This window comes from Chlamydotis macqueenii, chromosome 20, assembly GCF_036417535.1.
Source record: "Chlamydotis macqueenii isolate bChlMac1 chromosome 20, bChlMac1.mat, whole genome shotgun sequence".
Classification (NCBI taxonomy): Eukaryota; Metazoa; Chordata; class Aves; order Otidiformes; family Otididae; genus Chlamydotis; species Chlamydotis macqueenii.
Window position 1 is genome coordinate 4,271,168 of NC_141575.1, and position 278,697 is coordinate 4,549,864.

The 278,697-nt window shown below is 50.5% G+C and overlaps 7 protein-coding genes and 1 non-coding gene across 16 annotated transcripts; 4 read left to right on the plus strand and 4 right to left on the minus strand.

Moving 5' to 3' along the window:
• Positions 1-16,745: 16,745 nt before the first annotated feature.
• LOC147598226 (uncharacterized) lies at positions 16,746-21,438 on the minus strand. 5 transcript variants are annotated; one of them, XM_086763845.1, is made up of 6 exons: positions 21,390-21,438; positions 21,071-21,203; positions 18,441-18,608; positions 17,772-17,912; positions 17,335-17,602; positions 16,746-16,886 (listed from the first exon to the last, which is right to left on the minus strand). In XM_086763845.1, the coding sequence occupies exons 3-5, from the start codon at positions 18,475-18,477 to the stop codon at positions 17,415-17,417; spliced, it is 366 nt and encodes a 121-aa protein (XP_086619971.1). In that variant the 5' UTR covers positions 18,478-18,608; positions 21,071-21,203; positions 21,390-21,438; the 3' UTR covers positions 16,746-16,886; positions 17,335-17,414. The 5 variants fall into 5 exon arrangements, with proteins under 5 accessions (XP_086619971.1, XP_086619970.1, XP_086619967.1 ...); XM_086763844.1 differs by lacking the exon at positions 18,441-18,608 and adding an exon at positions 19,130-19,327; XM_086763841.1 differs by lacking the exon at positions 18,441-18,608 and adding an exon at positions 19,130-19,336.
• A 364-nt stretch (positions 21,439-21,802) lies between these two features.
• LOC147598227 (U6atac minor spliceosomal RNA) lies at positions 21,803-21,930 on the plus strand. The gene has a single exon (XR_015260785.1). It is a non-coding gene; the product is annotated as a U6atac minor spliceosomal RNA (small nuclear RNA).
• A 2,035-nt stretch (positions 21,931-23,965) lies between these two features.
• WDR5 (WD repeat domain 5) lies at positions 23,966-36,367 on the minus strand. Its single transcript, XM_010119785.2, has 13 exons — positions 36,173-36,367; positions 35,218-35,326; positions 33,796-33,869; positions 32,750-32,839; positions 31,993-32,082; positions 30,688-30,771; positions 29,587-29,642; positions 29,411-29,457; positions 27,956-28,031; positions 27,303-27,336; positions 26,757-26,831; positions 26,076-26,163; positions 23,966-25,085 (listed from the first exon to the last, which is right to left on the minus strand). Exons 1-13 carry the CDS (start codon positions 36,251-36,253, stop codon positions 24,985-24,987), a joined length of 1,005 nt encoding a protein of 334 aa, XP_010118087.1. The 5' UTR covers positions 36,254-36,367; the 3' UTR covers positions 23,966-24,984.
• Positions 36,368-46,788: 10,421 nt separating this feature from the next.
• On the plus strand, positions 46,789-82,732 carry BRD3 (bromodomain containing 3). 2 transcript variants are annotated; one of them, XM_086763634.1, is made up of 12 exons: positions 46,789-46,910; positions 64,118-64,434; positions 66,278-66,415; positions 67,395-67,542; positions 69,034-69,248; positions 71,300-71,671; positions 76,181-76,309; positions 76,716-76,907; positions 77,763-77,998; positions 78,510-78,802; positions 80,597-80,755; positions 81,492-82,732. In XM_086763634.1, the coding sequence occupies exons 2-12, from the start codon at positions 64,234-64,236 to the stop codon at positions 81,605-81,607; spliced, it is 2,199 nt and encodes a 732-aa protein (XP_086619760.1). In that variant the 5' UTR covers positions 46,789-46,910; positions 64,118-64,233; the 3' UTR covers positions 81,608-82,732. The 2 variants fall into 2 exon arrangements, with proteins under 2 accessions (XP_086619760.1, XP_086619761.1); XM_086763635.1 differs by having other exon boundaries at positions 80,627-80,755.
• A 5,507-nt stretch (positions 82,733-88,239) lies between these two features.
• Positions 88,240-91,861, minus strand: BRD3OS (BRD3 opposite strand). Of its 2 annotated transcripts, none has more exons than XM_086763902.1 (2): positions 91,824-91,861; positions 88,240-91,353 (listed from the first exon to the last, which is right to left on the minus strand). In XM_086763902.1, the coding sequence occupies exon 2, from the start codon at positions 90,903-90,905 to the stop codon at positions 90,636-90,638; it is 270 nt and encodes an 89-aa protein (XP_086620028.1). In that variant the 5' UTR covers positions 90,906-91,353; positions 91,824-91,861; the 3' UTR covers positions 88,240-90,635. The 2 variants fall into 2 exon arrangements, with proteins under 2 accessions (XP_086620028.1, XP_086620027.1); XM_086763901.1 differs by having other exon boundaries at positions 88,240-91,557.
• Positions 91,862-97,279: 5,418 nt separating this feature from the next.
• VAV2 (vav guanine nucleotide exchange factor 2) lies at positions 97,280-234,198 on the plus strand. 3 transcript variants are annotated; one of them, XM_086763806.1, is made up of 28 exons: positions 97,280-97,844; positions 128,924-129,040; positions 184,520-184,578; positions 197,644-197,712; positions 206,188-206,290; positions 208,710-208,808; positions 210,314-210,382; positions 210,978-211,078; positions 214,362-214,461; positions 215,647-215,742; positions 216,232-216,300; positions 218,966-219,052; positions 220,614-220,699; positions 220,955-221,087; positions 222,176-222,285; positions 222,781-222,882; positions 222,993-223,081; positions 223,770-223,786; positions 224,118-224,139; positions 225,338-225,465; positions 225,692-225,766; positions 226,339-226,391; positions 227,050-227,166; positions 227,269-227,356; positions 227,445-227,568; positions 228,487-228,573; positions 230,703-230,857; positions 231,490-234,198. In XM_086763806.1, the coding sequence occupies exons 1-28, from the start codon at positions 97,641-97,643 to the stop codon at positions 231,535-231,537; spliced, it is 2,607 nt and encodes an 868-aa protein (XP_086619932.1). In that variant the 5' UTR covers positions 97,280-97,640; the 3' UTR covers positions 231,538-234,198. The 3 variants fall into 3 exon arrangements, with proteins under 3 accessions (XP_086619932.1, XP_086619933.1, XP_086619934.1); XM_086763807.1 differs by lacking the exon at positions 228,487-228,573; XM_086763808.1 differs by lacking the exon at positions 231,490-234,198 and having other exon boundaries at positions 228,521-228,573; positions 230,703-230,853.
• A 2,992-nt stretch (positions 234,199-237,190) lies between these two features.
• Positions 237,191-260,103, plus strand: SARDH (sarcosine dehydrogenase). The gene is made up of 22 exons (XM_086764133.1): positions 237,191-237,507; positions 237,589-237,706; positions 238,467-238,788; positions 239,378-239,556; positions 240,029-240,208; positions 240,796-240,919; positions 241,090-241,190; positions 242,577-242,681; positions 243,110-243,239; positions 244,722-244,808; positions 244,927-245,017; positions 246,842-246,983; positions 248,539-248,622; positions 249,102-249,215; positions 249,755-249,893; positions 250,471-250,584; positions 252,105-252,252; positions 252,644-252,737; positions 257,031-257,193; positions 257,490-257,658; positions 257,987-258,122; positions 259,641-260,103. Exons 3-22 carry the CDS (start codon positions 238,473-238,475, stop codon positions 259,764-259,766), a joined length of 2,742 nt encoding a protein of 913 aa, XP_086620259.1. The 5' UTR covers positions 237,191-237,507; positions 237,589-237,706; positions 238,467-238,472; the 3' UTR covers positions 259,767-260,103.
• Positions 260,104-262,647: 2,544 nt separating this feature from the next.
• Positions 262,648-276,472, minus strand: DBH (dopamine beta-hydroxylase). Its single transcript, XM_086763973.1, has 12 exons — positions 276,107-276,472; positions 273,834-273,980; positions 272,223-272,480; positions 270,743-270,919; positions 270,222-270,324; positions 268,557-268,723; positions 267,883-268,026; positions 267,741-267,779; positions 266,767-266,826; positions 265,966-266,093; positions 265,215-265,374; positions 262,648-262,782 (listed from the first exon to the last, which is right to left on the minus strand). The coding sequence occupies exons 1-12, from the start codon at positions 276,440-276,442 to the stop codon at positions 262,648-262,650; spliced, it is 1,854 nt and encodes a 617-aa protein (XP_086620099.1). The 5' UTR covers positions 276,443-276,472.
• Positions 276,473-278,697: the final 2,225 nt, after the last annotated feature.

The following is a 278,697-nucleotide window of genomic DNA, read 5'->3' on the forward strand; positions in this document are numbered from 1 at the left end:
CTCCACTGGAGGACAGAGATCAATACTGAACATCTATTTTCACTAGAAAACAATTGCAGCTGACGGCTGTCTGCGGCGTGGCGTGATGGAGCGGCTGCGATCCCCGCCTGCCGAAGGGGAAGGGGAAGCACAGGGCCTGGTAAATAAATGATCGATATCTCCAGAGAGTATCTGTGTATTCTCAGCTGACGTTACAGGGCAGCTAATAGGAGCTGACACATAGCTATAGGGAGATGGCTTCCATTGCTCAATTAACTAATTATCTTTTAAGCTGTTCTGACTCAAATGGGAAATAATGGCAGAGGAGCTTGGCTTTTGCATCTATTCTCCTTTTTGGTCAGTTGGTTGGTGTGTTTTGCAAGCAAACCCCTTCCCACCACCGCCCTCCCGAGCCCGCCGTGTTTCCTCCACGCCAGCCCCGCTCCCTCCGCAGAGGGCTTGGCGTGCCTCCGTGACGCTGAGACGAAACCACGCGTTTGTTTGCTCTGCAAACCCTTCTGGTGGAGATCTTGTGAGAGATGTTTCCTCCTTGGCAGGGCCGGTGTGCACACAAACCTGCCTTTATTGACGTGCTTTTTTCTTTCTCCCACTTGGGCACGCATACAACCACGTTAGATCAGTGTCAGCGGGTCAATAAGCGGCGTATCTTTGCATGACTTAATAAAGCCACCAGACAGTTCCCAGTCTACCTTTTCCTACCCCTGCCTCTGTTCCGTAATCGTTAGCGAGCCTTCCTGCGTTTCGTCAAGTACGGAGCGCAGGGCCCTGCTGCGCTAGGAGCTGTGGTGAGATAAAGGGATGGCGTGCAAGCACTTGTAGCTCAGATAGGAAGATAAAGGCTGGGAGAAAAGAGTAATTCTTGTCTAGTTGAGTTGAGGGAGAAATAAGAGTTTTGCTGAGGGTGGCAGAGAGCAGTGACTGCCACCGCTCCAAGGGTCCCAGGCCAGCGCGGTGGCCATGAGACCCAGCAGCACGATGCCGAGCTGGGCAAAAAAATTAGACTCGAAACAACGCGGGCTTGAATGGAGGTCAGGCTTCAAAGAAAAACCAATAGCCAAGATAAAAGATTAACTCACACCCGTTTCTCAACCTGGCTGATTGAATCAGCCCGGCTGATGCTGCCCCGGCCTTTGCCGGAGAGGGGAGGCAGCGACACAAAGGGAGAGGGGCTGTGAACCCAGCCTCCCCACGGGAGCGGAGCCTTTCACGATGTTTAATGCTCTCTGGTGCGATTTCGTATACAGAGATCAGTCAGGCTTTGATAAGATCGTAGCAGAAGGACAGGAGGAAATTGCAGTCTTGCCCAGTGCTTGATCTTACGCTGCTGAACTTGCTGTATCTGGGACATTACAGTCCAGCCTTAATAGCATCGTATTAGGCTGAGACAATGCAGCCCTGTGACCTTGCCATGCTTGATAGCCGTGTGTGCTATTTTAATGAAAAATTGGGACTTAAGTAAATGGCTGCCCATCGGCAAAGGGCCGTTAACGGGACCTCGCTCCGAGCGAAGCCCGGGCCGGGGGGGAGGGCAGGGGAAGGGAACCGGGATGTAATAACCGTAATCATCCCTCAGTGAATGACCTTCTGCCTCCTCTGATCGTGGTCTATGATGCTTGCGGAGAGGCAACGCCAACAGGACCGCAGCCCCCCGGGGCTGGACCCAGGGCTGCAGGGCTCTGCCTTCAGCGTGCGCCCGGATTTGGTGACGCGCCTCGGTTTCCCCTCGCCGGAGCCAAACAAGCTGCTGCTGCCATATCACTTGGATGCGTTAAGGACAAAGCACCACCAGATTCCCAACCATTCCCCCTTGCTCCGCTCCGGCCTCCCCCGTGCCAGCACCCACCGCCGGCGAGCAGGGACGGACACCCCTCCCAGGCACACGCACCGGTTTCCTCCCCCAACAAATTGAAGCTGTAAATATTGATAGCCTTCTCTTCCAGGGCTTTTTAATGCCCTCTGATACTTAGAAACTATTAAGCGCACCCATCATTACTAACCTGCAAAGTAAATGCGTCCTAATGGGCAGGCGAGCTACGCTGGCCCCAACAAATCATTTCTAATGAATAGCACCTGGCACATCCATCACCCTTAAACGCCAAAGCAAATCCATCTGCGTTAGCCGCTGAAAAGAGCCAGGCAGATCTCGCCCTCCCTTTCTTCCCGAGGTAAGGGGAGGGTTTGGCTTGTAACACGTAAGTGTGACTGTTTCCAATCTTTTCCCATTCCCGCAGTCGGGATCTCCGAGGCGCGTTTCTCAGTAGCCGGGCTGCTCCCAGCGCACAATGGCGAGAGGGCTCCGGCAGCGGCATGAAAGGTTTTAAATAGAAACCAGCGTTTCTCCCTCGCGCGCACACAATGCTTCCCTGACCCTTTCCCGACCTCACCCTCAAATCTGGGGTTCACAGCCCCAGCCTTGAACCCGGCTCTGTTTTTTCATGTTTGGCCTCTCTATTTCCTGAGGTCAGGCAGCCCACCGCTCCATTAGCATGAAGCAACTCAGGGCTCATTTGCCAAAACTGACATCCTGGGAAAGTCCTGATGAATTTATGAATTAGAGGCTACAGATGCCAGTAAAAGAATTAAGGACTTATTTATTTATATAGATTTTTTTTTTTTTTTTTTTGTTATTTGCAGGAAATCAGCTGGGACGCCGCTGTTTTCTTTTTCTGAAAAGCGCCGTCAGCCTTGAACGCTGCAAAGGCTGCGTCAGCAGCAGTTTTCGTTTAAAGAGGAAAAAACATATTTTAAAAGGCCTGTTGTTTTTTTTCGTTGTTGGGGTTTTTTGGTTGTTTTTTTTAAAGGAAGGGCCAGAGGAAGAAAGTTTGGCGAGCAGGAGGGCGAGGGAGCCGGCACGGCGTCCCCGCGGGGTGAGGTGCTCTCACCTTGCAGAACGTAGCGATTGCAACACCGAAGCAAAGAGGTAAAATTTATATCCCATAAATCACATGTCAAGTGCCTGCGAGGAGAGGTCATTAAACAGATGTATGAGGCAAGAGGCAAAGTCCATCCATTTCAGAAGACGCTCCCAGTGTCAGCAGCTCTCCAGAAGCCTCGAGAGGCAGGGATCCAACCAGCGTGGCAGAAGCTTTCCCGATAGTCTTATTTATTTCCCCCTCTATTTATTTGATTGCATTTTCTTTATTGGAATAACTTCCCGGGCTTTCCCCTGGCAGAGCCGCTGGGTGTGGGGGATGCGGGATGGGAGAGCGGAGGGTAGCACATCAAACGGCTCGGGAGGCACGGAGGGATGGAGTGATGGATGGAGCCCGCCCTGTGATTAATAATCAAACCAAGAGCTTTTACTGGGAGTCATGTGGAAAATGTGGCTTTGGAAACATTTGTCTTGATCCCACAAACAACAAGTGGTGTTTCTCTCCCTTTCTTTGTTTCTCACCCCCGCCTTTCCTCCCTCCCTCTCCCTCTTTTTGCTTTTCTTGCCCAGATTCACTGATTAAAATCTTTTCCGTTCTTTACCTGCTCCAAGGGGCTCCTGTTCGGGTTTGATTTATGCTTTGCTTATCTCAAGCTTCAGTGGAAAAATAATGACCAGATAATAAAGAGCACTAAGTAGCTTTTCAAATGACATGGTATCCGCCGCGCGGGCCTGGGTTCTGCAGGAGCGGGGAGGGAAACGCTGCGATGGCCTGGGGCCAAAGCGCAGGGAGGATAACGGAGAGAAACCGCTCCCGCCGCGGCAGTGGTCCAGCAGCATCTCAGCGCGGGAGAGCCGGGGGCACCTTCCAGCGGGTGCCTCCCCCAGTTCCTCCGCGACGCGCCGAGGGCCAGGCAGTTTCACCCGGCACATTGATGTGGTGATTCTCCGTGGGCTTTTGGCCGGTGCTGCAGCGGTTGGTCCTCCCAGGTGCAGGCGGCCCAGGACACCGGTTTCTCTGGAGCAGACTCACCAGGATGCTCTTTCCCACCTCCTCGTTCATCTCCTGGACAAACCCTGCCAGTGAGAGGGAAGAGCCCTGGCTCCATCCTTCTGCTGGCCTGGGGGTGCCCAAACCCCTCTGTCCCCTCAGCTTTTGGGGCTTGCTGCTCCCCATGGACCTGCAAGGGCTCTGGATCCATGGGGATTCACCCGCAGCAGCAGGGACCAGGCTGCACTATAGGCTGGGACCTATAGGTTTCCCTGCCTTATGCAGTGCTGTCCGCAGGGACACACAGCTCCGCTGTTCCAGCTTTCCTCAGCCCCGGCACCAATGCCATCTGGTTAAAGAATTGCCATTAACTTTCAGGTAGGAAAGGCCCATTGTTTACTGTGCGATCAGGGAAAAGGGAATGTTTCTGTTGCCAATGAACTATTTTTAATTGTAATGTAGATCCAGTATGGCCAGCAAAGGAGCTGCCGCGTGGGAACAGCGGGTTGTTTGCAGAACGAGTTGGATGGCAGACCGCAGGGAGAAGCTCCGCAGCGACAAACGCTGCTCATCGTCCCGCGGCAAAACCTCGAGGCGTCTGCCCTGCCCAAGCGCGCACCGGAGCAGGAGGCAGCGGTGGCCAGCCCTGTCCCTTCCAGTACACATTTCCAACAAATCATCCCCAAAAATGCACCGCTTGGTTCAGTTTAAAAAAGAGAAGGGATGCAAGCCAGCGGAGGGCTCGCAGTGTGAAATTATTGCAGAGGAGGGATAGCAGAGGTCTCTTCTGGCTTTACATAATCCTGGAAAATAGGATGTCTCTGGATCACCTCCTGGCTCCTTCCGAGGGGCGAGGGGCGGGGGTGCGAGCTGTCGGGACAGGGGAGGGATGCCTGCCTATTTACCCCTCTGCTCCGGCGGGGAGCCCGCAGCCGACACCTACGGCCGCAGCGGAGCCCTCTCCGCGCCTTCCCCGCACTGAACGCTCTATAAATACGCGTGCACGACAGACTTGGCACCGCGTATTCCTGTAAGTGATGTAATCTTTGGGAAGTTACTTAGCAACCATGGAAAATGTTTTGGAGGCTCTAATTTTTCAGTATGGTAAAATCGTATATTTATGCAGCGCAGCTAATCAGCTTGCTGGCAAGTCAGCGCCGATGATCTCATTTTCTTCATCATTATTTTATGTGAATTGGGCTTTTAGCACTAAAGAGACCACAAAGATTTAATTCAAAAATGTGATTGCTTTATGTTTCCAGGGTATCATTAACATGGCATCTACGCAAATAACCATGGTAACAAACTGGTAATTAGTACATATATGGCACTTATTATTAATACAGAAACAGGACAAGTTCCAAATCAGCGCAGATTACAGTTCGTTATTACCATAGTAATTACCTGCAGTAACACACACAAATTGAACTAAATGGCCAATTGAACTAGAGTGAATGGCTTTTTATTCCAGTCCCTAAATAATGTGCATTCTTGGCTGAGTGGTTCAAGGTAAATAAAACTGTTTTAAATTTATTGCCAACTTTTTTTCCTCCCCTTTGGTGGGGAAGGGCTGGGAATAGCAGGAGTCAAGAACTTTTTTCGCCGTGCATACAGTATGATTATTGTACAAACTAAGCTGTCCCTGACTCCCATAGAAAGACAAAGAGGGTAAAAGTTGTTAGTTTCTATTTTATTAGTGGGTTTATTTCTGTAATTTCAGCCATGAAGTAATGTCCAATGTGTCTGAAAGAGCCAATGCCAAGTAACGTATGGTCCAAATTCAGTCTTTTTGTTTCTGGGAGGGTTTTTTTTGAGAGAGAGAAAGAATAACTGCATTTGGAGGTGGCTAGAAAACTAAACTTTTTAAAAATTATCACGTGTACTAAAATAATGGAAAAACAGGGGTTTGACCTAACCCTTCCCCCATGATTTGAGGCTCAATATAAAAGTGTTGAACCCACAAACCCTGAGTCAAACCCAAAAGTCAAACGCACTGGCTGGAGCTGGTGGTGCTGAGACGAAGCCAACCGCCAAGAAAAGAGAAAAGCTCCAAATAGCTTCTAATTCTCCCCATTTTGCATGAGTGCCCTAGCACCTATCATGGCCTGGGGAGAGCCAGAAGGCATCTCTTTCTGGGATGCTAAAAGATGCCGAAGCCCAGGGCTTGGCAGAGCGAGGTGAGCGGGAGTGGTCCTGCCGGTGGGGCGCTGCCGGGGAGGAGCCCTTTAAAGGTGAAAGCCATCTATCCGTCCTAACTTTTTTCTTTCTAAACGTAAATAACATTTAGAGAGAGGCTTTCAAAAGAAATCTCGACTCAGCCTCTGAGTCTGCAATTTTTGCGGACCTGGGAGCAAGCGCTCCGGCTGTGCCGCACGAGTGCACACGCGCGTGCAAGGCGTGCTGCGCACGCTCACGGGCAGCAGCTCCTGCAGGTGCACGGTTCAAGACCTCTTCTTTTTTCTCTTTTTTTTTTCTAGCTTTGCCTCTTGAAACGATTCTCTCGGGTTCTTTATACGATGATGATATTACCATTCCCTTCTCATTTGGAAGGGCTTTCCTCCCGCTGACGTTTGTTTCTGACCACAGCCCCGCTGAACAAGCTCTCAAGCGCAGAAGTGGCTCCAGGCCCAGCAGATGAGGTGCCTCCCATCTCCCCAGCCCCAGCAAGCAAGAGCAGAATTAAAATTAAAAATCCAGTTATTCAGAAACTTTTTTATCCCCTTTCCTTCTCTTTCCTCTCGACAAGCATTAGTATTTCCACTCACTGTCGGTGATTCAGACAACACTGTTCCTTGAGCAGCACTGGGTCATACGCTCGTGTTTTGGGGTAGAGATGGGGAGCACACGAGGCCCCAGCTGTGGAGGGCATCCCACACGCGGACTTGTATGAGGGAAAAAGTGGAGAAACTTCCCCGCCAAAGAAAACTGCTTTATTGTGCTCTTCACCTGTACACTTCTGCCAGGCGTGCTGGAGAATCATTGTTCCTTTATCAGCTCCATCTCTCATTGTAATTCACCTTCCTCAATTCATAAAAAAAAAATTATTATTTTAACAGGCAAGCATTTAATTAAGTTTCACTGTATTTGCTTTGGCTCCCACAGCATGGAAAATCTCCTCCTTTTAACAACGATCCATTGAACGTGGGCTCCAATAAAGCCAAACTGCCTGCAACTCAGCTTCATGCAATCCCCCCTCTGCTCTCCACACAGCTCCCTTTCTCCTTCCAAATCCCGAGCCCACCTAACGTCGCTGCGGCGCTCTCGGTGCCGTGCCAGAAACGTACGTAACCCCTTCCAGCACACGGCAGAAGCAGCATCACTTTTCATCCCAGCATCACTTCTCATCCCAGCATCGTGCTGCCTGCCCACTCCTCCCCCGGCACCCCCCCCCCCGCCTGACTCACAAACTTGCCGCTTCAAATTAACACCCATTAGGGCTTATTGCCGTCACGCTCTTCCTACGCGCCCGCAGCAGAGCGTTACCTGGGTTCAAAAGAGGGTTTGAGCCTTGTTTTGATGCTGAGTTTATCCCAGTTTTGTTTCTTGGCGGGGAGGGCGGGGGGGGGGGCGGGTAATTTGCCCTCATGAGAGCAGAAAAGCATCCTTCTCTGAGAAGCAGCTCCTGGGCTCGATTATTTTATCTGCCAAGTCCCTGGCACATCAGTCCTAAGGGGTAAAAGGCTCTTTTTCCCTCTGCAGTGCCAACGGCCGTGAGCAGTTCACCTCTGTGAAGTGATTGTGAGCTGCTGTCGGTGACCACTCCTCCTGTGCTGGCCATATTTTGCTTTAATTTTCCCAATAGCAGTTAGGAGGGAAAAACCAAAACCACAGGATGGGCTTGGTATGCCCAGCTCCCAGCACTGCTCTGCTAGCAATGACCAGGAGCTGGGACCTTGCTAAGCCCGAGCACAGGCTCGGGTACCTGCAGAGAGCCCCAGCAGCCAGACCAGCCCGGGAAACGCCGTCACCACCACCCCGTGCCATGGCCACTGCCTCACTGCAGCCCCTTCCCATCTCCAGAGGCCAAACCGGGCACCCCAGGATCCTCCAGGACCCCGGCAGCCGAGCAGAGCCGTGCACGGGTGGGTGCGGGACCACGCAGCCGGCCCCTGGCATCACTGCCCGGTCTGGGTACCGACTCCACTGACCTGGGATGCAACAGCCTGCCTCACCTTAAAAACCCCCAAAGGGCAGAGCAGCACTTTCTTTTCTCTCCCCCCTTCTCTCTTCTTGTTACTGTTTTGTTTTGCAGCCGTTGCTGCTGTTGCCATGCTATCTCCTTTTGTTGCTATGGATTAATCGTGTTTTTTACTTATTTTTATGTATGTCCTGGGAACATGATTGCTTAATTTGCCCTGCAGGTTTGTGGGCCTGACAGGCATTTCCACATCGTCCCAGCGCTCATCTTATCTTAAGCCAGTTCTGGGCTGCTCGCAGGGTAAATACCTGCAGAAATGTTCCCTCGGAGCCCTGGGACCGGTTTTTGCCCCAGCAAGCAGCCAGGGTGTGAGCAGAGGGGACATACTGTTCCTGCAGCCTGTGCTGTGTCCTCTCAGCTGTCACAGGGCTGGTTTTCATCCAACCCAGAACAATAACTGGGAAGCCACCGGCATCACGGTCTGCAGAGCCCGGGCGGAAGGATGGGCTCCATGGACCCCCAAGCCCAAAGACGACACATCTGAGGGTTTGCGTAAACTGTGTCCCTTTATGTTCTAACAGGCAGCAGGACTTTGCCTCCAGGTTTTTCAGGCTCTGGAAAACCCTGACCACTAGAGAAGGTCCAGGAGACCACAGGGAGCGGCTGGGCTGTGCCATGGGAGAGCTCTGGCATCTGATGTGGTGATGGCAGCGAGGGTGTCGGGAAGAGAAGAGGACCAAAGTGTTTTCCAGTGGTTTTAGGAGGTTGGTTTGTAGGCTTGGACTCAGAAGGCTCAGCACAGAGAGGGCTGAATTCCTGAGGCCCTTTGCTCAGACCCCATTTCACCCACACCTTACAGACTCCAAGGGCTGGTCCATCGCTGCTGGCCGCGGCAGCGTTGGGTATTGCTGCTCTAAGTACCGCAGGCCACCCCTGCAAGGTCACTTGCCACCAGCCAGCCCAAGAGGAGGGCTTGCGTAAGGAAACCACCGCAAATCTGCAGTATCATCGTGTCACACAAACGTGAAAGCACAGGGAGGGCGGATCGGTGGGATCTGCTCTGGGTCTGGCTCCACTGCACACCCCTTGCGGGACAGTCTGCTCTGTTATGGAAAGGCAGGCATTTAATTGCACTACGTCTCCATCCTCCCCACATGAGATGGGGAAAACAATCCCTCCATTTGTCCCATTGTTGAAATCTTCAGGGAAGTGACTTCGTCCCATTATTATTTTTGCGTTTGGCTCACCACAATGGCCACCGAGCCCTAACGCGCTAATGAATATGGATGTGGGGACTGGTCTCTTCACTTCTGTAATTAATCCTGCCTCCATCCTCCTGGGTCATCTAATGAGCAATACTCAGACAAAAATCCCCCCGGAGTCGTAAGCCTCGGAGGTTCCTGGGTTGCACACATCAAAGGGGAGCTGGTGACATCATGGAGATCACAGAAAACTTCAAGTCTGTCTGTCTGAGGGGGAAAAAATAGCTGCTCGCAGATCCACAGCTGGTGGGGCTTTTAATTACACAAGGGCCGAGGAACATTCCAACCATAACATCCTGCAGCCTCTCCGCCACCAGACAACGTGCCTTTTATTAGCCTAGGAATGTATTTTTAATAAACTGGAGGTTTTTAACTTGTCAGGGGGTGCCGGGGACTGGATCCGCCGCGATCTATTTTGGCTGGGCTGCGGTATCGGCAGCAGGGCAGGGGGTGACTTGCCAGATCCTCTGTGGGTATCTCACGGCATCTTCCCCACAGTCACACCAAAATCCTTCCAGAGGGGCTGGCGGCACGGACGGGCTGTGAGCGAGGCTAAAGCCATCGTGGCGAAGGAGCGAGTCCATTCTGCAGCGTTAATTATCTCTGCCATCGTCAGTGCCCGTGTGTTTGCACAAACTGGGCTTTGAGGGGATGTTCCACACAAATAAATTTGTTTTCTCCAATTCCAAAACTATTGACAGTGTCTTCCTCACCCCTATGTGTATATATATGTACAAGTGTATGACCCCATGTCATTCAGCAGGGTTTGGGGCTTTATTTGAGGTTTTCCCTCGCCACACTTAAAGCAGCGCCAGAGGGAAGGTGACACTGAGCGCCTGCTCCACCCAGCAACAAATCTCCCGTGTTGTTCCCTCTCCTTAATTTATCCCGAGCGGGCGGCAGCGAGGCAGCCTGGAAAAGCGTGCGGCGTTCCGGGGCGCGCGGCCCTGCACACGGCTGTTTGCGTTAAGCACCCGCGGAGGAGCCCGCGGGGCCAGGAGAGGTGCGACGCCGGGATTTGTTCTCTTGATGGACCCAGCGCCGGGACGGGGGGAATCAAACCCTGGGAGCGGACGAAAGCCCAGGAGGTGAATAGAGCTATTGTCGGGTTTGGTTAGCAGGTTATTGGGTTTGGGGGGTTTTTCTTTTCCTGCCTGGGGGCTCAGAGAAAGCAGAATAACTTTTCTAATATTCCCCCTCGCTTCCTTATTTCAGCATCCCCGGTTAACGCCACACGCCAGAGAGACCCCCCCTCTGCCTGCCAGCCAAAAGTAAGATTTCACATTATTGCATCTGACAGTTCTCATTCCTCAGGCACTTTCTTTTTCCTTCCTCAAAGGAGGGGGAAAAAATATCAAAGGGATCAAAACCTGAGCACCTTCTGAGAGTGCAAAACGCAGCCCCTTGTCGGGGGGGGTGCTCTGAAGGGAGGGCTGATGCGATCCTGCGCAGCCTGGGAAGAGTTAGGTTTGTTTGACATCGCGTTTGCCTTGGGCCCTCGGAAGATGTTTGTAGTTTTCAATTAATCTCGTTAGTTTGGAAGTAGATGGAGGGGAGGGGAGGCGGGGAGGAGAGGCGGGAAATAAAAATAATTTCATGGGGAATTCTCTTTAATGACTTTTTAAAAACATGTAATTGAAAACGGTGCTGGTGGAAAACGTTTTAATAGTGCTGCAGCCGGTTGAGGGGGAGCAGCAAGGGATGCTCAGAAAAACCCATGTACGAGGGATCTGCTGGGACAAGGCTGAGCCGGGGGGGCTGGCACGGGGGCAGCGGCAGGAGCGGGACCCACGGCTTCATCATTCGAGGATGATCCCGTGGCAGAGACCCCCAGCAGCCCCCCACACCCAGTTCTGCCCCCAGCCCCACACCGACCCAGCACGGCCATCTCTTCCCGGCCGCCTTGCCGCAGAGGTGCACCTTCCTCTCCAGCCTCCAGGCTGAGCACTTAATTGATTGGATTATCCCTTATTTACTAATTAGCAGCCTTGTGCTCAGCCGGCGGGAGCGGGGGCCAGCAGCGCTCTCCCTTTATACCGGAGCGGTTGGTGTTCGACAGCGGCAGCGGCTCCGTCAGCGATCTTCCGTGATTCATTTCTGCCGTGCGAAACCCAAACTTGCCATGGCACTTTGCCAGGAGCAACGCGATGCCGCTGGGAAGAGGCAATGCCAGCCTCTGCCCACTTTTTAACTTGCCTTATTTTTCCTGATTCCACACCAGGTTCTGGTTTTCTGGGTTTAATGAGCTCTGTAATTACTGTTAGAGATAAAGTTTGCTGCTCCATGTAGCGCTAATACTGGTCTGATAGAGAAGAAATAACCCAAGGGAAGGATACGACACCGACACTCAGAATTCCCGGGTTTTGTCCCAAAAGAGTTACCCGCTGCGAGGACACATCCCCACGTCCCTCACCCACCTCCCTTCGCCCTCCTCCACGCCACTGCCCACGCCGCGGTCTCCCGCTCTGGCTGTTCATCCATCCTCCCCCAGACCAACGCTCGCTGCCGAACGCCGCCAGCAGCCAGGCAAGGGAATTTGTGTCCACATGCCTGGGGAGAGGCAGACTACAGGATTAGGCCCACCGTGTCAGCGGATGGTATTATTTTTATTCCACTTAGCTCTTAATTAGTGAGAATTTGGGGACTTGGGAAAAAAAAAAAATCACTTGGCACTGTAGCATCTTCTATTTCCCCCCCTAGTTTGCCATTATATTCCTGCCACCCTACCAACCACCTCCGCTGAAGGACGGAAAAGAGCAAGCTGTGACAGAAATATCCATCCATCCTCTGCAGCAGAACCTGCGAGGTCGGCGAGAGCGGCCCCAGGGTGTAAGATGCTAGAACAACCGAGTCGAAGGAAAAGGTCTCAGGGTGTGTTACCAGGCTGGATAAACCCGACAGCTGGGGAGGAAGGACACAAATCCACTGACGATCCATTAGCAGGCTCCGTAAGGAGATGTGAATCTAGCTTCTGAGCCAAAGAGCACGCCTTTTGACTTCACAGCAGCCAAAACCTTGCGTGCATTACTTAGAGGTGTCCCAGGGGCGCGTACAAACCAACGCCGCTCCCTGCCAGAAGCCCGTTACACAGAAGGAAAGGATGCCGGAGGAGAACAGCTCCAAATACGCGTCCACGGGTCCAGGTTGCTCTGCGCTGGGGCTGTCGAGCAGGGAGGGCTCGGGGCAGGGGTGCTGTGGCTGTGGGATGGACACGGTGCCCAGCACGGTGGGCAAGCTGCTGCCGTGTGGCTTCATCCCGGCCGTCAGGCACCGCGACGAGGCCACGGTGCCGCTGGCTCCCGGCGGAGCCGGGGGAGACGCCGGCAGGGCACAGCGGGGCAGGTCCTCCTCGCATGGCTGCGCGTGCTCTCTCGCCGATGGATCGATTGTGTTCAGAGAGCTCTGGGCTGCGTATGTAGGTCAGGCACATCGCTGGCTCCGGCACTGCCAGGAGGTTACTAAACAAGGATCCCCCCCTTCTCCCTCCATCCACGCCCCACCCCGATGCCCAGCCGTTGGCAAAGGCCAGCTTTGGCTCTCGTCCTAGAGAAGAAAAGAGTTTCTTTGAGGCTTTGGGCTCATTTGAGCAAAGCCAGCGTGCGTGCAGCTCCTGGACCAGTTCGGACGCTGCGCCCTGTACACCCCCCTGAGCGACACGCTCCCCGTCTGTCTGTGCACCAGGAGAGCTCCGCGCTGGGAGGGGAATGGACAATATGACCCAGTTCGTGGTTTTTCTGTCGATACAGCTGGCACTGCTCCCTCTTGGATGTGTAAAACATAGGGGGCTGAACCAGCTCCCAGAGAAGGGGGATTTCCTCGCTGGGGCTCCATGGGAGGAGGGAGCTGGATGTCCCACACGCGGTTGCTCCCCTGCTTGTGTCGCCATGGGAGGGGAGCAGATAAGAGAGCAGCATCCTAACCTTCAACCCTGGGACCTCTGGTTTTGGCCACCCAGGTTTGATTTACCCCCTAGAAGCCTTTATCACTCAAGGAGGAAACCCAGATCCTGTGGGAATTGGGGCTCCTCCCAGGCTCCGTAGCTGGAGGGAGGGGGAAGCATGGTAAGAGGGAGAGAGAGCAAGCGGAGAAGAAAGTTTCTCAAAAAACATTCAGTAGTTTAGAGCAAACTTTGCATGAGCTGAAGATTTGACCTTGTGTTCTCTCCTAGCAACAAACAAGAGAAGAAGGAGGATCGTATTATTTCGCCTGAAATTTGGAGTGGCTCAAACCCCTGCTGTTCCGAGCTCCTGCGATGAATGGCTATAAACAACGCGCATTTCCGGAGAGTGAATTGCACGGCGAGCCCGAGCACTGACTGCATTTTAAGAGATGTTTATTTGTCCTCACTGCCTCTCTATGGAGAGTTGCTCAAGGACTTACTAAATTTTAGCCCCACATTGTTCCTGGGTAAACACTGCCCTTTACCCAACGTGACGGATGCTCGCAGCCGAGAGGAACGCGTGTTATCCCAGGCTCTCCGGAGCACGAAGCCTCCCAGCGGCACTCCCAACACAGCCATGGGCATCCATGCTGCACACAGACCCGGGGGCAGCCGGATCGTTCCCGATTGCCTGCAGTTCTCTGACAGTTTTCTACACTTTTCTGCCAAAAAAAAGTTGCTTGCAAGAAGGTGGGGATGACCTCGGTCTGCAGAAGCGTAGCTGAGGCAGTAATGTACGGCTCAGTTCCTGTTCTTCTCATTTTACATTATGGAAAGGGAAAGGGTGAGAAAACATGAACACTGGCCGAAGAGCTGTGCTGTGACATCCCAGTAAGCCAGGCCCCAGGGACAGCCGTGTCCCGAGGTTCCCCTACCCCTGCTCCCACCATCCCAAGGAGCAAGTGCTGCAGCGGGCGTGCATGCCGCGGTCCATCCCTCACGCGCCCTTCCTGCAGGCAACGATGGAGAGAGTGAAGCATTGAGAGCTTCCTCCTCCTGAATTTGCACCCAGGGTCACAGGTGAACACACAAAAAAAAAAGGGGGATTAATACCCCTGCGTACTTTCTGTCTTCTTTGATTTCCAGGGTCTGAGCAGCCTGCACTTTTGGACCATCTGCTGGCATCCAGTGGGATGGGGACTTGGGTCTGCACAGCCATCAGCATTCCAGCAAGACGAGCCTGGAGTGCCACATTTCTGGGGGGGGGAAAAAAATGGTTTTGCTGCTCGTGAGGGAAAGGCTGAGTAAAAGCACAAAAAGTAAACCCCGGTGCCTTGGCGTGAAAGCCAGGCTGGCTCTCTGTGCCGTACCCCAAGAAGTCCCCACCTCCCTGCTTTTGGGGGTGCTTCAGGGTGTTTCCCCCACTTCGGGGAGACGTTAGCCACAGGAGGCGGGATGCTGAATGCGGTTCTCCAAAAAGAAGAAGGATCTGTGCCTTGTAGAAACATTTCTGAACTCGTGTTTGTTCCCTCTCCCGAGTCTGGGCAGAATGTCAAAGCCTGCTCTGAGCTGGAAATATTTTAAGACTAGCACTCACTGGAGACCGAAACAATGGCAATTCTTCAGCTACTGAGGCTTTTATAAAAGGGCTTTTGACACAGAGGCTGCTTAGGGTTGGGGATTTTTTTTTTTTTTGTAGTTGGTTTTTCTCCCAGAAAACACCGTGCTAGTGTCCGTGTGCGTGTTTGCGCGCACACTTTCGCGCGTGCAAAACGCTCTCTCGGCTCTCAGCTGGGCCGCTGGTGGGGATGCCCAGAGGATGCCCGCAGCCCTGCTGAAACGCGGCCGGGCTCCGGCGAGGCGGGAGGCAGCGCCGCTCACGCGGGATGCCAGGCAGCAATGCAGGAAGAAGACATTTCAGAGTAAATGTCAGCTTTTGCGTTTCTGGGTTTGGGGCTTTTTTTAAACGCGTGGGTGGGACTCTTAATTCCCAGATGAAGCCGAGACGGTTTCAGTCTCCAGGGCTTACCCAGAAGATTCACGCAAACACTATGGAAAGTGTCTCTTTGCTTAGGAGGATGAAATTTGACACTGCAGAGATTTTAACCCGGTATTCCAGCAAGGAGCCTCGGTGGTTAGTGTGTCATATCTGATAAAGGCTGATCAGCCCTCCTTCAGGCACCGCTCAATCCTTATTTTCATCTGCCTCCCATGCATATCGTGTTATCTATAATATGCACTCACATCAGGCAAACCAGTGCAAAATTCTGCTCTTCCCTTGACACAAGACCAACAGGCAAGGAAAAGTGTGAAGAAGTAGATGATGGACCCCCCCAAGACCAGAGACCAGCTCCCAGCCAGGTCTTCAGCATCACCTGGAAAAACAGCAGTGTCCAGCACCAGTTTGCACTGGTGTAGGGATGGGATCCCACTGGGGAGCAGGTTTCCTGCCCTGAGCCCAGCATCCCCCATCCTCGGTGCCTGCCCAGCTTGCGCCATCCCACCGAGCCTTCTCTCCCTGCGAGGTGCCTGAAGCCTCCTCAACAATTATCCCCGTTGCTGTTTGTTCAGGCGATGTGGATTTAGCTCTCCGGCCTCATGTGCAATGTGTGTATAGGGAAAGATAGATTGCCGCTGCTTTCCAGTATAAATCACATTCCTTACAACACTCCGAAGTAGCATTTTCAACCTCAGGGTGCTAATAGGATCCAGCAGGAGAAAGAAATGTCAGCTAAGTAGCAGGCGCTGTTTGGAGAGTGCAATGGAGCTGATCCACAGCCGTGGGGCAAAAGGAGCAATCCCAGGGCAAAGGTTAAAGAGTTCAGGAGCACTTCAGCCTACTTAATTGCAACAGGCCTCTTACACCGCGCAAGATGGATGGCTCAAACCGGGCAAGGGGGGCAGAGCGGGGCCAGGAGCATCACCAGCCCCAGGCGGGCGGCTGGGGACCGCGATGGAGGGGACTGCGATGGAGGGGACCACGGCAGCTCCTTGCTTCTCCCAAAGATGCTGCTGGATGGCACGGTGCCGCACCGGGACCCCCGGCCGCCAGCTCTGTCCCCTCCACCGGGGGCCCGTCCCCACCCTCGGCAGATAAATGGAAATTGATACCGGAGCGGGCTGATGCCACGGAGGTTTTTGTTGCACGAGCTCCGCGCAGCACTCATCCAGGCAGCTAAATAACCGGGAGCGAGAATAACTCCAGCTGCCAAGGAAATGCTTCTTACTCCCCTGAAAATCATGAGGAACATTTTAAGGAGAAAGAGGGGGAATTGATTAGTGTGGCTGTTCTTGTCATTTTTACAGGATTTGTTTTCTGATTTCCTTTTATTTTGACTCTTCAGAATCTGAACATGTTTTGTATCAGCCCCAAGGTGCTTCTGCTGGGAAGGTGCCTCAGATAATATTTTTAGTAGAGTTTTGACTTGTTTTCTGACACACATCTGATAAATGTCATCAAAAGCTGATGTTTTGCAAGGAAAAGGTCTTTTGCATTATTTTTTTTTTATCCGGAGAAAAAAAAATCTGAATAAAAATATTCCATTCATTTCTCACCAGTGAGGTCTATGCCGTTTCCCTGGTGATAAAAGCACAAGGCTGGATGCTGAGACATATGCATTTAATTCGCAGCTCCACCGCGAACCCCCGCGATAACCTTGAACAAGCCCCTTAGGCTCCGATCCGTACGGGATGAGATTTTTCCGTTAAAAGCTCCTGTTCGGCTTCTTCAATTGGGATTACGGCTGGGGGGAAGGGAATTAATTAATTAATTAATTAATTAGATAAAATCACTCTTTTCACGCAGGCAGCCTGTTCCTCTAGCCCATCGCCCACCCAGCCCACGGGACCCCACTGGAGCTGCGGCCCTGTGTGGAGGGGGCGTGGGGGGGGGGAGTGCGGGGAGGGCTCCATCCCCGGGGCTCCCCACGGGCCGAGGTTGCCCTCTCGTGGGGAGAACCATGCTCGGCCGCCCTCCCAGCTCCCACGGGGACGTGAGCAGAGTCCCCACGGGTAGCCCTGCTCCTGTGCTCCCCCTGCCCCAGGCTGAGGCGGGTTCCCCCAGCCCCCCCCCCCGAGCCCGGAGAGATGCTCCCCATCCTCCCTGCAATGCAGCTTTGCTGCTGGGGCATCACCAAAACCTTTCCAGGGCAACTTTTACTGGCCAGAGGGGAGAGGAGGCTGGCTGCTCACCTGTAAGAGCAGGGATGGGGACATCCCCTCTCCTGGTCCTCCATCCCGAGGGTCCCCTGCTCCCCCCAGCCCCAGGGGGCTCAGAAGAGGAGCAGGGCAGTGAGGAGGCAGGGTAGCAAGAAGCAGCCGCCCGCGAGGCCGAGGGGCGGCCGGGGGGCCGCGTTGCAGAGATCCGTGTCGCAGCAGTGGATGCGGACCCCCGGCAGCTCCTGCTGCTGGCAGTGACGGGAGGTGGCACAGCCGCTGGTCAGCAGGATGCCCAGGACCACTGCAAAGCAAGGACAGCGCGGGACGTCAGGCACAGCAGCAGCAGCCGGGATGGAGGGCGATGCCCCACCAGGCCCTGTTTGAGGGCTGCGAGGTTTGCTTTGGGGTGTGAGCATCCCCTGCTCAATCAGGCATCCCCCCGCGACGCCGGCCCCCGCAGGCAGACTCACCGCTCTCCGTTTTAATGCAGAACCGGTGTTTGAAGCCCTGGTGGGAGTGGGAGCAGGTGATCACCTCGGGGTTAGAGCACCCCATGTCCACGTTTCTGTTGCCAACGACGATGTTGCAGCCATAACACTGGAGTCCGGACACTAAACAAGGACAATAAGAAACACAATTGGATTTTCTTTCCAGAGGGGGAAAATACTTCCACTTCCTCCTAGCTGCTCTCTAACGACAGCTTTGCAGCGCGCTGTGCCTCGCCAGGTCGCATTAAGCGCTGAGCCGGAGCCCAAAGCCGCCTGCCTCTTGTTTACCCAAGGGGTCCCAAAAAATACACAAAATCATCTCCCGCTAGAGGTCAGTGCGAAATCAGAGATTAGCCGGAGATCGGCGCTGGGATCAAATCATGGGAACAAGGAAGCTTTGAAACAGGGTTTGGAAAGAGTCGGTGGAGCCTTCCAACCACAAACACCACCGAACCAGGGCTTGGCCGCTCTTGGAAACAGCTTTTGCCTGTTTCACCGAATGCCCGCAGTTTCAGCTGCGCCTTTCACACCGGAGGGATGGTTTCATTGGCATGGTTTGGTTTTCTCCCTAAACGCCATCCTGCTTTTATCGCAGGGTGTCAGGGAGGCAAAACAACTCAGGAACAGAAGGGAAATCCTCGTTCAGAGCACCTGAGAGCCCATGTGTCGGTGACCCTGGGACAGCCATGTTGGTGAGTGGCCCCTGAGCTTTGCACACTTGTACTGGTGGCAGCTCAGTCCTTCCCTGTGGGGTCAGTGGCTGTGTCTGAGAATTACTTGCCCTGGACCAGAATGGGAATTAAGCCATTTCTCCGGTTTCTTTAAAAAAAAAAAAAAAAAAAAAAAAAAGGCCTTAAAAGGATAGTAATTTACATCAGCCAGAGTTTAAGGCAAACGCAGTACCTGATACGTGTGTTGATAAATCACAGCAACAGAAATCAGGTTGCACTGGCCGTGACCTTTCCTCACCTCCAAATGCCCTTCCCCAGTCTGCTCCCACGGGTTTTGGGGAGGTGGGTGAGCACCCTCGCACAGCCGGCATGGTGAGGGGAGTCCTTGCCCCGACAGAAGCAGGGAAGGGGACCCCAGGAGATCCCAGCGCCTGGCCCGCCGCTCCATACCCACATATCCTCATTTTGTACAAAAATACGATGAGTTTAGTTCCATCCTAAAGCCACCAACACACAGCAACACGCAGCTGCATCGCTTGAGGCAGGAATGCCCCTAAATTCACCCCGAGGAAAAATCACACCTCAACAACCGAGATTTGGGGACGACGCAAACAACCGTAACCCCAAAGCACGAGGCACGCTCCGCACCCCGGGGAGAGCAGCACTTACCCTCTGGCAGGACGAACACCACGGTCATCAGAGAGAGCATCCCATGGGCACCTCCAGGCATGTGTCCCGAGAGCATGGGGGTGGCTCCCGGCGCCCGCCCGGGGCTCGGAGGACGAGCAGGGGCGTCCAGGGGAGTGGGCAGAGATGTCCTCTCCTCCCGGCTCTTCCCCCCAGCCCTGCACCCCGCTTGCTTTTCACCTGCAAAACCTTCCACCAGAATAAAGGGTGCAGCAGCGATCTGGCCGCTCCCTGCTTCTCTGGGCAGCCCCGTGGCACCCCGTCTAGTTATGTCGACGCTTAATTCCTCCCTTTTCCCCTTGAGAAATTCTCCGATTCTTTCAGTCCACGCACAGACCTGAGTGCGTATGTGCTACCCTCGGTTATTTCTGTCCTATTTCCTCTGTCCGCGATCACTTCCCATTAATACTACCGTGCAGCAGCTCTTGGAGAGAAATTCTCCCTAATCAAGATTTAGTTTTAAATCCACTTCGAAATCCTCTAATTCAGTTGGATTAGGCAGAAGGGGTTTGGGGAGATGCATGTTTTTACTACTTTTTTTTTTTTCCCCTCCCTCCTCTTTTTCCTCTCTTAGCTGCCTCATCTTTACAAACGGACCCACCGGCTTTCCGTGACACACCGTGCTACTTAAAGAGGGCAGGAATCATGTTATTAAAGAGAAGCAGTCAACTAATTTTAAACCCAAGGCTCGAGATTCTCTAACAAAGTACAGCCCCACAGGGATGGCTGTGAGGTTAAAGGAAAAACCTGAAGGAGACAGAGGTGGGTTTGAATAGAACGTATGTGTTCGCATACAGGAAAATAGTTGCCTTAATAAAGCAGCGAGAAGCCAAATGGGGCCAGCCTTGGGTTTGCATCGGCTCTGGAGGGAGGCTGCTCGGGGCTTGGGAAGGGGCACAGCAGAGGAAAGCACTGAGCCGTGACTCCGATCCTGCGGGGCCAGGATCAGACCCACAGCTCCACAGAGCATCACGGACGTCACCGGCTGCAGGATCGGGCCCCCAGACCCCCCCATTGCCTCCTCCACCGCCGTCCCCACAAGCAAAGCCCCAGCTCTCAGTGGAGCTAATGGGACTTAGAGAGCTAATGCTTACTAATAAGAGAGCGCGACCGAATGCATGGGATTAAAAAATTAAAATGACAAAATAAGCTGCTTACGGAGCCCATCCAGCAACCAGCAGCACCTGAAATCCCCCGCCCTGGGCACCCCAGCCTGCGGGTACCTCTGCCAACACAGCATCTTCGTTAGCAAGCACGCTCGTTAATGTTTTACTGGGAGGCAGCACAAATTTGTCCGAGTACGGGCATCTGCAGCTGAGGAGGGGCAATCAGCACCTGGGAGCAGCGCCGAAGTAAACGAGGCTCATTTATTCAAATCACTTGAACCACCCACAGCGTCTCGCTCGCCTCAAAACAATGTGATTATTTCAAACGTCTAACACAGCAAAGCCTGAAAGCCTCAGGGAGACGGGATACAGCGCAGGAAATGGGATTCATTTAAACGGGTGCATAAATCAGAGCATTCAATAAGGAGGGGAAACTAACTTTTAATCCCTTAATAAAGTCATCGGTATCTGGAAGGGGAGGCCAGGAGCAGCCCTGCGGCCTCATCCGGCAAAGCGTCTCCTCCGCCAGCGGTGCTGGCTGGCCCTTCCGGCAGGGAACCGAGCGGGATGCACCGGGAAAGCCGACGGGACCAAGGACCAGCATGGTGCACCAAACCCAGCATCAGTGCGACCGGTAGCAGGATGCTGGGGTGAGTGACCCCCACGGGAACATCAGCCTGGCCCAAAACAGCTCCCGGGGCCAGTTTGAGGTGCTGCTGGTGCTCATTTGGCCAGATGTTTGTTTGGGGTTTATTCCCTTGGGATGCAGAAGGCAAAGACCTTTAGAAAAGGGAAAAAAAAAAAAAATCCAACCAACCTCTTCAACTGCTTCCACATCTGGAACCAGTGTTCGTTTCTTTTAACTTGTCATTATCTCGGGTGCAATTCAGAGAGATTTATCAGCCCGGGGCACCGGGAACACGTTAGGGAATGAAGCCTTCCTCCCCTGCCTGAGAAAAATTTGATTAGCAAATCCCCCAGTGCACTCGTGTTCCCACTTAAACCTCCAGAATACCCAGAAAGACGGCTAAACCCTGCGCAGATTAGACGGGTTCGCCTGTAAATCCTGCTTTAGAGCTCATCCCCGCAGGAGGCAGAGCTCGGCTCACCGCACCCACCCCCGCTCGGGCCCGCACCTGCCCGAGGCGGGACTCGAACCGGCGGAGTCAGGCGCTCCCGCCGCCATTAGCCAGGCGGAAGCAGAAGTGCCCTCCCCCGGGAAACGCGTCCGTGCGGCAGGGCGGGGCGCGTGACGGGCAGGAGCCCAGCGCCAACGGCAGGCTGCAGTGGAAGAGGACGCGAGGGTGCACTCTGATTGGCTGAGAGTGATGAATATATTAAGAAGAGCCCAAAAAGCGTGCGCCTATGCTATGTTGACGGGGTTTTCAGAGTTCTTACGTACTCTTACGGGCACTAGAGTAAAATTTTCTTAAGGGCAATAGAAAGGAGTGGCAAATTCAGAAGAAAGAAAAGCGAATTTTCCTTCACCCTATCTTTGCAGAAGAAGCTTGTTGGTGGTTTAAATACCGACGGGCGCACGCGCAGTGACGTGTTGTATGAAAGGAGAGAAGGTTAGCACTCCCCTTGATAAGGATGGAAGAGGTCCTCGTGGCCTATACAACACGCATACGGTTAAGGCACTGCCACCTACTTCGTGGCATCTAACCATGTTTTTTTTTTTCGACAGAGAACCCTAAAAGAAAGCAGCTTCCTCCCCTTCCTTTCTTCACCCAGATTCTCCTTTTCCCTCAGCTTAAAAGCACCCAGCAGAGCCCCAGGGCGACAGCTGTCCCTCAGCAGTTTGCAACATGCTCCAACTCCTACCAGCCTGCACCTAACACAAGCAAAGCTACATCTCTCCTGCTACAGAAGGGCCAGCCATCCCAGAAACCTTGTCTTCAGGACTGTGCTTTATGAGATCAGCTAATCCTGGTGGTCAAACCACGCCGACATGCTGGGCTGGATATAGGGATAGCTAAGTAGATAGACAGTCATGCTAACAGGCTCCAACATTATTCCCAGGCAGGATAATTGAGATTTAAACACAGCCTTTACAAGAATAATAGATCCTTTACATCAGAGCTCTTCAGTTTGGGGGAAGAGAATAGCCCTGCTTGAGAGATTTCCTCCTGACAGCAAGGAAACCATCTCCCTTCATCATAGCTCTTGGACTCAGGGCAGCGAAAGCCATGGCACGGCTGGGCAAGCAAAGCCACTCACATAAACACATGGAAATCAAAATCCACGTGAAGGCACTTTGCTGAAGCAACATACCAGCTTCTCCACACTAGTAAAGCAGCACAGCCACATCTTGCAGTTGAAAAGTGAGAAAAAGACTAAAAAAAAAAAAAAAAAAACCCATGACGTTAAGAAATTGATTATTTCAGCAGTGACACTCACCATATCTAGAGACACAGTGTCCTTTCCTGAGGTAATGAAAACCTCAGAAGACATTGATATTATTAACAGCCATTTTAGCACCAGCTCAACATGAACTCTATTTTTATATTTTAAAAAGAAAAGCTATACCTCATGTCTTGCAGCTGTCTCCTTCGCTAAGAGTAAAGCAAGGCAGTCTCCGAGCAGCCACTAGAGGAGAGGTCTGTACTGTAATTGATTTTCAGTTATTATCAAGCACGAGTTCAATTTAAAAAAAAAAAAAAAAAAAAAATTAAAAAAGGATTTTTGCTTGACCAGGAACAAAACGTCCCCTTACTGCAGAACCCTTTGGGTACAATAAAACTTACGTCTCAACACAATTCTTAACCAGCATCCACTCCTGGATCACCGCTCAGCCTGCACTGCCCACGTGTCCTGGTTTCAGCAGGGATGAAGTTAATTTTCCTCTCAGTAGCCGGTGAGTTTTGGATTTCGTATGTGAAGAATGTTTATAAACACACTGATGATGAGTTGTTGCTATAAGACCAAGGACACCCTCCGGCTTTCCAAGTCTTGCTAATGTGCAGATGCAGGAAGCTGGTAGAAAAACAGACCGAATGATTGATCCAAACTGGCCAAAGACATTATTCCATGCCATAAACATCATGCTTAGTTTATAAGCGGGGGTTGCCCACAGGGGCAGCATGCATCCATTTTTTCCATATCTCATTTCTCTTGCTTGCTGGCACCATTCTCTCTACCTTACTGGCTGGCTTTTGTTCCTTTGCTTGCTGCTCAGTTTCGTTTCCGTGATCGCTGCCCAGGACGAGCTGTATTGGTCATTGGGACATCGGGTGGTGAGAAATCCTTATATTCTGCTATTATTGTTGTTTTCCTTTGCTATTCTAGTAAACTGTCTTCATCTCAACCCACAAGTTTTCCTTTCTTCCTCTCTCCCCCATCCCATTGCGGAGGGTAAGCAAGAAACGGTGTGACGACTCGAGCTAAACCACACCATGCTGCGTGGAGAGGGCAGCAGGATTCCTTTCCCCTTAGCTAAAGGGCTCTGTGAGGATTTGTACTAATGTTGCCTCTGCTGAGGACACCTTCAGTTCAATGCTCTCACTTTCTTTAAACAAATTTTGACTTGAGTTATGCTCCTCTTTTCTTTCTCCACAACAGATGTAAAGCACCATGCTGCTCCTCCTCCTCTTCCTTTCTTCCTCCTCCTTCAATGGAGCTGCTACAGAAAATACTTCCTTTTAAAGGTCTTTTTAAGAGAGGCTGCTTTGGACACAGATAGTTCACATTAGTACGACTCTTACCACAGGCATACACATAAAATCCCACCTTTTTATTACGGCATATGGTACTTTTTTTTTTTTTTTGGATGTGTAAATACCACACGGGTATGACAAAAAGGGAAAGAAATACCAACGCTGCAATAGATACAGAGTCATGCCATTATCAATACAATTTCATACGATGGATTTTCAAGATACAAAAGTCTCAGTTTTTTTCTTTTTACATTGAAATAACTTTACAGTGTTCTGTGAGTTGGCTTTATAACCAGAAGAGAAAAAAAAAATTAAAATATGCTGAGAACAACTACAAGCAGGATTCATTTTAATGGTTAACAGAAGAACTGTAACTTTGCTCTAGAACAGCATCTATTAAACACACGTAACAAGAGGTAAGCAACTATACAGAAGGTAAGAGGAGATTTCACCACAGGAGTCAAGTCAGGGGCAGGAAGAGGGAAATCTGGAACTGTATGGTTTTATTTGGTCACAAAGTTTGAGCTGAGTGTTTAAAATGAAGCATCCTTAAAGATGCAGTACTCCTATTTAAAACAATACAGAAACTTCCCAAGATACTAGAACCTACATTCTGGAAAAAAAAATAAAAATAAAAATTAGACATTTAAAAAAAAAAAATTCCACACATCTCTAGGCTTGTGACTTAACTTACTGTTACAAAGTAGACTGGCAGCTCTTCCTTAAGCAGCAACAGTGCCCAGAAGTAACGCCACCATAAAGTACAGTATCTTTGGGGTGTCCAATGCAAGGCTGACACTTCTAACGTGATGTCAGAATGATCCATTTGTTTGCCAAAAGACTGGGCAAGGAAAGGAGACACTGCATCTTTTTTTTTTTTCCCACCACGTTGCCCGGTTCTAGCAAAGAGCTAAGACGTTTTCTTTGGGCCAAGACTAACAGAAACCACTTTATCAAATATTCTTCAGGTTTCCTGCCAAACTGGATTTATTATTCTCATGTGGTTTTTTAATATTTTTTTTTTTAAAAAAAAAAACATTTTTTCCCGACAGTCTCTAAAGTGATACTGGAACGTTTAACAGTCACTCTTCCACAGTTTAATTGTTTTGTCGTTTTCTAGTGCCGCTGATGCAATGATATTTTCTGTTGGATGACAAGCTGTTGAGATTACAACATCTAAGGAAAAAGAAAAGATACACAAATATCATTATTTACAGCAATGAAATGTGGTTCATAGCAGGCATTTCTGAAAAGGAACGCGTATTGCTACTGCATTTTAAAATAGCACAGCCAAGCTACTATTTCCTTGTACCAGAATTACAAACACATTATTCATAAATATTTTCCAACTATTGCTTCTCTGTGAGAGGAAATACTAGCAAAAAAGAATTGAGAGTAGTAGTTGGAAAGTGTTTGACAGGTTTCAAAATGTGAGAACTCTCCAGATTCTAGTTCTTGCTTACTTCACAGGCAAAACTCTTGGCATATTATGCCAGAGACAGCTAATAAAAAAAAGGTCAGTTTTTTCTTTCCACGTAAGGTACTTCCAACATCTTATTCAATGCTTAGATAGCACTTCATCTTCAGAGCCTTGCCCTAGCCTGAAAATGAAAACCTGCTGCCACTGCCCCAATTTACACTCCAAATCAATCGTCTCGCAAAGGAATAAGCATGCTTAAATTTCACAGCACGATTCCTTCTACTTGGCACAGTGAAAGTGCTGCTCTCTTATGAGATTCAGACTGAAGTAGCCACCAAGTGACACCTCAGTAGCACATGCTCAACTCTGCCTTCAAGAACAGGCACACACACAGACATTTACAAACAGCTCCCATTTACTACATCAGTCCTTATCCTTTCAAGAGCTGCAGCTTTGGAAGGTGTTAACAGGCAACTCGAAGTCACTAATATCACGAGTCGCTTCAATATCTCGACCAGTTCTGAACTCAACTTCTCCCAGTGAAAGAATAAACACTTGCGATGCCCATAAAAAACCCTTCATAAAAAGAAGTGAACTCCTAAGGTTCAATTAAGCTTCAGCCAGTCAAGAACTTATGGGTCTGACCATCAAAACTAAACATCAGAGAGAAAATGCTCAAGCTAAGCCTTCATTACAAGCTGAAATAAGGGATATTCCATGAATAAAACCAAAATCCTCTTCCACACCTGTGTGTCCTTGTAATTTCTGTACAATCTCTTTTGTCTGAAGGTTCCAAATATAAACCAGGTTGTCTTCTGAACCAGACACGATCCACTGGAGGAGCACAGAAAACAAACCGTTATTTCAATCTTTCTCCTTATCGGTATCCAACTGCTATTATTCAGTAAACATTTCATTGTCATCATACGAAAGGGAACTTCCAACATTATACGACTGCTTGATGCTGTTCATCCTCTCTCAGCCTCAAGTGCATACGGGCAGCAGAAAGCTTTGTTCCACCCTGCATATGCCAGACAAGGAAAATTAACGGAGCAAAAGGTGCTGAGGTGGTTCTGTGTTCGGATTTAATCTCTGCTGATTTGTCCTAGCATCTCAACACACCAACCTTTCACCCCATGGCTGATTGCTGTGGGGCTATGGCAAATCGACACATAAGCAGCCCCTCTCCTGCTGCAGGAAAGTCCTTTTCTATTGCTGCAGCGGTGGGAGCCTGCAAGGGGACAGCGGGCCCACCTACAGACACCAGAGGTGCTCAAAGGGACTTTCCCAGGACACCCTCTTCTCCCACTGCACCTGTGAACCAGCACCCACCAAAGGAGGTTTCCATCCCCAAACTACTGTTTCTTCTACAGAGAAAAGCAATAAAAACTGCACATTGGTAAAAAGCATCTCAAATAAACACTAACCTTTCCACCGGTAACGGAGAAATTTGCAAATATGCAGTACTTCTCATTTTTGTGTCCTGTGTACGTCTTCAGGCACTGAAAGGGAAGAGCCTCAAGACATTAATACAGCTGGGAGGCAGTTTTCTCAGTCAAGGACAAACTCTCTTGGCAGAAAAGACCAAATATATCAGCCTGCGTTTCCCACCCTGCCAGCTTATCTAGAGGATGCAGACGGCATCTCTGCCCTAGAACACTAAAAAATTCTGAGGGGAAAAAAAAAAAAAGTCCTAAATTTATCACTACCACAGATAAAGAGAGCAACAGGAATTTATTGTTCATAAAGAAAAAATGCAGAAATACAGCTTTATTTTGTGTCAGGGTCATGCAGTAGCCCAACCACTTTTTTTTTCCCCAAAGGCGTCTTTAGACCTCCCCAGTAAAGGGGTACTCACACTTTTTTTTCTATAGTACTCACAAAGTGTTAAGCAAGTTTAACAAGCACATATGAAATCTAGATTTTCCTATAAGCTTAGTTAAGTCTACATAGTGAGACAGGATAGTTTTTACCTTTCCTTTGCTGTAGTCCCAAAGTTTAAGAGTGCTAGAAAACAACAGAAAAACAAAGTATTACTTCTTGGGTTGTTTCCTCTGACAATTTCCTAGCAGCAGAAAAAAATTTCTTCATACCAGAGTTCTTATACATGCATCACTTTAGCCTGACTTCATAATGCAGCGTTAGTTAACCCCAAAGTACCAATTTTACTGCCATGCCATTCACATTCTCCTCCATTAAAAAAAAAAAGTATTTAAATATTTCCTCACACCTGCAAGTTTATTTATAAATAATGACCAGATATTTCTAAACAATGACCAGACACAAACTATCCCCTTTCCCCCAGCCGTTTTAATGCTGCGTTTTGAAAGGTACAAGAAGGAATGAATGGGTGTTGCAGTCACTAAGCAGTGCCAAGACTTTAAAAAGACCCAAGTCCTGCCTTTGCCATTAGCAAAGCACAACACCTTGCAGGCTTTTCAAGTTTGACAGTATATATGAACGGTAGTATCATTACTATGACAGCTAAACAGCAGCAAAATAAAGTTTTATATGACATTTATAAACACTTCAACGTCTGTGGGGTTTTTTCATCCGATTTTTTTGGTTGTTTTTTTTTTTTTGTGTGTTTGTGTGTGGTGTTTTGATTTTTTTTTTAAATACTCACTTGTCCAAAGTTGCAGCTAGTATGTATTTGCCATTTGGGGAGAATTTCACAAAAGACACAGGAGGGTTATCATCATCTACAGTGAAAATAAAAGCAATATTAAACAGTGCACAGTTGTAATGTCTCATTGACAAGAGAACTTCTTTCAACAATTTGTTAATTGTTTCAGTTAAACAAGCTTTCAGTTTCATTGTCCCCTGAAAAAGAGAAAGTGTAAGAAAGGTGATTGTTTTCAGTAATTAAGAAAAGGACATTAAGCATTTTCTCACAAACATTTTAAATAGCTTTTTGGAACCGAACTTTCCTTCCTCATATGAACACTTACAAGAGCAAGCCCATATCTCTACCTTTCAAAAATCATTATATTAGAATACATGTCTGCCCTGGTTTCGGCTGGGACTCAGCTAATTTTTTTCCCCAGTAGCTGCTGTGTTTTGGATTTAGCATGGGATTTGCTAAGTGACGAATGCTGATAATACACTGATGATGTTTGTTGTTGCTAAAGAGATTAAGGACTTTTTCACCTTTCCAGGTTTCACTAACGTGTAGGTGCAAGAAGCTGGGAGGGGTACAGCCAGTACAGTTGAGCTAAACTGGCCAAAGGAAGTACTCTGCGCTATAGATGTCATGCTCAGTATATAAGGGGAGGTTGGCTGGTGAGCTCACTCTCAGTTTTTTCTCTCATTGCTCAAGATCACTCTGGGATCGCTTTTTGGTTTCATTCTACGGTTGCTGCTCAGGACGGGCTGTACTGGTCACTGGGTTGTCAAGCGGTGAGAAATTGTGCGTCATTTGTTTCGTATATATTATTATTATCATTAGTGTTATATATATATCTCTTCCTTTGCTGTCCTCATAAACTGTCTTTGTCTCAACCCAGAAGTTTTCTTTTCTTCCTGATTCTCTCCCTCATCCTCAGGGGGGTGGTGAGCAAGCAGCTGCACGGTACTCAATTGCTGACTTGGATTAAACCAAGACAATGCCCCTGATTTGCAGTGCCATAACTTGTCTATATAAGGCTTTATGAGAATATGAAGGACTAAGGAACATATGCCTAACAGGTCATTTCCTTTTATTAGCTATGTTCACAAGATGCCTTCGCGCACCTTGCGATAAAAAGGCAGCTGGTGTAGTCACAGACTACATCACATCCAACAGCACAAACTACTTTGTCGTGGCAGTTGTGATCTGCTGCACTACGCAGCTGAATGGTACAAAACTTTGGAAAACTCTCATTTGTCCATCTATACTACAAAACACTCAAAGCTTAACTAAGTTTCCATTCATAGTTCCCCTTACTGCAATAGACAGGAGAGCAACAGTGTGCTAACAGAATGGTAGGAAGACGGTAAAACAGACCTTAAAGAAGCCATTGTTCACAGCAATGATGCACAATATCAATATCACAACTTCACAGTGAAAAACAGAGCACAAACAGGAAGCATTCCTACTTACCAATCAGTGTTTTCAAGCACTGGCCTGATGCTGTATCCCAGATTCGACTATTAAAAACACATGAGAACCATTACGTTGGTTTTGAAGTCTTTGTTCCGATTTTATCATTACAAACACAAGCTATATCTAAATGCCAACAGTTTGAACAGTGCCACAGACAAGAAGTAACCACTTACCAGAGTCCATCATAGCTACTTGACACTATCAGGGATCCATCACGATTAAAATGCACCTGGAATGTTATAGAAGGGGAAAAATAACTTTATTGACGTTTGTAACAATCAGATTTTTAAGCTCCACTGAAAGTGCCTGTCTTCCACACTACAATTCACGGGGACAGAAGCAGAAAGTCAACACCACAAACAAACAATAGGCACAACTTTAGATGGGTAACAGGATCAAAACAGAGATTCTTTCCCCCTTAGTTTGCCTGGTACAACTATAAAGAGGATGTTAATTACAGCTGTTTATTTAAGCAGCAGGGACTGGAATACACGTTTCTTCAGAAGCGAAGAACACGAACACACAGATACTCTGTTCAGACATCACTAGCTGCTCAAATAGTAGAATCAAACCTGGGGATACAACTTCATAATTTTAAGGGCATGGAATTTAACCTCACATGTAGCCACATATATGTTTTGAGGTCAATTTATTGAACTACACCTCAAAATACTACTATTTTAAAGAATAACTACTACTAATGTACATTTGTAAGTGTAAAGCATCTTCTACACAAGGCAGAATAATCATGTTACAACAGCCATGGTGTAGCACATTTGAGGCTCAAATTTTTTTCAGTTTCCTTCATTTCAAAAACATTAAGAGTTGAACACCTTCTGGTTTTCCTTCATTTGAATGGATATTGGTATTCCGAGTTCCTTTCACCTATTAAATGAATGAGGTTTGAAACAGAGGAATTATGTATGGAACTACACTGCTCTGGCCTTCAGTAACAGCTTGGAACCACACAAAAGCAAGACGCACAGGCTGCTCTCCGAGCCTCAAGAAACCTATGCCCCAGTATCAGACTGTTAGACTCGGGCACTAATACCCAGGACCAAAATCCATACTGATTTTATAGAAAGCACTGTTCGTTTCACTCTCATTGAGCAACAACCACTGGCAAATCAACCACAGCCCATCCATTACCCTGTATAAGGCCTTGATAATAAAAGTTAGAGCACAAACCCACTCCTCTACAAACAGAGGCAGGAACGGAGCACTGCTAAACAAAATAAGCATGTTAGTGTGCACATTTATCAGAAGGGACTTACAGCTGAAACTGGGTCAGAATGAGCAGGCAATGTCTTGAGGCACTTCCCTGTTTTCACATCCCATATCCTCACGCTTTCGTCAAACTGAAGATTGAAGAAATGCACAAGGTGGTTTAATGATGCACCTATTCAAGGCATGCAAGGCGTTACAGCTTGACTAGATGCAGGTGCCTTCCTCCAGCTGCACTGCAGCTGCATCAGAAAGCCTATGATACAAGCACCACACAGGACAAAAGCGACAGACTGGGACCATAGCTCCCTAAACTCTTTCTCTCCACGCAGCAAACCTGCATGTTGAGGATGGGTTAAGGGCTTGACTGTGTCCCCAAGAAATGACAGCAGTGGCACTCCACAGTTCATCTGACTACAGGCTGTGCTTGTGGAGGAAGATCGATAATTAAAACGGCAAGGGGCTGTGACTGGTACCCCCTTCTCCCAACCCTCCTTGGTAACGTGGCTAGCATAACTCATGCCATTTTATAAGGCAAGCAGCCATTCTCTGTGACTGAGTGGGTCACGTATTCGTTCCCTTTCCCTCATTATCAGGCCCTGAAGGTCCTGTGAACCAATTAGACAAACCAAACTGATTTCTTCTTCCCCTCCCTACCGGCCTCAAGACTCCTGGGCACCAGGCCGATTACTCCCTTCCTCGCCGGCCTTGAAGGTCCCAGGCACCCGGCCAAACCGGTGCTGGCGATCACCCCGTCTCAGAACACGGAAGTGTAACAGCACACAGAGCACTGACTACAAAATCAAGCAGTCACAAGTCCTGAGGGAGGAACTTGGACCAGAACTGCTGCTGGACAGTGAGACTGAGACCCCCTCGGTAGCAAGGGAGGCCCCCACCATCAGCTGCTTCCTCTGAGGACTGAGTGAGTGACTCCCATTTTTTTTATTTTACGTGATTTTCAAGTCTAGATTATGATTGTTGTATTGATACAGCTAACCATGTATTAAGATTTGATCCAATCTGCAGAGGGTCCAGGTGATTAGAAGTCCTATCTTGAGATAAGTTAGAGTCTAGGTGCTTAGAAATTATAAGTTGTATTATAAATTCTCTATTATGCTACCTATAAATTGTACTATATCGATTCTGCCTGTAGAAATCCTAGGAATCCTGTGCCACTCTAATCATAAAATTCTGTGTTATACTAATCATAATATCCTGTTAAGAAAATAAAGCTTTAATTGTAACTGTGATTTAGTGCCGTCATCATTCTGCCAAGGATCCCTAAAATAACCTGTCTGTCCCCTTAGTGTTGGGTGGCAACCCCAAAAAAAAGAAAAAGAAAAAACATCACTTACTGATCCAGAAACGATGAGGTTTGACTGAGGATTGAAGTTGCAGCAAAAAACGTAGTTACTGTGCCCTTTCAACGTCTTTAAGCACTTACCCTGAAGTAAGATTTAGCAGAGTTAAATATACAGCATCCTTCAGTGTCATAAATGCATTCAGAAAAGCTGCATTAAGGTTAATCAGTGTGCAGCACACAAAGAAACTATTTCTAACCCCAGATTTAGACGGGCAGAGGACCAGCTACAGCAAAACAACAGGAAAGGAAAAAACCCACAAAAAAAACCCCAGACAAGTTGCAAACCCTTTGGCAACTCAGGAGAACCAAGCAGTTTAACATACCTAATAAAACTCAACCAAATTATCCAGTTCTCATTGTAATTACGGAAAAGGAAGAGGGAGACACGCAAAACCAAGCGAAGCTACGATAAGAAATTTCAAAAAGGTTTCATCTGAGGTGCTGCTTTCAGAAATGAAGCCTGTGGTTGCACTGCCACCATAAGGCTTGAGTGCTCTCAGAAGTTAACCAGACTCCTCACGGTACCCATAAGCATCTCCCTCTTTCCAAAAGCAGACAGCGTAACTCATCCTCACAGCCCATTCAACCAGCAGCTCATTATAAGCAGGAAACAACGAGTATTACCCAAAGAGGAGCCAGTGTTTAAAACTCTACCTTCTCTCATCATAGCACATCAAGTCTGGCTCAGAAGAACATGAATTAAGATACCAATGCTGAGGAGAAGGAAGGTAAATATTTTCTGCCCTTACCGAGCTTACATCCCATATTTTGAGAGTCTTATCATCAGAAGCAGAGACAAGAAGGTTGGAATCTGATGACCAAGCAACATCAGAGATACCCTAAAACAAAGGAAAACAATTCTGTTCTCAGCTCTGTTTGTTCACTGACACAGGAAAATGGAAAACACAGACCGCATATTATATTCACAACTGAAGCCTGAAAGAAAATACAGCATTGAGAGTTGGAAATTCATTGATTTGACTGGATTAAGAGCTCCTTTGACACTTGTTCATTTTAAGCCGAGTTATATACTCCAAAAACATCGATGGCTTGTTCACATAGCTCTTACTGTGGCCACCAACACCCTTTCTTGAAATTCATTAACAATATGCTATACAAGCTAATTTGAACGAGCGGCTTCTCTCCATGACAAATGGCTTGCTCTCTATGGTCTGAGTCCCTAAAGGCTGGAGAAGAACAAAATTGCACTGCTTTTTCTTTTGGCGAATCTTTGTTTCTGCTTATGAAACTCCAGCATCTAAGAAACTTTAGGAAACAAAACCAAAGGGTTTGGGAGTTTGTGTTTTCTTTACAACTTCGCAGAATGAGTAAGTGTTGTGTTTATGTAGGCAAACCCACAAGAAAAATTTAATCTCCTTAAAAGGCAAGCCATTCTGCTACATATACAAAGGAGAGATGGAACAGGACACAGCGCTAGAGTTTACAGGGATTTTCACCCAAGAATGCACTGCCCAGTGCCTGAGGCTGGTGCTCCTGAAATGGAGGGACTCCAGAAAATGGCTAGGCAGTGTGCATGCAGGTACTCCATTATCAGCCTGCACTTCACCCGTATTTCCAGCCTGACCTGGTATTAATTCAGCAATTCCAGTCCCAGGCTGTTGCACACGACTGTATAAACACAGAAGTACAAAGTGAGACTGAAGAACAAGTCTTCTACACAAATCAAACTAACCAAGAATGGAAATTTCTGGATGAGGAAAAAAAAAAAAAAAAAAGGCAAAATTCTTTACAAGTAAATTCATATTCAAGTGCAGAGTAATCTCCTCACACTTACCAGTTTATGACCAGATATTGTTTTTTCAAACTTGCCATCATACGCTCCCCAAATTTTAATGAGTTTGTCAGCAGCTGGAAAAGAATGTGTCAGTTAAGAGACAAACAACACTAAGAAAGAAATATATTAACTATGTCTCTGGAAATGCTGGGTAGTTCTCCCTCCCCAAGCAGACCTAAGTGTATAAGGTAATATGTAATTGGTAAAGAACAGTTTCGTACACGCCAAGCTGCAGCAGCTGAGATTACATAAACTGCCTGGAATGCACAGAGTCTCCAGCCGGTTTAGTTTCTCTGATGACAGCTTGGGTTTCTACTTTTGTTTTAGATTGCCAGTGGTAAAAGCAGTACCGTTCCACAGGAATGCTGAAACGCTTTTGCCCAAAAAGAACAAAATTTACACCATAAGCCGATCTGAATTAATGCCAGCAAAAACCCATATTATCCATGTTAATTTGCAAAACACGACAGGAAAAAACCAGAGGCAAAGGTTGGAATATCTGGGTGGGGGAGAGAGGGGGTCTTTCACGAGGACACTTGAACATAAAAATGATTTATATATGGTACACTGCACTGGTGTTATTAAGGCTATTTGCAGTTAAGCCAAAGACCTAAGTCACTCCCATGCCCAGAAGATGTTCGAGCAGCCCTCACCATCATATTCAACAATGTTCTTTTCAACTGCCCCTTCCTTATACACAGATCCTCTCTGGATCACTGAGGGGCATATAAACACATTTACAAAGGAAATCTGTCAAGCAATGTTGACTACCAAAAAAAATTTCAGAAATATCAAAGCTATTATCAAAAAAGAAGAGGACTGGGGACCTGATCTACCATTTAAGAGAGCAAGAAGTGAAGCATTATTTATAATAACCTTCTGCACATTTCACTGGGGTAATAAAAGCCTCTGACTTATTAAACACCACAGGCACACAGGACAGAAGCACACTGCCAGTCCTCCACACTACGCTCTACAGTCCAGTCTAGCAGCACAAAGCTACCTTCCTTATTTCCCAGAGATAAGCTTTTGCCTACAGACGCTGTACACAAAGTTTAATTTAAAAGCTTAAGCGATGTCTTCACCAATACAGAAAAGCACAGGAGTTTCCTTTGCACAGGAAAAGAATCCTGTGTTTGTTTTTGCCCATTCGTTCAGTAAAGCAAGCTGAACGGGTGAGGACTCTTCAGTGTGGCGACACAGAGAAGATCCCATGTCAAAAGTAAAAGAACTTTAAAAGCTTGTAAAAGAACCTTAAAAAGCAGATTACCTCAAAAGACTGACAGCTTTGGTATTGCTCCTTTAAAGAAAAAACACAACATTACATCCCTCCTCCATCTGACGAAGGTAACACTAAAGAGTCAGTTCTCCAAGGCCCACATTTGCATGTTTTAGATGAGATAAAAAGAAAGCAATACTTACAGGAGCTGGCCAGCCACTCTCCATTAGGACTAAACTTTACTGATGAGACCGCCTTTGTATGTCCCGCTAACGTGAACTTTAGAGCATAGTTTGGTTTTACTGGTGCAGGCTGTAAGAAAAACAAATGAGCTGAATAAATCCCAAATTTAGTATCTCAGTGACGAGCTCTGTATCAGACTAGGTCAGTACACACTAATGGACTGCACGCATGTTCACCAAAACAGAGATTCTAGCATTTTTTTCCCCACTCCAAATTCAAAAAATCAAAACCATAAAATAAAAGAAACAAAAAACAACCCTTGCAGTCTGGGGCCAGCACAACACCAAGCTCAACCCTGGTATGAATTCCACCCAAGCCAGTGGAAACAGGTAAGAGTAAACCTGTGCTCGGTAGATGAAAATAATGCTCCCGGTACTGATCTGCGTAGTGCTTTTCAGTGATCGCAGGTTTCTTCCTTATCATGAATCAAACCACAGGCCAATTCCTCCATATCTCCAAAATCCCAATTTTTTTTCCCTTTTTCAAGGCTTCACTGTTAGAAAGTAACATCGCCCTTGAGCATGTACAGGCTTCAAAGAACATGAATGATGACTGTCTCCCCACTTTTGCAGCTACAATCACAGATTCACCGATTCTCCAGTCACCTCTGGGCACTCCAAAGCCACAACCAACCTGCCTTTCTAACGCTCACAGTGACAAGAAGTATTCCGTTAGCAAGAACGTCCATCCACTAAACCAAAAAACACCCCAGCACGACAGAAGAGGCTGTACTCCGTCCGCGTTTCCCACAAAATCCTCAACACGCTTTCAGCTCGAGACAACAGCAGCAGCAGAAATCTGGAGAAGCTCTTAATCTACATCAGAATCCAACTGTCTAAATCTGGTTTGCCTGTTGAATACGCAGGTAGCTGCCATGTGCATTTACACGGATGCTGTTCGGAGCCCCACACACACCTTGCTCTGATTGGTTGAGGAGGAAGGAGTGGATTGTGTTTTGGTGGATTCTGCATCTGGCTTCTTTTCTTCTGTTGCCATGGTTCTGAAGCTGGCAAATGAGACTTATGGTGCTTGAAGGGGAGAACGAACGTGCTGCTTCAAAAGGCAGCCCTTGCCACAGAGAGGAGAACCACGCTGAAACGAAAACCTGGAAGAAAAACAGAATTTTCTCATTAGCTGTCAAAAAGATTCTCAGTGGCTAGAAGAACGAGATTAGCCTAACTGCAGATCGCCAGAAACCAGTATGAAAAACCACGGCCTCTATCTGTTTAGCAACGCAGCAGCATTTTAGGCCTTCAGCCCTCTAACACGCGAGACCCAGCACCCAAGCCATGGCCTTTTATCACTTCTTGGAAAGCTTTTTTTCCACTCTGCTCCATTCCAAAGAGAAATTCAGTAGAATAGCTTTTAGGTGTGGCAGGGTTTTCCTATCATATTCCTCAAAACACTTCTAACAAGTACTTACTACAGATTAAATACAAAGGTTTGTACAAAAGATGGAAGGAATAGTCCAGGGCCTTTTTTTTTCAGATTTATTAAAGCACAGAATACGAGATCACAATGAACACACAAAATAACGGGCATTTCCAAATCTTAAGACCCTACTACACTCCTTTCATCTCAGAATGAGTGTTTTAGACTCATATTTCCCTCCGAAACGGCCTGACCATCAAATCCTACCCCTCTCCGCCCGAGACGTTCACCTGACTGAAAGCCAGCCGCGTACCAGTCCCACCAGACTTGCTCTCCGTAACAAAACCCGACGAAGCGCCGTGCCAGTGTTCGCTAATCGGGGCCGACGCCGCAGAGGGAACAAATCTCCACTGCAGCCCAGCTACGTTTCAGCTTAGTAACAGCGTAACCTCCCGCTCACGCCATTAAGGATTTCTCTTCAGAGTCTGCCCGCGACATCCCGCCGCTGCTAGCGTTCTTCTGGCGGGTGGCAGCAGATTTGGGAGCAACAGCACCTGCTCTTCCAGCGACTGCTGGCATTTTGAGCATCTCCTTCTCGGGAAGGCAGGGCGCCGAGCAAAGCGCTACCAGCTGCCTGTCTGTCTGCTTTAATCAGCCCTCTCCACAGCGTGGATAAATTACTGGTGGCAAGAATAAGAAATTAAAAGTTTTCTAACGCAGGGCGGATTCTTCTCATCTGGAACTAATCTGGGAACTTTGGCGGCCGGCTGCCAGCGCCCAGCTCCGCCCGCGCCTCAGCATCCTCAAGCACAAACCCCCAGGGCCAGTACCCGGCACCCACGCGCGAGCGGCGTTCACGCGTGTTCCCGGCGCACCCGCAGCCCCGGCGCAGCCCCCGCCGCCGGGCACGCGGCACCAACACACCCACCCACCGGCCGCCCCCCCCCCGGCTACGAACGCCCCTGCCCCGCCCGCCCCTCGCCTCGCCACGCTCGGTGCGGAGGAGCAGCGAAGTTCCCCGCGGGGGCTCCAAACTTTGGGGGGGGGGGGGGGGGGGGGGGCGTGGAGCCGGGATCCCCCGCCCGTTGCAGCCCCGCGCCGCGTGCACGCGCGCCTGCACCGCCCGCAGCGCGCGCAGGGGTCCCCCCGCGCGGGAAGGGCGGCGGCGCGCGAGGCAGGGCAAGGCAGGGCCGGGCCGGGCACGGCGCGCGCGCCCCCCCCCCCCCCCCGCGCGGGGGAGCGGGCTCCCGCGCGCTGACCTGAGGGGAGGCGGCGGCGGCGGCGGCGCCGCGCGCGGGCAACGGGCGGTGCGGGAGCCCGGCGGTGAGGAGACGGGAGGGGAAAGCGGCCCGCCCCCGCGCCTCTCGGTGACTTACCGGGGGAAAAGGGGGAGGGAAAAGGGCCGGCGGCGCCGCCTCCTCCGCGGCGAGGAGAAGGAGGAGGAGGGCGGCCGCGGGAGGGGAGGGGGGACGCGGCGGCGGCAGCTCCGGGGCCGCCAGGCGGGGGAATGTGGGAGAGCGCATGCGCGGTCCGGGCCAAAGGGCTGCACAATGCCGCTCTCTCCCGGGAGCGCTACGGCGAGGCCCGAGAGCCAAAAAGGAGCGCTCACGCGCGCGCGGGCGGTGCGTCCAAGGGGCAGGCGCCGCCTTCGCGTCGGCCTTTTTTTGCCGCCCTCCTCCCGTTCATTTTCCCGGGCTGAGTGACAGCGCTCAGCGGCCTCCTCTGAGCTCCGTGTCGCGCCCTGCCGCCACGGGTAAGGCCCCTGAGCTGCTGCCCTGGCTCTGGGGGGCTCTGTGGGCAGCGGGCGTCGAGGGCAGCCGCAGCCAGGGCCCTGCCTGGGGCGTGGTGTGGAGTGGGGTCTTTTCAGGGCCCCAGCCAGCCCTGCGTGACATTCCCGTGTAGCACGGATCACCCCGGACACTGGTGGTCAGGTACACAGACACTTAACGCGTGGGCACGGCTCTGCTCCCGTGTGTTGGAGTTGTTCAAAAGCCCTTGAGCCTGGCTGCAGCGGGGTTAGGTGTCGTCAGGTCGTATGCAGGCCAGCCCCATTGGAAGCATAAACCAGTACCACAGATAAAAACTGCTATGAAAAGTGCAAGCTAATTTATAGGGCAGTAATGTCCCCAGTGCATGAGGCTGATGTATGAGCCATTTAACACCGTTAACATTTGCCTGGGTGAGAGTGTGTCTCAGTGTACTGGCATACAAAGGCCTTGACTCAGAATTTGGTTCATTAAGCCCAAAGAGCCAACTTAAAGTTAAGCATGTGTTTAAGCACTTTCCTGGAGAGCAGTGTTTTTTTTTTTTCTGAACCACAACCCAACGCTGCACAGAACACATTACAGTCTGCTTTGAGTTAAGAGGGAAGAAAAGGAGACGCGTGTCATTTACTGGCCCTTTAGCACAGGAAGATCTTTGGGCTCCAAAAATTCTAGTGGCAGTTGAGAAGGGGAAAAGAAAGAGCCAAAAAACCCCAAACCTGTGGTACAGTGAAGCCAAGGCCAGGCTCATCCAGCCTGGAAACCCACACCAGAAGTCTGGAGAATTAACCTTGCTGCCTAAACTTAGGGAGGTAAAACACAGACCGTTATAAGATCTGCACAGTCCCCAGAACAGTATTAGGAAACAAATCCAGCTAAGTTCCTGTTGCTGATTCTTCCAGATGGTTTTGACTTAAAGTTTTCATTCTTTTAAAAAATAAATATGGAATAGAATGAGAGAGCACAAATCTTATCAGCAGTATAATGCTATGTATTTACATAACTTTTCTGTGATAGGGATAGAGTGGTTTTGTTTCTTTCATGTTGAAGATAAAAGTTTGTATTTTGCCTCTCTTCTCAGTGTCTCCTTTGGAAGTTTTGGCCTGATATTTATATATTTATGTATATATATAAATACATAATATATGTATGTATAAAAATCTTTATCTATACTGAATAATACCTCCCTACAACCTGAAAACTGTAGCTTCAACTTACAAACGAATCGTGATCCTAAACAACCCCTTAGCCTCTAAGTGTCATGGATGTTTTTTAAACAAGTTTAAAGTCTTATAAACTCCATTTGGCAAACTACTTGGTCACATGCTAGATTGGGTTTTTGACAGCATGGTGCTTGCAGAAAAAGGCAGCTCAGTGAGGAAGGGCTTTTCTTTGGGACCGCATAACATGAGTACCTGGGGATTTGCACAGACAGCCCATTGTCTTTGGATGAAATTTAACTTGTTGGTTATGAGTCATCTGTGAGGGTCTTTCTTGCTCCCCTGGCTATGCTGCCACAGCTGGGATCAGCAGGATGTAGTATCTGTCCAAATTCCCTCTCTGGAAAAGCGTGGGGCTTGGCAGGCTTCTCCCTCACAAAATCTTTCATTCCATTTGGTTCAAAATAGCCTGAACTTGATGACCTGCCAAGTACACTGGAAAAGACACCTGTCTGAGTTTTTTTTTTGGGGGGGGAAGCAACTTCCCATAATGATTAAAGGGAAAGAAAAGTCAATGAGTGTCTCGGATTATATGGAAGTGACTGCTTTCAGTGCTGCTGGGATCCCTTTGGATGTCTCTAAGAGTGTCAGGAACAGAGCTTGAGGCCGTGGGTCCTGCTATGACTAATGTATGCAATTTTGTCACAGGTTCTGCTGAGACCAGAACTAATCTCGTCCTGCAGATTTGATCCAAAGGACATTAATGTTTGTGGAAAAGCTCCCACTAACTTCAATACATGCTGGATCCGCTCTTTAGACCTGACTGCTGCAGACAAGCTCATGCTTACATTTGCGATGGTGAGTAATAAGGCACTAATCTTACAAGCTGTGTAAGCCCGTGTTCATGTTTTGGCACAATTAGCAATCTCAGTTAGAACTTTTTATGTGCTGGGGCCTCTCAGCAGACAGAGGAAGCACAGAACAGACTTACTGTGTGTTACACGCTGCTCAAGAAACAGAGGGAGGAAGAACTCATGAGAGACTTGCTGCATCTTTTAGGCTTTTAAAGAGCAGCTGATCTCTGACATATGGCTGTTTCTGTGTGGTTGCTAATATGCTGCTCTGTTTTTTTTCTAAATCCCAGATACATCGCATTCATATGTTTCTTCTGGGATTTAAAAAACAAACACTGAACCTTTTCCAGGCTGATACTTCTACCTCCCCTACTTCATTATGAACCTTGCTTGCGTCACTGCCAACATTTGTTCATTTAAAATGAGGAAATCCTACCCCAGTGGAGACCAGGTAGGATTTGATTCATTCTGCCCTGGGAGGGATGTGTACCAACACTTGGCCTGGGCACAAGGGGCCTGTGGAAGTTGAAGAACTTATTTCAAAGTAAGATCACCGAACACTGCGTGTATAGAGCTCCACGTTAGTAAAGACCTGTTGAGAAACAGTCCATGTTTTTGAAGAGAAGGTAGGACTTCATGCAGGATTGGAGTCCAGCAATGTGCTGTAGTGTATCATTCAAAGCAGATTCCCCCCAGTTCAAGTCACAGCCAAGTTAATGCACAAAGGCTGCTGATTTGAGAGCCCCAGACTGAATCACACACAGTCTGACTGCCAGACGTGATGACAGCCTGCCTCTCCCAGCCACTTCAACTGGAGCAGCAGGTTCTCGGCACTTCTGTGAATCAGGAGCTTCGCTCTCGGCTGGTGCAAATGGTTGCAACTCCAATGAATGGACATTTGAAGACGATTAACTCCTATGCCTGAGATAGTTTTAGTGAAATTTGAATATATGTATTGTAATTTAGAAATCAATATGTTTGAAAGTGTCACTATTTGGTTAGAGCCTCTCTTTACCATTCTCTCCAGTCTTTGTAAGAGGGCAGGAGAAAAAGTAAGAAAACACACAGGAATGCATTAGCGCTTCAGCCAGCTGAAATCTAGCGTGTTCTAATATCTGTTAGTTTAAACTGCCAACTCAGTGGCACACACTATTCACAAGCTTGCTTTCCTGTGCAAACCACTGTGTTAACAGCAGGTGCTAGGTCTCTACATCACACTGAATGTGTAACAAAACCATTTAGATGCAGCTAATTTCCAAAGAAACATATTTACTGTGTCCAAAGAGACATAGCCATATTGGCTGAGCAGTTTCTCTTCACTTCTCAAATTCTGTGTTCATGTCCCTTTCTTCTCTGCCACAATAGTTTAAGCCTTTGCTCTGCTTCTTTCCATACGTATAAATCTTAGCCCACTGTATCCCAGCCTCCAGCTCCTCCAAGTAATGCTTCTTGCTACATCTTGATAAAAGACACCAAGCTCAGACAGAATATTTTGTGCCCCTCTTCGTGCCCTTCTACTCCATTGCAGGGGAAGCCATTCATGTCTGTTTCTCTGGTTTGAGAACTGCCAATCTGGAAGGACCTTATTTAAAACCTCCATTGGATATTGGCTGTCTTCAGACCAGCTTTTAGATCATTATCAAAGCTTATATTTGCAGATGAACACTTACAAGATCCTTACAAGCTCAAATCTTTCCTGCCTTCCCATCAATTACCACAGTGCAGCTCCTCCTGGGGCTTGTAGACATCCTGGCTCCTGGGTTCCCTGTCTGGGGGCTCTGCCCACGCTTTTCCAGATGAAGAGTGAACACTGGAGAGACAAAGGTCCTATAGGCACTGACAGATTCCCGGCACCGAGTAGCCAGGGTGGCCTCACCAACTGGTGTGTCCAGGCTCTCAGAAATACAAAGTATGAGTCAGAAGAGCCGAGTCCCTGTTCTGGCTCTGCCCATGATTCTCTGCATCATCATATTCCTTCTCAGCTTCCTGAGCTGAAAAGCAGGGCTCATAATATTTCCTTACCTACAAAAGCTGTTAGGAGGATTATTGCATTGTTGTGAATTCCACAGATGAAAGGTACTACAGAAGAACAAACTGCAATCATTGTTTCAAACCTCTGCCCTAGTCCTGTCATCCTTACCTTACTGAATAACGCTTACTCAGTTGAGGAAATCCTGCCACTACAGTGAAGAAAATAATTGGTAGAGATGACTCTCTGTTGCAATAAGAGCATTTATCCCCTTCTGTTCAACACCCTTCTTTCTGCCACTGGGATGATCGGAGTCATATAATGCCAGACACTTACTACACACTCCTAGGCAGTCTTCTGTTTGGGCACTGTTATTTCTTTATCCCAAACATGACGGTTATCAAATAAATTTAATTTTTTGTAATGTATAATGACATCCACTCTAGAGATAGCAGCTGCTGGGAATAGGCTCTGCTGTGAGTTCACTGATATGTGAGGTCTCTTGTAGCCCATGGTGGCCGATGGCTGACAAAATGGTTAGAATGGCCAAATTTGCCCGCCCTGAGGCGTGTGGAGCTTGCATCGGCCTTTCATGTGCATGTAAATGTACAGCGTGCCTACGGATGTGCCGAGATGGAGGACAGAATGCACTGCCAATGCAGGATTCATACCCCTTCGGCAGCCTTCTTCATTTGTAATCCCTTGGTAACTCCCAAGTACAAATACTAACAGAGAGCCCCCTTGCAGCAGGGAATTATGGTTTTGCTGGTGAAACGGGCACTGAATGGTGAGGTAAAGAATCAGAAGCTTACAGTTTGTACCGATAGCAAAAGTCAGAAAAATTGTTGCTTCATGTTATTGTTCCCAGCAGTCCCTGGTTACTATCGATACTGTTGGGTGCAGTCGTGCAAGGCACCAAGTGTGGCCAGTTCTCACAAAACTCATCCACAGAGACAAGTATCTCCCTTTTCTGCTTTCATCCATTCTTGTTTTCAAAAAGACTCAAGTCCTACCCTGGACACCAACAGTAGAGAAGCAAAAAGCGTCAGTATTTACCAGCCCCGCAAACCACTCTGGTTTTGCACAAGTAAGTTTTTTCTTGTCAAAGGCCATGCACAAAGCTTCCTAGAAGGATGCACTGTGCATTAAGGGTTAAAAGGAGTGCAGTGGCAAGGAATAAATACACTGCAGGTGTTAGTTAACAAGGTACTAATTGGGTAACTGGAGGTGCAACATAAGAGACCACAGAGGCCAATCAAAAGGCTTTGGGTGAATCTAGGATGTGCCTCTGAGCTGGTAGAGGAAGTAAAAAGCTACGGCTGTAGTCTTGCATTTTATGGAAAACCTGGAGTGAAGGTATCCCAGAACAGGCAGACTGTTACATCTTGTGTGTAAAACTAATATGACAAAATCAGTTCAAAAAATTGTTTAAAGATTGCAACTATCTTTTCCTCAGTCTAAGTGCTTTTATGTTGGGCAAGGTACCTTGTGCTTGAATCATTCTGATTTGATTTCCCTGTACCTCCTATGGGACTTATTCAAACTGAGTCAGCCTGTGCCTGTTTGGCTAAACTGTTGCTTTGCACAAAGAAGGTTTTAAGGATCCCTAGAATATATTTGCTTTCCTGTTCCCTTGGAGGATGCAGCTGGCTTCTTCAAGCGCAGTTTTGCAGACATACAGGTAGGTGTGTGACTGACTTGTATGTTCCAGGTTGAAAGCTGATAGTGGTGAAATCTCTGCAGACAGTTTCCCATGTGGATTGTTTTGCTTCCTCAGCCTGATATATAATGAACATAACAATTTGGGATGAAACTGTCTTACACTCACCCTGGGTGAGATAAGGAAGTAGTTGGAGGTTGCTTTTGGGTTGGAGTTTTGTTGCACTCTCCATCGCCACGCTGCTCTTGAAAGTGGATTTGCAGTGAGGATCAAACTCCAGTTTTTAACTTGTACATATTAACTGTGAGGTGCCTCTGCCCTGCCAGCTTGAAGGGCTTTATGCTCTTGCAAGGATCCCCCGGCTTCTCTTGTCCCTGCCCTTTTGCTTGTGCTCACCCCTTTTGCTCAGCCCTCCTGTTGTGCTCTATGTTGCTGAACACGTTGCATTGTGAGACCCCCTGTTCAGTTGCGTGTAACTGCCAAGTCTTACATTTCAACAAACTTTTTTGTTGCAGGAGTTTGTTTCAAATCAAAATATAAATACATTTAAAAATCAAACTTTCAGATTATGGTTCAGCTGAAAATCAGTCTTTAAGGTGAAAACCATACATTTTCCCAAGTGTTCATAATAAATATTCAGCTGATTACTCCCTGCTCCCTGCCTTGGAAAGCTTCAGCCTGCCAGCTTTTCCCAGCCCCCATGCCTAGAGCAGCAGCAGTTTTCATTTAGGAGCTCTTTGGTTTTCCTCATGATTTGGTGTCTGTGTATATCACAGCATTCATAAATTTATACCCTGCTTATCCATGCGGATCAGGCACGTACTGGAGCAGGACAGGGCGTTCAGAACTGACCTGGTACTCTTCAGCTCTCAAACGCTTTGATACACGTGAACTCTTTTAGAATTGCCTTGAAAATGGGAATATAGCAGAACGATGGTAAAAACTGCCCTGTGCTCAATATCCAATTCTTCCCTAAATCCCCGATATCTGGAATCCAGGACACTTTTAAGCAGGGCAGAGTTCAGGTGGTGTTTCAAAGGGATTTCTCACTCAGTCTGGCAACGTGGAACATATGACAACCAGACGTGGGGCAGGTTTGGTGAACACCAGCTTGTGAAGTGTGGCTGTTTCCCGTAAGAAGACCCAGAATGTACCTTTTTCTTACTGCTTGCATGGTCCGTGTTCCCGCAGAGGCTGTGTGCGCTGGGTGCAGAGGGCTTTCAGGTACTCGATGGTCAAGTGAAAAGGTCAACTTGCAGGTGCCTGTGGCAGAGGGAAGCCCAGGTCACACACTGACCAAGGGTGGGGTTTGGATGCAGATGCAACTTCAAATGCTGTCTTACATTCTTGTATGTCCAAGAACGGTATGGCTGTGAGTGAGTTTCTAGTTCCTGAATTTGCACAAGCCTTGAAGTTGAGTGCAAAAAAAAAAAGCACTTTTTCTTGGGTTCGGTTAAGGCATATGCACAACTTTGGTTTCATCCTGAGGCAGCCTGGTTAAGTGGAATTTTCCTAAGCATCTGTCCTCTTGCCTGTACAAAACCCAATCTTTCTGATTATATCAGACCTCATGAGAAATTTCAGTCCCGTTGGTCACATTTTTCAAAAGCTAATCTTCTGGAAATAAATTCTTCCAGTAAAACTGCCTTCACCTTATGGTTACAATAAACTGACTTATTAATTGGCATCACTGCATGGCTGTCTGTGTAACAGGCAGCGTGGCAGCCTCTGCTGGCATATGTGTCCACAGAGAAATCCTGTTACTACTTCTTATTTTATGTTGGCGCTCAAATGTTTTCCCTGGACTCGTTTATTTTCCTTCTTTTTGTGCTGCAGCAGTTGAATGATATTTGGGGTTATAACAGTATCTTCCTTTTTTTTTTTTTTTTTTAACTTCTGTTTGCATTTGTAGATTTGTTTCAGGATATAGGCTGCGTTGGTCTGTTACTTGGCAGTGTTTGTAACAGCGCTCGTGTTTGTTGATGCTTTTATGGTGGGTGTGTTTGTAAAATTCATATTCTGTTTTTATTGCATACATCTGATGACTTTTATTGTTGTTCTCAGCAGTTGACGAGATTATGAAATGCACTAACCAGTGCAAACTACATCAGGTTGTGGGTTTTCTCGATGGATTTTTTTTTTTTTTTTGCCACTTACTACTACAGCTTGCATTGGCGGCGTTCTATTTTTATTGTGGCTCGTATTAGTCGTTGCGTAATAAATGCGAGCGCGCATTGCCCAATGCAAACCGCGATTAAAAAAAAAAAAAGGAAAAAGAGCAAGCTAGCTCCCGCAGTTGTGATTTAAAACTCGGCCTCCCGCAGCACGCGTGACCGTGGGTTTCAGCCGAGGAGGACCCGCACGTTCCCAGCCGGACTTTTGAGGGCTCTGGTTGTAGAGAGCCCGAGAGGCGGGCGGAGAGGGGAAGCCGGGATTTTCCCCGGCAGTGTCTGCCCGGGGAGGAGCGGGACCCGCCAGCCGCCCCCTCCCCGCGGGTTTTTATCGCGGTCTCCCCCCACGAAACCAACCGAGGCGTTTTCCCCGCCGCGGGGACCCTTCCTGCCCGCCCTCGCCCCCGCTGACCGGGGCATCAACACCGCTGTTTCTCTCCCCTGCCCGGCGGTCCGGGGAGGGAGCGGGGGCCGGGGAGGGAGGGAGGGGGGGGGAACCTACCGGCTTCTGGGACTTGTAGTTCGGGGGCTGGCGGTCGCCTCTCGCCCGGGCCGGCCCGGGACTACCGGCCCCACATGGCCTTGCGCCCCGGCGCATGAGCTCTAGGGCGCCTTAGCGCATCTATTATGCTGCCTTGGCGAGGATAAAAAGAAGAGCAACTGGAGGGACTATAAGGCAAACGTTGCTGGAGCTGCCGGGGCAAAGTAATCTATTTAATCTTTCCCTTTATTTGTTAGATGTTCGGGTGTGCGTTGCTAGCACTGGGACATGGTTTTTGGAGGGAGGGGGGCCGGGGAAGAAGGGGAAGGAAAGCAGAAACCCACTTGGGAAAGGCCAATGCTGATTTTTAAATTTTTTTTTTCCCCCCTCCTCTCTTCTTCTGCTCCTTCTTCTTGCGAGAGCCCCGCATCGCTCCCCGCAGCCTTTGTGCGCCGCGACAATGCAACAAAGCGCGGCGGGGCTGGCTGCAGCCTGGCCATTGATTTCCTCCCGGCCCCGCCGCTCCTGCCCACCCTTTTCTTCTTCTTCTTCTTCTGCCGCTTCTTCTCCATCTTCTGCTCCCCCCCCTCCTTCTCGCCGAGCGCCCGAAGACGCCCGGGACGGGCGCAGCCCCGGCCCCGCGGAGCCCCGCGCCCCCACGGGTTTCTTTTCTTTCCTATTTTTTTTTTTTGTCTTGTTTTGTTTTTCTTTTTCTTCCCTCTCTCTCTCGCTCGTTTTCCCTCGCTCGCTCTCTCTGCCCGCCATCTTTTGAAGGGGAAAATTAGGGGCGAGGAAAAGGAGGGCTGCAGCCGCCCTTAAAAACAGGGAGTGGGGGGAAAGAAAAAGAAAAAAAAAAAAAAAAAAAAAAGAGGGGAGGGGGAAACTTAAAAAAAAAAAAGGGGGGGGGGCGGTGCTAGGCAGCAGGAAGCCCCCGCTGCCGGCGGTGCGGGGTCCGGGCGCGGAGCGGGAGTCGGCGGCCCCGCGCTCTGGGCGAGCGGCCGGCTGCTCCCGGCCATTTCCCACTGCCCCCGCCCGGGTCGCTGGCTTGGGAGCTGGAAAAAGGTCTGGGCGGGCTGCGCTGAAAAGTGCGCGTTTCGTGTGTTGTCCGTGTGCGTGTATTTGTGTTCCTCTGTATATATACAGCTGCTTTGCTTGTGTACCGGTCTGGTGTTTACCGAACTTTTCGCAAATAAATGGATACCGAGGGTTCGTTGCCTAAACTTGATATGCTTTATAGGTGTAAAAAGAAACGCAGATCACAGATTTATATATAGAAGTGTCATGCCATAAATAATGCTACCGATAATAAAATGTGAAACTTCAAAACTGAGCCGTACTTTTCCTCCGTTTATACTACTTGTTTGCTTTTTGCACCTCCTAGGGCGCTGGGCATAGAGCATTATTTGTAGCCTGCTTGGTTTCACTTTCAAACAAAGCTGTAGTGTTCAGGTCGCAGATCTGTGCGCGTCTTTAAGCTACGTGGTTCAGTCGTGCAGGGTGTTAATAGGGAATGTGTTTCCTACAGAAATGACTTCTGACAACATGGAGCGTGCCTTCTGTAAGGTTCAAGCTGAATGTTCTGTAACGATTCTGTAGTGTGTATATACCTTTCTGTGGATGTCTTCAGGAATGAAAAGTTACTAAAATAAACTTTTTTGGATAAGCAAATATGATGGCTTCACTAATACTTGCAACGTTCGTTTATTTATTTATTTTATGTCTTAAGTTCCGTGACATGAGTGAATAGTAGGTTAAGGGGTAACATAATTAGCAAAGCACACCTGCTGTTCCTTGCTGGGAATAGAGAAGTGGGTTTTTAATAGGCTTGTTAGTATTTTTAATGCGTTCAGTATATGTGAGTGTGCCGAGGGAGCGTCTCTAATTTAAACTGGAAATTTAGGTTTAAAGCTGAAACTCTTGTCTTTAATTTACACAGTGATAAGTCAAGGTATTAGAGGACTTGGTGACTACCATATGTGCTGCAGTATATGGGTGAGAAGTGCAGCATAAATATGCATCAATCAAAACAAACAAGAAATCCCCAAAGCAGTCTGGTTGCTTTACAAGCAAAAAAAACCCTGATCTGTATTGCTTACAACCTCCCAGCCACTTGAGTGTACTGTAAGTGCGAAGTCCTGCCTCCTAATCTGCAGATCACAGCACTAGCAGCTTGTTTTGTGTCTTACTTTGTTAGCACAGAAGTTTAGGGAGCTTTTAATATATTGGGAGGCTCCTGCTGAAACAGATTAACTGCTGACCTCAAAGCCTTCCTTTTTGGAAAGAATAAATGCTAAGATTTTATATTTCTTTCTCTTTAGTCCGCGCTGGTTAAAAATACTCACTCATGCATGTATTTAGTGCTTTGAGACAATGCTTAATAAAAGGGTTGGGCAGAGGGTAACAGTCTTATTCAGTGTTCAGCATAAGCTTGATTGCAATATTGTCTTCTATACTCCCTGCCTATATAGTGCTCAGTGCTGAGACAGTAGCTATTCCAGTGAAAGGCTTTTTAGTTTTAGTGACCTATGCATGTGGAGTTTAAATTAAGAAAGAGTGCATGTGCAATGTAAAGTGTCTGAAGTTTGTTTTCACAACTGACTTTGGAGTGTTAGTTCTATTAACTTCAAATAAAAAAATAGACTCTGTTGCTTTTGGAAATAAAACTTCTGTCATTTAAGCTTGAGAGGTGCTTTAAAAAAAAACTTTAGTTCTTGTCATTTAAAAAATATTTAGAAGAAAAGCATATTGAAGAAGTCTGATGTTCCAGCTCAGTAAGCGTGCTAGGCAGCTGTGCTCTCTCACGGTCTCTAAAGAAGGCTGGTTTTGTTAGTCGGTGTCTGCAAATAAAAGTATTTCAGTAGACTTTGTAGCTAGTGTTTCTTTGCACTGTTGTATCTGCACTGGGTACAATGACTTAAATCACAGTTCTTAATAATCCTGCAAAATGCTTCTTTGCTAAGTTAAGAGCTATGTCCTTAAAACTTTGTCTTTCAGTCATCTCCTAAAATAGAGGGGAGTCTAACGGAAGTTCTTGGTACCATGTCTGCAGGCCGGGATCCAGCCTGCCTGACCTGAGGGTCTCTTCCCTTGCTGACCCTCAGCGAGCTGAAGGCAGTGCACACGGATAAAGCGGATTGTCCTGGTGAAGGCTGGGGTTTCCCATGGGTTTTACTGACACATCTTTTAATTGCTACAAGTTCTGAAAGGTGCTGTTTTAATATTTGCCTCAGCTTTGGGGGAGACACTTGTGCAGTGGGTTGTTGGTTTCCAGCCAAGCCCTGCTACACTCGTAGAATCTCGCTCCTTCTCCCTGGAGTAATCTGGGAGCCTGATCGCTCTCGTTGACAGCACAAACAACTCGGGAGTCAAATCCCTCTCCTCCTCAGCGGCTGAGTGGTGCGGTGAGGTCTCACGTTTCAAAGGCATAATTACTTTTACAAAATACGTTACACTCTGTCTGCTTTGGTAAGCTATCAGGTGCTTTCAGCGCAGACGGAACTACACTTTGCTAAATAAATGAACAAAGTGTGTTTTGCATTTCAGTGTTGTTGATTGTTTCTCTTTAATCCTGGTTACTCCTGCTTTGCTAATTTGCAAAATTCATTAATCCGCAGTGGGTTTCCCAATCATTACTGTGAACCGTATGTTTTGTTTTGTTATGTGTGGTGTTTTTGTTTTGTTGTGGGTTTTTCTTTTTTTTTTTTTTTTTTTTAAATTGCCACATTATTCTCCAGTAATAGCCCAGAAAACCATTGTAAGCAATAGAGTTCTGGGAATTAGGAAGGAGCCATTGTTTGCTGTGCTGCTCAGTGAGCTGTCAGGATCTTTTGGAAGGATGTGTGTATCTGGAGCTTTTCATTCCACAGTATTTTACTGCAACATTAGTGTGTTTCTGTCAGTCATTAGTGCTTGTTGGAGGTGAACAACTTTCTTTGGGGCACACTAACTCTTTAACCCACTCGTTGCTAAAGCCAGCCTTGGAAGGATTTAAATTCTTCTGGAGAGCAGTGTGGAAATTCACTGTAATGTGCTGCTTTTTCTGCTAGTCCTAATTGCTTCTCCCAGTCTTACTGATAAGGTACTGGCTGAAGAAACTGATAAGAAGACACCATCGTGTCTGGAAGTATTTCAGCAACATGGATAACCAGGGCAGAGGAGATTTGTCTCACTCCTTTGCCGGGACCAGGGCTCAACGTTCTCCTCTCCACCAGCAATGCAACTGGTGTAGCAAAGACAACCTGAAGTGAAAATTCTGTGCGTGGGGGACCAATCTGGAACCAAATGCCCTGGCTGAACTGATTCTATTTAGCTTCGAACTTTGAGATTGACTCGTTTCTGATTGACACTAGCCTGCTTTGGGAATGATCCTGTTTACTCCTCTCTTTCTTTTTAAAAGAGAGAGGCAGAGACAGAAGAGGATTGCAGTTTTCCTTCCTGGCTTTTAGAGCTGTCCCACTCTTGAAGTTTACACTTGGAGCACCTTACTGATACAGCGCACCGATACCCTTGCAGAGGACTTCATGCGCTGACATAAATATATGAGCAGAGATGCACTTTGTGTATCTGACTCGCCTGTCGTAACCAAACCCAACCTGTACGAAGGAAAGGCATATTCTTCCTTGCGTGACTTTGTCTTTTCAACTGCTCAGCTTATTCTTGTTTAACACTACAGAGGGTGTGAGGTTGGGGATCATGCTTTCTTGCAACCCGCCAATATGGGTGTGCTGAGAGAAATCTGTTTTCTAAAACTGCGCTGGTCAATAGGTTTGGCCGTAAGCAAGTGCGGAGTTCGCAGGGCTGTGCTGTTTTGCTGGGAGGGGATGTAGGACGTAGCAGCCTTTTTGCTTACCGAGGCTGATTCAGGAGCTGTGCTGTGCTACAAACTACAGTGAAACTGATAAGCTGAGCACGTGTGTTCTGTACTGTGTGTGCAAGAGTTGCGTGGGGGTACAGTGGAGAATGCTATTCCTTACTGGAAAGCATTGCCTTTTTGCAACTTTGCCTTTTTGCAACTTCTCTTCAGGGTCTGTGAAATAGCGTTAAAGTGCAGATCTTCAAGGTGCCACATGAAAGAGGGTATGCTCCCCCAAGTTTTTGGTGGAGTAAGTGCTTGTCAAAGTGTGGGTATGCATCAGCCCGTGTGCTGAAAGTGCATTCCTTTCCTGGACAAGAATGAGCCACGTGGAAATAAACTGGGATGCTTGTGTCCACACTGTCATGATTGTACTTCCTTTGACTTGAACTTCATCCATATGCAGGAGCTTCGAGAGAGGCTTAGGACACGCCTGTTCTCGCTGCGCAGGAAGCTAAGCCGTGGGTGCTCTCAGCAGGAGCTGTGCGTGGGGAAGCTCAGCTCCTTAAGAGCCTGTCTGTCTGCCCCGGGCAGTTTGTGGAAACAGCAGTGTTTCTCTGGGTGTGCGGAGCGAGACCACCTTCCTGCCTTGGGTGTGTTAGGCAGCAGGGAGCACCTTCCCCTCTGCCACCGGATTAGCGGCCTCGGCTCCCTGCATAGAGAGGGATAATACACTCTGAAGATCCAAGTTTTTCCCTTTCTCCCAGACTGTTTGGGAGTTTAATCAGATGCATAAACTCAGGCAGTGGAAACTGCTCTGATGCGCTCTCAGGGAGCGACAGCAGCTTAGCTATCACAGTTTATTCACACCTTGGCTGACCTGCAACTTCCTTGCATAGCTGAGCAGATTTATGGATCTGCCCAACCTTAGCAAAATCAGGGAGGCACTTTCATCTGAAACAGTAGACCACATACAGCCTTTTGCACTTGTTTGGCTATGTTTGCTTTAAGTTAACACATTGAGTTATTCCGGAACAGCATGCTTGTTCAAAGACAGGGCACTTAAATTGGTTTGGAAAGAGATAAAGCTGTGTTGGTGGAACTGATTTAGGGGAACGTGCATAGGGCATGAGTGGTGATCATAAATGGAAGGCCGACTGCAGCGTAACGAGTTACTGCTCCTCTGTCAGCAGAGCTGCAATAATTAACTTGGTGGGTGGGTGTACTTACTCTGCCCCATTACCAAGTATAATGTTACTGTGGCTCAGCTAACAAGTAGTATATTTATGTCATGGTAATTCAATCACTTTCATTTCATTGTTCATCCCCTTAAACTCTCCTGATTGTCGTATATTGATTTAAGTAGGCTTTGCATGGGAAAGGTGCAGTGCTGTACCTGTAAACCCAGAGCATAATCTAAACCAGTGGCAGCTCATCTGTTCTTACTACACCAGCAATGCTTTTTGTCCTAAAACAAATCTATTTTTTTTCAAAATAGTGATTTTAATAATTTTAATATATAAAAATAAATTTTAGAATTGAGTAGGAGAAAGTGTTGGAGCACAAGTAGTGTGCGAGGAGGGGATCTGTTGATGAAGGAAGGTATTTTCTCTAATGAATTGCTCTAATGGTTCTGCTGTGTACTGTGAACAAGTTAACATACGAATCTGTCTGTTCATTAGAAGTCTGTCTTCTGTGTCGGTGTCTACATGGAGCTGCCCATATCCTTACAGCTGCCCGTAAGGATAACATCTGTAGCACTTACAAATGGGATTAATAGTGCTGATACATGGCCATGCAGTGCTGGTGATGTAAAGGAGAATTGGAGTGTAGGTTATAAGGTACACAGAGCAGAAAATCCTTTAAGTAGGTAATATATAGGAATGGAATGGTGTTTGCAAGGGCTCTGTATTTTATACTTTGCTCAGAATACTTTTTGTACTTAGTTTCATTATGAGGAAGTAATCTTTCTATTACGTGTAGCTTCTTAAATTCAGTTGGAAGTGGAATTTGGCTGTATCTAAAGCCCCCTCCCTAACAGGTGTCATGAGGACCTCTTGTGTGCTGTGGTTTATCTTTTAGAAACATGTTAAAGAGTACTGCGTTGCAGGGAAGGGGATAAAGCAGATGACAGTCTTAGCTTTGCAGTTTCTTTAAATGACAATTAGCATTGTACTTGGTAAAGAACAGTTAAGTGTTTGCAGAAACCTAAGTTATGGTACTTGAACAGCTCATAAATATAGATTCCTCTGTGTGGTTTTTTTTTTTTTCTTAAAATTTGGTATAACCGTAACACTGAGAAGGAATAAATGTATACATGCATGAGAAAAGACTAGTGACTTAAATTGTATACGGTAGGGGAAATATTCACGTCCCCCTTTCACAAGTGAGGAACTGACAAGCCTACAGCATAGAGTGTCGAGAACTGAGCTGAGCTGTCAGCATCCTATTTTGTAGCTGTCTTTTTTGTAATTCTTTGCAGGTATAGCAGAAGCTTGGAGATACTGCCCTGCTGAGCAGAGCCTATTCGAGCTCTTGGTTTTGTTTCTCACCTTTTTTTTTTTTTTTTCAAAATTGTTTGTATCAATCTCTCATTTTGGAAATCAAAGTGCAGAAAAAGAAACAACCAGGACAAAACCTGTTGTGGAAAGACTATGTGTAATTTATTCTCTATATGCTGAATCAAACTGAGTGAATTTAAGTTGTTTTCTTACACTAGAAGTACACAGAGAACCATATGCTGATTAAAAAGGGGAAGGACAGACTGTCTTTTTTCAGAACACATGTTTAACTGTGCAGATGACATCGTTTAAAAAGTAGAAAAAGAAAACCCTGCAAAGGTGTAGACATATAATAATCCCATTAGGAGTTCTGAAGCCTGTGTGGGTGTTGCCATGTTATGCTTTGATGGGCGTACCTGAATACTTCTGTTGTGCATGTATCGTCTGAAATTTGGGTCAGTGCCAGAGTATGTGTTTTAAAAAATAATTTAACTGAAATACAGTTTTCTCACCTGAAATTGGCAAAATGGGTGTCTGGAGTCACAAGATGAATCTGCAATAGTATCATGTGTTGGATAAGTCATGCTTTGGAGGAGGCAGGCTGTAAAGCAATAGATGAACTGAGGGGAATTAGGAGACAGCCTTGAAGGAGGTGGGTTGTGGTACTAACCTGCACTGTGTTGGGTTTTTTTAAATTTTTGTTTGTTTTTAAGACCATTACATCTTGCCAATTTGTGCCTCTTTCCTGGCTTGTCTAGACTGCTCACTCCTTAGGGCAGAGACTCTGTATGCTACAGTGTGCTTGTTCCTTGTCATGGCAGTGGAGCCTCTTGGTCTGATGAAGCACACCTAAGCTGAGGCGTTTAACCTGTCAATTCATTGCCCTAGAAATCAGACTCCAGCTTTTATTCCATCTCCCCATCCCACTTGCAATGTCTGGTCAAGAACAGACGCTGGAGTCTCCTGCAACGTGCACTGTCCTCGTACAGCGGCTGGTGCATGGTGGTCCCTTCTGTGTATTGCGTGGTAGTAATACCGATGACCACGCCTGGGTGAACCACACTAGGGCTTCTCTCCCTCTGCTTTAGTCTGTAGTTAGAAAAATAGAGTGGGTCTATATGATGCAGCATTTAACAGCAGCCTGTGGTTAATCACATTTTCAAACTACATGGAGTGGGAAGCTTTGATTTCATATCTCCTCCCTGTAGTCATTCCTCCTTTCTTTTCCTTACTTTCTCTACGTTTTGCTTTCTCCCACAGGGTGTGGGTTAGCTATCTGTTTCCTCTTCCATTTTATCTGCTCAGTAGTATTTGTATCTGTTTCTTTCCACCAGTTTTGCTTCCTGAAGGCTGACTTTGCCGAAGCCAGTGAGTATCAGGTTAAGACTGTTCAGCGTCATCATCCAGTACTGAAATGATTAACAGCTTCAACCTGCTTGCTTGTCGCTTTGGTGTGTCCGGAACAGAGCTGTTGCTCCTGGCCTTTTAGAAGTATGTTTTGTTCTTAGCAGCTCTCAGCGAGTGAGATTTTCCTTTGCTCCTTGTGTGCTGTGGCAGTATTGCCTGATGGCTGGGCAAGCAGAAATCCAAAGATCCCCTGCCACTGAGATCTGTTCCGAGCAGGTTCCGAGTGAAGGAACGTCAGCCTGTCACACAGTTTGTCTCCCACTTACAGAGCAGTTGAGAATGTTGACATGAAGGGTGCTAATAAAGGGTGACTGCAGTTCAGACCCAAGTGAGCAAGTGGATTTGTAGTTCTGCTTGGTCTTGAAGTATGGATTTGAATGCACAAGCAAGGGTGAGTAGAGGTGGAATAGCAGATTCTGTCCGTCTGTGAAGTTTAAAGTGATAATAATACCAAAAACACTGAGAGGGTGGAATAATAAAGGAGGTGTCCAGCAGATAGCATTTGTGCCAGTTCTGAATTTGCAAATTGGCCAGAAGAAATTACGGACAAGTCTGTGGAGTCTTTTACTATGCCCATCAGCAAGGTTTGAATTTGGGATCACCAGATTTTCCCCTCCTTGACAAACTTTCATGTAGACGTGGAGGTTCCTCTTTTTGACTAGGCTGCAATTTATTTTTGTGGTTTTTTAGGAAATGTCATGAAAAGAGAACAAGATCTCCGTGCTCTTGCACACCTTATGCTTGTGCAGTGGGCCTTCTCTAGCTAGGATGACATTCTGCAGCAATCCTGCAGTGAAAGGATGTGTCTTCAGGGCTGGGTAGCATTGACTAGATCAGCTGTCATAGCTATTGTAAATGCAACAATGGCAGCACCCACAAGTCTGATCAGTCTGAATAGACTCTCCAACCTCAGATACCTAGCACTTAACCTCCTTTGTGATTTTATCTCTCCCTAATAGACAGCTAGAGAAGAGGCTGACCCAAGCAGAGGGGCCAGAAAGTGTGGAGAGCTTGAGGTTGTTTGTCTTTGCCTAAACCTTCCCTATGGAGAGACTTATCTGGATTGACCAGTTAGTTGTATCTTGTAGGTGATAAGTCTGCAAAACTGTGCAATTTATCAAGGGGGGAAGGTTGCTTAGAAGTTTGCAGGATGGGGCTTGAAGTGGTTACGGAATCACAGAGGAGGACTGAGCTGCTGTTTGTCTTGTGGTTTGTGCTGTACTTCCAATGTGCCTTCAGCCATGTTCCTGCCTCCCCCGAGTCTTCTGCTCCCCTCATCCTGCCCCTGACATGCTGGGAGCTCATAGCTCCTATGGTATGCAGCCAGATGCCAGCACCTTCCCAGTGCTTCCTTTTTGCCTGATGTCCAAGGCTGCAGGGCTTTTGCTGCACAGGGGCTTTGGGGAGGACTGCAGTAACCCCTAGAAGTGCTCGAAATTGCCAAATAAGCAATGTGTTGTGGTGCACTAGATCAGAGAGAGCATTTGCTCAGAGGCAGGTTCACCTTCTTTCCTTTCTCTGTAAACCATAACTGCCTGCTGTCTAGCTTCTCTCTGGCTCTTCCCCTAATTGTGAGATGATGTGGGTTCAACTCTGTGGGTCACGCAAGGTAATTTCATTGCGTCTCCACCTTTCTCCTCTAGGGAGAAATGGCACGAGCAGACTCTGCCCAGGCATGCGATTGTCCCAAACACTTTCCTTTCTGTGCCAGTTCTCTGCTATGAAAATGAAGGCTGAAAACATCCCAACACTTTTTTTTTCCACATTGCCACAAAGGTGTATAATTGGTGTATCTTGTTGTGAGAGTCACAACTACTAGCATTTTCCTGTGAAGCACCTATCCATTCCCATCCTGTTGATTTGACTCTGTATTCCCAGAGTGGTGATGTGCAAGCCGCCAGCTGCTTTACCTATCTCTGAAACCTGTTCATAGGTACTTCTTTCCACTGCTACAACTAAGTGTTGGTTAACATTTTCCTTACAGGTCACTCAGTTAATTTGCTGAAGTACTTCCTGGAAGTTTTTTTTTGCAAGTGCAGTTCACTTTATTTCAGAAATCTCAGTCTAATCCTTACTGCAGAGTCAGGTCTCAAAGCTGGCTGAACTCCTTCGGTCAGGAATCCAACACAGAGTGAGCTCTTTAACCACTCACACTTTTTCTTCCTCCTGTAGCCTTGTTAACAAAACTGTGTGTAACTCAGGAGCTTGCACAAGCCAACATATGTCCAAGTTAAAATTTGCCTCTGTGTTTTCAGAGGACTGCAAAAAGTAGGGCTAGAAGAAAACTTCAGAGGTCATTCTGTCCTCCTCCCTGATCCAAAACAAGATCAATCATCTCTAATCCATTACTGAGGCTGGTTATTTAAACTGTTCTCAAAAGCAAATCCAAAGCTATGAAAATGAACTTGTTAGTGTGAAACATCACTCCCTGCACTTGAAACTGCAGCCTTTAGGAAGCAGTTGAGCCCCATATGATGTGTATGTTGCAGGAGGTATGTGACATGCATCTAAATTCTTGCTCAGACTTGATCAGAAGGTGCTTCCTGTGGCATTAGCAACTTCATGGAGAGAAATACTCTGGCCTGTAATTATCAGAAAGACCATAATTCTATTTAAGGTGCCTAGAATAGTGCTTATAAAAGCCCTCGATGCTTTTATAGTCAAGATAAAGTCACTTTTGGGTTACCTCTGAGTTGAAAGCATGATGTGAGACATCTTAAAGCAGCCTGATTTGCAGGGAGCACCAAGTATGTATCAGATCTGAAGGCCCTTGAAATTACCAGTTACTTCTGGCTGATTCTTATCTACTGGTTAGGAACCCACAGGCTCCTTACTGAGGAAACACCTGCTCTTATAATAGCCACGGAGACACCAAGGGTGGGAAATCCATCTGCATAATCTGATGAGCATTAAACTCACCAAGTCAAAAGCCAAGGAACTGGCTTAATCTTATGTGATCTTTTTCTGTCCCTCATGCAGAGGTAAGTTAAGGATGTGTTTGTGTCTCCCAGTCTCAGGATATTATTGGGGCTGTGCTCAAAATAATATGCATGAAAAGTAAATCTCTGATGTGGAATTAATGATGTGGCAGACGACGAGGACAGCTGAATAGACTTTCAGAGTGCAAAGCTGCAGTATGCCATAAGGGCACTCGCAAGCCAAATTCTCATTTCCTGCAGTGAAGCCGAGTGCAAATGCTTCATCCCTGGGTCTTGAGAGGGTGGCATATTGTGTACAGCGTGCGTGTGTCTGCCAGGGCAGTGCTGGCTGATAAAGCAACTCATCTGTTCTTGAGCCTTGGTCTTAAATCGCACATCCCTTGTGTTTGAAGAGAACATCCCTGCTGACATGGAGTTAGTAGGCAGTGGAAGCTGCCTGAAGTTCTGTTCCTGTATGGGACTGTGAAGGGAAAGGAAGGCAGAGTAGGAGCAAAAGGAGGACATCCACCAGCTTTGTTTCCTTCTGAGGGGTCTGTGGGAGTGGTGGTGTAGCCCTTACTTTCTACAGATGTAGAATGAAAAGGGTACAACCCTCAGTTAATAATCTTATCTGGCTTTAAGGCTGTGTTGATGTGTAGTAGTAGTGCACTAAACCTTTCCTACAGTCCTAAGAAAGTCTGGGCAAGATGATGATGGGCCTGCTGCTTCTCTGAGATGGGGAGTAGCATATGGTGGCACAAGCTTCCAGCTATTGCTGCTGTCGAGGAAAAAGGGACTGAGCGTCTGCCTTGGTGGCTGCGAGGAGCCTGTGTGGGGAAATAATGCTTGGATGAGGATGCCTGCTCCAGCTGCACTGCTGTCTCGGTGTGGTTTGGGCTGCTGGCTCCATCCTACCTTCAGAAAGGCTCAGTTGCTGCCTTTCACGCCTGTGAGGGCAACGCTGCTTTGGAGGTGCTGTTTCTCCGACAGGCTGGCTCGTGGAACCCGGGGCCAGGCACTGGCCGGGGTTCAGGGCTCTGCTCTCGGCTCTGCCACAGGCTGTCTGGGTGGCCCCGGGCAGGTCCCGTCACCACGGTGCGAAGTGTGAGTTGTGAGTGCCAGCTCTTCGAGGTAGGAACAGGGTCTTACTGTGCGTCTGTAGAGTGCTAAGCGCTGAGGGACCTCGGTCTCAGCGCAGCCTCCACGTGCTACTGTGATGTAAATAATAATGTGGAGATAAAGATGAGGTCAAGGAACATCTCTTAAACTTGATAATTTTCCCTGATGGGAAGATTTATATTGCTGCTTCTGGCTGGGCTGGAATTCTGCCAAATTTTGATCGGTGTCCAAGTAACCATGCAGAAATACTATACCAAGGGGAAAAAAAAGAGTTGTTGCGCTCACATGCTAACATGAAGCTTGCTACCTTCTAATTTTGCAATCGAAACAAATGCTGTCCTGTACTGTATGAACAGCAGCAAGGGAGCGAGCCATCCGTTAAATGTTCGGCCCTGCCAAAGGAAGTGGCAGAACCGTTAGCTGAAGCAGCAGGCTTGCTGGCACAGTGCACATTTCATGGGGCTTTATAGCTTCTTTTAAAATAGTCTCCACCGCTGCAGACAGTCTGTGGGCTGCGTTGGCTGAATAAAATGTTATCCTGCTAGTGCAGGGAATTATTAACATGTTTTCTCCATGCCAAGTGTCTCTCCACTGACTGACCCATGCAACTCAATGAAAGAAAAGTTAAAGTTAAAAAAAAATAAATCCTTCCAACCTAGCTGGGTTTTTTTTGGTGACTGGTTTGGCTGAGGGATAAGTCAAACCCCATAGCTTTGTTGAATGCCACACTGAGGCTGCAGCTTAGCACAAAAGAACAGACTTAAACTCCAGAGAAGCAAGATTTATTTGAGAGTTTGGGTTTGGGTTTTGCTTTTAATTATCATCTCAGACTGGGATGAGTAAGAAGGGAGAGAAATAGACGCTGTGGGATGCAATGTGCGCTCTTCATATATGACAGCAAAAGGGTGTACTTTAAATTTGTAATATCAAAACTGTATGAGTGCCGCCAGAAAAATCAAGAACAACTTCTGTTACTTGAACGTTACAGGTCTGGGGAACAGGGTAAGTGGTAATTTAAAAATTTAAATTTAAGAAATTACTCTCATGCTAAAAGAAGTCCAACCTTAGGCCCTCACTGGAAGGTGCACATGGTGTCTGTGCCAAGGCTGGTTTTGGCTGTATTTGTTCCAGATTTGTACGGTACCTTGTACAATGATGTCCTAGTCCACGACTGGGCTCCCTGATAGTTTGAATATTTATTGGTACTAATGCAGTTTCAGTGGATGCTGAAATGCTTAGACTAGAGCTGTGGTTTTTTATTCGACTTGTACTTGTGGGACAATTTGTGTAAGCTTGCTTGTTTTCTGTGTTGGATGATTTGTGTGGAAAGTTGGGATGTCAGATGGTCATGCCTCTCACTTTCTTCATTTGATAAATGAGGTCTGACAGCCAGTAGATTTCTCAGGCAGGGCCATGGTCTCTCTGAATTCAGTGTCATGCGCTTTTGGACATTTCCAAAGCATTTGCACCCTCAACTTCCAAATTCCTCATAAGCCTGCTTTCTATTCTTAAAAAGAATATTATTTTGAAACTTCAGAAGTAAAGGAATGGATGTAGAAACATCTTTTTAGTTTTAAAAATTAAGGAATGATCTGATACCAAAGCAGCTTCCCCAGCAAATTATGAGGAAGCTGATGAACCAATGTTTAAAAGGGTGCAGTGAGGCATGTGGACTTAAAAGCTAAATTTGTGTCAGATACAGATACTTCCAGTGCTGCTGAGATAGCCCAGGTAGCTATTCCTGTCTTTCAGCTGCGGGATTCAGCACTTAAATGACAGTGCTGCTGAGGGGTTTGAAGTTTGTAGCCGCTCTGGTTGTAATAAACAATGGTTTGGAGCATGCAAGTTAAAGAGGATCAGCTGTCAGAGGACTAGCTGAGCTGGCTGTCATGATTCCGCCCCTCCTATTTTTGGTAATGTTCTTAATTAAAATCCTTTGAGTTGTGTCACCGATGAGTGTTACCTGCTTCTCTTATGTGCACTGTGCAAGCCTTGATGGTCAAAATGTGCATGTAGAGAGGCAGTACATGTTCCCCTGTCTCTCAAAAAAAACCACCAACCTCTCAAAAAGAGAGTTTGCAGGCTGCACGGGTGGAGCAAATGAAGACAGAAAGGAACTGTCGCTATCTCCGTGACACAGATGAGGAGCTGTGCTGTGAAGATACTGAATGTCTTGGGTAAGCTCAGAGAGGGAGTTTGGGAGAGGCAGGAGCTAGATCTGTGGTTTTTTAATTACAGTTCTGGGATTTTATAAAAAATAATTAAAATCCTTATCAAGTGGAGTTTGAGAGGTAGGAGGAAATCAGGAAATTTAAATGAAAAGAGAATCATTGTATTTAACCTTAGGTTATTTATAGGGAAGACTTAAGTTACACTGCATAGTTTGAAACTTGTGACTGAAATGCTCTGTAGCAGTAGGAATTGCTCTCTGTGAGTGTTTTGTTTCCCACCAGTCCTTGCATTTGATTTGGTTTGTTAATCAAGAAGATAGCAAACAAAATGCTTCAGTGGTGGTCACCAGGGGCCTGCAGTTAGCATTGCATACACTTGGATGATGGCCTTGGGGTCTGGAATGTTTCTGCTGCTGGTTTGAGTTGATGGAACATCAGGAGAAAATGTTTCCCCTGTTTCTTCCGTATCTGAAATCCCAAGTAGCATGCTAGTTTTGAAATTCCTTGCCCAGAGGATGCCAGCATCCCTCACAGCTGCTTGGTGGTTACCCTGCCTGCCAACAGCAGCATGACCAGCATGATCAGATGGGAGGACTGGGGAACGGAAGCTAGTCCTTTGTGAACTACTAAGCTGGGCTCTTGAGTTATCAAAGAATAGGTACCAGAGGCCTGATTCTGAATCTGTACTTGTGTCATATACATGGCACAAAAGTCCTACTGTCATCTCTACTTGTGCTACATCCTTGGAATATAATGGGTCTTGTGAGTGGACGGTAGCAGAGTCATAACTGGTCTTGTCTGTTCCCTGCACACGTAAGCTCACACACTCACACACAGATATGTTTTAGGTGTTGAACAATTTAGTTTTCCATAGAAGCGCTAAAAAAAATTAACTATACAATTAACTCTAAAAAAAAAAATAAACCAGGTCTCGTTTCTAGAGCCGGGGATGCCTGTGAGCAAAGCCAAACTGGTCCATGGTTCAGGTGTGCCCAGCAGCTGCAGCAGTTGGAGCAGTCGAGTGTCCCTGATGGCTGAGGCGCCACAGCACCGGCTGCTTTATGGCGCGGTTCCCTGTGGCACGTCATCACCCGAGTGTTCTCCTAGTTACAAAGCTGCTGGGGCAGCAGCTGGTCTCCAGAATGCAAATGCCTCTGCTACCTGTGCAAGCCTGAGAAGATCAATATTTAAACATCCCTCTGTGCTGCAGATTTGTTTGTACCCATCTGTTTTGTAAAATTCCCCCAAATTAGGTATGTGTTTACTTTTTGCCATTGTGTAATCAGCAACTCAAAGGGTAAGGTGGTGATCTATATTTAGTCTCGATATTCAGGAGAGATCATTAGGGATGTATTAAAGAAGAATTATTTGTGTGGGTTTTTTTGTTGGTTTTTTTTTTTCCCTAGGATTTCTTAAGGCTGTCTCCTTTTTCCTGTATTACTACAGCTTCTGTCTCTGCTCATGTTTCTATGTGCAACCAAGAAGCATATGTCAGTGAGAGTACTTGTGTGGCTTTCTGAACATATTTGAAATAATTTGCCTTTAAAAAGTGATTGTGATCTGCTTGCCATGAGAAGAGTAGCTGCAGTCCTGATGTGAATTGAAATATCAAATGTTTATGGAAGATGACATAGCAAAGCTCTTTACCATATGGTATTCAAGACACAGTGATACTAGACCCTTTTTTTTCCCCTGGACTTTGCTGGGAAGAAAATAGAATACAGTAATGCAATTTGTGTATTCTTCTGTATGTTGTGTATGCCTTTAAGAGAGAGCATGACAGTGTTCTCTTATCCAGGTCATGGAATTTAGGTATAATATTAATTATTATTTATCTTGAGACTTGCGTACGAAAATGAGGGCCCAGTCAGGTATGTGTTGTAAGGGTAATAGTGAGACATGTATGAGATTCGAAGTGCAGGTCACTTCACATTAGGATATTTCTGGTGACATCTTCCATTCACAACTGTTCACAGCACCTCCCTCTACCTCTTCTTCTGTTTCTCTGGATCGAGGTCCTCTGACAGCTGTCATCCGCTCTTGTTTATAGGATTTTACACTAAACATTGCACCAGTGTAGAAACTTGTAAGCTGACTCAGTGCCAGCCAGCATGGGTCTAGAGACAATGCAGTTAAGTTTACATGGAGCTGCAAGCTGTGGCTTTACTAGCTTGGATCAGCACATTCATGGGAATCTCTGCATTACATCCAAACTGTGTTCCCTAACAGTATTCTTATGCTACCCCATGTGTTTTCGTAGCACAGAAATGCTCTCTGAGCCAGATACAGCAAGAACTAGTCCTGGGAAGCTTACTGGCTCTCTGCAGGCTTTGAATTTGGGAATTGCTGTTCCACTGTCTCTTGGGTCTTGAACTGTGCCCATTGTCAAGACAGTGTGTTACAAGGGAACAAAGCAAATGGGATAAAGAGCCTGAGTTAAGACACTTCTGCTGTTGATTAAACACTCCTACTTCAAGTAAGTGTCTGTATTTACACATTGTCCTCTTCCTCTCATCGATCTAGGTTGTATGATTGGACCCTGGAAATGGGATGTCAGTCCCGTTCAGGGACCATAAAGGAAGAAAGAAAATCTCCCGGTTGCTGCCGCTGTGACAGCGAGTGAGAGCGAGAGCAGGAAAATGTCGACAGTCACATCAGCAATCCAGGCTCCTCAGGGCCCTGTGAATCCGCCACCTCCGGAGGTCACTAATCCTAATAAGCCTGGCCGGAAGACCAACCAGTTGCAATATATGCAAAATGTTGTGGTAAAGACCTTGTGGAAGCATCAGTTTGCTTGGCCTTTCTATCAACCCGTTGATGCAATTAAATTGAATTTGCCGGTACGTATCTGTCATCTTCTGCTCAGTATTCTGTTCTTAGAAAGCTTTGTCTTGGTGACGTAGTTTTCTGAGCGCTGGATCAGAATGGTTAGGTTGCTTACAAGGGATTTCCTTGAGTGCTCTTAGTGAATTAGAAGTGATGTCTTTCAGCACTGGAGAAGTCCAGGTCTCTGAAGGAAGAAAACTGCTTCTCACTTAGTGATGGAAGAGAAGAGCACATAGAGAAGCTGTCTTAGAGCATCTGAAGCATAGTGCTTTGTCTGTACAAAGTACAAACAGTACCCAGTACCCCGGGTACTTTTATGGATCTTTACCTCATATCCCACCTCTGTTCAGTTTGAGTGAGAGCCTTGAAGCTCACGCTCTTTTAAGCATTTGGCATTGGGCTCAGCGTAAGTTGTGTTTCCGATGGGCTTTACTGGATTTGCTGCTGACTTCAGTGTTGAGGAAGACAGGAGAGGCCTGTCCACTAAGGATACTTGGAGCTAAGGATGCTTGGAACCAAGGATACTTTGGAGCTAGATATTTTCAAATGCTCTACTGGAAGCAGAAATGATGGAACAGTTACATTTCCCCGTCTGCCTGCTGTGCCTGACAATATATACCCGGTCTCTGTCAGACCAGATAGTACAAGATACAGCCCGGTTATTCATAAATGACCAAAGCTGACTAAGCTACTTTCTTCCAGGGAACAGAGCCACTCACTCTTCACTTCTTCCAGGGGTCCTGTAGGTGTGAAAACTCAGCAGTGGAGGCATACCCCTGCCCACCTGCTTCCCTTAAATACAGACAGCACCACCTCGCCACCCACCCTGCTGTCTGCCCAGCCGGGACGCCCACTGCGAATTAACTCTGGCAGCTTTGAGCAAGAGGGTTGCATATAGGATTCAAGGGAGCATGGTTCTGGGGTGCAAGGTCAGGAGAGCTCCAGTTACCACAGGTTATAGCCTGATTTTATGGACTGGATCGGGAGTCTTTTGAACTCACTAGTGTTGTTGATGGGTACTATTTAAAGTGCTAGCCAAAAGAGTAAAACACTTAACACCTGTGTAGTATTTCTCTAGGTCTGTGCCCCTTTGTGTTGTCTCTTTTGTGGATTTGGTTTCTCAGTGAGGCATTTTGAAGTGATTTTAGGGCAGGTTACCAGAAAATTTAAAGGAGGAGTCAGTTGAAAGAACAGTTGTTTTTCACACGTGGCCTAAATCTGCACAAGCCCAGTAGCTGACAGGATTGCCTTTTCTGCCGTGGTGTACCTTGCCTGGAAGTATTGGTGTCTCGGGTTGGGCTCAGAGAGTGGCCAGTGGCTGTACATGGCTTCATGTGAGCGTGCAGCAAGAGGGCTTGCTGCTCTTCTCCAGAATGAGAAAATTACAGTGTTTAACTTTGCATGCCTAGAGCGTCTCCAGGCTAATCACAGCCTCTACAGATGCTCGAGGCCAGCCCAGAGAGAAACTGGGTTAACATGTGGAACCCTTTCAAGGACTGGAAGGCCCTTAAAGAGAGACTGAGACTTTTAGGACAATCTTAGCCGGTGCTGGCACTCATAAACTTCTGTAAGTGCCAGAGCCAGTCTTTTAAAAAGGGAGGCAGAAATACTGTTTCCCAAATTGCAGCCAGTCCACCACTAAACTGAACACCCTGCCAAAGCTGGTGCTGACCCTGCTGCCCCAGCTTCTGGTCCCATGCGAGCGTGAAGCACGTCGCTGCAGTGTTAGTCTAGCTGTCAAGTGTGGGGGTGTGTTTTTCGGGAGGGGGAATGAGGAGAAAGTTGGGACTAGAGGGAGATGCGAACAGCACTCTCTGCATATCAGGAGATGTAACGTCTTTCTTGTTTCTCCAACAGGATTATCACAAAATAATAAAAAACCCCATGGACATGGGGACGATCAAGAAGCGCCTGGAACATAACTATTACTGGAGTGCCAGTGAATGTATGCAGGATTTCAACACCATGTTTACAAATTGTTACATTTATAACAAGGTAAAGAGCCCAGACAAGCCTTTAGCTGAGGCATTGCCAAGAAAAGACCCACCTACAACTGTTACAGTGCAGGTTTTGAACAGGGCCAGCTCCACTGTGCTCCGAGCCCTCCTTGCAGGAGTTTGAAATGCCGCTAATTGCAACCACATTACTTGAATTGCACAAAGCTGTCTTTGTGCTGTGTCTGTCTTCCCTCAGACTGGTTAAAATGGCAAATGTGCCTTTTAATTATAGGTAGGTTTCTGCTTTGGGGGTTTGTAGCAAGTTTTTACTCCTTTTTATTTACAGTTTGGAATTCTTTAAGATGAGCTCAAGTTTGTGCAGTGCTCTGCAGGTGTTATGTGGGGTATTAGTGCTGTGTTACACTGCCTGTCTAGCAGTAAATAATAGAGAGCAGTTCAGGAAGTATAATTCTGTTCTCTGCCTATGTCTTGTCCATACTTGCACACCTTTAGATTGCTTATTATTTTGGCTTTGGCTTGTTTGGTGTTTTGTTAGGTTGTTAAACACCTGTATTCTTTGTATTATGTTTTCTACAATGGTTTGTCATCATTGACCCATACTAGAGAACAAGCTGAAATAAACAAATTAATTAGTTTGAGCCACAGAGTATGTGCTTACGCTCTTCTCTTGGACCTGCTGGCAAGCAGAGGAGGACAGCTCACTTGTTCCAGTTTGCTGCTTCCACTGTGAAGCACAGGATGCTAGTTATCAGCTTCCTCCTGGAAGTCCTGATAACTCTCCAAATGCAGTGTACCTAGAGACTGTAATTATTGCATGCTAGACCGGAACAGAAGAGCAGGACATAAAAGTACCAGCGCACAAGGAGGGAGAAGAGCCAGTCTGTTTATTGTTGGAGCTTGGATATCATCATTTATTTGAAGGGCAGTGCCACTGGGGATTTCAAAACCTGATCTTGAACCTCTTTGTTTCTAATATGTGAATGATACAGCATGGGCTTCTGTTCGTCTTTATGCAGCCCACAGATGACATTGTCCTCATGGCCCAAGCCTTGGAGAAGATATTTCTGCAGAAAGTGGCCCAGATGCCTCAGGAGGAAGTTGAATTATTACCCCCAGTCCCTAAAGGCAAAGGTCGCAAGCCATCAGCGGGCACACAGAGTGCAGGTATTAACGTGACCCAGTGACAATAAATGTTATGAGTCTGTTGCTGAGACCTGACCCACCTTTCAAGTTGTGTGGCTTTGCAAATGATGAAGAGGCTAGGAAGGGAGCAGGTAGCCTAACGATTAAAGGAGTAGAGGAAACTGTGAGCTGTCTAGATAATGTTCACCCAGTGTTTCAGGGCTCCGTCTGTCTTAAGGCCACTCTGCATTTGTCACACAAACGTGGTACCATCTGTGACTTACCCATCCGTGCAGCACTTCAGTGAGGGAGGGCAGTGCTGTTGCTTTGTGTATGCAAAGAAACCGAGGCAAGGTAGTTAGACATGCCTGTCTGCTGCAGGTGACAGACCATGGCATGGAATCCCTTTGTAGACCTGGGTTATACAGCTCACCTGAGGTCCTGGCAGAAGTCTGACACAGCCAATCTTGCAGTCTCCTAAACTCTATTTAACATTTCTCTGATCAACACAAGGGATTTATTAAGCCACTGCAAAAGACTGTGTAGACCATTGCATATCAATAGAAACTAAGTTTAGTTCAGCTTACCTAGAGCTGATTTTAAATGGATTTAGGACTAAAACTTCTGTAAGCACAGTAAAACAGTTAAGAAAGGAGCTTGTGTGGGCTGTATTAAACTGTTGCAAGTTTTTTTTTCTCTAAACAAAGTCTAATTGTTGCTCTGGGAAAGTCAATTGTTCCTCTTTGTTTTCCCACATCTCAGGTGCCAAATTGAGCTACAACTTCAAGCTCAGAGAAATTTGTGATGATGTGTCTTTTCAGCATCCTTTGATAAAAGCTGCTATAAAAACATAGAGGAGTATTGCTACTTTGGTTATTAGTTAGTAGGCTTGTCCCCCTTAACTTTACACTGGTAGACAGTTCTTTAACAGTGCAAGTTTAGTGTAAGAGACGTTTGGCTGGCTATCAGGACACTTAGACTACTCTCAATTCTGTTTCTTTCGCTGTATAACTTGTGGCAAATCTGAAGTGCTTTGAGGTCTTGAGAGTTTAGCTCGTGGTAGGGAAGTGGTTGTTACTGTTTGTGCATAGTAAAATCACTCCCAGATTGACATTTGCGCAGGACAGCAGCTGTCCAAAAGAGCCATCTCCCTCCATTCTTTCTCCTTGAGCTCCTGCTCTTCTGCTGAGTACAGGGTAGCTCTGAGAGCACAAGAAGGGTGAAGACTGTCCCAGAGCAACACACAGCCCATGTGCAAAGCGTGAAGTATTTTGCTTGTATGTGTCTGGTCTAAAGCTCATGGTACGAGGACTTAGGTCAGTGATTTCTTGTTTTTTGTTGACCCCTTGGTAACAGCACCAAGCAAATGACATTTTGTCCTTTGTGCTCTTCCTGTGGCCCTAGGCTGGGAGTCTTTTGCCAAGCCCATGATTGCACAGTCCAACAGCACCAGTGTCATTTTGTTCTCAATGTCTTGTTGGCACTTGTAACCATCAGTACATTGCAGTGCATTTTCGCTTTGTCGTTTGAAAGGAGCGCAGCAAGCAGTGGCCGTGTCTTCCGTCTCCCCACCGACCCCGTTCCAGAACGTCCCTCCAGCCGTGTCTCAGACGCCCGTCATTGCTGCCACCCCTGTGCCAACCATCACTGCTAATGTCCCGCCTGTCACTGCCCCTCCTGCCGCTGCTCCCCCTCCGCCTGCTGCTCCGATAATGCCCGTGGTGCCTCCTACGCCACCGGTAGTCAAGGTAAATGGAGAACTCGACCCTTTCCTCTTCAGAAGGCAATATTGCTAAGCAGTGCTTTATTTTCATCCCCTCCCTGCTGGTTACGTACATTCCTTCTCTTCACATTTGACTCCTTGCCTCTCTGGCCATCGTTGTCCCTTTGGGGTGTACTCAGACAAGTGCTTACTGTTAAGTTTGAGAGGGCTGAGAAAAGTTTTGCCAGTTTTACTGCACCCCAGCTAAGGTGATGTCAACTGTAGTGGCTCCAGCTCAGTTACAAGCTCTCATCTGACCATAGCCTTAGCCAGTGCTGGTGCTCCATGAACCAGAAGGCTGTTGGAGATTTCCACTACTTTGCACCATATAGCCCAAAGCCTGGAGAAGAGGAGGCTCCGGGAAGACCTTATAGCGGTCTTCCAGTACCTCAAGGGGGCCTACAAGAAAGATGGGGAGAGACTCTTCAGTAGGGCCTGTTGTGACGGGACAAGGGGTAATGGTTTTAAAATAGAGGGGGGTAGATTTAGATTAGATATTAGGAAAAAGTTTTTTACAATGAGAGTTGTAGAACACTGGAACAGGTTGCCCAGAGAGGTGGTTGATACCCCATCCCTGGAAATGTTCAAGGCCAGGTTGGATGGGTCTCTGAGCAACCTGGTCCAGTTGGAGATGTCCCTGCTCCTTGCGGGGAGATTGGACTGGATGGTCTTTGAAGGTCCCTTCCAACCCAAACCATTCTATAATTCTATGAACTGACCCTGTGATTTCACTGGGACTGTTACTTTAAGGTTTGCAGACTCCAGCACTGGGAATGTTCCTCTCTGCCATAAACCAGTTCAAGACAAGCCTTGTCACTCCAGCTGGAGGAGACTGTTGCTGGCAGGTTTTGGGTGCATTAGTTCTGTCTTCCTTACTGAGGAATTTTCTGGGAGTTGCCTTTGGTGTTTCACTATTTACTATGTTAATTTACAGGTAAATGACAACTTTGCTCTAAATGATTGGAATTTTCCTAGCAAGCTGTGTATTGCTTTAAAAATTATGAAAGCATAGCCCAGAGAAAGCTACTTTTTTTTTTTTTTTCCCTAAACTGGGAAATTAACTGCAACAGTATTGATGCTCTCTGATGTGAGGTTGCATGGGCTAGCAGAGCCACAGAATTGTTTTGCTTATTTAACCCTGTAGTTTGGGAATTACTAGAGAAATTGTAAAAGTCAGCTCTTCTTGCAGCTAAGCTGTCCTCCTCAGAAGCCTGTCTTCAGTTTCTGTTCAGATAACTTGCTTCTGAGAATCAATTTAATTTTAAAACTCAAATACACACTGCAAAATTAATCCTGCTTGAGATTTACTTAAGATTTCCCTTAGATTTCTCTAAGGAACTTTTTTTTCCTGCTCTCGCTCTCGTGCGTGTGCTCCCCCCACCCCCCTCCCCAGAGAAATAAATCCTTCGTAGGAGCACACGAGAGAGCTGACTGGACAGTCACAGCTTGAATTTGTGTGAGAGAGGTTTTACTTGCTTAAGGCAAAATCATTAAATTCTTGCTCTTGTCCATAAGCAATCTACCTTAGCACACTCACTAGATACAAGGGAGTGAGGGTTCATGGGTCTTTGGTGATTAATATGCTTTGGTTCAGAACTTATAGCCTGATCCTGCCACTGGGGACTCAGACATGTGGTTAAATTACTGACACTTACTAAGTCACGATGCATCAGCTGAGCTGCAGTAATCGACTGGGCGCACTCCTTTCCCTTGGCAAACATGAGGTAAGAGTCCTTAGTTTAAATCTCAGTGAAATACATAATGCTAACATGTTTTGCATCATGTTTGGGGTTGGGTTGGAGGTGTGCAAATGGCTGGTTACTGTGGCTCAGATGACATGTGTGACATCGTGTCGTAGTCACTGAACTGTATGTTGAAGCCTCTAGTCACAAGTTCCACTTTTCCCGGTGAAGTAATTATATTTCCTGTCAGGGGACAGGCAGATATCAAAAAGAAGGATGAATTGTGATAGGTTTCTGCTAGTGTAGCACAAGAGCTGGGCATGTACTCATGAGACCTGTCCATCTGCTGTTTCAGAAAAAGGGAGTGAAGCGGAAAGCAGACACGACAACCCCCACCACCTCCGCGATCACTGCCAGCCGAAGCGAGTCACCCACGCCCCTCTCGGACCCCAAGCAGGCCAAAATCATCGCTCGACGGGAGAGCGGTGGCCGGCCCATCAAACCACCAAAGAAAGACCTTGAAGACGGAGAGGTCCCTCAGCATGCAGGGAAGAAGGGCAAACTCTCTGAGCACCTCAAGTACTGTGACAGCATTCTCAAGGAGATGCTCTCGAAGAAGCACGCAGCCTATGCATGGCCCTTTTACAAGCCTGTTGATGCAGAGGCCTTGGAATTACATGACTATCATGATATTATCAAACACCCCATGGATCTCAGTACTGTTAAAGTACGTCCACATTTACCAGCTCTTTTGCAGGGTGTCACAGCCCTCTGGTTGCAGAGGACCAGCTCCTTCTGGGGGAGGGGGAAGGGACAAGGGTAGAAAACTCAACCTGCTTGGATCTCATCTGGATATTTTTGTATTTTGTTTCCTTCCCCTCTCCTTTTTTTCCCCATAACCTGGGACATCTTTTTTTTTCTGCCCTGCAAAGCAGACTACGATGACATCCTCTCCTCTGTGGATAGTCGGCTATTTAAACTTGTATCCTTGGGATTATGTTGCACTCTGAGAAGAAGAGGTGCTGTATTTCATAGGATTTGATTGATAGTATCCCATTTCCAGAAGCTGCTGCCTGCCTGCTTGTTGGCATGATGCGTGGTCCAGATAGGCTTATGCTGAGCAATTCCAACCGGAACGTGATGATCGCCTGGTACTTGGGAAGGGGAGGAAATCGTGTGATGCTTGTGTGGTTCATGCTTGGCTCTCCAAGAGTTTAGCCTAGTATGGTCCAATATTAAAGGTGTTTTTCCCAGTAGACCGGGAGGTTTCTCTGACTCCCTCCTTAATATCCGTGGAGCAAAGCTGGGTTGGTTTTTTTTTCTTTCTAGTTCTCATTTTCTGCTTGTCATCCGGCTATTGGAATCAATGTTGGTGGAGGTGAGACTTTCTTCCATGTGCAGAAGTATTACTGCCAGCTTTCCCTGGCATGCCAGAAGTGTTTTGCTGCCATCTGAGCCGATGCCTGGAATTGTCTAAATGCCCAGGTGACAAAAGGGCAGCTGCATTCATAATTCCTTCAATGTTCCTTGGCAAATCCTACGTAGTACCTGTAAGCAGTGTGTTGTGCTCTGATGTGCCGTGCCATTCAGCCATGGTGGTGCAAGAGTGTTTACTACAGCTGCAATATTTTTATGAGTATTTTAGTTACGTTATTTGATGGTGAGAGAAGAGTTGTCGTGGTCTGCCCACTGAGGATTAGACCAGGAGTTGTACCAGTGTCTGAGTTTTAATTGCTGTTCTAATGCAGTGGCCCTGGGCAAGTTTCCCCATAGCTCTGTGCTGTAGTTTTCCCAGTCATAAAATGGAAATTGTAATACTTAACCTACCTCACGGGGCTGCTGTGAGGACAGATATCTGGAAGATACTAAGTACTAATTATTGTTATTGATTGGGTTTGTACAGCAAAGACCATCTCTGAGTTGGCAGAAGCATTGGAAGTGGGCTTGGGTGGAGCTAGGCTTGGACACCATTCTCCTCCTGAGCGTGCAATGCCCTTGCTTTGTTTATGAAAGCTGGTGCCCATGTGTAGTGTTTTTGACTTGCAATTTAGCTAAGCTGTATTAAAGGCCTGCAGCAATTTCCTGGGAGGAGAAGGGGGCAAGACAAAGGATGAGTTGAGCTGCAGGCAAGAAGAGGGAGCCTGAAACACAGTGGTAAAAGCAGGAGAAAGGGCTAGGTTGAGCATGGTAGTCTGTGAAGCTGGAGAACTGGTGTCTCACTGTCATGCTCTGCTGATAGAGGAAGGTCCAAGTGTTTTCCATGGGTCAATGCAGCAAGAGTAGAGATTGAGATAGTGACATTTCCATGTCTGGTTAGGTGGCTTCTTATCGAGAGGGATTCTGTGCTGTATTTGGCAAAATCTAGGTACAAAACTGTGATTTCTTGGGCTGATGACTTCTTCATAATTCATTTTTTTTATAATGCTAACTTAATTCAAGTACGCAGAAGTGTACACCTTTGATTGCAGTTTCTCTGCAAGTGCAGGTGATACGATCCCTCTGTACCTTACCAGTTTAGGACAGAAGACTGGAGACCAGTGTAGAACAGAAAATTGGTCTCAACTGGAGACCCAGTAGAGTCTTTTGCATGTAAAGACTCTGGATTTGTCTTTTCACATGGTAGTATTTTTCTTAATAAACTTTTTTGAAGTGCTGTCTGGTATTGTTTTTTATGGAGTGTTTTATTATCATTACTCTTGGCCTGTAGGTCATAGTGTGACTTCTCTGAGATGCAGTCTGTAGTGTTAACTGCATGGAACAGAAACCTGCCATTTGCAGGCAGTGTAATTCTTCAGGTCAGGGGTTTTCTCTGTGGCTCTGAAAGGTTTTGGATTTAATTCTGCGCAAGTGACAATGGCTGTGGTAAAACTAATGGCCCTCAAACTAATCTTGAAGGAATTACTTGAGAAAATGAAACATAGCATTGCTGCAGCTATAATAGATTCCCTAGTACCTCATTGCTTGTCACTTTGGTTCTCTGTTTTTATGAGATTTGATTTTGTTCAGAGACAAGCCTTCGTGTCCAGGAGCATTTTTTTCTAGGCTGTGCATCCGGCAGAGGAATGCTTCAGAAAGATTTGGAGATTTTCTCTGTGTGCATGATGGAGGAGGCAGGTTGGCTGTTGTGACTGTGCCTGTGGCAGGTGAGAGGTAGAGGGGCTGTAGCTGAGCTTGGTGCAGCAGAGGTGTGCTGGAGTGCCACGACAGAGCTAGGACTCAGTGGGAAGAGCCAAAGGAACAGGTCAGTGAGCTCATTTCCACCTTGTGTCATCACAGAGCGGGAAAGGACAGAACCGCTTGGACTAGAGAAGAAAGGATGAAAGCATGGGGAGAGAGGGAAGCAGAGGCATGGGTTATGCTTTAAAATCTAAGAGTCAGCAGCCCTAATTCCCCGTAGTAGGTGAAACACTTGCTGTGAAGCTGTAGCAGCACTGTGCTTCTGCTGCCTTGTCCACAGGCAGACAGGGCCCCTTGCAGTATGTTCATGTCCCCCTCTCTGATGCTGGGGAGCTTTGGCATGGGGAGACAGGGTGCTGTGACCACGATGGAGCTGGGGGGGGACCTGGAGCACCTCTTCTCTTGCTGCATCCTCTGGCTGCCGGCTCACAGGAGCAGCAATGTGAATGTCAGAGATATAAGTGTGTCAAAAAGGCCTTTCATGCAGTAACATGTATTTTAAAATAAACGAGCCCTTTAGTTTGAAGATATGCTTTGCTTTGGAATTGGCCTGAGATGCTTTTCAAACAAGACCAGCTCTCCTTCAGACAGGAGAAGCACTAACCTATTTCCCCTGCTGTCTTTGTGCTGTTGCTCAGAGGCTCTCTCCTAGTTTATTCACCAAGAGAATGAGGTTTCATGACGAAAGTGTGATGGATGTCTGAGTGCAGCACAGCAGGGAGTAACGCTGCAGGAATGTCACTACGCTGCGTGCAGGTCCCTCCAAAGCTGCATCCCTGGAGGTGAAATTCTGCCCTGTTAAGAACAAAAACAGCTTTAGGAGTCACTGCAGCATTTCAAGATAGTTACAAAGTCTACCATGTATAGCTGTGAAGCATCTGTAGCTTCCATTGACCAAATGGGAGTTTTGCTTGCATTAAGGCTTCTGGAATGGGTTACAGACCCTAAGCAGCCCCACTTTCTGCTCGGACAGAAGGTGTGTCTTCCTGGATCATGTTTGCAGCCAGGCTGCCCGTCAGCCCCTTCCCTTCGCTGGCGAGTACAGGTGCACAAGACATACAAAAGGGAGACCTCCAAGCACTTGGCAAATAGAGAATTTCTTTAAGCCCAGGTCTTTTAAATGCAAATTACATCTAGTGTTAACTTCTTTTTCCTTTCAGTAGGAGTAATTTCAGCTAAGGTTTTATACATAGTAGTAATATATGCATAGAATCAATTAAGTTCTAGGAACGCTGTAAACTGTTCTCTAAACTCAAAATCATTCAATCCCAAACAGCAAGAGAAATGGACGAAAGTGACAGCTGAAAAATAAGCGAAAGGAACAAGGTGCAAATATTTAGCTCCTGATGTTTATCTTCACTACACTAGAAAGTAAGGTTAGGATTAGGTTCGTAAAGGGTGAATTCTGTATCCCTTCTCTATCAGTTGAACTTTCAAATCAGGAGTAGATGTTGTAGTTTAATTGTAAATGCCTATCTTGCTGTAGGAATTGCCAAGCAGAATTCATGCCCTGTGTTAGCAGGAAGTCAGAGTTGGATGGCTGTGATATTTTCTGCCCTTTTAGATTTACAGGGCAAAAATTCTCAAGCAGCATGTAGAAATACACGCTTGAGGTACTCCTGTAATTGTAGCTTGGTTGGTTGTTGACTCCTGTCCTTCCTGTCCATGATCCTTGTTTACATTAGTTTCTCATCCAGCAAACTTTTTCTAAATGACTGTGTTTTCTAATAGAATGTGGACCCTGACAAATTTATACACTACTACTTAGAAAAAGACGACAACTCAAATTTAGAATCTTAAAGTGTCTAAACTGTTATGAAGCAATATCAACTTCTTTGGTTGTCTGGTGTTTGTTTACTTGCTTCTTTTAAAATGCGGGAACTCTGAATGTTATTTAAGAACCAATAAGCCAGATCAAGCTACTGTTCTCTTAGACAAAAGTGATTTTTGCGGCTGTTCTGAGCTCTCTCCAAATAGCATGTGTCCTCCGTGCAGTTGCTACAAATGCCTTCTGCTTATGGCTTTTTCTCCCCTTTCCCTTTGGCTTGTTTGTTTGCAGAAAAAAATGGACAGTCGAGAATACCAGGATGCACAAGGTTTTGCAGCAGATATTCGGTTAATGTTCTCTAATTGTTACAAGTACAATCCTCCAGACCACGAAGTGGTAGCGATGGCCAGGAAGCTCCAGGTAAAGGTGTTGGCAAATGTGTCTTCCAGAGTACATTTAGTTCAGCTGCGAGGGGTCCGTTCATATATCCAAGTGTGGATCTGCTCTAGGCACCAGCAAGGGAGAGTCAGTGATTCCTCCAGCCCTTGGACAGAGCCATGTTCTCTGCTGCAGAACTGTTGTGCTCTTCACATGGCATGGCTCAACGCCATGTTCTGCTCCTGAAATGTTATATTCATTGCTGTATAAAGTAACAGGAGAATTTTATTTGGCTTACAGAATACACCCGTCTGTACATTATTGTTTACTTGTACAGCACCTTGTGTAGTGCAGTAAGACCCTGACCCATGGTGGGGTGTCTGGTGTGTTTAAGAGGCCAGAGTGAGGGCTTTGCGGCTGAGGCTCCTTCTGTACCCCCTTTTTATAGGATGTCTTTGAGATGAGGTTCGCAAAGATGCCCGATGAGCCTGCAGAGGCCCCACCTCCGCCTCCACCAGCAGCACCAGTGGTGAGCAAAAGCACAGAGAGCAGTCACAGCAGTGAGGAGAGCTCTTCTGACTCGGATAGCTCAGACTCGGAAGAAGAGCGAGCGACTCGGCTGGCAGAGCTCCAGGAGCAGGTATTACCATGGCCAAGCTGTGTGTCTGTGCAGTAGAAAGGGCACAGCAGGAGGAAGGGTTTAATTTTGTTCTTAAAAAGCTCATTTAGACAGGGATGCGACAAAGCAATCTCTGCTTCTGCCAGCTAAAGGGGAAAAATGCTCAGCCTTGAGATAAGTGCGTGTTTGGTGTAACGTTAATTTTCTTCGAGGTAGCCATTCTTGGTGCTGATGCTCTCTGCTTCCTTCTGGCATCCCAGGTTATGATTATCTACGATTATGAATGAAGGTGCCGACAATGTTAGGGATCTGGGAGGAACAGACACACTCATTTTGTATGGGAGTTCAGGTAGAAGAAATCTGCCACAAGCTTCCTGTGCGATATTGTCTCCCTGCGCCCCGTTAGTAAAACTGAGCTGTTGTAACTGTTGTGGTTGCAAACGCTTAAGCCATGGCCTTTGTTGTTATGCAGATACACAGGGCCAGATGCTACAGTGCTTACATGTGCTGCCATAATACAACAAAGCATTATTAAAGTAGCTTATCCAGTGTCTCAGAGAAAGCAGTAGGAGACCCAAGAAGTAACCCAGGATTTCAGAGGCCAAGTTGTCAGCACTCTAGATGCAGCTATTAAGCTTAGTTTTTATTTCCCCCTATAAAACAAGAATAATGTTTTCATTTGAGTCTTCTGCATACTTGCACTGCATTTTTTTAAAGAATTTCAAATCAAGTAAACTCTCCTGAGTTCAGTCACTAGACCGCTTGATTACTGACTTTGGGATATACTTACACTTTGGGATGCAGAGGAAGGGTGTGTGGAGGCATCAGTTATCTTGCCCTGAAGTCTGATTAATTTTTTTCACTGTTTTCCCTCAGCTAAAGGCTGTCCATGAACAGCTGGCTGCATTGTCACAAGCGCCAGTGAACAAACCAAAGAAAAAAAAAGAGAAGAAGGAAAAAGAGAAGAAAAAGAAAGATAAAGAGAAGGAAAAGGAAAAGCACAAAGTAAAAGCTGAGGAGGAGAAGAAACCCAAGGTGGCTCAACCACCAAAACAAACCCAACAGAAGAAAGCCCCAGCTAAGAAAGCAAACAGCACAACCACAGCAAACAGGTAAGAGCCTGCCTTCTGCAAGTTGCCTTAAGGTGAACTGAGCTTCCAGCCCAGTTCTCCTGCCCCTGTTGAATTCCTGGTCAAGCTCAGTTGTCAGAGCTGTTGAATAGTGTCTCCATTCCCAGACAACTCCAGGGAGTCTTTAAGTTAGAGTTGGCAGTGGAACCATCGTATTTCCACTGTCCAACTCTCTTAGAATCCCTGCCGGATCTCTCTCAGATAAGGTTTTGCTTTTTGCCTGTTATGCAGCCAGCAAGAACGTGCCATTTCATTGCTGCCCCCCTGCTGCTACGTGGGCTTGTTGTCATGCCTCACAGGGCTAAAACATAATAGGAGTAGAACAGCTGATCTCAGATTTCTGAACTTTTTCAGAAGTTGTGGTGCTGTTCAAGCCATCTGGCTAGAGATTCGAAGCTGAGAGCGTTGGGATGTTTGTTACAAGGGGAGCAGAAAAAAAATTTCATTGCTTCTACATACCCATGAATGTTTCCATGCTTGCCAACCCTTTCAGGCAGCCCAAGAAAGGAGGCAAACAGGCATCTGCAACCTATGATTCAGACGAGGAGGAAGAAGGCCTACCCATGACCTACGATGAGAAGCGACAACTCAGCTTGGACATCAACCGCCTGCCTGGGGAGAAGCTAGGCAGGGTGGTGCACATCATCCAGTCACGGGAACCTTCCCTCAGAGACTCCAATCCTGACGAGATAGAAATAGATTTTGAAACGTTAAAGCCCACAACTTTACGAGAACTGGAGAGATACGTCAAATCTTGTTTACAGAAAAAACAAAGGAAACCATTTTGTAAGTTATCTCCTGGGGCACGCATTCCCCCACCAGCTCTTGGGCTCAGCTTTGGAGTCAGGGCATGGTGTGTTGGGATTCTCTTATCCAGCTGCTGGGTATGTGATGACAGGGATTTTTAGAGATTCTTTTCTCTCAAGAAAATGTAAAGAAACTTTCTGTTTTTTCTGTTCTTTCTTCCATGATGTCATGCTGTGGAGACTCGGAGGATTATTCAGTTCCTCTACCAGACCCATGTGATACCTTTATTACTTATCTAGAATCTAGAAGGCACTATAAAGGTTTCAGTCTCATCAGGTTCGGTGTTACGTGCACACATCTGGAAGGATCAGTTTCTTATCCTGAATAGTTTAGCATCTAATTAGGAAGGAAACAAAAAACATGGTTGGGATCCAAAACACCAGGGGAAAAAATGACTTGCAGACAGTTACCTGGGCAACCTGTGGCTTCTCTGTGTAAGTGTCTGAGTTGTATATTCACCGCAAACCTGCTCTTGCTAAATGGCCTGATCACCATATTGCCCTCAGTCTCTATCAGATCAGAGGATTAATGTTAATGCGCTGCCAAGCGTACGGCTCAGTACGGGACAGACTTTCCTCTGTGCCTCGTCCGCAGAGAGTGAGTTGTTGTGGCCCCTTGAGAGTTGAGCTCCAGCTGAATAGCAATAGGATCGCTTACCTGAAGTGGTCCTGGCTCTGTCCATCTGCCTGTCAGTTAAGAGGGAGTTGTCTTAAGAGTGTAACACAATAGCTGCTCACAACTCTTGCAGAGCCTCTATTTCCTCACCACAGGACTTTGACCCTTCTCTTTGCTTTTTTTTATTCCCCCCCCCCCCTCCCCACCTCCCCCCCCCGGGTCTTTCAGTGTTGGAATACCTCAGGAGAAGATTTTCTAGAGTGGTTAGGAACAAGAAACATCCTTTTATTCTGGAACCAAAAGTGAAGAGTAATGCAGATATCCTCAGATGTCTGTGCGTGCACTCCTCTGACACCGGTACACCCAGGCTGGCGTGCCTGACCGCAGCCGGACTTTCCTGCTGTCTGTTCTCTGTTGCAGTGCTTAGTTTTCAGGGGTGCACCCTCTTAGAGCTGTACTTTCCAGATTTTTTTTTTTTTTTAAATCATTGCTTTAAAACAGTTTACAGAAATGTAGGTATTTCCTTGCTGGATCAGGCGAAATGTCTGGCCCCTGTCTTGGCCAACACCTGTGTTCAATTACCCCTTCTCTGGAGGCATATTTCTTCTGCTCAGAAGTGAGTATTGCTGGTACTTCTCACCATTTCCATCCTAGCTAATGCAGCTGCGTTCTTCTCTGCCAGCCTTTGCCTCAGTTGGTTTTTAATTTCTTTTTTTTATTTTGTTTTGTATTTAAAGCAACATGAAACAGTAGATTCTTGTGTGAGGTATCTTAAGTGAAAATAGCAGATGCTTACTACTGACAGCCTTTAATGGGACACTTTATTTTACAGGGCAGAAAACCCATGTAACAATTCTGTAATTAGAAATGTGTAACTATTGACCATATAACTGGCTGGTAAGTAACCTGTAACTACAAGGTTATTACATGGATATTTCTATCTTCTAAAATACTTTCCCAAAGGTCTCTCTTAAAAGTGCATGTTACAGGACTATGGTGATTGGATGATCTAGACAACTTCATGTGTTGTCCTCTATCTGGGATGTGTAGTTGCTGTGTGGTCACATGGTCTTAGTGTCACTGCAGAGTGGTTGCACAGATTTACATGCCCTGTAAAATAGTGATGTCCACTCTTTTTTTTTGCCTGTGACCGTGCAGTTTCAGAAGTTGTACGTTCCTCCTCCACAGCTGCGAGTGGAAAAAAGCAAGCAGCAAAGTCAAAAGAAGAGTTAGCTCAGGAAAAGAAGAAAGAACTAGAAAAACGGTTACAGGACGTCAGTGGGCAGCTAAACAACAACAAGAAACCTGCAAAGAAAGGTAATGGCTTTGGTTTTACTGTGCTAGCAATGCCCCAGAAGTTGTGTCTGTAGATAGACCTCACTGAGGCAAAACTGCTGCTGCCTTGTAGCCTGGGGTTTATGTGTGGGACAGTTACCCAGTTGGTCACTGGTGCGGGGCACAGTGAGTTACTGTGGGCACTGAGCATCTCTCTCAGGACAGCTTTTGTCACTGCCCAGGTGGAAGCTCTCCTAGGCTGTAAATGTGAGGTGTCTTGGAGGCAGTTCATCCTTCAGAGGGAGGAGGATCAGCTGCTCTGTGTTAGCCTGTGCAGGGCTGTGCATACAGAACAACAGCACACAGACTCTAATGGATGTTTTTTTTTTTCTCCATTGTGGGATTTAAAAAGTCCAAGCCTCCACATAGTGGAATAGTGTGAAAAATGGTACAAAAGGTTCTTCCAGTGTGAACTAAGCGTCTTCCAGCTTCACACAAGTCAAGCAGGATTTTCTTGGGTTCAGAGGTTGCACTGAGCTGTGGACACAGCTCCTCGGGTGTTCTGCTCTCTGCAGATCCCAAACTTTTTCATGGTTGCCTGCAGCCTAAGAAACCTGACCATCCACTGACGGGCCAGGCCTCGCAGTAGCAAGCAAAGGCTGTGGGTAAATAAGCTGCCCAAGCAAAACCAAGTTGTGAAGGAGGATGAACGCTGTGGGCACACTTTCTCTAGTTCAGTTCCTTGCAAGTAACCGCATCCCTGCCTTCTTCCCCGCAGAGAAATCTGGCTCAGCGCCCTCCGGAGGCCCTTCCCGGCTCAGCAGCAGCAGCTCCTCCGAGTCCGGGAGCAGCAGCTCCAGCGGCTCCAGCTCGGACAGCAGCGATTCGGAATGAGTTATGGACACTTGGACACAAACCACACAGTGGACATCACCCTCACCGATGCTCTGCAGTGTTCCTTTCTCTACTTAATATACTGCTCTTGTTCCACGGTGGTCAGGTTTTTTTTCCCTGTCTCTAACTTTTTTTTTATTTTTTAATTCAGTGTTATAAAAGGTATCTTCCATTTTTGGGGGGGGCGCTCTTTTAATAGGTCAAAGATCTTTGCGTGTGTGTGTGTGTGTGTGACTAGACTTTATGACAAATACTTCCCTTTGCGTAAAGTCTCTAAAATACATTTTAACTGAAGAAGATTGGTTGAAAATGGAAGAATTTTGAACTCTTAGCAGGAGATAAATAGGAAGTTCTGCAAGGTTTGTAGTACATTTCCCTTCCGCCCCTTCCGTCTACCCAGAATTTTCTCTTTGAATAAGCCTGCCTGGCTCATTCAAGGTAAAAAAAAAAAAAATAACCTTTTTTTTAAAGAAATCTCTGTAAAATGGTACTGTATGAAAGATGTTAGCTTTTGAACTAGTTGGTGTATTTGTTATTAGCACTAGTATTCTTAATCTCTAAGTCTACAGTGTGATGAATATGTCAGATGCTATCATCTTTTTACATAAAAACAAACAAAAAAAATTTTTTCATGTACTGTGGATTGTTAACATGCTTTTTTTTTTAAAAAAAAAAATCTTGGTAGAGTCATAGGCACCTATTCAGAAATGTATTTAAGCATGAATTTAACTTTAAGCACATGAGCAATATAAATGGTTGCATTTACTGGTTTTCCACTCAAAATTGTAGTTTTTCTTGGGGATCCGATGGGAAAAAGGGAGCAAGGGACACTCAAGTTTCTTGGGAATATTATTTTTAACATCAAATAGATAATTTCCAGGAAATGGACACTCTCTATCACTCTCTATGAAAGTTTTCATTTAACTGAAAACAGTTTTTGGCTGAAAGTTCTCAGCCGGACCTCAGAGTGATCCCTGCAGAGTGACCAAGGCAAGTCATGTGCTTGTTATTAGACACAAGCTTAAGTACTTTCTCTGTGACAAGCATCTCAGTCTGGGCTTAAAATAAAGGAGCACTTGAGCTCCAGCTGAGGCTGAGCTGGCAGGGGAATGGGAGAGATGTGTGTGTTTGGTTGGTTTTTTTTGTTGTTGTTTTTTTGTTTTTTTTTTTCTCTCTTCCTCTCCTTGTCGTTTCAGTAGTGAGCTCCTGGAAGGGGAATGCTACGTTTATGTCATGCAGGGTGCAGCTTTCCAGACACTGAAATGCTTACCCTGATGAAAAGAAAAAAGAGGGGAGAGAGAAAAAAAGAAAAGAGCCAGTTTTTAAAGACTTCCTATTTTTTGAGTCCAGAAAAATGTTTTGACCTGCATTGCTGCAATACACTCTGTTTTCATTGTCCCTAATTTCGTGTATATACATAAGTACTTTATTTATTAAACACCATTGGTCATTTAAAACTTACTAAAAAAATAACAAAAGCAAAGCTACATTATGCAGGCCAGCAGAAATGCAGACTTTTAATGTGGTTTGAAGCAGATTAAAAACAACAAAACAAAGGAAAATCTGAGACTTTATTTAAATCCAATGGACTTTATACCTACAGGTGCTACAGTCCAGTCTATTGTGTGTCTGGTGCTCTGTCATGTTTGGTGTGTTCATTTTTTTATTTTGTTTTCTCTCTTCTTTATCTTCTCGCCCCAGCCCCTTTTTTTCATGTTTTGTACAGATTTGGAAACATACAGGTGAATACAATTTCTTGATGCAGCACATTATTATTATTTTCTCTGTAATATTTGCAGAGATCTTATCCCCCCCCCCCTTTTTTTTTTTGTAGAACAGTGGACTTTTTCTTTTATAATCCAATTTTAGGAAAATATGAGTTCTATAATTATATAAAACTTGTAATCTGAGGGGCAAAAGTTTTTTGTAAATTCTTAACTTTTTATTGTAAAGAGAAAATATACAGAGTTTAACAGAAAGTTATGCTTTTCCCTCTCCCAGCGCCAGCCCCTAAGGTTGCCTCTCTACTGTGGGGTAGCCCTGAGATTCACTCTGTGGTCTCTAATAATGATTTACCAGAGGCCCTGTGCTGCAGACGTACCAGCTTTTGTTTTTCCCATAGATGCGTGGCCCTGGAGGACTCCTCAGCCCCAGCACACAATTTTTCTTGCACGCTCAGCCTCCAAGAGCTAGGACAGGAGGTTGCGCGCTGGGATGTGTGGTGTCTGGGCGATGTCCCTTTGCTGGAAAGCTGGGGAAGCACAGGGCCAGCCTCTTGTTAGCACTTCATGGCTTGCACTTCTGGTTGCATCCACACTCAGCTGCCAGTCACTTATTGCCCATCGACTGAGGTTTTATAAGCCAGACACTTACGCATCTGTCTTTAGAGATCTGTATTGCAAAGATCAGCATTTCAGAGTGTTTAGATGTGCGTCTCCTACAGCTGATGTGCCCCCGTCCATGGCTTATCTGTGGAGAGTCTGTTACTGCCACTGTACAGTTTGCTGTAAAAGAATTCCTATTTTTTGTGAAGGGCTGAGAGCACAATGCTGCATTGTTGTGAGGCACTGAGTTCCTCCTATAAGTTGCTGAGTGCCTTCAGCTCATTTTGCAATCACTGGGGTGCTTGGCCGGTTGGCAGGAGGCTCTCAAGTCTTTGCAGACAGTTTCCCGTAGTATTTGAAAGTGGATGAACTAGGGTATTCCAATTCTTACTTAAATAAATTATTTTTCTTTTCTGCTAACAATGGAGTTATTTTTAGTTACTGTATTTTTTTTTAATTCTGCCCTTAAAATCTTCCCTTAGACAGATCCTTAGTAATATATTTTCAGAATTTACTATGAGGAAATGTAATATTCACCTAAATAAGAGCTTAAGGGTTTTTTTAATGGTGTTGGGTTTCATCTGTGTTTCTCCTGTTGTCTGAGACTTGCATTATCAAAACCAACTAGTATTTTAATTAATTGCAACCAATTCAGTATCCTGACAGCTTGGATTTAGCTTTTCCCCTGTGCATTAACCTGAGCTATGCTGTTGGTGTAACGTGGTGGTCACTCTGGACGAAACGTGCTCCAGTGTGGAGAACAAACCACAGCTGGTGTTGGAGGCAATAGCAACCCACCCAGCAGCCGCTGTCTCCAGTATCACCACCACTCAAAGCCCAGGGATCTATTTCTGCAGCATGCCACCATCCTCTGACGTTGGGGACAACCCTGCTGACCACGGCCAGGGTGCAGACGCTCCTCTGGGATGCATAGGTCTGTGCCACTGAAGAAAGGTTAGAGCCCAGGGGTTGGGGGCGAAGCGTGAAGTGATGGAAAGGGGCCTGGCCTGGGACTGTCTGCAGCGCTGGAGGAGGATCCCTGTTGTAGTTGGCAAACCTGTCCTAGATTGGGGATTTGCAAGGAGAACAAGTAACCAAAACCACCAAGGGATATGAAAAACCACCTGCATATCTTTGATACACCCAGCTGCGACTTGGGCCACCATTTAGTGGAAAATTTTATTTGTTTTCACGGAAAGTAAGGTGTTCCCTATGAACTGCCGTTTCATAGGGGAGAAATCCATTTTGGCATGACCTTCATTTCAAGACAGCAATTGGTGACTCTTCATGTTAAAATGTTAGTCTTTTTCGCTTTTGCGTTGTTCATAGTGCTCGTTATCTCCTAACGTGTCAGTAGTGGTGCCTCTTAAATCTCCAGATCAGTGTCTCCAGGAAAGAAGAGATGTTCTCAGTCCATAGTAAGTAGCAGCAGCCCTTAATGAGTTGGAAACTGAAACAATAGAGCATTTATTTAACTGAGTTGGTATTGCATGACATGTCAGTACAGATGTCATGAAATAACTTCAAAATGATCAAACATTTGAAATAACATTTATAAACTTAGGATTTAGAAAAGATTTAAATTTTTATGGTAGAATTTTTCTTGAATGAACAAAGTCTAACTTTGTTTTCCAGGGGAAACTTCACTGAAATCAGTATGATTTCTTATGTATACATACACACAGATAGTTTTATTGAAACTGTTCTTTCTGACGAATTCCTGTTTTGACAGAACAATATCTGACCAGACCTATTATCAATCAACCAGCATTACTGCACCTTTAAAAACTTTGTTAAACTTTATCTGATTGTAAGGCCAGCCTGTTTCTTGCCGTTCCATCAGAGGCAGGCTCGGTGGGACCAGAGGGAGATCCGCATCCCATGGGCTCAGGCCCTGATCCCCCGCTAAAGGAATCTGTTGCGTACGACAGCTTTCTGCTAACCAAATGTTGTCTATACAAAACCATTTCAGTTTTGTATCGATGTGATTCTAAACTTTCCTACCGACAGGGTTTGTAACTGTAGAACTGATATTTCAGGACTACGTCACTGTTGCTGTGAGTGTGCGTGCAATGGATGCGCGCGCCCGCTCACACACAAGCACGTGCGTGTACATACGAATTAGTTACCCAGTGAGGTCTCTTTCCATGTTCTCTATGTGGTAGAAGCAGACTGCAGTTACCTAATCTAGTTCTTTCTCTGTTTTGGGGACTCTTAGACCAGTTTTTAATTTTTTCCTTGTTTTGAAAGGAATGATGTTTTTTAAAGTTGGGGCTGGAGTTAGGGGGAAGGGATGGGGGCATGACACAGAAAAACCACGACCTTTTTAGTACTGGATTTTAAAAAGACGTATTCTCAAACATGAGCAGTTACCGCTAGGGCTAACTGTGAGCAAGCTCTGTGTTGTTGGAGATTAATTTAGGGCAAGGATTCATTACACTAGCAGCATTATCTTGCTTGTAAAACAATGAGATGCATTTTTCTAAAGAAATGGTATTTGCATTCTTTTTAAAAAATAAACAAACCAACCACCAGCTACAATTTGACACAGGCTACTTAAAACTTACCCCTGATACTGGCATAACCAATCCAGAAAAAAATTGTTGTTGTATTTTTGTTTTGGTTTTGGAGGTTTTTTTAATATTTAAAAAAATGTTACTTTTCTGTATGATGTGCATGCAAATTTACCGTAACTCTTTTTCTTAAAACTTTTTAGTGCCATTTCTAGTATATTCCTGTAAATGTCAGTTACTGAAAAGAAATGAGTCAATGTAAGTAGTTTAGCTTGTTTATTGCAAATTGCTGGCCTCAAACACAACAGAATTTTAAAAAAAGAGTTAGAAAGTAATCTTTGATGTTACTGGTAATCACGGACCCTGGTCCTGGGGCATTTGTTTTGTTTTCATAATAAAAGGAAAAATTGTTTTGTGTGTGCAGTTTGATCCCATATTTTCCCCTCTCCTCTCCCTTTCCCTTTCCTCACCTCCATTTTCAGATGTTGCCCTTGCTCCAGTTGAAAACCTGCAGGGCTTTGATCAAGCAGTCAGTTGAGTGGCATTGTTGAGAGACAGACATAAATACAGGAAGAGTCCTAGTGCCATGAGTATTGAAATAATTTGGAAGTCATTTTGCAAGTCCAGCTGTTAGCACTGATGGAGTGCCACACTGAGGGGGCAAGTCTGAGGCACGGTTCAGTACCTGGTGTAGATGTGCTCCAAGTACACCTTTCTGTTGGCGAGGGGAATGCTCGCGCTGCTTTAATGCACCAGGGCAGCCAAGGAAGGACTTCTACTCTTCCCAGAAGCCTGCAATCTGAAGGGATCTTAGATTTTGTGAGAATTGCATTTGATTGAGGTAAGTTCAGCTGAAGAAGAGGAGGTGAAAACTTCACCCAGGTGTAATGCTAACTGCTTTCAAACCACCAGGATCTGAAGGAACCGGAGAGCCAGCTGGTGCTGGCTCCACAGGTCAGTGAGCCCAGGGTGACTGGGATGTGGCAGATGCAGCTGGGAAAGGGGGGGCCCGGAAGGGCTGGTCACATTCACAGCGGAGTCCTAACATTACTGTATGGTGGCCAAAGTCTATTTTAGTCACTGCAGAGGGTTAGTTTTGCTGTTAGCTTTCTCAGATGCATGCCTGATGGTTTATTTATAAGTAAGGGTTACAACAGCCAGGTTTCCCCAGGGTTAATCTTTCTCTAACCCTGTTCCTGCTCACTGGGTTTAAGAGCCACGATCTCTCTAAGGTTCTGGCAAATCTGTTTTTCTTAGCTGTCATATTTGTGACACCCCCACAGGAAATGTTTGTTGAACCTATCCTCTAAAAAATCTCCTGTGAGGCAGTTGCCCCACAGGAGGAGGTTTTCTTTAGCATTTACTAGTGAGTTATTTCTAGGTGCATCAAGCGGTGCTGCTGCTTACAGCCTTGGAGGAGGTCGAGGGCAGGCGGAACACAGCGGGGGTTCGGCTCACACCGTATCTGTAGCAACAGAGGTTACTGCACGTGTGACATCCAGAGGCCGTCCTCATCCCCAAATGCACCACTAAGACTTGGCAAGGGCTCTTGGGTTTGGGAACCTGGAGAAGCCTCCTCCAAGACAGGCCCAGTCCTCACAGGCGAAAGTGGTGTGACTGGAGAGGGAGGTTACCCGCAGCCCCACCGCTAACTGAGGTAATTCCCAACTGGGAGAAACTGCCTGCTGCTGAGCTTTCCCTCTTCTGCCTGGGTGGGGATTCAGTGATAATAGCTGTAATCCTCACATATGCCAGAGTGATTAACATGCAGAAGAAAAACAGCTGCTTGCAATGATGCATTCAAACCATTTTAATGCATGTTCTCAAAGGGGGGGCTACAGCAGCATTTTAAACAAGTGCATCAACATCACACAACGGGCTTACAGAAATGCTCGCTCATAGCAGCCACTCCACAAACCTGCTGTGACTAATAAGGACACACAGATACGGAAAATAGTACAGTCACATTCATGGAGAGAGGGAAGAACAAGTCACACTCTTCCTGTACTGTCATGTCCAGCCTCAATCCTGGAAGAATTTATGCACGTACTTAAGTTTTTCTTCCTCTATAGTCCAATTACGGCTCTTCAAATAACTTAATTTTGGTTTACCAGCCACATAAACAAAAAGAGACTGAGTACACCCAAAATAATCAACTTTCTTACTGAAATTAACAAAAAAAAAAATCATCTATGTGTTTTTTTTTTTTCTATAAGAAAAGTAAAGAAAACGAACAGCAGGTTTTGGGGATGTGCTGTTCCTTAAACTCCCAGAGTTCGCGTGCTCCCCTGGGCTGCTGGAAAGGCCCTGAACCCACCTCTCCTGCTTCTCGCGGTTGCTTCTGCCTTCAGTTTCCAGGGCAGCTCTCAGACCAGCCTCCTGCCCCTTTCTATAAATAATTGCCCGGTTGCTCAGCCCAGAACTGGAGCCCGGGGTGGGTCACACGTCCCGGGCAATGCTCTACCTTAAACAGCGTGCTCAGTACAGGAGCACCGCCGCCGGCTGCTTTTGGAGTCTCGCTGGTTTTGTGAATCTCATTGAATGCTTTTTCTCCAGTTGAAAAACACTTATTCACCAAAATACTTATTTCCCAGCCAGAGCTAGTCCTGGCAAGGCCAAGAGGACTATTTGAGTGTGCAGAGCGATGCACGGGTCTGCGAAGCACTGAGGTCCAGCAGCAGGTTTAGTTTCATGAGCACAAACGTAAGGTACCAAACATCAACACATGCATAAATAGGACTTAAAAAAAATGAGCTGCCTATGGTTTGCAGTGAATACACTGGCTGTATGAGGGCTGAGTACACCAAACACCAAAGCTCTACGATCTCACGTTAAAACAGGTACGTTCTGTTCAGCAAACTTGTGTGGTAGCATTTAACCCACATGGGAGAGGTGGAGGAGATTCTTCTTCAACGTATTAAAAAAAAAAAAAAATAAAGTGCTTGAAAATGCAAAAGAGGTTTTAGATAAATACACTAGAAGTAACGACCGTGCCTAATTTTAGGCAGGTAAATAATCCATACTGAACTCAACATCAAATACTGATTTGCTTGAAGTTAAGCCTATACCTAAGAAGTGCTGGATTAGGCACACGGGGCTGCAGGATGTCCTAGGCAGGACATAACGGGAGCCTGTGACTTAAGCCCACTGTTCTACTTTAACGCTGAACCCTGGGCACATAATTAGCACTCCTGGAGGTGGTACTGCTTTGTTTTTAATAAAGGTTTAGGTGCTGGCTGGGCTGAGTTTCTCAGCTTGACCTTGCCTTGAGCAAGTGAGGGATTCAGCTCTAAGAGAACCTGAAAGCAGTCTCCATGTCCAAAAAGTGCAATTGTAGTATTTTTCCCTCCTAAAATCCTTCAGTTAGTTGAAACAAACACTCCCAGACATAACTTTTAAATTCATGCACCAAATCTACTATCCAACCTGAATTAGAAGATAAACCCTTCCAAGCTACTGCATGCATTAAAACTTAAATGCCAAGCAAACATCAAAACATCAGCAGCCTGTTTTCTCCTGCAACTGATCTCTGGGGGCAGGTACAGGCTGTGTAGGAGTTTCCTGATGTCCCTCAGCAGGAGATGGGTGTATTTACAGGAGCTTTTCTCCTGTTGCTCTCCTGGGCCTGTCCCTCCCTTCCAGTGGTTCACTCGGTGACACGTTCCCGAAACACGCCCTGGGGATCCAGCTGCGCGAAGGGAGTCAGCTCCACCAGCTCCAGAAGTCCTGTCTGTTATTCGCACGACAGCAAACTGCGTTGTTGGAGAAGGCCTTTTGCTTTGCACAGGATGAAACCGCAGCGCACTGTTCCTGCCAGGTGCTTCGAAGGCTCAGATGAAATTCTCAATACATTACTTCCCCCTCACAATAAATCACTTCGTTACCTGGTCGTAAGAGACCACTTCCAGGGAAAAAAAAACAGATCCAGCACGGACCCTGCCAGGATGCCAGGCAGCAAACACAGGCTCCTGAGTTCCCGAGCGAGACTGTTTTTTTGTTATACACACTCAACAACACGCAAAATCTGATGCTACCAACAGCAAAAACAAACGTAAACTTCAGGCAGTCCCTCCCGTACGCGCTGCTCCAGCCGCGGGTCTGTCGCGAGGATGGCGCAAACCCGGCTTCCCCCGCTCGAGGCAAGTCTGGTTTGTCTCCACGTGTGGATTTCTAATGACAACACCACCGAAATTACATAATAGCACAAAACTTAGATTGCCCTGTGTCCCTGGGGACGTCCAACTTGTTTTTGTCCCGCACCAGGATGGCTTCGTTGCCGTACTGCGAGTACCACATGCTCCGACTGCGGCTCAGGTACGTGTTGGGGGGGGCCGACTCCAGTTTCTGCTGCTGCTGCTGCCAGATGAGCAGAGAGGTGTCCCTGTACCGCAGCCGGGCGTAGCCCTCGGACAAGGCTTTTTCGGGCAGAGGCACCCTCCCGTTCATTACTTTGTCAGTCATCTGCTCAAGGACAGCTCCAAAGACGAGAGCTCGTTCCCGGCACCTCCAAAATACACCCCGCTGGGTCGGTCCAGGTCAACGGCTGCTGCCTGGAGCTCAAAGGAGAACATCCCCAGCCACACGGCTCTCGGGACCCACGAGCTGTTGGTCGGTGTAAGCACCACTCAGGAGAGGGAGCGGGGGCACGCACGCCCAAAAATCACGACGGGCAGCCTGGCCTTGCTTAAATAACAAGCCAGGACTTCCAAAAGCTCATCCAGCGACGACGCTGCTGCGTGTTTCATCTTGCCAAGGGACCACCCGAGCTGCTTGTTGTCAGAGTCCATGAAGAACCTCGATCGGTGGCTCCACGGCAGTGGCCTTGCTCTGCAGCCGGGCAGGACGGGCTGAGCGGCGCTGGAGGAGTTTCGCTCTCCTGGAGACTGGATCCTGAAGGCGTAGTGCAGACCTAAGAGGTCAGACCTAAGAGGTCAGCAGTGCCCAGGACCGTGCACGAACTCTCCACCCGTGCTTCGCGCTGCGGGGCTGAGGGACCGGGCCGCAGGGAGCCCGGCGCTCAGGGATGCAGGAGAAGATGCTGCCCACGCCCCCGTGCTGGTACCCGCGCTGGGGGGCGCGTCGCCTCCTGATGACACCGCTTCAAGGCTTCATCCTGGGGGAGCACAGCGAGGGTCACCCCGAGGCCTGGCAGCGGGGGTCCCTGCCCTGCGAGGGTCCCTGTCCCAGCACCGCCGTGCTCCCCACCTCCCACCCTCCCCCCCCCCAGTCCCCTGACCCCTTCCGCCGGCACCGCACACCCGCCCACGGCCCCCCCCACGAGGGGGTTCCCGCACCCTCCTCCCCCTGCACGCCCCCCCACCCCTACAGACCGCCCCCCGAGGGCTCCCTGCGCCCCCCGGCCCGTGCCCCCGGCCCCACCGTGCTGCGCGGCCCGGCCCGGCCCGGCCCCGCTCGGCGGAGGCGGTGCCTCCCGAGCGCATCACGGCGGGAGGAGCCAGGACCGGGGCGGGGCGGCCGGCGTGGATGCGTGGGTCCGGGGCACGGCAATGGGACAGCCTGAGTGGGATGCGTGGGTTTGGGGTATGGCAAGGGAGCACCCCGAGTGGGTGTGTGGGTTTGGGGTATGGCAATGGAGCACCCCGAGTGGGTGCGTGGGTCCGGGATATGGCAATGGAGCACCCCGAGTGGCGTGCGTGGGTCCAGGGCACTGCAGTGGGACTCCCCACACAGGGTACACGTGCCCCACGGGTGTCAGCACGCTCCGGGTGTATGCAGTGTTTTATAGGGGCACCCAGCCCTGGGTGCGCTGAGCCCGTGGGGCTGCACATGGGAGCACGGGGCTGACCCGGGGAGCCCGCCGCTGCCCACCCATCCGGCAGAGCATCTTGCTGCCCACTCTCCTTTCTGGTGGGTGACTGGTGCAGCAGCCGTTTGCGCCGGGAGGGTACGTGATGCCCCTTACACCCCCTCAGCATTCGCAGGCTCCCCAGTGAGGGCCCATCACGGGCTGAAGGCAGGTTGGGGACGCACTTATGTGTCCTGACGGCCTCGTGTGACCGTGGCTGTGACCCTGCATCCCTGGGGTGGGCTGAGCGGCACCTCCGCCCATCACCACTGCTCCAGCACATTCCCTCAGCCCGGCTCTCCCCTGGCTAGCGCAGTCAGCAATATGTTTTGAAGAGAGCTGTGGGGCTTATTCTTTTTCCGATGATGCTAAATTTAACCTCTCAATCTTCTTATCTCCTGTGAAGGCAGCGCCATCTAATCTCCTGGTGAGGACTCGTACACTTCGTTGTGGCAGAGCTACTTGAGCTTGGCCTTCATGGACACAAACAAGGCTCAGTGGTTTACTTCCGTCAGATAGAAGGCATGCTGCAGTTCCCTGTGCCCAGAGGACTTAGGCCAAACACAAAGAAGAAGGAAGAAAGAAAGAAAGAAAAAAAAAAAGAGGCATGAATACACTATTGAAATGTTTGCTATCAGAAATGTCCTGACTTTGCTGCTTAATCCGCCTCCGGCTAGCACGGAGGAGCCAGCCCAGGCCCCACCTCGTGGAAGCTGCAGAGCAAAACGCAAAATCGTTTAGTGGAACCAGATTTAGTTTTTTGGCTCGGACGAGGTGTCTTGATCTCTGAAAAACTACCGGTTCTGTCATTGTGAAGCTCAGAGCACAACGGAAGCAGCTGGTAAGTGGGGTGGCTATGTTCTTAAGGCAAGAAGGACCGGGAGCTGCAGACTGTCGAAAGCCCAAGCTGGCTGTGACCACCGACCTGACCCTTCCCTGTGAGGCCTCAAGACATCTGCCAGCTGAATAAACCTTGGAAGCAGCCGCAGCGGGACGGAGGAGGTGAAACCCCAGTGCTGCCCGGCCCATGGTCAGTTCCTCTCCTCCTTCCTCCAAGGAAATCTCGGTGTCCGCTTTGCTTTCCCCACGAGCTGCCTCAGGAAAGACGCGGCTGCTGTGCAGGAGCTGGGCTGGGCGATTTTCCCCTCGCTCAGCTCCGTAGGGCTGTGATGCGCTCCGGGTCTGTTTGATTTTGATGGGAAAGCTGTCAGGAGCAGAGCTCAGCGGAAGAAGGCTGGGTAGCGCGGCTGTCCCAGCAATGCCATTGTGCTGTTGGGAAGAGAAGGTGGTGTTACTGGTGTTCGGCACAGCTGGGGCATCTCGAGCCCTGCAAATGAGAAATGCCCCAGGGAAAGGCCAGCTTTGCCTGCCTGGTGCCTGGGCTGAGCGCCCTTTTCCAGTGGAGCGCTGCCCACCCGTGTTAGGGTTTTCCAGGTTAAATGAAGAGTATTTGTGTTCAACTGCCCCCATTGCACAAGAGGAGAATCTAATTCATCCCTCCTGCCAGCATCGAGCAGCGCCAGGTTAATTTTCCTGTTTTCCCCTCACACGGCGGCAGGCAGTAACCGACCTGGGGTAGGGGAGAAGCCGGGAGCTCTCCCGGCAGGAGCACGGGGCCGATAGCGGGAGGATAATTGTGATGATTATTCCAGGGTACAACTTGTCTGGGCAGGTGGATCAGGTGTTCACAGCAGCGGATGAGCCAGGCAGAGAGTTACTGCCTGTACCTGGTGAGCGTTAGTTTAACACAGCAGCACCTCGACGGTTGTGTGACGATGGAGTGAGAGCAGGGGGTTTGCTGAGCTGGGACTTGCCCAGGTTTCCTAAAATAGTTGGTGGAAGGAGACGACAGCACCTGAGGGGGTGGTGTAAATGGGACGTGGGGGCGCGGGTAACTGGGGAGCGCTGGGGCACGCTGGGGGCTCCTGCTCTGGGGCCCCTGGCTGGGGGGGGTCTGGCGGGCGGGTGTGGGCTGGCAGCGGTGTGGGACGGGCTGGTGCACGCCTGGTGCGATCCAGAAGGTGGCAATGGCAATCCACAGACACCGGCTGGCCTGGCCATGGAGAGCTCTCGGCGGCGTGGCCCTCGTGTGCGAGGGATGTTTTCCGATGGCTGCTGCGAGGGGACAGCGAGGGGACAGCGAGGTGGCCGCTCCTCTGCGTGCACTGGGCGGGCACTCAGCCCTTCTCCCAGCAGCAATAACAAACGTCACAGAAAATACACTTTGCTGTGAAATGGGGCCACCTCCCAGGTATGTTTTGGGTGATTTATAAGGTACAATCTCCCCGCACACGTTGGTGCATTTAAGTTTTCTTCCTTCCTCCTTTCCCTTTCCCTTTCCCTTTCCTTTTCCCTTTCCCTTTCCCTTCCTGTTTTCCTTTTCAGTTTTCTTTTTTCCCTTTTCCTTTTCCTTTTTCCCCTCTTTCCCTCTCCTCTCCTCGCCTCGCCTATCCTCTCCTCTCCTTCTCTTTCTCTTGTTTTTCCTATTCCGTGCTGGACTGTGCTGTTCCCAAGCACCTGTTTCATTCCCAAGCAGCCGCTGCTTCACCCGCCGCGCACCCTCTTGCACCCCCTCCGCAGCAGGACCCAGGCTGTGGTGCCTCCTGCCCTCCACCAGTACCTGCCTGCCTCTGCCTGTGTATCTACTTACAGACATGTTTGGGGATGAAAAAGCATAGTGCTCGTTCCGTTACTATCTTCCTCGCGCATCCAGTCACCTCTCAGGCTTCTCTCATGCAAGAAAGTAATAAAAGCACACACAGCGGAGAAGCTCCAGGCTCGGTCCCCAGCAAGGAGTGGGGTCAGGGTCTGCCTGTGGGTCAGCAGCCCCAGCCCTGCCTGGCCCTCTGTCCTTCCCTGGCCGTCCGTCCTTCCCAGCAGTGCCAAGGTGCAGGAGAGGGGAGCACCAGCTCTAGCACAAAATTCAACCTCTTTAATTTGCGCAAGCTCCCTTTTAGCTTTAGGAGCATCCTGAAGTCAGTGCCTAGGCCCTCCCCGCGTACTCCATCCCGTTTCAGGACGTTTGTGTAACAGCAGTGTGTGCTGGATACATGCTCTTCACTTACCTCACAGGTTTTGTGGTTTTGTTTGTTTGTTTTTTTTTTTTCCCTGCTATCAAAAATACCTCTGCCATCAGCCGTTTTGGTTGTTGCGGAGGTTGGTGAGAAGCGTATTTGCTTCAACACCTCCCACGCGGAGGCTGGCTCCGCAGCTGCAGTGATTGTTCCTGAGCATCCGGGGGTCAAGTACGCTTTTTATTACGCGGTAAAAAAGCCAAGCTGTAGCTAGCAGCTTTAATTATACACATATAATAAACTCCTCTGTTGTCCTCTACCTACAGACCTGACCTCACAAGGCAAACTAGTACAGAGTCAACCAAAATTATCCCTGGCAGGAATCCGCTCCTCCCAGTAGCCCTGTGATTCCTGCCCAGTGGAGACCCAGCACAAGACCTGAAAGAAAAGCTTCGCAAAGAACTAAAAGAATGAGGAAGTTGTTCTGAGGAATCAGCTCCACAGGGTCTGGGGACCCGCAGACCACGAGCAGTGTGCTCCTGGCTGCTCCCAGGACAGGGCGTAGCTCCGGTTGTGGGGTTTGGGTGTATGGATGCTGCTCCCTCTCGGATCTCACTGCCCTGCCAGGGGGATGGCTGGCACAGCACGCAGCTGGACCAGAAACACATCAGGCTAGAAGTGCCTTCTTAAAAAAAAAAAAAAACGCAAAAAGTACCAAACTTTCTTTGGAATATTAAGCAATTGTTTTTCATTCTTTGGAGGGATCGTCCTTCCTACACTGAAAATTAAGGATCACGCCAGTAAAGTCACTCTTTCTTCTTTATCTACACTTGGCTACATTTGGAAGAGATTAGCGTTGCATTTGTTTGACATCCAGGTTAATAGCTTCCCTTCGTCCCAGCCTCGGCTTCCGGTTTTGGCTATCTGGAAAGCCAGGCTGGAAATTAATCGACAAACTCTGGGGAGAGGATCTCGGAAGAAAACTCGGAACAGATTGGAAAAGAGGCTGTTCTGAACTGCGCTGATTTGGATGGGAGCCACCGGTGAAAATGAGAGATTTTTCAAGAGTTTGCTGCCAGGGAGTTAATGGCCGAGAGTTGAGATTCTTGATAAATACACCGGTAATTAATTATAGGAGTTGTCTTCATGTTTGAAAGTCAAGGAATACGATAGCTTGTTTGGGTTAAACATCTCCCCTGCACTATTTGCAACCCAAACATGCGATGAAGAGTGGGAGTGCACGGTCAGACAAAGCGGGGTCTTGTGTGGGAGGGCAGGGGGAGGGTGGGGAGTGTGGGGGTCCCCTGGGTGGGGGGGGACCCCGGCTGTAAAATGGGGGTGGCAGCTGTGCCTCCTGAGTGGGGAGGGTGAAGCAGCACCGTGGCTTGGGGTGGTTTCCTGGGAACAGGGAGTGAAGCAGCAGTGGCAGGAAAGAGTGAGGAGATACAAAGCGGGGGGGTGAAAAGGGGAGGCAAAAGGAGGGAAAAGAGGGGAAAAGGAGGGGGAAGGGGGGGGGAAGGAGGGAAAAAGGAGGGAAAAGAAGGGAAAAAGGAGGGAACAAGGGGGAAAATGGGGGCGAAATGGGGAAAATGAGGGAGGAGAATGGAGGAGGAAAAGGGGCAGGGAAAAGGGGGAGGAAAAAGGGGGAAGGAGGAAAAAGGAGGCAAAAAGAAGGGAAAGGGGGGAAAAGGGGGGGAAAGGGAGGGAAGGGGAAAAGGAATAAAGGAAGGAAAAAAGAAAAAGGGAAAAAGGGAGGAAAAGGGGGAAAGGGGAGGGAAGGGGAGGAAAGGAGGGGAAAAGGAGGAAAAAGGAGGGAAAGGGAAAAAAGGGAGGAGAAAAAAGAGAGGGAAAGGGAGGGGGAAAAAAGGAGGGGAAAAAGGAAAAAAAAACTTGGGACAGCGCCAAGGCGGCGGAGCGCTCCCCGCCCCCCCGCGCTCCCGCAGACAAAGGGGCGGCGGGGGCGGCTCGGCGGCTCCTCCCGCCGGCCCGGGGCGGGGGCAGGACCCGCGCAGCCCCAGCTCCGCGAGTTTCCTCGGGGCGCGGAGGGGACAGAAGCTGCGCCGGCCCCGCTCCATCCATCCATCCGTCGGTCCGTCCGTCCCGGGGGGATGCGGCTCGCGTAGCCTCGGCCGAGGCGGTGGGGCCGCAGCGGGGGCAGGGGCAGCCCTCCGCCGGAAAACTCCGCGCCGCCCCTCTTCCTCCTCCTCCTCCTCCTTCCTCCTCCTCCTCCGCACAGCGCGGCGCGGAGCGATGCTTCCCGGGGCGGCGGGCGGCGATGGAGCGGGGCGGTAGCGCGGTGCCGCGTTGCGGAGCGGCCGCCCGCTGCCCCTGAGCGGCGAGGAGGAGGAGGAGGAAGGGAGGAAGGCGGCGGCGGCCATGGAGGAGTGGCGGCAGTGCGGCCGCTGGCTCATCGACTGCAAAGTTTTGCCCCCCAACCACCGGGTGGTCTGGCCCTCGGCCGTGGTCTTCGACCTGGCGCAGGCGTTGCGGGACGGGGTGCTGCTCTGCCAGCTGCTCCACAACCTCTCCCCCGGGTCCATCGACCTCAAGGACATCAACTTCAGGCCCCAGATGTCCCAGGTAGGACGGGTTGGGGTGAGCGAGGTGGGGGGGGACACGGGATAGGGACCCCCTCAACAGTGTGCCCATCCCGGAATGCTCTCCCAAAACTTGGTGGGATGCGTGAAGGCGAGCGGGTTTGGGGAGAGGGTGCGTGGGATGTCGTCTGCTTCAGCCCCCCCCTAAATCCCTTCACCCTCCCTTCCCTTGGCTCCCCGGTTTCTTGCCGATCGTGCCCCGACGGCCGGGGGTGGGGGAGGCAGCGGCGGTGGGAGCGGGGGCTGCAGGGGGGAAAGAGTTCCGGGACGGAGAGAAAAAAAAAAAACCAAACACCCCCCCCGCCCCCCCGAAAAAACCACCCGGGGAAAGAGGGAAACATCCCCCCTTGTGTTTGCAGTCATCAGGAAACAAAAGCAAATAGTAGGGCAGGGAGGAGGAGGTGGGATTGCTTCGGGGCTTTTAACCAGGCTTTGATGTGCCGGGGGAGAGGGGGTGTGCTGGCCCTCAGGGCAAAAGTTTGGCCGGGAAGATGAAAAGCAAAATAAACAAATAAAAAAACCCCAAACCCTGGTGCTCCTGTCCCAAGCCCGGCTGGGCAGGGAGCGGGGCCGTGCGGTACCCGGGGCCGGGGTCTCCCCGGGCTTTCGGTGTGGGAGCTTTAAAGCTTTCGGGTTCCCTCCTTGGAATTGTTTCCAATGTCTGTTTGTTTTGGTGAAAGGAAGCTTAAACAGACGGAAAAAAAAAATATCTCGGCTCTGGTTGTTTTGGGTTTAAATATTCTGCTTACGTTTTCGCGAGCCGAGCTGCGCGGTATTTGCATGGGAATCGGGAAGTGAAATCGATCAGAAGCGAACGAGAGGGGGTACTTTGTCCTCCCTACCCGGCAGCCCCTGTGCCGACAACTGGGCTGCAAGCTGGTATCTTTTATTTTTAGGACAACAACAGGCTTTATTGGTAAAAGGGAAGGGAAGTTTCCCGCTAGCGAGGGCATGCGAGCCTCTGTTGAACTTTATTGAAGCGTTCGAAGATAAAATGATGTCTGATGTGAACGGGAGTTCTGGCTATGCGCTGTGCGAGCACGCTGCTTAGCCGGCAAGTGCCTTTCCCTTCTTCTGCCAGAGTTTGGTTCCAGGGCAATGGATTTTTAAAAATAATTTATTTTTTAATCAATCCTCACCCAGATGTGACCCTGTGTGCCGGGGTAGGTGTCACGGTTGGGGGCAACCGGTAGCCCTGTGCTCCCCTGTGAGACACTCAGGCCCCAAACTTGCAGCCACGCTTTGGGGAGCGAGGCGCGTGTTGCTGCGTGCACGTGAACACAAGGATGTCCCCACTCGCTTGCAGAGTCAGAGACCTCTGTCCTGCCGAGCAGCGGGGTGGGAAGCCCCAACCATGTGGCAAAAAACAGCCTCGGTCAGCTCTCATGTTGGCGCAGGGTAGATCGCGCCGCGTACTGATGCCTCCTCCCAGGGCGGAACAGTGCTGTGAGATTTCCTCTTGGCTTCCCAGGCTATAAACTGATCAAACTGTTTTCTGTACGAGCTGATGTTTCCAAATATAAACTGTCGCTGTAGATGCGCAGGGACTGGTGCTTTCCTAGAACATGCTGAGAATGGCATACTATGCTTTTTTTTTTTTTCTTTTAAGGAAATATTACAGCCTTACAAACCTAATTTCAGCTCAATATTTGCCCTGTGGGGAATGAAGAATGGGTTTCAAATGGTAGCTGTGGTCTAGGAGGGTCCCGGCGGTAGTTTGGAAGGGATGCTCTTGCTGCCTCAGCTGAAGCAGGTGTTGCTTGTTGGAGGGGAGTGTTTACAGCTGTCCTGAATGAAATCACTTTCCAGCTGCTTTCCTGGCTTTGGGAGGAGTCTGAATCAGGTGGCTTTGGTGGTCACCTCTGTGAGACCTGGGTCATCGGAGTGGACGGGCTCAGCCTGGCCAATGCTGAGCCCACAGGGGCATGCAGAGCCATTGCCTGCCATGGGACCCAAATCAATCCAAACTTTACACTTGCCCTTAGGCATTTGGTGTTTCCCAGGCAGGAGGCATCTTGTGCTCTTTACTTTCTGTGCATCCCCAGCACTGGCAACCGTGGGAGGAGAGCGAAGGGGGTCTGAGCCCGGCCGGGGTGGGGACAGATGTCCCTGCAGTGCCTCCACATCGCCGCAGTTTGGTCTCTCTGGGTCAAACTTCAGAAGAGTGTGGGGACCCATCTTTGTCAGGCAGCTGTGATGCATTCAGACACGGGGGCAGGGTGCAAGACGGAGTGTGCTGAGGAATGTCAGAGGTTGGGTTTGATGGTAAATGCACATTTTGCCTGACTGGCTGGGCTGGCTAACCAGCCGTCTGTGCCTTACTACAGAGGTGATTTTTTTTTTTTTTAATTATTCAGTTAAAATGCCAGGGGGCAAGACACTTGTGCTAGACTTGAAACACCCAGTAATATTGTCATCCACCTTTCTCAGTGAATTAAGTGGGGTTGTGCAGGTGTGTAATGAGAAACAGATTTTTGCCCAAGGTGAGCATCGTTTCAAAGGACAGAGGTGAAATCACATCTCTGTGCAAAGAAATGCTTTAAGATCTAGACAGTTTGTGTGTTTGTTTGGAGTTGTGTGTGTAATTTAGTACTTGGTGTTTAGATAAATAAACGAGTCAAATCACCTCGTTCAGCTGTAATCTCAAGTTTGCTTTATTTTCATACTGGATTCCAGAGACCCGAGTTCAGCACTTGGTGGTGCCTGGCAGGACGGGATGACCCGAAGCTACCGAAGCTTCACACACACTAACAAAATAAACAGGAAAAAAGTCTTAAAACCCAGCTCTCTTCTGAGAGTCAGTGGATGTGAGGCCAGTTCTGATGAGCCTGGAGTAAAACTTCATTTCTGCTAATTGCTTTTGCTGTAGAGGCCGTGTCTGGAGAGGTGGAAGTGGGATGAGTGTACTCGCCCTTAGTCCTTATTGATCATTATGTCTGTTAGCATGATGGGATTTTGGGGGCTGTAATTCAGGCTGGTTTGCCAGCCAACTGAGAGTGTGTGATGCAAAAGATATCTTTATTTGCAAATGGGAGGAGATGTCACACCCCTCAGGCTCGCAGTCCCTGTCCCCTGTGCACAGCTCCCAGTGCAGCATCTCTTCCCCCATCCCTGCGTCGAGCCGACTCCAGAGCCCAGCTTCTCTCCCCGTTCCCCTGTGGCTGGCACTGGTTTCCAGTCCTCTGGCACCATGTGGTGCAGCTGCTCTTGCATCCCAAGCTCCTTTTGTGAGATGGAGGTCTTGGAGCTTTGGATTTTCATCAATAATTAGGTTTGAATAGTAATTTTGTTAAGTCTCTGGTCAAATACAAATTAAATGACTCTTCACTTGTGTTTCACCATGGTGAGGCATAAAAAAAAACGTGGTGAAAAAACTGTGCATGTGGGTGAGGTTGATATTTGGCAGTGTGGGTTTTGATTTCCTTTTTTCTTACTATATATTTTTTTTTGTGTTTGCCTTAGATAAATTAATCCTTACTGACAGGGGCTTGGACGTGTACTGGTGCTGGTTGGGAAGCTCGGGCGAGCCCCTGCTGCAGGCTGCTCCGTGCTCGGGCAGCGTGCTTTGTGCAGGGAGGTCTCCAGGCAGAGACCTCGCCAGGGCTGGATCAGCTGTGCTGGGCACCTTTGCAGGCAGGGGTTGATCAGGAATTATCCCTAAGGATGGAAGACTGGAAGACCCAGGAGGTGCTCATAGTGTGCTGGCTCACTGTTCTTTCTCTGGTGGCTTTCTAGCACCGTGGTTTAATTCTCCTGGTGTCCAGCAGACCTGGTTCTCCCTCCTGGCGCTTGTGGCGATGCTGTGGAAGGCTGTGTGGGGAACGTGTGCCTCTTGGCAAAGTGTTTGTACCCCAGGTCCCTGGGGAAAGTGAGCGGGCAAGGCGCCGTGGGGGCTGACACCGAGGGGTCTCAGCCTGTGCTCTGCCCTCCAGCCATCTCCAGGACTGTTTCTGCTCCTAAATCTCCGCAGCTGAAGGAAACGTGGGTTCCTTCAAGGGAGAGCAACAAAGAAAAAAAGCACTAATCCCCAAACTCCTTCCCTGTCTCCCCATTGCCCCATCCTGGCTGCCGGAGCAGGCTGTTGCATTGTTGCCTGCTGCGGCGTTGATATTCCACTGTATATTGAGATGGGAGGAAACTGGTACCCACACCAAAGCCACTCTGCGCTTCTGGGGCTTGATCATGCAGCTGTTTTAACGTGAAGACTCCTGTTGATATCGTGGTGCATCCACACCACCTTTAATGTTGACCTGGACACTGCTAAATACATATATATATATATTTTTTTTTTTTCCTGCTTCAAAATTTCCTGGATGCTTGAAACAAAGCAGCCATATAATTGATGTGTGTGTTTGTGTGTGCGCAGACTTCAAGTTAGCAGTAATGGTCAGCTCATTAAGGATTCGTATTTTGAAGCATATTGACATCTCTCTAGAGATAATCCATCTCGGTCTGCAGCGCCTGGAGGTTTTATTGGGGCTCTTGAGACTGATGAGACAGAGCAAGCGTAATTGGCGTGATGACTTGGCTGCCCGCTGCTCTGTTTTGCTCTTATTAAGGAGCCACGCTGACAACTGCCTTCCCACGATGGATGGGTGTGACGCCCCGCACCTGACTGAGCTGTCAGATGGCTTCATGGCTGTCAGGTTTTTTTTTTTTTCCTGGAGGATGGCAATAATTTGGTATCAAAGTCTTGTTTGTTGACGACGTAGGAGCTCATTTGCCGTGACAGCTGGGAGGAGATGGTTTGTAGTGACCGCTTCCCCCAGGTGTATGGGAGATGGACGCACGTTGGCGGAGTTGGTAGCAGTAGTTATTCACAGGGCTTTGGGGTTTTTAACGTGTCACTTGAAGGCTTTATAGCTACAATGCCTGAGATTGCTTCCATATGTCATGATAGCAGTTAAAGATAATTCGGTATTATCAGAGCTGGGTGCTTGGAGCGAGGTCTACACAGTTGCTCTCCGATTTACCCCGCTCAGGTCCTCTGCCTTTTTATTTACTCTCTACTTCTTGAAATTGAGCTCTGTTCCAAAAAAGGCTGTAAAAAAAATGGCCTCATTACATCTCCCTGTTTACTGTGTCTCAGTGACTTCCCGTTCAGATGTGCTGAGCCCTGCAAAGGGAAGAAAGGTGCTCTGTCTTGTACAGCCAAGCTCAGGAGCTCCTTCTAAATAGGAACCAGTTGCAGTCTTTCTTTCCAGCCCTCCTTCATCCCTCCTGTGTGTCAAATAGCACCCTAAAACCTTGTGTTAGCTAGAGGTAGGACCCTGTTTTTAAAAAATTCTTCTACTTTTTTTTTTTTTTTTTCCTCTGTTTGGCAAGGCCGTAAGATATAACTGAACCTGCAGCTGAAGGCTCATATGTATTCTGCTGGGGCAGAAGAAGGCGGAAAGTGTTAGATGGATCCTGCTAGCTGTGCCAAGAAGCATGAAAAGCAGTGAAAACTTTTTTTTTTTCCCCTTCCTCCCCCACCTTGAACTGATTGATGAGAGTTAAATACCTGCATTAAACACCTAGCAGGAACAGGCTCTTGAATGAATAGATGCCTTTAAAAACACAAAGCCAAAAAAATAGTTGGTTTGGTCGCTTTTCAAGTTGGGCTTGGAAGCTGCCTTCTATCTCAACAGCATGTTGATGAGCTGTAAAAAATGCTTGACTTCACCATCCTTGGTGAGGATCGCTTGTGCAGGGTGTATCGCCAAGAAAACGGGGTACCGTGTTGCTTGCCCCCTCCGGGGAGAAACAGGCAATTTTTTGGCGATGTTGCTGGTGATGCTGAACGGCTGTGTTTGGGCGAGGGAGCTGGGCGAGGAGTTGGGGCTGCAGAAGGTTAGGCTGGGTCAAGCAAGGTGCGTGCTGGGGCCGTGGTTATAGCGAAGGGTTGAGCATCCCCAGCCTCACCCATGCCCCGCGGGATGCTGCTGAGCCATCGCCCTGCGTCGTGGGTGTGGGAGCCCCTGGCCGCTGCCACAGACCCTCTCCTTCCTTCAGCTCATCTGGAGCCAGAAGGGACCTGATTTTTGGCGCTGACAGAAATGTTGCTTCAGACTGACCTGAGGGCAAATTTTTGATCCGCTGCTTTGTCGCTTCTTAAAGAGGCAAGCCTTTTTCCCAACATCTGAGCTTTTTCCCTGCAGTACTTCTCCATCTGACTTCCCCCTGCGCCTGCACTGAGTGGTATCTCAAATGGGCTCATCCCAGGGGCTGCGCTGGGCAGAGCTGGGGTGGGAGGACCGGAATCCCACTGATTTAGGGCGTGGTGCAAAATGACAGGAGGCTCACTGCATGTGTGAGGTGTGCATGGTGGGGTGGAGAGGACTGATGTGGAGGGATGGTGGAGGCAGCTTGGCAACACCTCTGGGAAGTGAAGACTGTCTCCGCTTTGATTTTTAAAGCATGGATCCACCTCCTTTGAGTTCCACAGCAGCTTTTTTCTACCCTGCTCACCTGTTCCTCACACTACCCTTGACATCAGTTGGATCCCTTGGGCTCTCAACGATCTTAGTGGTCCCTGTGGCCGCTTTCCCAGCAATCGGCACGGCTTCCCGGATCTCTGATCCCACCTGAAGACTTGCTCGGTGCCCCATCGGAACGACCTGCTCTGGTGTTCATGCTGAGTCCATCTGTCTGCCCAGCTGCCCATCAGCATCCCGGGACCCAAGGGGCTCGCTGTGCCGCATCCCTGAGCGCTGGCCCCAGGCAAAGCCTGGCCCTGTCCCCGTTGTCAGCTGGCAGTGAGTCACCCCCAGCTCTCCTGCCGTTATTAGCCCGAGGGCGCGAGTTTGGGCTCGTCCTTGGGGTGGCTCCCCTGTTGCCGTTCCCGGGTTCCCCTCCTGCGCCCGCGGTGTGTCCTGCCTCCTCGTTCTAAGCTGTGTTCCCTCCGATGCTGCTTTTATAAGGAGAGGGGAGTGCCTTCTTTTACAAGGCAATTATTAATTACAGTCTGCGTTTGACAACTTCAAACTCGGTGTTAATTAAATTGCTTTTCCAGTGTTTTATTTCCGCTTCAAGAAAAAGCCTGGAAAAAGGTCTGTTTCTAATAGAACTGACTTTTTTTCCACCACCCCTTATATTTTTTTTGGTTGCAGCTCAGGGCTGTACTTCATCTGATGATACAACTCGAAGGCGACCGTTCCTCACCCTTCACCTTCCGTGATGGCTCGGAGCCTCCCGTGTTCCCAGCGACGGGGCGGGCGGGCAGGGGCCTGGCTGCGGTTGGGTGCGGGTGGAGGTTGGCCAAACCAGCAAGCAAAGTACACAGCTGTGTGCATGACCAGACCAACGCTTGAGCACCTGCCGTCCGGGTCTCTTGTACCTCGGGTTTATCGGTGACCTTGCAACAGCTGAGCCCTGTGATTGTGATCTGCTTATTCTCAGTACGTGGGCGTTTCGCGCTGCTGCTCCTTCTGGGAGTCTTTGACTGGGATGCTGTTCTGGACTAGCTCAGACCCGTTGGGTCCAGTCTGTGTTAATGGTGAGGTTTAGCTAAGATGCCCTAGCCTGAAAGGTTTTCACAGGGGTACATCTGTAGCAGGGAGTTGCATCCCAGTCCTTTCTGCTTGTGTCGGAGGGTGTTCTTGCTCGAGCAAAAGCCAGAAGGACTCCACCATAGAAAGAACTGGAAGAAACACGAGTGCAGATGGGTCAGGTTGCTAATCTGTGTGTAGGCTCAAAGCCCTGAAAAAAAAAAAAAATCAGTTCTCCTCAGGAGAAGTCACTGAAGAGTAGTAGTTTGTTTGCTGTGAAATTTCCCAGCCTGACAAGTCCTGCAGAACAAGTTCTGGAACATCTCTAGTTTTAAGAGCTCTTTTCTTCTGAAGTCCCCGAAACAGCTGTTTCAACCTGATGGGAGGGCTGCATGCCCTTCCCGTCACAGGACAAAGGATGCCGCATGCCCATTGTCTCTCTTCCACAGCGAGGTGATGTGAAATCTGTTCGTCTTGTTTCGTAACTCGTGGGCCTGCCCTGTCTGGACAGCAAGGATTCAGCTGGAGGTCCTCCTTCGCCTCCTTGGAAAGCCACCAGCCTGAGTCATATCCTGACTGGCTCTGCTCATTTGGCTCCTGGGTGGTGGGATCTGGCAAACTCCTCCATCAGAAGATGCTGTACCGTTGCCTCTGGTAGAGACCCACTTGTACACCAGCTTTGTTTGCTGTGGTGGCACTTGACTTCTCAGGGTTGAATTTGCCAGGCTTGCTGGACCCCGGGAGCATCTCCTGACTTGCGCGGTGCCACGCGCACCCTTATCAGGCGCGGCATCGGCTCCGTGCTCTGTCCCAGTCCACGCTGACAGGTGGTGAACCTGGTTCGGCGAAGGGAAACACTGACAGCCGCCTTCAGATGCGATGAGAGTGATGGTGGCGAGGTCGGCAGGGGTTCGCACACCCCCGGGGCACGTGGTCCTTCTGTCGGCAGCGAGTTTCCATGGGGGGCTGCAGCATGGGGCGGCTGCCTGCGCTTGCGTCGGGGCCTGAGCTCTGCCCGCGAACGAGCGGCGTTTGATAAACGGGGAGAGGGGGAAGGTTAAAAGGTTCCCATAGAGGAAATTTACTCTTTCTCTTCGAGCATACGCTTTTATACTGGTGGAGGGGGGAGTACATTGGCCCTTTTATAGCGTTGATATCTTTTGTTGTGTTTTATAGTGGTTTACAGCTAAATGGAACATCTGGTGTTTGAAAGGGGCTGGGGAGGGAACAGAGGAGGCTTGTGGCTCGGGAAGGGGAGGAGCGGGAGAAGTGATTTGTGTTTACTGCTGCGAACACAGAATTATCTGTGAAATCCACGGAACTCACGTGCCTGACGAAAGCATTCAGCTGCGTGGAAAACAACCGTACGCCCCGGCCGTGAGCAGCCACGGGTGTACTCTGCCACGAAGCTGGCGCAGGGCGAGATCCACGGACGGGACGAGCTCCACCATCCCTACGGGACCTGATGGCATGTCCTTGCTGAGCCCAGCCTGCTCTGAAGGGAGACGTGCTCTGGAAGCTGGGTTTGCTTTCTAGGACAGACTGCTTTGGGTTTGTCAGGTGCTTGGGGTGGTCACAGCTGGTCTGGGAGCATCCGGGTTCATGCAAGGATACAGGTTTGTCCCTAAAGCAGAGCCCTGTTCCTGAGAGGCTGCGCTCATCCTTGTGGCAGAAGCAACAAGAATGGGATATTTTAAATAAATAAATAAAAATATAAAAAAATTTATATTTTTGTAAGAGCTGGAATGTGTTAAGCTCTGGAAATCCCAGGCTGGATGGCATGTCCGCAGGACAGGAAACGTGTACAGCATTGGGGCAGCCTTGTGTGCGTATGGAGAGCCTTTGCGTTTGTGGGAAGCGCTTTCTCGTCTGAGTGCTTCCAGGAAAGTCACTGGTGAGCCTCAGAGAGGGGAGGAGACACACACACACACACACAAAGGCAAGGCTCGTGTTAGCTGTGGGAGAATTCTGACTTTAAACAGAAAATAAACCAAAAACTTTTCTAGTAAACTAATAAGTTACTTTGAAGAGTTTTATGCCTTTTTTTCCCCCTCTTTATAGATCGATTTCTATGTCTCTCTTCTAACGCTGCTGCAGTTTTGGGCCGATTCCTGGAAATCACTGCTGGAGCAGTGGCTCGGGGCGCAGGGCTTTCCTTCAGTGCCGCTTCTGTAGGCAGATGCTTGGTTCTGCGCGGTGAAACGTGGGTTTGTAACTGGTGATCTGGCACCGAGCTGAGTGGAGTTGGGCTGAGCCCACGAGGTCTCGAGCGGGATGGCCACGGTGACAACAGAGCTCTGGTTTTTGGGGGATTGAATGTTATCATGGCACTGGGGGCAGCCTGCGGCTTCCAGCCCTTGGGTGATGCTTGCAGGACCAGCTGGGATGTCTGTTCTTGGGGAGACGTGCCATTGTGCAGATGGATGTGGGTATCTTTTAGCAAAATTGTCAGTTTTCAGACCTAAGAACTTGATATTTCCAAGGGACCGGGAGCGTGGAGCCAGCCGGCGTGGCGGTGAGCAGCCCCAGAGGAGGGCTGGGCACGCGGTCTGCCTGCCCAGCTCCAGGCTCCCTCAGAAGGGGGTTTTTCCTCTGCAAAGTTGGAGGATGTGAAATGTGGTTTGCCGACTTGCCCTGTCCGTGCCGGGAGCTGGTATTCCCAGAGAGACGTCCCTGCACCACCTGCCCCGGCTCATCCTTTTCTCGTGACTGTGACCCACCCGGCATCTTTTGGTTGTGAAAGATGACCAGAGGTGTAGGAGAATGTATTACTTGAGTGCAAAATATTTTTACAGAAAACTGGAGTTTTTAATGGGCCTTCTGAAATAATTTAAAAAAAAAAATAAATCTAGGATCTTGCCAGATGTGAATCATCGTGCCCTCTGCACGCGGGATAGCATTGCAGATCTGTTATCTGACTTTAACTCTTTCTTGTACGTCGGTGGAGTTTGGGTTTTCCCAGGGACAGGGATGTTCGTGCTGATGGAGCGAGGATGTTTTCCGGGGCTTCCCAGCTTTCATCGCTGCCGCTTCCCACCTGCTTTGCCCGGCGTCTTTCTGCGTGATGCAATCCCCGGCTCCCTGATGAGAACTTAGTCCCAGACACGGCAAACTTGGTCGAACGGCCTGAGCTGTCAGCAGCAAAACCTGTTCCTTGCAACACGATCGGTGGCTGGGAGGCCGGCGGAGGGGGAGCGATGCGGCTGTGATAACGCAGCCCTGCCTGGGAAAGGCCAGTGGGGCTGGACCCAAATTTTTGCTCATCCCTTGCTGGGAGGCTTTACAGGCTCTGTGAGTTCGCGTGCACGTCGCCAAGCTTTACCCACACGAAGGAACGCTTAAACATTTTTTTTTTTTTCTTTTCTTAGGGGTGGCAAAGGTTAGAAGTAAATTTCCCTTGTTTTGCCAACTGGGTTATCTCAGGAAGGATAATGAGGAAGCTTTAATGAAACTACAGTATCTGCTCGAGAGCGGGGTTTCTTAGCCAGGTTGTTGCGAGAAAGCATTTCTAATTAGAGAGATTTAATTCCAGATTTCTGTCGTTTCCGCCCTCCCCCCCCCGCCTTCCCTCTTAATTATATTTGCTAACGTGTTTAACAGCTTTCCCTTCAGAAAAGAACAATTTATTCAAAGGTCATAAATAGATTCTGGCATTAATTACTCCAGGAGCCACGTTGGGCTGCACTGGAGAAATCAGCTCCATGGGGAATGCGAAACCTTTCGCAGTTGGGTTTGTCTGTGGTTGAAACGACTTTGTTTGCACAGACACCCCTTCAAAAGAAGAAAAACCAAAAAGGTTCTTACATCCACGTTTGTGTGCAAGTTGTTAAAACCTGTGGGGTCTTGTAGCTAATTTCCCGGAGTTTTTGGAACAAGCTTGTACATCACATCATCTCCCTTGATCTCTCCATCTTCATTTTAAGCCATTTTGGGGTGTTTTTATCGATTAGTTTCCTATTCCGTCGTGGGTATTGATGGGTTGGGGTGCCGTGATGGGGCAGGGAGAGCACAGCCTGGTCTGGTGCGGCTGCCGCGGCAGAAGGACGGGGCTGAGCCCTTCCCCTTGGTGCTCAACGCCCCGCAACAAACCCTCAGCCTGGCGCCCAGATTAGGTTAATGGTTTTTGTAACCTCCAGATTTTGGAGCGGCTGGAACATCTGTTCCAAGTGATAATAAAGCCGTGCTGAGGGAGAATTAGCATACAGCTGCTGGGGTGGGTGAAAGTCTCTCTATAGAAAAAAAAAAAAAGAATTTATTGATGGAAGATGAGGCCTCATTGCATTTTCATAGTTCCTGGTGGTTTTTGGCAGCGTGAGCAAAATCTGTTCCTTTGCAACGGGGAAGGACGGTGCTGGGATATGGCACTCTGATGTGCATTTAAGACTCGAGTGTCCTTTGTTTTATCGTTTCAGCCCTCACCCAAAGCCAAGGGCACATCTGCCTGCTTTGGGTCCTTTTTGAAGTCTTTACATTTTTCTGGCATGGTTAAATCCACCAGATGAGCCCTATTGCCTGAGTGGAGCTGTGTTCACTGTAGGGGGGTGAATATTTAATATCTGCTGGAAATAGCTCTGCTTTCCTGGCGGGGGGATGCTCCATGTGCACATCCAGAGACAAGCAGCTCAGTGGGCTCTGGTGGGGTGGGGTAGCTGGTTTTCTTTAGGCTGCTGCCTGTTCAGGGCTGTGGCTTGGCTCGCTCCTCTCTGCACACTGAGCTTGGTGAGGACCAGCTCAACGTGCACCATGAAATGGGGGAGAAGAGAGATGGGAGCCTGGGACCCGCCAGAGCGGGAGAGGAGCTCATCTGGCTGGTCACTCCCTGCTCTTCCCTCTGTGCTGCTCACAGCTACTTGAAATTTTGTGAAACGGCAGCTCCGTCATGGCTGGAGAGATGCGGGGACAAAGAGGAGCAGTGGCGGATGCTCGGGGTGACGTGGGAGGGGGGGGGTCCCTGGTGACACCAGCGGGTACCCAAACTGGCTGTGATGCCTCAGCCTGCCTGTCTGGGGTTGTTGATAAAGGTTGTCTTGCTGTAACTTGTCTCTCGCTGGGGTCACCAGGAGATGCAGGTCTGTGTCAGCACTGGTTCCTCCTTCCCTCGTCAGACTGGGGTCCCGCTCACCTCCTGTCTCTCCCACGCGGGTTCCTGACCTGCGGCTTTGGGTTACCAGCAGGTATCGGCACTGGTGTTAAGTATTTCTGTGACTTTTCTTCCCTGGTGTTTTTTCCAGAAGACCCAGCTCCTGGAGTCCTGTGATTTGAGAATTTTTCCTTAAGGGAAGACAGGCAAACAGGCGCAGAAGCTGTTGCTTTCATTACTTTGGGGAAATGCATAAAAATACGATTGAAGTGCTCTCTGAAGCTTCGTAGACTTGAAAGCGAATTTGAAGTACCCAAGTTTTAAAATTTATAAAGCAGAACGATTACTGGTGAATGAGTAGGTGATATTCTGAATTTCCCCTCCTTGTAAAATAATAAAAAAGTGAAACCCAAATCAACCCATGTTCAGCTTTGAGCTCCACCAGGAAAAGCTGACTAAGCGAACAGTATTATCTTTTGCATGTGTGGAAAAAAATCATCGTAAGCAGAGTTAAACATCTGGTTTAACTGGGTGTAAATAAAAGAACTGAGAGTAAAGCGTCAAGAGGTGTAAAGCAGCTTCATAATTCCATGGAGGCGGAGAGGAACTTGTGTATTTGCATGGGGATTAAACCTCCCGAGCCGGAGCAGGGGGAAGGACTTCTTGTCCTGGGATGAGAAGAAAAGCCGCTGAGCACCGCTTCCGTGCAGATGTGGAAGGAGGAACTGTTCAAATCCCCTTTCTGAGGCTTTTTTTTTTTTTCCTACGATTTGGGGTTTTTCTCCTAATAACAGTGTCATGGTGTGAAGATCCAATGTAATAAAGGCGAGGCATCAGGTAGTGCTGTCGCTCCATGGAAACCCGTTATTCCCCGGCGCAGGGCTGTTATTACCCCGGTTCCGGTAGCGCGGGAGCAGGAGGAGCTCCCTTTGACGGAGCGCGGGAGGCAAGCGGAGACAAAAAGGGGTGTTTAACTTGTCTCTGCGCTCAGGGTAACTTAATAACTGCTTGGTTTTGTCTCTGTCACGTTAGCAGCCAGGCTCTGTCATGTGTTTGAGTGCTGAAGAATAAATGCAGAACTCCCTCCGCCCACTTAGTGTTTTACTCAAAAATTGGAAAAAAAAAATCCCTTTTGGCAATGGTTGGCCATCCCACCCCGTATCGTGCAGGGGTGAGAGTGGCAAAATACTTTCTGGTTCATTTCTTTCTTTGGAGTTTAATGTTTTCAGTGTCCGTGATGCTGGAGATATATTTCAGCTTCCCACCCTGCTCTCCTTGGCTCTCGAACATCCTCGGCCACGCTCTGGGAGACCACAGGGTACCGAAGGCTGGCAGAGCTGGAGCCGATGCACAGCCTGGGGTTCACATCGCTGCTAAAGCTCCGAGCTCTCTCCCTGAGTGTTTTGGCATCGTTATTCCTGTTTTTCTTCGGGAAAAACTTCTGCAGAACTTTTTCTGTGGGTGGCTTACAAAAATAAAAATCTCTCACGCAAAAATGAGGTGTTGGTAATTAAATTTTGTGGGTTCAAGACAGCACTCAGTTACCGCTGTGGGATTGTGTGTGTGCTGTGGGCTGCTTCCAGACCCCAGTTCTGTAGGAATCTCCTTTAGCAGTGGACACGAGTGCTCAAACAAACCCCCAGACAGCTAGATGTTATTATCTGCTTTGCTTTTATTCACTCATGGACCTACAAGGCCAACATGCAATTGGTACCGAGCCCTTTGCAAACAGGGACCCTAATCCCGAGCAATAGGTTATCCAGATAATTTGGGAATACAAAGCACTGAAATCTCCTTGTTACAGCTGAGAAGAACCATGGGGCAGAGTGGGTTGCTGCCCCTCTGCCGTGCCGGTGTTTGGAGGGGGCAGAGAGTCTGTGATATTTTTTTAATTTTTTTTTTTTTTTTTTTTTGTAATCATGTGTTGGTTTATAGTTGTCTCTCTGGCCGAAACTCTGCTTTTTGTGCGTAGCTGTGTGAAGGAGATGGCAGTGTGTGCTGCTCCTCTTCCTCCTGGCCCTTCTGAGCTTGAGAGGCCGATGGGCTTGGGTGGTGCTGGGTCTGTCCGCGCTCCAGCATGGTGTGATGCTCTGCTCCCCTCTGCCATGGACCACGGCCCGAGGACAGGGCAGGACGTGTCTGACTTGCATCTGGCCTACCCTGGGAAGTCTTGCTGGTGTGGGAAGGTTGGCTGGGGGGAGGTGGTGACACTTGTGTGTGAGCAAAAGCCCCAGGCTAGTGGGGCTAAGCCTGTGCTGCTTGGTTTCTGGGGATGGTAATCAAAGAACACGCCGATGTTTTCCTGGGAGCTTGTGTTGTCCATGGCGAAATGTGAGCGGTGCCCTTCTCAGCTCTCGCATCGCCGTATTTGTGCCATGTGTGCCGTGGGTGATGGAGGAGGAGGATGTGATCCCGGAGATTGTGTAACCATGAAGTTCTCCTCTACGGATGCGGATGTGTGGTTGACCAGACTGTGGCTGGGTACGAAGCAGCTGAGCGCTCGTTCCTGGTGAGGAGCAGAGACAAAAGTTCAACAGCTGAGTGTCTGAGTTAGACCAGAAGCTTGATATCAAGGAAACCAAAACTGGAACTGCAATTTATTTTCTGATCGTGGGTGGACTTGCATAATTTTTGTTTGTTTACTCAATATGATATTAAGAAAGTTTCTTAGGATTGAAGGATTTGGGAGCGGAGGAGGACTAAAACCTCAATTAAATCTCTTTTGCCTAGCTTGGGAGTAATTCATCAGAAGCATGTGTACATCCCTGGGTGTGCAAAGCCAGGCATGCGAAGGGGTCAGCTGTATGTAGGATCTCGGGCTGTACTCCTTAGCTAGTACCACACAATTTATTTGACCGAGTGGTTTGGGATCTGAACATGTGAATATCTGGGGAGAGTCACCGTGGGCTGACTGGGGGTGGTCTACTTGTGCGTTTTGAGTCAAGTTACAAAACTGGAGGTGGAAAGGCTTTGTTCCCTGGAAGGCTCTGTTACTCATCAACAGCAAGGGAGGCTGTGTGACGCCTTGGCTTTCCCACCCTCCGCGGGATGCAAGCCCCGTGCCAGATGTGCATCAGACGGATGTTGGTCACTCTGAGTCCTGGTGAGGGAATGCTGCTCATGGTGGAGTGCGGTCCAGAAAAAGTCTCGGTCTGCTTCTTGAATGAAACCAGAAGCGATGGGTCATGGTGACTGTACATGAGATGTGATTTATGCCCCACTCCCGAAGGCACTCAGCGGCTGGAAAGCCTTTCCTCAGTGGACCTTGAGGAAGCACTGCTTTGAATAAGAGCTTTTTGCATTAGAAGCTACACCTTAGAGAAAGAGACTTTATTTCCCCTGGTGTTTACGGCCCTGTAAAATACTACGTAGCTTTCTCCCCCCCCTTTGTGTTGTCTCGATTGCAGTATGCATAGCTCAGCCTACCGCTTTGACAGCAGCCAGACCTGTCCTCATGTTTGCTGTATGACTTTTAAAAAGGGTGGTACTGGCTTCTAAACAAATGTTCTTAATAACTTCTGCTTTGGGCTGTGCAGAGGTGAGCGTGCGTTAGTCTTGACTAAAATCGGTATGTTTGTTCTCACACCTTAATTCTGCGGTTAAAAAATCCCCATACGTTTCACACTGTGTATGTGTTGTTGGAGGCAGTTGCTAAGAGAAGGATTATTTTAAAGCGGGAGGGAGATGATTTTTCTTCAGTTACATATGCAGCTGAAGTAGTCAAAATTAGCTTAAATTGGGTGGCACTGAAGGAAATAGGACAGGGCTGCTGCCAAAAAAAGGGGAAATGAAGAGTCTGCATTTAACTGCGTGTTGACACTCTCAACCATGTCAATAAAGTAACTTTAATTTACGGGTCAGTGAGCTTTTTTAGGGGCACTGCACACTTAGATGTATTGATCCTCTCCCATTAGGAGCTCCGAGCGTTGTCCCTTCACATCCGGATGATTTTCAGCCCGCTGAAGCGGAGTGGGTGGCTTGGGAAGGAGATGGAGCTGAACAGCTGAGGCGAGGAAGGGATCAGATGCTGCTTCCCGTTCCCCTCCTGCCAAAATCCGGCATTAATGGTCTGGCCCAGCACGTCCCTGGGGCCTTATCTCCGTGCTCAAGTCCTACCAAATTAATTAGACCAGCACAGCAACAGCAAGGCAGCCTTCCCTAACGCTCCCTGCTCTGCAGATGCAATTACGCTGTTGTAAAGAGTTTATTTTAGATATTCCAATTAGGAGAGCGAGCTTTGCTCGTATGCGCTGTCTGGTGTAACTGCTCGTGTCTGGCTGCTAAACACGTCGTTAAATTCTGTTTCCAGGGAAAATGCTTGTCCTAGGAAACTACCTGCGTCTCATGAGACCCAAGGTAATGCAGGGATGGAGAGAGGAAAAGTCAGCTCCCAGAGACACCTGGCTTTTCCCGTGTCTCACAGTAAGAAATTCTGGTTTGGCTTTCTTGCTTAAGTGAGTAAATCAGGGATAACTCCAGAATTGCAGGAGCGCTGGTGTTTGTGATTACATATACACACTAAACTTTCTATTAAATAACTTTAACAGAGCATAATTAAAAAAACAGCTCCGTCAAACAGCAAAATGGTGTTCTTCCACGTTTTCAGTAGACTAAAATACATCCCTGCTAGTGCACGTTAGCCTGTTAGGCTGGCTCAGAAAGGAGGATGTGCCTTAAAAAATACTGAGCCAAAGCTGGAAGCTGTTCTTTCAAAACATACAGGAGATTTTGGAAAAGACTTTTAAAGCCACCCCTAGGCTCAGATGCCGGCTTTGAGTACACCCCCCTCACGTCGCTGTAATAGAGACACAAGTGTAACGAGCTGCAGAGAGCGGGATGGTGGGTATCAGATTAGAGGGTCCTCCTGATCTTGTTACACTCCCAAGTATTAATTTATATAAATATCCAGAGCCTTATTTCCCGTAATCTCTGGGATCTGTTCTCAGTGGTGGTTCTTAGGAGCTGGAGGTCTGACTTTTTTAAGCAGATTTACAAATTAAGTAGCCAGTAGATTAATTTTCTGTAGCCTGTTTTCGTCAAAAAAAAAGAGGGAGGATACGGCATTGCTGCAGGAGCTGCGCTACGGCAGTAAAATTTGCCTCTTGAGCTCAGGAAGGAGGGTCAAATGTTCTAGATAAAGTAAAATAGTCACATCCTTGGGGAGAGATTTAAAATAAACCGGGTCAGAAATGAAGCTCCCCTTCGTTTAATTCAGCTTAAGCCTCTCCCTGAAGCAGAGGTCACGGGTGGGGGTGCACCCAAATCCAGAAAGGTTTGGAGCCCGTGCCACAGTGGCCAAGGTTTGATGCAAACACATGTTTGAAATTTCAGGCACAGAAACATGTCTTTAGTTCATGGTGGCAACAAATCTTTTTTATGCTTTGGGAAACTTTACAGCACAGTGTTAATTTTGGCTGGAGTCTGGAGTCTCATTAAATTCCACTTCGCAAAAATAACTTGAAATGGAAAGTGATTGATTGATTTATTTATTTTTGTAGCATGTTTTCTTCCCATGGTGTGAATTGGGATAACTGACAAGCTGTAAAACGAAAACAGAATTAAGTGTGGCTTTTGTGTCACTTGCCTTCTCCATCCTTTCTTTCTCCCAGGAAAAAGTCCAAATTCTGCTCTCCCGGAGCGTGCATGCACTGTCGTTCATTTTGCTGGGTATCCACTTGGAAATCCAAACCTGAGCCTGCCCTGGTGCTCAGGTAGATGTTGAAATTAAGAAAATAAATCTGCTTGTGTGATCTGCAGGAGAGGAAGATGACTGCAGAGGAAAGGCAGCTCCGGAGTGTGGGCAAGGGGATGTTTTTGTTTTGTCCTTAGCGTGAATCTGGTCAAGGAGAAGCCGATATCCCCTGCGATCCTTTCATTCTCCAGGAAATCACGCATTTGGGAGAGAGCCTGGGGGTCTGTTTTTAAAAGTGCAGGAGAGGCTCTCCCCGCGCTCCGTGGGTGAATCGCTCCGGGAAGCGCCCGCAGCGCTTGACATCTCCTCGCCGCACATCTGTACGATGCTGAGCGCGCTGCGGGCACCTGGGGCAGGTGTGCTGGGGTTTCAAACCTTCCACTCTTTCAATGAAAAGGGGAAAGCAATATTGATGTGGTTGAGTGTCCAAGACTGTTGGGACAGTGGTTCATGAGGTGCTGGCGTATCTGCCAGGCAGGGTTGAAGCAGGGCGGATAGAATAGCTGCCATGTGCTGTTCCCCAGAGATACCACACTCCGGTGTTGTTGTTGGAGGACGGTTGCTGCATTGTCCATGTGTATGGTGCGGTGAGGAATATAGACTCTAATCTTAAAAAAACAAACAAACAAAAACAAAAAACCAAACAAAAACCAAAATAAAAACCAAAACAACAAAACAAGCACAAAAACCCAACCAAAAAGACCTCACAAAAAGCCAGACAAAACAACCAGCATCACAGTAATGCCAGCAGCCTCCCCATCCTTTCCCTGATCGAAGTCTATTCTGAGTTTTATCTCTTGCATGCACTAAATACGATGGTTAACCTTCAGATTTCCTGTCTCAGCCTCCCAAGCTTTGTGATGCTTACAGTTACTGTTCGGTTAATTAATTTCCTTGCAGTGCTGAAAGGGAGAGGAACTGATACCCTGAATGCAAATCACAAAAGGTGGTACGAGCGCTTCAGGTAGTAACGAAAATGTGTGTTAATGTCTGTGTTTGTGGATGGGTTTTCCTTTCCTGATACGCAGAAGTGGATTGAGAGCCCCTGTGAGAAAGCCAAGTAGGGTTTGGGGACCTACTCTGAGGCCTGTTGAAGTTTGTTGAAGGCTCATGGGGGGCTTCTGATGCCTGGGAAGTTCTGAGTACCCGCTTGTGGGTTTATCGTTTGAAACTGTTTGACATTTTCTGTTACTGAGGGGCGGGGGGGAAAGAAGTTATATTGCAAGGGGGTTCATCCCAGCTAGTGTGTTTCCACCCCCACTTCCCTTTTACCCTTTAAAATAGGTGATTTCTTGGCTATTTTCTGCTGGGCACGGCCAATACGGGATAGCAGGGGCTCTGCCAGCCGGCGAGGTCCCTCGGGGCAGAAGGGAGGTGGTTTGTCACATCCGCGGCTCCAGCCTCGCATGCCTGCTCCCTTGTTTCTTCACAGAAATCGGGTTGGACAGGCGAGGCTGCTGTTGCTAAATCCGTGTTGACTGTTCCTGATTTACTATCTTGTCCTTGGGAAAGGGATCCCAGGAGGGGCATGCTCCAGAGAGGAGGTGAGGCTCATCAGCCTGTAGTTCCCTGCATCTCCCTCCCTCCTTGTTCTCAGGAATGGGCTGAGTACGTGGTAGGCTGTACCACTAATGAGTATCCTAATCGGGCAGTTGCAGCGTGCGTGGAGCTGGAGGTGTCTTTCTCGATCTCATCTCATTTTGGCCACGACAGAGGCTTTGTGTAATCCAAGCCGCTCGGGCTGGGATCAGTCTGACGTGTGCCAACGCTACCAAAGTTCCCGCTCCTGGTTGAGGGATGTCCTGCCTCTCGTCTCGTGGACGCTATGGAAATTAATCTTTACAGGGACCGTGCGCAGGGAGCCCTGGCTCTGGTTTGGCTGTTCTGCAGGCGCAGATGCTCAGCAGAGAGCTCCAGGGGCCGGGGCGCGTCTGCACGCGTGTCCGTCTAGCCTCGGTCCCCGCATCCGAAACACAAGCACTGGAGCAGTTAAGCTATAGAACCTTTTATTTTTCCTTCCATTAAGATTTTTTTTTTAATAACCTGTTTACCCAGAGCGATTTTCTGTGCATTGCACACAGCTTCATTCTTGGCTGTCACCTTGCAGGCGGTGGCACTCCCTGCTCCTGCGTTCTGTTTCAGCTGCATTTTCTGCAGAAGAAATCTGGAGCTGGAAAACTCGATGAGACTCAGTTAAACCGTAGGTGAAGCCAAAAGCTGTTCCTGTTTTCCAGCTCACACTGTTTCTTCACATTCTTGGTTCTTCCCAACACTGAAATGCAACAAAACATTGATTATTTAAAGCTGAGGAGAGGAAAAAGCCCCGAGTGACACCTGGGGCCTCAGGGCTGCCTGTCCATCCCCTGTCCCCAAGAACAAGTAGCCTCCGTACGCTGGCTGGCAGAGGCACCCCGGGCCCCTTCTCTCTGTGCTGGCAGCTGCTGCCCATCACAGTAGACGTGATCCTTGTCTCTTCCACATTACCCAGGAGGCTGGAAAGAGCTGGTCTGCAGTGGGTTGCTCCTGTAATACGTGGGAGTTTTCCTTTGAAATCCCTCTTCCATGGGAGGGTTTGTGGTGCAGGTCTGTCTTTCCTACTTCTCTCCAGCTGCCTGCTCTTCCCACCTCCCCGCACCGGGAGCTTGTGCGTGGAGGAGCGATGCTCGAGATGGCCGGCCCGGGTGCACCCCTCACAACCCCGTTTCTGTTGCTTTTGGGGGTGGAGAAGGTGCTGAGGTGCTCTGAGGTGACCCCCTCTCTGCGGCGAGGAGCCGGTGTGGGTGCCGAGCCCCAGCGTGCTGCCGCGAGGCAGAGCAGCACCGAGAGACCTATTAAAAGCAGATTGTGGGCTTAATCTTGCAAAATGCAGCTTGATTTCATATGCAGGTCTGCATCAGTTATCCGTAATGTGAAAAGCAGTGCTCTGGTTTTAATTACTTCTTTAGGAAGAAGCTGGGGGACATCTTTCAGCATCATTACCTGGTGCCATTAAGCTGAGTTTTCTGAGTGTTTGTTGTCTGCTTCTAATAATGCCATCCCAGTCCCCAATGTGACATTTGGGAACCGTTTTTCACCGAACCTGACATTGGCCTGATTTCAGCGGTGCCTTGTGGGTAGACAGCGGCTCGGGCAGCAGCCCAGGAAGGTGTGACCGTGGTGTCGGGGCGCCTGTCACCATGAGCACCTCCATCTCCTGGGATGCAGAACTCTTCTGCCAGCCCCAGCTACGGCTTCGGGTCCTTCAGCGCTGGTCTGGAAGCCGAACTGTCCTCTCCAGATCTCGTCTGGAACACGAGACCGTGCAAGTCGCTGAACAACAGAAGTTTGCAGTTGGTCTAAGCTGTTGTTTCCTGCATCGCCAATTCAAAAGGTGCAGTAAATGCAGAGTGATAAATATTTTTCATGGCTGAGTTTGTTTTTTTTGCTTTTTCAGTCATGCTCTTTCCCTCTGCGTGCTGCGCCGCTTTGGCTCGGTGGGGTGAATGTACCAGGAGTTGGTTTGTTCAGTGCTTTTGCTTCCTGGCAGGTCACCTGGCACTGCTTGCAGTGAGGAAAATGACACGTTTGGGTGTAATTTCTGAGGCTTTCTGAAAGCAAGGTGAGCCTAATTGGAAACGGGTCACCCAAGATCATGACGGTATGTAGGAAAATTGCATGTACTCGTGATGGATCGATAATGCGATGGCATCCATGTATGCTCTTGCCAGGAAAACCTTTTGGTTGTTGGAAGACTGCATGCCGTTGAGCTGATGGTAGAACTTTAGAAATAAGATTTCTTGGGACGTTTTAACAAAGAAAAGCATACGGTGTCTGTGGTGAGACTGGTGTGTGCCCTGAAATGAGGATGTGCCTCTGTCTGATGGTGGCAGCCTCCAGTATAAATATAGGGATAAATATAAATATATAGGGACTCCTATCAAATTGATATAAAGGTTGTTAATTCAACATACATGCTTTGTTATTCGATAATAGTCTGTTTAGACAGTTTTGCATAAATGATACTGGAGTCAGCTATTGCAGGCACCTACCTGGGATCCCACCCCGTAGTTCACTTCCCAAAATCTGAGCTTGCCTCTTCAGCATTTGTGTAGGGCAGCTTGGTTTCAAAGAGACAAAAAGAAGTTTTGTGAGTTTCTGAACGAGCCCAGGCTTGCGGGCTGCTGTCTGGAGCTTCCCTTCTGGGGTCTGGCCTGAATACTTGACGTGACAGGGCTTGGTTTCCTGACTTGGCTGCTGTTTGCTCGTCTCGGAGACGTACCGTAGCTGTTCTCATCGCCGTCCTGTCAAAAGTTCATCACGGTCCGATTCCCCGCGCCAGCCTGAAGAGCAGGAGAACAATGCCTGCTTGGAAAGTTCTCTGTAAGCGTATCATTACAGTGTAATGCTATCTGCGGTTACGCAATTCCTCATTTTCTTTAACAGCAGCTGAATTCTGTGTTATAATTTGATTGTCATGGTTCAGGTCAAGTCCTGTCTTAAAGCTTTGGGTTGGCCAAAATGTTTTGAATTTTCTTTGCTGAAAACTCCACGCGTGGGAAAGTATCCCGTTTCTTGATCAGCTGTAATTGTGGCTTCTTTTTCACATATCCCATCTTTTACCTCTGGTTGTGTTTTATGAGTGATGAAGTGTGAGCCCTGGTGAGGCAAACGTGAGTTTAGGACTTAATGTCAGTAGTAAAAGCCAAGATATCTCTCTTCTTTCCCACTCTGCCCCTTCCCACTTTTTTTAACCGAGTTCCCCTGACAGAGCTTCATGTCTTCCAGTGAGAAGAGAGAAAAGCTGGATTTAATGAGTGTGGAAGGAAACTCTCCATTCGAGGTGCCAAACGTGGGCAGATTGAGCGATCCTTCCAAGCTCTCCAGCTCCCAAGCTTTATGTAGTCTCGCATCTTGTTCCTCACTGAAGCCAAGCCTGGATTTGATAGTCTGCTGGTAAATATCCCACAGGGACGGCCTGGATCTGGGATGTAGGAGTGGCAGGCTCTAACCCTGGATTGTGTGGGAAAGTAGAAAAGAAACCCCTTTGTGGTGATACTGATGAGACTCAAAAGGTCTGGCTGGGCTTCTCCGTTTCTCCTCTGAAGCACGATGGTGATAGCTGGGGGTCTTCCCACACTCAGCCACAGCTCGTGCTTTAAACACCCGCTGCTCCGTCATCCCCCATCCCGGCAGGCCAGGACCTGCAGAGAAAACTGCTCTGCATGTTTTTTTTTTTTTTTTTTTTTTTAAGATGTACATGCATATGGTTATGGAGACGGTGTCTCGAGCAGGCTATGTGGTCTGGCTCTGTCTGCTGGGCCAATTACGGTTTGGTCTCATCCAGGGGATGTAGGGAGGTAACGCAGATCCCTCCCGGACATTGCCATGGCGTTGCCGAGGATGCAGCACACTGCTACTGTACACACAGATCACTGGAGCAGGAGAGCATCCAAGGAGGGGTTTTAAATCAGCTGATTTGGGATAAAACAAGGGCATCTTTCGGCTCAGGGTTGTCCAGGGTCGTTAGGGATGTGTTGGTGTCCCACTCGCCCTTCCTTCCTGTCATCTGGGAGTCTGTATTCTCCATCCAGCTCCCAAAGTGCATCGCTGTTGGGGGGGGTAGCAAAGGAAAAGGGAGTATTGCTTCTCCTGTGTTCCTTTTGTAACACCAAGAAGAGACATGGCTCACAGCAGTGCTGTCCTCTGCACAGGGAAACCTGAAATTCCCTCTCTTGTTGGAGGAGCTGGTGAAGACTGGGGTTTTCAGAGAGGGCTGTGCACTCTGATTTTGCAAGAAGCTCTTGTTATTCCTGAGAATGGCTCTGCAGATAAATCTGTGAAATACAGTCAGTTGCCTGATGTGACGCAGGGAGTTGTATTAGGGTTTTCTAAAACCTCAGTGGTGAGGTCGTTGGTTACACAAACCTCAGACCCGTGGTTGGGGTTCGGACCAGTGCTGAACCTGTTGGACCCGCTGGATTTTGGGTGGCTGGGCAAAAGCTCTGGGCTGCCCAGACCTTAGGTGTGCGAGCAGAGAGTTTCAGCCCCTGTGAGCATCTCTGCTAAAACACTCCTAGGCATTGCAATTAAAGCCCTTGCCTTAACGAGTCCTGCTTTCTCGGCAGAGCCCTAGGTCTGCAGCCCAGGAGGGGTCCACAAAGGAGGGAAGTACTGTCATCGGCTGCAGCTCTGCCGTGTGCTGTGGGAAGTTGCAGCTTCCTTCCGCTCATTTAAAGCCCCTGGGTGACCCGCGGACCGCGGGACGGATGGATGGACGGACGCTGAGCGGCTGCGCTTGGCTGAGCCAAGCATTCCTGGCGGGAACGCCGTTGGCCATGCAGTGTGGGGTCTGCTGGCTCGTTAGACGGGCTTTAATGAACAAGGACTCAAGCCCATGCTTTTAAGCTTTGGTGGGGTGACAGCAGCCCTGGGGTGGGGGATGATGCCCTCGCACGGGGTCCTCCCGCACGCAGAGAAAGCACAGCTGTAGCTGGGGCCTGTACATCTGGAGTGTATGCTTCAGGATGTCGCTGGGCATTTCTTCTGCATCTCTGCCTGATTTGGATTTAATCACTTGACCCTGTGCTCTGTCTCTCACTCTTCCCACGTCCCTCTAACGTCTGCCACCTCGGAGGTGTTTCCCTCCAGCCCTTGCTGTGTTCCAGTAGTTGGTGTTTTGTGTGAAATCCAGGGGCTCTGGGTGACGTTTGTGCCAGCTCTGACTTGAGCACTGCTGAGCCTTTCCTCTGGCGCTGGGGCTTGTGACTTCAACGTATTTAATAGGTTACTCCAGGACCTCCCCTTTTTTTTTTCTAAAGTTTTTATAATTTTATGTATATTTCAGCTTACAATTAGCGAGCTTAACGTTGTTATCTAAGAGACCTCTTCCCTTTGAGAGCCCATACGCGGCGATGCAAAGCTCCTGGAAGGTAACTGGGAGCTCTTTATCTGCTTGACGCGTTTGAGAGCGATGATGAGCAGAGGTGTGAGGATGAGCAGGACCGGAGTGGGGCTCAGCATTGTGCCGCGGTGCTGGGCTTGCTGCCGGGCTCCCTGTCGTGTTTCTGGGCAAGGTAAAAGCTGCTGCTGAGCTCGTGTGGGAGGTTTGCAGCCCCTCTGAGCTCTGGCTGATGCTCCTCGCTGGGAAATGCCTTTGCAGGTTTGCTTTCCCCCAGTCCTCCCAGTGACAAGCCATGGGCGTTTGCTAACATAAATGGTTGCTGTCCCTCAGGTGCTCTCCCAGGGCTAATCCTTGCTTGTGGGTGGATGTGAGGAGAAGGAGAAGCTGTGGGGAGGTCAGCGCTCATCAGCGTTTTGGGCTCATTAATCAGTCTCGCTAAGTGGAATTTGCCCAGCCTGTGAGTGCTCTGCGATAGGAACGTCTTTGAAATGAGGGGAAATAATAGCACTAAATTGTTTGAGAAATAATTTCATTCTCCACTTCTCAGTAGATAAATCTGCTGTCCAACAACCCGAAATTTAATCTGTCCATCTAAAGTAATTGATGAGCTGCGATGTGAATCCAAATGCGGACGGGAAGGGAAATTTTCTGCAGTGATGTTTTGTAGCATTTCTGTGGCTGCTCCTTCCCACCAGAGACAATGGGGCGAAGCGTGGGAGGGAACAAAGCCAGAAAGATTTGGAGCTGCTGGTGGAGGGTGATACAAGCTCCAGGGGTGCTTTTGACTCATTACTGTTCCCGATGCTCTCCCGGTAACACCTCGGCGTGGAGGCGAGCCAGATCGGGCAGAGCCGTTTGGAGAGGAGTAAAGGTCGTGATTTGCGTGGTTTTAAATGCAGCATTTCATTGGCCACGGCCCTGCGGTTCCTGCTGGGTACTTGGATGCTCTTGGACTTTCTCTCCGCTCTTGACTTTGGAGCAAGCAATGGGAGCTTTGATGTTCCTCTGTGCTGTCAGAGTAGTGTGGGGGGAGCTCCCTTGGCTTTCTCAAGAGGTTTACACTGTAGGATACCCATTGCTCGCTGCAAATGATGTTTTTTCTCAATGAGAGCCCCTCCCTTCCCCGTTTGCAAAGGCTGTGATAAGCAGATGCTCGCAGCTCCCCGTCTGGGACTGACTTTTTGCCTGGTGCTTTTGAGCCGTGCCAGCAGCGAGATGAGAGGAAATCTGACATCACGGTCAGGAAGCGCTAAAGAAAGTTACTTTCGTCATTCGTCAATGGGTTATCTCGAACGGCAACGCCGCGGCATTCCTCGTGTGCTGCAGGGCCCATTTCGGGCCCACGGCTCTGGCCGCGGTTCAGCGCGTGGTGTCTGCCCGGTGCCATTGTGCGCGGCCCCGCTCCTCCCCGGGGCGCTAACCCCAACCGCTGCTTCTCCAAAAGGCCCTTTCCCGAAAGCTGTGAGCTGTCGCATGATCCTGCCCTGCCAGACAAACAGCTGCCCCCTTTCCTTCCTTTCCCTACGTTATTAAATGTCTCGTGGAGACTCCCCAGCCTCACACCTCCCTCCTTTGCGCCATCCCAAACGCAGGGACCGGGGACCACTCCGACGCTCACGTGAACGTCCTCCGGACCCCACGTCGGGCAGTTTGGCTGTTGAGCAAATGCTGCTGCGTTCCTGGCTGTTTGCCATCTCCAGTTAGCAAAGCAGCTCTGCTGGGAGGCAGGAATGCACGTGGCTTTCCAGCCTGCGAGCATCGCCGCCGAGGCCGGGGGTTGATTTCCAGCCTCCCCCATCGACGTGCTCGAGCAGCCGGATCTTTTTCTGACGCGTTTGTTTCAGAAACGGCCGCTGTCTAGTCAGCGCAGGTGCCGCGGGTGCCCAGTCATACAGGGAGTGTAGGGAGGGGGCGGTGGTAACTAAAATGGGGGTGTGAGGAGGAGTGAGAACTGTTTCCAACTGCAGAAACATCCCACCTGTCCTTCGGGGTGCAGGAGCAGAGCTTTGGGGTGACCAGGCATCTCCTGGTGTCCCTGTGCAAAGTGGAGTTATGCCCCGTGCCTGAGTGTCTGGGGTTATCCCAAATACCAAGCTGTCCCTTTCTCAGTCTCCGCCGAAGGCTTTTCTGGTGCGTTTAGAAGTTTGTAGGACAAGTTTTGGAGTCGCCTGGAAAACTTGGCAGCAATACCCTTTACATGTGCAGTGATCCTTCAAGGAGTCTCTCAACTTACTGAATCCAATAAAAAAAGTCACACCATGAAAACCCCCTTTAAAAAAAGAGCATCCCAAAAGCTGCTGAGGGCTTTCCAGCGCTGGGATCAGCTCGCACCCCTGCGTGCATCAGGGTGGCTGTGGTCCTGCCTTGGCCAGGGCACGGGCGGAGCTGCGGAAATCGAAATTGTGAAGCGGGTTTTTGCCGGACTGGGGCAGGACGGGCAGTGGCTGAGAGCTGTTTGTTCACCTTACGGCGTTGCAGTGTGTTTAAAAATAAGCGAAGCTGTTCCGAAACTTGGTGAGCGCAGGTGGCGGGGCCCTTCTGCCGTGCCGACGCTGTGGTTTCTGGGGTCTGTTTCCAGAACTGAGCACCCTGGTTGCTGGTGGTGTCTGACCCCAGAAGCGATGGCTGGTGGGTGCCGGGGCTGTTTTGGGTGCGGAGGAGGGCGATGGCAGGACTCGGGGCGCGTGGTGCTTGGGCTCCCGCTGGCCCTCGTGCCGAAGGAGATCACAGGACCCAACCTCAGCGCTGGTCTCGCTCGGAGTGTATAAATGACAGCGTTGATTTTGGGCCTGGCAGGTGGTGAATGAGCCCCATGGAGAACATTGATTTCTCTCTCTCTTGTTCTCCTGTGGAGTGTTTACTCGTCCGAAGGTGTGATTGACTGATAAATAAAATGGCCTCGGCACAGCTCCTGTTCAATGGTAGCTAATTTAATGTGTGGCTGTTGAGTAACGCTATCAAGGCAACAATTCCTGATCTTCCATCAACAGCAAACCAGCCTCGCGACGCCTGTGAGCAGAAGTGCAAGGAGATATTTTGCAGATTGGTGAGAAAAAAAAAAATGTAGGAGCAAATTGCGCCACTAACACCTGCAACGTGGGTTGTACGCTATTTGTGCTTGTCATCCCAAGCAGTGGCTCTGTGGGCAACGTGGTGGCCTCGCTCTGCTGCCAGCTCCTTGGTGGTGGAGCAGGACCGTGGGGCTGCTGCCTTGGTTTATTGTTTTACGTCAGGCCTTTTTAGCAAATCTTTAAACAGATTATCAGATTCTTCCTTGCTGCACTCGGTGGCTGGCTGGCTGCGAGGTGGCAGTGCCCAATGACTTTTTGCTGGCATCACCTGGCACCGCAGGAAGGGTGGTGGCACTGCCGTGGCCATCGAGCAGCTGGTGGCGGGATGGCTTCCAGGTTTGAGTTGGATGAGCAATGACAGTTGGATGCAGCTGATGTTGAATAGCATGGCTGGTCCTGTCTTCATCACCTGAGATGGGGGTAGCTCAGCCCGATCTAAACCCATGGTGGAGCCAGGGCTTGCTCTCCCGTAGGAAGGCTGTCAGGACCCAGTATTTGTTTGCTTGGATGTGCGATCTCACTGCGATCCTTCAGAAACAAGGTAGTGTGAACCTCGAGCTTCTCAGGAATTTGAACCGCACACACATTGTGCGGGGGGTTCAGGTTTTCACACCCATGGGATGTCTTTCGCTTGGCCGAATGTCGGCGCTGTGAAAGTCCATCCATCCTTTGTTGCTGGGATGAGCGGCAGCGGGGAGCGAACGCCGCAGAAGGGCAGGGCAGTTCTGCAGAGCAAGCTTGCCTCTTGCTGTGTGTAATTACGGCTATAACCTGTGTCATTAGCTTTAAAACTGGAGGCTTAAAAGGATTTAAACTAAACACGTGCTAGAAATTTGCAATCAATGAGACTGCAGTGCAACAGCAAATCCACCCCTGCCGTAAGCAGCCGCTTTGCCCAGCATGTTAAGTTCTTGTAGAGACCCAGAAGATAAAGTTACGCAATAACCGGTATCGGCGAGGGGGGCTGTAAAGCAATTCCGAAAACCCTCTCAGTCTAGACAGATTGTATTTACTGCAGTGTTTATGTGAGATAGAGGAATGCCCTAGAAAAACAGAATTGTTTTCAGTTTCTGCCTCTGGCACTTGCTTGTCTAACGAGAAGGCTCTGATGCGGTGGGAATGTCCCGTGCTGGGGGAGAGCTGCTGTCGCTGGCCGGCTCCGCATGGAGGGGGCTGGAATGGGGAAGAAGGGTAAAAGGCTATTTTCTGGCTTGTTTGGTGGTTTTTGGTTGGCTTTTTTTTTTTTTTTTTTTTCTTTTTCTTTTTCCCTTGTGTGTGTAGGTGAATCAGCCTGTTTGTTAATGAGGTGGTCTTGCTAACCCCTCGCCGTAAACCTTGTGTATAATCCCGAGCGCGATGATAGCGACAAGCTGCAGCACGGTCATGCCTATGGAGATCCAGTGACCCCAAAGATACTGCTTTGCTTCTTTCAGTTAAAATGAAATTAAGCTGTTTTATTTTGCTCTGAGCTCTCGGTGCAGTTTGCAAGCAGCTTTTTTTGCATGGCATTGGTTTGATGACAGCTTGGGGAGCAGAGCTAGTGCCGCGTGACAGAACCACGCTGACCAAACCCACCCAAAGGCAGCTTCTGTCCCGCGCCTGCTTATCACGGGGAGATGATTCACCCCTTCAGTGCTTTGATTTACTTAGCACTCTGACGTGTTTGTTACGTATTTATGAGGAATTTACTGAAAAAAAAGAAGAGTTGCTTAAAAATAGAGTAATAAATTGAAGGTATTTTGTGGAGTATCAGGAGGGTGCGGAAAGAAGTGAAGTTAATTTGACTGGCTTTGCTGAGCAAGCCATCCTGATGGAGGACGTGGGTGATGCAGGCGCAAAAATGAAGTGAATTTTTAGTCTTCTCATCTCAGGCCCTGCACTGCCAGGCATCACCATTGGAGCGAGACCGTCTGGAGTCCGCGGGCTTCAAAATCCCCAACGCTTGCAGACAAATGACCAATTATTGCTATAGTCAAAGACGGGGTTTTCTTGAAAGAGAAACGTGATGTTACTGCTCCAGTTGAGCTATCTGCATAACTGAGGGTGGTCCCTCGAGGGGCGAGATTTCTGCCTCTTCACGTGGGTGAAGATTAAAGATGAGCAAAGCTCTGTGGGAACAGTTCTGGGGATCGCCCTGGTTTTAGGAATGGGGTCTGAGCTGGGTCAGGGGCAGCGCCCGTGGCTGAGCCTTAGGACTGGCCGCTGCCAGCTGGGAACGGGCTGGCCGTAGCTGGGTGATGTTTCATGGGTCCGTTAGCGCTCGTGGTGCTTGCAGTACCTGGGAGGTGCGAGGACAGGGGACCAAACATTACTTGACCAAATTGTCAATTGTTTCAGACGGCAAAGGAAAAAAAAACCCTCACTTTCACTGTCCCAGTCTTGTATCTGGGCCGCACACATGCACGCGTGGTACAGATGCTCAGCAGTACGTACAGCGAGCGATGTAACGTCTGTCCCTTCTGTAGTGAACCAAAGGGGATCATGCTGGAAATGGTTAAAAGTCCAAGACTGGGCTTCTGTAGAACATCAATTGTAGTTTCTGTTTGGCTTTGACCTTGAAAGGGAAACATCCTGGCTGAAGTTTTCCAGCCCTTCTGCAGTGTTACCTTCTGTGAAAGTTGTTTTTCAAAAGGGGGTTTGTTTCTGGTGCGCAGCTGGGAACACAGGAGTCCTCGCCGGGCACCGGCAGTCTGACATCTTCACTAACAGCAAATAAACTGGTGCGTGGCTTTTTAGGGCCAGTTTCAAAGTCCCTGTTCACTTCTCTCATATGTGCATTTAACTCGGTAAGTCTCAGTTAAAATTTGTGCCTGTCTTGCTCACTTTTCCCCTCCTTTTCTTTTTTTTTTTTTTTTTTTTGTTTCCTCCAGTTTCTCTGTTTGAAGAACATCCGAACCTTCCTGAAAGTGTGTCACGACAAATTTGGGTTAAGAAACAGCGATCTGTTTGATCCCTTTGACCTCTTCGACGTACGGGATTTTGGAAAGGTAAGAGTTCCTCCTGAGCTCCTGGGAAGCGACGGTTCTGGCACCGGGGTGGTTCTGCGGACTGGTGCTGCAGGTTTTGGATGGAAACACGAAGGTTTGGTGGCTTTCTGAGCAACTTCTCAAGCTGTGCATTGGGTCCCTGATCCCCTGTGCCTGCGTATCTAGGGGTTGAATCCGCTGTGTCCTGCGTGAAGGGTGAGCAAACCTTCAAGCTTTCTGCTTTAGGTTACAAAGTCTCTGGGATCAGTACATGAAAAGTGTCTTTTTTTTTTTTTTTTTTTTTGAGGAATAAAAATACCTATGCATCTATCTGTGAGAGCTGTTGGAAGAGGCTGTAGCCCTGGGTGCTGTGCTGGCATCGGGACACTGGGTCCTCTTCCCAGCTCCAGCTGCTTTGCCTGGTAACTGGGATGAATCCAGGCCATCTCCTTGCCCACAAGCTCCCCGTAAGCTCAGAGCTTTCAAACTGGCGCCAAGCATCATCCCTGCTCTGCGTAAACCAGCCTGGGACTGAGCCGTACAAGCCCAGCAGCAGGTTTAGCTGTGTTACAGATGATGGCAAGCTGTGGCCCTGGTTTGTGCCAACCCTGCGGCAGGGACCCTTCTGGTTTTGCACGGTGTGGGCGCAGACCCCGCACAGCCCTTCCCCAGCCGCTGCCGCCGTGCCCGGCAGCGAGCCAAAGGGCTTTGCCGACGGGGCCGTTGGTTTTGTACTGCGGCCAGTGCATTTCCAGGGGGGCCAGGGAGTTTCATGCCAGGGTGAAATTAGTCCCCTGCATGTTTCTGAAAACTACGTGTGGGGTTTTTTTTCCTCCCAGCAGTTCCTAGGTGCTGGCTGTGTCTGTGCTGTGTGTCACCTAGACAGGAGAGAAGTCAGTGTTTTGGTGGTTTTTTTTTTTTTTTTTTTTTATTTTGCTGTAATTGATGGGTGGCACCAAATGCTGAACAAGACCCAGCTGCGAGGGAGCGAAATCCTGTGTGATTTTGACAAGCGGCGGCTGTGCCGATACCCTCGCTTTTGACGTGGACAGGGCTGTGCAGTTACTCTGATGGATACTGTGCTCAGGGAAGCTATTACGCAGGACAATTGCTATATTCTTCAGTGGAAAAGGTGTTAAAAGATTTATTAAAGCACTCTATTGTTTCACCTATTTGGAGGTACCAGGCATAAGCTGCTGGAAGGCATCTTCTCTTCTGATTACCCAAAGAGTAGATTTTTACTGCTGATGGGGATATATTATTTGATATTTATTGCCTAATTTATTTCTGGACCATTATCTGGAATGTGCAATTGCAAAGGCTTGTTTTATGAGTTTTTTGATTTATGAAATACAAGGCGGCTTTTGTTGTTCTGGGGATATGAATGCACAGAAGGAACCTTTTGGGCTAGGGAAAGAACCACTGCTAATTAAAATGCTGCTTTATCGTCACGTTGTCTCTTGCTTTGTGCTGTTTCAAATTGCCTGTTAATAGAGCCTGGCGTTTAAACACTGCTGGAGCGTGTCAGCCCAACACAGTTTGGTTTCCTTTTTGGTCTGGTTAGGGAAAGGCTGTTCCCTCTTCCTCCTGTTCACTTTTTGAGGGGATATTCAGCTTTGTGACTTGGGAAGGGGAAATGATTTACTGTTTCCTCTTACCTCCTGATATTTTAGATTTTTTTTAGGAGACTTTGGAGAAGGAACTTGTCACAAACTTCTGGGAAATTGCCTGGATCTTGCTTGTTTTCATGTGCATCATCACCTTCAAGCAACCTTACATAAACCCTTATAAGATTTGGGAGGCATACATTCCCTGTACAAAAACCTTGGTGATCTTATTCCCATGTATTTTTTTTTTTTTATCAGTTTGGTGGAGGTATCAGCTGCTCAGGTCTGCACCACCCTAAGTCCCTCTGGAAGCCTGTCAAAACATCCCCATTGTCTTTGCCACCTTTCATTCCTGCATTATCCTCAGATCTGTGTTCAACAGTGGCAAAGCAAACAAACAGGGGAAAATCTGCTGTAGACCAAAGCGCTGTTCCGCTTTGAGTCACCGTGAGAGTCTCTAATCCACGTTCCCACTGGCTGAACACAGGCTTCACATGCAAAAAAAAAAAAATCTTCCTGGACCTATTCATTCCTTAGCCCAATAGCGTTTTTCGGTTATAAGACATTTACACTGTGTAGGAGACTTCTCTAAACAGAGCGTGGTAAGAGTCGACTATTTAATTACATGGAAACCTTGGTGGAGTGGTGTTGGGTGTTTCCTTTCTGGATGCCGCTGGAGTCGTAGTTTCTCTCCTACAAGCCAGAAGGGCAGTGAGACAGCGATTACCAACAGCATTTGGTGTAATTCCCGCGTAGAGGGGCAAGGGCTTGCGTTTACGTGGTGCCAACCTGTACGTGAAGGGCTTGTCCTTTGGAATCTCTGCGGTCTTTCAGGGATTTTTAGTGCAAGAAAAACAGTAGTGCTTTTGAAGAGGAAGAAAAATCAGACCCCTCAGTCTTGCCTTGACCAGCTGTTATTCTGCGAGGTTTCCCTTGCTCCCTTTGGCTTCTGAGCCAGGGCTTCAGCAAGGAGGAGCTGTGTAGGGTCGCTGGAGCCTCCTCCAAAGGAGCAAGCATAGAGGGGGGCTGCTCAAGTCCAGGAACATGGGTTTTTATCCCTGGTTTTGCTACTGCTTTGAGTTTTAAGCTTGGGAAATTACTGCCTCCTTACTGTCACCAGGATAACAGCTGGTGAAATGGGATCGTGAACCATGTGGGCTTCTCCGGCCCAAATCCCTGTGGAGCTGAAAAGCTCTGTCTCTGCCTTCGTGGGATGCTGGGTAATTGGCAAGTGTGGGCTTTTGCCAAGTAGATGCGTCATGTTTCTTGTAATCCTGGTTGCAGTGTTTCCCAGTCACCCGAGGGAGTCGAAAGGCCAGTTTAAATAGCTCACAGCCAGTTTTTTTTCCCAACATCCAGTTGCTAAGCATCCCGCTGGACATGCCCTGTTTCATGAGAGGTTTCCAAAAGTGACCTGAGATGCTGACCACCTGTGTTTCTAGCTAAGATACCCTAAAGGAATATATCATTATATTATTTTCTACAAGTTGTCTCTTAATTTTTTTTTTTATTTTAGTTTTCCTAAATCTTATCCCTTTAAAGTAGCTCAGCTGTCTGTAATCACTAGTGACTTCTGCAGAAGTGTTTCTCCGTGGCTGTGTCCCTGCTGTAGGATGCCGAAGCAGCGCAGTGTGCCGCTCTCCGAGGAAGAAAACCCCCGTTAATGTTGCCTCGTCCCTAATTAGGGTCTCATCTTGCAAGGACAAGCATTGGGGTCCTCTGCAGGGGTGCTGTGCCCAGTCTTTGCTGGTGCAGCCTGGCTCCTAAAAGAGAAATAAAATGCTGGTGCTCGTGTACGGGGTGCTGTTGCACAGTACTTCATGCGCATTTAATAGCAGCGCTGGTCTGAAATGTAACTCTTATTGGACTTGCTAATTTATTGGCACCAACTATAATGAGCTAAAACATACATAAATATGGATTAAACTCTTTATCACTCTATTAGCTTGATGGTAGTAAGGTTCATTAAAGGGAGTTACTCATTTTCAATAACTTGCAGTAATGTACTTTTTTTTTGAGAAATATAGTTAAAATATTCATAAACCTGTGGAGCATGCCATTTATTAGCCTTCCACTCCTCTCTGCTCTCCTGGTGTGTATTTAATTGTCCTGAATCTCTCTTGAAGTTCCTGCAGTGTTTGAAAAAAAACTTTTTTGCAAGATCGGGGTCTTTCCAGCCCTGACCCCTGAATACAAAATAATGCTGTTCTGAAAATGAAAAAGGGAAAGGGCCCACAGGTCAGCTGAAAAATGAGAGATACTGAGATTAAAGTAGTGGTTTTCACTGTGGTCCAGGGCTTGGTGAGAACTGCACCAACCTCACAGCTCGAGGCGAGTCTGGATCAACCCTCCCTCTCAATTAATTGGATCCACCAAGGTTCGCTGGCGTTTGTGCCTCGTGGGCGGCTGGTGGAGGACTTGCATGTGGCTTGTCTTGTGTGTCTGAGGTGCTGGTACTGTCAGAGCTCAAGGGATGAGTGCCCTCCATAAAGCGTTTGCATCTTCAGAATAATCTTGAGTGTAAAGGCTTCTTCACGCCGAGGAGCCAGCCTGGAGCGCTCTTGGAAAGCCCTGGGGGGATCTGGGCTGTCCTTGCTGGGTGTTGTTGCAGGTTGTCCCCAGCATCACCACCAGCACCCTGCGGTTGGAGAATCTGCAAAGTGAGAGGTCCCACCTCACTGACCATGGGGATGGGTGCTGGGAGAGCCACCGAGGGGCTCAACTGCCATCATCCCCTCATTGTCCCCATCCTTCTGACACACACACCCACCACCCTCTTGCCAGAGAGTCAGAAAACTGAAGTTTCTGACTGGTTTCAGATAGGAGGGTGGGGAGCGCTGTCAGAATTATTTAAGGGATTAATAACTGAGAGTTGGTGGTTTGCGTTTCTGTTTCTCTGCTGAGAGTTCCCCTCCCTCCATCATCTCTAACTTGCATACAAGTCAACATCCCTGCAGCAGTATTTTACAGGGTGCCTTTTTAACACAGTTCGGGCATATAAAGGGGAGGACGGGGGAGATTTATTTGAACATAGGTAGTTGAAAATTGCAAAGCTTTCAGATAGAGCTGCATTTTGGTGCTGCAAGCCCAACACCTGCCCTTGCAGCCGAGAACAAACGGGAAGCGATGCGTTTTTCTGCGTGCGCGGCCGAGTGCGTGGAGCAGAGAGGAGCTGCCAGCGCCTGAGCAGAGCAGCCCAGCTCCTCCCAGGCAGCATCCGCAGGGCGATGCTGTGCTTTATGGACCGCAGCCACGTTTTCCGGGAGCAACTGAAGTGCTTTGCCAACAAGCTGAAAATCCACGTGCAACTTCGATGCTGCCCGCGGGGTTTTGCCGAGGGCCCTTGGGTGCTGCAGGTCTTTGCTCGAGGGAGAAGCCCCAGCTCCGGGAAGCGTAGGAGAGCGTGGGGAAGGCAGCCCTGAGGTCGCAGCTTGTGGCATGCAGTGCAGGGACCTCATCGCTCGGTGGTTGATGGTTAACTCCCCTTTTCCTTGCGGGAGCTGCGGGTGACGTTTGGTCCCTTCCATGCTGACTGGGACATTGCTCAGCTGGCATTTGGCCACCCGTGTTTTAAATGGCCTTGCTGGAACTGTACTGGAGATCTGGATATTGGGATGAATGCTATTTACGGCAAAAGCAGGCTGGAACAGCATGGGTTGTGGGTTTGCTTTGATATTTTTTTTTTTTTTTTCCACCCCCTTTTCAAGCTTGAGGGTTCATTTGGGCTTTGGGGGGGGGGGGGGCTTGGGGGCTGCTTGTCTCACACTCCGTACACCAAACTCTGTATGGGCTGTGACCCTCCCGTGGAGCAGGTTGGTCTCAGGTGATGGTGCTGGACACGGGGTGATGCAGGGACCCTGCTCCCCAGAACCGTGAGGACATCAGCTGCGGTTCACGGCGGGGCTGCCTTAGCAGGTGCAGCGTGTCCAGCAGATGTTTTCAGCCGGAACGCTAAAAGTATGTACAGGAAACCCTGACGCTGAACTTCCCTAAAACACGGGGCAGATGAATTACAGATTTCTGCGGCTAGTCAAGTGTGTACCAGACGGTGCTTTCTGCCGCGCAGCAGCGTGCCGCGCGCAGGACTGTTACCAGCATGGTAGGTGCTGCCACACCTCCAGTAATGTACATTTTTAGGCTCCAAATCCTGAAAATTTCTCCCTGTTTTGCTATGAGTATTGCCGTGGAATATCTGGTGGACTGTCAATCTTCCTAGCTGCCTGTTGCAGTTCGTGTCGGAAGGGCCACGCTGGCGTGTTTTGGGATTTTTTAGGGGGCTGGTAGCAGCACCGCAGCCTTAAATCGTGGACAACAGCCTTAATTTGTGGACAACAAATTGCTGATAAAATGCAATGAGTCTTTTGCTGTACCCTAAAGCAAGCTCCTGTGTGAAACAGCTGGCCCTGGTGTCACCTCTTGTCCCATCGGCCGAAATGGGAGGGGGACACGCTGGGCTTGCAAGGATGCTGCGGGAGGACAGTCTCCGCTTATGGCCGGCTCTTCCTGCTCAAGATTAGGGCTGGTGAGGTGTTGCGTGGCCGAAAGCAGATCACCCCCGTTCGGCCAAGGTCTTTGGTTATCAGGGCTGGGTTCATTGTGGCATCAGACCCGCTCCCGTGGTTCTGTGGCCCAGAGCAGCGTTTGGCTCGGTGTTGGCTGGGCGAGCCTTTTGCCGCGCTGCCGGAGCCGGGAGCCTTTCCTGGGGAGAAGCTCATCTCCTTGCCGAGGGCTTTGTGCGTCGCTGAGCGGGTGAGGACCCGCGTGAGTAAACACCGCCGTGGGGGTTACGCTGTTTGCAAAGCTGCTCTGGTTTTTTGGGAGCGTGGAGGGGAGGTGCTGTGAGGTCTCTGGCACGCAGGGTTGCAAGGCTCACACTGTCTCGGGAGCCCGGTGTCTGAAGGGAGCAGATGAAAATACCACGTCCCAGCAGCTGGTTCCTGGGCTGGAGCGGGAGCTGGAGCTGGGCATCAGCGCTGGTGGCCCTTTGGTGTTCGCTGCAGCAGAAGCTCAGCCGCGCTGAGGCAAATTCTCTGCTTTTTCCCTTTCCTCTCTCCCCTACTTAGAAATCTGGACTGTTTATAGATGTCCAGCTTCTCAGTGGAACTGGAAGAGCCAGAAATGTTCTTTCTGGGAAGCTTTACTTTTTTTTTTTTTTTCTTGGCTGCTTTCCCCAGTATTTTTCCAAGGGGTCACATTAAGGGGTATTATGTTTCAGATCAAACAAGTATGGGCAGGATCTTTCGTAACTCCCATAGTCTGGATGGGAGAATGCTGCTGTTGGGCCTTAAGTAGCGATGGAAGTGTTTCAACGTGCAAGGAATCGGAGGTATTGATCAGGATGTGGATACATGCATATCCTTAATGTGTATGAAATTGATTTTTCTTTACCTTCTTGATTTGTCTGAGCTCTCCTTGCAGTAATATTAGATGAGACTGGGGAGAAAAGGATTTATTTATCTATTTATTTATTTATTTCTTGAAAAACTTGTGCTGATAAAACATTTACCAGTCCATGTCTCCAAAAAGGTGATGGAGAAGAAGCCAGGCTCTTTTGGGTGACCCAATATTGTTTGAAAAAATGCTTGGTTTCGTTTAAACCCCTTGAGATGTTTTTCCTTTACATTGTCGGGCGCTTGAGAATGATGGAGCGAGCATCATCGTGACTGGAAGATGTCAACGGGCAAAGTCAGTCTTTGTATGTCTTCATGCTCAATTAGTGCAGCTGCCATCACCGGAGCTTTGCGCCTGGTTTGGGAAAGGGAGGAAATGCATCCCAGGTGATGTTACTTAAGGGAGTCTTGGAATAAAAGAAACTTTTAATTTTCTAATGAGCTCTTCTGTTCATTGAAATCTTCTGCAGGTTTCTCAGTTTCCTGGAACAGCAGCATCTGATGAGACTGTCTCAAGGCCAAGCGCTTTGGTTACGAATAATGATTAACAGTTCTTGAAACTGGTTATCGTGTGGGTGTAACAGTGATTTGGCAAAACAGGCAAAAAGTGAAACTATCAGCCTGAAAATACTGGCACAGCCGGACTCCAGAATCCCCAGTACTGGGGGTCGTTCTGCACAGCGTCTTCCTTGTGAACCAGAATGAAGAAAAACAAGGGGACAAAAGCTTCTGTAGGAAACTGGGATTTCTCTTAGGGATGCTCGGGGGGAGATGGGCTTTGGTCAGTGAGCCCGGGGCCCTGCCGTGCTCCTGCTAGCTCGGTGCTTTGCTCTTGGACAGTCACTTGCTGGAGGAGAAATGTTAATGTTTTACCGCACATAAACATTGCACCAGAAATGTGTTGAAACCTCCGCGTCTCAGCAGAGTGTGGTTTTGGCGAGGTTTGCCCTGTCTCTCGCCCGGTCTCGGTCTCTTCTGAGCCTCCTGTATTTGGAGAGTCTGGGTCGCTGAGGCTGTGACCGTGGGTCTTGTCCATCTGCAGGGACGGCTTTAGGAACCAGGGCTGCCCTCACCCAGGGACGATGGGGGGGCTGCTCGTCTCCCTCCTACGCGTCTTCATGGGAGAAAGAAAAGAGGAAAAAAAAAAAAAAGGCAGCATCTCAGTGTTTTGTTCCACTGGCTGTCAGAAAGGGCTGCTTGTTTGTTCTTGGAGGGCTTCCAGATAGGGTGTTTTTCTTTTCCTTCGGAAATGAAATATTCCTTCAAAAACTCCCTGTACATTCGGGATTCCTCCCACCTGCCCGCTGCGGGCTGGGTGTTGGTAGAGGGAGAAAGGGCTGGAAAACTTGGTGAGAAAGATCCCAGCGCTGCGGGGCGTTAGCTCGGTCTGTCTGCGCAGGGGCTGTGCTGGGTGCCGCAGGCCAGGAGCCAGCAATTTGCTTTGGATAGGTTTTAAAAAGCTTCTCCCTAAACATCACAGGTGAGGCCAGGATGACCAAGTCATCTGAAAACCATCTGTAAGGGCTGTGCAATTGTCTTGAAGTATCAGCTTCCCTTTGGAAAAGTGTGAGCGTTTCTCTTGGGGAAAGATCCCTTTGTGTTTTCCAGCTTTTGCAGACCTTTCCTTGGCAGCTCCAGACCTGGTGCGGGAGGGGAGCTGGGGCGACGGCGGCCGCGCCTGCAGCGGGACGGCAGCGCTCGCTTGCCCTGGGTGCTTTGCCGCTCCAGTTAACGAGCCTCAGGCGGTGATGCTGCAGCTAGTTCATTTATGCTCTCAGTCTTAATGGTGTGCGTGTAAGTGAGACATTCTCCTCTTCGACATCATTCTCTTCCTACTAATTACGTATTAAAGTGTAATAATGGTAGCAAGAAAGCAGCCTTAGTGCACCCTGGGTAAAGTTAATGGTGTGGACACACTCCGCTTTATGCCGTTTGTCAAGGTTTCCTATTCCAGGCCTGTTGTGAGTAATTTTAGGAATTTTTGAGCCAGTGTGGACTTTGGTAAATGTTTGCAGTCGTTCCTACTAATGAGTAAGGCTTGTGTGGGAGAGGCTGATGGAGCTGTGGTGGAGACTGCTCCCTGCCTAACAGATGGCGGGGATTTCACAGCCTGTTACTTAAGTTTTGAGAAGGGTGGTTAATACTTCAGGGGAAGGAGCGATGTGCAAATGGGTTGGAAGTAACACGTAAATCAGAGCCAGCAGCTTGCATGTTCTTCTGGGGCTGGGGATGGTGGTGTTTCCCATCCTGATCCTAGGGCAGGGCTTTGTCTTTTTGCCTTAGTGTTGATGCCAGCTACTGATGAAAAGCCTTTTCTCTGTGCCTCCTGCCACGTGGGAGAGCTTATTTCCAGCTCTCCACCTCTTCCACTTGCCAGCTCCAGGGTCGCTGACTTCGGGCAGCTCTGGAGCATCTTGAAGCTCATGAAAGGTCTCAGAGCTGCAGCGGGATGCCCAGTTGCTCTGCCACAGGCTAAAACCTGGATGTGATGGAGCAGTGATGACAACTTGTGCAACACAGGGATTCTGTGTTATCTGAAGGGTTGGTGTAGATGTGGCCCAAGAAGCAGCGGTTTGTCCAGACCCTGTAAAGCAGTGACAGACCCGGCGGTTCTGTGCCCTGACCCGCTGCTATCCCACATCCTTTGAGTCACCTCCCTGAAGCCCGCTGAGTTACTCATACGAGCAGGGAGGCAGTTGCACAGATATTTGCATTGTATGGTCCTTGGCGATGCAATGGGGGTCACTTACACGCGGAGTAATGGGTCTCATACAGGCGTTCTCTCTCTCTCTCTCTCTTGGTTTTGTGGTCTAATTTAAAATGTACACGTGTCTGGAAAGAAGTGATGCAAAGGTGGAGCTTTGACAAAGAAGAGCTTTGTGGAGTCTTGTCAAGGAAAAAAAAGAGAAAAGACCTTCCCCCATGCACAGACCTTTCTGTGTCGGTGCTATGTGTGTGCACTGAGAGTTAAATCAGAGCTGGGGATCCTGGGAGGATTTTGGGTGTGATTTTTGGGGGTGTTCCTGTGGCACCCTGGTCTCCTCTGGGCACATGCAAAAGGAAAAACAACCGAGGTGGTGCTGGCAGACTAAAAGTGCTTGGAGAGCCGGGGTGTGAGACAGCGGGCTCTGGAGCATCGCTGTCTGCTGTCCCAGCGCTGCACCTGAGCCTGATGGTGTGCAGCAGCTCTCCGATGGGAAAGAGAAACTCTGCTACAAGCCAGTGGACTGTAAAGATTATATAAAAAAAAAACAAAACCTGAATCTATTTCTTTCATGCGGAAATAGTGCTTTAGTCCCTGTACACAGAGATTTATCAAAAGGACCTCTGTGCTCCAGAAGCGGAGCTGAGATCACAGTTGGTTGCAGATGTGAATGGAACTGGCGGAGTCCCACTTCCAGCAGATGTGAATAACCATTGTACGGCGTCAGCCGATCTGGAACCCCATGCATCAGTTCTGCTCTTGAGCTGTCTTTGCAGAAGATAAATTTGCACAGCAAATTAATTTTTCTTTAAGAATGAATTTTCCGGCTCCTGGAAATAACATGGCGAAGCTGGCTGCAAGGGCTCTGCGTATGGGCATCCAACGTGGGATGTTGGAGACCAGCAGCAAATGGAGTCCACTGGTTCCCCAAGCGGCTGTTCCAGCGGCACCAGGGAGGTGTTAGAGATGGATCCACCAGCTTGTAGGTTTGTTTGATTTTGTTTTTCAGCTGGGATCTTTCATCCCATTACAGTAGATGCTGGATGGGAAGCTAATTTTAAGCATTTTCTGCAAATGCCAATTGAGGTGCTCTGATTTTTGGCTCACAGATGACAGCCCTTCTGCGGGAATCTGATTTTTGGGACCGAGTGCTCAATGAGATTCGACTTTTATGATGTCTTAGATCATGCAAAGAGATTTATTAGTCAATAGGAGAGTCTGTAGTAGGATCTTGAATCAAATGTATTGGCCTGGAAGGGAAAAAAAAAAAACAAAAAAACAACCCTTGTTGACGCTGATGGTGTTTTTGAATAAAGAAGGAAGTTGAGTCAGGGTCATTAGCCCGTATTTGATCTAAATATGAAATTTAATTTAAAAATCTGTATGTGTAGCAAAAATCTACAGTTGGGAAGTGGACAAAGTTTTGGTTTAAATCCAACCTGCAGGAAGCCATGTGAAGGACTCTTGCCTTGAGGCCTCACTTGACTCTGTTTGCTCAGCCCGTGTCCTCCATCAGCCACATCGCAGTGTGTGCACTGCCTCCCGCCCTCCCCCTCGCCTTTTTTCGTAATATTGTTCTAATTACTGGAGTGTGAAGAGCTGACTCTTAAAATGCCTCTTGGCAAATTCCATTTGTGCGTTGATGAAATTTCCCCGCGCTGCAGTCTCGCCATTAGCGCCGGCCGCGTGCAGCCCATCCTCGGATCAAAACTTCTCCTCCGCCCTTCCTGGGCAAACTGGGACACGCTGGTTGTCATGTCGGTTGGAGATTATAAATGCCAAGGGGAGATGGAAACAGGGAGAAAATGAGGGATTTGGGGGAGGATGAAGGGTTAACAGTTGTCTGCCGAGGTCCTGCTGGTGTGTATTTTTGCAGTGCTGTTTGTCCTGATGAGCTGCTGGATGTAATTTTTTGGGGGTAAACTGGGACAACCAGGGATGGCTGCAGCTGTTGAGAGGCTTTGAGAGCAGAAGATGGACTGGTAGCTCAGGGAAGGTCTTGCAGGAAGGTTGTGGGGCTGAGGATTTCGGAGAGGCTGAGCTCTGAACCCCTCTTGGAACAGGGACGTTCGTGTTACTTTGCCGGCGTGGTCGTGTCCTTTGCTTTCTCACCAGAGCTGTTCCTTCAGGATGGGGCTCTGCCTGGACCTTCTGCTCCCTGGCCGGGTGCGTGGGCTTGCAGCAGACTCTTGTGCCCGTGCTGTTGATGCTGCAGAGAATTCGGGATGTGTGGCTTATGTGCTTTTAGAGTGGGTTATTTCTTTTAAGTGCCCAACACTATAGGGTTGTTTCTAGAGGCTTTTTTTTTTTTCCTTTTGAGTAGGGAGCACTTGAGTAATGCTTTGAGCTTTTTCTGCAGTTGTGAGGGGCTAAAAGCTTGAAAAATAAAACCGAAAGCTCAGTTAGAAAGTAATTGCAATGTTCCTGGGTCTGAGGCTTTAAGAAAAATGTCAGAGAGGAGGTTTTCTTCATAACGTGAGAGAGTGGGCAGCTCTGGACCATCTCCTGATTCCAGAGCGCTTGCAGTAGGTCTGCACGGCAGGCTCGTGCTGTGAAATTACGGGTTGCTTCTGTCTGGGTTTCCCTTGCCCCTCGTTTTGCAGCCTGGGAGTGGGACCAGCGGCAGGTCCTGGCGAGGAGAGCGGGGATGGGTTGGACGGGGTGGTTTTTCCCCGGGGCTGCGTGCGGGTTGTGCTCCCTGCAGCGAAGGACGTGGGGACTGGGCTGGCCTGAAGCACCGGTGGTTTTGGCTGCCATGAAGTCTCCTCCTTTATCGTGAAACCCAGGAATCCTCCCTGCGGGGCGGACTATGGGCTGCAGAGGCATTTGGCTGGATCCCAGTTGACTTTGCCAGAGGAAATGAACTGGTGGGGAACGAAAATTCATCCTGACGGCTCTGCAGCGCCGTTGGTGTGGCTGGCAGCCCCTGCCCAGGACTGGTGGCCAGGCTGGGCAGTCATGGTGTGGTGGACAGCCCAGTCCTCCATGCTCCTCAGCCGGGGGCTCTGAGACTTGGTCTGTAACGCTCAGCTCCCCTCTGCAGATGCGTTGGGGCAGCCTCTCCCACCTCCATGGCTGTTTTCTGGCACATAAAAGGGTTTAATTGTCCCTTGCAGGAGTGCTTGGCACACCTCCGTCTTCTTCCAACGTGCCTCCTCTTGGTCAACGGCTCACAGAAGAGCAGTTATCCTTCAGAGGAGCAACAGAGCCTGAACCTTCCCCACCTCACTGCGCTGTTTTGGCAGCTGATGGGTTTTAACCCTGATAGGAGGAGAATTCAAAAAGCAAGGGAAGGATAACTAAAGCGCCCTGGACTAGGCTAAGGAGAAACTGGCCAGGGACGCGCCAGGGATGGATGGTGTGTGGGCAGGGATGCTCAGCTTTGGGCTTCTGGTTTTCACATGGGCAGGGACCTTTGAAATGCAGGGAAAGGGCAGTGCCAAAAGCTGTGGGAGCAGGTAATCAGAGGTGTACCCACCTGGGCTGGCAGGCGGTGTTGGTGGAGACAGCGTTTTGAAAGCGGGGTTCTGCTGTTGGCTTCTGTGAAGTGGCACCACGAGCTGTAACAGGCACTTCTGTTTGCGCCGCGTGTTACAAGAGCGTAAACCAGCCAAAAACCATTTAACTTCAGGCACTTTGCTCTTCCCAGATGCTTCTCCAGCTCAGTCTTGCCACAGAGAGGCTTGTAAAGAGGGCAGCGATCGATGAAAATTAGTTGCAGCGAGTTCCTGTTCGTGTAAGCTGTCTGAAAGACAAGCAGATCTTTAGATTTTTGTGGTTTTGCTCCATTCTATTTCTGGCTCCATTAAATCCGTTTTTCCCCTATTCTCTGCTGAAACATAACCAAGTAAATGCTGTAACAAGGGCACACTTAGGGAAAAATGAAGCATGACTACAAATACGAGTGACCCAACTAAAAGAAAGGTCAGATAGGAGACATTACCCAGTAGCGTTCGTTAAGGGCGTTGAGGTGTAATTGAGCGTCCTGATTTACCCGCGTGTTCGGTAAAGCCGGTCAGAGAGCCCGTGGAGAGAGATAAGAGATGCAAGGTGTGTTGAGGGAAACTTTCCTTCCCTGTGTGTTTGCATTCCGGGCAGTACAGCAGGTGAAGTGGAAGAGGGATTTTATACCGATAGTTATCTGTGGTGCGCCTGGAATTTTGGGGGGGGGGGGGGGGCAAAAAAAAAAAAATTGTTGCTTGCTTTGGAGGGGAAAGGAATGAGCTTGAACGATGGCTCTTTGCAGCGTGACCCTCGTGGTGCTGCTGTTTGGAGAAGGCGGGGCTGTTTGCTTTTCTGCTCCGTGGCATGTGCTGAGCAAACCCCCACCGAAACGTTTGCAAAGGGCCTGGAGTTTTGTCACCCCGTGCGCTTGGGAGCCAGACCTGGAATCTGGAGCTCGGGTGCTGAGGCTGGGTGCGGAAAGCTGCCGCCCCCTCTCCCAGCCCAGGGCTGGTGGTTTCTGCTTGAGGCACACGCGTGAAGAAGGAAAAGAGCCAGAGAAGAAGAAAAAAAAACCAGAAATGTCTTGGAGACAAGCTCATGTCTTGGGCAGCCCGGCTACGTGGGGTGGGAAGGAGTTTCCCGCGGGGGCGTTGGATGTAGTGGTGCTTTCAGGGCTTCGCCACGGATGCGTTGCTGCCAGCCCCAGCGTGTTTCTGCCTGCCGGTGTGTCCTTGCTTCTGTCTGTTCCCCACCTGAAGCTCTCCAGGTATTCACACAGGTGGGGGAATGCATCCAAGTGATGTCGGGAAGAGGTGGCAGTGTAGAGAAATCCCACTTCACGGCAGGAACCAAGTGAATGGGGATTTGTCTTCGAGATTAACTGGGGCTGCTCTTCTCATTTTGCTTTTCACACCATGAAATTCAGTTCCCCAGACCTAAGAGAAACTGTCTGAGGGAGGTGCAATAATAAAACCATTTACATTCTCCTTTGTGTTTTGGAGGGACAGTGATAATTCCCCTGGTGCTGAGGCTTCTTTTGCTTCGTTAATACCTGGGTTTGAACAGTTTCCTTTCTTCCTTTCCTTGCTCAGGGCTGCGGTTTCGGAAAACTCTCTTTCTGTGGAGATTTACCATGTGTACACACCACGTGAAGTCGACAGGGGCTGAACTTCAAAGTGAAGCATGTGAATAAATATTATCCTGACTTGAGGCTACTATTTATTCTTTTTCTTCCGAAACCAAACAAATTCATACATGCCTTCTTTAGACTTGGAATTAATGGTTCTGTTTTTTGGTTTTTTTTTTTTTTTTTAACCACTGTGGTGATAGCAGCCCTGTAGTATTTGCTCTGCTCTGCTCAGGTGATGACCTCATCTGCCTCTCTCAAGTGGATGGGTTTTACTGTTCTGCAGCCATTTTTTGAATATTGAGGGGAAAATACTGTATCCAGGGCCAAAATCCTCTGCTCTTGCTTGCATGGGTCACCAAGGGGCCAGACCCCAGAGTGATGGGAGAGCCCAGGGTGATGCTGTGAACCCGGACCTGAACCTTGGAGGATCAGGAGAGGGGTTTGCTTCATGGTCCAGGAGCTGAACCTGAGTTGTGCCGCTGCTGAGTCGTTTACAGCACCTTGTGTTTTAGGTGTCTGAAAGAAACCAGTAAATTTGGGTCCAGGCAACCTGTCTTTGTAGGGCTTGACTTGCTGAAGGTGTTGGGCGCGTGTCCTCTGAAAATCACCGTGGTCAGTACGGCCTCAGGCCATGTGCCCAAGTCCAGCAGCTCTTGGGATGAGTTGTACCTTCCTTGTGTGGGCGAGAGCTGGGGTGCTGCCGTGCTCTCGCTGGCCCAGATGCGTCTCGCTGTCTGGTTCAGCTCTCCTCCGCGGCTCCGTGCAGGGAAAAGCCTTCATGCATAGGAAATAATAAAATAAAATTATGCCATCAAATGTTTTATGTATGAGGAGGCACGGGCTGTCAATAATCCTCTATGTTTTTTAATGTGAACTCTGTCTGTGTTTCTGCTGGTGGCTGATGACACCAATTAATTTTATTGTTTGGAAATAATCTTCTGTGGTGTGTGATTTGCACGGCCCTAGCCTTATGCTTCCTAATGATTTCTCTATTAATTTCCCTGCTGCCAATAAGCTGAAGATGCCTTTCAAGTGGAAAGGGAAACATGACCTAATACCGTGGATAAAATATTAGCAAGAGCAAATTAAATCCTGGTTAGCAGTGTTAGGACTCTGCCGCTAAAGACAGAAGAGCCGCTGAAACGTAGCAGGGAGCAAAGAGCCGCACGTGCCGCATATGGATGCGCGAGGTTGTGGAACAGCAACTTTTTGGGCAGCTTTGCAATTACAGTAGAATCAGTGGTTTTGTCCCCTCCTGCTCCAGCTGGCTATTCCCTGGTCCAAAAAAAAAAAAAAAAAAGAGTTGATTCTGATAAATTAAATTTGTGTGTCTCCCTGTGCACTGGAAACGCAGCGGCTAGGCTCACAGTGGTTGTGCTTTGCTCTCGTTCCTACTTCTTGGCCTGAAGATGGGTGTGATGAGAGCTCCTCTGCAGCGCTGCCTCTGCCACGCCGCTGTGCGCCTTTGTCACCTCGTGTCTGCGTGTGAGGACGGAGCTCCACGGTGGGGCTGCCTCTGTCCCGTGGGACGGTGGTGACGAGCGGGTGGGTAGTGCCCTTTAATGTCATGATTTTCAGTGTCACGAGCCTTGTGGGTGTCCTCAAGCTGTGTCCTTTTATACAACCTGCACCCATCTGGCAGAAGCCCCAAAAGCAAGGTTTATACGCAAGATTTCCAGTGCAAACTGGGGTTGGGGACTTGTTACTGAGCATCCCCAAGTCGTCCTTTGCAACACCTGGGTGCAAGCCAGTGTGCTCTGAGGGGCTGGGAGGGGAACCGTGGTTTATAGCAGTCGTCAGCCGCTGTCTGGGTGGAGAACAGAGCTTTTTAGTAATAGCTTTGTAGAAATGTTCAGATGAATCCTGATCAGGCGCTGCCACACAAGCACATATCTGTGAGTAACCTCTTGGAGAGCGTCTTTATCTTCCAGCGAGCTTCACCGGCTGCTCTGAATCTGTCCCAAAATCAAGGAAAATAAGATTAAAATGATGATGAGGTCACATGAGATTGTCCTTCTTCAGCCTTTGGATGAAGCCTGCACTCGTGGTGTGGCTGTCGGCACGCTTGTGGCTGGGGCTGACTTCATCCGTTTCCTTCTGAGAGGAAAAAGTCTTCCTGTAACGCATGAAAATACCATCGCATCAATATTGCCTAAGTAGGGGAGAGGGAAAAATCAATGCGGGTTGTGACCAAAATAATTATGTGCAGGTTTATATAAACATACAAATATGTATTGCTTTAATATTTTAGTTGCTATGCCGTGAAGTTTTGTGGTTCCTGTGTAGAGATATGAGGCAAAAGAGTTGCTAATCAAGGATATGGGCTTCTGGGCTGGCAGCGAAGGACAAGGGGCCGAAAGCTCGGCAGAGAGCCGGGCGCTTTGGGGTGCGGAGCCTGGACCCGGGGCTGGGCTGAGCTGGCTGCGGGGCTGGAGCGGTGCTTCCCATCCGCTCGCTCTTCCCTGACAAACTTCTCGTTGGGCGCAGGGCATCGGGCAGGCTTTGGGCTTTCGTACCCCACGGGAATGGCGCTCGCCTTGACTGCGGTCACTGCTGGGTATTTGATGTTGAATGGCATCCTGCGAGGCATTTCAGTAATTTCATTTTTTTGTCCCAACATTTTTAATGGGGAAAACATACATAAACACCAAGCTCTCACAGAACTGGATTGTGACAGTGTAGGCAGGAAGGTTGGACTGGTTGACCTTTAAAGGTCCCTTCCAACCCTAACTATTCTATAATTCTATAATGAGTAATATATAAAAAAAAAAATAGCTGTCAGGAGTGATGGGCTGATGCAGGCAAGGTGTCTGTGGTGCTGCTGCCAGGACAGTGTTTTGGTGAGGACGTGCTTGTCCTCCCGGTGCCCGGCAGGGTCCCTCCAGCCCCGCTGGTGCATTTTCCCAAGGAATGCCACTGCCCTGACTCGGGTACGGGGGATACCGTCAGGCCCATCCTGCTCTCCTGCGGCAGGCAGGAGCACCGTCCAAGACTAAAAGCAATGCCCAGGCTGCCTCATCTCCCCCAGGAGCCGGCTTTGGACGCCTTGGCGGTCTCTGCAACCGTGATTAAAATGCTTACGGTCAGATCAAAGTCTGAGCAGGAGATTTCTGCCGGCATTGGGTTTCTTTGCGCTGGATTCAGGATTATAGAGTGAAGCCAAGCCCTCCCGGAGGGTAAGTATGAGCACGAAGCCCTTACAGCTCTCACTTCACAGGGGAAGTTACTGAAACTCAGTGCCTGCTCGATTCTGAGTCACAAATATGCTGAAGCTTCAATTTTTTTCTCTTTACTTTTTTTTTTTTGAAAAAAAAAAAGCGAAACTTCTCAAAGAAATTGGAATTGGTTGCCAGCAAAAACCAAAAAAGAACAACAACAAAAAAAGCAAAAACCACCCAAAACCTGAACATGCTTGCAGGTGCCACCCACCACTCTGTGTCTCTGCTGCCAGAGCAAACCCAAACCAGCGGAGCGGGCTGCGATGTCTTTTCCTCCATCGCTGTTGCTGTGAAGGGAACGTGCCAGCTCTGGTTCATAATTCATCATTTTCCAGTCTTTTTCTGCCTGGAGAACAACGAGGACATCGAGAGCAGGTCCGTGCCTGCTCCGAGTCACCTTCGTTTATACACCCAGAGCCGTGCCTCCCGCTCCCTCCTCCGGATAAAAACTGCGTTAGGCACAGGATTCGAGGTAAAGAGTGTTGTAGTACCATGGTGACATTTTTCACCGTGATGCTTGCTTTTCTTTTCTCTCCCTCGTGGACTGTAATCTTCCAATATGTTAAGAAGTGCAGAGTAATGGAGCTATTGGCCTTTTTAAATATGTATGAACTTCTCGGGGAAAGCCGGGGAAATGAGGAGCGACGGAGACAGATAACAGATGTGAGATGGTCTCACCACCGTGTCATTTGACATGCCTGAGTTTTGCTTTTTTTTTTTTTTATCCTGATGTCCTAAGTCATTATTCATAGGCAAAGCTTAATGTTTCTATTATTTTCCTGTATAGATTATTATTATTATTATTAAAAAGCAGACTGTATCTGGGACACAGCTGCGATTCCGTCGCAGAAAGCTGATAGTGCAGTTCCTACCTCTGGCTTGCTGGGGTTTTGCTGCTGGCGAGCAAAGCTGTTTTCTGCCTCTTGTCAGGGCCAATCTGGAAGGTGACGCAGGAAAACGGGCTCTGTGATTTTTGTGACAGGCCTGCACGTGTATATTTGTTGTGATGGTCAAGTTTGGCTTCTGAGAGTCGAATGGGTCCGTCCCATCTCCATCATCTTCGTCCCTCCAGCTGACCGCGGTGGGGCTTTTGCCGAGATGCAGGGCAGATGCTCAGAGTTGCTTCCCTTTTGCTGGTCCCCTGCACAGACCGCCTCGTGCACCCACAACGTGGCAGAGCATCTTTCTTGCTGTCACCACGCTTGCTGGCAGGGCAGGTCAAAAGGGTGCTGGCAGCTTGGGCTTTCCCCTCTTTTCTTATTTTAATATTTTTCCCAAACAAACAGTTATCTGAAAATGTTCCTAGTTTTGGCTGAAATGCAGCTAAAAGTTTTGACTGAGAAGCTGATCTTTTGAGAAGATTGATTTCATTGTTTTCACACAGTGTGCTTTTCCTTCATTTAAAGACAAAATTAGATTTAATATTTTATATACAATGTCATATATTAGTATAGATATTAGAATATACTGTATTACATATTATTAATTATGTATTTTGTATATTAGTTGTATTTAATCCATGGTTAGGTTTTTTTCTGAGAGCTGATCCATCTGGCACTGGGAGCTGTACAGAGAGGAAGAGGAAGAGCAAACCCCACTCGGGTCGCCTTCTCCTTCCCTCCCGCTGTGCAGCCATCGCATCCCCCCCGAAAAAATGAATTATTCAGGCAACGCTCACAGCGTGGTGAGGACACCCCTGGAAGATATCCGCTGCGAAGGTCGTGTAAATGAGGTGACACCTGCTTTTTAACAGCCCTCTGATTCCACAGCGTGCCGTTGCCCCGTGCGAGCAAAGATTGCTCGTGAAGGGCAGTGATGCCACGAGGGGAGGATTTCTTGCTCCACTCGGCCGTCTCCATGCAAGCGTTCGCAGCAATCGTGTCGGTTACCGGAGCAGGGTTGGCTCTTAAATGTGTATTTGGTTGACTTGGGTTCTTCAGGCTCTGGACCACAGACAACGCGGTGGCAATTGGCCTTCAGCCGCCGCACCCGGCCAGGGGATCGATACAGGGGTTTGTCTGGCGGTTTGTGCTTTTTCCAGAAAGGCCTGGGGAGAGAAGATGCCATTTAAAGAAAACTACTGCATTGCTTATCAACTGAAAACAAAAGTCTTTTGTCCTGTCAATCATTTTTGGAGGCTTTATCTCATCAATCACAAGGAAAATGCCTCCTCATCACTTCTGCCAGACTTTACATAGACCCGGTTTCTCCTTTGTTCAAACAAACAAGCGTTGGGGGCAGTAGCTTTTTAATTTAAAACATTATTAAAACAAAATTAAATTTGACTATTTTATCAGTCTTTAGACTTGAGAGAAAGTAGTACTGTACGTGTGTGTCCTGTCCCATAGCTGAACGGCGGTGGTGTCTCAGACTGTCAAACGCTGGTGCAGGGAGAAGTGGCCTCGCTTTCTCCTCCCCTCTGTACACATGTGGGTGCTTGGGTGCTTGATATCAAATTCATCGTGCTTGTGCCAGCACGTTATGTACCTCCTATAAAAAGTCGCTGTATGTAGGTATATTGTACTCCGCTAGATTCGGCGTGATAGGGCTCACGCGTGCTAAGTGACCCGGCTTCGTTAGCCGTGGCTGCAGAGGCAGAGGATGCAAAGTCTCAGTGATTTTTCCCAGCTCCCCCTCGCCGGCGTGTCCCTGAAGAGCTCTGTGCCTGTAAAACCAGGGTGCAGCGACTGCGCGCGTCGCTCTCGCTGCCAGATGTCATAAGCCTGTGCGTGGAGGTCACGAGAGCGGTGAGCCTCACCGTTTGCACGTTGCTCCACGCTCTTGGATGCTCTCAGAGCCTGGGATGAAAGCATGGCATGATGCGTATTTCCCAAGCATGAGCTCTCCATTAATGAATTAATTGCTAGGGCTGTTCCTTGGAGCGCTTTGCTCCTCTGCCCTCGCCGCTCCTCCAGCACTGGTGACGTGAGGATGCTGCGGGGCTCAGCCCCAATGGCGCTGGCTTGGGCAGACCTCGGGGGCAGTTCTCTGGCCTGTGGCGGGCTTGGGAAGGAGGGAAGGGGCTGTGGTTTTATCCCAGGAGAAGACCACAATGACGCTGCATGCACAGGGGTGCTTGCGGTGCCCGGATGCAGTGGCTTTTGTCGTTTCACAGCGGGCTCTTGAGCGAGGTTCGCCATAACCCCGTTTGTAGGCTGGCCATTGTGGCACGGTTTGAATCATTTGTGGCTTTTGTTTTGTTCACGAGAATGAAAAACATTTTCCTTTCCCTTTCCACTTCCTTTCCCTTTCACACAGCAGTTTTCCTGCCCGTGCCGCTCTGCAGATGGGCTTTGCGTGAGCGAGGAGTCCGGGAGTCCGTCGGTCCATCAGTCTGCAGGTGGCTGTGTGCGTGGCCCAGGAGATGGGAGCCAGGCACCAAACACCTTGTGTGCACGTTTTTGGGCTTTGTAGAAGTGCTGTCAGCAGTGCTGGTGGAGCTACCAACCCCTCGGTGCCGCTCCGGAGCGATGCCCGGTCCCCAATTTCCCAGCCTGTGCGGCCCCGGGGCTGCAGCAACGGTTCTCTTCTCATGCAATGTCATCAGGTTTTGCTGCATCAAAGCCTTTGCTGATTTGGGCCTCGCCCAAGCTGGGATGTTGTTTCCCAGCGGCCGCGTGGCCGGAGTGCGTGCCGGTGCCCGCCGTGGGCTGTTGGCCATCTGCTCGCTGGGCAAAGGCTTTTTCCTGTAAACAGCTCTCTCCTGGGGCACGGCGCGGGGTCAGGAACTGGTATCATTGTTCTCAACAGCCGCATGTTTCCCCTTGCAGCCAGCTAAATATATAAAGCTGCTAGATATATAAAGCAGCCACATGGAGTTTCCATTGCTCTCTCCACCCTTCTTTGAGCAGGACACCTAAATATCACTCTTACTCCATGTCAGGGCTTTCACGGTGAGATTACATGCCTTTGGCTGGCAGTCCTTTGCCAAGCCAAGGTGAAATACTTGGCAAACAGGAACATCTCTTCATAGCCGGGAAGTGTGAATCATCCCTGCAAAGCTTTTAGTTGTAAGCTTTTTTTCTTTCTCTGCCTCCTGAGGTTGTTTCTGCTGCTCCGACCCTGGATGCTGCAGCCGCTCTCAGCGGCCATGTGTTTGCAGGAGTGGTGGGGCGGGTGTGGGGTGCTCTGTCCCCATCACCGGCCGTAGGGGACAGTGGAGCTCACGGGTCGCACGGCCAGGGATGCAATTTGCCCTCGAGGAAAACATGGCATGTGGTGTTGCTCTGCATCTGGAGATGATGCTCGTTCTCTGCTGCATTTGCTTCCTCTGCCCGATGGCCGCTCTGCTGGGAGTCTTGGTTCTCTGGGGTTTTACATCAGCTCTGTGTGTTTTACTCTTTTTTTTCTGTTACCAAAAAAAGTTATTTGCAGAGCATGGAGCAGTCTGGGCTGGCCCCTGGGTGTGCAGGGTCGCTGGAGCAGGGACCAGTGCTGGTGATAACCCACCACCTTTGCCACGCGCCTGTTCTAAGAAGCCTGGCTGGTTCCCAGAAATTCTCCTAATTTGATGCTGGTGTTTTATAAATACTGGGAGAGCTGTGGTGTGAATTCCTCAGGATCCTGCCCTGGCACCCACCTCGTCCCGGCCGGCGTCCTCCCTGCCGCCGTGCACACGCCGTGTCTGCTGCGAGACAAGGGCGGATGGGACCCAGCGTTTCCTTTCATTTCTCTGAATGCAGAAAATCTGTCTTAGCCAGGCTTTTCTTAATAGAAGACAAATATGAATCGCTCCATTTTTTCCTGTATCAGTCTTTTTGGTTTCTTTTCCTTCTGAACCGTAGCAAAAGCTTTAGTGTGCTGGGACTGGTAATTAGCTTCGCTCTTACGTTCTAAGTAACTCACCTCTGAAGCATGTGTGTGCTGGGAGGCTCCTGGGTTGCATCCAGGAGAATAGCCCCAGGGCTGAATTTGCATTTCTGCTACACAAATTCAAATTACTTTTGTATATCAAGTGATTTCACTGGTCAGAGGAACGCTTCATGTCAGGGAGTGTTTGGATGCTCAGCAGCAGGGCCAGGGGGAGATGCGCTGGCTCCTGACCCCGACCGGGCTGCAGCTGCCAGCTCCTTGGCAAACATAAAAAAAATAAACCCGAATTCCAAGTGCGATGTGTGTCTCTGGAAGTGGCTGCATCCTTGGCCACCGCAGACACCTCGTCTGCAGCGGGAGATGTTTGATCCCCGTGCCGCAGGTTGAGAGAGCGCGTGTGAAGTCTCACCTGGGTGCAGCTTTCCTCGGTAATTGCGCCGCCTTGTTTATTCAAATATTATTTCACCATTTTCTTTGAAGGTAACAACGTCTGGTGGTTATTGAGTGAGTGATTGATTGCTGTCAGCGCAAGCCTTTGTGGTTGGCTTTTGCTCTTTTTATAATGATAAAAATGAATGGCTTTACATTCCCCGCCTTTCATTCTTGAGCATCCTGAAGCTCTGTCTGAGCGGGTGATCTCTGTGAAGGGAGCGCGCTGCCTGTGACCCAAGGGGCAGGGGCTGCTCCTGCTCTGTGCAGTTGGTGCTCCTGAGCACCAGGAGGTCCCTTGAGGAAACAGGCACGCTCCCTCAGGTCGGATGAACAAAGACTCTTGTCTCTCCCCGTGGAGTTGAGCCTTTGAAATGAGAAGAGCAGATGGCATTGAAAGCATCTCGCTCGATGACAGCCAGGATTGCTGGAGAGCCGATGAAATGCAGGAGATCACGCTTGGTGGGTGCACGTCCATCCTGGATGATTTTCAGGTTTTTCAAAGACCTCCTCTCTGTCTTGGTACAAAACCTGGAACCTTGCTTGCACTCATCTCCTCCCTTATTCCGTGCCAAAAGTGACATAGTCCCAGTGCTCACACAGGAGGATGCCGGCCAGGGCAATGCGGGCTTGACGTCGAGCCTCTCAGAGGTTTTTGTGTCCTATGAAATAGTTTCTCACCCTTCCTTCTTGTTTAACGTGAGCTGGCAGAGGGTATTAGCTCTGGTTTGAGCTGTTTCTGAAGTGTTTATTGAAACGTCGCTGTTCCTCTCGTACATCTCCTGCTGACAGCTTCGCACCCTCTCACTTTGGTGGAAAGGGCTCCTGAAGTCAACTGGTGGGCAGGTGCCGCGTGGAAGGGCGGCTTCATACTCATATCATTCCTGCCCAGCAAGCCAGGGCTGCCAGGAAAGGGAGGTTTGCGAATGGTGTTTCTTGAGTTATTGTGATCCTGTTGGTACGGAGGATGCAGCATGACAAAACGACGCTCCGTCCAGTCTTCTGCGATTGGCTAGCGCTTTTTTTTGGGTTAATGTGCTGAGAAGGGGTATCCTTTGTGATGTTTCCAGTGCTGCTTGCGTGTGAGGAGGTGGGTGTTGTTCACTTATGTCCCACCGTGATGCCACCAAGTTTGTTTTTTCTCCGGCTGGGTGGGTAGGTAGGTAGTTGTGAAATAGCAAATGGGCAGTTGCGATTTCCTGGCAGCGTAAGGATTTTTCAGTGACTGTCATTGTCTTTGTTACTTTCAGGCTGGTTGTTTCAAAACTCATTACCCTTGGCATTTATTTACCAAAGCTGGAAGCAGCTTGCACCAGGGGTGCAAAATGGAAATTGATTTACAGCAACGATGTGCGATCTAGAAAATGTCAAACTTTTTTCCTCTCGAGTCTATAAATTACTTTTGATTCCAAAGAGGTTTTATACTGTACTTACAAATCAGTTCCCAAGGAGCTGTGCGAGTGTGGGAAATTAAAGCGGGCGAGCAGCAGCCCTGTATCGCAGCGTTGCGGATGCAGCTTTATTACGGGGCTGCTCTCCACGTACGGATGCAGGGCTGGGCGAGCGCTGAGTGGGATGCACTTGGGGAAGGGGCTTTCGGCTGAGGAGGAGAACCAGCTGCTAAAATACAGTTGTATCCTTAGTACATTAATTGGAAAATTAAATAAGTCTAAGCTTTTAGGAAGATAAGGGCCTGAAATGGCTTCTGGTTTAAGGAAACAAGCCCTGTGCTGAGTTTTTTTGGAGAATATCGATGCCTCAGCACTTCTTGCAGAGGTCTGCTAGCTCAGGACTTTGCCTCAGGCTGTGAAACCACTTATGGTTCTGGAAATTTTGGGTTGTTTGGATTTGCAGTCTCAGCACTGGGAGCTGCTCGTGTGAGCATCTAATGGATGCGGGTGCTCCCAGGCGCGTGCTGGGGTGGCTGATGTGCAGAAGTGCTGGAGGGAGGACTGGGAGTGAGGAAATCGCCCTTCCGCTGGTGTTTCAGCTGGTTTTGTTGCTGGTTTCACGTGACGTGCTGTGGGGTCGGATGCAGAAACCTCTGTGGGCAAACATTGTGGTAGCTCCTTGCCACGTGCTTGCTGGGTGCTATTGGTGGTAAATGGAGAAATGGCTAACAGTCCATGCAGAAGCACTGTGAATTATAAGAAAAACTTTCCCTTCCTCTCCCTCCGCTGTGCTAGACAGCCAGGTTGTACAATTTTGGCCATCCCTTAGCTGTTCAGCAGAAGGTTGGCCGTGCTGCGGCTGGAGCGATCCCGGGAGCGCAGTGCTGTCCTTTGGGCTGGGGACATGCCAGCACCGTGCTCCCCGCTCCTATGCCTGGATGTTGGGTTTCAGCTTATGGAAACATAGACAAACGAAAGCATTTTATGTGGACACGTGGAGCCCTTACCTGCCAGGCTGTCCGTCTTGCACGCTCTGCCAGATTGCTACTGGGATAAATTTAGTTCAAGCTCCGTCGCCTGCAATATCATTTTTACATCTTGTCGTTTTGAATTGCCGTTCCTGTCTTTAACTTTTGCTGCTCCGCTGTCTGTCTTCCCCAGCTGAGGTGCCTTGACAGCTTCCCTCGCCCACACCAGCGATTTGCCGCACGCCCGCATGACACTTTGCTTTTTCTTCCATTTTTGTGCCTTGATTGAAACATGAGAGGAGCTGATATAGAGATGTACAAAGGACCTGCTGCGTCACCCCTGAGCTTTCTGTGCACCTCAGAATCCCTTCCTAGAAACCTCTGATGTCCTCAGTCTCCTTCGTCTTCCAGATTAAGTGATTCCTTCTGCTTGCCCGCGAAAGCCTCATTTGAGACAAGCTACATTAGCGCTGTGTTTATGGAGTTACTGTGGAAATCCCTGGCGTTCACGCTGTGCTGGTTTGCTGTAATGACTCTGTACGTGCCAGAACACCTTGCAAGGAGGGGAAAACATTTTCTTTCTCCTTAATAAGCAGAAACTGTGATGCAGAGCAGGGATGCAGTACAGAGCTCAGGTTTTCTTGGGGAGCCAGGGTCAGAGTTTGGGGAAGGATGCCCGTGCAGCATCCTCTCCAGGCTTGTGCATCAGACTTCATCTCATGGTTTCCAGCTGCACCAGCTTCCCCTTTATATCTGCTGCCTTGTGCAGCATGGACACACGCGGATGTCTGTCTGCCCAGGCAAGCTTGGAGGTAAGTTCTTGGTTTTAAAATAAGAAACACTCAGGAGAAGAGCTCTCAGGAGCTGCCACATGATAGAAATCCTCGGACCGAGGCAGAAACAAGTGGGTTTTTTTCCCTATAGTCAGACCCATGATGAGTGTTTGTTTGCCAGACCCTGCCTGAGCTCCGGCACAGCGCCGGGAGCGTGGGAGGCTGCCGATGCCTCAGGGTTCCTTGAGGACGAACCCCATCGAACCTGGCACAAGCTGCCCTGGCTTCAGGTTCGGTCCTTACTTCTATTCTTCCATTTGTATTGAAATGTTGGTTTAGCTCCCTGGGTTTGAGCTGGTCGTGAACTTGAAGCAGTGTTTATTGTGCTTGCGCAGTTTCTCTGATTTACTTGAAGTGGCCAGAAATTGTACCCTCGGGCCAGATTGCCAGCAAGCATGGCAGCCTGAGCGTGCCCCAGTGTGTCCTTCCCTGGGTTTCCACTATGTTGTGGGGCGCCTGTGGGAAACCTCTCGGATGTGGTGGAGAGCGAGCGCTCCCCTGGTAAAGCATGGGTGATGCTGTGGGCACGCCGGCTGCGACTGCCGTGGGTTGGGGCTCCCAGGAACCGGGGTTTCCTGCCCGTTACAGGCTCGTTGGCGCTGCCTGGCTTGTCCTTGCTGCCTCCTCCACCTCCTTGACATCCAGAGATGGATCTCGCGGCTATCACGGTGTTAGCTTTGTTCCTGCCTGCGGGCCAGCAAAGCCAAGCTTGAGGATGGACCGATGAGATCGTCAGACAGCAAAACCTCGGCAAGTCCAGCCCTCTGCTAGGACCTGCTGGGGTTATTCTCTTTCCATCGCTGTTCCCAGGGGACCCCACGGCCCCCAGAGCTTGAACTGGATGGGCTAACGGCTACGGGCTGCGGTAGCTAACAACCTTCACCTGAGCTGCTCTCATTTCTGCTCTTTGAGTTCATTGGAAAAAAATATTTTTAACTCAATGCAAAAACCTCATAGCAGGTGACAAAGTGATTTCAACTTCATTGGTTTTTCCATTTGCGCAGTCGTTAAAAGGCCAACAGCAGCGGAGAGCGTCAACCCAAACCATTAGCGGAGCCCATTTGCTTTCCTGTGGGGTGATGGGTGGTGCGGAGTCCCGGGGATGCCGGTTATTTCCAACAACAGCAGGTTGCCACTGGTGCTCCTACCTCTACCGCGTCTCCAGCTCCGCTGGTATTGATAACCAGCCAGGAAACCTGGGAGGTTGTTACTGCCAATATTTCTGGCTGGTTAGGAAGAAAGGCATTTTGTGTATGCGTGGGGGTGTTTGCTTTGCTTTGGGTTCATTTAGCAAATGTTGGTGATTTTTTTTTTTTCTTTTTTTCTTTCTAATTAGGGAAATGTAAGCTTAGAGCAAATCTGAAGCAGATGGAGTTGGTGACATCACCCTTTGTTTTACTCCTGTTAGTGCAGATTAGTTACTTTGGGGTAAATCTTGACCAGAACATCTTAGGCTTAAATGCCCTGCTCTCCAGCCTTTTCCCATCCCTTGTGTCTTTGCTGTCTGTCTGCTTTGTCCTCTCATTCCACCTCCTTCACTTTCTGCAGGACTGTCCCGGCCTTGCAGGGGAGTGTGTGGGGTGGGCGAGTGGTCCCCTTGGGAGGAGCCTTCTGGGGTTGGCGCTGGTGCAGGACCAGAGCCTGCAGCTCCGGAGCCGGACCCTTCCCCAGACCTGACCCCGCACCCTCCATCCACGTTGAGTTTTGTTTTCTGTGGATGCCTTCTGCCAGCTGCCGCTCTCCTCGTGCGTCCCCCCCAGCATCCCTGGGTGGCTCCTGCCCAGGGACTTGTTTGTGGATCCGTGCCAAAAGTTGGAGCATCTACACCAAAGAGCCAACAACTCCAGCTCAGTCCCAGTATGAGGTGCTGTCCTCGCTTGTCCCTGCTTTGTCCCTTGGCCAGATCCCCTGCCCGTAGCCCTGACATGTTGCTATATTTTCCTCCTATTATTTGCACAAGCGTGTTCAGGTGTGTGTGGCGTTTTCCCATAGCCCGTCCAAAGGAGCAGCGGTTTGAGGTTGTGCCCACACCTCTGTCCCAGTGACTGTCCCCGCTCCGAGGGGGATGGTGCCAGGACCTCTCATCTCCTCATGGCTCAGAGCAGGGCGTGCGGCCACCGCCGTGTTTTCCAACCCGCCTTGGTCCTGGCCGGGGCCGGCGCTGCCTCGCACCGGGCGCTGCTCCGGCCCAAGCAGGAATTCGCTTTATCTCCCTGGCAGGAGATGAAAAGCCCTGGCCTGACCGCAGGATGTGTTTGTGCACATTTTGCTGGGGAAAGCGACGGGAGGGGCGGGCACAGAGAAAGGAGGGAGCTGAGTTGTGCTCCGGATCCTCAAGTTTATTTTCAGTACTTCTTTTTTTCCCCCCCTCCCACTTAAGTGTTAAAACTGTTTTTATTCCCCTCTTTCTCCAGCGATGCCCTTGGAGATTTATTCTGCCTTCTCCAACAAAAATACCGCCGGGATCCCGGCCGTGGTGCTCCGCTCAACTGGTTGGCAGGATGGCGAAGGCTGAATTGCCAAAAAAAGTGCTCTTCAACCTCTATGCCTCACTTCCACCACGGAACTAATGGTGCAATGAATTAATGCACTTGTGTTTTCCCAGTGGGAATCTGGATAAGGGCAGAGGAGAAAATGTCTTTGATGGACTGTGTCTCATCCTTGAGCTTTTCCTTCCCTTTTGCCCAGCATGGGTGCGTGGAGCTGCCCGCTCCCATTCAGCGCAGCTGTGGGACCGCTCACGGCAAAGCCCACGGTGCTTCGCACCATTCCGCGAGCGCTGAGTATGATAAATATTATTTAAAAATACAGCTATATATAACCCTCATTTCCCCTCGGTCCAGAGCTGTACTGGGTCCTAGCTCTATGCTTTTATACCTGCTGTTCAGTGCTCGTGCATATAAACACAGCTCGGTTTTTCTTGGCCGCCGTGTGATCGGCTTGGCTTCCTCCCGGCCACAGGGCTTCCAGCATGGCGCGTGCGAAACGCAGCCCAGGCCTCATCCTCCTGCTTTTTCTCTTGGCCAACTCGCCCCAGCATCTCTGGACCTCAGGTTTTCCATTTGAAAAATGGCACTGATGGTTTGCAGAGGTTTTTATGGGGGTTAATTAACGGCTGTGGGCTCGGCAAGGGCGGCTGCTCCCGTAGCCTGGCTGGGGACCTCGAGCTGAGCCTGGCTAATTCTGAGATCAGTAAAACCTTCTCATCTGTCCTTCTCGTTAAGATCTTATCGTCCGTGTTTAGTGCAGATGGGCCGTTCCTGCCGCGCTGCTTCCATCCTGCCATCATTTTGCTTCGGCCGGTATCCAAGAAGCGGCTATTTATTCCTCTGTTTAAATTTATGTACAGTATAAACCATTGTGTCCCAAGCTGTTTATGAAGCAGAGAGGCACTTCCTCTTCTCATTTCTCATTTTTAATCAATGGTTTCTGCTTACTCACCAAGAGCTAAGCCTCGGAGGAATAATTTCTTTTCCTTTTGTCCTTTATTTAATACAACAGCCCTGCTGCAGGTACCGAAATCCAACCGATTGTGCAGAAAAAACGATTTCCCTGCCCGGCCGCCTTTAAACTGTTCTGGTATCGGAACAAAGTAAAATCAAACGGCAGCAGCGAGGGCGAAATCATCTTAAAGTACAGGAGCCCTTTCTGCATCCAGCCAGGTGTCTCAAGTGTCCAGCTGCCTTTTGACAGTGGGTTTAGGGTCAGAGTGGAGGACCTTGTGAAAGCGTTGCTCTCGTTGAATGCAGTGTGCCAGAAAATAGTCGAAGCGATTGGCATGGGGTTTGTTGGGAGATGACATAGGGGACAAAAGAGAGTGGCGGTAACTTTTCAGGTCTGACAGATAACTACTGTTCCTTTGCATCAAAGCTTTTACTGTCAGTGGTTTCACCTTTGTGTCCAAGAGCTTTTCCACCATCACACCCGAAAGCGCAGCTGGCTCTAACCTTGGCAGGACATTGGCTCAGTGTGGGTAATTAAGGTAATTTTCGCCCGACCTGATCGATGTCGGGAGACATTGATCCAGCTCAGCATGGCAGGAGTCCCCGGGAGGGATGGGAAGATGTCCTCCATGGCGGCGGCTCCACTGTCCCGGAGCTCCTGCTTGGGAATTGCAACATTTCCCTTCTTATCCCGCAGCACCCACTTTGCAATAAATAAATGCAAACTGGAGTGACCCCACTGGTAACGCCAGACTGGGACCAGCCGGGGCAGAGCAGACCTCTGTGCTCAAATAAATACAAATCTGAAAAGGCTGGTGCACAGCAGACTTTGGGGTGCGCAGCCCCCCGAAACTGGAAGTCCAGCTCCCCGGGCTCCGCTCCTCGATGTGGGAAGCCGGGCTGCAGGGTGGTGGCGGCTGGTGCATCAGCCTCCAGTTGAGGTTTGGTGGCGGTGGCAGTCTGGCCGTGTTTTCCCCAAGCCGATCCCACTCCTCCCCGTGTGTTGGCTCTTTTTGGGCAGGATGGTCCTTGTCGCGCATCAGCAATCCTCTCTGTTTGTCCGGTTTATAGCGCAGTTCCCTGTCGCACAGCACGCTTTTCCTTCTGGCCTGCAGCTTTCACGCGCAGCGCTCGGCAAAACCCCACCTCCCTTCGCCGTCGGTCGTTTGGGGTCACTGCTTTCACAGAGAGGATGTCTTCGGAAAGGATGTGATTCTGCTGCGTTTGCTAGCAAAGTTTCCTGTCGAGTGTAGTTTTTCTTCCTTTTCTCGTACCGCGAGCATCCATGGGCTCAGCCCATTTCCTGCTCCACAGCTCGGAGCGACTCGGTGCCACATGGATGTCCCCAGCTGCCCGGCACCTGATACTTGATTTATTCTGCTCTTTAGGATTCATTTGTAAACTCTTCAGGGATGATGAAGTTGGTGTAGGATTTTCTGGTGTGGCAGTTGTGAATAAGAGCATTTCCCTTTTCTTCATTCCCTGCAAAAGGAGGAGAAAGTGTGTCTAATAACAGCTGTGTGAGGAAGGCTGCACACAATGAAGACATTATGAAAAATGTTGCACTCATCCACATTGATTTTTTTGCTTTGTTTGCTAGCTGGTTCCTTTATTACCCTGGCAGAGCCATGAGCAATGTCATCCCAGGCTCAGCTGATGAGCCACCATCAGATGCTGTCAGTCTGGCTTGAAAATTCACTTCAACAGTCATTTTAAAAATAACTATCTGAGATGTCTGTCTGATTTCGTGGCTTGGCTATGCAAGTGCGATGGCTGATGTGGCACGGGAACCGTGGCTGCCCTGGGCTGGCACATGCTGGGGACGATCCCCGTTGGCCTGGGGACGGGGCTGGGCTGGAGACAGCCCCCGCTGTCCTCTGGTCTCGGCAAAATCTGTGCCTTTTGCAGGAGGATGGCTGAGCCCCGTTAAATGGGATTCACCATAGTTCTTCCCCAAGTTTTGCAGGTCATCTTTATTCAGTGACCTTTGCTTAAGCGATGCGCTTCGCCCCCCCGTTCCCCTCCCAGTTAGGAAATGTTTGCAAGTGCTTCATTTTCTTTAAAAATTGACCCTAGTTCCCAGTAGCAAGGACTGGAGTCAGCCCCAGGGTCTCTAGTGGGAAGAGATTTGGGCTGTCATGGAGAGTGATGTGCATCGGTTTTGAATACCATTAATTAATTAGAGTTTTGCAACCCCTTGTCCATGCTGGAGCAGCAACTCCCTTCATTAGCAAGGAGATAAACGCTTCCTCCAGACAGCACAGTGCGGTCCCAGAAACCTTCCCGGCTCCTTGCTGGAGAGCACGTTCTCAGCTGGGACTGGGTTTACGGTGCCATCATGTATTATTCATCAGAAATAATACATATTCTAACTCTGCGATCGTGCAGGGCAAGGCAGAGTCATTTTAAGGGTATCTGCAACCCATAAATCTTGACGTTCAAAGCATTAGCAGATTCTGTGTGTGTGTGTGTGTGTGTGTGTGTGTTTCTGGGTCCACAAGTTCCTCTTAGCAGAGAGCAAGGCATGCACCCAAAATTCGATGTTTTGCAGACGAGCAACGCAGCGTTTCGCTGCAGCGAAGCTGCTCGGGTGTTTGGTGTCTCTGCCTTTAACGGGAGAAATAAGTGATTTGTGCGTGTTGCACCAGGTCTGGTCTAAATATCCCAGCTGAAAAAAAAGCGTGAGCTTACAGTTTGAGGGCATCTTGTTGGCACTGAGGTCAGGAAACTTGCTTTAAGTGGTGGTTCTGTCCAGGTTACAATGGGTAACTAACTGGTTACTGAAGCTGCAGGTTTCCTCAGTTGTTAGTGGGATTGTTACTGGTTGGAGGAGTGGAGGAAGAGAGAGAAATTAATCCTCCAACACCCACTAGTATTCAATAAAAAAAAAAAATTAAGTATGTGTTAAGACAGCTGATGGGATGTGGGACTTTTTAAAGGGTGTGTGTCGATTTATGTTATTCTTATTATAAAAATTGATATTAAAGAAAAAAAGCAAGTATTGTGCACTTAAAAGCCATGTTCTTAGCCATCGAGAAGCCTTTGTATTCCCAGTAACGTTGCACTTACCTCTAGGTCTAAATTACAGCCTGGAAAGCCCTTTTCTTTAACCGAGTAAATAAGATTTAGCTCCTGTGTGCTATCTACCTGTTTCTATGGAAACCAGATTTCAGTGCCAAGCGAGCTGCTGGGATTCGGCACTGGCTGCAAACCGGCCCGAGTGAGAGTGGCGTAAAACCCACCCCAAATTAACGGGGGTGTGACTTGTCGGTGTGACGCTGGACTTGTCGGATCTCCTAAAGGCTGATAACTGGGTTGTTGTTTTGTTTTTTTTTTTTCTGAAACGAGGATCTCTCCTCTGCCCGGAGGGGAAGAGGAGATGCTTTGGGCTGTCATCCACGCAGAGGGAATCCTTGCTCCGTTTATAAATGTGTGTGGGATGGAGAGCTGGGGGAGGCTGTGCTGGGGCGTCATCCGTGACGCTGCCGCGAGCCCCGAGTTGGATCCTGGAGGAGATGGACAGGCTCGAGTGGTGTTCGTCTCGAGGTTCCCATTCAAGAGCAGCTTTAGAAGAGCAGAGCAAGCCAAAGAGAGTTCTTTTTAAAAAAAAAAAAAAAAAAAAAAAAAAAAGCATAATTATGTTCTTAGACTTGGATAATGAAGCATCTTTCTATGTGGGCCTTAGGGCCAAAATAGATGCGTTTTTAATGTTATTTTCAACAGTGCAATTTTTCACGTGTCACGGCTCCTGTTCTCCTCGTATTCAAAGTGGAAAAAGCCAAGCAATGTGATCATCGTTGTGAAAATCTCCAGGCTGTTTTTGCCGTGTTTGGGATTAGATAATGCAACACGTCCAGGGGTCTGCCCTGGGGACAGGGGTGTGGTAGGAACCGTCAGATGGCTGAAAACAGATGGCCTCTCAGGTTGTTTTTCTCTGGTATCATAGATCGTGTCGCATCGTCATTTAATGTTTTAATGAAAAACTAGGGTGGAGGTTGACGTTGGTTTATGCAGTGGCTGGACATCCCATGGTGCTGGCGATGGTTATGGTCTTTCAAAGCCCATTAGATTATTTCTGTAATCCTTTCGATTATTATTCTCACTGCTTTCCAGGCTTTTGTCCTCTCTCTTCTTTACTGTACTGGGATTTGTGTGATGGTTGGTCTGGTAAATAAGCACCATAACAACTTAAGGCACCTTGATCTGTGCTTGCACGCCAAGATGTTGATGATAATGAGGGTTAATAATATGCCACAGTGACAAATTTGGAGCAGACCCAAGGTTTAGCAGGAAGGACTGTGGCCCTGGGAAGAATTATTACTGGCAGCTCTTTGGTGATGGAGAGCATCAGCTGCTGTGTGCTGCGCGCACGGGAGCTGCCGCTTTGCTCTGCATCTGACTCCCGCGGGAAGATGCTGCTGCCTTGCTGCGTGGCGGGACACAGGCAATTCATGCCCTCGGATGGGAGGGGAGGGGGAGGTCATAAAAAGATGCGGAAGATTTTTCTGTGAAATGGTGTAGCTGGAGACTTCTAGGCTCTTGCACGTTTTGAGGTTTCCCACAATAAAAAGTATCATGTCCCTCGTGCGATGTACCTTCTTCAGTTGCATCCTCTATGTGCCTATTCCTCGTTTCAGCTAAAAGCAGCAGAATGACTGGGGTGCCCGCCCTGGATTCCAGTGACTCTCCAAGTGAAGGAACCCTTCAGCCTGGGACAGTTCAGATCTCAGTGCTCACCGGCTGAGCTAACGAACAAGGCAGAAACCAAATCCTGGATCTGGAGGTTTTCCCTTCTCTCTGCCTCAGGCTCTTCTGTAATCTTAATGGGGGGAAAAAAAAAAATCTCCCTCCCCACCCACCTATTCTTTATTGCAACTGCTAAGCAGTCATCTTCCGTGACTTTCTAATAAAAGGATGTCTGGTAAATGGAGCCCAGAGAGCTGAGCTGCTTTACAGGGAGCTGTTTGAACTTGTTTCCGTGCCAGCTTTTTAATATAGTTTAATCTAATTCTGCTCCTTTTTCTGCGTAATTTTTCCCCATCCAAGCTTATCTTTTCCACTCTGTCTTTCTGTCGCGCAGCTTTGCGCTGGGCTTGGGAATGGCACATGGAGCAGCGGAGCGCTCTGTATTTATATCATAAATGCAAATTCACGAGTGACCCGACTTTGTCCGGGTAGCGAAATGCTCTGAAGTTAAACTTCTGGTGACAAACAGGCTTGTAACACCACCGGTTGCACTTCCTTGTTTGTCTATTTGTAATTTTATTTATTTTAACTTTGTCCTGGAGTGCCGTATCAGTCCCTTCCAACCCAAACCGTTCTATGGTTCTGTGATTCCCTCTGCCAGATGGATGTTTCATTAATTTAGATCGTTTATATCATGAAGTTATCAGCCCTGGTAGCTCTGCCGGAATCACCAGGGGTGCCGACGCCATCACCCGCGCTGGGCGATACGCGGTCCCCATGGGGATTTCCCATCAGGATATCCCCAGGGATCAGCGGGAAAGCACCTGCAGAGCTGTCAGAGAGTGAAGACATCAATGACTCTGCTCAGGAGAGCCACTGAAATGTCTCCCGGTCTGTGTGTCTAATTGCTTTAGATGTGTCCCATCCCTTGCTCGCGCACCGTGGAAGTATTTTTCCGGTTGGGGCTGGCGTGCTGTGACCCTTGTCCGGGGCTGGGATGAAGAGATTAAGAGATCCCGTGTTTTATACGGGCAGGGGCTGCGCGATGCACAGCATGTGCTGGCTCCAGGGCAGGATGACATGCTGCCCATGCTGGGCCTTCACTGGGATAAACTGGGATAACCCTGGCTCAGACCTGCTCATGTGTCTTTAGATGTGAAGGAAGCGGGCGAGATGCAGTGAACTGGGATCACGTGTTTTAATGGAGGCGTTCCAATATAAATAGCTTGGGTAGATGATTAATAGAAGGCTTAATAAATGCAGAGTTGTTCTGGTGTACGGCCCATCAGCTTTTATCTGTAGTTTTGCAGATATCAGTGCCACCACCTACTACGTGCTTGCAGACATTTATTACTGATAGCGCTCCGCGCCTGTAGCAGAATAAAGCGCTTTATGAAAAATGTGTTCGCATCTCTTTGTTGGGAGAGCGTTCCCTCGGTATTCCCCGCTGCGGTTGCTGGCGGGGGCGTTTTGCTGGGTTTTCCCTCAGGGGTGCAGTGATGACAATTTTCCTTTTTTCTCTCTTGTAACCCATCAGCCCGTCAGCTCCCTCCTCTCGTAGCCTGTGTTTCCCAAGCAGGGCTGCTGTCGCAGCCAGGATTGGAGCAAAGCGGGGGCTGTGTGGGTGAGACTGGGCCATACTGGCCAGGGAAGGGCTCTGGTTGCTGGGCGTGCAGTGGGCAAGGAGGAAAACACTCATGGGAGATCCTGCCCGGTTATGGAGTATGTGGCTCAGGTGGCAAATTTAACTGTGTTGCATTGATTCGACATCTTGGAAAGCCTTTTTTTTTTTTTACCATTTGAGCCCGTTTTCCCCCCTTTTCTCTGCCCTTTTCTCCATGGATGTACTTATTCATTGTCCCACTTGGTGTCAGGTACCGGGCAGCGTACCAAAGATCCCGTGATCAGTACTGCAGAGGAGCTGGCGCGGGGCCGTGTCAGTGTGGGTTTCTTGGTAGGCAGGGAGGGACAGCCCCAGCTATTGCCAGGAGTGGCCTCGGCGTCGGTATTAAACCGATTGCCCCTCTTGGGGTCCGCGAGTGATGTAGAGAAGAAAGCCCCGATCCTGGGTCAGCCAAGTGATGGAGAGCCGTGTTTGTAGCTGCTGCATCCCCAGCACGCCTTGCTTGCTCAGAAGAGCTGCGTTTCGTTGCATGCATCAACTGGAAAACAAGGCTCCTTGGCTGATGGCCATGAGCTGCCATGAGTGAGGTCCCTCCACGGCCTTTGAGAGGCACCACCAAGCCTGGACCCTGCTGATGGGAGAAGAAACCCAGCTCTTGTTGGACCTTCAGGGTACCCTGAGGAGAGCCCATTCAGTTTATAGACTGACACACATCACCCCATGGGGTGTTTTTTTTTTTTTTTTCCTTTGAGGTGTGTCTGGAGGCAGCGTTGGGTGGATGGGTTCCTGCTCAGCCAACTTGCACCACGGTCCTGCCGTGGTGGGAACACAGCGGTTTGGTGCTGGAGCAGCCCAAGCGCAGGCGCCTCGGGCAGCTGCTCATCATGCAGCTGTTCGCTGACCAGTCGTACCACTTAAAATCTCCTTTACAGCCAGTGAGGGAGAGAATTTGCTCAGTTTAACATTTTCTTTACAAATGTAATTTCAGAGGAGGGAATGCTTGCATAAATATACATATATTCTCTAACCGTCTTTTTTTCCTGTTAGTCACTCAAACATGTGATTTTATTCCTCCAGCTGTAAAGCCAAGCATGCGGATGTTAAATTGTTAAATAAGTCAGACATAATTATTCAAGTACCCAGCATAATGTGCTTCAGACATGAGGAATCTGAAATCCAACACAATGCACGCGGGTAAGCGCTTTTGTGGAGATTGTACTCCTAAGGGCAATGTCATTTTGACAAGAATATATTTCCCCTCGTTCCTCTCGCCGCCTGTCTTGTACTGTCTTGGTGCTTTGGTTGGAAGTCTCATCCCAGCGCAGTTCATTGTGATGTGGAATTATTCAAACCTTTCAGATCCATCCCCGCGGACCGGTTTGCTCCGCAGGCTGATGAAATGATAGCGGTGCGGCTCAATGCGGAGGACCTGACGTTAAATGAAAGGATTTCTCGCGCGAGGGGCAGCCTGAGCTGGTTGTCTTTGGATAAATGCTATCAAACGCGCTTTTCTGCAGTCCAGGCACATCATCTACATCTGGCCAAAAGATGTCCTGGAAAAAAGATGTTTTGAACAAAAAACATCCTTTGTAGCAGATGGAGGAAAAAGTCATTAAAACTCAATTTTCAGAGACATTTTTGGGCCTTGTCCAAAAAACTGGAAGATACTTTTTTTTTTTTTTTGGCATGTTTGTGGATTCAAAGGAAACATTCCTTTTTTTTTTTTTTTTTTTTTAATTGGACAAAACCAAAATGCTTATCAGTATCTATTGCAACAGAAAGCTGTTTCTTCTTTTCACTGTCCCACTCCTAAATTTTGAGATTTGTGCCAGGCTGAGCTTTTCCTCTGAGAATTTCAGCAGTTGCTGCCGTTAATGATGTACGGTTATTTGCCGCGTGGGTTTTCATAGTACGCGGCTTCTGGCTGCTGCCTCAGCCCCGCATGAGGCACCTGAGCAGGGTCTCACCCTGACCCGGGCTTTTTTGGGTTCCTTGCTGGGTAAATTGCTCTGTGTGGTGGTGACCTTGGTCGCTTTGCTTGTTAGCTGCGGTGGAGTTGGTAAGACTTCAACCTCTGAGTTAAACGGGCTCTAGCTGGTCTTACTGCCAGTAAGGAAATGTCAAGAGAGCCAACTAAGAGCAAATATTAGTTTCCCATTCCCTTCCCTTGCTATGAGTAAGTACTTGTCAGAATTTTCTAGGAGCTTCACTGAACAGAAACCGGCTTCACCTGTTTTATTGCAAAACATCTCAATTCTGGACAGGAGCTCCAGGGAGAAGTTTTCTCCGCGCCTCCGTTACCGACCTGCTCGTGCCTGGTGTGCCAGCAGCTGTTTCTCTAATGGTTGCTCTGATCTCATCTTCAGATTTGCATGAGTGAACTTTGGGATGTGGTTTTAGGTGTTGGCTCTTATTTATAACGCTGTCCAGAGCTCTGCAGCCCTGCCCTTCTGGGACCAGTAATTCCTCTTTCTCTTTTTTCTGGTTTTTCCCCTCATCTTAGCCTGTTAGTAACTGCACAGCGTGGCTGCTGGGGACCCGCCGTTCCCTCTTGCGCAGGGCGTCGTCAAGGGCGCGCATCCATCTTGCTGCAAAATTGATGACCTTTGTCAACGCTGTGCATTCAAAACCTGAGCCCTTAGTACCGGCTGTGGTATGGGTTGAAGTGAGCCTGTATTAACACAGAGACAGAGCCCTTTTTTTTTTTTTTTCCTTTTTTTTTTTTTTTTTTTTTTCCCCTCCCCTTACAGCCCAAGGCTGACCACAGTGCCGCCCCGCTGCCCTTTGTCTCTAATGTCTGATTAAAGGGCTGGAAGAAAGAGCACGTGGTGGTTAGAGCTGCGTTTCCCCCTCTCCGGACGAACGTGTGATTATGTGTGTGTGTTTTTGACATTTCTTTCCTGTACTGGGGCTGGAGCTCGCTCTTTACATGCGATTTTAACATTGCATGTTGAAAATTCCTCGAAGCTTCTGGTTTCTGCGTGTTCCGCACTTGCTCAATTTGTTCCTATTAATTTTTAAACACTTACACTTTAGCAGTAGATAAACAGCTGGTGACACTTTTGGAGCCGTGCTGTGTCATCCGGGGAGCTGATGTAACTCCCAGCGCTGCACACCGAGCCGGGGAGAGCACGAGCTGTGCCGTGTTGTGATGGGGCCATCAGAATCTTCTTCCCTTGGGTTGTAAATATGCTCTATGCGGTGCCTCCCGCACATCTCCAGCCAAACTGGGGCTCGCCAGCCGCCGGTTTGCTTTTCCTGCTGTTCTAAGACATCCTGATACGCTGCAGGTCCTAAGAGCGACACTGAGCTCGTGGTGGGGGATGCAGCTGGGGAATCTGCCGGAGCATCTTTGACAAAGCTATTTACGTTCCTTAAATCATTGACTGAAAACATCATGCCTGACTCTTTCCTTTTTTCTTGCAGTCAGCCAAGATCTAATCTATGATTTATTAATTTTTTTTTTTTCCAGCTGTATGGATTTGTTAGGTCTGAAGGGACCCTTAGATCATCTTGTCTCACCCTCTGTACAGTAGTGACCGTGGAAATCCATCTAGCTTCCCTTCCGCCCTGTAATTTGTGAGCTGTGGCGGTGCACGCCCCGCTAAGGGAGCCAATATTTTGGATATCCCTCACTGCAGTTCCTTCATCCGCCAGTTTTGCAGTACGCTGCGTGTGATGCGTGTTTCAGTCGCCCACACAGCAGCGAATGTGCTGTCTGCAGAGGCAGAGCAAAGACTAAATTTAACACACTCAGTCAAATCAAAGCACTTTGTGGGTGTATTTATCCCCCGTTACCATATCTGAGGAAGGGAGGTAATTCCTCACTATTTGCTCCGAATAGCAAGTCGTGTTGGAAAACCTCTGCTGACGCTTGGGGTTAACCATGGTTTTGGGGAAGCCGGTGTTTGCTATTTTGAGAACCATCCTTTGGGTACCAAATCAGAGGGGAACAGCTGGTTATTTCTGCAGGCAGGATATTACTGATGGAAAAAACATTTGTTTCTAAAGTAACATTTATTTCTAGAAGGCGTTTTCACCAGCAACTTTTCAGGAGTGAAGCAGAATATATACAGAAATGTAAAAAGAATCCTTTTATCTTGTTCTGGGGAGGGCAGGGAAGAGGAGTGGCAGCATCCTTACTGCACGCGGCCTTCTTGGCTCCCCTGCTGCACTGCACAATCTTCAGAGGCTTCACTTGTACAAACCATCTAATACTTGCAAAGAGAGGAGCTCTTGGTAGTATTTATAAGCCTGGCAGAGTGCTCCTTTCCCAGGTTTGCCTCCGTCTTTCAAAATGGTTCTTGCAGTTCCTGGGAAATTGGGCAGGAATTGTTCAACGGGGCAGAGAAAACCACCAAGATCAGGAGCACATCCCTTGCTCTGGTACTCAACACTGGCCCCTGCTTGTAGCTCTTGGGCTTACAGAATAAGTAAGAATTTAAACATTTGTAATTTTTTCCCCGGAATGTTGCAAACCTGTAGAAAAAGACGCCGTCACTGACCTCGCATCAGGAGCTGGAGATTTTGCCTCACTGTGTTTTATTTTAGAAGGTAGAAGAGGATGGTGCATTTCTGCTTGCCTTGCTGCTGGTGCTGGAAACGTCAGCCAAGTAACTCTTTTTGGGTGAGATATTTTTTCTGCTGTCGCCCCACATCGCAGGGCAGCAGGGCCGTGGTGCACAGAGCAGCCACCTCGTGTCCTCCCGGCCTTTGCTCTTCTGAACAACTCAGTTCAGTTACTGGTGGCTGCCTGTTCTTCTAGGAATGGGGAATTTAACACGGTTGTTTTCCATGTCTGCAGGGAAACCCAGAGGTGACACTTTTGAGACACGTAAGAAATGACTGAGATGTCCCACTGGCGAATGCCGTTGGAAGGGGTCAGGGCAGCAGCACGCTGTTGGCACGTCTCTCCGGTTGGTTCGGATGCGTGAGACAAGGGAGATCAGTGGATAGAAGCAGGGACACATGCGAGAGGGATTTCTCCTTGTCTCCTGGTGTGGAGTATCCAAAGGTTCCACCGGAGCTGAGCATCCTGCAGCTTTGGGTTGTCTTTTTTTTCCTGTTTCAAGAGCAGTAAATTCCTGTTGATGGCTTTAGCGTGGAACCAGACAGCTCTGTATTGGAAATGCCTGTGCTTGTGGTGCTTTTAATTGATTCTCAATAGCCTGGAGAAATTAGGCAGTTGTTTCTGATGGGAAGTTTTCCGTGCCCTCTGGATGGGAGGAGGGAGCAATGGGCACGTTCTCCTGCGTGCCTACGTGAATGGCATCCTGCATCGCTCCTTCCTTTCCTTGGAGAAACTTCGGAAACGGCCAAATTTGCAATATCAGAGGACTGAAGTTCGTGTGTCTTATTTTCCAGACTTGCTGGATGCTTGCAGAGGTTCACAGAGCAGCATAGGCGCTGGGTAAACGATTCCCTGTTTGCTTATGTGCCTGAACCTGGATTTGTGAGATTTGAGAGCTCTTCAAGCTCAGTGAAGGCAGAGCTTTCAGGAGGAAGGGCTGGGTGCTCTTGTTTTAAAACAAGTCATAACCTGAATGAGTGTTTCATGAGCAGAAAGGGAGAATTTGGCTTCCTCGTGCCCCACACTTGAACTGTTGTGGCGTGCTTGAGGTGATCTTTTCCAAGGTTATTAGTTCCGTATGAGACCAGGGCCTTGTATTTACGCATAATCTACGATGAAGCCAGGAGCTCAGTAGCGCCAAGAGGTATCTCAGCTTGGAGAGCAGTTTTTAGGGTCGTGGAGCAGCCCTTGGCAACACGATGGGCTTTGGTTGAGAGTCCAAGTGTTGCCAGCGGCTGGAGAGCTGAAGATGTTTCACAGGCGTGTTAGTGCCGATCCCAGGCACAGACGCGGCTGAGACTTGGGTGGCTTTAGGGAATTTTGCTTGGCAAGCCAGCTTGTAATAAGAATAAAACCCCAAAGTTTACAAGGTGCTTGCCTCCTCTCTGGAGGCCGGGAGAAGATTAGGGTTAATGAAATCAAGTTGATGCTTGCTTTCCTGTGCTTCGCTTCCGACCGTTCTCCCTCTCTCCTGAGTGTTTCTGCGTGAGGTTGGTTTGTGTTTCGAGGTGCTCGGGAAGGGATGCAGCAGCACCCGCGGCTGAACCTGGCAGGTTGTCTGTTCCCGGTGCGCGTGGCTCGGGAGGTCATCAGCTGGATTTTTGCAGCACATCAAGTCCTTCTGCAGCTTCCTTCTCTTCTGGGCTTTTTTCCCTGCCCTCCGTTTTAAAAACTTAAATCTGTAGAGATGAAGGTGTTTCATCCAGGTGGATGTGTGCCTGCATGGAACGCTCGGAGCAGCCCATGGGTCTGTCAGCCCAGACGGGATTCTTGTTACAAGCCCGACTCTGTGCAGCTGTGGAGAAAGCAGCTTTGGTGGGAAAGGTCCCGCATCCCTGCAAACATGCAGTTCAAGCTTGGAACAAATCAAAGCAGCAAATCCCAACCAAATGCAAAAAGCTGCCTTTTACAGCATGCTTTAAAAACTCCTGTTGCTGCCTACCTCTTTTGTGTACTTTAGTATTACAGGAATTTCTTTGAGCTTAAACGAGTTTTCTACCAATTTGTAAAACTCAAACAGCTTGTGACGGTTAAGCTGCTGCTCGTGCTGCTGCGGAAGGGCTTTATGAGGGGCTTTGCGTCCGTGAAGCTCCCTGGGGCAGAGACCGACGCTTTGCGGGTGGTGCGGGGACCCTGCCCGAGCGCAGCCCCCCCGGTTGCGGTCACGGCGCAGCCGCAAGGTGCATCCCGGGCTCAAAGCCTGAGAAATCAGTGGAAAAGCTTCCGCTGCCTTCGGGGGCTTGGAACCACGGCGGTCTCTGAAGCGTTAATCTGCAGGTGCCTCAAGCTTGGAGCAGGATCCTGTATTTTTATTCAATGGGACGATGAACTTGCAGTCAGCCGAAATCCTTCGATGTGTCAGGAAGGGACAAACCTGTCCGTGGTCTGCAGATGGGCTTTGTGACGGCTCCTACGTATCCAGCCTCCGGGGTGGGCATCTCCCGTCTGAGCTGCTGCTCTGGGGCTGGAAGGGATTTAAACCTCACTGAGAAACACGTGGCTGGGTGCTGTGGCCGTGCCGAGGTCAGGGGGCTCTGCAAAATGCAAAGAATTGGCTTTTTAGCATCTTCTCTAGTGTTGTTTTTGTTTTGTTCTGGGGTTTTTTTTTGTTTGGTTTGGTTTGGTTTTTTTTGCCACTGTTGCATTTTTTTTTCTTTAGCAGCTGGAATAAAGACGAAGGAAATAAGCCAAGCAGAATTTCAAGCTCTCTCCTCAGTAGGTGAATTCCCATTGTGCCAGTGGATTGGTTTCATGTGGATGCTTCCAAATTCACCGGCACATGCACGCTGTTCCTAAACCTCCCTTTTTGTGCTCCATATGTTTTTCTCTGATCGCCCAACTCCATTCCAGAGCAGAGCAGAAATGGGGGCTTAAAGGTATGTGAAAATCTGTGATATTTTCTGCCTGCATCCCAGGCCTTGATCAAAAGGGATTAAACCTAATACAGCCTTAAGCCAGTTTCTTGGAAGCAGGTTTGGAGATCCGTGTTTTGCATCAGACTAGCTGTTTTTTCCATCTGTTTGGACAAATCTGATCAATACTGGGGGAGGGGGGGATGCTTTCGTGGGAGAAGGAGCCGCAGTCCCTCCCGGGGGCTGAGGGAGTCTTTGCGGTCCCCTTGGCTTGGACGTCACTGGGGCACCTCAATGCCGAGCTGATGAAGGGGCCGAGCTGATGGTGTGTTTGCCTAGCTTGCAGCTCTTTAATTCCAAAAATGAAAAACTCCAGTCCAAAGCAAAACTTCAGGTGCGGGGACACCTCATGAGGACACTCCGGTTGGCATGCTGTTAGCAGAGCCACGTGCCCATTGTATCTCCTACCACCACGCATTAAGGTGTGCTGCTCGTTTGCCGTGCTCTGCCTGGGCTAAGCAACGCTTGCAGTCGGGGTGCAAATAGTCCCCGTAGGAAAAGCTGCCTCTCCTGGGGGCTTTTCACCCCTAAAAGGCTTGAGTGGCTCTTTTTGAGTCACAAGATGAGGGATTTTGTTTAGGCGCACAACTTTGGGCAACGTGAGTTAAGAACTGGGGTCAGAGAAGGTTCCTGACCCCGTAAGCACAAGCAGGGGATGAGTTTGTGGAGCAAGTGCTCTGCAAATTTGGGAGGAAACTAAACTAGAACTGCCTGAATTCAAATGCTGAGCAGGAGGAGCTAGTTTCTGGCCAAAGCTCAGCCTGTCCTGGTGTTCCCCAAGGTGTGAGACAAACACCTCTCTGTCTGGAGCCGCCTTTTGTAGCGTGATGGCTTGGTCATCCGATCCGATCCACTCGCATCAGTGCTCTGGAATCAGGATTCGGCTGCGGGACCCTTTCCCCTGAATTTTCCTGATAATTTTATCTGTGCAGAGTGCAGACGTGATAATTATAACCACCTTGCTTAGCACAAGGTAGGCTCCAAGCCCTGGGGGCAAGATGGAGCTGCTTTTCTAGGATCTCCAAAGCCTGCAGAGATCCAGGGCAGCAGGGCCAGGGTTTGGACCACCTGGAAACACAAAGGCACGATGAACGCTGCTATCAGCTGGCGACATTTCTCCTTCCCTTGCGTGGAAATGATTCCGCTGGCGTTTTCTTCCCTGTGCTCAAATACCTTGGCACAATGCGCCTTTGTGGCGGCTCGGCCCCACGTGACGGCGCGGGGCGATGCGAGCTGAGCTCAGCCTGCAGCCCCCCGTGCCCCAATTAGCCGCTGCGGTCAGGGCTCTGCCCACCGCCTGTGTAAATCTATTTACCAGCGTTTTAAGCTAATTAGTGTTTAAGGTTTTGTTTTCCCCCGTTCCTCCTCTGTTCTCGCTCCTCTTGAAGCATGAAGGGCCACGTGCCTGGCAGGCGTGACCCAGCACAGCTTGCTGGCTTTCGGCAGAGCCTCCGCCGGTTTGCAGGAGCTGAGGTCGGGGCTGTTAGCACCCGCGTCCTCCTACGTGTTCCGCGTCTTCCCACGCTTGAGCTAATTCCTTCAAAATTTTCCTGCCTGATTGTCACTTTCTCCCCGCAGAAGGCGGCAGGGAGGGAGGGAAGGCATCCCGTTAGCAGCAGATTCCCTGCGGAGCACCGCAAGCCTGCGGTACGGGCTGGAGGGCGGCCGGCTGCGTTCAGAGCCGAAGGGCTTTTCCCGCTCTCCGAGCGGCGAGGGTTACACAAGGATCCTTTTTCTGGAAAAAAGCAGGCAGGGTTTAGAGGGAAGGAGTGAGTGAACTGTGGGAAACTACTTTCAAAACTGCTTCAGCACTTGAGGCCTGACTTGGGACTTGGTTGCATTCCCTGCTCTTGCTTTTTGGCACAATTTTTTTCGAAGCGTGGTTGCGTTTCTCCCCGCTGCTTTGGGGGGCTTCAAATACAACGCAGGATGGTACAGCCGTGCTTTCCGAATGCTGCTTTCGTTTGGGCACCGTGTTGTTGCTCAGTGATAACCGTAATGTTACAGGAGCATCGTCTGGTGTCCCAAGGTCCGCCCGCACCGCTGCCACCCGTGGTGCTGTCCCAGAGGCATCGGTGGGAAGCTGCGCGTGGTGAGAACATCTGTAATGTCGCGTGGGTGCTCGCTGACAAAAGTGGAAGGCGGGCGTTTGTCTGCGTGACAGCCACCTGAGGAGTACAACACCGCGCATCCCGTCCCAGCATGAGGAGGGCTGCGCAGCCGCTTACCTGAGCCTCTGCTCCGGGGACCTGAACCAAACTCCTGCTTGAGCCAGTTCGTGGGTTTTTTTCCCCACCTCTGACTTCCAGGAAAGCAGAGGTGCCTGGCTTTGTTACCTTTCTTTCCAGAAGGACACGCTTTTATTGCCAGCTGTTGTAACTATTACAAAGCAATGCAAATGAACCCTCTCCGGTTACACGCTGCTTTTTTTTTTTTCTGAAAAGGCAGTTTTGTAATATTCTTGGCCTGGAGGAAGGCTGCCAGCCCTCAGCTCGGACTCCCCGTGCTCGGGCGTTTCTGGGAATTCTCCCTGTTTCTGGGCATCCGTCAGGATCCTGCTGAAATCCCAGCTGCAATATAAATGAAGCTTTTAGTTTCTTCTCCCTGCTCTCTCCCTTTGCCCAAATATATTCTGTTGTTGCTCAAAGCAAAGGCAAAATTTTGACTGACTTGTGCTTCACAGGTCAGCAAAGCTGGTGTATGCTGGGATGCACTGGGATTGCGTGGGGTCACGGTGCTGGGCAAAGCTGTGGAGGTGACGTGGGGGAAATGCTTCCCAAGGGAGGGAGGTATGGGGACAGCTCTCCAGAGGCCCTGTGAGTCAGAGAGACGTGTGAGTATGCGAATAAAACCAAAGTGTCTAGGCCAACGTGTGCAAAACGTTGCATCCTTCTCCTCCACCTTCTGAACCCTCGGGCAGGACAGTTCCTGAGTTAAAATCAGTCTGGGCTGGCCCTCCTGTGCTCTGTCCCATAGAGGTGTTTGATTGCCACCTTTGACGACGAAGGATCTGCCTCTCGTACGTGGAGCGCTGTGTAGAGGTGGAGCACCCGGCCAGCCTGGTGTTTAATCGCGTGTCCCTTCGATCCTTGGTTTCAGTTTCACGCACTGCTGCGTGCCGGTGCTGAAGTAGTTTAGCTTGATATTTAATTAATGCCGTTCCGTATCGTGCAGAAATGTGAGATTGGCTGGTGTTACCTTAAACCCCGCGGTTGTGGCACAGGCTAATGACTTATTTCCAAATCAGCGTTCAGAGGTGCTAACAAGCTTTCCCCATAAATAGTTTCTAGATATCAAGGCTTTGCATTTTCCTTCTTTTCTCATGCTAGTGTTTAACAGTTGTCGTATTTCCTGTTATTTGCAAATTGATGGGGCCAAGCTGAGCCAGGGAACGCAGGGAGACGTTCTGCAGGAGGAGGAGGATGTGTGATTGCATGGCCGCTCACCCCTGCACCCCCTGCCAAGCACTTGATATTTTTATTTTCTGTTTAGAAGCAGTGCTGGACGTTGGAGAACTAGATGTGCACGGCAGTTCCCAGGGGTCCTGGGGACCCTCTTTTAGTCGCTGCCATGGGCAAGCTCATCATTCCACCCATCCTTAGCCAGGACGTCTGCAGTACCACCGAGTCTCTGGTCTCTCTTGCTTGGTGCATAAAGATGGGATTTCACTGTCTCTTCTGGTTTTTTTTTTTCTGTCTTGTCTGGCAGCACAGAGATGCTTGCAGAGTCTCTCCAAGCCCTTGTATGGGGTAGGCTCGTCCTTGGGGCGGGAGCAGGGGATGGCTGTCCCCGGGCAGGAGGGACACGCGTGGTGGCTCGCAGGCAGCTGGGTGTGTTTGCTGCAGGCACTGCTCATCCGTGCCCCATGAATCCCCGCCATTTACAAGAAACCAGTTGTTTCAGTTCACCCAGAGCTTCCTCTCGGCCATGCCCTTGCCTTGGCTCCATGTCTGTGCTTCCTGCAAGCCCGGGGTGTCCGTGCCATGTGGCATGGTGGCACCTACCACGCTGTTGATTTTGCCCCAAACCAGTGGCTTTGCTGAGCGTAGTCTCGCCGTCCTCTCGCCCTGTGCCCTGGGCTCTCGTCAGCACCCTTGGGTGCTGCTGAGCTTGCTGCTTCGCACGTTTTGGGGCCATCAAAGGAAATCTCTATTCCTGTGTTCAGCTGGAGGCACAGCAGCAGACGCTTTCTCGTTTCGTGTCTGTTGGCTTTGGTGTTAGCTCACTTGAAAAACTGCTTGAGTCCCCTCCTGCCAGGCTTTTAAAGTCCCATCAAAGCCAGCTCCTCACTCTTTCCATTGCCAGGCTGTTAGATAGTGATAGTAAAAGTAACCGAACGAGACAGCAGCTCAGCATCCGTGTCGGAGAGAGGCCATTAAGTAGGAGAATAAGTATTTATTGCTGTTGTATTAAAGGAACTTGGCAGCATAAAGAAAGCGCTGTAGTTTCAGGGCATTAATTTCTGTGCTTGAGAGTCGTGGGCGGTGTGGGGAGCGGCACAGCGAGACCGCGGTCGGGCTTGTTTGCAGCTCTCGGCGTTTCTCCGTGTTGGCTTGCTTCGCTTCTGCCCTCACTTGCCCTCTCCGTGTCCCGGGGAGGCGAGGGAACCCCGCTCTGCCCTGGTCCTGGCTCAGCGTGTTTGCTGTGGGATGGGGACATCCGTGTCACGGAGGGGATGGAGGAGCGTGGGTACTTCCTCACGCGCAGACATCAGGGTTTAGGGTCCCCAAGAGATGTATGACAGCGTTCCCCCCGATACTCAGCTGCTCTGTAATGGGAAAAGACAGACTGGCATCTCAAATACGGGAGAGGAAATGTGTGCATCAGGGAACCTTGTGATGGTGTGGTACGGCGCAGAGCTTTTCTACCAGTAGCTGTAAATCCATCCGAGTTACTCTTTTCTTCTCTTTGTCAGGGGACATTGCTGGTTTGGCAATAACTGCCCGCTGCTGTCAGGCTACGTGGTAGCAGGCGTTATGCCAGCCCCAAAGAGCTCAAAATAAACCTGTTAAAGTGATACACCTCCTATTCCCACTGGAAATCAGCAGAGGCTTTGCCGGTGACTTAATATTTACACCCCCAACATGTCATGTGGCCAAATCATGGGTTTAATGCAAAGTAACCCTGGGTTCAATAATCTTGTTTTGCAAAGACCAGCCAAACACATACAGTGTAACGGCAGCGGTGCTCAGAGCAACGTGTCACAGCTGACGGGCTTCGCGATGCTCTGGGAGCTTTGGGCTTTCATTGCGTTTGCAGTTACGGCAAGTGATGCTTCCCAGCAGTAGCAAAGGATTTCTGGTTTGGGACACGGATGCTCCAGGTTGCCTCCTTGCCACGTTCCCGGTGTGGCGAGGCTCATCCCTGCTCCATGCCGGGGTCCCAGGGAGCAGAGCTGTGGGTATGGGAAATGCTGCTGGTATCAGCATGCTGCCTGGACCGCTGGGCTGGCTGGGAATGTGTCTTTGGCCTTTTTAGCGTTTAAAAAATGTGCTAGGTACTCCAGCTTTTCTTTGGTAAACGCTCCTGTGAAGCAGGAGTCACTTCCTCCCCAGCTTTGTAAGGAAATAATGCAAAACTTTGGGGTGTGTTCCTCGTGGTTTCTGAGAGGGGTTTTTGGTTTTTGTGAAGATGCTTTTGCCTGGAAAGCACGTCTCTGATGATGGGCCCTCGTTAGAGGGCTTAACCTCATTATCTTGAGAGGTGTAATCGCTCGTCCCAGTAACGCAGCAGTAACCGTAATGCAGGCTGACACGGCGCTCTGAGCTGTGGCTAAGAGGTCTCGGGGACAATCTGTGTCAGATGTTCACTTGAGATTATTTTAACCCTTTACTGCTTCCATGACCAAGCATCCCTTTAGAAAGGATGGAGTGTGTATGTCCAGCCTCCCTTGCTGAATTTCAGAAGAAAAATCCAGTTTGTACCTGATTTTCCTGCATCCAGTTTGCAGATTGGAAGTCCAGCCCAGCCCCGGTGAGGCGCGTGGTCCTAGCATAGCCGGTTATTTGTCTAGCATTTCTGGTTCTTCCATCTTCTGTGATCTGATGGGTGCTCTGAAGCTCATCAGCAGCTTCTTAGTGATGTCACAAGTTGCTGATATTTCAGTAAATCAAAAGGGAGTGGCAGTCAAGGATCCCTGGAATGGGTATTTGTTGGAGATACCTCCATCAGGGAGTTCCCCATCTGTTGTGTGGCCCTTGTAGTGCGGTACAGGGAAAGAAGCCTGGACGTGCCACCATGGGAGAACTTCCCTGGCTTTGATTTAAAATCCTTATCAAATATGTATCAGCCGAAATCCACTCGGCTGGTGCCTCTCCAAATGCTGCATGCCAGCAAACACCTCTCTTCCCCAGCACGTTTCCTTGCTGCCTGGCTCAGGTGGGAATGGGAGGCGAAGCCGTGGCATCCCTGGGTGGGCAGAGAGGAGCCACAGGGGAAACCATTCAGGCAGGCACTAGAAAGGCTCAAGCCAGTTGTCCAAATGGATTATTATTTAATAGCCCTTGTCCTCAGCAGCCAGCTGAGTGAATGAGGTCCAACTGAGCAGAGAGAGCCCTGGGTGTAGGAAAATCAAATGGATTTGATCCCTTAATGGGGCTCTGCCCGCCCTTGGCATCCTAAAGAAATAATGCATGGCAGCCAGAGTTCCTCCTGCCGTAGCCATGATGCTCTGCTTGGGTACCGGGTGTATCAGGAGATGTTGATTTAAGGAATTCCCATCTGCAGGATGCCCAAGTGGCAGCAGCCCCGGCTGCGCGGTGTCCGGCGAGAGGGCTGGAAGGCAGTGGCAGGTTTGATGTTTGCTGTGCCCACTGCATGCGTGCTGTAAGGTCTTGCAGGTTCATGCATGAGGCGATAGCACCCATGGAGCATGAATACTTGGCTGCGCTGACTTTCCAGGGCTGGTCTAGCTGAGGTAGGAATCGTGGGAGAGGCACACGCAAACGGAGGAAACGAGAGGCTGGAAACCACTGATGACACTTTGGTTTGCAAATATCAGATCCTGGTCACGTGCAGCCGGGTGGAAAGCGCTGGGAGATGCTGCAGGTGGGCAGGGATGCTCCTCAGCAGGTGAGGAGCAGCAAACACGAGCTGACCGGCGGCCTCACCGCAACGGTGGGAGAAGATACAGGGTTCTGCAGCACCGCAAGCTGCAGGCAGCTGGGTCAGATCCTGCTTGCTGTCATGGCTGCTTTTATTTTAGCAGCCTTGTCCCTGGGACTCGTCACATCAGTGTTTGTACTATTGGATGCCATCATCCAACTCGGAAATAGTTTAACCAGCTTGTCTCTGAATTTGGGGTAAGGTTTCTACCCATGCAGAGGCTGGGGAAGTTTGGCCTGAGGATTTCTTCTGCCCTTCACGAGTTTAGGGACAAAAATTTCTCTGTGTAATTCCAGGCTCTGCCGCCGCTTCCCCCCTCAGAAGGGTACGTGCAGAGGTGGCAACATCGAGGTCTCTGCCCAGATTTATCGCCGCTGTGCAAAGCTCCTGATTTGCCTAGAAGCAAATATTCATTCTTTCTGGGAACGCAGAACCGTGCTGGGGCTGGGCACGGGCTGCCCGCCTGGCTGTCGCCCCTGCGGCTGCTCGGGCTCTGCAGGGACGCTGGCGGAGCGCGGAGAGCTGGGGGTTCCTCCTACGCAACGTGGTGTTCTCCAGCCTGGCTGGCTCAGTTTGTTATTTCAAATGAGGGGATAGTTTATTTAGGAGCTCTCTAGATGCACAGAGATACCATCAGCAATAAACAATACTGGAGGAAACAGAAGAGCAGTAAGCATAATGATTTATTTTTTGTTTTGCTTTAGTTTATTTTTAAATCCGTGATTCCTAGAAGAAAGTGTAGGTGGTAAGGAAGAAGAAAAGTAGTGAATTTCTTATGGTGGTGCTGTGGGGGGTCTTGTTTTTTGGTTTTTTTCTCTTAAAAAAAAATCCAATTTCTTTACTCAGATTTCTTGCCAAGTGACCAGTGAATGTGAGGAACACAGTTTGAGACTTGATTTTTTTTTTTTTTCCTTTTCTTTCTTTTTCCCCGTGAAGTGTAGAACTTGGTGCCTTTTAAAATCAGGGTCCCCACGAGACCTCTGATGGCCAGCCTCTGAAACCACGTGCGTGGCCCTCATGCTCCGTTTCCAGTTCTGTGGATTCGCAGCTGTGATCCCATCCCGTGCGGCGTGCCGGCCGGTAAATGCTCAGCTGGGTGGTTGGATTTAGCTAACGTCTAAAAATACAAGGCAAACTGGAACGTCGGGAATGCGAAGGGCATCCCTCACCTTTCACGGGGAAAGCACCAGAAGTTTCACGCTAACCCTTTGCGGGTCGGCTGTAGGGAGAGTCTGTCTGCGCGTCGCATGCGCCGCGTACCGTTACGGCTCCGTTCCTGACGCCTTATTGTCAGCGGGGTGTTGTATACAGCTTTTATGGCAGCGTTTGCGTGCTGAATGCAGTTTTCTTGGAGGAAATAGCACTGAGAAATGGGTGAAGAAGTAAGAATAATCTGCGTAAGCCCCCGTTGTTCAAGCCTACAGCCCTCTTTCTCCTGGAAGACAAAGGCACAGATGGAAGTGTGGGTTTCCCGGTGTTCAAATGGCGTTGCAGACCCTCTCGCCTGCCAGTGCTGAGCAGGATGCTCTGCCCCAGGATGGAGCCGGGAGAGCCCCTGGCCCTACCCCAGCTGGGGTGGTGGCGTGGCACTTGGGTGCAATGTCGTTTTGATTGCTGTAGCGTTTTCAGGTGTGGTTTGAGGGCTGAGGGAATATGGACACTGTGCTCCTGGCTCCCAGTGTGTTCCAGGAGCGCTTCCAGAATGCAGCAGCCTTGGTTCTACCAGCTTCCCTGTTTTGAGCAGCGAGTCAGAGGGAGAAAGAAGAGGGGAAACCCAAAGGTCTAAGCTTATGAAATAATCAGCACAAATCCAAAGGGAAGTGATACTCCATGGCAAGAAATCCTTTTTTTTTTGTTATACTATCTGCCTTGGGAAACAAAGAATCTTCATTTCCAGGCTGCCATAAAAAAAAAAAAAAAGGAAGTATCCATAACTGATGAACTATAATTCCACTTAGTGTCATGTCTGTATTAGCTGTATTAATATGTCCTTGTGTTGCGGAAGCAACGAAAAGCCTCAGATGAGATCCGTGCCAACCGCTGCGTGGGTGCGGAACCACGCGGATCCTGCCCGGCCCCGCAGAACCTGATAGCCGGGAGTGGCAGGAAGTATCACCGGCTTGCTCTGCAAATAAGAGACTGCTTCATGGGGAAAAATGAGACACAGTTTAGCAAACACTTCAGGATTGACTTACTTTTAAGAATGTTGTTTAATCCTGTTGAAACGGAGAGGATTACTTATCCTGAAACGCGTGCTTAAGCACTTTGCTGGCTGGGGGCTGGCGGGCTGGAGATCAGGAGCTGGGGTCGCGCTTGGCTTCTCTCGCTCTTGGCGACCACCTTAGCGACAGTGGCTGTTGGAAAAATACTCCCTGATACTGGGACAGTTACTGTTCAGTCCTGTTTTTGGAGATGTCAGGCTCCATGGAGGCTCTTTGTACCCCATCCCTGGAAGTGGGTCGCTTTGCTGATGTACCTGAGCATTCACTGGGGAGCTGAAGCGCGTCTGCACGTGCTGACTTGTCGCTGGAACCGGGGCCCGGGCTTTGATGTGCCAGGATGTTCAGCACTTGGGGCTTTTCAGAAAAGAACAAAGCAAAAATTGTTGGCGTAGAGAACAGTGCGCTTTTCTCTTACATTTCCCTGGAAGTCAAACCCTGCGGTGTAACCGTTTGATTCATAAACTGATTTTTGTACTTTAGAAGTCTAATAATAGATGGCAGAAGAGACTCATTCAGTCAGTCTAGGACTTCCCTGGGACTATTTTAAGCCCTGTGGAGTGGGGCTGGGGGTGCCAGTGGCCTCTCCAGCCTCCGCACCCCGCTTGGGCTCAGCCTTTGCGGGTACCACTGGCCGACAGCGATGCTCTGCCCTGATGAGCACTGGAGCCTTTCCTGGATGCTGATGAATTCTGTCCCACCTCCACTCCCAAAGCAGGGAGAATTTTAGAGGAAGGAAACTGCGACACAGAGAGATGCGATAACGTGCCCAGAGTGGTCTTTTGAGTTGCTGACAATTTGAGGGGTAAGACCTGATGTCTTTGACCCCTGGTTATGTTTTAACCTGCTTTCTCCCGTTGCTACTCATGTCATTTCTAAAGGCAAAGGCAACCTCCTTTAAAAATGCAGATTGAAATGCACTTCAGAGCACTGAGAGGGACACGGTTCTCATGGAGCTGGCAGGCAGGGCTGCCTTCTGCTTCCAAGGGGGCTCAGCCCCTCAGGGTTTCTCCGGAGCAGATTTGCTCATTGAAGTGTGACATGACCAGAAGCCACGTCTCTTCTTGATGCTTTTCAAAGCCAGAGCAAATGAGAGACCGGCCAGGGACAGGGGTGTGAGGGGGACTCCGAGAGCCAGGCTTGCTTAACACCTCCCCAGAATGGATGGCCAACGGGGGTGATTTGCGTGAGGATCTGTGATGTGACTCTGTTCCGGGATAACACCATGGGAGGGAGGAAGGCTTTGAGTACTGACAGCAGTCTTGCGAGAGAAGTCAGGCACGAGCTCCTGGGGGACTGATCTGAAGCTGGCTTAGCAAGCCGGGGAAGCATCCCTCAGTGGGTGATTCCCAAAGAAAGCAGCGCTAACAGATGCCTCAGGGCTGGGTTTGGGTGCAGCTCCAGGCAGGAACAGCCCCCTCAGCATTGGGGTTTGTCTGGAGGAGAGCCGGGGGCTGGGGGCCCTGGAGAGCAGGGACCACTCAAGGAGCCCTTTATCTGTGTCCTGGACGCAGGCATCTCTGTTCATTCCAGAGGATGGGAAACCAGTCCAAAAATAATAGGTTTGTTTTTTCAATCTAGCTTTGAAATGGTGATTATGAGCAGGAGTAAAACATGGTTTATATCTATAAGGGACTAAAACCATTCTTTGTTTATCTTCATTGAAAATTCTGCTTAGCAATTAAAACTTCTATCAAAAATGGGAGTTTTCCGAAAAAGCTGGTGGCTTTACTGTTCCTGATTGTGATGCTGATGAAAATACTTCATTGTTGAATCACTTCTGGCTCTTTTCTGCCAGAAAAGGGCGATGGTCTGCACTCACCTCTGACAAACTGGTGATGCATCTTTATTGAAATGCAAGAAGTCAAAACCATTCAGTCTTGGCGAGTTTGCCTCAATAAGATCATTTTGTGTGAGCAGAGACGAAAGGGGTTATAAACCTTTTGTAATAAAAAACAAAGTAAGAAGGTTTTTTTTTTCAATAGTTTTCAGTGCTGCATAAAACCTCTTGGAGCGGATCTGGATGTATTATGAGTGGCGGAATGGAGTTTCCTCAGATGATGCTGTTGAATGGATATCTCTGTAGTTGAGGGTTAAATGTCTTTTATACTCAGTTGTAAAGCCAAACGCAGTGTTTGCACTGGTAGTGCCCTCCAAGCTCTGATGGTGACGTACTGTGGTGTTGATTTACCCTGAGGGTGGTGGAGCACTGGCCCAGGTTCACCAGAGAGACGGTGGATGCCCCGTCCCTGGAAACATTCCAGGCCAGGTTGGACGGGGCTCTGAGCAACCTGATCCGGTTGGAGATGTCCCTGCTCCGTGCAGGGGGGTTGGACTGGCTGGGCTTTGAAGGTCCCTTCCCACCCAAACCATTCTATGATTCTATGATAGGAGAACTGGAGCACGTCCATTTCAGTGGGTGTTCAGGTCCAAATATCAGACTGTGAGTGCTTGAGCTCCCACCAAACCTTCCTCTGTCTTCAGTAAGCACATCAGCATCTTTCTCTCGTTTCCAGGTGATCTCTGCAGTATCCAGACTCTCCTTCCACAGCATTGCTCAAACCAAAGGAATCAGGTAAGATCCTTTCAATATGATGCTTTAAATAATGTTTCTGTCTCTCCATGTCCATATTTAATCACATCAGACTCTCAGAAGCATTAATGTGGTTGGATATATTAGGATTAAACAGACACCAAGGATGGCTTTGGGATGTAGACAGGGTACTTGTAAAAGCACCTTACCAGCTCGCTCAGGAATAGTTTATGAAGAAAATAAGTGAAAATGTAATGAGTTGTGTGCAGTATGCGTGCTGTGGGGGCTGGCAGGGTGGGTTTTAATGCCTCTTGCTGGAGGTTTTGCTCTTTGCAGGGGCTGTGCAGCTGAGGAGCAGGGTCCCAGGAAAGCCAGCAATGCCCTGCCCGCCAAGCTCTGGTGTCACCCCGCTGTCCCCACCGTCACCTGCCCCGCTCCCTGGTCTGTGCAGAAGTGCCCAGGTGGCCTTTCAGTCACTAACAGCTGGGAAATTTCTTCCTGGCTCTGACAAAGGCGCATCAGTGCTGAGTGGGTAATGAGGGTTAATAAATAACCTGGCCCTGGCACCCTGGGTGGGCTGCCCTGCTGCCGGAGCTCCTCCTCTGCTGATTGAAGGAGCAGTGGAGAAGGAATTAAAAACAGCAGACAACCCTATTAAGCAGGGCTGTTATCCCAGTCTTTGTTCAGTTCCCTGCAAAATTGGTTTGCAATTGGTTTTCTTGTTCATGTGCGTTTTTATTATTAATCTGGCAACGTCTTCTCATTAGGACTAGAAATACAACTGGGAACAGTTCTCAGCCTAAAGTACCTTTCCTCCTTTTTTTGGGGGGGAGTTGTGTTTTGGTTTTTTTTTTTTTTCCCCCCAGCTATCCAACAGGTTTGCTTTTCTCTGTGGAGTGTGTCTTGCTGCTATTCTGGTCAGGCTGTAGCACGGCACTGGTCTGCGGCCACAGCGGGGGTGTGGGGACGCGGGCTGGATGGGGGCCCTGGCGTTACTTCTAACCCATGCCCACCACCCCACACCACGATTTTTCACTGTTTAAGCTTATTTTCGTTGCCTTGACTGCAGGGATACTCCTGGAGGGGAACCGCTTTTTCATGTGTGAAACAAACTCAGAGACTTCCCATCTGTTTAACAGGAATCTGACAGATCCCACCGGGACTGGCGGGGAGAATCGGGGGGCGAAGGTTTAGAAAGCACATGGAGGAATAAAGACCTGCTGTAAGTTAGGGACTATTTGTTATTACAGATAGCCCTGAGTGCTGGAGGAGCCTGCAGTGATGATTATTTTAAGGGAAAAGAGCATCCAAGGCGTTTAGGAGGCAGGGAGCGATGGGGGAACCCACGTGCACAAGCTTTGCAAGGGCTGGGTTCGCATCTCTGGGCATCGCTGGAGGAGGTTGGGATGTGTCAGCCCTGGCAGAGCCCTTCCCTGGGTCCTGGTGTCAGCTCAGAGGATGAGCGAGCTGGCTGTGTCCTCAGGGAAGGCTTTGGCTCAATCACCGTTGTTTCTGCCGAGGTCTCCCGCTGCCAGGGATGGGCGATAGCTGGGATCTAGGGATGGGGAGGCTTTGCTGTTTGTTCTTCTTGTGGATGTGTGGCTTTTTCTCATTCATTTTACAACCAGCGCTTATGATGCCCACTAAAACCCCTTCTCTTGGAAGCCTTTGGCACCATAATTACACAAGAATAGCACAGAGCTTAGTGAGCCTTTGCTTCTAACTCTGTTTTCCAGCCTATTAATCCTGCTTCTCCTCCCCGTCGCCAGCTCTGCAGGAAGAGAAAATGCTGTCACTCCGTTAGCTGGAAGGTACCCCTCCAGGGTGAGGTGTCCCCTGCCGTCACCACTGTCCCCTGCAGTCAGAGAGCCCTCGCTTTGTCCATTGCTGGGCTTTTTTTTTCCCCTCTTAATTAGATGATTTCTTGCTACACCATCACAAAAGCCTCAACGACAGAAACTAGTATCTCCGATGAATTAATTTAATCTGTGGGAACCAGCAGCAGCTCTGGCTCCCCGAAGGCATGGCTCGTGTCAGCCACGCTGCCCCTCAGCTCACTGGGGTTCCTGCTGATGACTGGGGTCCCTCCCCTTCCCTCCCTCAGAGAAGATGCTGCCATTGAAATAAATGGGAAAAGTCTTGTTGGCTTAGGCACGGCGCTGAAAAACATGGTAAAGACAGTGTGATTCGGATGGTACACGGGTTGGGTGGTCTTCAGCCCCATAGCGTGAATGTGGCTCTGCTCCAGCCCCTGTTTTGGGGTCCGAGAGTCAGGAGCACACAAATTAAGAATGAAATAAATTGTCAAGACTGTTACTCGTCCTTAAGTAAGTTTCATGGCATGTAGGGTAGAAAAATAAAAATCAATCTTGTATGCTATTCAGTGAAAAACTAATTCCTGGGTACATGAACCTCGCCAGAGAAACCCTGTTTTGCAGGGTAAATCAGGTAACTATCAGGAGAGCTATGTTGAGATGACAGGGTGTTTCTTCCAAGGAACAAGCTACAAGCAGCAAAACATGGCAAAAAATGATCTTGAATGCAATGTTTTGTTTGCAGAACCCTGCTAAGGCTGGGCTTAATCTGTGGCAGCTGTAGCTACAGCCCGTGCTGCGTCTTTGCTCCTCCTGGTCCCAGCTGCAGGTCTCAGCAGTCCTGCAGAAACCAGTGTCCCCTCCTGCACGGTGCGTCACTGACTTACCTCCTAGCAGGCCGTGGTCTAAAATGATAGCAAAAATGGATTTCTCTTGCAGAAGGCTGCCTGTGCAAGCAGAACAGATGATGTTTCCCCACTGTAATTCAAGAAGCGCATGGTTGCAGGGACCACCACCACTGCACTGGGGTTTTTTGTGCATTTATATGTTCTGTACCGTGTGTAACAGCCTCCCTCAATAAGAGTCTTGTTTGTGCCTCCTAGAAAAAGGCACATTTTCTCTCTTTAATTAAAGACATGGCTCTGCCCCAGGTACTGTACATGGCCCTGGGCAAATCCCTTGGTTTCCTACGTCTGATTTTTCCCCTCTCAGAAACGAGGAGGTGAGAAATGCCTTTGTTCACCTGCCTTGTTGGAGAGCGGAGCTGCGCAGGCAGCCTTCGGCAGCGCTGCCGTTTGATCTCACTTGGGAGCACAGGTTCCACAGTGATGTGATAATACCCTTGTCCCGGGGTTTTCGTCTGTGCGTCGTTCTACAGGGTTGTGTGTCAGGACAAAGGCAAGATCTTCGTTGTGTAGCATTGTCCATCAGCTAAGGAGAGGGGATTTGAAAAAAATTTTTTACTCTTTCTCATCTTGTCCTCCATCTGTCTGGAGGGCTGTCAGCAGGCGCAGTGAGGAGTTACCACCGTGCTCCTTGCCCGTCCGTGGCTGTCTCTGAACAAGGAGCCTTTATTTTACGGCCAGGATGCCCGGAGTTTCCACTGCAGACCCGACGCACGGCCCCGCAAGTCCGTTACCCCATTTCTCATGGTGCCTGGCACCAAATTCTTCCAGGTTAGGTGGGAGGGTTGTGTAGCGGACAGAAGCAGGGGTACTGCGCAAAGGTCCTCCTCTGCTCTGCAGCATGAGTTTTCATTCCCTTCCCAAGTTTTCTCAAGCAAACTCAGCTCTATCGAGGACAACAGAACTTGTTGTTGCAAGTCCCGGTAAACCAGGATTTTTTTTTTTTTTTAAATTATTATTATTATTATTTTTTCTTCCTTAAGACTTTCCTGCTGCAGCCCTGGCTATTCTCTGTTGCCCATGGTCGATCCCGGTGTCCCCTGGGCTCCAGCCGTCGTCCGCCTTGTGCGAGCGAGCTCCCCCGGCGGAACGTGAGCTGCGAGCGGTGGGGGCCTGTGTTTTTTCATCTCCCCAAGAGATGTGTTTTTCCTGGAAGCAGAGTTTTGCAAGCAAAGCAGGAGGTTGAGGAATATTGGCTCATGCTGCCTGCATGCATTTTTAATGTGTGCACAATGAAACCATCTGAAAAGGGGAAGGAGTTAGCATGTTCAAAGGCCTTTTAGGGGCCCTTAATCTGAGTAAATCCTTTATATATGAACTGAACCTCTAAGTTCATTTCTTCAGAAGGCACTGCAGTTAATAAAATAGATTTAAAAACATTTGCAAATGGGGAGGAGGGGTGAATCCTATTTGTCAAGTGGAGGTTTTCTCCCGCGGGAGCAGCGGCGATGCTTTGGCGGGGCGATGGAGGGAAGGAGAGGGGGGTTTTTGTGTTCTCCCCATGCTGCGGGCCAAGGCCAGCATAGAAGCCAAAATGCTGATTTTTCTTGGTGTTTAACCTCTGCGCATCACATGCCCTGAGGTGACAGAGCAGATTTGCTGGCAGTCCAGGGCGAGTCCTTGACTGGGAGCTGCTTGTTGCCTGCCTGTGGCCGCAGGGCCGGATTGATCTCAGGAGAGGTGACGATGCTTTGGATGCCCGAGGGTCCACTGAAGGTCCCACACATCAGGGGCCAGGATTTGCTGCTTTACTTAAAGAAGACTGGACACATCAGTGGAGGTGGGAAGCCCTCTGGGCTCTCCAGGGGACGGGCTGGCACTGGTCCTGATGCTCGCCCGAGCCCCTGGGTCCCCTCCACCCCAGCTGATCCAGTGCCAAGATGGTGTCAGGGCTGGGGTTGCCACCATCATTCCGGCCACTGCATCTCCATTTTGCACATTTCCACAGTGCAGATGGTGAGTTGGGAGGAGAGAAGCTCGATGCTGGGATTAGCCCATGTTGGAGCTGCCTCCAGGCAAGTTCAAGGCAGCTCAGTGATCCGTACCAGCATCCTCCCATCCCTCCGGGATTTAACCCGGAGGAGAGTTTCCTGCCACCCTGCTTTGGCTGCAAACCCCGTGCCTTGCCGCAGCGGTTCAGTATTGCTCAGTTTTGCCCAGGTGAACTATTAAACCAGACCGACGTGCTCGAAATGAGGTTTGCAGTGTTATCATCCCTGGAGTTTCTGTACTTAACGGCTTGCCAATAATATCAGGATGTGTGTGGGGGTGAAAGGGAGGAGGGACGGGAAGGGAGAGTCGCAAGCGTCCCGTCTGCACTGCGCGCGGGGTGGTGATGTTACCATGCTGAGCGAGCAGCATTCCTCAGCGCGGCGGTGCCCTGCGACCCTGTGGGAGGAGGGCAGAGAGGGGCAAACGGAGCTGGACCCATGTGGGCACCTCCCTCGAGCCCTTGCCCTGCAAAACGTCACTTTGCTCCCAGTCTGTGTCACTCACTGGTCAGCTGTGCTTGATCTGGAAACTTGTCTGCGCTTCATCTACCAGTTCAGAATTAAACCTGGAGTTTTGTCCGGGTTTGACCTTCATCCATTTCCCCATCTGCCCCACCACAGTGTTGGGGGGGTACCCTTACGTTCGCAGCAGGGGTGACCCTGTGAAGGAGACTTTGTGATCCTGCCAGCAAAACCCACTTCTTGCAAAAGATGGGATGGCACAGGCGCAAGCATAGCTGGTCAAGGAGGTGTTGTCCTGGAGGAAAGAAGGGAGATAAGGGGAAATCTCTTGTAGGACTTGCAAAGATTCTCCAGCATGATGGAGGCTTCCTGCGGGTAAGATTTGGTCTCTGGTGCCCATCGCCGCTGGGGATGGCAGCTCAGCACAGGAGGTGGATCCTGGAGAATGAAAATGGCAAGCAATTAAAGTTGCTAGCGATTAAGTCCTGAAGTGTCTTCTGGTGAGGAGGTAGTTACAGAACCTCTTCTCCTGAAAGGGTGGTTTACAAAGACTGTTTTATTCATTGCCAGTACGCTCTCTGTAATTGCACTCTGCCCGTTATCATTTTTACTGTCGTTGTGTATCCATTGTACACACTTGACGTGTTGCTATAAAATGGATGGAGCGGGAATCCGTGTCTGGAAACGTTTGTGGCTGTTGTGCAGTGCTCTCCTGTGCTCCAGGGCATCTGGAACCGGGACCAGTCCTGGGACCAACCGCCAGTTCTGACCAGCAGAAATCCACAGAGGTCCCCCCGCAGACCTCGCAAGCAGGGGGTCGAGTGGAGATGGTTTCTTGTGACACGGACAGACCTTCTTTAGGAGTCACCGCAAAGCTTCTTCCTTTGTCAATAAGCAGGATCCTCAGCTAAAAGCAGTTCCTTTCCAGCTAAAAATGCTTTTAAAGCATTTATTTTGGCAAGTATATATCCTCACAGACTTGCTCCTAGGAGACTCTGAAAAATATCATTGACATGTTTTCCTGCGCGGCTGCTTTGTAGGCTTGGGAGATGCTGAGGTCACCCCGTAAGCATCTGCTAATAAAAGCAAAGGCAGTTTCTCTCGCCTCCTCCCCACTGGCAGCTTTACATGGTGAGGATACGGTCCTGACATGCACGGCTTTGCTTAATATTTGCTGGTTTTTGGGGTGCACCTGCCTTGTCATTGCTCGTTGACTTTGCCCGTGTTTGTATTGCACAGTAGGACCCCGCCGGGCTGGGACGTGCTGGTGGGGCTCTCGTGCAAACAGCAGCGCTGGTGCAGGTCTGGAAGCAGCGAGAAATATCTCTTTAGGTAGTTATTTGTTTTTCTTGGCGTGCATTTCGTAGGGGTACAGCTAAAAGATTTCCTTGTGCTACAAGTTAAAACCAGGGAGGTTTCAAGGTTTTTCACGTAACAGTGTTTTCCAAAGTCGGGGCAGTTGAGTTGTTAAATACCGTGAGGTGCGTCCCAGGTCTTTACGTCCTGGCTGTGATTTATCTTTACGCTCCCTGGGTAAGCGGTGCCGCCTGCCCAGAGCAAACATGCCCTGAGCCTGGGTTGGTGGCCCTGGCTTATCCCAGGGCGGGGGCTCTGGTTGGCTCCCCCCATGGTGGGGGCAAGCCCCCTGCCCCGGTGCTGTGCTCGGCCGGGCACTGCTGCAAGTTACCAGCCGGTGTCTGAGCTGCAAGAGCATCCTCCCTCCTCCCTGACCTGCTGCTCTTAATCTTAATGAGGGGTTTTTTTTAACTTTCTTTCTCAAAAAGATGTTTCTGAATTCCCCTTTTGATTTTATCCATCTGTTATTGTCAACGTGGAGCTGAAGCGAGGAGAAAATCACACCGCTTTCTTCAGCGAAGCATTGGTACATGAGAATTTCTTAAAAAAGCGATAATGTGTTGAAACATAAAATTATACGAGCTGTTATTTTCTTGTCTCAAATTCTCCAGAAAATACTGGGTTCAGATTTGAGCTAAAGATAAAGCAGGGCATGCAGCTAACCCTTGGGCTGTGTGCAGTGCGCTGTGCTAAATGCTGTAAGTGCTCTTCTGCAAAATCATCATCTTTGTGTTATCTGATGATGTAGCTTGCTGTTTCCCCACTGAATTTCTATCAGAATTAATCTTGTGAGAATTTTTGCAAGTTCCAGACCACAAATAAAAGCAAATCGTAATTTTTCAGAGGACGTGTCTAAAATTTGGCACAGCATGAGGTGTTTCTTTCCAGAGATGAGTAATGTAACACAATAGTATGATTTTAATTAAATTCAGCGGCTTTTGGTATGCTCCGATGTGTCTTGTTCTGCAGGGAGAGAGTTGATTCCATTCTGCTCTATAAAAACGACTCTTGGGCATTCGTGGCGTGGTTTTCATCCATCTCGCAGCACTTTACCAAAATCATTCCCTGCTGCTTGCTCCCATTTCTCAGATGGGAATCACAACTCGGAGGTGCTGCCCAGGTCGAGAGCGGGGCTGGAGAAGCAGCTCTGGGTCACCTCTTCGCTCGTCCCTGGGCAGCTCACAGCCACCTCTTGGTACATCAGTAAATTAAAGGCTGCTTTAATCTGCCTAATCCCACCAAAGTTGATGAGGAATGCGTTTTCAGATGCGTGTGAAGGTCTTGCACAACCACGTGGTTTTCTTTGAGGGGCTTCAGGAACCGATGGCTAACGGGGGACCCACGGGGATGGGGTGATCCTGTGCTCGGGGAGTGACTTTGCCGTCCTGGAGAAAAAGAGAAGGGAAAAAAAGAAAGAGGGAAGGTTAGAGCTATCAAAATGAGATGCTACGAACAGCTGAGGTCTGAGCGCTTCCCGTGGAGAAATGTGCTTTGGGGTTGAAGCAGCGTTAAACCTCAGCGGTGGGACAGACGGGCTGGTCTGGAAGAGCGGGAGCTGAAGCTGACTGCCAGCCCCACACCCAAACTCGCACGGAAAGCACAGCCCAAAGTCCGAAACCTCGGTGAAATCACACTCCCGTGGGGTTTCTCTGCCTTGCTGCCGTGGTTTCTTCAAGAAGGGGTTGTTGTTGGATCTGTACACCCAGCCGTGGGTTTTGTGAGTTGCTGCAAGGTGTAATTACCATTGGTAGATCCCATGCTATGGAAACGCCAGATCCTGAGTCAGGAAGACTTGGCACAGCCCGGTCCATCCCAGAAGAGCTGTAGAGCTCCTTTGCACCTTTGGTCCTTTCCATTTGTGAAGAAATCCCTCGCAGAAGGGGCGGCAGATGGGAGCAGCTCAGGTTTCGTGGGTGTCACATACTCCACCTGCTTTTTAAAATGCTGAAGTGTCAACTGTGGACTTCAGAAAACGCGGAGAGATTGGCGTGCTGGCGTTGGGAGGCTGGAGTCGCATTCCTGGTAAGGGATGAACTGCCCAACACCCTCCTTTGGGTGTCTGCGCAAGTCATGAAAACCTCCTTGCAGATCTGCCCGAGGCGATCTCCACCGAGAGTGGCCTCGAATGGGAACGGATCCTTGGGAGAGAGGGCAGAGAGTGGGACATTGGCACCTTGCCTGCTTCTCGCTGGGCTTTCTATCCCTGTTTGGCCCCAAGAAGTCAAAAAGGAGACAGGGGAAATAGGAAGTAATGGCAGATCCTATCTACTCTGTCAGAGATGGATTTGAGGCTAAGATGCTACTGTACAAAATTATCCAAGTAAAACTGACCCATCCCTGACCCTCTGTATTCCTTGTGACGATACTGCAGAGGTGAACAGCTGGCGTCTGTTGCTAGGACAAGACACCGGATGCCGGAATACGTTCATAAATAAATCAATCTTTCTGCTTATTGCTGTTAGAATTGCAGCCTACCTGGCTCTTCCCATTAAATAATTCAGAGGAGAGAGCAGCCAGGCAGTGCATCGAGCTGCGCCTTCTCCGCGCGGAGAGGATTATTACCGCAGGGGAGCGTGCTGGTGAGGATACGGCGTGGGATGGATCGTGGGGCAACCTGAGCGAAGGAGGGTTTCTGCATTAGGTGCCTCATGAAATATTCATCGATCGTCACCCCGTGCGGTGTCGTCTGGCTGTGGGCTGCTCCTGCCTTTCCTCGCGGGAGCGCGTTTCTTTGGCAGGGTGCTAGCAGTGTGCGGTGCTCTCCAAGCCAGAAAGCGGCTGAAATATTTTGTAAGATCAAGGGGGTGCTTTGCATCGCGTGTCGAGAGCGATCATCTGCTGTAAGTCCTCGTCCTCAAGAGGAGCTCACTCTAAACTCCAGAACAAATTACTGGGTCTTTCCTTCTCTTTTAGGCTCTAAAACAAACACATCGGATCGATCCTACTTTCTTTCTCTTCTTTGATCTCTGGAAGCGACGCTGTTGAGTGCTGTGGGGTTTGTCTGTGAAGAAGTCTGCTCTGGGAGGTTTATTATCTCCAAGAGCCTGTTCCAGCAGCGTTTGATGTCGCTGGGGCTTTTGCTCTTAATCTGAGTGGGATTGGGCTTGCTGCAGCCTGGGCGCAGGGTTGAAGGATAAATGGCCCGGCAGGTGGTTTTTCATGATGATGGAGTGAAAAACAGATCTGGTGCTTAACTAACGATATTGGCAAAGAGACATTTTCAAATGAATTTAAATGAACTGGGATCTCTGCAAACCTGTTGGGTTTCAGTGGACTCAAAATATTTTACTCATTACTGTTAGCCGTTCCCAGCTATAGCGTTTAATACTCGTTAGGAAGTTGCAGTGCACCCAGAGATCTGTAAGAATTTCCTAGGGAATCATTAGCTTTTAGTCCTCTTTACTTCCATGGGTTTTGATTTGGTTTTTTTTTTGTGTTGTTTTTGGTTTAATTTTTTTTATTGTTGTTGGGTTTGTGTTGTTTTTTTTAATAATGACGTACAAACTGGTCCCAAACAAGGCTCTTGGGGAGCTCGTGGCTGGAGGACATGCAGCTCCGTCGCCCAACGGGATGGAGATGCTTCTCCCTGCGTGCTCGGGGCCGGGTTGATCAGCTGCGTGAAGGTGTCTAAATCTAAGTCCTGTGCTGCACCTGAGTGTGCATGAGGGAAACCTCGGTGAGAAACACTGGGTTAAAAGTTCACCCAGTTGTCTTGTCTTAGTGTTGCCTTGACGTGGATATGGCGGGGCAGGAGCGAGAGCAGGGCTCTTCTCTCCCAGCCTCCCCCCACCATACCAAATCTGTTTCTGCAGCCGGCTCAAGTGGAAAATGTTGCCCCGCGATGAGCCCGGCCCGCGGCGGGGAGCCACAAAGGTGATCTGATGGGAGGTGGCGAAGTGGGAATAATTGAAGAGACAGGGCTGGGGCGAGCAGTTCACCCCATGCCTCCTGCCAGCGCTCGCTCCCCTGACCCCCCGTGCTGGTGCAAGCCTTGGTGTGGAAAAGCACTTAATATGTTTTTCTGTAGCTGGCTGCTGGAGGTTCATCCTCATCGACTTGTTGCTGGAGGATTATTTTTTCCTGTGTTCAGTGAAGAGAAATAATGTAAATGGTTATATAATGTAACTTAAGCCAGAAATATGGAGATATTTTAAATAACAACCATGTGGCATGGGCAGCTGGGGAGAGAGGCACGGCAAAGGGCAAACCCAAGGTTTTCTCCAAAAAGCTGACCTTCAGCTCCAGATTTTAGATGGTCCACTTAGTAATGCTCTCCTCGGTGTGACTGTTCTTTTAATTGCACTCTGTGCATCCTTATTTAGCCATTAGGTGCTATTGCGGAGATACAGGCTATTAATTCCTCCCCTGCCCGACTTTCACTCCGGTGCTTTACCGACGGTCAAGGTGAGGCTGGGAGGGCTGACGGAGCTGCTGTCTCCATGAAACTCTCATTAGAAAATGTTTTCTCTCTTTGCTGTCTCCCTGTCTTACCTGGTGGGGTTTATCACAGGGACTGATTACACCTCAAGCCCAAATTTATGGTTCAAAATGTGTGCTTGTGATTTTAATGTTCTTTATGGCTCCTTTACTTCGTTCTTTCTGGCCTGGTGAGCACTGGAGAAGGGAATAGTTAGAGATTAAGAGCAGAAGATGGATCTAAAAGAAAGGTGGTTGTGCTTTGTGGTGGATCTTATTTTAACAAGTGATATTTAAAGAGAGGTCACCTCCAATTTCTCCTCTCTTGCCAGAGCTATGTGGGATGGCGTAGCCCTGCGGCAGCGGCTGCCGTACCCCCTCGCCCATCGGGGCTGAAGTCTGATACTGGTTCCCATGATGGGCTCAGCCCCGTGCAGGAGGAGCTGGTGGCTTTTCTGTCTGTGCTTCACGTGGCCTTTGTATTCATCACTAATCTCCAGGGGACCGCAGGGGAGAGGAAATGTGTGCAGACACGCACGTTTTGTGAAGGTCCTGGGTTCCTCCTGGTCTCTCATTGTGTCTGTGCTTTGAAGCTTCTCTCCAAAATGGGCTTCCCATTTGTACCAGATGTTGGGGTGTTGGGATGATCACCTAATCGCACCTCCTTTGCAACAAGACTGTGAGAGCAGGCACAGCTCCCTCTGCTCTTCATACCCATTGCTCTCCTCCATCCCACGTGGCAGTTTGACAGGCGGGCACAGTTAGACACGCCAGCCTTGGGTGCTCCTTGGTTCCCGTGCGTTTGCATCTTGAGCAGAGGCAGGGCAGGGCTGATGGCTGCTGGAACATAGAATCATCCTGCTCTGGGACTGGGGTCACCATGGCTCTTTTTCCTCCTGGACTCACCACCCGGTCGTGTTCTTAATTGGACTCACTGCAGGTTTGAGCTCTGTTTCAAAACACTCGGTCTGAGGCTGCTCACCAAAGGAACAGTGAGGTAAAGCAGAGGAGAGAAGGTAAATTAATGCTAGAGGCAGGATCCAAAAATAGCAAATTTGGGGGCTAGCCAGGCCATATGTTAAATCTTTTAGGAGAGGCAATCTATTGTGAAACAGGGAGGGTGGGAGGGGAGAGGAGAGGAGGTAGAAGTTCACGTGTATCCAGTTTTGTTCACCTACGGCATCAGCATCCCACCCCGTACGGCTCTTAGCCTGGGGACACGCCGCTGCCTTTGCCGCGATGCCCACAGGGGACAAAGCGATCCGCCCTGCCGCAGCCCCTGTTCCCGTGCGGTGACCGGGGGACCCCAGCCCGAGGCAGCCGCAGTCGCAAGGTGCATCCAGCCCCAGCAGAGCCGTCGCCTGCCGTGGCCCTGTGCCAGCAATAATACATTGGGTTTAATTAAAGCAGTATTTTTCATCTCCTTCATACATTATTTGGTTATTACTTCAGAATGAGCCAAGGAATTCTTGTATTCCCCCCACTCCTTCCCTTTCTCTTGAAATCTGCGTTCTCCCCGCTTCCTCTTGCCCTTTTGGTGTCCTTTCCCTCATCCCCAGGGTTTTAACTTTTTTTTTTTTCTTAGCTATCACAAAGTTGTTAAGATGAGGAAGCCCAGGTTTTGTAAGGACTCCTTTGTCCCGGTGGGATTGGCTGCTTGCAGCAATGGGAGATGCTGACGGGACGCGGCTCCGTGTGCCGCAGCCAAGCAGGGTAGGAGCTTGCAGGTAGAAAGGCTCCATCGTGGTTGGAGCGGAGAGTGTTTCTCTGTCTCAATGAGTCCGATGCAAGACTTGAATTAAATTTGTGCTGAGTTGTTTGTGCAAGCACCAGCAGAGCGGGGAGCAGCGGCTCAGACGTGAGGTCTCTGGGATGCTGTTAGGGGATGCAGCTCCTCGCGTTGGTGCTCCAGTGGTGCCCTGTGCTGAACCAGCCTCACCATCTGGTTTCTTCTCCTGCTGTGCCAGGAAGCGGCGGAGATGATGTCGTCCTGGGAGATAACGCCTCCATAGGAAAAAATGTATTTGCAATGAATATTTTGTTCCGAAACGCCCTCTGCTCAACGGGATGCTCAGGGCTGGGCTGGGTTCAGCTGGGGCTGCAGGGGATCTGCTGCGAGAGGCAAGACGCACCAATAACACTGTCATTCCTCTCCTTCCCCAGGCCCTTCCCATCAGAGGAGACCACGGAAAACGATGACGACGTATATCGGAGCTTGGAGGAGCTGGCAGAGTAAGTGGCCTCGCCATCTCATGGGGAGGGGACGAGAAAAGAGAAAAGTTGCAATGTGGTTCCAGCAAAGTTGGATACAGTTTGACAGTGGGACTCGGCGAGCTGGGCCAGCTGCTTTGGTTGTCTTGGCTGGAGATTTTTGTCCTCTTAGAATAGTTCATCTTTTCCTACATAGAACCCTGGGAGACATCGCTTTTAATCGAGTTGAGTTTGAGTGGCTCAGTTCACGAGCCCTCTGCCTGCTGAATCCCATCCTTTGCTGCAAAACCCCGGGATGTCATTCCTCCCCTGCGCCGACCAGAGCTGAGCCACTCGCTGGCACTGCCGTACCCATTGCCTAACTCTGGACCCACCCCATGGTGTTTTTGTGGCCTCGTGGGTGCCGACGTGTGGGTCTGCATCCCCCTTTTTTTTTTCTTTTTTCTTTTTTTCTTTCTTTTTTTGACCGCGCCGGCCGACCCCAGGGCCGTCCCTTGCAGAGGACACATCCCGCCCATCGCTGGTGGCACGGTGGGATGTGAGGTGATGCTGCCAGAGTTTGTGTCTATATTTATCTGGGTCTCTGCTGTCTGTGTTCTGCTGCCCGTGGTGATGATATAACAGGCTTTTAAAAGCAACCTTGAACTACAACATATATGGCGAAACGCGGGCTCTGTCGGAATTCAATGGCAGCGTTCCCGGCAGCCAGGGTTTTACTTATGAAGTGCAGTCTGTTTCATATGGAAGGAAAGTCTGTACGGGTGGATATGTGGCTTTATACAGTTAAATATTATTGTTCCACAACATAAATAATAAGGCTCCTTAATCCAATGAGTTCCTTATGGCTTCAGTTATTACGAAAGTAAATCATAAATTACGAGTCGAGGGAACGGAGTACCCTGGAATTCCCCACTCGCGGTTTGCTCCCAGCAGCTACAGTTTAATAAAATTTTAACTTATAAAGGGATCCTTTCAAGAATAACATTTTTCCCCCCCTCTCCTGAAGTTCTCCAAATCCCTTAAATATTGGGTTTTAAAATTCCTGATTCTCACACACGGACGTGCTTTTAATTGGAGAAAGCTTTGTGTGTGAACTCGCACACAAGCGCTGGTGGGGATGGCAGGGCTCTCCTAGAAATCGGGGTTTCGATTTCGGAGCTCGGAGCGGGTTATTGGGTGCTGAAAACGGGTTCCCAGCTTTAACTGCTCTGCTTCCGGCCATGCAGCTCCTGCAGCCTGTCCGGGTGGAAGCTTCCCAAACTTTTCCTCAGACTTTTGCTCATGGCTGCGAGTTGGTCCCTCCGTGAGAGGGACCGAGATGCCAGAGTCCTGTGCTCGGATGACTTAGAGGTTTATTTCTCATTGATCACCCTGTTCTGTCCCAGACTGTCTCCAACTTTTTACTTTCCCTTTTTTCCCATTCTTTGCAAATTACTCTTCTTTACGTCTTTAGTTGGGACCACTGGAGAAAGACGTGTGTAAGTCAGCACGGGGATATTGCGCAAATTCCTTCATCCAGGTCTGTGCTCCTGGTGCAACCAGATTGTGCCGGGACACACAACCTACAAAACGGAGACGTAATTCCCCCGGAACTGTGAAAAGCCCAGAAATGCCCCAGAGAGCCCCTTCGCACGAGCGTTGCCGCTCCCACTGCCTGGTGACACATCAGCAATAGTTGCCCTTTCTCCCCTTGACAAGGAGCGTCTCTCCGTGCTTGACAAGGAAACTTTGATTGGAAATTTGCCGGACACAATGGTGCAATACTGGACACCGATGCCGGGTGCTGGCGAAGCGCGAGGCCGCATGAGAAAGCTCTTTCTTCACTGCTGCCGATCTCCAAACGGCTGAACAAGGGCATCATTCATGAACTGGGAGTGATTCACTCTGCCCAACGTCTTTGCGTTGAATATTGACAACAATCCAGCAGCTTTCAGAAGATCCAAGTGCATCCGAAATGCTTTATTGGAGGCGAGGAAATTACTTTCACAGCAAGCAGTGAAGTGACCCAACGTGTGGAAGGAGCCACTGCCAACAGCACAGTCGGGCGCAGTGATCCTCCCTTTTCAAGAGACCACTCCATCTCTGGGGGTTTTTTCTGTGTTAGCCACACAGATGTTGCAAGTTGTCAAAGTGATTATTTTAGCCCTTTGGATTGTTTCATCCGAAATCATTTTGGAGGCTGGTAAAAGTGGGGGTTTTTTTGAGAATGTCAAAATCATAGAATGGTTAGAGTTGGAAGGGATCTTCAAAGGTCATCTAGTCCAACCCCCCTGAAAGGAGCAGGGACATCCCTGACTAGGTCAGGTGCTTCACTTCAACCTGAAGGACTTAAACAGAGCAGTTTGGTGCCCTTCACTTGAGATTTTGGGTGAATTCCTGTTCTGCAAAGCATTCAAAATACAAACATTTTTGTGACAGAGGCACAGGTTTGGGATGCAGAAGGAACCAGGCTTTGTCTTTGTGATGCTCTGAAGCGCGAGGACCTCCATCCCAGCGGGCAGCAAGGTCCCTCCCAGCACGGAGGAGCCATGGCAGCTGGAGACAAAAGCCGGCGCTGGGGCTGGGAGCAGATCAATAGCAACACCACGAGGGCCGTTTACGTGCGCCGCAGAAACAAGCTGTCTGCGTGTGAGCGCGGGGTGCCGCAGGGTGCTGCTGTGCGCAAAGGGTGTTCATGCCTTGATGAACCCATTGTGCCTTCACCTTTGGGGCACCGCAGAGATGATGCTGGGCTGCCTGCAGCTCCCCAGCGCTGGGTCAGCCATCCAGCAGATCTAGGTGGATAATTGCCCAGAAACAGCTATTTACTTTTTTTTTAAAAAAAAAAAAAAAAAAATCTCAAAAAAACCGAAGAAGAACAGTTGCTGGTGGAAAGGGGAGAGGAAACTAAAAGGGTATCAGGGGAGCTAGAAAGTTCTCAAATTGCCTGTCCTCAGCGCGCCGGCCCCTCATTTTGCTTTGCCACGGGCCAGATGGCAGCCTGCAGAGAGCCGGGGCAGATGGCGAGGGCTGGCCGGTTTGCAGGCGGTGCCTGATGATCGATACTGGGAGGAGCAGTAAGGGGACATTTGTCCTCCGCTGCCTGATTTATTTCTGCGTGCCCTAATGGCAGGCCCTCAAGCAGCAGCTGGTTTTTGGGGAGTCTGCCCAGGAAACGAGCAGTGCTTTGCGATGGCAACAGGCGGGCGCGTTCGCCGGAGCCTGCCCCCAAAAATCAGGGCGACCCTTGTCCTAACGAAGCTGCCGTTGGTCTGCAGGGTTGTGAGCTGCTGCCTCCAGTGCGGCCACGGCTGCTGGGCGCTGATCGTCCACCTCACAGCTCAGCATCTTCCCCACCGACCGCTTTTCCATCTCTCAATGGCTGTTTTAGCCGCCCCAAACCGTTCTGCTCCTCCTGAAGTTACACTTCACATTTAACCTGAATTTTCTCTGCTGCCACTTAAGCTCTCTCCGGTTATTTTGTCTCATTAAATTTATGAGAGCAATTAATCCTACTCCTCTTTACAGCACCAGAACCTTCTTTGTCATGAACCTTCTCCACTTCGTGGCACTGTCCCTTTGCGCTGACACAAAACCTGGCAGGCTCCGGTGAATTACACAAAGGGCAAGTTTTGGGTTGTTTGTTGGCAATTTGAAGAATTCAGAGTCAGGCAGAACTGTTGCGAATGATGTGACATGACACATTTAATTTGCGTAACTTTTACCTCTTTTTCTCCTTTAAAAGTGAATTGCTTTGAGGGGAGAAGTTGTAGTGTTGCAAAAAAAAAAAAGACTTAAATGATTTAAGCAGAAGACCAGCCCCAGATTTAAGCAAAAAGACTTAAGTGATTTAAGCAAAGCCACTGGAGCCAGTGCCTGCCCCCAGGGAGGCTTCGTCCCCGAAGGTTGGTGTCTCCCAGTCTCGTTTGGAGCCACAGCTCGCTGGGGATTTCTCCCCAGCAAAAGTACTGGGGATACTGGTGCACTTCTCCAGCCTTTCATCCTGGGGGGGGGAGTTGCAGAAGATCTCCTGCCTCAATTTCTCAAGCGATGCAACTCGTTTGGGCACAGACTCTGCCAACAACCCGTCTCCTGCCAGGAGCTTCTCGCTGAAGTTTCTACTGCTTCTTTCACCGCTGTCCCCTGCATTGCCTCGTCGTGTCTTCCAAAATAGTGATGTGCTCAGCAGAATTTCTGACGTGCATTTTAAAAAGTAATGAATAGAGGAGCCAAGGTGAGATGATAAGTTAGCTGCCACTTTTCTCATTATTTTTGCTGTGTTGGAAAAGCCACGCACGCCAGCCGGTTAAATAAATGGCTCTGCGGTACAAGGCGCTGGAGCCGTGGCACTTGTAAACGTGTCTTTTCTCCTTTGTCACCAGTGAAGATTTTTCTATGTCCTGCTTGTGCCATCTCCAGGATCGTGTTAGTCACTATAACTGCGTGAGGCTCATTCCTGGAATTACAGTGTTCCACTTGGTATGGGGAACGTAAGACCTGAGTAGAAGAGATGGCCAAAGGCCTCTCTTGCTATTTCCAGACGCGTGTCTCCGTCCAAGTACAATCTGGGTAATTAAAGCCCTGAAAGATCTTGAGTCTGCACCACACATCTTGCACTCCTTCACCCTGAAACCTAAGCCTGCCAGATGTGCTGCAAATATAGGGCTTTGCTTGTCCTCGTCTGACGGAGACCGTGAATGAGGGGTTGGTCGGATGAGCCGTCTATTTATAGCTGTAAGTGCAGAGTAAGAATGAGAGAGTGGAGTGTTACTGGGGCAAACTGGAGCCTTGCAGCTGCTGGGCAGCTGTCTCGGGGACCCTGCAAATGCATTTCCAGCCTGGACCTGGTGGTGGCTCTGAGGTCTTCTGGCTCTTAACCGTGCCCACAGGGCTGGAAATCTGGAGTTGTCTTTTGGTTGTTTTATTTCAGCTCCTTCTCCCTCCTCCTTCTTTTTCTTTTGCTCTTCCTGGTGCTTCTGGCTCTTTCATCAGCAGAGCGAAAGTATCACTGTGGTTTGGACAGAGTTTTGGCTTGGTGGGTTTCCCATGAGGGCCTTGCTTGGGCTCATCCTGGAATTCTTGAGGTTAGTACAAACTTGCCACCTTCCCAGAGCCCTGGAGCAGCCATTATGGATGGAAGAGATCCTTCAGTGGCCCTCGAGTCCCTCAGAGCTTCCCCACTTACCCTCCTTGTCCACGGTGTCATTGCAAATGTGATGTTTGCATTCCTTTAGCATAGTGGACCTGCTGCAGGTTGTTTACTGGGACGTCACAGGCCATCTGTGCTCATCCCCTGGTGACATCCCAGTCCAGAGCTCATCTTCTCCCAAAGCCCAAGTGCAGACTGTGCCCGCTGTTTTGGCCCGGTGCTGAGCTCTGGCGGGTTGGTTCCCAGTGGTGGGGTCCATGGGACCAGGGCCTTTCTGCAGGGTGGTGAGCTTCTTCCTCAAACTAACTCAACATCAGCATCCTATCTGGGGAGATTTGTTTAAAATTTGGCTGCATTTAGGCAACTGGTGCACGCTGGAGGTGCCAGGGGTCCCTGAGGGACCCCCGTCTTTCCCAGCTTGCTCCTTGCACGTCCCTGTTTGTCCCTCGCTCAAGGCCTGGCATCGGTGCCTCTGCTAAGGGAGAAGCTCCTTGGCATGGCTGCTGCCGGCCTGGGAGAGCGTTTGCACAGAGCGGCATCGCCAGGGACGAAAGGCTCAGCCAAAGGCACTAGTTTTTCCTGAAATTGCCTTAGGTGTGAAAAGCTTCATTCTTTTTGCTCTGAATGAGCTTTCCTGGCTAGGAAAGATGCTGCCAGCCCAAAGCTGGTTACATCCATCCTAATAACAGTACTTGCAAATGCTGGCGTTAACTCGGAAGGGCGGATAAAACCCCTCTCCCAACCCCGCAGCTGTCAGCGTGTCTCCCAGTCCAGGCGGTAGATCGTAGGCTCTGATACCCACGGGTACCTCGCAGGCTCTGCTGCTTTTATTGAAGGAGTAAATTGCTTTTCTTTGTGAAGAACGAGATGAGGATCTGGCCTTCCTTGCTCAAGTTGTTCAGTCTTCGTGCGACATGCTTGGGATGCTGAATTTATTGCCTCCCACAGCAGGGGACTGTGCTAAACGTGGAAAATACCTCGCCACTTAGGTTGCTACTGACTGAAATCGTCCTGATGCTTGTTCTCTTTTTTTACTGATGAGGAACGTGTGTATTTTCAACTCTGACAGACGAAATATGGAGACTGATGAAAATCAAGGTGTGCAAAGCAGCGGCATCAGCAGCCCTACGTACGTGCACCAGCAAGGCTCGGCCGCCCGCAGGCTGTGCCGGGAGAGGCTGATCCGCAGGTTTTCCTGCTCTCCGTAGAACTGGCAGCCTCTGGTGTTTCTCAGAGGTGTACTGGGAACGTGCCCTAGTAAATAAGGGTCTGCTGGACAAAGGTGCCGTTGTTTTTAATACCACCACGGCTGTTGGGTGTGAGCATCTCTGGTGCCTCTCCCCTGAGCTCTGAAATGGAGGTGTCTTTCTAGATGGCCCCAGGACAAGGGAGTTGTCCCTAGTTTTTGCCTCAGGCTGGAAATCGGAGATTGGAAGGGCTTGTCCTGGTACTGATGAGCAGGAGTGGAGCAGGAGGGACTTGGCCCCTTGGTTGGAGCAACGAGGGTGGCAATGATGTGACCCCATGAGATGGTGCAGTGTTCATGTCAGATGGCTCTTGGTGGTTCTGTGGGCAGATGTGCCATGTTGTCCCTTGTTTGGTCCCGACTGTGGTCCAGAGCTCATGGCTTCTCACTGGGGGAGACAAGGAGGGCTTGTCTGGGCTCGGGGTGGGCAGTGCTGGGATCTGAGGCTTGGACGTGGCACCTGGTTGTGCTTGCGAGCAGGAGAGCAGGTCCAGATGATGCTGAGGATGGAGGGCTTCCTGAGGACGCCTCGTGACACTGTCTTCTCCTTCTGCACGTAGTCCAGAACGGTTTGCTGAGTGCTCTCGTTGGCTGGTGGTGAGCAGCCGTCACACAAAGCCAGCTCTGCTCCGGCAGCAGCATCCCTCACCGTGGTCATACCATACCCAGCCGGGATTGTCCTCGCGACGTTAACCCAACCATGCGTTTGCTAACGACGCTCGAGCCAGGGAAATGATGTATGGAGAGACAGCCAGCAATCCGAGAGGTGCAGCGGGAAGGGAAGATTAATCAGGAACCAGGAGTTACTGGCTCTGGATAAGGAGCGGAGCTGAGAATATAAATATTGGTACAGATAATAACGGTGACGGCGACGCTTGGGAAGGGGAAGATGGATCACCAGCTATTAGTGGGCATTATTACAGCAGCTGCAATGCATCACTGTGGAGGAATGGGACGGATACATCATGCCAATGTATTTATTTAAAATCCCAAAACTTTTATTAAATAAATCTATTTTTAAAAATAGAGAGAACTGCATTTAGAAAAGAAATAAAGCCCAGTCTTGCAAACAGATGTGCTCTGCCTTTATGCTGTGTAATATAGAGATGTCAAGTGTTACAGATTGAGCGCAGTTTTACACATAAATGTATCGGTGTGTAATTAATACCCGTGTTGAAAGAGGCAGCTTGTAAAATGTGCAAACGCTGTTTGATATTCCAGCGTTTCGCGCTGTCCTGATCCCACGGGGCTGACCTCAGTGGGAGCCGTTAGCAGTCTGCACCTGTAGATCTGAGCGCTAGAATTATTACTGCTAATTGGTATTTATCATGGGTTGAATTTTCCAAAGTGCTCCAAGACTTGGGAGCCCCTGGGGGGAGTTGTGAAGTCTGAGATGTCAATGAAGTGCCTGATGCCGTCCTTTAAATACAAGTTGGACACTGTCTTGGTGATGCCTGTAAAGCCTTTGCTCACTGAGAAATGGCCAGTTCTGAAAAAGTGACTTTTTTTCTGCTTCATTTCTCTCTGATGTAAATATTCCTGGGCTCTGCTCAGCGTTTGGGCTGAGCATCTAAATGTAGTGTGGTTAAAATCAGCGACACAAGAGCTGCTCCTTGTCCTCAAGAAGAGAGGCAGGCGAGGAAGAGGAGGCTGTGGGCATCTTTGGAGGCAGGTGGAGCTGGACCTGTTCGCACACGGCGGCTCAGACGGTCCCGCTGGGATGCTTGGCCAGCGCGTCCGTCTTTGCGGGGTCGATTAGCGCCAAGCGAAAACTCCGCGGGGGCAGAGCTGGCAGGCTGGGCATCAGAGGCACGCCTGGCACGGGGCTGCGAGCGGCGGCTTGGCTGCCATCCCCGCTCGTGTCGAGCAGCGTTTTGCCTTTTCCAGCCTCCGGTGAGCGGGAGCAGATGTGCAGTGGGTACCGATCTGGGGGAAAAAAAAAAAGACTTCCTCATGCAAACGGGGAACGCGGACCGAGCGTGTCAATGCTGTGGGCCAGGATTTTCTTATTGTCATGGTTGACCTCCCTCCTGGGTGCGAGAGCGGTTGTTGGGTTGCCTGCTGAAGTGACAGCGAACATGCGCTCTTCATTATCGCTAAATCACTCTCCTTCTCGTTCCAGCGAACATGATCTGGGGGAGGATATTTATGACTGCGTCCCCTGTGAAGATGAAGGTGATGATATCTATGAAGATATCATCAGAGTGGAAGTTCAGCAGCCCATGGTAACAATTTATATGCATTTTTTTAAAGCTACACCTTGATGAGAAGGGAAGGGAGAGGATTAAATTAGATTAAATAAGTATCTGCCAACGACAGTTGATGCTGCAGGGAAGCGAATCGCTTTGCATCGCTCCTCGAAAGCAAGCTGCATCATGAGTGGTAAAAATAAGCAGAGCTGGGATGAGGCTGGCCCAGAGGGGGTTTGCCAAGGAGTTTCCCAGCCCGTCCTTTCAGCTGATGGAGTTTGGGGGGGGAGGAAGGCAAAGGGAGAGCTAATAAGCCCTAAAAGATAAGCTAAAAATAGCAATTTGCTGCTGAGCCAAGGCAGCGTGTGTCACTGCAGCCCGTTCTGGGGCGGCTCTGCCTCTCCATCAGCCAGATGTGCCGTGTCTGCTGTTGGTATTTTTACATCGGGGTGAGCGCTGACGGATCTGTATTCGGAGGATCCAGCACTTGTTTGTGCCTGTTGCCACTCCTGCCCGAGTGTCTCAGAGCAGGTAGATGTTGACAGCAGAGCTTTTTGGGTCACTAGGGACCCGTGTGGCTTTAGGGACAAGCAGCCAACCCCATTCATCATCTCTAAAAGCTTTTTAATGGTGGGAAAACCTGGGTGTACAGCCTCGTGGAGGGGCTTGCATTAACTCCAAGGGCTCTGGTGCAAGTACCACGCTCCATGGATGAGCCAGGAAAGGTGCTGGTGGCCCTTGCATCTTCCCAAAGGTGCTCGCAGCCACCCTCACTGCCTGTGTCCCCAGCGCCAGGGAGACCGGCTGCCATGGCTTCTCCTGATGCCGAGCTGGAAGGGACCTTTCCACATAAACATGACCTTCCAAATTTTCTCCCACCCTCTGTACATGCAGCCCCCAGGCTTTGTGCAGACTCTAAGGACTCTCTCCTGGCTGCAAACAGTGCTGACACCTGCACATACCTCCCCGTAGCAAAGCACGATCGATGCACAAGTTCACTGATCAATTAAATCCCCGCAGCGGGGTGCGTGGCTCTGCTGGATGAGGTGCTGGGAGCCTGGGAAGGCAGGGTTTCACCCCACGGAGCCCAGCAAACAAGCCGAGCTGCGCGGCAGCAGTGCCCACATGGTGATTTCTCATCCATCCCGAGCCTGGCTGCAAGTGGTACCCAAGACCACAACAATGATGGTTGAGGCACTTCATCCCTTCAGGCCTTGTCTGCAGCCTGAGGTGCTCCCTGCACGCTGAAAACCCATCTGGATCAAGGAGTTGGGCACAAAATATTCCCACTCATCTGGCCAAAGCGCTTGGAGCCATTTACAGACACCGGGGTCAGTGTTGAAGCCAGCACGGCGCCTTGGCCACCAGTGTTTTTACCATACTGCCATCAGCTGCAGAAGCCAGTTGGCCCAAGAACTGGCCGTTGGGAAGGTTTTGGTAGAAATTTCTTGCATAAAAGTCAAAAATGAGGGAAAGCTCCCACTGTGTGCGTGCCCCACAGCCAGGTGCAGGATCGGGGTCAATGGAAGTGACAATTTTTCACTGTCCCCTCCACAAAGTTTTACGTTTTCTCAGGCACCGCTGAGCAGTGGTGAAGGCAGTGGCTCTGACTCCTTTTCCTCCCCTTGCCTGAGCAAAAGAGTCTGTTTTGAATGTAAGCATCCACGTATCTGTCTAAATAACGGCTTTTTTTTTTAAAGATCTGTTACAATAGCAAGTGCTAATTGGTTTCTTGTATTTCTGCATGCTTCAGATTAGATATATGCAGGTAAGAAACATTGATTAAAGTACTGGTTTCCCATCCCGCTGATGGATCTGAGCTGGGAGGTAAAGGGGGTGTACAGAGGGTGTCCATTCCTGCGCGTGACCGTTAAAACCCAGTCACTGGGTCACCTCCCAAGCTCAGAGACTGCACTGACAACGCAGCACCCCCTGACGTGTTTTCAGCTCCGCTTTACAGATTTTAAAGTAAGAGAAGTGACTCCAGGAGTTGGGGCTTTAAGAAACACATGTATTATCAGATTTGACCTAAAATCATGAGAAATTGGGGATTTGTGTAAATCTAACATATTCTTTATGACCCACTTAGGCTTTGTTGTGAGTTTCATCTTATGCAAAAAAAAAAAAAAAAAAAAGGTAAAACCAGCATTTATCTCTTATTTATGCTTGAACTGGTGGTTTTTGGTGATGTAGCTGTAATAAATGCAAAAAATCTAATGCTTGCCATGTTGAAACATATTGAATAGTACAGCTAGGGTTCCTTTTTAGTTTTTTTTTTGGATAAAAATAGTTTCCCTTAACGTAAACCAGTAACAGTGCTCCCCTGACTTTCCAAACTTGCGCTTGTTCCGAGTTTGCCGTCACTGGAGGCTGAACTGGAGCTCTGCTCCACCTGAGCACGTTGCTGGACCACTCTTAAGAGTCTCTGACCCTGCGTTATTTTCCCTTTTCCTAGAAAATGGGAATGACAGAAGATGACAAAAGAAATTGCTGTTTGCTAGAAATCCAAGAAACGGAGGCCAAGTACTGCAAAACACTTGAAGATATAGAGAAGGTAAGAACTGAGCCGCCTCTTCTGTACCATCGCCTTCCGCGTCGTCGCTTGATCTCGCGTTAATCGTGCTGAATTAGTTCTCGCTGCGAGAGCTGGCAGATGTGATGAGGCAGGATCGATGCGTTCACATGTAAAATTAGAGGGAAGGGGGATCCAGACAACCCGTAGTGACAAGCACAAATGTGCAGCCCGTAGCCGTGGGAGCCGCACAGCATATTTTTTCAGATTGCTGCGTATTGGAAAGGGGCTGGAAACCGTCCTGCTGTGTCCCCCCCCCGCCCTGGGGTAAGAGACTCCCGCTCCTCGCGCAGCCGGGCCGCTCTCGCCGATAACAGCCGTGTTTGCAGATACCTTATCGCTTTGATGGCTACGGAATAATTTCTTTATTCTGGGCATTTTGAAAAAGCACTGAAGCTGTGCTGACTTATCATTGAAACTAATTGGATTAAAAGTAACATTTTGCTGCTTGAATTTTCATGGGTTTTAATTGGTTTTGATAAATTATTGTGCCTTTCTTTAAAAAAAAAATAAAATAAATGAACACTTCAGCAAGATAGCGGAGTCGTGGCTACAGCTGGAGCCTGGAGCTGGTTTCTGCTCTGAGGAAAGCAGCAGGAAAGAAGAACAATAGTGAAAATCAAGCTGCCATTTCTATTCACTCTAGCGCTTTTGTTTCCCCCCCCCGCCCTCTTTTGCAATTATTTGCCTCTGTCTGCTAAAGTTCTCACAAAGAAGCTGTGAGGGAAACCGGCACGGTGGAATAACGTTTCCCATTTTCCATAAAAACATCCCAACGCACGTGTCATGGGTGTAAAGAGCCCTTGTTCCTTGGGAACAGCCACAGCCCTTCAGGTTCAGTCTAGAGGAAGAGTTAAATCATTGCTTTGATCGCCGTTAAAAAGGCTTGCGAAGGCTTAGTGGGTTCTGATGGCGCGTTATGGGTAGAAGGTCTTGTCTTTGGTGCATTGCTTCGGGGGTTCTCTTTGTAGTTACAAGTCATGTAGACGTTTGTATTAATATGTATTTGTTCAGAAAGGCATTTCCAATGTAATCACATCATCGGCGCTTTTTCAAGGGCAAATTTCGAGTGAGATAATCAAAGAGCTGAAACGATGCTTTGGAGCTCTTCCGAGCTGCAGCGAGGTGACAAAACTGCGTGAGGTTCAATCCCTCTCTCTGTAGATTTTGCAGGAGAGGGGTCTGCACCCACCCACGGGTGGGCGTCCTGCACCTCCCCACCCCTGGACGTGCCGCGGGGACCAAGGGGAGCTCGGGGGCTGATGCATCCACGGGGGTCCCTGGCTCCCACTTGGGTCCCTGGCACAGCCCGGTCTTTAGAGTTGTGTTATCATTCGTCTGCCTTTGCTTAAATTCCTTAAAATCTGCCTTCTCCCTGCCCAGGTAAACGCGACTGGTGAAGCAGGGAAAAATACCTCCCGTGCACGAAAACCCCCTTGCTCGCTCCTCTCCAGTGCTTAAATCTCTTTTTCATTTACCTCTTGCAGAACTATATGAACCCACTGCGGCTGGTACTGACTCCCCAAGACATGGAAGCTATTTTTATCAATTTGGAGGTAACGGCGTAGAAATTATGGCTCTTATTCTTTTCACGGCAGCTCAGCCACTTTCCTGCTGAAGAGAAGACTCGGCTTTCCCGTTAGATTTGTGCATTCAGCTGTAGAGGTTCAGTCCTCCGCGTGCTGCGGAGCTTGAAGGGATTTAGGAGATTCTTTAACACTCAATTTTAGACTTGGGGATTGTAGGAACTCTAGGTAAGAAAACAATTTTATACAGAGGATGTTCCAGGGCTGGGGCCATGTATTTTGGCTGTGCTTAGGGATGGTTTGGGCACGCCGCGATGGAGGGATTTATTTCTAGGCTGGCTTGCACGGCGTCTGGGTCAGAGCCTGTCCATCTCTTCCACTCTCTCCAGACCTGCAAAAGGAATTTTAATACAGGTGGAAATCCTGCGGCATTTATCAGTCTGGGCCATACAAGGCTGCTTCTCACTAGAGTGAGTTATTTTAAAAACAGCTAAAAAGAGGAGGGGGAAAAAAAAAAGGAAGAGAAAATGACTGCCTGATTAAGTAGTGAATGTGGATCTCTCCAGGCTCTGTTTGCCCACTTGCTTTGGATGTGTTTAAAGTATTGATTGTTTCTTCGTTTCAGGACCTAATTAAAGTGCACTCCAGTTTCCTGAGAGCCATTGATGTCTCTATGATGTCTGGAGGAAGCAGCCTGGCCAAAGTGTTTCTGGAATTCAAAGAGAGGTAAAGGAAGCCCGGTCTTTAGGCAGCTCTTTAACAGATTTGGGTTGGTATTTGCAGAGCCCATGTCAAAGTTTGGACAGAAATGCCTGCGGCAGCAGACCAGGTTTGTATCTTCCTGCTCTCACCACCAAAACATCACTCGGTGCCGACGCTTGAGCAGCCAAATCCAACCACGGCCATGCCAAGTGGCCCAGAGCAGAGACTGGGACATCTCCTCTCTGACCGACCTGGCTAAATCGGGATGGCTCCCGTGGACGCTTGCTCCTCTCAGCATCCCGTACGGGACCAGCTGTTTTGGAGGCTGAACACACAGTGTGTTAACAGGGGTGTATCAGAAGGGATAAAGATGGGAACGCTCCGATTGTGACAAGCCAGAATGGATGGAAACCTCACTCTTGCCTTCAGGGGTTTTGCCTGGTCTCCTGCGACCAGCAGCAGGGCTCTGAGGGGCGGTGACGTGGTGGGATGACTCCTTTGCAGGGGAGACCGCTCTGGTTAGATGAAAGGAATTGCTCACTCTAAAAACATTGCGTATTTGGCACTGCTGCTGTCATGCACCCGTTGCATGATGAATAAATGTAAAAGTTGCTTTCGCAAACATAATAGATTCTGTGTTTTGGCAGCTGCAAGCAGGAGTACCCCGGAACATAAAGATAAGGTTAATAAAAGCCTTTAATATCTTTAATACTAATCAAAGGTCTGATTCATTGTGGAATGATGCCAGGATGTTATTTCACTGTGATTAAACCAGTGTCTAGACACAGAAATGCCATTCAGAAGTCAATAACTCCATAAATACCATCTGCATTAATAATACACCATCAGGTCAGATATTCCATCATTCACGGCGCCTCATTTTAGAAAGGGAATGTTTTCTGGATTAAATTAAAAAAAAAAAAGTTTCCAAAGAAGAATGCAAATACTTTAAAAATACTCATAAAACTCACTTAGGTGGTTTTGATCTCCTAATTCCTGGCTGGGCTCCGTGCGTGCCGGTGCCGTCCCCGAGCCGCTGCCTGCGCTCGGGGCAGAGCTGTGCGCCTGGGGAGGAGGGAAGGGACGCGGGAGGAGTCGTGGAGGTGGACTGACAGCCTTGGAATAAATGTTTGCTGCTCTTAATTTGCTGCTGGGAGCTCAGCAGAGCACCGGTCGCTGATGGTTTAATGCAGAGGAGTGAACAAAGTGACCAAGTTCCTAAGGGAATTTGCAAGCAGCTTTTTGAAGGACCTGAAAGCTGTCCTGAGAGGCGAATGAAGGAGCCGGATCGATGGCTGCAAGGTCGCGACAGCAGCTCCAAAGCTGCGTTCAGCCCATGGGGGTCTCGGGCAGCTCAGCATCGTGGGAAACTGCTGCTTGAGGGGATTTTGGTTTGGAGGAGACCCCAAAGCCAGGTTCTTGAGGATGAAGAGTTTGGAACAACCTGACCTAAATAGGCAGGCTCCTTTCCTACATCAGAAAAAGTGATGATATTGCATTTTAAAAGGGAATGTGGACCTCCAGAGTCCCCACTGGTCCCTCTGTATAAGACCTTTCTCCATCAAATGCATCTGTAACAAATAGCTCTCGCTTCCCCACGCATCCTCAGAGTCGTCCCAGCAAAATGATGTATTGCTCGTCCATTTTGCAGATTTTTTTTTTTTTTTTTTTTTTTCCTTGGAAGGAAAGAGTTTGCAAATCTCTTTCTCTGAAAACTGGAGTTTGAATTTACGCTCCTGAAGCCTCTTTGAAACTCTCCAGGTGCTGGCGAGGTAGATACTATTGTGCCTGTTCGGAAGTTGTCAAGGAGAAAAGGCAGAAGAATAATCTGCGTTGGCTGCTGCTTCGCCGGGGACCGCGGCTGCCATAAATCTTCCTCTTCAGTTCCCCGCTGGGGTCTGGGAGTCCCGCGTTTACGGAGCGACACCGGGTCAGGTGCTCCCAGATCATCTCCATCGAGAGACGAGTCCCCGAAATAATGGATGGGTTGCAGCGTGCGATGGAATACGTGTCTTATCAGCAGCCGCACAGTTAACGGCAAGGAAGGGGGGAACGCCCAGACCTGTCGCGCAGGATTAATGAGGGAAGTGGAGGAAAAAAAGGGGAACCACAGCAAAACGGCTCTGTTTGTGTCAGGTGTTTAAATGTATAGCCCAGGCTGTCTGTACTTCACTGTGTTTCCAAAGACTGTGACAACCTTTTTTCCCCAAATTACCTGGTCTCTTGATCTTTTACGTTCCCGTGGCCCATCCTGCAAGGAGCAATGAGCTTTCCAAAATGTGTCACATTATCACCCATGTCCATTTTGGGCACTTCTCAAGAATCAAAGAGTTTCTTGCCTTCTTTCTTAGCTGGTGAAATATCCAGAAACCTGCAGAGAGGGGCACACATCAGCCCGTGGCGGTGGCAATCATTTTTTGGGCTGTGAGCAGCTGTGACTTGGGAAAAGAAGGCTTTTTGGGAGATGAATACCTGGGCTTGAGCGAGCTGCATGCAGAAATGCTTGCAGGAAAGAGATTTTTGTTGTCGTTTGGTGCTGAAGCACATCCCTGCTCTGCCTTCACAAGCCCTGGTGTGAGCGTGGCACAGCCGGAAGACCGGCGCGTGGTCACTGGAGTGGCACGGTGTCTGTTGAGACGTCAAAGGGGTTATGGCGATGGTGTGGTCCTGAGAAAAAGCCGACTCACAGCTGAGGAGCTGCAGGGTTGGACTGCAGAGGTTCAACGCCTGCCTCCTCCTCACGTTTTAGTTTATCTGCAGTCCCTCACTGGGCTCGGAGCTGCTCACGAGGAGAGGCGAACGCCGGCGGTGACCGGCAGCCTGGGCAGGGATGGGGTCCTAGCTCTTCATCGTTCCTTTTTGTATTTGGGCTGTCATACTTGGAGTGCGTGTACCTCTTGTAGAACCACTTTGTAACCTGCTCTAGGAAAACTCTTCTGGTGTGAAACTGATTTTCCCTTTATTATCCGTTTATTATCGGTCTTGGGGAGTGGTGGTTAAATATATTACACTGGGGAGGGGAGGGATGAACCCTCGTACCTCCGAAAATGGGCTCCTCTGGCCACTCGGCCCCTTCTGCTCATTGTGAGCTGAATCAGCCTCTCGGGCTCCAGCTCTGGAAACTTCACAAGATGTAAATGTTAAAAAGCCACGCTGTAAAAGAGTGTTAATACTTTTCTAAGCAGTTATATGGGGGAATAGCTGTTTGCCTTGTCCGTTCGCTGTATAGAAGTATATATATCGTTTATAACAGGTTATAACTGCCAGCGAGTGTTTCTGATTAAATTTGTGATTTCCCCCTCTCCAGGCTGCTGATTTACGGCAAGTACTGCAGCCACATGGAGTACGCCCAGAACACGCTCAACCACCTTCTCGCCAACCGGGAGGACGTCAGGCAGAAGGTGGAGGTGAGTGGGTAGGGGGGCATGGGGGGGCCGAGCGCTGCCCACCTGCCCTTGTTGCGGGTTTTTGGGAAGGATTTGCTGAGAGCGTATTGGAAATGCCTTGGTTAGCAAGAGAGGGGAGGGATGCGGAGGTGAGTCTGAGCAAAATTGGGTGTTATTTTGTCCCAATCCCCTGCTTGCCGCTTCATCTCCCGGCCAGACACACTCTCTGTCCTTCCTCCCCCCGGTTTATCCAAGTTAAAACAAACTGGGTGACTTTATTAGAGTGGGGACTGGCTGTGGACAAGTTCCTCTGTGCACGGTGCAGGGAGAGCCAAAGGCGCTGAGCATCCCTGAGCCGGGAGCCGCGTGGCTCTCCAGGGTCACTGCCAGCACCGGGGCAGGCAGAGGCGAATCCAAGTCCTTCCCCAGCGTGAAGGCTTCGTGTAAATCGGGGCTGATCCAGATATTAAGTAAATCAAAGGAGCCCCAGAAGGGATGCATTGTTTGAGCTGCTGTTTTTACCCAGCTTTGGTTCCTGCTTTGGTCTTGATGCTAATCGGAATTTGCTGGGCTGTCTCTACGCATTACCTCGTTTTATGCAACCACTCTTTGATTTTCCCTGCAAAAGCAGCAGGGATAAAACCGCATTTAATAATTTTTGAAAACACGTTATCTGGATCCTGCATCGAGCCAGCGGCTGTAGCACCCGGTTGCTCCCGTGCTTTTCCTTTCTCTCCCTCCCTCGTGGCGGCTCGTGGCGGGGCACGCGGGGGTCTTCTCCAGCACGGCAAGGTCATGGGTCTAAGTGGGCCCGGGCGAAGGTAACGGTCACAAAACTTCTTGCGATCGCATTTGCCCATTGACTTAACGCTCGTCAGCGGAGCTGCGGCGGCTGCCTGCCTGCTTGCTCCCAGCCCCTCGCAAATAAAACGCGGTGGTTCAAACCGTCGAGGAGGCGAGTTACACTGACGTGTTTCATTTGACATTTCCCGAGGTCTGCGAGCGTTCGTGTGCCCCCCTAACAAGCAGTATCTCATTAAGATGGAGAAGCTCAGTTGCAGGAGAATGTCTGTATTTCAGGGTCCAGCCCTTGTGTTTTATTCCTTGATGAGCAGGACAGTCGCAGGACATTTGAGGCTTTTTCTGTGAGGCAACTGTTGTTTTTCCTCCTCCGCTTCACCGCTGATGTGTTGATTTCTTCAATAGGAATGCACGCTGAAGGTTCAGGAGGGGAAGTTTAAATTGCAAGATCTGCTGGTGGTTCCAATGCAAAGAGTTTTGAAATATCATCTCCTGTTAAAAGTAAGTGTTTCAGCCCTTCTCTCCAGCTGCCATCCTTGCTGTAGCATCTTCCGACTTTTACAGAGTGAATCATTGCCAAACGCAGAGTGAGAGGTTTTGGTTATTTTTTTTTTCCTCCCTTCAAATGAAATAATTACTGGAGCCACTTAACACGACATAATATTTGTGCCGTCTCTTAAAGTACGGTGACCTAGGGTAATTCTGCACTTGTTAGCCACAAGAGGCAGTTAATGAATATAAAATAAGCTTGCATATAATCTGATTATGTGTGAAATTCCTCCCGTCAACTCCACGTAACAGATCTCTCGAGCACCAGCCGCTTGGCGTGTTCCCCATCCTCCGTCCGCAGCCGCCCGCCCGGCGTCCCCGCCACCGCCCTGGCAGCAGGCAGCCGTCGCCCGCGGGCCGTAGCCTGCAGGATGCGGGCAGATTTCTTAGCACACCCAAACTCTTTATTTATTTATTTTTTAATTTATTTTTGTGTTTCAGGAGCTGCTGAGCCATTCATCAGACCGACCAGAGAAGCAACAGCTGAAGGAGGCTCTGGAGGCGATGCAGGTACGGGAGGGCGAGAGCAGCGGCGGGGCTGCGAGAGGCGGAGCAGAGCATGGGACCCCTCTGCTTCTGTAAAACAAAAACTTGGATGGAAAACCCATCCAACAGCCCGAGGGAAGGCAGCATCTCCTTTTTTTTCCTGCGTGTGTATTGATTGCCACGTGATGCAATTGCTTCGCAGCTGATCTGTAGTCATCACCGTTCTCTTCCTCCTTAAGCAGCTGGGGAAGCTGGTATTTGTTGACAAGTTATGACTTTTCGCTAATTGCTATTGTGTGTAAAGAGGCCGTGCCAGATTCGGCTCTTGTTTTTGCTAGGAGGGATCTGGAGGGAGTCCAGGCGTATCGGCACGCCGGGGAGTAGTGCAGACATGGGAGCCCGTGTCTGCGCAGAGCGTTCTCTGCGCGCTCTCATCCAGGCACTGGCTGGGAATCCTTTTATCCAAGTATTTTTTTTTTTATTAAGGGGAAAATGTTCTTTCTGCAAATGAAGACTTCTGGTGTCAAAATTTTGCTTTGTTTAGAGTTTCTTTTTCAGCTTTCAGCTGAAACCCCCGGATCTCAGGAAAACAGTCAGCAACAAAAAAGTAAAATCATCCAAATGTTTTCTGACTTGGATGCATTCTCCCCCACACACTCACGCAGCGGGATCATCGTCAGCAGAATCTGGCAGGAGGACGATGATTAACCCCAGGTTTTCTCTCTGGGGAGCGTTGCGGGATTCATCCCTGGGCTCGCTCCCGTGCTCTCAGGTCACTTTGTTTTCTGCCTCCGAGCCGCAGCTTTTGTAATGACGCTGCGTTTCCCAGCGCTTACATAAGTGGAGTGACCTTTTCAGCCCTTATCCCTGCAAGCCCGGGAATCCAGAGCCGCTATGTAGGTCGCTTTAAAGTTAAGGGTGTTTGAAGGACGTCGCATCCGCCGCCCGCTGCTGCTCAACGCGTGGCCGTGGCCTCAGACGAACACAAAACCTGGTCACAGTCGTGGAACCCTGCTTATGGACTCATAATATAGCACCAACCGATACCACTGCTAATAAATAAATGTGTATGTGCTCCGGCTCCGCTGCAGACTCAGCACTTTTTGCAAAAAGCTGCCAATAGCCGTCAGCGAGGTTTCTCCGTTCCGTTGCCCCACGGCCAGGAGAGCACGGGCGCAGCTCAGACCACGCTGGGCTCGGTGGGAGCGTAGGAAGCTGTGCGGTTTGGTATTAATCGATCTGTAAACCAAGGCTTAACTTACAAGTAACGTTTTTCCATCGCGATTCCAGCCTTTCTGTCTGCTGTGTCGGTGGGTGGCAGGCGTTGCTGCCGTCTGGGGCGAGCGCCGTGTGGGGAGGTGAATATCTACAGCCCCAGCTCCGTCTCCCAAAGGGACTCACCTCCCTTTTGTTTTGTGTAGGTAGCTGTTTGCACAAAGCAGGGGCAGGATTTGCACCAAAAAAATTGCACGTGCGTGGAGGTACGTGGTGCAGGATGTGACCTGAGGGTGCAGAACCGAGCCCCAGGTGGTGGTAGGGGCAAAGTAAATTCCCAGTTAAATCTCACAGCCCCAGTTTGCGCCGTGCTGTCGCTGTTTCAAGTCACGGTCGATCCTGGAATTGGGTTTCCTTTAGCAGAGGAGATGGCCTGTTCAGCAGGAGGGAGCAAAAGCTCAGGCGTGGTGGAGGATGTCACTTCATACGGCTTTTGGTTTTGTCGTTCTTCATAAGCATCCCTGCCACCGGTGGGGTGGTTTGTGATGTTATAAGTATTGTCACATAGATTTATGATTAACATCTGTGATTAACCCTTCTTATGTTGGGAAGCTGAGGAAGGTCTGACCCGGAGGGGATGTCTTAAAAAATCTGGCGTTCAGGTTTAATCCGAGTTGACAAGAGCTGCTGTTGAGGACAAGGAGGCAGGGAGGGGATAAGAAGCAAACAGACGCAGAAAATACACTGCAAAGCGTGTAAGAAGTTATTTTAGTGGAAGAGGTAGGGTTCCTTCTCTTTGATGGCTCAAAATTTGGAATTTTTTAGGGCAGAACAATCTCCGTCAGCTGTCTTGTCATTTTACAGCACAGCGTGGTGGGAAATGCCTGTTGGAGATGGGATGCTCTCGCGGGGCGTCCCCTGGGAGGACGGAGCACGGGCATCCAGGCGCTTGCGCCAGCTCGGGTGCGACCCGCAGCACCCAGGGAGGTCAGCTGGAAGCAAGCAGGGCAGAGCCGGGTCAAATGCTGTTCACGGCTAACGTGCAGCCGGGTGTCTGAAGCGGTTATCCTACAGATGTGGATGTTTTGACAGCAGAGACCGTCTCGTAGCTTTTGTGTCCCGGGGGGATGAGGGGAGGTATGGTTATGAAAGCTGGGAGGGAAGGATGCTGCCGGGGCAGGGGATGCCTGGCTGCCTTCCCCGGGCTCTCACCAGGTAAAAGCCAGGCGCTGGGTTTGTAGTGCTGCACTGGATTCATGCATTGCCCTCTTCTGGGAAATGATAAAAATTGCAACATCTGCCTGGTTCAGCACAAAAAAACTCACGGTGTCCTGGGCTGCTGCTTGAATCCTGCTCCGAGTCCTGAGAGCAGAGGGGAGCGCGGCTTCGGGGAGGCGGGGTCGTGTGTTTTCTGCTTTGGCAAGGTGCTCGTTTCATCTGGAAAACAAAAATCAATATTCACTTTTCTTTTAAGGACCTGGCCATGTACATAAATGAAGTAAAGAGGGACAAAGAGACTTTAAAGAAAATAAGTGAATTTCAGAGCTCTATAGAGAATCTGGTAAGTTGGAAAATCCTCTCACTCACTTGAATTTTTTTGTTATTAACATATTACTGCTGAATCTGATGTGCTGCCCAAGGAAGACCCGTGTATGCTCAGGCACTCCCTGGTCACTGGCCGGTTCTGCTGGTGCTCCAGAAGTGGTTGCTGCATTACAAAACCCATTTGGCTGTGGTGGAGGCTGGCTTTTGTTGGTGGTGTTACACTGGCGTTGTTTCTCCAGCTTTTTCTCATGTTATTAGTGTAGGGAGTCCCAAGAATTCCCCAAATTTGCTGTTTAATTTCCTGTCTGCTATTTAAAGTGGGTTTTCTTTTGCTGTTAAGAAGACAGAGAGGTTAACTGAATATTCCTGCACTTGGAAGTGTCCCAAGCCCCGTTTGGAGGAGAAGGGTGCATGTAATAGGCACCTCATCCCCAAAATCTCAACCAGATATTTTAAGAAGAATCTCATCCTCCAATCTCCAGAGGTACCAAACACTTGGTCCCATTACTGTGCGTCGCTCTGTGTAACCCGTCACTCACTTTAGCCCCAAAGAAGCCCATTAATTTAATATTCAGTGGCAGAACTTCAAGCTAACGAGCTTTTTTCCCCATGTTTGCTGGGAGAGGCGGGGGGGGAGGGCTGGTTGGCTGCGGGCGCAGCTGCTCTGCCGTCATGCTTTACGCCGGGGTAATGCAATTTGGGGGCTGACACCTGAGGTGCTTCAAAAGGGCTGATGGAGGGATGTGCGGGGGCTGCCCACCCTGAGGGCTTCTTGGAGGGGTGCTGGGCTGGGGGGTTTTGAGCTGTGACTTCATTTGAAAACAATGAACTTCTAATTGGTGGTTATTTAACAGACGGAGACAAAATCCTTAATTTTCAAGAGAAACCTGCAAAAATTCTCCAGTGGGACGTGGGCCGTTGCGGCTCACAGGTTTTGATTGAAGCCATCACGATAATCCCGATCTGTGCGAACAATCAGACGTCATGCTCCGTAAAAACGGGAATGTAAATGGGGGCACGAAGCAGCCGCTTCTCCTCCTGGCAGCAGCCAGAGAGCGAGCTGGACACGCGGGAGACGGGCTGTTAGCACAGCAGTCGCTCCTCTCTGCAGATCCATCCCACGCACGTTCTGCTCCGCGTTTCCTTTCCTTGCACGGGGCGGGACGTTGCGGAGCGGTTGGTGTTGTGTATACAGAGCCCGCATGGCACGGCAGTGAGATAACTGCAGACTGTACACACAGCTGTGTGAAATGTTTATTTTTTTGACCAGGGGTGATGCTTCACAATATTTATTTTTTTTTCCCTGTAAGAGCTACGCAAGGGGGTTGATTCCTGCGGCTCAGCAGCTGTGCTGCGCCAAGCGATGTTTGCAGGGGCTTTTGAGATGAAAGGCAGAGTGCCCAAACCCTTGGGTTGGGTTCCAGCCTCCCCAAAGTCTCCACTCTTGGTTCAGGATGGGAACCAAACTGCAGTAGCCTCGGGTCTGGTTTTGTAGCAACCCCTGGAAAACAGCTTTTTTAGTGGGATTTTGCTTTCTGGATCTCGAACCTTGCTCAGCCCTGCTTTGCTTTCTGCAGCAAGTGAAGCTGGAGGAGTTCGGGAGGCCGAAGATCGACGGCGAGCTGAAGGTCCGCTCCATAGTCAACCACACCAAGCAGGACAGGTGAGTGAGCAACGGCGCTCAGAATTTTTCCCAAACTAAACGCGCTTTTGGCGATTCGCGTTGTGCCCATTTATTCTGTGATTGCCTAGACTTCAGCTGACAGAAATCACCATCAATGTGAAATTATATCCCAGTTAGAGCATGGAGCTGCGCTGGCTGGGAAGCTCCGCCGAGCTTCCCAAACACCTCCCCTTGAATGGAGACCTTAATGAGATGTTTGACTGGGTTGCTTGTTTATTTGCTTGCTTTGGGCAGGTATTTATTTTTGTTTGATAAAGTGGTGATCGTCTGCAAAAGGAAAGGATACAATTATGAGCTGAAAGAAATTATTGAGCTGCTCTTCCACAAGATGACTGACGACCCTATGAATAACAAGGACATTAAGAAGGTAGGTGGACCGGGGATTAGCTCTGCATTTTGGAGCTGTTTGGGCCAGTCCTTGGGTAGAACGTTCCCATTAGCCTTCCAAAATAGAAACAGAGCTTGCAAAAAGCTGGAAAATAAATGCTCAGTTTTCAGGGCAGCCTTACAAAGAGCTGGGAAATGTTTATTTAATGTGGGGCTGGGCTTGATCCTTGACCTCCATCCTTACAAAACAGCCCTGAAGAAGCTGGAATGACTGAAGTTAGGAGAGAGGAAGCTGCTCCCTGCTTTCTGGCCCTCCGGCAGCGAGGGATCGGCAGCGAGCAACCATCAGACGGGGCGGAGAGGAGGGCGGGAGGGAAGGTCCGTCCGGATGCTCTCGCTCCCACAAGTTGCGGGGTGGTGGAGCCTGGAAAGGCAGCATGAGCGTTGCCGGCCAGCCTGCCAAAATCAGCACTGGAGGCACTGTTGCCACTGCGGGAGCGTCATTTTGTCGGTAGTTTGGGGCTTAGTCTGCAGCCATGGAGGAAAACCTCCCAGCTCTCGGGTTAGTAGAGACCCGTTAGCTTAATCCAGATGGGATGTGTGATGTTTGGGTAAGAACAGCCAATTTTGCCACTTGGGTGCTGAAGAAAAGCTACTAGCTTTGTGTTTTAATGAAATATATTTCCACTTTGCTCTCCCATGCTTTCTAGTCTCATGGAAAAATGGTAAGCAAAGCACACAATTTTCTCTCATGTTTTTCTGTGTGGTAATGAGGAAGGCAGAGCATATGTGCAGCGGGCAGGTCAGATGTTCCTCCTGGGCTGTCGGGGAGAGAGATAATGGCTGGGGAGGATCCACTGGAGCAGAAAAATTTGGGTTCTCTCATCTGCCACCATAAAGTCTGATTTGGCCCTGGTGCATGGTGCCAAGCTGATGTGATGTCTTAGAGAAACACGGAGCAGCTCTTCCTCCTTCGCTGCCGTTACCTTTGCGAAGGTTCAGCCGCCCTTCAGAAGGGGCCGGCGCTGGGAGCAGTTATTAAGATGCCCGAATAAAAGTGCAGCGTGTTTTGCTGCTCAGGCGCTGGGAGCCCAGCTGTCCAACGAGCTCTCTCCTTTTCTCTTGCAGTGGTCGTACGGCTTCTACCTAATTCACCTGCAGGGGAAGCAGGGCTTCCAGTTCTTCTGCAAGACGGAGGAGATGAAGAGGAAGTGGATGGAGCAGTTCGAAATGGCAATGTGAGCACGAGCGGTCGCCAAGCACGGGGTGGGGACAATGTATTGGACCAGGAGGTCTCTGGAGACCAGCTCCAATATAGCAAAGCCTGTGATGGAGAAGCTCGCATGGGCTTACTGGATGGGCCCCTGTGCAAAGGGGAGCATGAAATCCTCTCCCGTGAGCATCTGCACCACAGCACGGGTGCGTGAAGCACCGAGCCGGGGCTGGAGGAAGACCTTGCAGGAGAAGGGCTGCTGCTGTGGGGAGCTGAACCTGGTCAGAGCAGGGCTTGGCCCCATTATTGATTGACTTGGGCAAGGGCCAAATCCATGAATGTTGTCCCTGGGGACGGTGATGGGCAAAATCCTCCCCGAGTCTGCTTTTGCACTTGATTTCTTATCTGTCCGCGTGGTTTCCAAACTTTGACTGAAATGCAAACAGCAGCTGCCGTGACAGGCCACGAGCGCAGCGTGGCCGTAGGGGTGGGTTGATAACCCCCCGGTCCTTTCCCTTAGGTCCAACATAAAGCCAGAGAAAGCCAATGCAAATCACCATAACTTCCAGATGTACACCTTTGAAAAGACAACCAACTGCAAAGCCTGCAGGATGTTCCTGAGGTGAGCAACACCCTTCCAGCTTTTCTGCTTCTGCATTGAAACACAGAAAGAAAATCTCAAAGCTGAGGCTGAATTAGGACTTTCTGACTTTTTTTTTTTTTTTTGCACAGAGGAACCTTCTACCAGGGCTATCTTTGCCCTAAGTGTGGAGCCGGTGCTCATAAGGAGTGCTTGGAGATCATTCCTCCCTGCAAGATGGGTGAGTTATTTCACATCGCTAGCAGCTGAGTGGGAGTGATCTGAGAGATTCCCTCTGTAAAGCACCGATGTTAATGCATAGCAAGATCTGAGTACGCTCCCACCCGCCTCCCAGGGCTGCTGTTCACAACGGCTGGTGGTTTAAAAACCAGAGGATCGCAGCAGCTCTGTGCTAGGTGGGATGCACGCAGCCCTCGTGCTGGGAGAGCATTTAATTGAGCTGATGAATTCTTCATCAGATGATGTTAGTTAGTGAAAGAAGGAAGGTCTGGGCCAGGAATCACATTTCTGGTGAGGAGAGACCTCATCTCTGGATCCTGAATGCCCTACAGTGCTGCAAAAATCTGTGTCCTGGGTCTAAATTGGGCAAAGCTGTGACTCGCCCCTGCTCACCTGGGTCAGAGCCCTGGCCCTACTCAGTGCAGGTGACTGTCACGGCATGGGCTTGGGGAGCTGGGGGAGGAAGAAACAAAAGTGCAGAACTTTGTGCAAGTGAGAAAATGTCTTTGTCTGGCTCTGGTCTCCCCTCGGGTCTTGCCCACCCAGGGCAGTGATGATTCGAGTGACCTCAGCCTCCGTCAAGTTCAGGCACTGACGCCTCTTTATTGATACATATGGAGTCAAGAGAAGCAGAAAATTGAGTTTGTTGCCTGTTAAATTAACCACTTATTTCAACATTTCTTCTGCAGGTTCTTCAGCAGACCAGGTACGTTGTCTGATGGCTCTTTTCCTGCATCCACCTCTGCCTTGGGCAGAGCCTGTATCCTTGCCTGGTCCGGGTGCAGGCAGCTTGTGGGAAGAGCCAGCACCGGCCTTGGGGGTTCCCGAGTAACCTGGGGGGTAGGACTGGAGACTGATGGCCTCTCCTCCAGCCTAAAACTGGCCCAGTCTGGGTGGCACTGTGGCCCTGGGGCAAGCACTGGGTCCCAGCAAGGTTTCAGGAGGGGGTTTCTTGTCCCAGTGACACCAGGCAGGTGCTTGTGGAGGAAACCCAGACCACCACGTCCTCATGGAGACTTTTCCCTCTCTTTTTGCAGGATTCCCTGAGCGCTGGACCTGGTAAGGGCATGGCTGTATTGCAAGAGGGCAAGTAGAGACAGAGACAGCATCTTGATGGTGGCTGCAGGCATCCCTAACACTGAGCATGTGGGAGGCAGAAGCTCCTTCCGAAACCAGAAAGGAGCGTTGGTAGCTGCAGAAGGGTCCTGTGCCACCCTCACAGCAAGTGATGGGTGCCCAGGTCTCTCCCACCCCTGCTCCCCAAAGCAGCAGGTTGGGTCTCCTGCGAGAAGACCTGGCTCGTCCCTGGGCTTAGCCCTCGCCCGCTGCAGCCATCAGCAGCATGTCGTTTCCTTTTGGTTTCTTTTGGAAGTTTCCTTGTGCCAATCATCCTTCAAAGCAGACCAAACGTGTCCTGGCAGGGAGGCTTGTTGGTGACGGGGAGCATCTTCCTGCAGGCACCTGTCTGATGTGCAGCTCCAGGCTCTGATGGGGCCATTAGTCACGATGGTTGCCATATTATTTTTTTATTTTCCTTTGCTTAAAACCAGCCTAGACAGAGTGCTGGGCCTGCCCTGCCTGTGCTCTGGCTCGAAGGAGAAGGAACAATTTGTTTTTTGTGCTTTTTCTGTTTTTTAAGCCAAGCCTGGCAAAAAGAAACCTGAATCAAACTGGTGATTAAAGAAAGAAAGTACAGAGTGCTCTCGCTGGGCAGGGAGAGGCAGAGGTGGGAAGGCATTTTGAAGATAAACACTGTGGTTTCAGTGCAGCTGGGGAAGCTTATTTAATGTGCAGTTGTTGGCGAGACAACTGGACTTTGACTGCGAGCTGCAAGGGCGTTTGGGTCGCGGGTCCAGCTGAAATTCAGTGGAAGCCGAGTGTTCGCTGCTCCCTTTGGCAATCGCGGGCGTCGCCGCTCAACCCGGCGGGGTTTGGCGCTGGCCGGGCATCGCCTAGCGAGAGCCGGTCTGCCACGGCGAAGTTCAAGTCCAGGTCCAGGGCTGGGAGGCAGAGCTTTGGCTTGGCTCGGTCCTTCACGGGTTTATTTTTGCTCAGTGAACTCAGCCATCCGTGTAACTGCAGGAGCCAAGACCGTTCTCTGCAGACACTCTTCCCTTTTTGCTTTCGTGCTTTCTGCCCCCAAATCCTGCCTGCGGGTGCTGTCAGATTTGTAGTTCACAGGCTTCAGGGCGGGTGTTGTTGTTTTACTTCTTGTTAACAGGGTCTAGGTGATGAAACTGGTTTGCATCTGTTCCAGGTCCTAAAATGGTGGCGGTTCAGAATTACCACGGAAACCCAGCCCCTCCCGGGAAACCGGTGCTGACGTTTCAAATTGGGGATGTGATCGAGCTGCTGAGGGGGGACCCCGACTCGCCGTGGTGGGAGGTGAGAGCGATTCCCCTCGGGAAATTCCCGGAAAGTTTTAAACCAGTGACTTCTGCATCATCTCTTTTATTTGTGGGCTTTCTTGGAGCTGGGGGTCCGGATCTGGGGGGGTCTGCAAGGTGGTTTGGAGCCCGGGAGCTGCAGTGGGGACCACCTCTGTCCCTGCAGAGCAAAAACATTGCTCCCCTGTGCGCGTCCCAGGCTGACAGCCGGCTTGGCTTTGCAGGGCCGGTTGCTGCAGACGAAGAAGTCGGGTTATTTTCCCAGCTCGTCGGTAAAGCCCTGCCCCGTTGATGCAAGGGTAAGTGCCAAAAAGGAGATTGGAGTGGGCGTTGGGGGCTGTCATGGGAGGTGGTGCTTTGGCAATGCGTGCTGCTCTTCCCAGCCTTTTCCTTGAGACCTTCCAGTAATTCCCTGGACCTTGAATGAGGCCTTTTACAGTGGCCGAATTAGCGAGGAAGTGGGTCCGTCATCCCGTGGTCGGGTTGATCTCAGCCCTGTTCCCAAGGTTGGGGTTGGCCTGACCAGGTCCAGACCCCATTCCTGCTCTGCCAGGCTGACTCAGGAGCAGAGCACTTGAGATCAGTCACAGTACAGAAAAACTGCACTTCTGGGTTTTTTTTTACTTTGTTTTGTAATGCTGCCAGCTGCTTCCCAATTAAAAAACGCTTAGGTAAATGAAGAAGTGCAGCACGCTCATCACAGCTGGGAGGCTGAGAGAGAAGTGCTCAGCTACAACACTGCCCTCCGCCGCCGGTAATTCCGAAACGGCTTGGCAGACGAAAACCCTCCCGTGGAGAGGAGCATCTCGCCCGTGATCTATGGCCTGGTGAGACGCTGGCTCCGCAGTAATCAGCAATGCTCTCTTTGCAGCCTCCCAACAGCCGGCCGCCCTCGCGGGAGATAGACTACACGGCGTACCCGTGGTGAGTCCTGGGCAACGTGCCGGACGCTGGCCATGAAGATATATCGACCTTGCCTTTTAATTGTTACTTTGTCAGGAATCCGCTCTAATAAGGAATTATGAATGCGGGTTAGCAATGCTTTGCATCCTGCCTCCCCCTGGCCATGGAGCCACAGCGTTGACTCTTGGGTTGGAGGCAAATGCTGGTTTCTCTTCCCATTTTACATGTTTTCTGCACCCAGAAAACCATTTTGGGAGGAAAGAAGCAATTCCTGCCTTGGCAGGAGGGGTTGCACTTGGCTTGCCTCCTGCTCCTTCCTTCCAGCTCCAGCCAGGTTTGCAAATTCATGAGTCTGAATTGTCCCCACTCCCCAGCTCTTGCTGAAGCCTCATTTACCTGGGGATCCATTCCCAATTAGTGGGATTTCCTAGGTGTAAGATGCTCCAAAGGGAAGAGGTTGTGCTCTGCATCGCTCATCCTCTCCGTTCAGTGGAGCTTCTTGGGTGTCTCTGGGCGCTTCCCTTTCTGCTCATGAAGTTTTGGATGAGACCCGTTTCTCTGCTTGCCCAACCTTCATGCTTAAAAAAAAAGATCTATCTTTTTGTCTAAAACATGTCTATTTTAAAGATATGCCTCAATTTTTAGTTAGTTAATTTAATCAGTTAACCACCGGGCTCAGGTTTGCAGGGAACATGGAGCGGCAGCAGACAGACAACCTGCTCAAGTCCCACGTCAGCGGCACCTACCTGATCCGGGAGCGGCCGGCCGAGGCCGAGCGCTTTGCCATCAGTATTAAGTGAGTAATACTTAATTCAGTAATTTAGTATTACTCACACGCGGAAGGCGAAACGGGGCTGGAGCACGCGGTTTTCTTGAGTGCCTTTGCTGCCGTTTGCAGGTTCAACGAGGAGGTGAAGCACATCAAGGTGGTGGAGAAGGACAACTGGATTCACATCACGGAAGCCAAGAAGTTTGAAAGCTTGCTGGTAGGTTTTTGTAGCCCCTTTGCGTGTGCAGAAGGATGCTCACACAGAGGACGGCGGAGACAGCCGGGTGCCTCTCCGTCCTCCCCAGGAGCTGGTCGAGTACTACCAGAGCCACTCGCTGAAGGAGAGCTTCAAGCAGCTGGACACAACGCTGAAATACCCCTATAAATCTCGGGAGCGCTCTACCTCCAGGACCTTCACCCGCTCTCCAGGTAAAACCCAGCTCAGCCACACGTGTGGACACCATTAAACTTGTGATGGGAAATCTCAGCCTTTCAGGAAGGCGTAGGAGCATCGTCTGGACGGAGAGATTTACAGCTTTGCTGTAGGGCTTGAGCCCCCCCATTTGCAAACAAGTCTCCTGCTGGGCTGGTGGCATTTTGAAGATGGGTTTTGCAGGAGGTGGTGGGAACCGCAGGCTCACAGGGAAAGCTTTTACTGGGGGAGGCTGGTTTCCCTCCTGCGGTTTTGCATCCCATGCTCGGAGGTGGTTTGCCACCCCCTGGTCCTGCCGGGAGAGGAGCTGCAGGGGTAGCGAGCGGAGATGCGATGCTCTGTTAGTGGGATGTGTCCTGGAGTAGCTGCCCACGCGAGTGTTTGTGAGTGTGTTTTAATGGATCCAGTTCCAGAATCACTTGTGAGGGTTTGAATCCCAGTGGGGCTCCTTTAATGGAGATGGTGGGAGAAATGGTAAGTCTGTGCCCAAAATTAAAAAAAAAAACAAAAAAAAAAAAAAATCAAAACAAATGGAAAGAAAAATGTACGTTAGTGCAAAATGCTTCATTTTGTCTAAAAGCCTGAGTGCAGCAATAACTACTTTGTGGGGGAAAATGAATTTTTAAAACACTTTTTTCATGGTATATTTTAAAAAGAATACCAAAGCAAGACAGTTTTAAGAAGTTTTTGCATAAAATGCAATCCTAGGATGACTTTTGAGCCCCCACACTGGCAGTGGGGCTGCGACCAGACCCACCACTGGCTCTCCCAGCTCCAAGCCCCTGCGCAAGACCTTCTGCATGCTTTGCCCTGTATTGCTCCGTCGCCTTTTAAAGCACTGTGCATTATATTTTTTTAATTTCCTTTTTAATGCGTGTTTTGCCTCTTTCTGTTTCTCTCTAACCTCTTTGCAGCCTCCTGCGCTTCCTACAACTTTTCTTTTCTCAGTCCTCAGGGCCTCAACTTTTCTTCTCAGAGCTCCTCCAGTCCCTTCTGGTCAGGTACCAGTGCCTCTCCCCGCCGGAGAGACCGCCCGCCTTCCCCAGGCTGCAGCATCCCCAGCTTGAAAGCCATCGCCAGTGGGATCTGCTGGGGGGACCTGCGGGGTCCCCACTGTCCCTCCATCACCAGTTCAGGGGGTCCCCAGTGCTGCCCTGGGGCAGAGCCTGGAAATAAGTTAATTAAGCAAGGCTTGGCTGGAAGCAAAACACACTCCACCGTCTCCCCAAAATCAAGGCAGGGAGGAGATGGAGTTGTCACTGATTTGAGGAAGGGGCTAAAATTAAGGAAAAAGTGAATCTAGCGCATTGGGATCTCATGATGTACTTCAAGCTCGACCTGCTTATCCCGTGTGTTTCACCGAACAAGCACTGGCATCACACCGTCTTCCAGACCATTTCTCCTCGCTGTACGAGGAGAACATCTCCACGTCCGGCAGTTTTTGAGCTCTGGTGTCAGAGGCTGCTCAGGAGCCCCTTGCTGAGGAGGCCGGGGGGGGACCTGCGCTGCCAGATCTGTTTTGGAGCTTGGACTCCCTGCGGAGAGGGCGGTGATGCTCTGGCCTTTGAACCCCATTGGTGAAATGCTTTTCAGGCTGGTGTCTTCCTCCCTGTTTGGCAGGGATCAGAGCAAAATTGTGCCAGTTCATTTCTTCCCATCTAAGCTTATACCGTTCAGTATTTTCTTTACGCTGGACAGGGGAAATCATTGGCAGAGCCACGTGTGCCTTCCTTGGTGCCGTGTTTGGGAAGAACATTTAAATTTTCAAGGTATTAGAACATAATTCTGGGAATTTGGGATCCTTTAACTGCATAGTATTGGAGAAAGTAATTTGTGCAGCAATGGGCTCTGAGCACGCTCCTGATGAAAGACTTGAAAGCTGCCGTGATTCTCGCTCCGTTCTCCTGCTTGGCGAGGGTGGACGAGCCCTCCAGTGATTGCACATTGTGTCTGGACCATCTTCATCGCCATCCTCATCTCTTTCCATCTCGAGAGCTGAAAACCTGGGCAAAGCTTTTCCTCACACTCAGTTCAACCTTGGTTTGCAAACTTTTAAAATTGAAATGAATCATCAAAACTCCTGGGGCAAAAAGGGCAGCTTCACCGAAACACGATGTCCTTTCAGGGTGGGGATTTTAATTTTCTTCCTTTTATTTTTCTTCTTCTTTTTTGCAAACTTCAGAGAAGGTGCTTTTTATTTTTTCTTTCTCTGCCCATCCCATCCATCCCACCGTTACTCTCCAGCCCTCCCTGCCTCCTGCCCAGACACTGGGGCAGTAAAACTGAGCGCTGCCCCTGCCTTTCCCCCCTTGTGCCTTCCCCGAGCATCCCCTGCCTGAAGCGATGGAGATCCGTGGTGCTGGGGCCGTGCCGGTGCTGGTGGAGGCTGGGTCCCGGGACATCCTGTGGGGCCATGCTTCTTGTCACAAGCTGGTGGTCGGCATTAGGGTTTGCAGGGTGGTTTTGCACATTTTGATCTGTCATGGGACGGAGTTTGCAAGGGCCCTGGCTACTCCCTGCCAGGGACAGGAGCAGGGAGGATACCAGGTTTGCAGCTTCTTCCTCCTCATGGCAGAACATACAGGTGTTCCTCAGCATCTCTAGGAGAATCCAATCCAAATAACTTTATTTTTTAAGTAGTTTAAATACAAGTTGATTGGTAAAATCTTTTTGACAGGGTGGTCCCATCAGGTGCTGGGAGCTGTGCAGCAGCCAGACCTGGTGTTGATGGTGGGTCAGGTTTTTTCCATTGTTTCGTTGTTAATGACTATGTATTCCCATAAAATCTTTTCTTTCACCGCCTTTTCACAGGAGTGCCCCTCACTCCAGCAATCCCCACAAAGCCCCTCCCAGACCCTCCTGGTCAGCAGAGGGGCTTCCCAAGCCCACAGAGCTGTTTAAAGCCCAGCAAGAATCCAGTTTACCCCCCCAACTGCCCTAGTCTATGCAAGGCTGAGCAATTTGGACGAGGCCAGCCCCAATATCCAAGCTGATCCAGGCCATGGCGTTGCAATGGGAGCCAGTGCCATGGTGGAAAACCCAGGTTGAACCTCACCAAGCTTTCTCCAGGCTTCGGCCGCTCCTGCGCAGTGGGGCAGCTCCCGATTCCCTCTGCTTTGTCCTCTCGCAGTGTTCACCCCACGGGTCATAGGGACGGCGGTGGCACGATACAACTTTGCAGCGCGGGACATGCGGGAGCTCTCGCTGCGAGAAGGCGACGTGGTGAAGATCTACAGCAGGATCGGTGGGGACCAGGGATGGTGGAAGGGGGAAACCAACGGAAGAGTGAGTGCATCCAGATAACGTCCCATCCCATTTCTGCAGCGCGGTCCTCCCTGCTCTCAATCTGCCCAGCCAGAGCTCAGCCTGCGGTCAAGACACGCGGGGCAGGCGACACGTCCCACTCCCTCTTGCTCTTTTCCATCTCGTGGGTGGGATTCTTCTCACGAGTGCAACTGCTGTGTCACCACAGTGACGTGCGACGCCCAGTGCGTGCAGGCAGATGGGAGCACGGGGTGGGCAGGCAGGCACGCTGGCTTGGGCCGTGTTCGGATCTGCCCTTCCTTAAATGTGCACGTGAGGAATTTATGCAGGGTGGCTCTGCAGGTGAAGGGCTCAGCATCACAGGGAAAAGCAGCAGGCTGGTGGCTTGGCCTGGTGTCCCACAGAGTTTGTAGCGCTGGGGACAGGTTCTTCATGCCCTGATGTCTTTTACATTGCGTCCAAGGCAATGTATGCTTGCTAGCTCCGTCCCAAATTAGGGTAATGGTGGCACCACCATCACCACTGTGCATCAGGATGCGGGTGCATCCAGCACCGTGCAAATGGCTCACCGGGAACAGCGCGTGGTGGCGGGGGAACAGTCCCAGGGATGGGACAGGAGGTCCCTTCAGCTCACCTCTCCACTCCCCTGACAGGTTGGCTGGTTTCCCTCGACGTATGTGGAAGAGGAGGGGGTGCAATGACTGCAGGGATGTCTGCTGGAATGTCGTCGAGCGCCCAGAGCGAGCCGCTGCAGACCGTGCGCACTCGTCCCGACGCCTGTGGCTCCCCGTGAGTCGCGGCCGGACGCCTCCCAGGACTGCTCTTCGCAGACTTTCTAGCAATCCGTTCCTCTGTACAGTGTGTGTGTGCGTGCGCGTCAGGGCCGCCGCCGGCCTCGCTCCTGTTACGTGTGTAGAAGATTGATGGTCTGTGGGATAACGTTCGTGCAGCAGCTGCAGAAGAGTCCCGGGAAAGCCGCGCTCCACGGCATGGACAGAGCTGAGAGACGCTGTGCAGTGCTCACAGAAGGATGGGGTCCAAACCTCTTTTACTAAAGGTGTTTTCAAAGCCACCCTGGTGATGGTGGTGGGAGGGTGAGGCTGAAGGTTTGCACCTGGGTTGGGGGCTGGCTGTGCCAGGGTGAGAATTTGGGAGTTTCTAAGGAGAGGGAGCGACTCAGCCTCAAGGAGAGGATGTGGACCCCCTGCCACGCTGCTTGGGTGGGCTCCCCGGGTTGGGATTTCGGCAGTCTCCCCGGCAGCCATGTGGCAGCACTGCGCTGGGGTGAGGGGACAGAGCGGGGACACCTGGCCTGGGAGGAGGAAACTGCTGTTGCTCATCTCTGAAGGATGCCAGCTGTGACACCAAGAGCACATTTTGACCATCAGATGTAGGCTGGAAGTGGACCTCCAGGGCAGACGAGGGGAAAGAGCTGCTTTAGCGTCCCGAGCCCATTTTCTTTACAACCACCTTCAGTCCCACCAGCCTTGCTGCAGGCGGAGGGGGCAGCCCGGGGTCCCACTGGTGAGCAGGAGGTCTTGGCGCGTTGCAGGACTGGAAACTTTGCCACAGAAGGGTTTTGGAGGACACCACGGCACCAGGTACACACAGAGAAGTGGACGGGAGCGTGCATCCGTGGGTCTGGCCTGCCTTTGCTCCCAGCTTGGTCCTGCTGCGGGCAGGACGCCCCTGAGCCAGGCTGAGTTTTCTTGCAGCTGTGACAGGTGAACCCCCCTGAGCAAGGGCTACGGTATCAACTCCTGATTTATTTTGCTAAGTTGTGAAAAGCATCTCTTCTTCCCCAGCTGAGTGCACTTTTGGGGGCTGTGAGCGTTGCCCCCTCTCCTGAGGGGCTGTTACCGCTGCTGCTGTCGAGTAAAGGTCCGTCTGTCTTGGCATCGCCGCTGTGTCCGCGGCACCGTCTGACCGAGTCTGCTCTTTTCAAAGAGCAGTCCCGTGGTTGGTAGGCAGAGCTACTGGGTGGAAATCCAGGCCATCATCTTCTGCCGGGCGCCAGCTTTGCTCTCCACCTCCGGAATTCCTTCCAGGCGTGTATACGAACAAATATGTGTGTGGATGCGTGATGGGGAACGTCTTTCCTCTATCCAGTGCCAGATCCCAAGGAGATGCCCTCAAGCTTCTCTGAATCAGTAGCATTTTGAGCTGGTGCCTCCATGCCCTGACGTTCCCCTGGGGCTGGCGGTGATCCGACCGTGGGGCACGCGGGCTCTTGGCATCGCGCTGGCGCAGGTCAGGGAGACGCTGGCGTTGGGTGGGTGAGTGCTGCTTGGGATGTTAGATGGGAGTGTTTGGAGCTCCCGAGGAAGAGGGAAGGGTTAACTTGGAAGTGAAATGTTGGTCAGTGACAAGCCCAGAGCTGCCCGCTTGGCTGCCCGTTGCTCTTGGAGCTCAGTGCCGTGGGGGGAGTGGGGTGGGTGCCCAGCGAGGGGCGTGCTCCGCGAGGTGACGGGGACTCGGGGCTCTCCCAAGGTACTGTTTGGTGCTAACCTCTCCCAGCCAGCCCCTGGGTGCTCGGCGCAGGGTCCGCTCAGAGGGTCCCGTTTGCCGGAGGAGCCGTAAGGGCAGCCTTGGGGGCTGCGCTCCTCCTGCGCGCAGCGCGGGGGCCGATTCCTGTGGCCGCAGAGCTGAGGGCGTGTTTGGGGGGGGCGAGACGCACGCACACACCCGAGACAAGCTCGTGTTATGCCTCGGACCCCAAAGCCTTACGCGGCCCTCCTGTTTGACACGGCTGATGGCATAAGGCGGCGAGGGCATCCCGGCTGCAGGAGCACGGGGACCGTGGCACCGTCGCTCCCTTACGCCCCAAAGGGACCCCCGGCCTCCGCCGCCGCCCGCGCTCCCCTCCAGCCCTGCCAAATCCCCCTTCTCCCCGGAGAGCTCTCCCTCTCGTGTTTACTGTTGTAAGAAACTTGTTAAAAAGATTGTTTTGTTTGTAAGTAATTATTCAGCCATTTGCCACAATATATATCTGTGAATAAGAAGGGAAATGTTTTTTTATGACGGCGAGAAAATTGTATATATATTTTAGTTCATCGCAGATCCTCCAAAATTACGATGGGATATGTTGGAAAATAATATGTAAATTCCTTGGGTTTTTCCTTTGCACTGCACTAACTGGGGTAGGGTGGAGGGGGTTTGAAGATGAAAACTGTTTGTTTATGGATTAGTTTGTAGCTGGGAATTTGGAAATCATTTGGAATAGCTTGTAATGCTGGAATAGAAACTTTAGCTGCTACTTAGAAACCCTTTTGCATGTGGTTTTTCCAGACCTTTTTAAGTTACAATACATCAAAGTAAATTCCACAAGGAAAAAATAAAAAAAAGTGTAATTTTGCTGATAAGATTTTTTTTTTTTTTTTTCCCAGTCATGGTTTTTGCTGTGCCGGAGGGCTGGGGCTTGTGTCAGGTTTCTTGTCGCCAAAGCCCCCTCGGCTGCGCTGGGGCCGGAGAGGTGGCTTGGCCAGTCCGAGGGAGACGCGGGACGGATCCTTTCCCATTGCTGCCGTGCGCCCTAAGAGTCCGTACCCCTCCCAAACCTCAGAGGGAATCCTTCCCGCGGTGCCAGGCTCTTTGCAGTGAGTTCCTTCTCCTTGTTCCGGGAGCAGCTGCCTCCCGTGCAGTTGTCCCGCGCTCCTGGGGCTCCTCTCCCTGCCCCAGCTGAACCGCTGCCGGCTGGGAGCAGCGTGATTTTCCATGGTTTTTAGTCACTCCCGCATATCATATTCCAGAATCCCCCTCGGCCCTGCGTGCAGCAGTGTTTTCCAGAGCGATAAATAAATTGTACAGGTGCTTCTGAAATACCTGGGGTGTTGCTGGAGGTTTCGCCTCAGAGCACAGGGATGCAAGATGCCCCTGTGAGCTGCCGTGTCATTTAATTAATTATACCAATTTTTTTTTTTTCTGCTCTTGGAGTCCCCAGTGCTTTCTCCTCGCTTCGGCTTTCACAGGGTGAGCGGAAAGGGGCTGTAGCAAGGAGCTGAGGCGTTTCACTTGGAGAATGTGAGCCGGGCGCTGACTTTTGGGTGCTGATTTGGAAAGATGCTGCTCGGCCGGGTATTTAGTGTTGGCCAAGGTGGGGACCCCTGCCTGGGATAAATCCTTTGTCTGTCGTTGCTGTTCAGTCCCAGGGAAGCTCTCCAGCGTGCACCATGTATGAAATAGCAGTTTTTGGTACCTGGGTGCTCTCCTGCCAGCGATGAGCATCCACCCAGCCCTGCGTGGGTCGGGCATTGCCGTCAGATGCCGGCGGCACAGCGGCGCTGCAACAATGCAGCGTTAGAGCCTGGAACCAAACTGATGGCTGCGAGAGCAGGTAAAGGCAAAAATCTGTATCTGGACAAGGTGGTGGCTCTGGGGACGTCCTGGCCAGGCCAGGGGCTGGCTCCTCGGGTGGGTGGCTGGAGCCTCGGCCGGGTGGGTGCCTCCACAGCCGGCTTCGTTCAGCGCCACGGCCAAACCCCCCGGGGCTTGCACTGATGCGAGGGCTGACGCCTCGGGGATAAACAGGGCATTGATTTGCGGTGCCCAGCCGTGGCCAGGTGCTGTAACTGGACCAGGAGCAGCATTCCCAGGGGGAATAACAGGAAAATAAATCTCCAGCCACGGCCAGCACAGCTGGCTCCAGCCCTGCACGGACCCTGGCTTGTCCTGGGAGGGGGGATGCACCAGACACAGGTTTTCTTTCTTTCTCATTATTTTTTCCCCAGCAAGAGCAGCTGCTGACATAATCTCCTACATCAGCTGGGCTTGCCAGGGCTCTGCTCTGAGCAAACACGGTGCTGGGGGTTGGTCGCGTTTGCCGGCTGCCCTCTGCAAACAGCGGGTCCGCTCTGTGCCGCGGAGCGCGATGGCCACCCTGACCTGTCCCTGTGGCCGGGCCATGAGCACGCCCCATGGTCACGATGGCCTGTGGCCGGCCAGCCTGTGGCCACCTCCCTCTGCCACCTCAGCTGGTCCACGGCTGGGTGCAAGCTCCTGTGCCGCCCAGCTCGGTGGAGCCCAACACAAGCATCCAAACTGGTGTGCAGTCAGCATTGGGGAAACTGAGGCAGGGGGTTGCTGAGAGCAGAAAAGCTCTGCCCAGCAGGACGGTGCGGGATCCAGCCTGCTTTCTTTCGATTCGGGGTTGTGTACTGGTAACGCTTTCCCAAGAACAAATTCAGAGGGCAGCGCAGGGGAGAGCGGAGCCAGCTCTGCGCACTGGTGCGGGCTCTGGTGATGGGGGGGATGATGATGGCACAGACTGGCAGCCTGGTGCACACGATGCTCAGCCGCAGTTTTGCAGCACGCCTGGCTTGTTCGCTCCTGCGTTAGCCACAACGTCTTCTGTGACCTAGAAAACTCCAGCTGGCACACACGCTGCTGTGCTCCTTACTTTAGGATTAATCCAAGAATTATAGGGAAAAGATTGAACTGGTTTAGGGTCCCTCTACACTGGACTGACCATCAGTAAAAATCACCAGCCGCATTCCGGCTCTGGAGCCGCATCGGGACCCAGGGCTGGGAGGGACTGGAGTCCCCGACGCGTTCTCTGCTCTCTGTCCTGAGCTTGGTGAGCGGCTGGGGCTGCTGAGCGCGTACTCAGGCTTGTATTGTCTTAGGTCTGGTCTAACCTAAAGGTCGTTTTTATAATTAGTACATGCTGATGAAATGGCCATGGCCCGTCAAACAGAAACACCCCACTGCAAACAGGAGTTTAGACTTGTTTGCATCTCTGTGGTTATTTTGAGCAATTAGCCCATGGAGAAATCTGCAGGATCTGGGACTCTAAAACTTAGAAACTGGTTTTACCTTTGGGAGAAGGAGAGAAATGCTGCCTGAGACGGGGGCTAAGGCTGGGACAAGCAAACCCCTCCCCTTCTATTCAAACCCATCCCAAACTGGGGGAATTTGCCTGCAGACTGGGTACTGCGGTGCGTTCAGCGTGCGAGAGCAGAGGCACGGGGCGCTGGGGAGCTGCGGGGGGGGCACTTCCCAGGGTCACCATGCTGTTCAATGCTAAAAGCCCCCCGAAACGCCGTCCCTGGGCTGCTCGGGGCTCCAGGGGCGGGCGGTGCTGCCTGGGGGGACACCGCAGGGAGCGCAGTGCTGCTCGGACCCCCACCCCACCAGCCATCACCCAAACCCCGGCCCCACCCCAGCCTCTGCTGCTCCGAGATATCTGCATCGGCCCCTTCAGAGCCGCCTTTAAAGAGCGTGCGTGCCTGCGCGTCCTGCCCAAACAGGCCCTAATTTCAGGGGTAAGGGCAGGAGGAACAATAAACCTTCAGGCTGGGAGATCTAAATCAAGCGTTTATTTTCCTGCCCCTTCTAAATTAATTTTTTTTTTTGGTGTTCCCACCTTTGATTTGAGCTGTCGAGTCTGGCTTTGGAAATGCCTAAATTTATTTTAATTCTGCTGGGAACTGCAGCGGGGAGGGTCAGATGGTGCCTTTCCTCGCTGTGTTTGCTCACTGGCATCCAGCTGACGGCTGCAGCGCCGAGCGAGCCCGGGAGGCTGCGAGTCCCCGCTGGCCCCAGCTGGGCTGTTTGTTCTCCGCCGGGCACCGAGCCGGGGAGAAAAAAAAGCAGTGTTTTCCTCCCCGTTTCCAATTTTTCCATTCTGTCTGACCTTTCTTCTTTGTCGAAAAGCAGCGGAGCCACGAGAAGGGGTAAGAGGGACGTAAGCCCCAATTTGCCAGTTGCCTGGGCTGGCTCCGCTCACCTCTGGTGCTGGTTAATGTTTTTTGCAGCGGGGGCCAAAGGGACGACCGCGCACGGAAGAGGAGGAGGAGGAGGAGAGCATCGGAGGAAGGCAGGGGCCCCACGGCCATCGCGGTAGGAAAAGCCGGCCCAGAACGAGCGTCACCGGTGAGTGGAGCGTGGCGAGTGACGGCTGCAGGCGGTGGGATCCCTCCGTGGGCCGTCCGAGAAAGTCCTGCGAGTGTCGCGGGATTTCCTGAGCGGGAGTTGGTGGCTTTGCCGGGCTGCTGGGGGACGGCGGGTGTTTCGGAGGCCACGTGGCAGCCAGCGAGGGGTCTCCGGGGCAGCCCCTTGCCGTTGGCTCCCGTGGGAGGGGGTTGGTGCTGGGCTGCGAGACCCCTGCTGCTTGCGCACCCGAAAACCACGCGCCCAGAGCAAACCCCGAGCCACGTCCCTGGCCAGGAGTGCTGGGTGCAGGGGCTGGGGTGTCTGCGGGCAGGATCTGTCCCCGTCCCCCACCAGCAGCCATTGCACCGCTCGTTTCTGATAGGGAGCAAACCTTCTGCCTTCATTGCGGCCAAACAGCTCCAGAGTACAAGGGAGGGGTGAAGGAAAAAAAAAAAAAAAGTGGTTTCTGCGGGCGTGAGCGAGCACGGACGTTGCGCTGTGTGTTTCCAAGCCCCCTTTTTAAGCAGTGCCCCTCCAAAGGGTGTGTGGTAGCCACACATGCGGTGGATCCTGTTTCCCTGCTGGAAGGGGGTCCCAGCAGCCCGCTCAGGGCCGTGCCCCGGGGCTCGCTCCAGCCACCCCGAGCTGTCAGCCCCTTGCGCAGCACCCAGAGGTGCAGCGGCCGCCAAAACAGCGGTGAGCCCCCAGGCTGGCGGGGTATCCCCTGCCTGTGCCAGCGCGGTGGTTTGGGGATTTGCAGGTGGAGATGTCCTACGTGAGCTGCGCCTTGCGGGCGGCCGCCCCTCGCCTCCTGCCAACCCCCTGGAGAAGCCTCCAGCCCTTCAGCAGCGCGCCGGGCCCCACGACGACGAAGAGCGTCCCGTACCAGAAGACGCTGAAGGAGGAAGGCTCCGGGAGCGGGGAGCCCAGCCGGCCCCTGCCGCCATCGGCCGAGGTGGTGGTGGTCGGCGGGGGCAGCCTGGGCTGCCAGACCACCTACCACTTGGCCAAGCTGGGCGTCACCAGCGTGGTGCTGCTGGAGAGGGACCGCCTGACCTCCGGCACCACGTGGCACACGGCCGGTGAGGCGGTGGGCACTGCACGGGCGCTCCCTGGGGTGAGGGCGGCAGCGGGCGCGAGGATGCCAACGGTTTGGGACGTGCAGTTGTTCGCGGAGTGGACCCATTGCACACCCTGGTTCTGGATGTGTCAGAGAGTTTTGGCCTGAAATGTGGAGAATTTCAGGGTTTCTGCTTTTTCCTTTTAGCATAACTTTTTGTTAAGAAAACATCCCCTAAATTTTCTTTATTTTAAACTTTTATATGGCCAATGGAAAAGGAAATAGTTTATTTTCACACTATTTTTTTTTTTGTCTTGAAGCTAATTTTCTTTTGAAGGGAGGAGGGAGCTGGAAAAGGTTAATTCAATATGCTTTTTTGGGTCTCTTGTCTCTTTTGGGGTAGCCTACTCCATAAACTCCCCATTCATTTAGTGCCCAAGGAAAACAGAAATCGCTGATTTTTAGCACTGCCACGTCGCCACGAGATGGAGCAAGAACCCCAGCAGGGTGACACACACCACGCGTGGGACGGCGGGGCGTCCCTCTGCACCCCGCTTCGAGTGACGGAGGGGTGGCGGAGCCCCTGTCCCACCCGTGGGCTCTGTCTCCAGGTTTGCTGTGGCAGCTGCGTCCCAGCGACGTGGAGGTGGAGCTGCTGGCGCACACGCGGGACGTGGTCAGCCGGGAGCTGCCGGCCGAGACGGGGCTGCACACGGGTTGGGTGGAGAACGGAGGGCTCTTCATCGCCTCCAACAAGCAACGCCTCGACGAGTACAAGAGGCTCATGTCGGTAGGGAGAAGCCCCCTGAGGTGTCCCCAGGCTGGGTGGGCTGCAGGAGGTGGTGGTTGTCTTCTGCCCATGGGAACGGCACTGGGGGTCCCAGGGCTGCGGAGCCCCTGGGATCTCTGGATGGCCCGTCCTTCCCTGTCTCTTCCCACCTGGAGAATTGCGAGTGGCCTCGGATTTTGCTTTCAGGGCAGCTTCCTGGCTTCTGTAAGACTACTGAAATCAGGCAAAATGCTGGCAAAGCAGTCAAAATTAAATCCAATCGTGGATTTTTGCCCTTTCAGGTAGCGGTAGCATCATTTTTCCAGCTGCACAGGCAGCTTGTATGGGAGCATGGGACTGTATTCCCTGAAACCTGTGCAGACCATCCCACCGTGTGCTGGATTTTGGGCATGCCTTGGGGCAGTCCTTGGGGAGGTAAGCACATCCTGGAGGTCTCCTGCTTGAGCTCCCGATTTTCCTGTCTGGTTGGCAGCTGGGGAAGGTGTACGGCGTGGAGTCCTACGTCCTGACCCCGTCGCAGACCAAGGACCTGTACCCGCTGATGAACGTCGATGACCTGTACGGCACACTGTATGTCCCCAAGGACGGCACCATGGATCCAGCTGGTACCTGCTCCACTCTTGCCAGAGCAGCCACTGCCAGAGGCGCTACGGTAGTTCCTAATTAGCAATTACTCATTAATGCCTGTTGGCCCTGGGAAGAGATTTCATCCTCTGCCTTCTGCATCTCCTCCTTTCCTACGGGAGCAGAGCTGCTCCTGCAGCATCAGATCTTTGCCGAAGAAGGGTGTTGTCCTGTTTGGCTTTCATGGCTGTTTGGGTCACAGCGACAGAGATGACAGGAACCGTGAGATCCAGGGAAAATGAAAAAAAGGCCTTTGGGAGCAAGATGAGGCAGCATCTGAGGCAGATTCCTCTGGAGAGCGAAGGTTTTAGGGTCAGGTAACAGAATCCGTTCCTTGAGGCAGGGACTGCCAGCACATCCTTGGTTGTTATCTAGCTTTTGTGCACGTGAATAACGAACATCCTCCGCAACCGCACAGGGGTTTGAGTCTGCAGCTGAGGAGGGGTGCGTTGCTATCAGCAGTAACTGTAATAGCTGTCAGGAAAGGGAGATGGCCGGGGCCAGACCGATGATGGATTCACCTTTCCCAAATTTGAGGGGTAGATGTTGGGTGAGCTAGGTTGTCCCGCTGCCCTTGGGACCCTGCCGTGACTCTGCTGCCCTTCCTCTTCACAGATTATTGAAAACTGCCCGGTCACAGGCATCCAGGTCCGAGCTGATGATTTTGGGGTGAAGAGGGTGTACGGGGTGGAGACGGCCCATGGGACCATTCAGGCACCCTGTGTGGTCAACTGCGCAGGTACGGGGTGCAAAGCGCGGTGGGGAAGGTGGGGGACGGGGGCTGCGGCCGCAGGGCAGGGCGTGGGCTGTGCATCGGTCCTTGTCCCCTGCCTCTGGCCATCACCCCCAGACCACCGCAGCTCTCCGGAGGACGGAGAGGCGCTCAGCGCGGGGCTGCTCTCTCCGCAGGGGTGTGGGCGCGAGCCCTGGGCCGGCTGGCCGGCGTGCACGTGCCGCTGGTGGGGATGCATCATGCCTACGTGGTGACCGAGCGCATCGAGGGCATCCAGGTCAGTCCCGCGCGGCTGCGGGTGGGCTCCTCTGCTCCGGGGGGCAGTGCTGGCTTCTGCTCCCCTGCGCGCAGTAGGGTGAGGTGGGAGAGACCCCCCCGGGACCCCCAGACCTGCGGGATCCCCCCATTCCTGCCTTCAGCACAAGCCTGCGCTACCAGGCCAGGCTCTGCTCCCGGGGAAGCGCAGAGCCAGCAGCCTCTCCTCCCAGCAGGACTGTCAGGCTGCCGTTAATAGAGCCGTATTTAATATTTAACAATGTTATGACTAGCAGGATCATTTTCCTCTTTTTTTTTTTTTTTTTTCTTTCTTCATCTCAGTAGAATTATTGTACAGTCTCTGATGAGTTTGGTATCTGATAGCAGCGTTCATAAAAACGCCAAACACTTTCTGAACAAGCCCAAACCCCCGGCAGGCAGGGGTGTAGCTCTCCAAGCATTTCTAAACTCTGCCAAAAAAATCTGTTCCTGCCATCCGGCTGCGGAGAATTGTTCAGGAGTCAAAGGACATTTCCTTCACTCGGGCACCAGGGCTTTGAGGACAACACGCTGTTTAGTCTCCATCCCGCCGACACAGTCTGTGTCTGACTCTTCAGTTCGAGGTGCCTCGGTTTAAAGTCATGTCCGTGATTACCTTTCTATCCCAGTAACTCCACTGTGCCGTACAAACGCGGTGAGAAAGAGACTTTTCAGAGAAGGGACTGCAGCGTGCGGGCCCCGATGCCTCCTGCTCTGTTCAATCCACTCAATTCCGCTTGTTGGCACGAAACGCAGTAGGCCCTACGCTAACGCTTCCGTGCTGTCTCCATGTTTCTCTATGCATTATTCACGAGAACAAATCCCTCGTTCTCTGTGCGCTGCTGCCCGTGTCTTGCGCTCCCGCATCCTCCTGCGGAGGTGGGTGGCAGAGGAGCGATGCTTTCCAAGCTGGGAATCACCGCAGCGGCTGCTCCCGCTCCCCCGAGCATCCCCGGTGGCATGGCTCCTGCCCACGGTGCTGGGGTCCGCCAGCTGCTAGTTAGGCAGGATTTGTGCCAGGCTTGGCTTCCAGCTTGGGTGCCTGGGCTCAGGCCTGGGGCATGGGCGCACTGCCCACAGCATCGCTTCTTGCCTAAGCTGCTTTGCCTGTGGCTTGGCCAAGTTTGCTGGAGCTGCCCTGGTTACTGCTTTCTTGGGGCATGTGGGAACCCAAATTTTGGAGCTATGGGAACAGGAACCCAAATTTTAGGGCTGTGGGGATATCCACGGAGCCAGCACTGCTCCCATCCTTGGTGGGTCACCATCGCAGGTGCTGACCCTCGTCCCCAGAGCCCTCAGTGCTCGCCAGGGCGACGTTGGGGTGTTCCCATGGCTCTCGGCCCCCTCTCGCCCCCCCTCCATTTTTCAGAACATGCCAAACGTTCGCGATCACGACGCCTCGGTGTATCTCCGTCTCCAAGGTGATGCCCTTTCCGTGGGTGGATATGAATCAAATCCCATCTTCTGGGAGGAGGTGAGCGGTGATGGGAGTTTTTCTGGGAGAGCGAGGCAGGTTTCCAGGGAACCCAGTCTCGGAGGGGTGGGCACAGGCGTGAGCGCCTCAGTCCTCAGCTCCTGCAGGGGGAAAGCGTAGGAGAGCATCTTCTCTTTGGGTCCATCTGTGGCGCAGATATGAGATGCAGAGGCAACAGGAATGTGATGAAAAGGCTGGGGTGAGGGGGTTTAGAGGCCACCGTGCCCTGCCCTGCTGCATCATCCCTTTATCCAGGTGCAGGTCTCTGAATTCAGGCTTTGCCCCAGACCCTTGGCTTGGCTGGGCTGTTCATAAAAACCCAAAAAAGCCTGAGTCTGCAAAACAGCCTCTATTTTCTACAGCCTCCACGGCTGCCAGAGCTCAGCTGTACTCTATTTTGTGTCCTGATTCCAGTTTCCTACCATTAGGTATCTGAAAAATTTGCTTTTGGCCTCTTTGATCTGGACTGGGATGTTTTCACTCAACACATTGAAGGAGCCATCAACAGAGTGCCGGTGCTGGAGAAAACAGGGATTAAATCCACAGTCTGTGGGCCAGGTAACGCGGCTGCGGCGGCATCGCGGTGGCCGCGTTCCTCCCGGGGTGTGACTGCAGGCAAGGGAAGACTTCACAACCTGGGGAGAAGAAAAACTCTCTGAACGCAGAGAAAGCGCCTGCAGTCTGGTTGCAATGGTGTAAACTTCCAAGGGGTGGCATTCCAGGCTCAGCCTACGTGGAGAAACACCGCGGAATTTATCGCCCAGTCCAAGCTGGGGGTGGCCAGCGCAGGTTTACAGCCAGTGTTGTGGCCACTGGACTGGGGAATTGAGGGGCAGATTTTTTTTTTTTCAAGCAGTGGCCATTATTTTACCAAGTGTTATCTAATATTCTTATTTTTACTACTTGGTTCTGGGCTGATAACGTTAGATTTACCCAGATTTATGTCCCATGCTGGAGTTAAAGGCCATGGCATCACTGCAGTGGCAGCTGGAGGTGTTGCCAGCCCGTCCACCATGTGCTTTAAAAAAAAAAAAAAAAAAAAAATTAAAAAAATCCTTTTTTTGCTGAAGCAGTTAAAGGGAAACCCTGGAGGCCCTCAGGGAGGGAGCGATGCTGCTGTCCCAGGGAAAGCAGGGCACATCTGCCCGCAGCAGATAAAAAGTGACGGGTACGAGGGGGATGCCTCGGCCCTGGGCACGGCGGGTTTGCTCAGGCTGCGGTGTAAGCAGAGCTGGTGGCCTCAGGTGGGGAAGCTGTGTTCTTACAGATCTGCGTTTAGTATCTGCAGTACCCTAATGTCATTTCCAAAGGGCCAGCGCTCCTCCTTTTTCCTTTCTTGATTTAAACCAGCAGCTGCTTTGCTTGCGACAGCTGAGCCGCGCTGGGCCAAGGCAAACAGCAAACACTTGTCCTTTCCACTGCGCGGTAAATATTTCACCAGCAGAAGAGCTACCGCGCCGTGCTTCAGGCGCAGGGGACGGATGCAGACCGAATCGGGGCGGTTTTAAGCCGTTTCTGCTCCGGCTGCTGATCCAGCCCTGCAGGCGAGCGGGGCGCCCGTGTGGGCACTCAGCACCCGTCCCGGTGCAGAGTCAGCGGGCGAAGGGGACGGTGCTTTGGGTGTTGCTCCATCAATTCAGGGAATTTGTAGCTTGGCGTACTGGTATGGGGGTATCGACATGTGAGAAGCTGCTTTGGTGGAAGTGGAAATATTCTGACTCTCCTCTTGCCTTCTCCTGAGCACAGAGATGGTGGGAAACAAGCTGGGCATTGTTGGGCAGAGGAAGAACCGGACTGAACTCTGCCTCCTGTCTCTCCGTTCACACGGACGGACAAACCACCATCAAACAGGGAGGAGAGGTGCGGGTTAGGGATGCCCAAGCTGAGATGCTGGGAAGTGCTCAGTGCTGGTCCAGTTCTGGCCTCATGGACATCTCTGGGAGCACCGTTGGCTGTAGGAACCCTGCTCCTAATGTGCATGATGCGTCCCCAAAGCGCCTATCCCGGCCTCGCTGGCACATCCCCCTCTCTGTCTTGCAGAGTCGTTCACAGCCGACCACAAGCCACTCATGGGGGAAGCTCCAGAAGTTCGAGGCTTCTTCCTCGGCTGTGGCTTCAACAGTGCCGGTAAGAGAGGCCTGAAGGGATCCCACCTTCGGCATCCCAGTACGGACTGGGCAAAGCCCAGCATCTACAGCCGTGCCTGGCCTCTTGGCCTCACCTGGGTCCTCACCTCTTCCCGCAGGGATGATGCTGGGAGGTGGCTGCGGGAGGGAGTTGGCTCACTGGGTCATCCACGGGCGGCCAGAGAAGGACATGTATGGCTACGACATCAGGCAAGTCACCCACCCTGGACCCCGCCGGGCTCGCACCCCTCATCCTTGGGTGGCCCTTGGGGACGGGTTGGGTGCTGGCATCGGGAGCGGGTGTCAGGGCAGCGTCTGTGCCGCAGCCAGTGTCCCTCTGAGGAGCTGGAATCAATGACACTCAACGACTTTAATGAATTTACACGTGGGCTTTATCTCATTTGCCTCATCCCACTTCTACGCAAACAGCTTCCATCAGGCGCGAGGAGATTGCAGTGATGGGAAAGGACAGGCTAATTACGTTTGGGTTTTGTTGTTGTTCAATTAGTGCCGTGCCTAATCCTCTAAGTTAATAATCGAGGGTGATGATTTCAACAGGAGAAAGATTAGCTTCTCCCCCTGTCTGCAGCACGACATGGGCCAGGAGTTTTGACTGTGCAGATGTTGGCTCTGTAATTGCTTTTGACGTGCTTGATTATATTTGATTGGGTTTGGGCTTTCTCACAGGGCTGCTAGCGACAGCAACCACCTTGTCAGGGACAAAGCTTTTAAAATCACGGTGCTTTAGCTGGCAAAGCTGCTAAACACCTCATCGCCTTGGGCTGGGAGGAGAGTGGGTGCTGGTGCCTGCAGACGTTGGTGGGAGATGCCTCGGGCAGCGGCTGGGCCAGCGATGGGCCAAGCCTGGGAAGGAGAAATCCTCAGACTGGGGAGGCACCGCGGCGTGGTGAGATGGGTGGGTTGGCACAACCGCAACCGTCGTGGGGCTGTCCTGACCATGGGACCCCTGCCCTGCTCAGAGAGTTTCCGGGAGCTTCCCAGCCCTTGCATCTGGATTATGCGAGCATCTCCCGTATCTCATCTGCCCCATCATCGAGCTGATGTCAGCCTTGTTTTTTTTTTTTTTCTTTTGGTGGTGGTTACTAAGCTCCTCTTCAAATAACTCCCTTTTCTGCACATTTAAATATTTATCCTCTCAAAACACTCGCTTGTAAATATTTCATCTGGCAGCTGTTGCTCCTCTTGCCGCTGTCAGAAATTCAGCGCGTGGGTGAAGGGGTTGGGGCTGATGGAGCAGCCGGCGGTGCCGGTGACGTGCCACGTGTCACCTGCTGCCTGTCCCGTGCCTGCAGAAGAGGCAGCTGCCCCCGCAGTGAGCCCACGGTCTTGTCTTTCGCCCACTGCCTGCCTCCCTTTCTCCAGACCCGGGGGCTTCGGGCTGGAGAGGGGCCGGTGGTAATTTGGAAGCCGGAGGACGGGAAAGGTGCCACGGGCAGCCGGGACGGCGCTCCGTGAGTTATAGGTCTCTGGTAATAACAACCTGAGCGTGTGCTGAGCTGGCACATTCCTTCAAGGAGCTTTTCTCTTTGAAAGATGACAATATGTCAAACAAATTTAGAATTTATTTATACTTCAGCCTAGGGAGAACGGGATGAAAAATTTAAAGAATGCCCAAGGCTCTTTCCCTTGTCAAGGCTGAGTTTAAACCCAGGCTATGCGCGAGGTGTGTTCTGAGGCCGGACCCACGCTGAAGCAGAGCAAAATTAATCTCAATTCTCCTCTTTTATTTTTTTTTTCCTCCTAGCAGGGCTGTATTCTGCTCCCAGTTGCTCTGAGGTAGGTGTGCCTGGAGCAGGGCTGGGCAGCTCGGCGGGGGCTGCGGCAGGCGTCCGGCTCCGGTGGGCAGTGCTGCGACATGCCCCGTACCAAGCCCCGCTTGGTTCTTTTGCTCGCCGACCCGTGAAAGGAGTGCAGGAATAGCGATTTTACACCACATCTGGGTCTGGCCGAGAGGAGGAGGCACCCCGTGAGCTGGTGGGCTCATCCGGATGCTGCCCTCTCCCTGCTTTCCAGGAGGTTTCACCACTCCCTCACCGACAACAACCGCTGGATCCGGGAGCGGAGCCACGAATCCTACGCCAAGAACTACTCCGTCGTCTTCCCCCACGACGAGCCGCTGGCGGGGCGCAACGTGAGGAAGGACCCCCTGCACGAGGTGAGGACGTGCACCCCGGCCTGGGGCTGCTGCACGCGGAGCGGTGGGAGACCCTCGCAGCATCCTTGAAGCAAAATAGAGGTGGCAAGGAGTGGCCACAAGCTGTGTTGCTCCCCAAAGCAGCGTGCCTCATCCTTACTCCCATCCATCCGTCCTGGGAAGATCCTTGCCCAATCCCAAAGCTCTCCAGCTGCAAGGGTGCTGGGGCAGTTTAATGGTAGAGGGGCCAAGCATTCCCCTAAGATGTAACTTTGCAGATAGGGCTGAAGAGCCCGGTGATGGCTGCTGGGCAAGAAAAAAGTGAAGAGAAGGACTCAGAGGCTCATTTCATTTTGGGGGCAGTTGCGAAGGCCGTGGGGTGCCGGATGCCCGTGCTGATTTCCTGCCCGCCCCGCTCACCGTGCCTCTCTCACAGTTCAGCAGCAGCTTTTCCTCCCCAAAATGGTTTCTCGAAAGGCTGGGGCATGGGGAGGGATGCGGGAAGCGTGGGGAGGAGCTGTGCCCCCATGGAGGTGATTTTACCGGCACCCCGTAAGTCCCTGCTGGTTTTGCTCCCCGGAGGAGGGCTCCTCCCTACTCCCACCTTCACCAGCCGCTTCCTTGCACAAATCTGTGTAGGTGAATACTTTCAAGATGCAGCACTTGAGGAAAAAAAAAAAAATGCTTTCCACTGGTTTGCTGCACCACCAGCATTGCAGCAGCTGCAGCTCAGAGCCCCCAAAACCCCCCAGCGCTCCCAAGATGCTCGCGGTGACGCGGGGCCGGTGCCTCGTCCCACCCCACCGCTGCCAGCCCCAGTTCCGGTCCCAGCAAGGAGCGGCCACGTTTCTCAAGCCCGTTTCTGCTCCTCGCTAACTCACATCACACCATTCCTCTTCTGATGGAGAGCAGAGGCTCAAGCAGTAAAACAGACATCCCTCCCCGCTGGCCCCCGGTGTTTAGTTGACAGCTCGGTTGTTTTCTGTCACCGAGGATGCAATTTATTTTTTAATAGCACGTCTAATAACCGATGCCCATTTGACTGACAGCCTGGCATTTGTACATGCAGCTCCAGAACATGTGCTGTGCTTTATAAATAGGCACTGAATCATTTCTGAAACGTTCAACAAAATCTGTTCTTTTCCGAACAGAGGCACCAAACAAAAATATCTTAATGGATCCCTAATTAATTGCATGCAGAGAGATTTTCCCGAGAGCACAGAGGAGGGATGAGAAGGTTGCCGTTTAAATCTTAAATGTTATTGTGTAATTACTCTTGTAAACATCATGGGGTATCTTGCTCTCTGGATTTAGCATCTCTCGGTCAGTAACTCGTGCGCGCAGCTGCGCCCACCTTTCTTGGGTGGACAGAAATACCAGCCGATTCGCAGGCAGCTGGGGTTTGCCAAAGACAAACTGCAGAGCTGATTTTGGCTGCTGATAGCCAAAGCCAAGGGGTCACAAGTCCACTCCTGAGCATGTGCTCGGGGAGGGCAGCCTGGGCACTGCTCAAAAAGAAGTGAAAAGGGGTTTTTTTTAACCATTTGTTCCCATTTTTCTGGCTTCATTTTTGTAGGAGCTGCTGCAACAGGGCTGCGTTTTCCAGGAGCGGCACGGCTGGGAGAGACCTGGCTGGTTCAGCCCCGGGGGAGCAGCCCCGGTAAGCGCGGCACACCTTTTGGGGGGCATTCAGCCCGGACGGTACTGGCCATGCTGGCACATGCGGGATGCATCCCACGTCTGCAGGGTGTGCAATGTGCTGCAAGCGGGTGCATGTCCCCAAAATGGGTCCGTAAAGGTTGTTGGGCTTTAATTCACTATAACAGTGGTAAGAGGCAGATCAGTCTGTGGGTATGGTGTCTGTCTGTCTGCCCCTCTACAACAACCAACATCTACCTGCAATGACCCCAAACAACGGGCGCTGATCTCCCTTCTATGTATTGAGGAGAGCAGCAGGCAGGGATGCTGGGGTGGGGACCCATTGCCACGGGCAGGGATGCTGAGATGCGGACCCATCACCACAGCCAGGTCCTGCACGGACGCGCTCCTCTCCTGGTATGAGGTGAATGTGGCTGGGAGCAGCCCCTTGACTTCAGCCTCACATCATCTTCCTCACTGCCCCTCATTTCCCCCCGCCAGGTCCTGGATTACGACTACTACGGTGCGTATGGCCGGGAGCGCCACAGGGACTACGCCTACAACCGGCTGCTGGGGGACGAGTACACCTTCGGCTTCCCCCCGCACCATGACATTGTGAGTGCAGGGGGGTAGCTCCCCCCGGCCAAAACCTCTGGGCACATCTGGAGCGGGGAGGGGTAGAGGCAGCAGAGCCTGTACTACACCGCTGCTGTGGGTGCAGTTGGTGAGGCTCAGAGGCAGGGGAAGCAGCGAGCTTTGCCCAAAACTGGGGAAAATACTCCAAAAGAATTGAGAAATGCGTGGCCCGTGCTCAGAAACCTTGAAGGAGAGGCCACAGGAATTTTACTGCTGCTTTCCTAAATGAAAGATTTGAGACTCCCTTGTGGGAAAAACCCAGTTTGATAAAATTTAACTGTTGTTATTGAAAACTGTCACTGTGCTGGTGAGGTAAGGAATGAGACTGAGCATTCAGGATGGCCTGTCAGGCTTGCTCCGTTTGACACCTGATTTTTCAGGAGAATTCTGAAGCCTTTAAAGGCACCAGGCGAGTGTCCTGGCGTTGTTTCCCATTACATAAACGGGTTTAATGTGCGTCTGCCTCTGCGGAGTGAGAATACGGCTCAACTTTAGCAACGTGTTTGCTTTAATTGCAGATCAAGAACGAATGCTTGACGTGCAGAAACGCCCTGGCGCTCTTTGACATGTCTTATTTTGGGAAATTCTACCTGGTTGGTCCTGAAGCAACCAAAGCGGCGAACTGGCTGTTTACTGCCGACGTGAGCAAAGCGCCAGGTACCGGCTCGGCCCCCTGATTTCGGCTGTGCGCTGCCCTGGGAAATCACATCTTGCACCCAAACAAACCGGAGGGGGACCCAAAATGGCTTGTCTTTTAAATGCTGCTTTTGCAGAGGGGATGGGAAACGTGTGAGAGCGATGGCTTTCCCTGTCCTCGCCGGAGGCTGGATTCTGCTCTTATTTACGCAGGAGCAAACGCGCTCTGAGCTGGGGACAGAGCGAGGGTGGGGGGGCCTGGCCCTCTGGCTCCAGCTGTGGCTCACAGCTGGAGATGTGATGGGTAGTGGAGGAAATCAAGCACAACCCTTGCCAGCTGCGGTTCTCACGGGGAGAAGCCGCCCTCTTCTCTGGGGCTGGGAGGCAGCTCGTGGCATTTCCAGGGATGCGGCTTCAGCTCCTCGCACAGATCCCAAGGGGAAAATTCCCAGCTCCTCTCTCTCTCCTGGTACTGGGACATCCAGGGTCTGTCAGGGCGTAGCCGGGCAGTGGCAGCTGATGTAATGATGAGGACAAATTGTCCTGGCTCTGTGCCGGGGCTGGCTGATGGGCAGCAGTGCCCATCTCCTTTCCCCAGGCTCCACCGTGTACACCTGCATGCTGAACAAGCGGGGCGGCGTGGAGAGCGACTTGACCGTCAGCCGAATCACCCCTGGGAACCCGGCCTCACCCCTGGCCCCGGCCTTCGAAGGTAAAAAGCATCCTTGAGTATGGGAATGCTGGAGTCGGGCACGTTTCTGCAGCCGCGGTAGGGCTGCTGGCTGGGTTTACCCTCTTGCAGTTCATCTCCCACCCTCTCCTGCTGCCTTTTTCAGTTATGCCAATCCACGCAAAGACCTTTCCAGTCCCGGGAAACCGTGGTGGCGGATTCACTCGGAGTCCCGCCAGCATCTCCTCCATCCCCACTGCACTTGGGGGGGCCGCAGGCGCGGGGGTGATTGCATTTACCTAATGGCAGCCACCTGGCTTTTTCCACCTCCGCCCCCCCATCCCTGTAACCCAGTTATCCCCATTGTCCCCGGGGGCCTGCACTGCTCTTTGCCGTTATTGGGTTTGTCCAGCCCGGGCTGGCGGCTCTGACCTCTTCCCAAGTCCTTATCAGCTGCAATAAAGAGGGATCGAATGGAAGCAGAGCAGTCAGCCCGGAGGGCAGAAATGGCATTAGGCGCGGCAGCTGAGGGCACGGAGCTGCTCTCCGGCAGCGCTGCCAAGCAGCACAAACCCCACCAGAAGGGAGGTTTGCACTGGGATGCCCAGTGCCTGTGAAGCCCCGTCCCCACACAGCATCATCCTCAGACCCATCCCAGCCTCGCGGTGGGTGCGGCCCCCAGTGCCGGCCCGGGGCGGTGGGTGCTGTGGGTGCCATCTCGCCGCCTTCAGCCTGGCATGGTCGGGTGCCAGCAGTGAGCCCTTCGGTGCCCAGGGGCGAATCCTGCATCCCTCTCGTCTGCGGCACTCGCAGAAGTGTGACAGGAAGCAGATGGCAGAGCTGCAGGGTTTGTCGGGCGATGGAGGGGTTTAATCGCAGCACAGTCTTATTTTTCCAATTACAGTAGGTGGCTGCACTTATTATCCTTATGACAGATTATCAGAGAGCAATTTTGTGGTGCCAGGAAAGACAGAGGGAAGACTGATTACGTATTAACCAGCTCCCAAACCCCATCCCTGGGGATTTTTCCACCCAGGTTTACTGAGGAGATGAAATTCCTCCTTGTATACAGTGCAGCCCCTGCACTGGTTATGGCCCGGTCACTGCACCCCTCCCTGCTCCCAGCTGGAGTTCCCGGCTCCCTCCGCACTTTAAGGCTCTGTACTGGGACTAAAGAGCAGATGCTTTTGCTATTGGTCTCAGGGGACAAAGAGTTTTTTCTCTTCCTGTGGTGCTCATGGACACACAGGCACCTCTAGGGCTTGAACAGCTCTTTTTATATTTTCTTCTTTCTGGTTTTAGTGCTCATTTGGTTTTCACTGTGCTGAGCCCCACAAGTAAAAGGCAGCATGGATGTTGGCAGACCCCCAAAGCTGTCCCGTGCCCAGTACTATTTGCCCTCTTTGCTTTCTTGGCGATCCCCCCCCGGGCTGTGCAAGCTGGAGAGGCTCAGGGGTGCAGCTCAGCCTCTGGAGAGCAAAACCAGCCCCGAGCTGAGCTGGGCATCGCCCCCAGCCTGACGCTCTGGAGCCTGAAATGCTACTGGTTGGGTTGTTTTCCAGGGGATGGCTACTACCTGGCTATCGGCGGGGCCGTGGCTCAGCACAACTGGTCGCACATCACGGCTGTGCTGCAGGACATGAAGCTCCAGTGCAAACTCCTCGACTGCTCGGAGGAGCTGGGCATGATGAGCATCCAGGGCCCCCTGAGGTGAATGTGGGGAGAAAGTCGTGGCAGCCCCACCCTAGCACCCTGACCATGGATGGGAGAGATGCAGGGGAGGGATGCAGGGATGGACTGAGGGATGCAGGGATGCATGGAGGGATGGCTCAGAGGCAGGCCAGGTCCCCGTGTCAGGCAGGGGTAGATGTGGCCCCCATAGCAGCAGGTGGTGGTCTGGCTGGAGTGATAGCCCATTTGCTGGGGAACTGGCATTTCTTTCGAGGCTCTCACAGCATGGCGTATCACCCACGTCAGCTCCCCTTTGGAGGGGGAAGTCTGCTTGCCAACAAGATGAGAAAGCCAGTTTTAGTGGTAACCCCCCAGACCAGGCTGGCGAGCCACGTCCTTTCACCGCCACCGCTTTGCTGTCTCCCCACAGCCGCGTCGTCCTCCAAGAAGTGCTCGACACCGACCTCAGCAACGAGGCCTTCCCCTTCTCCACCCACAAACTCGCCGTGGCCGCAGGATGCACGGTAGGACGGGGCTGGCCCTCCGGCTCCCCTGGGATGTTTGTTCACCGGGGTGCTGCTAGGGAACCTGTCCGCCTCCGCCTTGCTGCAGTGGGCAGCTGGCGGGTTTTGTTGAGGTTTTTTATTGGAAAAGGCTAAAAAGCAGGGTGGGAGCAGGATGTTTTTCTCCCTGATTGTTTGCCAGGAGCCAGCTTGCTCTCCCAGCCTGCCTGGCAATGCCGTAGCCTGGGCTGAGCTTGGGGAAGGGACTTGGTGACTTACAGCTTTGAAGCGCTGCCGGAGGAACAAGAGACACTTCCCGAGAGCGCTGGTGAAAGAGATTTATCTGACACTCTAGATCCCATCCTTTTCCCCTTGCTCATAAAAAAAAAAATCAGGATGATTTAATGTAAAGCGTGTCAAGTACCGGCAGTGAGGGCTGGGCAGCCTGCGGAGCCGCTGTGTTTGATCACAGGAGGAATCTGACAACCTTAAGCTTTCTGTACAAGTGCAGATCATCCTGCGTCTGCCCAGACTTCAAGGCTCGCATCAGCAGTTATGCAAGAAAAGCGCAGAAATGGTAACGCTCCACGCCGACGCCTCGGGCTGAGCCCCTCGGTGTGGGAGCGAGGGGACGAGGAGCATTTTGGGGGTGATGGTGGAAACCAGCGCCGCTGCCCAGCTTGGGTGACTGGCTGGGGGGTGCTGGCCCCCAACACATCACCAGAGGCATCATCCCGGTGCCTCTGCCGGGACCCGCAGCGATGGGTTTAACGCCACGAATGGCATCGCTCGGAGGTGTGGAGGGAGGAAGGCGCAACCCAAAGCGATTTGATGTCCTTTGCTGCCTCGCAAAGAGGTGGATCGGTCCCTGGGGTTTGCTGGGGAGTTTCACAGTGCTGTCTACGTGGTTGGGCTCCTCCATCTCGCCTGGTGCGGGGCAGCAAGAAAAGTGCCTTAAATCTCTCCTCACGGAGATCAACGCGGTCTGAAGTTATCCCTGGGGAAAGGGGGTGATGGCAGTTCTCCGGGGAGTTTTGTCCTGTGCGAAACTCCTGATTTAGCCTGCTTTGAAACACCCTACGCAGAAGAGCTGGTGACCGTGAGGTGTTGTTTTGTCAAGAGAGATGTTCTGGGAGAAGCTGCTGCTGGCAAGTTTTGGTATCGGGAAAAAGCTTTTGCAAGGTTTGCCCCTAAAGCTCTGCCTCAGTTTCCTATTTATGTTTACCTTGCGTGAAATACTCCTTTTTATGTTCCAAGGCAAAGCCACTCCTCTGGAAGAGGGGGTCAAGTTGTATCCCAGCCTTCCCACGGGAAATCAGGGCAGGCAGTGATCCCAGGGCATCTCTCTCCCGCCCGGAGGAGCCAGCTGGCTGGGGGGACCGTGCCGAGCCTTCGCTCCGGCTCTCGGGACGGTGTCTGACGGGAGACGAAGGAGGTGAAGGTGCGGTGGTAAATCTTATAAAAGGCAGCAGGAAGGCAGGGAGCTGGAGGCGGGCTGGATACTGGTGAAATTGGGTTAAGCTGCGCGCAGACACTTTTCATTTGGAATTAAAGTGGCTTTAATGTGAATGCAGCTGGCTGCCGAAGGGATTGCTGCTAAGTCAAATAACGGTTTCTTGATTTGTGAGGAAGAGCCTAGCCAGGTTTTAGGGCATTTTAACTAAGCCACAGATTTTGCCCAACTTGGATTAGTCCTCCAAACCATCACCATCAGTGCGCCCTGTGCTCCGGGTACTGAAAACCCACAGGGTGTCCGGTGTCCCTTGGGGGGGACAGTGGCACGGGGGACCTGAGGGCCAATCTGCTGTTGCAGGTTGTCCAACACGTTGCATTTTAATCTCCGCTAGTGAGTTATAACCCTCTGAACGTTCTCCCCACCCCATCACGCCTGTGGCAAGCTGATAACATCTCGGAATAATCTACTTATCCCCTGGGAAAGGTGTATAAATGTTCCCGTCTTTAAGAGCGTGTTTATTTAGTTTATTTGCATTTCTCTTCAAGTTTACAAAAAAAATAATCGGGTCCTGCGTGGAAGAAATAGCTGGTGGAAATTTAGTGGCTTTTTTTGGGTATAAATGCCTTGATTGTAGGAAAAAAGCTTTGCTGCCCAAGGGACTCCATCCCACGCCAAAATCAGAGTAGGAGGGTTTCTCAGGACAGCGGGTTGAAGCCTTCACTGATATTACCTCCTTCCAGGGGGATTAAACTGAACCCGACATCTTTTTAGACGTTATCGCTGAGGTTTCCATGCATTAACTCAGTAGCTGAACAAGATCAGCTGGAGTGAAAGGAGAGCTCCAGCAGCGTTAATGACCCTGGAAATTACCGGCTGGATTGTGAGTTTACATACAGCATCTCTCATTGTACTGAACGGCAGAGAAAGGTCCCCCTTTGAATTTCACTGCTGGATACACGGTAAAGTTCAGGTTTTTATTTTCTAGAATACATAAAATGCTTTTGAATTGCTGTTGAAAGACCCAGGAATGGATGCTATTTCCTAGCTCCGGTTGAAGTCTAACAGAAAAACCTGTTCCTAGGGGAATTTAGTGGAAATGCCTGGCCGCTCTTGCCGGGATGCTCTTTCCCTTGCAGCAGCGGTGGTTCGAGGGGAAGTTTCTCCCGGGAGTAACTTACTCCTGAAAGTAAAGCGCTCTTCAGCTGTGGCGCTGGCTGCTGAGTCGCAGGCGCAGGGGTAACGAGCTGGGAAGTTGCCTCTCAATCCCCAAAGCATCTCCTGCTGCGATGAAGATGGGTAGCTGGCTGCAGCAGCTTGATCTCTGGCTGTTCCCTGATTAGATGACACCTTTGTGTGCAGTGAAAAGCTTCTCTGCACCCCTTGGGTCTGCGCACCTCGAGGAGCGATTGCCAGCCTTTGTGCTTCGCCACGGGGCCATGGCAGGGACCGAAGGAAGGATGGCTCCCCGGCACGGCTTCTTGTGAGGAGGCTGGAAATAAATTCCCAATACCTATGGCGTTCCTTCCTCCTCTCCACTTCTATTGCAAAGGTTAAGGTGTCTTAAAAGCTGCCTTAAACTCTGCTTGGGGATATTATTTTTGCAGAGCTGGAAGAGCATGGAAGCAAGGAGGGATTTGGGTTCTCAGCCATTGCTCCTTGGCCATCCCTGCAGTGGATAGCCCAGGCCCGAAGCTGCTGAGCATGCTTGGCCAGCAGAACCAGCCTGGAAGTCTCTTCCTAGCTGAAAACTGCTTTCTTTTTTTTTTTTTTTTTTTAAGACTGCAGATCACAATCTGGCATGAAACTGAGTTAATCCCTCTCCCAAAGCGAGATATGCATTTGCAGTTGATGAGTGCCCGAAGGGATGAACCAGAGGGGTTTTTGTGGGGGAGGAAGCGGAGCAATCCGAAGGGATGAAGCAGAGGGAAACGCAACTCAGACTCGAGGGGTATCTCCAGGGAAGGTGCCCGAGCTGGGGTGGCCCCAACCAGCTTGGAAAACTTTCGGAATGCAGACTGGCTCAGTGGGGACAACGGGAGGACGAAGGCAAGCCTGCCTGGGCAAGAAGGGAGGGGGACACGGGCAGGGCAGTCTCAGCATGGCTGGGAGGTCTGTGCTCCTGGGAGTGCAGGCTGGCATCCAAGGACAAGGCTTCCCTCGAGAAGGACCAAGTCCCCTGCGCTGATCTGCTCGTTCCTCTTTGGGGCTTTAAGCATTGGTGTGGAGCTGATTTGTCAGCACAGTAATGCCTTGGGGCACAGCCTCCATCGGGGAAACCTCAGCATCCCTGAGAGGGGTGTGGGTTGGGGTAGGCTCAGCCCCTGCCCAGGGACATAGGGCCTTTGGGTGCCTCTGCCGTGGGAGCACCGTCCCAAGTTGGGGACATCCCTGGGGGACAGCAGCCACATGTCCCCAAATCAGGACAGTCCTTCTGGGGACTGGCTTCCCCATCCGATGGGGTGATCTGGGGAGACGCAGGGCTGGGGGTGCCTGTGGGCTTCCTTCTGGTGTCGATGGATCACCAGAGGGAGACAAAAGCCCAGCTGGAGCACCACGTCTAACCCCAGCCTGGGATGGCTGGCTGAAGGATGCTGGATGCAGCCACCTCTGCCCACTGGCCATCCCTCCCGCGCGCTGACGATAGCTGGGTTTGAGGTGCCAAGCTTAGGCTGTCCAGAGATGAGAAATTCAGTCTGACTCTGGCTTTGTGCACTACAGAGAGCAAAGAAATGCTTTCCACCAAGGCAGGGCATTTGCACAAGATTCCTGGGCAAACCGGCTTTCCCTCTGCCGTGGTGGCACGTGGCTGCGCGACCTGGCTCCGTCCTCAGGGGTGTTTGCCCTCTTGCGTTTCGCAGGTCCGTGCCATGAGGCTGTCGTTCGTCGGCGAGATGGGCTGGGAGCTGCACGTGCCCAAGGCAGACTGCGTGAAGGTTTACCGGGCGGTGATGCAGGCGGGTGCCCGGCACGGCATTACCAACGCCGGCTACAGAGCCATCGACAGCCTCAGCATCGAGAAAGGTTTCTTGCTTTCCTTACAGCAGCGCTCACTGCTTTGCCTCCAGCCAGGGGACCAGGGCAAACGGGTTTTTCCCAGCTTTGAGGGTGGGTTAGTGTGACTGGAGGTCTGGCAGAGGTGCAGCCGGCCCCAGTGCTCCTTGCTGAGACTTCCCCAATATGGGTCCCAATATTTGTGAATCGAGAGCCGCAGGGGTGTCCGAGAAGCAGAGGTGATGCCTTGATCTCCTGACGCTGCTCACCCTGGGCTTGCTGCTGTGGCAGGGAGAGGCTGGGTGACCCGTGCTTGCTCTCCGCAGGGTACAGGCACTGGCACGCAGACCTGCGCCCCGACGATACCCCGCTAGAAGCAGGCCTGGCCTTCACCTGCAAGCTCAAGTCCAGCATCCCCTTCCTGGGCCGGGAGGCTGTGGATGCTCAAAAAGCCAAGGGCATCTTCCGCCGCCTCGTCTGCTTCACCACCGAGGAGTGAGTACCGCTGCCGGCTCGGCTGTTTTCCGTGCTCTAATTCCATCTGTGATTTAAATCCCACTGCGGATTCCCAGCTAGATGTTTAATGGGAGCTGGAAGCGGTGTGACAGGGAGCGGGTTTATCTCGTTTCACCCAGAACAGCGGGACGTTTTGCAGATGGGGCTGGTGGGGCTTTGCCCGTGCCTGGGATCCGTGCAGGGAGGATAACGAACCTGCAGGCAGAGGGAACACCAGCACATGGGGGCGGGGCAGGGTTTGGTCCCCCCAAACCCCTCTCCCTCCTGGGGTCTCGATTCTGAGGGTGACTCTGCCTTCGCCTTGCAGGAAGGTGCCGATGTTCGGCCTGGAAGCGGTCTGGCGGGACGGCAAGGTGGTGGGCCACATCCGTCGGGCAGATTTTGGATTTGCCATCGACAAAACCATTGCCTACGGCTACATCCGTGACCCCGCGGGGGGCCCGGTGAGTACGGACCCCCTGCCACCGCCAGCCCCCGGGGATGCTGAGCCTCCTTCCCTGCAGCGGGGGCTCGCCGGGGAGGAGCGCGGCGCTTGTTCAGTTTTGAAGCCATACACACGAGCTCGTTGCAAACCCGCTGTGGTCTGGGGAGCGCGATGGGGCAGCCCCTCCTTGCTTCCCCTGCAGCGGAGGCTGGCGGGTGCGGGATGCCGCGGCTCGGCGGCGAGGTCGGTCTCACCGGCTGTCGCTCTGTGGGGCCCTGGCAATGCTCTCTCTCCAGCTCTGGTGCTGCCTTGGATGTTAATTGCAACTGAGTATTTAATTGCAGCAGTGAATTAACTTATGTTATAGGGAGCAATGGCCAATAGGAGCACAGCAGGCTCTTAATTAACCCCGGGAGACTCCTGGATGGTAAATCAGATGCCCTCATTAAGCAGCGTGCTGTAGGCAGTGGCCAGGAAACCTGTGTGGGGACAGAGGGCCGTAGATGGTGTCCCCAGGGACCTGCCCTGTTGCAGACCGAGAGCAGTGCATATGTTCATGCTTTCATCCTCTTGCTTGCCTTGGCTTTTAATCCTGTATCAGTGCAAGACTCCCAAGTCAAGTGGTTTTTTGTGTTCCAGCTCCCCCTCAGCCCCCGGGAACTGCCTTTTCTCCCCACAACGAATGTTCCCCTTCCTTTCCTCTCCCCCTTTCCCATTCTCTCTCTCTTTGCTGTGTTGCATGTGGCCCTTTAGTTTCCTTCCCATGGATACGGCCCTTCAGTGACTGGGCGTGATGCTCCCCGGTTCCGGGGCTAGGAAAGGGGGATCCAGGATGGGGACGTCTTTGTGGCATCAGGGCTAAAGAGCAGAGAGCAGAAGAGGTGCAAGGGGTGAGATGGAGAGGGGAGAAACAAACATTCTGGTTTTTGCTGAAACACTGACAATTTCCTGGTGATAAAAACACACCGGCATCAAGAGACCTCGGCCCTTCCTGGCACTGAGGTGTCTCAGCCGCCGGCACTGCCTGGTGCTGGGTGACCCTCACAGGCGGAGGGGACAGCTCGTGCACCTCACGCCGAGCGGTGACATCTTGGCTGCTGCCGTGGTCCCCTCCCGCAGCCAGGGCCCAGCCCAGGGCAGTGGGGGCTGGCCCCGTTCGGGTGTGCTGCATCCCACAGCCGGTGATGAGCTCCCACAGCCTGGCTGTAAGCGCACCTTGCGCTGGGTGCCACTGAAAAAATCTGCAGGGGGAAAAAAAAAAACATAAAAAAAAAAACCCTCAAAAATTTAAATGCTGTATTCTTTTTATTTTTTAGCTGAATACTTTCAAAAAATTCTAGTTTCTTCCTCTCCGTGCATCCTCCCGGGGTGGCAGAGCCGGGTTTTCTGTGGAAAGGACATCCTGCGTGGTGGTGTGGGAGCTCGCCCAGCATGCAGGGAGAGGCCAGCGATGGAGCTGGGATGCCGGCAGGGTGCTGGTGCCCCGACGGTGCCTCAGAGCAGCTAACGGGGGTTTCGCCGTGGCTGTGCCTTGCAGGTCTCGCTGGACTTCGTGAAGAGCGGCAGCTACGAGCTGGAGCGCATGGGAGTGACCTACCCTGCCCGAGCGCACACCAAGTCCCCGTTCGACCCGGACAACAAGCGAGTGAAGGGCTTTTACTGAGAGCGTGGCAGCCTGGGGCCGGCGAGTGGGTGATGTGGGGGCCGGGATGGGGAAGGGGAAGGTGCCATCAGGAGCTGCCGGCTGAATTCCTGATCCCTAGATGCCCCAGCTGGCTCCAGGGTCTGCTGGGAGAGCAAATCTCTGCAGCAGACTCATCAAGCAAATTTGGGTCGAATTAGAAGGGAAGAGGCAAAAAGATTCCAAAAAGTGGAAAGGTTTTGTTCCCGTGTTTTCTAAATGAAGCAGTACCACTACAGCAATAATTCTTTTTCCATGGGTTAATTTGCCTGAAAACAGTGCTTTTATTGACTGCAAATGAAGTCATTTCAATTTTTTACTTTGCTGGAAACTCTTTCCCCCAAAATGTAGTTTCACGCTGCCTGGAAATGAATTTTTTAAACCAACTGCTGTTAATAACAGCCCCCAAACCTGTTGTCTCTGTGGTCCCTTGCTGCACCCGTCCCCGCTCTGACGGGTGTCACCTCGTCCTGGCTGTGCCCTGGGGCCCCGCTGCTGGGCTGGGAGTGCTCGTGGGGGGCACGGAGGGAAGGGGTGGGGGGCCCAGGGCCGTCTCCTGGACTCGCACCATGGATACTCTGCCCACTGCAGGGTTCTGCACCGTGAGATCTTTGGTTTCACCCTGGGGGTTTCCAGGGATGTTCTTCCCATCTCTGCAAGCACAGGTTCATCCCTCCATCCCACCTCACCCCAGTCACAGACGGAGTTTCTGGTCTCGCTGTGGCAAAATGCTTCTTTGGGGTTCCAAAGCTCAGAAGGAGTTTAAGCACCAACTTCTGTTGCCTTCAGCGGTGACTGGCACCTAAGACCTTTGAAAAAATCCACTCTGGGGCACGAAATGTGCTCGAGTGCTGCCTCGGCGTGTGATAGCTGTGCGGAAGGTGGGGAGGGTTGATCCTCCCCAGACCCCAACGATGACCTTGTCCATCTCTGGGAAGGCAAGGCTAAAGACAAGGCCCAGTTTTTGGCCGTGGCGATGGCAGCGCGTTGGTGCCGGGGGAGTGCTGCCAGCCCGCGCAGCCCCCTGGGTTTGAAATAAGGAAAACACGGAGGTGCCGTGCAGCCCCTTGGTGCTTAACTGGGGAGAGAGTCTCATGTTGTGCCTCAGAGGATAAAAGAAACTCCCAAAGGCATGTGCCATGAATCTGGGTCCTTGCTGCGTGTGTGCGTACTCTGAATTGGCAGAAGAGTTTGATGAACGTTTTGGCCCACGGCTGCTTTGCCGGTACAGTTTGTGTTTCTGTGGTCCCGTCTCTGGTGGCATCTCCCTGAGGTCACCTTGGAGGGAGCTCCTTGAGCTCCCGATGGAAAAGAGGGATGCACTCAGAGTGCTGCTGACCCCGCATCTCCGGCAGCGCAGAGCCGGTCTCGGAGGCATCGGAAGGTTTTTATCGCATCGCGCAGCCCGTGAACCCGCTGCTGCTAAGGGGAAGGGGCAGCTGCTCCCAGCCCATCCCTGTAACCGTCCCTTGCTCCGGTCCCATTGCTGGGCTCCATCTTCAGCAGCACAATGAGAGCCTGATCTCTGCTGGAGCTTTCACCTGCCTGAAGAAATGATCACACTGCGTGCTTTGCGCTTTGTTTCCCTTGGCTAGGTTTGCTTGGTTCATACCCTTCTCGAAGCTGATTTCAGTTCTTCAGCCTCACGCAACAAGCACCACGGGCAAGAGTTTGAGCCCTCAAGTGCTTTGGTTTTAATTAAAACATTAAAAAAACAAGATTTGGATGAGTTTTTCCCTGAATAGCAGGTGATTGCGCTCCCTGGTTCTGCCCAGGCAGAGGCGGGGATGGCTGGGGTCCTGTCCCATTATCCGGGGGATAAATGAGGGGCTGAGCACTCTGCCTGCCCCCGCGCCAGGGATCCTTTGCGTGCCTGTGGAGATAATGTTTTGCTTCGAAAAGGCCTTTCTGATCTGCAGTGCTCTGACCTGAGATTTTCCCTTAAATCCAAGGTGGCCGGGAGAGCAGGTTTTGGCTGCTGCCGTGCCCTGAATCCCACCCATCCCAGGGCGGTGAGGGGCAGGCGCCCAGCTGGGATGGATGGGCTCTCCTGCAGCACTGCCAGCCTTTCCTCTGTCCTCCCAAGTATTTCCCTTTGGAGCTAAACAGCAAAAAGCAATTCTTTCTTTTGCTATTTTTGTTGTTTTTTTTTTTTTACATTTAGATATTTAATTGAGTCATTTTTCCAGCCCAAAGGTTTGTCTTTCCCCCGTGTCCCTCCCCCCATCCCTCCCCCTTTCCAAACCCCATCGCAGAGGTACCATTTGTTCCCGGCCATTGGCATCTGGTGGCGTCAAGACGAATAATCCCCAGCGCGGGGGAGCGGGAGGAGGAGCACGGCGGGGAGCCGCAGTCCCTGCAGCGGGGAGGCGAGCGCCGGGTGGGCGTCGTGGCATCCCTCCCTCCCTCTGTCCCTGCCGTGGATACCCGTGTGGGAGAGCGGCTGCGGAGCCGCCCTGAGCTAGACAGGACCATGGGGCAGTGGGAAGGTGTGGATGCTGCTCCCACGCAGGTCTGTGCTCCGTGCCTCAGTTTCCCTGCAGGGAAAACAGGCTTCTCCCCCCCTTCCCGGGGCTGTGCTGGGTTCAGCACAATAGCACAGCACGTTATTATTCTGGGGGCGGAAAGCAGCATTACTCAGAGCTAGGATTGCTAATAACACACTAAATATAGTGCTTCCCAGCTCCAGAGTACTTTCTGAACTCTAGCTCGTGAGCCCTAACCCCCACCGGAGACAGAGGCCAAGGCGCCATCCAGCATCGCTGTGCGGGCAGGGATGCCGGGAGAGAGAGAGGACGATGTTCCCTGTGGATGCTCCTGCCTGGAGGTGCTTCCCGTTGTGATGGAAGGAGTGGGCATGAGCTCAGTCCCTCCAGAGCTTGCCCAGTTTGAGGGGGACGGGGGCGGCAGGCTGAGGCCCCGGGGCGGGTGGGCAGCGAGGGACGGGCTCCCGCAGCCGCTCGGTGATGGTGGGAAGCGGCTGCTTCTCCCACTTGCCCTGCAAGAGAGTTCACCATGAGATCAAGTTGTGGTTTCAGGTACTTGAGACTCCATGTTTCTCCCTATGTGTAAAAATGAAAATGGTCTTTTATAATTGAAGTGTTTTTAGCCCTAACCAGGATGTTTTCTTATGAGACGTTACTAATTATTTGTATTGCAGAAGCACCTACGCATCCCCTTAGCAGTGCAGATGGCTGCGGTGCACCACGTTGCACAAACCCACCACAATTAGGGAGTTTCCCACCCCAAAAAGTGTCACCCACCGAATCAGATGGATGCAGCTCAAACCAGGGAGTCCCACCAACCCGCCGTGCTCTCAGCCCAGCCCTGAAAAGGGGTCTCTACCAGGTGTTGGCAGGAAGGTTGGCTGGAGGCGGCATTTGCAGCGTGCCAGCGTGGATGTTTGTGTGCAGCTGCTGGATGAGGTGCCGTGGGGCAGAGCCGAGGGAGGGCTGTCACAGCATCAGGGTTCAAGGTGACCATGGCCAGAAGAAAACCCCCAGCTTCATGCATGCATGGAGGGGCACCATCTTGGGGATGATCCCTGCAAGGAGCAATCGGCCAGGTTCAGACAACGCCAAGGGCCGAGCCCGCCGGGCAGGATCTAGCTCAGATGTGATGTGTTGGTCTGGATTTGTGGCCGGGTGAGATGCAGGCAGGGGCTGCGAGGGCTCAGTCTGGGCTCAGCTCTCGTTCGGTAACACTACGGTTTGGCTGCCGGCTGCGCGCTCATGCGGAAACATCAGTGAGAGGCTGAGCCGCAGCGTGAGCAGGAGGAGGGAGGTCTGGAGAGGGGAGGTAGGGCTGTGAGTCATCAGCAAGAAAAAGAAAGTTGGATTTATGTTTTCGGATTAAATTCCTTGTAGGTTGTCAAGCGAAACGGGCCAGAGCCTGCACCAGCACCAGGAAAACCCTGGGGGGAAAGGTGGAGGGGGATGGAGGGACCATCCAAAAGCACATGGGGAGCGACCAGAGAGGGGTCAGCATTGTAGGGGAGCATGAGCTAGAGAAACAACTGTTTTCCTGTACCCTTATGGCTTAAGACAGCAATTAAACATTTTGGGTGGGCCTGCTCCAGGGCTTGGCCCCAGCCCTGAGCCCATCTGCTGCAGCGACCTGCGCTGACGACGCGTCCCAAATCCCGTGCTCGCACTTCGCCAGGACCCTGCTTTTTGGGGCAGACCAAGGGCATTTGGCATGTCTCAATAATTATTGCCTTCCGTGCTTTTGAGTGGAAATTTGAATATAGAGAGTGCAGAGAGTTCACTGCGAGGCTTGCAGGTGCAGGGGACCTGGGGACAGCGATGTCCCGGCAGTCACTCCCCGGTGTTACCTTGATAACGAACAGCACTCAGTCCTTCCAGAAATCTCGTCGGGTTTGGGACTGCTGAACTGCAAAAACACGAGCTTAATTAGAAGCTGGTGCTTTTCTCTTGGCAGAAAGAGTGTGGAATAGATGAGATTTCTTAAAATCGAGCTCTGAAAGCACCAGCAGAGCAGGAGGGGCAGCTCGGCTCCCTCGCCCTTGCTGCGATGCTTGTGACCTGCTTTGGGCTGGTGTCGGAGCTGCTCTGCTCAAGCCTCTTCTCGGCCACTGTCCATACCTCTCTGAAGTCAAGAGAGTTGCCTGGGCCGTAATTAAGAGGCTTAATTCATAATTTCTCTGCTGCACAAAACTTCTGCGCCACTTCTGTCCCTGCAGCGCGGCTCTGCGTGGCTGAGAGGTCTCCAGTCCCAGGGAACAGGAAAGGTTTCTGCTCCCTCCAGAGCAGGCTTAGCTAAAGGGGTTTTACTGGGCAGAAAGGTGATGGTCTTCCCTGCAATCAGCTCAGCATCCTCCGGCTTCGCAGTGGGCAACATATCACGTAGTTTATTGCACTGATAAACAGCGTTGGGAGCCGACGGTGATAGGGACCACCAGTGGGTTTAAATCTTCATCGTTGTCCTGTCCATTCCGGCTGGGCCTGGTTTTTCTCTAAAGATCTCATGGCCCTTTATCCTTCACGTTTTGCTGGGTCATCGCATTTGGAGCCCGCACAGATGCTGTGCGTAATGAGCTCGCTCTGCTGGGACCTGAGGTATTTTGCCAAAATCGTAAAAAAACCACCTCACGTTTCTCCTTGGTTCTGGAGCCAGCCCTGCTTTAACGCTCAGCTCAAAAATCGCTTTATGCAAACGCGTCTCCTAATTGGATCTGGCCGAGCACATCCACAGCGGGCTCGTGCCATCGCTGTTCTAAGCACCGGGTTTGTGCTGGGCTCGGTGTCCTGCTGACGCCGGGGTTCCCTGAGCAGCTCCAGCTCCCTGCCCTGCGCGCCGGATACCTGGCCCGTCTCATCGGGGTCACCCTGCGGCACCGCTCTGCCCAGCTGCTGCTTACCCGCGGCCGGGAGTTTTGCTCTGAAGCTTCGGCGGTGAAGCTGTACCTACCGGGAACCGGACGGCTGAGGATTTGTTGCAGTGCATCGAGATGGGAGCAAAGCCGTAGAGGGATTTCAGCACGTCTCTGTTGAACGTGTTCCAGGGGACGGATGAAAACTGTTCGGGGACGGAGACTTGCGGGCACATGCAGACCTCCTCGTCGTTAAACCTAGGGCGGGAGAAATGCCACAGTGAGACGCAGTGGTGCTGTGTCCCCTTTCGGCGCTGGATGTGCCTAGTTCCTCCCCGCCTAAAGTTCGCCCTGGAACGGCTCCGAAGTTGGCAGTGGGAGCACCCGGCACAGCAGGCAGCTGCGTGGGATGATGTGGGGCCAGCCGGACGGCCCGTGAGCGGGACACCTTGTGCGAGGTCAGCGTCTCGCCCCTCTCCTTGTGGGTGAGTGAGCTGCAGCCTTGCTTCTCTGGTAGGGATGCTTGGTGTCTGCCTTGGGTTCTAAGAAGTATTTTGCACACGAGCACTTGGCCGTGCATGGACTCTTGCCAGGAAGTCCCTCCCGGGAAACGCTCTCCCTTCCCAATGCCTCTCACTACACAGCCATCCCTAAAGCCTGGCTTGGGTGCCAGCTCTGCGGCAGGGGAGGGCAGGACTGCGCTCCAGTGTGCACCCACATCTCCTGACACCCCACACTGCACACTCGGGGCCTCAAACCCCAGTTTTTAAACTTTTTTTCCAGAATTACTAGCAAAGAGCTCCGCACTGGTCCCTCTCCCCTCAGCAGCCCCGCGCAGGGGCTCTGTACCTGTTCACGAGGTTGAAGTATCGGTGCAGGTAGCCCGGATCCACCGCGCTTTTGCACAGCTCCAGCTGCGTCTGGGGGTAGTAGTGCACGTAGTTCACGCACATCTCTTCCAAGATGCCAAACCCGCCCTGCAGCACAGACACAAACGTGTCGGCAGTGGGATCAGGCTCTGGCCTGCCAGGGATGTGTGCGCGCACACAGACGTATGTATATACGGGAACAGGTTGGCCGGGGCTCTGAGCAACCTGATCTGGTTGGAGATGTCCCTGCTCCTTGCAGAGGGGTTGGACTGGGTGGGCTTTAAAGGTCCCTTCCCACCCAAACCCTTCTGAGATTCTGTGATATATACACACACACACACATATATAAATATGCACGCACCTCTTCAGGTGGCGCCCTGCTCATCTGCCCACCCACCCGTTATGCACAGGCAGACATTCAGGCTAGATCATGTGATTTACATTAAAATGCAGATTTCCTATAATCCCTCTGCTATATTTAGCTTTGTCCCTGTTGATGGTACCTCTGACAGGCTCTTTTTTTTTTTTTTTTTTTGCTGCCTGTGTAAGAAAATAACATGCACTGTCAAAAAATGCGACTTCTCCTTAATTACAGTTAATCCCCAGCGGAACAGTTTGTGATGGGAATTGCAGTGACACACGCTACTTCTCAATTAGCACCTAACAGCCCCGCCGCAGGCAGCGGAGCCTGGGTTCACTCCTTCGCCGCCCTCCCTTTGGATTTTGGCTGCAATTCAGCCGGGGTTCATGCAGGTGCCTGCTTTGCGGGTGCCCAACTCACCACGGTGGCTTGGCTCCGCTGCTCCGTGTTGTAGGTGCACGTCGTGATGAGCTCGTCGCCCTGGGGTGGGGTTCGAACACAGACAAGGGTAGGTGTGAGAGTGTGGAGTTTCCCCTCTCCGATCGGCAAATCTGGGAATTGGGGTGTTTGTAATGGAGCACGTCTCTGCTCCCTGTAGCGGTGCCAGCCCGCGGGCAGCCTGTTTCCCTGCCAGCACTGGCCACGGTGTCACTTGCTAAACCTGCATCCCTTGGGGAGATTTCCTGTATCCCAGGGACGGTGTTTCTTGTTTTCCTCACTTTCTAAGGATTTCTGCACAGCTGAAACACCTAAAAAACTGCACTTAGGCAGCATTTTGAATTGCCAAACGTGTACCCAACTCGATGGCATGACTCACTCCCCTCCGTGGTCGGTACCAGGCCCCACGGGGACACCCCGGAGCGCAGTGCTGGGTATGGATTCAATGAGTGCTGAGGCTTTTGGGGAGCCTCCTGGGGCACGATAGCTCCTGGAGAGGTGCCCTTTGCCGCCGGGTCCTTCCTCACCCTTACAGCCCCTGGGTACCCTCAGCATCTATTTTACCACCCACTCCCACCACGTTTGCTGCTGAATCTCTTCTTCCCCTTCCATCAAGCAAGGAGGGAGGGGGGACCTCCAGCGCATGCACGATTTGCCCTCACCCCCTCCCTGAGGAGCCTCCCTCCGCTAGAGGAAGCCCAACTCAATGAGATGCTTAATTTAGCTCCCGGCATGGTTTGGTTGCCCACACACTGGTTTCGTGCCATGTTAGACGAGCCCCGGCGTCCCCAAGGCATCTGTGTGGAGGTGGCAGATATGACCTGGGGACCCCATCCTCCTGCAGCCCCCCCGGGGTGCCTGCGCTTGGGCAGGGGGTGAGGCGGTGTCAAGGAGTCAGGGGTCTCGGGGCTGTGGGATCAGGGGAAGGTCTCACACTGGTTTTTGGAGCCACTCACTGGAAAAACTGCCACCACCTCCTTCAGCATGCGGATCTCCTGGAGGGAAGGAAAGGAGCCACCTCAGAGCAACGCTGTGGTGCTGTGCCCAGGGCAGCCCCATGGGTGACATCCAGCCGGGACCCCCCGCAGACGCCCGTACCTGGAAGTGAGGGCTGTAGTGGTTGTCAGCGTTCACAACCTGCCGCTCTCTCCCATCCCGGGACAGCACCGTCACCACTTTTCGTCCTGCCAGGTGAGTGTGGAGCTGGGAGGCGAAGATGCGGATGCCGGCAGCGGGCAGAGCCTGGGGGAAGGATGGCTCAAGCCCTTGTGCCCAACCCCATCCCTCTCCTATTATGGTGACATAAATTATTCCTTTTGGGTAGGGCCTACAAAAAACATCCATTAAAACTTCCTTGAGAGCAAGGTGGGCATTTCGAACCCGGACTTGGGAGAGGTCTTGGCGAGCTTCTCCGAAGCAGAGGCCAATCTCCCCATCTCCGTGGGGCAAGCACTGCTGGGGCACGGCCAGCTTGGCAGTAAGTTTTGTGGGAATGGTACCGCAGGGAGCTGGAGCAGATGGCTCCTCAGGAGAGCTGCTTTGAGGAGGACTCAGCACATCCCAACCAGCTGCTTGCTGTTTGTTGTACACAGCAGATTTATTTTTTTTCTTCTTTCCAGCACAACCTCTTGGTAAGGGCTTCAGGGAGTTTAAAACTGGGGATTGGGAGCCTGGAGTTTGATACCTCATCACTGCTGGCTGGGACCTGGGAAAAGCCGTTTGCAACCTCTCTTCTCCAAGGTGAAGTTGGGGCGGAGAGGGTGGGCACTTACCAGCTGGGTGCATTTGTCCGTGCAATACCCTGTGAGCACAAAGGAGTCCTCGCCCGGGGGAATGGCCATCACAGGCGTGTAGACCAAGCCCAGCTCCATGATGCCGGCGTCGTAGCGTCGCAGGGTGGCCGTGTAGTAGAGGCGGATCCCTGAGGAGTCGCGGCGACCTGGTGAGTGAGAGGATAAGGCTGCAAGTCACCATGGGAGAGGTGACAGCTGCTGGGACAAGGTCAGGCGTGAAAAATGGCACTGTGCTGCAGTGGGGACAGGCACACCAGCCTCTTGCAGCTTTCTTCATGTGTGCAGTTCTTAGTGTCTTAAAATCCTAGATGCAAGTCTTTATCGAGTGGCTCCAGACATGTGCCTGGTCCCCTAGAGAGGTCACCAACCTGAGGCTGAGTTACTCCCAAGAGAGGTGAGGAGAACATTTGGAGAGCCCAAAGCAGGAGGTGGGTGCTTTGGAGAACTTCCTCAGAAATATGGCTCATTGCATCTTCTTTAACTGATGGAAGAACTGGGGCCATGCTGTTATTGGAAGAGAAATGCCTATGGAGCAAGCACTTCTTGCATTTAGAAAGCTCCTGGTGTCTCTTGCGTTTGAGAGGATTGCTCCATTTAACCCCACCTCCAGTGCCCAAACAAAGCTGGTTGGAGCTGGAGAAGACCCTGTGCCCATGACATGCCCTGGCATAAGCTGACCACGGGGCAGGCAGAGGCAGCAGCCAGCTCTGTGGAGATGCGAAGCCAAGCCCTGGCTCTCACTTGCTACCCAGCTTTGCGAGCAGAGGGAGAGGTTCAGTAGGTCAGGAGGGGTTCAGGCTGGCTTTGAACCCCTTGTCTCTGGGCTGGAGACCACCCACCCAGGGATAAGAATAACAGGGGAGACACTATTGGTTAACATGCAAAAGCAGATAAATTCTGAAAGACGTGAGCTCTGTATTTATAGACGTGTTTCTTCTCAAGTTGCCGAATGTGCTATGATTGATCTACAGTACATATGCTCTGGTCTCCTAAAAATATACATGGTTAGACAAGAAGCTACTTGTTTTTATGTAAATGAAGAAACTGGGTTGTTTGGAATCCTTTTTTTTTTTTTTTTTAATGTGTCTCCTGACAATGTTATCGAAGCAGGAGTACCATTAAAACAACATCTAGATTTCCCCATCCTCAACCAGGCTCGTGCTGTCTCTCCGTTGACTTCGGCTCCGCTGTTACTCCTGGCTCTGAGCTCAGACCCACCACCACCCCCCTTGCACAGAAACTGGGGGTGCACCCTGGGAGAGCCCAGCTACGTAATGGTGTTGCCTTGGACCCTGCAGGAATGATGCCTGGGGGCAGCGTTCTGCCTGGGGGGCTGCAGGTTGAGCCAGGCTCCCTTCCCCAAGCATCCCTCCCTGCCGTGGGGCGTGCACAGAGAGGGGGTCCAGCCTCCAGTGAGGATGACTCTGCGGAGACCAGAAAGGCAGTAGCATGGCAGGCATTTAATGCATTCCTCCTGCTAGGACACATCTGGACCATCAGGTCTCCAGAAAGTTGCAAACAGGGCTAAAATTTTGGCCCAAGTTTTCTTCTGAAGGAGCCCTCCCCAGCAGGTTGGTGGTGCCTGGCCTTTACCCAGCTCTCCTGTCACTGCCTCGCACCGAGCATCGCCATGCACCCACTCACCTTTGAACACCAGGGGATTGTGGTAATGAATCTCAAGGCGTAAGTATTTGGAAGAGCCTGGGCCACCAAAGGCAAGACCTGCTTCCTCGGGGTAGTAGAAGGCCTGGAAGCAGAAGGAGGGGGTTAGCAGAGTGGTGGGGTGACTTTCCTGGGGACAAGGCTGAAAAGGGAAATGTTGACCCCCACCGCTGAGGGAGACGATGTGGTCTTGCTTCCAAAATGTCTTGCTTCCAAAGGCTTCTCTCACGCCAGCATGCACATGCAATGCCATAGCCACTGAGTTAGGGGCATCACACCAATTTATGGCACCAAGTAGGTGGGCTGGGGCGAGATGGAAACTCACACACATCTTGGGGGGGAAAAACTCAGACAGGGCTGGACACAAATCCCAGCAGAGACCAGGGTGGGGTCAGCCCACATGGGACAGTCCCAAGATGGGTTTGGGAAAGGTTGGGAGGCAGCAGGAAATCACCCAGGAGCAAAGCTTCCACCCAGGGTGATGGGTCCTGTCTTGCACCCACCTGTGCTCCCATGGCCCATGCCGCGAGCACGTGCCTGCAGTAGTTGAGCCGCTCTGGCTTCATCTTGGAGTTGCAAGGCCCGTTGTAATGGGGAAAGCTGTCAAACTTGGTGGCGCACTGGAAGACTTCCATGTGGTGGACCAGGGCCTCGTTGCCCGCTGTGATCACTGGCTCGTACTGCAAAGCAGTGTTCAAGATGGAGGAGACGTTAAGACCATTTGCTGAGGGCCCATCCCCAGCGTCTGCTGTCTGTGGAGACTCCACAAGGCAGGTATGTCTGCTACCCATGGCTGAATGGGAGTTTCTGCCACGTGATGGGGAGGGAAGGTTGCTCTGGGCAAGAGCTACTAAGGGCCAAGAGCTCTTCGTTGGCTTTGGGACCAGAACCCATAGAGAAACATCTCATCTCTTCTCCAGTGACAGATGCACCTGACTAGCAGAAGATCTTGGTCTGCTTTGTGATGCCTGAGTCCTTGGCCAGTTTTGCAGGGCTGAGGTGGCCCTGGGGACATTGCTTTTTTCTAAAGAGGGTCCTGGCCACGCTGCGGTAGCTCTGCCTGCGGCTGGTGGGTGTTGCTTCTAGCCAACAGCTGCTTGGGGCATGGGCAGGGGGATTTGGGGTAGAAAGAGTGACTTCTAACAGCCCTTAAGAGCAGCTCTGTCTGAAAGCACCAGCTGTAGACATGATCTGCAGCAGCGGGAAGGAATCAGGAGTTACGCACTTTTTACTTACACACAGATGATTCACTTCACACCATCTGTTGGAGAGAAAATCCTCCTCCTGAGTTTTCCTTTGCATCGTCGTCTCTCCCCTGTAAACCGCTAACCACTCGCTCCGGCTTGCCTGTCAGGTTTTCCCTCTCCCCGTCGCGTGGTTTTGACTCTGGGTGTGCCAGGTCATCTGCCGAGCCACCTCCGCGCTTGCCAGGGCGATGCTCTGCCAGCGGCTCGTGGCGGGCGGTCAGGCTGGAGTTACGCCTGCCTTTCCCCGCACCGGGCTCCCCGTGAGTATGTCTCATCTTTTAGAAGCCAATTCCTATCTTGGCTCGTTCTGCCCTGCTCTCGCCAGCCCCGTTCCTTTGCTTCCCATGTTCATGTATTCCTCATGGCTCGTTTTGGGCAGTAGTCCTGCCACAGGTCTATCCTTGAAGGCTACAGCTCTGCCTTCTGCAGGAGGTCAGCCCTGCAAGGGAGCTGCTCTCAGCCTGCCCTGGTACTTGCTGGTTGTGCCAGGTGGAACGGCACCAACCTGCCACCTCCCACTGAGAAAATTCCGATTTTGGGTTCTCTAGGAGGTGTGAGGATGGTGCTGGCTGGTGGGATGGCTCTGGGAGATGTTTTGGTACCATGTTGGGGAAGACATGTGAGTTTGAGAGCCTCCCTGTGACAGGGCAGGGAAGAGGTGGACTTTGCAGAATGGCTGAATGCGAACGCGACTGATGATCTGCAGCAGGGAAAGCAACCCTCTTCTGCCTCTTACCATGATAATGTGATGTTTGGGGAAGCCGTCTGGGAGCTCTGCCATGTAACACCAGTAGGTTGTCTCCTCGCTGGGAATGACGACGTCAGGGGCCATTATGTTCATGATCTTCATGTCGCTGGGCAGTTCAGGGATGGTGATGTTGGGCTTGAGCAGCTGCACCCTCTGCAGTCCCCTGTGGATGGCAGAGATGTTGATGGCTTGTAGGGAATGGACCGGTTTCTCCAGGATCCCGTAGATAAGGTGCACGGTGCCATCCTGAAGTGGGAGCAAAGTAAATCAGGTAGTATTTCATGCAGGAATGTGAACTGCATGAGCTATTAGCACCAGTATTGGTGGCATAAATCCAGAGTGAGCCTTCTGACCCATCCCCAGATGGGTCACTTCGCTGTCCTCTCCCAGGAAGACTGTAGATTTTGGGGCATTTCTTTGCCTGACTTGATCACAGGGGGTTCCCTACCATTTGGGAGAGTCTGAAAAGTTTTCCAGAGATGGCCTCAGCTCCATAAGGGTAACATCTCCTCTCTGCTCTTTCAGAGCCCTGGTCCCTCCTGAGCTCCAGACTGGGACAACCACATCAGTTCAGGGCTCATCCCACCCTGCAGCCCAGCCCCAGCAACGGCCGCAGGCAGCAGCCTGGGGTGGAACAGCAGAAATAAAAATTCTCCCTGAAATCCTCCCTTTCTCCCAGCTTCTGTTGGGGGGGTACCATAAAAAGCTCTGCTGAATGTCTACTGCAAGGAAGGTGCTGCTGAACCCAGTGAATTCTAGGAAGGAGATAAGGAAGAAAGGAAAAAGAGAATCTTTTTTTTCTTAAAGAATCGGAGAGTAAAGACCTGCAAGTCTTTTCACGGTTCACACACAGATATTTTTTTTTTCCTACAGGACTCTCCATACTTTGGCAGACAGTAGATGTTTCTCACCACAAGGCAAGCTTTTGAAAAACAGCTGCAAAAACTCAAGGATGCTCTGTGCCCACGTGGGTTTTAAAATATCCTGCCCACCAAAGGCTTTCACCCGAAATGAGCCTGGTGCTGATTCCTACCCGCACCTGGGGTCTGTGGCTGAGACCCCGAAGCTCTTTGACATCCCCACTGCGAACATTTCCTCCAGATCCCATCTCATGGGGGAGCAGTGAATGCAGGCCAGGAGAGACTTCACCGAACCAAACACAAGCACACAGCAGTGACTGTGTTTGCCGTCCCTTTGCTCCAGCTCCAGCTAAAACCCTCGTCTGTGCCTCCCGTTGAACAGCACCAACACCTCTTTGTAACGCTCCAAACAGTTGTCTCCAGGCTGCAATCCGGAGTGATGCAGGAGGGTATTTATATAGACCTAACCCATGCTCAACAGGAGCGGATGATGCAGACGAGCTAAAATCTACGCTTTACAGAGGTTTGTACGGGGTTGTAAATAGATGGTGCCAAATATTACTCATGTCCCAGGGCTGACATCTGTAGCACGCCTCCTTTCTGCCCTAGACAGCGCAAACAGCTGATGCTGTCCCCAAAACAGAACATGGGTGAGGTACGACCATGCAGGTTGGGGTTTGGATCCCAGCTTGGTACGACAGGTGGTGGGTGCTATAGCGGGGTGAGGGCGATGCCATACCTCTATAAGGTAGTCCTTGGGGTCACAGGTGCTGAAGGCTCTTCTGAAGAGTAGGTACAGCCCCTCAGTAGCCCTCCGAGCCCCGAGGAGCTGGTAGTCCTGCTGCGAGTCCATGTGGAGCTGCCCCTTGCCATCGCTCCAGGCGTCCTGCGGGAGGAAGAGCGTCCTGCTGAGTGGGGAGGCTCCGCTGGCACCGCTCAGCCCAAGGAGCTCACGGCAGTGACCTCCAGCGGTACCGTGGGTCGTGAGGTCCTCCTCCTCCTCTTCACCCTTTGGTTGGTTCACCCTCCACATCCCAGAGGAGGAGGGACCCTGTGTTTTGGTTGCCCCATGCCACCCGCCAGCAGCCCATGGGCAGAACCGTGCCAGCGTGGCCCCTGCCACGAGACCCTCGGTGCTCGGCACAGGCAGAGCTCTAAAATAAGTTACCCGGCATTAATTGACTGCAGAAAGACCTTTGCAAGCTGAGATGTGAGGGGAGGAAAGCCCACAGGGCCATGAGAAGGTGTTGCACTGGTCTGTGCTGCGTTTCGGGTGTATTTGGCTGGGGGGGGACATTCGAGGGAAGGGGGGGCGTGATGCGCCTCTCTTGCTGCAAACCGGCTGCTTGCAATTTAAGATCAGACCCTTGCTGAGCTGCACAGTGTCAGCCCCAAAAATCACTACCCCTCTTCAAAACCCTTCAGTTGTTGTGGCCAGACTGTCTCAGCAGCCCTGCAAGGCCTCCCAAAAACTGCTCCTTGCTGACGAGGGTGACAAAGCCGCGCCGAGAGGCAAAGCAGTAGTTTACTCCTGTGTTTAAGGATTTGAAGGTATGGCGTGTAAAATCCAGCAATAATTTGGATTTGAAGGTTTGCAGTGTAAAATCCTGCAATAATTAGGATTTGAAGAGTGTGGTTGTCTTGATCTTTCGCATCTCCCGTTGACATCTTTTGTTTACTGAGAAAAGGCACCTAAGTAGCAGCTCACTGTACAAGTGGCATCGGTTCTCTTGTCTTGGGGGAAAAAAAAAAAAACAGAAGAAAAAGAATAAAGCATCTTGGCATCATTTCAGCCAGAAGTATAGAGTGATATTTTGAGAACATATTGTCCTTAGAGGGGGAGAGGAAAATCAGCTACATGAAGCTAGCATGACATTTGTTTTCGTAGGAATATGGTGTGCAAATTAATCTTGTAGTACATGGGGGGTTAAGCAAATTTGGATCTTTTTAACAGCTGACATACTTATTCAAAAGAAAGGCTGCTGAGAAAGAGAAAACCAGGACTGGAGAGATTTATAGAAATCTCCTTGCAGGATGCTGCTCAGCACCGACCCAAAGAGCAAGCCCAAACGCTGCCCGGTGTTTAACTCAGCACTGTTTGTCTTTCAGCGAGCACATGGAGGCAGATTAGAAATTATCCTTTATTTCTTTTTAACGTGATGCTGTGAAATACTGTACCGTTTGGGCCACCATGCACCCTGAACGGCTGGCAATTAGCAAGTAATTAGGAAAACAGTACAGATAATCCTTTCCTTTCTTTACGCTGCAGATCATATTGGGGCTGGCTGTGAAATAATGTATTTTATGGTTAATTTGAAGTAAGCAGAGAGGTAAAGTTTAACTTGCTGGAAAACCTCACAGAGGGGAAAATGCGAATTGTTTTCTGCAGCCAAGAGTTGCAATCAGCCTGATGTGGTGCTCTGGGGATGGATGGGTAGCTACTGGTGAGCACCCAGTATCAAACAGGTATAAAGAGCCGTCAGGCTGCTTCCCTGCGTCCTGGCGATCTCCGCGGCGGCATTGTAGGCGACTCGCGGCTGGGTCATTGGTGCCAGCAGCGGCGGCCTCTCTGGTCGATAACTTTTGGACTGTCTCAAAGCCATTAACGGGAGCCGTGGTTAATATTTAACGGAAGTGACAGCAGCGCACAAGCGAACCCAGGCGCTGATGCCTCCTGCGTGCGCACACGTGCGAGCTGGTCCGCACAACCACCCGTTAGAGCTCTTTGCACCTAAGCACAGCAGAGACGCCCAAATTCTGGTTCCACTCAGCCTTGCTGATATGCTGCTATATTTTTTCCTCTCTGCGTTTAAGATCCTATGCCAAACCCGTAGTGTAGCCCTGCTCCCTCTGGGATAGAAACCCCCAAGCCCTTTCGGATCCCTTCTGTCTGAGCAGCAGGAGTGGTCCAGCGGGCACCGCGCCCCAGATCAGCCCCACTCTTTCAAACAGTGAGCCGGATTTGGGGAGGCAACCTCAAAATCAGCTGTGCGAACGTAACGAGCAACTCACCCCAAAATAAGAATTGCGCCCGTCGCTCCAGAGCACGGCCAGGTCTGCGTTCTCGAACTCGCCCCTGTCCGACATCCCGAAGAGAAGCCCGAACTGCAGGTTCCGGACGAGGAGCTGGAAGTACACGGCTTGCTTGGGATAGCTGACATTCCAGGAGAGCTCGAGCAGCCCCTCAGGATCCAGAGGCACCTTGTAGGGAAAATCACTCCCGCGGGGCGCCGAGCCCTGCAGGGCCACCACCAAGATGACCAGGAACACCGCGATCATGGTGAAGTACATGGATGCCACTTCCCGCAGCTTGAAGCTGGGGCAGGGCTTGGTCCCGCAGGTCTGCATGCCGGGGAGGACGGCACCCGCTCGCCGGGCTTTGCCATTTATGTGCTGGCCCTCCCGGGCAGGCCGGGTGAGTGATACTCTTTAATTGCATTTAGTTGTTGGGAAATTGGATTGTTGTATTGACCTCCCACCTCCTGGCCAAACACTTGTCATTCCCTGCCTCCCCTTAATTGGCTCTAATTGCACATGGACATTATCAATAGCAATTGAATTCGACTGGGCTGATGTTATTCACTCTTAAATCTTCCTTAGTGACTGGCAAGGGCTGTTTACATGCAACCTGCTCGAGTCCTGTATGGACATGCTCTGCCCAGAATAGCCCCAGGAACAATCCCAGCCACGGATCCCTATGTTCCCCAGCCTGGGATCCCTTATCTCCCCAAAGGTGGCCAGGCTGGGGGGGATCAAAGCCCAGGGTCAGCTGTTGGATGGATGCAAAGTCCCGGTCCGACTCCCTGGCCACACTCTGCTGGGTACGGGTCAGGGCATCACTGTGTGCATCCCCATTTTCTTTTTGCTCCTCTGAGTAACCACGCGGGTCGGTGGCTTGTAGATAAGCTGGCCCAAGCACACCCAGGAGACCCCTCAGCTCCCCTCATTCCTGTTGCTCCAGCCATGGTGAGGTCTGGGCTGCACCGCGGGGACCCTTCCGGCTGCATGTTCCCTCCCACGCAGCCCACGGAGCCATTTCTGTGCGCGTTTATTTTTGGAGGCTGGCCTCCCTGGGGACACGTTTGCATGAGATGCCGCCGAAAGCTGAGCTGAGTCAAGCGACCTAGAGCCCTGTGGTCCTTTAGTCACTGCTGGGTTTAGCAGGAACATCTTCGAGCCGACTGCAGTGTCATCTGCTGGTGCTCTTGCGGGGTCCAGAGGGAGGGTCCCAGAAGAGGAAGAGGACACATCCTTCCCGTGTTTTGGGTGGTGGCAATGGTACTTTCTCCTCCAGGGAGCCAGCCCGATAGCTCAGCTGGAGACGGCGTGGGAGATGGCTGTTCTCCCATCTCAGCCTCCATCCATTTTTTAACCTGTTAATAATAGTTTTTCGTGTAATCGTGATCACACCTCCAGGAAAATGCTGCAAGAGTTTATTTTATCAGGGTAGAACTGGCCTGGCAGTGCCGAGCTGGGGTCTCAGCATCTCACGGGGTTTTTCCTGCACACCCCAGCATTGGAGACAGCCCCGCGGGCTCCCAGGAGCTGGGGACAGAACGCGTACAAACCAGAGCAGAGTCACCTCAGCTTGTTAATGCTCGGGGAAGAAAATTAGAATGAACAGCGTGTTATTAGCAGCATGCTGTATGGTTATCGGAGTGCGTGAGAGGATGCGGGGAGCCTGAATGGGCTCAGCCGCGACGGCTGGAGGCGGCAGCTGGTGGGGACTGGGGTGGGGAAGTGTACTTACCGCTGGGGAGAATGAACCCCTCCTCCTGTCCTCCAAAATACCCCACGGGGCTGTATTGCCTGTGGAGGGCACCTCAGGGACTGAATTTACTTTTCCAGGTGGAAAATTACATTTTTGGTTAATAACTCTCACGGGAGTTGAATTCAGCCCTTCTCAGCCTCCTGCCCTGAATTCAGCCCTTCTCAGCCTCCTGCCCCGGCTGCTCTCCCCATCCAGCAGCACCAGTGAATGGCCCTTCACCCCAGTGGCTCCGGGGGCATCGCCTGGATTTCTCCCTTGGGAGTCTCCGGTCCCGCGGCTGCCGGGGGTGTGGTGAGCCAAGTGCGGGCGAATGTCCCTGGCTGCCTGCGTTTTCCTCCTGGGAGTCTCTGTCCGGCGCCTGGGATGTGCTTTTCCTTTCAGATGGGATTACTCTGGGACGGGACAAGGAGAGAATATCCGCCCTGCATGGATTGTTTAGATAATTATCCCGTAAGGTTGGGTATCTCAGGAATAGGATAATCAAATGGGAGGTGCTGCAGGCTTGGAGATTTGCTCTTCTGCTTTCTAACGATGCAATTAGCACACAGGAACCCCGATCATGAGCAGGGCCTTGTCTGAGCTCCCAGGCATTAAGTAATATTGCCAGTGTTTGAAATATTTTCCCTGCAAAGCTAAAAGCCAGAGAAAAGGCTGATTCCCCTCAAACAGCCAGAAGTGAAACTCTGTCCCCTTCCCCTTCCCTTTCCCCTTCCCTTTGGCTTTTGTAGCAGCTGGGACTCCAGTTCAAAGACACATTTTGTTTTTCCCTCTCCCCCTTCTTATTTGTTTAAAGTCTGATGTATTCTTTTTCTGTTAATAACTTTTCTGCATT

Excerpts from the sequence above, each read along its gene's own strand:
- LOC147598226 (XM_086763844.1), bottom strand. The coding sequence starts at position 19,205 with ATGCTCTCGGGACACATGCCTGGAGGTGCCCATGGGATGCTCTCTCTG. Across the intron at positions 17,913-19,129 it reads GGTGTTCGTCCTGCCAGAGG|TGTCCGGACTCCAGTGTTAT; the intron begins GTAAGTGCTGCT and ends GTCCTTGTTTAG. Across the intron at positions 17,603-17,771 it reads CTGCATTAAAACGGAGAGCG|TGGTCCTGGGCATCCTGCTG; the intron begins GTGAGTCTGCCT and ends CTTGCTTTGCAG.
- WDR5 (XM_010119785.2), bottom strand. The coding sequence starts at position 36,253 with ATGGCAACAGAAGAAAAGAAGCCAGATGCAGAATCCACCAAAACACAA. Across the intron at positions 27,337-27,955 it reads CTAGCTGCAACTTTGGACAA|CACTCTTAAACTTTGGGACT; the intron begins GTGAGTATTTAA and ends GTTGTTTTCTAG. Across the intron at positions 26,832-27,302 it reads GGGACTACAGCAAAGGAAAG|TGCCTGAAGACGTACACAGG; the intron begins GTAAAAACTATC and ends CTTCCCTTTCAG.
- BRD3 (XM_086763634.1), top strand. The coding sequence starts at position 64,234 with ATGTCGACAGTCACATCAGCAATCCAGGCTCCTCAGGGCCCTGTGAAT. Across the intron at positions 67,543-69,033 it reads AGCGGGCACACAGAGTGCAG|GAGCGCAGCAAGCAGTGGCC; the intron begins GTATTAACGTGA and ends GTCGTTTGAAAG. Across the intron at positions 76,908-77,762 it reads TGGCAGAGCTCCAGGAGCAG|CTAAAGGCTGTCCATGAACA; the intron begins GTATTACCATGG and ends GTTTTCCCTCAG.
- BRD3OS (XM_086763902.1), bottom strand. The coding sequence starts at position 90,905 with ATGACTGACAAAGTAATGAACGGGAGGGTGCCTCTGCCCGAAAAAGCC.
- VAV2 (XM_086763806.1), top strand. The coding sequence starts at position 97,641 with ATGGAGGAGTGGCGGCAGTGCGGCCGCTGGCTCATCGACTGCAAAGTT. Across the intron at positions 184,579-197,643 it reads GCTCAAACCAAAGGAATCAG|GCCCTTCCCATCAGAGGAGA; the intron begins GTAAGATCCTTT and ends CTCCTTCCCCAG. Across the intron at positions 227,357-227,444 it reads AGAAGTTTGAAAGCTTGCTG|GAGCTGGTCGAGTACTACCA; the intron begins GTAGGTTTTTGT and ends CGTCCTCCCCAG.
- SARDH (XM_086764133.1), top strand. The coding sequence starts at position 238,473 with ATGTCCTACGTGAGCTGCGCCTTGCGGGCGGCCGCCCCTCGCCTCCTG. Across the intron at positions 242,682-243,109 it reads ATCCCATCTTCTGGGAGGAG|GTATCTGAAAAATTTGCTTT; the intron begins GTGAGCGGTGAT and ends TCCTACCATTAG. Across the intron at positions 243,240-244,721 it reads ATCCACAGTCTGTGGGCCAG|AGTCGTTCACAGCCGACCAC; the intron begins GTAACGCGGCTG and ends TCTGTCTTGCAG.
- DBH (XM_086763973.1), bottom strand. The coding sequence starts at position 276,442 with ATGCAGACCTGCGGGACCAAGCCCTGCCCCAGCTTCAAGCTGCGGGAA. Across the intron at positions 272,481-273,833 it reads CCAAGGACTACCTTATAGAG|GATGGCACCGTGCACCTTAT; the intron begins GTATGGCATCGC and ends CTCCCACTTCAG. Across the intron at positions 270,920-272,222 it reads CCAAACATCACATTATCATG|TACGAGCCAGTGATCACAGC; the intron begins GTAAGAGGCAGA and ends ACTGCTTTGCAG.